The sequence below is a fragment of the Myotis nattereri genome (assembly GCF_964212035.1).
Source record: "Myotis nattereri genome assembly, chromosome: 10".
Lineage (NCBI taxonomy): Eukaryota > Metazoa > Chordata > Mammalia > Chiroptera > Vespertilionidae > Myotis > Myotis nattereri.
The window spans coordinates 62,489,253-62,777,610 of record NC_138085.1 but is presented as its reverse complement, the minus strand read 5'-3'; the positions used below and the strand labels follow the sequence as shown (position 1 = coordinate 62,777,610).

General features: G+C 41.3%; 2 protein-coding genes across 4 annotated transcripts; one reads left to right on the top strand and one right to left on the bottom strand.

The window, feature by feature from the left end:
- Positions 1-66,375: 66,375 nt before the first annotated feature.
- On the top strand, positions 66,376-226,429 carry EML4 (EMAP like 4). 3 transcript variants are annotated; one of them, XM_081100909.1, is made up of 24 exons: positions 66,376-66,696; positions 130,319-130,501; positions 154,044-154,173; positions 158,102-158,275; positions 160,255-160,383; positions 161,580-161,605; positions 161,790-161,822; positions 173,082-173,205; positions 174,390-174,539; positions 177,509-177,578; positions 179,131-179,241; positions 182,540-182,635; positions 188,714-188,848; positions 189,205-189,340; positions 194,834-194,985; positions 197,242-197,367; positions 197,451-197,582; positions 198,255-198,322; positions 203,867-203,955; positions 206,024-206,121; positions 219,427-219,514; positions 220,010-220,108; positions 222,904-223,034; positions 223,706-226,429. In XM_081100909.1, exons 1-24 carry the CDS (start codon positions 66,672-66,674, stop codon positions 224,177-224,179), a joined length of 2,979 nt encoding a protein of 992 aa, XP_080957035.1. In that variant the 5' UTR covers positions 66,376-66,671; the 3' UTR covers positions 224,180-226,429. The 3 variants fall into 3 exon arrangements, with proteins under 3 accessions (XP_080957035.1, XP_080957033.1, XP_080957034.1); XM_081100907.1 differs by lacking the exon at positions 161,790-161,822; XM_081100908.1 differs by lacking the exons at positions 158,102-158,275; positions 161,790-161,822 and having other exon boundaries at positions 66,377-66,696.
- A 15,426-nt stretch (positions 226,430-241,855) lies between these two features.
- COX7A2L (cytochrome c oxidase subunit 7A2 like) lies at positions 241,856-251,895 on the bottom strand. Its single transcript, XM_081100625.1, has 3 exons — positions 251,735-251,895; positions 244,688-244,819; positions 241,856-243,005 (listed from the first exon to the last, which is right to left on the bottom strand). The coding sequence occupies exons 1-3, from the start codon at positions 251,804-251,806 to the stop codon at positions 242,865-242,867; spliced, it is 345 nt and encodes a 114-aa protein (XP_080956751.1). The 5' UTR covers positions 251,807-251,895; the 3' UTR covers positions 241,856-242,864.
- Between the last annotated feature and the right edge of the window lie 36,463 nt (positions 251,896-288,358).

Sequence of the window (288,358 nt, the reverse complement as noted above, 5' to 3'; positions counted from 1 at the left end):
CCACCGGGGGCCAGTTTCTCTTGCCAGCCCTCAGCGTCACGCCCTGTGTATTGACTGGCTCCATTGCCAGACAGGCTGTCCCCGGTGGAGGCAAGATGGTGGTAACAGCTAGAGTGATCAATTGTACTCACACTTCATCCCAAATTCAAGTTCAGAGGGAAAAGGCAGCTGCCTACTTCTTAGCAGGCCCAGCAAAGATCTTATTGCCTTTCTCTGTCTACCCAATAGGTTAGATGCCCACCTCTGAGCCAATCACCTTAACCATGGGAACGTATTGCTCTGATTGGTCAGCTCTGAGCACATGTCCACTCTGAGAGCCAAGGATCCAGTGGATTCTACGAGCATATGAGAACAGCGTTCCACAGAAGGAAATTGACCACAAGAAGGAAAAATAGATGCTATTGACCAAAACCACCAAATAGCCACCACACAGAAAGCAGACCACTACTGCCCTCCTGGAGGAGGGAGATGGGCCCAAAGCCCTCACCCTGAGTGTTTCTCTCCTGCCTGCCACTCTCTCCTGCCCTGGAGGCAATGGCTCGAGCTTCCAAACACAACATGGTCCCCCAAGGTTTGTGGCTCAGCCGCAGGACCAGTGCGAACAGATCCTAACCAAACCCCAGACCAGGCGATGGCTGGCGTGGTCCAGCCGGCTCCAAGTTATTAGAACCAGGAGTCCCAGCCCTCGTCCCAACAGTTGTAGGATTGTTTATCTTTGTTGGGGAAAAACTGCAGCCAGAGCCATAAATCACTGCCCAGCTGGATGGCTTCGCTGAAATGTTTGTTTAAACAATGAAATCTCCTGACGGACTGAAAATATAGGATGGATCGCCCCGTCCTTCTCGGGCCTACTCTCACAGGCCGGGGCCTGGGGCCTGCGAGAGGGGCTCAACATTGGCTCCCCACCCCCTCTCTCCATCCTTCCCACCCCCAATATCAGCCCGAAAGAATGAAGCCACAGCATAGCTAATCTGAAACAGCAGATAATGCAAAAGCCATGTCTATCAATCTTTGAAATGCAATCTCTGGAGTGGTTTGCATTGGACGTGCCTTCCTAATGGAAGTAGCATTTCTTGGCTAATGTGCACAGAGAGGCTGCTTAAGGGGTGGTCTCTGGAAGGACACTGCAAGCAGCGAGGAGCGTGGGAGATCTGGCTCTGCCCTGACAGCTCCCTGGGCCTTGGTTCCCTCACTCATTACATGGTCTTTTTTTTTTTTTTTTTTTTTTTAAATTTCAGAGAGGGAGAGAGAGAGAGAGAAATCATTGATGAGAGAATCATTGATTGGCTGCCTCCTGCACCCCCCCCCCCCACACACACACACACACACTGGGGATCAAGCCTGCAACCCAGACACATGCCCTTGACCCTTCAGTCCGCAGGCCAGCGCTCTATCCACTGAGCCAAACCAGCTAGGGCTCATTACATGGTCTTTATGTTTCTTCAGTTCTTGCCTGCTACGTGGGTTTGCATTCCCAAAAGAAAGACTAGATGAGAGGAGGAGGCAGGGAAAGGAGAGGGAGAAGAGGAAGAGGAAGGTGCTGATCTCCATGATTCCCTGAGGTCCCTCCCAGCCCTGAAGTCCCTTTTGTGATCTCTGGCCCTTCAGAGGAGAGAGGGGAAGCCCTTAAGGGCTTCCTAGGGGCGCAGCTGACAGGCCTGTAGTCAAAAGCCTGGTGCACTCTGAACAGGAGGTAAAAGAGTGACCACCAATGGGTGTGGGTGTCACGCACCAAGTCAGATCGCATCTGTGGCCTGTGCCCTAGCAGAGCCTCGCTTGTAGAGGAAGGGAGGGGGCCTGTCTGGGCTGACGGGGCTTGATGGGGGAAGGGGAGCATCCAGAGGAGAGCAACTTCCTTCTCAGCCCTTCGGTAAAAAAAAAAAAAAAAAAAAAAAAAGGTAGCAGAGGCCTGAGCCTTTTCAGTCTGGGGCTGTAACCCTGGCTCCGTGATGGGAGCCATGACAGGCCCATGATAGAGTATGTGATGCGGGGTATTGAGTGGTCTGGTCGCTGGTTTGCCAAATACTTTCAAGAATGTATTACTTGTCGGGTACTGTGGGAGGCTTTGGGAATGCAACGATGAATACAACTGGGGTCCTTTGAGAGTTGTGATGGGATATTCCAAAGGGGTGAGTGATAGGATTTACAAGGATCGGGTAGGAGACTGGGGAAGAATTGCAAAGGGACTTGTTAATGGTTATGTGAGGGAGGTGTAGGGGGTGGAATAGGGCCTGTAATTAAGGTCCCCAGGGGCATCTGTGTGATGGGGAGTGTGATGGATTTTGGGGGGCCCGTCAGCTATACAATGGGAATATAATGAGGTGTGTGATGGAAGGTGTAACAGGGTATGTGAAGGAGTGGGGGTTGTTAGGATACGTGATGGTTTATTGACAAAGCAGCCATCCCTGACAGCCCAGATGAGATCGAATTCTTCTTCTTAATATGGTCTCAACAGCACTTTACATTTATCATTTATAACACTTACCACAATTGAAATGAGTTCATTGTTTTATCAGTATTTGCCTAATTCTTGTCTCCCTTACTAGTCTGTAAGAGCCGTGGAAGGTGTAGCCTTGTAGGAGGATCTTGAATCTTGCTCACTGTCATACCCCTCCCTTTACCCCGCCCCAACACAGAGCCCAGGGCTGGGCACATAGTAAGCTTTCAATAAATGTTAAGTGAACACATAGCTGCATGAAAATCGGGGTGATCAAACCCTTCCCCAAATCCTGCAGGGCAGCTGAATGTCCTTAGAATAAGTAACTATGGGGGGGGCGGGGGGGACTTTGGTTCTGTTTGAAGGGAGGTGTTGCCATCTGGTGGCCAAAGGGAAAAATACACTGAGAGGAAGCTTGCATCCTGCCCCAGTTCTGGCTTTCATTGCCTAAGGGGCCTGCAGCTAGCAGCCATCCCTCAGCTTGAGGCCCAGCCCCAGCCACACAGAAAGCAACCCCATCGGGTCCAGCTTCCCCCAATGCCTCAGGAGAGGAGCAAGAGGAGGCTAGAAAGTGGAGGTGGTGTGGGTCCTGTGCTGGGCTGCTCCTGGGTCAATCTGGATCCCTCCATCAACTCTCAGGTCTGTGCATCGTGGCCACTCAGCCCTGTGAGCCTCAGGCTGAGCTCAGCCCCCTTCCTCCTAACTTTGAACTTAACCTTTCATGCTGGGAAGCAACCAGCTGATGAAGGGGGGCGGGCAGGGGGGGGGGGGTGCAAATAAAGCTTTGTTTCAATGGCTTCCCTATGAAAACTTCTTATCTGAGATTTCACTCGGGACTTGGACTAAAACTTGTGCAGACGTAGGATGGAGGGAGGCAGTTCTAATCAGGACTCACTCGCCATCACATGAGCACAGATGCTGCCATTTTTGTGTGAAACTGGGTTGACCCATTCTAGACAGTGGGTGCTGGTGAGGTTGTTTGCAGGTACAGGACTTGTTTCTATGTCCTCTCACTGACAGATGAGCGCACTTGACACTTACCCTCTTCCTCTCCTCTATCCGTCCCTTGATACCAAACATCCCTGGGCTCACATTCAACCGGACCCAGACCATATATATATATATATATATATATAGTTGGTTTCAGAGAGGAAGGGAGAGGGAGAGATAGAAGCAACATAATGATGAGAGAGAATCATTGATCAGCTGCCTCCTGCATGCCCCCTACTGGGGATTGAGCCCACAACCTGGGCATGTGCCCTTGACCGTAATCGAACCTGGGACCCTTCAGTCCGCAGGCCCACACTCTATCCACTGAGCCAAAGCGGCCAGGGCTTACAACCTAGACTTTTTAAAAGTCCAAAATTTAGACCAAGCTTATGAAACAGGAAATGAATGTTTCCCTAAGGACATGGGAGCATCTCAGAGCATCTTCCATCAGAATCATGCTCCCCAGTGGACAGGCAGCATCCCAACAGCTCCCAAATAATGAGAGACTTCCCTCTCTCTGACAATACCACTCAGCTGGCCCAGGTGGCCCAAGTCAGCACTGCTTCTAACGCTATAGTTCTCACCACAGTGGGAAAAACTGTCCCCCAGCACATACAGCTTTTTGCATTAATTTTCCAATATGTGGCCCGATTTCTTCCATTTTACCAGAGCTCCTCCTTTTCATGAACTTTAAACTGCTCCCCGATGGCAAGGTTGAAGGACACAGACTGCAACCCACTAATGCCAACTGACAGCATCCTGGTGGAGCAACCTTGAATTTCAATCCTTTCCAACCTCAGGGTACCTCCTCCTCCCCCCACCCCCTCACCCCCACCCCCAGCAGTCAGGACCAAGAGAGATTGTCCACAATCGTGTCCCTCACCTTCTTCATTTAATTAGGTCCTGAGCGTTGTCCCAAATGTTTCTTCACCATTTCTCTCAAGAGGCCCACAATATCCCACCCATGTGTCCTCCAGTTCTTATCACAGGTGTGTAGCATCAGCCTTCACAGGAGACAGTTATAGTAAATACATAGGTTAGATAAGTGGAAAGAACTTTAAGTTATGAACACAAATAAATAAAATAAATCAGAGTAAAACTGATAGAACTGAAGGAAGAAATAGATAAATCCACAATTAAAATTAGAGGCTATAAACATCTATATATATAAAAGTCTACGCGACCATTAGGACTAAACGACTGGAACGACCAGAATGACCAGTCAAGCAGTTGCTATGATGTGCACTGACCACCAGGGGGGAAGATGCTTAATGCAGGAGCTGCCCCCTGGTGGTCAGTGCACTCCCACAAGGGGAGCACTGCTCAGCCACAAGCCGGGCTGATGGCTGGCAAGCGCAGCGGCCTACCTCCGCTGCAGCGCTAAGGATGTCCGACTGTGGCTTCGGTAGTGGGCCCTGCCTGTGCAATGTGGCACCTTGCACCTCGGGGACATCCCCCGAGGGCTCCTGGCCTGCGAGAGGGTGCAAGCTGGGCTGAGGGACCCCTGCCCCCCACCCAAGTGCACGAATGTCATGCACCAGGCCTCTAGTTAAGCTATAAAATAAATAGGCTTGAGATTATACAAAGTATGTTCTCTGACCAAAATGAAGCTAAACTAGTAATTAATAACAAAAACCTACTTGAAAAATCCCAAAGATCTGAAAATTAAATGCCTGATGGGACTATTTACTAGGTTATTGCTGTTTGGTATGAGATGTAAGACTCTTCACTACCACCTCACAAAAAACCCTTAGTAAGATCTGCATAGCTCACTAATGCTTTAGCCCTGGGGGTGGCAACCTATGGCACACAGAAAAAATATGGCCCTTGGCCAGTGTTTGTCTGGCCTGCAAGCTAAGAATGGCTTTTACCATTGTAAAGGGTTATGAAGGAGGAAAAGAGGGAGAAGGAAAAGGAGGAGGAGAAAGAGGAGGGAGAGAAGGAAGAGCAGCTGCAGCAGCAGTCTAAAACAGTCTAATTTATTTGCCAACACTTCCTTTAATCTTATAAAATGAGTTGGTAAGTATTTCCTCCTCTATTTTCTGAAAAAGTTTGTGACACATTGGTATTATTTTTTTGAATGGTCACCAAAGAAGCCTGGTGTTTAGGGTCTCTTTGTGGGAAGGCTTTAAATTATAAATGCAATTTCTTTACCAGATATAAAGCTATTCAGGTTTTTTATTTTTTATTTTGTCAGCTTTAGTAATTCATCCCTTTGTGTTGATTAAAGTTTTCATCTGGTATAATTTCCCTTCAACTTGAAGGATTTTCTTTAACATTTCATGTAATGCATTTTGCCAGTATTGAGTTCTCTCAGCTTTTGTTGTTTTTTTGTTTGTGTGTTTGTGTTTTTAATATTTTTATTGATTTCAGAGAGGAAGGGAGAGGGAGAGAGAGAGAGAGAAACATCAATAATGAGAGAGAATCACTGATCGGCTGCCTCCTGCACACCTCCAACTGGGGATCGAGCCCACAACTCAGGCATGTGCCCGTGACTGGAATTGAACCTGGGACCCTTCAGTCCATAAGTCGACACTATCCACTGAGCTAAACTGGCCAGGGCTCAGCTTTTGTTTTTTTGAAAATTCCTCTATTTCACTTTCATTTTGAAGGTTTATTTTGTTTTGTTGGTGTGTTTTTTGTTTTGTTTTGTCTTGCTGGATATAGAATTCTAGGTTGACATCTTTTTTTCTTACAGAACTTTAAAAGATGACATTCTCCTATCTTCTGGTTTTCATTGTTTTGGAGAAGTCAGTGTTTATTCTTTGTTTTCTGTATATGATATGTCTTTTTCTTCTGGCTGCTTTTGCAGTTTTTCTCTTCATTTTTTGATTGTATCAGTTTGATATAATGTATCTTGGTGTGGTTTTCTTTGTGTTTATCCAGCTTGGGGTTTGTTGAGATTCTTGGACATTTAAGTTTATAGCTCCTATCAAATTTGAAAATTTTCAGACATTATTTTCCAATACATTTCTGCCACATTCACTCTTTTTTCTTTTTCTGGAACTCTCATCACATGTTTATTAGACTGCTGATATTATCCCACAGCTCACTGAGTTTCTAGGAGCCGCAGTAGGGATAGTTACTATGTTCGCACATTCATAGATATTTTCTTCTGCAGTGTCTAATCAATGTGCTACTGAGCTCATTCAGTGAAGTTTTCACTCTAGATATTGTATTTTTCAGTTCTCAAAAAGAGAACTATTAAGCCTCTAGTTTAATAAAAAGTCAAAAGGAACCCATGCAAATTGCTGAAGCTCTTTCTCTGCATGCCTTCCTCCTCTCCATTACTGTGTCACACAAATTCCACTTCATTTTTAGATTTCTCTTCTCATTCTATTCATGTTTTCCTTTAAATCCCTGAACATCTTTATAACAGCTTTTTTAAGGTCTTTGTATGCTAATTCAATCATCGCTGCCATTTATGGATGTTGTTCTCATAATTGATTTTCTCCTGTTTATGAGTCATGTTTTCCTGCTTCTTAGTATGCCTAGTAATGCTTCATTGGATTCTGCTGGACATTGTGGCTGTTACATTGTTGAATATCTGAATTTTGTGTCATTCTCCGAAGAGTGTTGAGATGAGGGGGAGGGTCAGAGAGCTGAGTTACTTACAGATAAGCTAAATGCTTTCAAGGCTTGTTTTTCTGCTTTGTTAGGGTAGGGTAGTTTGGGTAAAATTTTCCCCTCACCTTCACCCCCAGAATATTCAACCCCTGAAAATATATTTGGTTGCCACAACCAGAAGGGTGCTACTTGCATCTGGTGGTTAGAGGCCAGGATGCTGCTCAGTAACCTACAATGTACAGGAAAACCCCCAAAACAAAGAATCGTCCTTCCCCCAAAGTATAGATCATGCTAAGGTTGATAAACCCTTGTCCAGAGTGTATTAACCCTAGGGCCAGTGTTACCTTACTACTAAATCTATTTGATGTCCTAGATACTCAGCACTATCTCTCCACTCTCCAGTCTAGCTAGTTGGAACACCAACGTCTCCCAACCTGGTGTGAGCTCTGGAAATTGTTCAGCTTGCAGCATCCTGGCAGTTGTTCTTCCAGTAGTTGCACTTTGCCTGGCTTAGTAGAATCTTACCCCACACCTGAACAGCTTAGTATCTCTCTATATAAAAGGCTAATATGCAAAGTGTCCCCTCGGGAGTTTGACCGGGAGACCAGGAGTTCAATCGCTCGCTATGATGTGCACTGACCACCAGCGGGTGGTGGAAAATGAAGGCAGGCCCCAGCCGGCAGCTGGCAGCTGGGGAAGGAAGGCCCCAGCCAGCAGCTGGAAGGCCCCAATCAGCCCTGATCACCAGCCAGGCCTAAGGATCCTACCCGTGCATGAATTTTGTGCACCGGGCCTCTAGTTTAATAAAAACTCAAAGGAAACCATGCTAATTGCTGGAGCTCTTTCTCTGCATACCTCCCTCCTCTCCATTACTGTGTCACACAAATTCCAGCTACCTGAGCCTTCCTGACCTCTAATCTCCAACATTTCAAATAAATGAAATCTCTAGGCTACGTTTGGGTTGCCCCGTCCCTGTACTTGGTCTATACAGTGCCTCCAAGCAGAAAGCTTGAGTCATCGAAGAATTCTCCATGTGTCTCTCCCATTTTTGCAGGTCTTGCAAGCCAAGGCACTAACCGTCTTTGTTTCTGACTATCTTCTCAAGAATGTTGGTATAGTGAACAGCCTTGAAAGATAGAGATAGTGTCTTACTCTGGAGCAAAGTGCAGGTTATAAAGATAAGGTCTCCCTGCAGGGCGAAGGTCAAGTAGGCTTGCTCTTCATTGTAAATGATTCTGGTTCCCTAAACTCAGGGTTCCTCTTCTGTAATGCAGCCACTGCATGTGCTTATGTCACCTGGACCTCTTCGCATCGCCCCATGAGAATTGGGACCTGAGGAACCAGTGCAAATGCTGAGGCTCTGGCCATTTCTATTGCTATGAGTAATAAAGTCCTTCGTCAGGGACCTAGGACTCTTGGATCTAAAAGCAGTAGCATTTGCTCAACTGCTTGGTGAGGTCAGGAGCCAACAGCCTGGTCTTCCCCTCAGGGTTGCAACATGGCTGCTGCAGCTCCTTTGCAACCACATCGAGGCAGTAAGGAAGGAGAATGAGGTGCACTAGCCACAGGGGTCTCTTTTCACAGGCAAGGACAAAGTTTCCCAGAGACCACTTCCACTTAATTCTCACTCGCTGTAATTCCTTAATTCTCACTCACTGTAATTCCTTTCCCTAAAGGGAAAGTGGGAAAGAAAGGATGTTAGCTTTTTCCAGACGTTATCATGCAAGGCAGCCAGAACTGCTGGAGTTCTTGAGCTAGGGTATATCATCATGGAGGTGTCTGAGATAAGTGCAGCCTGGGGCAATGAAAAGTGGAAAGGCAAGAACTAGAAATAGAGATGCGTTAAAAGTCTATTGCTGTCGGTCAGTCTATTGCTGAGGACCTGGATTAGAACGAAGACAGCAGAAATAATAAAGGGCTTAATTTAAGGGTGTGTCTAATCAAATATAAGCATAGATATGTGTGTTTCGGTGCGTGCATATGGATGTGCATCATGTTTTCAGAGACAGAGAAATTTGTGTAAATAGACATCCATTTTCTACACATTATCTTTGTTTTCCTCTGTGTCCATGACTGTGTCATTTATCCATTCATTCAGCAAACACAAAGCCCCAACTTTGTTCAAGGCAATGTGCCAGGCTCTATGGGGGAACACAAACATGAATCAAGCCAAAACCTACTCCTGAGGAGCTTACAGACTTGAAAGGGAGAAAACACATGTCCCCAAATAGCTAAAATGCAGTAAGTAAAATGGTAAATATCATCAAGTTATAAAAGTTCAGAAGAGAATTTCATTACCTTCGCTGGAGAGATAAGGGAGAAGGTGGCATTTGAACTTGGTCTTAAAAAAATTAATAGCATGGGGGAAGGAACGTAGGCAGAGACAAGTGACCATGGAGAATTCTTAGCTAACTGGCTAAAAACGGTGGTGAAAAATACGCCTAAGAGAGAGCTGATCTACAGAATGTGCATTTTATTTTGTAGACTACCAACTATTCATTGCACTCTCACCAAGAGTGAGGTACTATGCTAGATCCTGAATGTCTACACATGATTATATCTGTGTTTCCATATGTGTATGCCTGTTTATAAACATGTGTATATTTCATTGTGTGTGCATAGCTGTGTCTCCATTTCAATAGTCAATTTCTCTGTGTGTACATTGATATGATATCTATGTGTCTACATGTGGCCAGCAGATGGTGCCACCAAATCATAACTAGCAAGGACGATTCTGCCTCTCCCAGCCACGTTTCATCTCAGACCCTATCAGGCCTTGGAGAGATCGCCTTGTAAGGGCTGGGGATTCATTTGTTTATTTATTTCCATCATCAGCATTGCTCGCCATTGTATTCCCAGGCCTAGCAAAGAACCTGGCGAATGGAAATACTCAGTATATATGTATAGTGAATTGATGAAATGCTAACCTGCCCCATGGGAGAAGTAGGACGTGGGGGGAGCCAGGGAAAGGAGAGAAGTACAAAGAAGCTGGCCCACCAGTAAAGACTCCACAGGAAATGGGATTCCAGTCACACCCATAAAAGTCAGAGGGGTTGGCGGGGGGATGTGTAATAAAACAGTGTTCTCTGCCATTGCTGTCACCTCTAAGACGTCCCCTTCTCACATGTGGCATCTGACCCTGATCCTTTCCTTCCACCACGTGACTATTAGGACCTGTGGGAAATACCACCTCTGTCTCTAGAAGCTTACCATCTAGAAAGATAGTTTCCTTTTTTAAAAATAGCAACCAATACAATTCTCCCTCTGCCTATTGCTGAGACAGTTTCTTCCTGACCCATGTGAGAAGTACACACAGAGCCAGAGGAGGGTCCAGCTGGGTCTAATCAGGGACCTTGTGGACCAGAGCCCTCTGCCTAGTACCCCTCTGGCCCCTGGTACCTCTCCCCCAACCCCTCCCCACCCCAGCTGCCTCAGGAGACTCTCTGTCCCCCATCTGGGCGAGGGCAAGGTCTCAGCCTTTTCAGAGCCCAAACCTGTGATCTCCCCCACGCACCTTCCCTCTGCAGTCACAGGCGCCCCTCATTAGCCTGTCCAGAAAGAGGAAGGCCTCTGCCCACAGTGACTGCGACTCTGCTCGTTTGACACAAGAACACAGATACCACCCTCAGTGCACACTTTGCTCCCACAGGAGAACCCAGGCCCAGCGTTTTGCAGCAAAAACCCTTGACCAACAAAGCACTACTCAACGGGACCAATTTCAAGTCAGCTGCACATAGGAGGGGCGGGGAACGTAAAACACTTTAATGGTCTGGCTGCTTCCCCCTTTCTCCCCAGTCCTCCCCATTGCCTCACTCCATTCTCTGGGCTGCAGGCAGCACATGGTGCTGGGTTTGTCATGCCATTGCCGGTCAAGGCCTCCTCGTGGCCCTCTGAGCAATCCCACATGCCCTCTACAAAGTGGGTCCCACCTCCAGCCCCAGCCGTTTCTCCCATTACTCCTTTGTACCCACGTGCACGCCATAGTCTGTGCCCTAGATGTGTGTGCCTGTTCCCTCCCCTGCACCTTTGCCCTGGGAGGTCCTCCTTCCCCATCTCCACCTGGCAAATGCCCAATCTGCCTTTCAAGGTCCACTTCAAATGGCACCTTCTTCATAAGGTCTTTCGTACTCCACTCCAACCTGATGTAACCCCTCCCCCCTCCCTGTCAGCTTCGCTTCATTAATGCTCTCTTTGTTGAAAGCCCATTCCTTCTATTCTCTTTGCATGGGAAAAATCTGTGTCTTATTCACCCAGCACCTAGCAACGTGTTTGACATGTAGTAGGTGCTCAGTAAATGCAGAGGAGATGGTACAGCTAAGGCTGTTTGCTCTAAGACACAGATCCAAGGAACCATCAGCTCTAAGAAACAGGCAATATAGATATTCCTCCCAGGAGGAGATGAAAATAACTCTGAGCACCTATTAGGCGCCTTCTAACTCTGACCCCATCCCCATCAGGCTCCTGGCCTCCTCAATCCTCAAGGACACACCACTTCAAAAATAACTCTCCACTCACTGCGCGGTTCTGCCTTTCTCCCTTTCCCTTCCCTTCTCTCCCCTCCTATTCCATAAAACCCTGGGGCTGCTGCCCACAGAACAGGGGGGGGTGGGGGGGGGGAGGAATAGAAGGGCTGAGGGAACCCACCCCCTTCTGAACACGCAGATGAGGAAGTGATTATCAGAGGTCACCGTCTTGGTCAGTTCCTGTTTCTGGAGCAAAGATGCCAAAATCTGTTCCCTTTTCTTGTGAAAAAATGTAGGGGTTTTGACTTCCAAATTTCCCAGAAACAATACTGTCACTCAGCTGTCTGTGTTTCTGTCTGTCTGTGTCTGTGTGAATGGTCTGCCAAGGCCTTCTGGGACCGCTCCTCATGGGTGAGCACCCTTGGAAACTATATCTCATTCCTGCCCCTCCCCACTTACAACCCCCACTCACCCACCCACCCACCCGGCCTGTCTGAGGAAGAGCAAATGCACTCGGACAGGCTGCCTCTGGGCTCCTATCTCCTCCCAGGGCCTTGCAGGACGTCCCTCCGCAGGCCTACACCTGGCTACTCAGAAGCCCCTAGAGAGGGCGGAAATTGAAGCTGGTAACTTGGACTCACTCAGAGGTGATGTGGATCCGTTTGGGAAACCGTGTCCCTGTCCTGCTCCTGAGCTTGAAGTTATCCCAACCTGGGAGCAAGCAGCCACCACCATCCTTGCCCCCAGCCTTGGGCCAGGGCAGTGGTCGGCAAACTGCGGCCCCTTGAATGTGGCTCTTCCACAAAATACCACGTGCGGGCATGCACGTACAGTGCGATTGAAACTTCGTGGCCACACTCAAGGAGCCAAAGAGCCGCATAGGGCTCGCGAGCCGCAGTTTGCCGACCACTGGGCCAGGGCATCATCTTCTGTGCCCCAGTCTTATGTGGAATGGGTGGCTAGCACCCCTTCATGTGGAATCAGACCCTCCTGAGCCCTGGGTGGAGAAAGGAGGCGGGCTACCATAGGAAGTATGGGAGGTGGAGGTGGGAGAGGGTGGGCTAGGGAACAGGTACATATAAACTAAACCAAGCTCAGAGGCTAACCAAAGCCAGAGTCAGAGTGAGGATGGGCCTTGGAGTCAGGTTAGGAACAAGATGTGAAGGTCAGAGTGCTCTTGGGAAAGCAATGGTGCCCAGCCCTCTGCACTGGGTGAGAGAGGCCTGGACAGGGCCTAGGTAGCAGAGTCTCTGTATATGTAAGAGGCAAGAGTTAGAGCTTTCTAGCAGGATCCACATTTGGCCTGCTTTTCTTTTGGTCTCTGTTTCCACTGGGACTGTGCCTACCCAATTCCTTCCTCTTTCTCTCATTCCTTCATTCAACATTTAAATAGAGTCTTTCCTATAAAGCAGGCTACTGTGTAATCAGTGGTCCACAAAGATACATAAGATTCAGTCAGTCCTTCGCCGTGTGAAGCTATGATTGAACTGGAGAGACCAATGTATAAGCCACTATGTGTAACCGATCCGGTGTGAAAGGTGAAAAAATGGATGCCGTGGAAGCAGATGGAGGGTGTAGAAGACGGGGGTCAAGGAAGAATTCACAAAGAACAGAAGAGATTTGAGCTGAAAGTGGGACTTACCAGCCAGAGAAGGAAAGGAGGGCCTCCCAGGATGATGAAAAACAAAGGCTGGAGAGCATGAATACAAAAGGCCTCAGTAGCGACAGTTTCGGAGAATGGACAGAAGGTCAAGGCCCCTCCAATGCTATTCTAGATTGGACCAGGCACCCCAATGAAGTGGAGACTGAGGAGAAGAGAGATCTGAGTCAACCAGCTCCTGTTCCAGCCCCACGGGCCACCCTCCTAGCAGAGGTGACATGGGCCCCAACCTAGAGTCCTCCATCCACCTTCCCCACCCTCACCGGATTACTGTTGGTCCTGTCCAGGGTTCCTGAGGGGTGGTTTTCCTCTGCTGCGCTGACCCCAAGGAGGTTTCCTATTCCCTCCTCAGGCCCCCACACTCTGGAACAGTGGGAGATGGCCATTACTCGGGCCCAGGTCACTGCTCAGGCTTTGATCTAAGTGGCTTTGTCTCACTACCCTGCACCCCACTCCTGGGTCCTCATGCTCTACCACCAGCTGCAGAGGTGCCAGCCAGATGGAGCAGCAGGAGGGGCAGCCTCTCCCTCCAAGCTAACTCGCTGCCTTGCTCTCAACGCCTGTAGTAGAGCAAGGCCTGCTCACCAGCCACGAAGGCCAGGCCTAAAACGACAGAAGACATCAGTGGCCAGGGCTTTCCAAAAGCGTAGGCTGGGACTAGCAGAGGCCTCACGACCCTGAGCCTCTGCGTCCTCCTTGTAGGGTGTTGCGCGCAATCCCTAAGGCTGAAGGCCTGATCAGCAGGAATGCTGGACGGCTCCGCAGGTGGTGGACCCAAAGGACCTGAGCCAGAGCCAAGGTTCGGGCGGGGGTGGGGGTGGGGGGCAGGAGGCCGGGCAGGACCGAGGAGTCTGCGGGGGATCCCAGATGCTGGCAGTGGTTGGGGGTGCGCTGCCAGGAAGGAGGGCCCCCGCCGGCGCGCGTGGCAGAGAGCCCGGGCAGCCCTAGACAGCGCCCCGCAGCGCCTGCGCGGGTCCCTGGTCCCTCGGGCGCCCTCCCCGCCCCGCCCCGCCCGCCCCGAAGCCCGAGCGCGGCGCCGCGGGAGGAATTCCAGCCATTTCCTCCGCGCCGCGCGGTATGCAGCCTGCTCGCTGCCCGACCGCAGCGCGGCCCCAGGTGGGGGCCGGGCGGCGCAGGCCAGTCCCCGCCGCATCTGGCAGCTGTCCCGGCCTCGCCGTCCTCCTCGGGATTCCCGATTCTCCGTCCTCCCCCCCTCCCCCCCACCCCTCGTCCCGGGTGACCAAACCGGCCTTTCCAGCGGCCCCCGGCCTGGCGCCCCCGGGCTCCCGCTCCTCCCCGCTCCGCGCGCCCACCCTCCGGCTTCCTCCGTCCCCGCCGCGGCCCCTCCCGGCCACCGCGGACCCCTGGAAGTCCCCAGAGTCCGAGTGTGAAACTGAACTTGGCACTTGCTACGTCATATCGGGGCCAGTCCCATAGCCTTTGAAAGCCTCAGTTTCTCATTTTGCGCAACGGCAACTCCAACAGCAGTGCAACCCCATGTGCGCTTCCCTGGGTAAAAGGAGAAAGGGATCGCGCTGGACCCGGGTCCCGCGCGCGGCTTTCTGTCCTCCAGGCATCGCTGTCCTTGGCTTTCCTAGGTCCTCCCGCCCACCCCGCCGTGGCTTGCTCTCCATCCCCTCCGCGGGTGGGGCGGCCCTGGCCGGCTCTGCAGGTAGGCACGGTCGGTGGCTGCCTCCGCGGGGCCTGCTCAAGCCTGCTCTCTCCCTGCCTTAAAAAATGCCTGAACCTTCTTCAGGATCCAGCATTGCCCTCGAGGTTCTTGAAAACCTCGAGGGCAGTCATTAACATGTTGACATGATGTCATCGCAGTCTGAGAGCCACCGGACACGTGGGGATCAGGGACAGTTGGGTTTCGGACCCGGGACGACGGGGCGCGCAAACGTGGAAAAGGTCTGAACAGAGGATGGGCCACCACGTGCTCTCCGGCTCCTCTTTCAAAGCGCAGGCCCCCGGGAGAGGGAACATTCTTTCCGTCTTTAACCCTTTGGACGAGCATCGAGGAAACCGAGCGCCAAAGCCCGGGGCGACTGGAAGGGTGGGCCCCGCTTCCCCCGCCGCCCACACCTGCCTCGCCCACGCCCACGCCCACGCCCACGGCGGCCGTAAATGTCACACTAGGTGGGGTTGGAAAGCCCCGAGCTGCACCAGGCCTGGCCTCCGCCTGCTTTGCAGACGCAGCACGGAAGAGCCGCTCCGCTTCGGTGTTCCCCGCAGAAGGCCCCCGGTTTTGCTTTTGTAACTTCCACTCCAGCCAGCGTCCCAAGGCCAAGAATCAGCCCTCGCGGCAGGACGGACCCCCCTCGTTCCCCACGCCGCTGCAGCCACAGACTGCAGAGATCCAGGTGGAGGCAGGTCCAGAAACACAGGTGCCATAAACATCCCAGCCCAGCCAGAGCCGGCTCCCAGGCCGCCCCTCCCCACCCCCACCCGCCCGCCCCGGAGCCCAGCACTTCCGGCCATCGCGGCGGGCGGGCGGGCCTCTTCGCCTGGGGAAGGGCGGGCTTCATCTGTGACAGGGGCCTGGCTTCCCTCCCCTTCCTCACCGGAGGGCCCGCCCCACCCCCCTCAGGGCCCAACCTGAGGCTTTTCTCTCTACTCTGGATACACCTCCGTGACTCCCTTGCAGGCCGCTCCCTCCCTTTCCTGGTACCTATTTTTAGAAGGCTTCTCCCAGGGACCCCAGTCTACTAGAAAGGCAGGCTCCTCTCTGGAGGTGGAGGAGGGAGGCTGCCTTTGGTTGGAAGGCGACACCGAAATCAGATTTACAATTTGCCATTTGATTCTAACATTTTTTTGTAGCACTCTTTGTTTGGGGAGGGGAGGTGGCGGCGGCTGGAGGCAGAGTGGCTCTAAAAGAGGGGAAAGAAAGAAGCTGGGAGTTCATGCAAAGAGGGAACAGAGCACACTTTAAAGAGGCTTTCCTGGCAGGCCGCTGCCCAGGGGCTCAGGGGGGCTTTCTGAGCCTGCGGGCAGCAAGAGACTCCACTGGGGAAAAGGGTTCATGAAGTTCCACTCCCTGGGGCTAAGGGTGCAAAAGCTGTCCCCAGGAAACAGGGAGATCTGATGGCTTGGAGCAGGGAGAAAGAACAGGTTTGAAGGTGATGAGTGAAACGGATCTGAATCACCGGTCTTCAGTATGTCTGTAAACATAAGCTTTAGCGAAATAAATGAATCCCTGTTTTGAAACATAGTGGGTAACCCTAAAAATGAAGTCTGAACTCTCTTCCCATTTGGGAGCTTTCTCTGCAGTCACTGTGCTAGGTAGGGAAGCACTTTGCAACCTCTAGCTGGCCGAGCCCTACTTAGAATGTACTGCTAATTCCCCATCTTACTCATGAGGAAACTGAGGGCAGAGCGGCTAATTAACCAGCTCAAGGACACCCAGCTGGTAGAGGAGCGGTTTGAACTCAGGGATCTGACTTCAGTGGTCAGCTGTGGAGCCTCTGCTGTAGGATAATCAACTCTGTTGGTCTCTGACCAGAGGTGGCAATGACTCCTCTTATAGTCTCAGCTGCCTTGCACAGTGAGGATGACCTTCCTGTAGCAGACCTGAGTGATTGCAGCCCCATTGAACTTGATGGCTTTCCGGAAGGGCCCGTGCAAGCTACCCAAAGGCCCTATAGGAGCAGGATTCCAAATGGACTGGATGCAAGTCACCAAGATCAGAGTCAGCCCTGGACCAGCCCTTCCTGTGTGATTTCAGGACCACAAGGAGCCCCAAGTGGCCTTTTTACTGAAAAACCACCATAAAAGAGCCATTGTGCTTAACACGGAACCAGATGTGTGCTTAACTTTACCCAGGTCACTGGATCTCACCTTGGGCCATGGGCCAAGGTAACCCAAAGGTATGTTTTGTCTCGCTTTCCTAATATATATATTTAAAATTTTTATTTATTGATTTGAAAGAGAAACATCGATTTGTTGTTCCACTCATTTATACATTCATTGATTGATTCTTGTATGTGCCCTGACTGGGGATTGATCCCATAACCTTAACTGAGCTACCCAGCCAGGGTAGCATACTGACGCATGGGCTACTGCCAAAAATAAAAGGTCTAAGTTCAAATATTCACTGAGATACCCAGCCAGGGCCCCAGCATATTTTTTTAAGTTGCATCAATTACCAAATATTTGACATTGGAAGATTACAAAGAAATATCTGGATTTTTTTAGCTTCTCCCCCAAGATCTGAAAATCTGGCTATACTGACATATACTCTGCAGTCCACCACAGTCCCAGCCATCTCAACCTATCAATACCAGCAAATCCCTCCATCTTTTACTCCCACCCTACTGCTTGGCCCACAGGCGTTTGAATTTGCTGAACTTCCTCACTAAAATGCAGATATTCACCGAAGAGGTAACTATTGAGTCTATAACTAGTCACATTCCAGAATGGATATCTTTTTCTGAAAGCTGGTTAAGGGAGAATAATTGAGGTACGTTAAGGTGAGGATAGGAGAGAAAGTGGAGCTCCCCCAGATAAGGTGTCAGGCCAAACCAGAGCAGGGCAGAGAATATTTCTAGGGTCCTAGAAGACCACAAGATGAGAAATTGGTGTTCAAATAACTGTCATGTATATGCAAACACAAAGAAACATCACCTGTTTCCCAGGAGCTCGTCCTTTTATTTAACTTAGCAAACACCAAGCTTTTATTAGCATCCTGGGCTCCCTTCCCCAAACCTGCTGGAAGAGCCTTGGGCAGTGTCCAGAAACAAACCCTGGAGGTGATTAGAGGGCTGCCGACTCAGGCTGTGAGCGAGCCCAAAGGAATGGGTCTGGCTTTGGACCAGGACAGAGCTAAGCCCAGAAGAGGAGCTGAATGAAGATGAGGACCAAGTGATTAACTGGGGTCTGGGCAGCCAGGAACTGAAGCACGAACTCATTCACCAAGATGGTGAGCAGCTGTGTTTTCTGAACTGTGGATTACGTGAGGGAAAACCATCTTCCCCGAATTTGGGAGCTTTTCCTGCCAGAGCAGTTTATTGTGTAGGCAGAGAGGGGAAGAAGTATTGTATAGAGATATGTACTGGATGAAATGGCCTTAGGCAGACTCTCTGATAGACCTCAGTGCTGCCTCAACTTACCCAAATGCACATGTGGGAGGGTTTCAGCTCTGTGAATATTTGAACTCAGCCCTTTTATTTTTGGCAATAGCTCATGTGTCCACAGAGCCCCAGATGTGTACTCTGGGGTCGGGAGGAGGGTAAGATGAAGTACCTTTAGGGCTTTGGGAGAAATGGCCAGTTCTGTCATCAGAGACGGGAAAATCTATCGGACCTCTTCTAAAGCTGGTGAATAATATGGCACAGTCAGAACTGTCACAGTTGCTGGGTGCAGCCTTTGGAAAAGGTGAGAACTTGGCAGGGGAGGGGAGCTGCCAGGCTGGGTCGGGGCACACTCAGTTCAGAGAGCCTCCCCTCACTTCTCCCCACCACCAGGTGGGAAAGAGCCCCTGAAACCCTTTCTGAACCCCAACACGCAATCTTTTGGAGAAATGGCCAGCTCTGTAACCAGAGACAGGAAAATCTATCCGACCTCTTTTAAAGCTGGTGGATAATGTGGCAGAGTCAGAATTGTCACAATTGCCCACCCCTTTGATGTGCTTACTCTCCTTCTGACCCAGGGTAAAGTTCATGACCAATCATTATAATCATCCTTTCACATACCCTCAACTCTTTGCTTCTTGTCTTTGTTATTCTCACCTGGCATGACAATAGACGTAGTCAATCTCAAGTCTCTGACTACTCCACACCTGGCTACAGAAAAACCCTCAGCCACACTATTTGATCCCACTTTAAATTCATGATGATAAAACTCAAGTGGGCTCTTAATACTGCCCCATAGTCATAGTTCCCTGTTCCGTTCACTCACCTATGCTCTTAGATGACAGTTTATACCTTCCTTTCTCTTCTCAAACTCAACATTTCCTTCCCATCCTCGCTCTCAGCTGCTCATTGGACTTTTTCCACTGGGAAAATAGAAGCACCTGGAAGAGAACTGCAGATCCCCACCATCACAATTATCCCCTGCCCAGCAGTTTGCATTTTCATACTTTGTCTTTCTGCCTATTGTCAGAGATGACCCATCCATCAAAAGCAAATCCCTCCACTGTGCACTCAATTCCATCCCTCTCACCTACTCAAGGAAGGACCTTACTTCAGCAATTCTCCCTTACACCAAATTGCCACGCTCTACTGGAGCATTTCCATCAGCACACAAACATACTAGTACTTCTCACATACGAAAAAACAACAAATCCTTGTAATGGCTGCACTTCCCGTGGCAGACTTTGCCCCATTTGTTTGTTCCCCTTTAGAGCAAACTTCTCAAAGGAATCATCTATGCTTGCTCTGTCCAGTTCTTCTCGTCCAGGTCTCTCTTAAACCAGCCCCAAATCAGGCTTATATGCCCATCACGCCGCAAAAATTGTCCTTGTCAAAGTTACCGTGACTTACGTGTTGCTAAAATAATGGTCAATTCTCAGTACTCATCTTATTGATTAATAGCATCTGGTGTAATTAACCACATCCTCTTCCTTGAAACACTTTCTTCACTGGGCTTCTGGACATCTCACCCTCTGGGTTTTCCTCCTATCTCACTCCTCCGATTGTCTTGGTATCTTTTTCAGATTCCTCCTCTTTTCTCTGGCCCCTAAATATTGAAGTGCCCAGGGCTAAGACCCCAGTCCTCCACTCTTTCTTATCCATCTCTTTTGATGATCTCATACAAATACCTGATTTGAAATACCATCCATACCACTCATGACCCACATTTATATCTCCAGCCCAGCCCTTTTCCCTGAATTCTAGACTCATGTAACCAATTCCAAACTCAAGATGTTCAAAACTGAACTTTTTAAAAAAAATATATTTTATTGAGTTTTTACAGAGAGGAAGGGAGAGGGATAGAGAGCCAGAAACATCGATGAGAGAGAAACATTGATCAGCTGCCTCCTGCACGCCCCCCACTGGGGATGTGCCCTCAACCAAGGTACATGCCCTTGACCGGAATCAAACCCGGGACCCTTGAGTCCACAGGCTGACGCTCTACCCACTGAGCCAAACTGGTTCTGGCCAAAACTGAACTTTTGATCTATTCCCTCAAACTTGATCTACAAATAGCCTTTCCCATCACAATTGATGGCAACTCTGTTCTTCCAATTGCTCAGCCAAAAATCGAAGCCATCCTTGACTCCTGTTTTCCTCTCACATGCAGACCAGATCAGGCAGGAATTAACTCTAGCTTCAAAATACACCCAAAATTCAACCACTTCTCACCTCCTTTGTTGCTGCCATCCTAGTCACGGTCATCATTACTTTCACCTGTATTATTGCTGTAGCCTCCTGCCACGTCTTCCTGCTTCTACTCTGGCCTTCAATATAGCAGCCGGAGTGATCCTTTACAAATAAATATACCTTAGATCAGTGGTTCTCAACCTTCTGGCCCTTTGAATACAGTTCCTCATGTTGTGACCCAACCATAAAATTATTTTCGTTGCTACTTCATAACTGTAATGTTGCTACTGTTATGAATCATAATGTAAATATCTGATATGCAGGATGGTCCTAGGCGGCCCCTGTGAAAGGGTCATTCAACCGCCAAAGGGGTCGCGACCCACAGGTTGAGAACCACTGCCTTAGATCATATCACTCCTCTAATCAAAACCCTCAGTAGCCTCCCTCCCCATTTCTTTTAGAGTAACTCTTTAATAACTCCTCCTTTCTCTCAGTATGAAAACCAAAGTCTTTACAATGCCAAAAAGGTCCTGCATTTCCTACCCACTCTGCCTCTCACCTCTCTGTCTTTCTCTTCCGGTACACTCTTCCTCACTCATTTTGGGAGTCCAGCCTCCTTACTGTCCCTCAAACACACTAAGCATGTTTTCACACTGAGGCCTCTACTCTACCTGAACACTTGACCTAAACACTCGTGCCCCAGAAATGTGCTTAACAAACTTTTTCACTCCTTTAATCTTTAGATCTCATCTTTTCAATGAGGCCCACCCTGTTTAATACTAAAGCTTGCCATTGTCCCTACACCCCAATGCTCCTGATCACAATTAACCTGCACAATCTTGCTCTTTTTTTGAACCCCATGGCACTTATTACCTTCTAACATACTATGTAATTTATATATTTGTTATGTTTATTGCTTATTATCTATCCCCTCTCTGCCCCCTTTAGGGATCTTTGTCTGTTTTCTTCACAAATATATTCTAATTGTTCAGAAGAGTACTGGTACATAGTAGAGAATATATATATATATATATATATATATATATATATATATATATATAGAGAGAGAGAGAGAGAGAGAGAGAGAGAGAGAGAGAGAGAGAGACTACAGCGTTTGGACAGGTTTAAGCCTGGGACTAATGAGAGGGCATGATCCTCTCGTAGCAAAGCCACGTGCAAGTCTCAGCCAAAGGCTATAGTTGTAAGCTTGACCTTATGGTCCGAACCTGTGGTCCCACGTGGCTGAGGGATATAGGCTGCAGGAGGTGCAGCAAGTAAACAAAGCTTGATCAAGTGCGTGTAATTGAGTAGATTCGAAACCCACAAGAACGCTGTAAACATCTTGACCACGCCCATACTTTGCCTCATGGAATCTGGCTATAAAGTGAAGACTCGGCTTGCAGGCCCTGGCGCTGTCTCTCCATCAGAGAGGGCATTGTCCCACCCAACCCTAGCTTTCTTCTCTTGTCTGCCTTTTCTAAATCCTTTACCACCCCTTCCCAGGTTCACCATGGCCCTGCCAGCTCAGCATGTGTGTATATGTGTGTGTGTATGTGTGTGTGTGTATATATATATATATACATATATATATATATATATATATATATTCCATACAGAGAGGGATTTATTTCTTTGGCCATCAGAAATGGCCAGGCCAAGAGTAAAGAGGAGAACAAAACTAGAAAGAGCAACTGGAGCCAGCTGTAAACACATGACTCATGAGCAAAGTCAGGTCAAGTTGAATGAACAACCAAACGGTATGCTTACAATTACCAGATGGATGGATGAATAGATGATAGATAGATAGATAGATAGATAGATAGATAGATAGATAGATAGATAGATAGATAGATGATAGATAGTATCTCCTATATGGTAGGTAACAAAGTGACTTTATTTACTACATATAGAGTAAATAAAGGCCTGGGCCAAGGCCCTGACATAATTCCCTTCATATCCAATTGCTTTTCAGCTCTCCCAGCTGTGAGTGAGCCAATCACACAGTTTGACAGAGAGGCACCTGAGAGAGTAAAGGCAGGACAGGACCCTTTGGAGAAAAACAACCTCTCTCTCTTCTCCTGTTCCCCTAAGTGCCTTCTCAATAGAGGATATTGCCGTACCAGATATTTGGGGTAGTCCCAGCTCATTTCATCACAATTCTGCAATCATTGGATGCAGATGGGTTAACAGTTCTGCTTGCCTGGCCCCCACCATGTTCACTGGTAACAGGCCTTCTGGAGGCCATGCCTTCCTTTCCCACAGGGATTGCAGCCTCAAGGCAGACTGCCAAAATATTCTTTCTCCAAAGAAGCCAGTGTTATGCAAGGAGCCTCTGCACCCAGGATAAACCAGTTAAATGAGGCTCCTAAAGCCTTCCAAACATTTAGATTAGAGACCTGGGAGTATCAGCCAGGTGGCTGCCCCAGGGGCTTTAGGCCAGTGTGGACTGTAGGGCAGGAGGTTTCACCTGCCCTGGGGAGAAATAGAATCCCAAAAGCCTTCACAGTGGAGGCTTTGTCTCACAATATGTCCAAATAAACCCAGGCATCTTTTCATTTTCAAAAGGCTCTGGGCAGAAGCTCTGGAAGATCCCTCTTGACCAGACATGATGACAAGACCCCAGTTCACAGGAGACCCTTAAACCATCTTGCAGTGCCCTTTGCAGAATGGGACATGATCAGTTGTACCTTGCATCATAAGGCATATATGTTGAAAGAACATATTGATGGAAGTTATCTAGAGCTAAGAGTGAGGCCAGTAGGCATTGAAATAGGGTAAACCGGTGTCCTCTTCTCCGTAGAATAGATACATTTATTCATAAGGAAGATATTCATGTTTGACATGAATGGGGACACCCTATGGCGCTCATGGGCAGAGGGCCAAAAAGATGTTTGATAATTCTTTTAGATATAAATATCAAATTCTGTAGATATTTCCCCTTGTACTGGAGGTGTTACATCAAGAAAGGAAACATCGAATCAAACAAATTCAAGCGGGGGGTTTTTGTGTTTTGGGTGGTAGTGGGCATGATTTATAAGCAGAACTTCTCAAGCCTTTATTATTGCTCGTATGTGTGGCAAAGTGGTGAAGGGGAACGAGGATTTCACAGAGCCCTTGGCCGGAGAACTCCTTTTATCATGGAACATCTCCTCTGGGTGTTCCACAAGGCACAGGAGCTAGTGAGCCACTGAAGATTTTTAAGCTGGAAAATAGCACATGGGGGAAAACAGACTTTTAGAAGATTGTTCTTATGGTAGAATGTAAGGTGAACAGGAAAGAAAAGAGCCTGGGTTCAGGCAGTACAACTCAGTGATTGGATAAAGACTCAAGATAAAGTGGAGAGGGTTGGAGCACACCAGAGTGGAGAATGGAGAGCAAAAACAGTCTTTGTTGGACTCTGGAGAGATACAGAACTGTCCAAGTTCCTGGGCCTTGTAGGAGTTTGAATGAGCATTAATCAGGATTTTGATCACAAGGGACACAAATCAACTTGGGCCAGCTTAAGCGAAAAAGAGGGTGTTTTTCAGGGATGCTTCATGAAGAACTGGATCCATAAACTGGAAAGCTGGCAAAAAGGCCGCTGTCTCTCTGGTCTCAGCTTCTCTGTTGTCCAATTCATATTCTTTCTATTTTTACCTCTCTCCTCTCCTCTGCTCACCTCTCTTCTCCCTTCTTTCCTCTCTCTTCCTCTTCTCCCCCCCCCCCCCCCCCCGCCCTCTCCCTGCTCTCATTTGAGGAAGAAAATGGCTTCCCTACAGTTCATGAGTTTGCCTGTTACACTAAGTTTGCACATCACAGTTCCAGCCTTGTTAGAAACCAGTTCTCCATCTCTCCTTCCCACTTGTAGAATTCCAGGAGAAAGAATCTTGTTGACCCAGCTTCGTACTCATTCTACTCTGACCAGAGGGTCAGGTTTTAAAACACAAACATGGCTGCAGAAGACCTAGCCCTGAAGTAGTGTGGAGGCCACTTACCAGGGAAAGGTATCTGCTCTAGAGTGACTAGAGGCCCGATGCACGAAAATTGTGCAAGAGTAGGCCTTCCTTCCCCTGGCTTCCAGCACCAGCTTCCCTCTGGCACCCGGGGCCTGGGCTTCCCTCGCAGCCCTGGTTTCATCCAGAAGGACGTCTGGAAGGATGCCCAGTCTAATTAGCATATTATGCTTTTATTATTATAGATACTATAACCTGTAATTGAAAGTGTACTTCTGGCCTAGTTGAGCAGAAGCAGACTGCTGTTGAATAAATAGGTGACTGTGAAATTTTAAAGCAACTTCAGTAGAGAGTCCTTATCCTTGTCCCTCACCCAAACTCCTTTAGTTCCCAAATCCTGGAAGAATCTACAGATGAGGGAGGCAGGGTAAATAGTGATGAAGAGTATGTTTTTGAGGTTAAATTGTCTGTATTTTGGATCCTGGCCTTGAGGACTTAAGCAAGTTATGCAACCTGCCTGAGTCTCAGGTTTCTCACCTGTAAAATGGGTTTCATGAGAATTAAATAATTTCTATAAAGTACTTAGCACAACACACTCAATAATGTTAGCAACATAATTTTTAATGAAAATTAACCCATGGGGCTGAAATTTATATCAGGAGATCCGAATATCTTTGATAAACCGGGCAAAAGAGAGATGAACTGGCAGATGGGCAAGTAGTCAGCTTGGTTCTCCAGATATCCCCATGAGTGTGGCCTCTGGAATAGGAGGTTTGGGAAGAAGAATAAGCCACAAAGATCTTATGGCACCAACAGGGACTTTAGCAATCCCAGCTCTTTTGTACCAGTCACACTCCCTCTTGTTCTTAGAGATTTAATATCTGCCTATGAAATGGTCATGATTTGGAGGAGAGATGACAAGAAGAGGAATTGCTTTCAGCTGGCCCTAGTCTTTAAATAACCCAGGTACAACATTTTTTAAACACAAAGGAGTCCATGTGTAAAACATTAGTAAAATTCATATATAAATCTAGTTTTTGACGAGTCCAGAGCTAATAATCAATATGCTTTTTTACTGTCTTTGAACTTTGATTTTTCTGGCAACAACAAAAATCCTAAACCTCATCCAAAACCATCGTCCAGACAGCCCAACTTCTACACTCCCCTCCCTCGTGTCACATATTGTTGACAGAACTACTCTCGTTACCACATTCATTCCAGTGGTGATTCAAATTCTTCTGCAGAAATGGACTTGAAAGACAGAAAATTGCTCTTGTAATCACTTAATAAGCAATCCTGGACATGGAATACAGAGCTATGAATATGGATTTACTCTTAGCTTTTATGGATGTATTTTTTTCTCAGTTATTTTCATTGAAAATCATGACGAACTAATTTAAATAGCACAGTAAACTGAGATGGAAAATTACCCATAATAACAATTTTGATGAAAATATACACTAGTCTGGTTTTAGGCACGTCACAGACACTTTGTTTAAATTGCAAGTTTGCATATATGTGAAATGTGTTTGTTAAATGTGTCAGTTTTATTCCTTTCCAAAAAGTCACGAATTTGCTTTGGGAAAAAATCATGCAGTTTGATGTACAAAGCAGAGGGGGATGAAAATAAGTAATGGGCGAGAAAGACCCACCCAAGGGCTACAGGCAGCTTCCTAGGAAGATTCACTACCGTGCCTCAATATTATCCAGTAAGTCTTTCCAACGGACTTTATTATACCTCTAAATCTTTAGAAACAACTTCTTCTGTTTTCAGGACTATCTTTACCTCAAGAAGAGGAAAATTCAGGACATGCAAGATAATCCTCTCTCTATCTAAGAGAGAAATGAGCCTCTTTGTCATAGGAACCAAAAAGTCAGCTATGTAGTACACTAAACACTAGTTTCATACCTCAATATTATACATCTTTTGTAACAAAAACAAGTGTACACATTAGAGAGGTGGTTGGATGTAACAGTGATAAAGTGGCTTACGTTGGGTTAACTGTAACCTACAAAGCCCATTCTATCTATTGCAAATCGTTAGGACAAATGAATTCTTACCCTTACCAGATGTATAAACATTTCTGTAATGCAGGGGTTTGCTTCATAACTTGGAGACTGTCATCAAAGGCAGCGCTAACAGTGTTTCTCCCTTTGACTTGAATGACTTCTTCCCTACTAGGATCATTATTGCTTCATAGTGTCCCAGGGATGAAAGGACTTTGAAAGGTCATTTGCCCTGCAACCCAACTAACAGCATCTGCATTACCAGGAAGAACCTGGTCAGAAATACAGAATCTGGGCCCACCCTGCTCTTACCGACTCTGACTCTGCTTTTTGGCAGGATCCCCAGGTGATTCATATGCACATTGAAGGTTAAAATATGCCCACTCTAGGTCATTCCTTGCCTCTGAGCCAAACTAGGCACAATGAATAGGCAGGTCTCATTTGGCCAATTTCAGGTCCTTTATAGTTTGTTCTATTTGAGTCATTGAGAGGAAAGGGGAAATATACTAATTTAAGGAAGTCTTGCATAGCATAACAAAGTTAGCAACTTCTTAATAAGTATGTGCAAGGACTGAAGCCCTGCAGATTAGGTCAAAGGAAAGAGAAGCCGAAAATGGAATGAGTTCAAATAACAAACTCGGATAAAGTAAGGGTAGTACAGAAGTTGAGTACAGAAGGAGCAATTTCACCAAATTACCAGTTCCAAACATCATCTCTGGACTGTGAGTGATTTACAGCCCTGGACTTAGAGGATTGAGTCTCTTGCTGTATTTCATTTCAGATGAGTAATGTTTTATTTAGTACTTCCCTACAGCTTAGCATGAAGGCCCTGGAACCACTACACTGAATTTATCTGGTGATTTGTATGTTCATTCTCTGGTTATCCTAAACTCCCAATCTGTGAAAAGCAAATACCAGAGCATCACTGGCAGACGCCCCCACGGGGATCCTGACTCTTGGCTGCCCAGTCCCTGACGGGACACATGCTACCCTACCCCATTGAGAGTTTCCTGTTTGAACTTGGCTCTGAATCTCTGCTCTCTGGTTATCTTATAGGTTTGAGATTTGTAACATACTGCAATCTGAACAATAGAAAATTCTCTGTGGGTTAATAGCAGCCCAACCTCTACACCAGAGACTGAAGGACTTAGGATAGTTATATATGTGCTCCAGTGGTCCTCAAACTTAGCTACACATTAGAATCATATGAATAACATTTTAAAAACAGCATTCTTGAGGTATAATCGGCATACAATAAGCTGCACATATTTAAAGTGTGTAATTGATGAGTTTTGATATATGTTATATACCTGTAAAACCATCACCACAGTCAAGCTAATCACACACAAAATTTCCTCCTGCTCCTTTGTAATCCCTCCCTTCATCCTGCAACAACATATCTCCTTTCTGCCCCTATACATTAGTTTGCATTTTCTAGAATTTTAGATAAGTGGAACCATACTCTTGGCCATGCCAGCGTGGCTCAGTGGTAGAGCGTTGACCTGTGAGCCATATGCCTGGGTTGCAGGTTCCAGGATGCAGCCAATCAGTGATTCTCTCTCATCATTGATGTTTCCATCTCTTGCTCCCTCTCCCTTTCGCTCTCTCTCTAAAATCAATAAAAACATATTTTTTAAAAAAGGAAGTTCCATACTTTGCTGACAGTTGCTTTTTAAAAAATCAGAGACGGATCTTGGATTCTGTCAAATCCTTTTTCTGATTCTATTAAGATATTCATATGGTTTTTCTTTTAAGTCTGTTGATATGGTGAACATTGGTTAGTTTTCAAATATCAAACCAGGCTTACACTCCTGGGGTAAACCTCAGTTGGTTATTATTTTTTAAAATATATTGCTAGGTTCTATTTGCTAAAATTTGCTTAAGAATTTTTGCATCTATACTCATGAGGGCTACTGGTCTCTAGTTTCTTATAATTTCATTGTCTGCTTTTGGTATCAGAGTAATGCTGGTATAGTCCCTCCTCTTCAATTTACGTGAAGTGTTTGTGTAGAATTGCTATTATTTAAATATTTAATAGGATTCACCATCTGGAACTAAAGTTTTCTTGTGGGAAGATTTTTAACCACTAGATTCAATTTATTTAATAGATGTAGAGTAGAGCTATCCAGGTTAGCTATTTCTTCTTGAATAAGCTTTGGTGATTTGTATCTATCAAGAATTTTTCCATTTCCTCTAAGTTGATCAATTGTATTGGCATAAAGTTGATCTTAATATTACCTTATAATACTTGTAATATCTATAAAATCTATAGTGATATCACCTCTCTCATTCCTAATATTACTGATTTTTTTCTTCTCTCTCTTCTTTTCCCCATCAGTCTGGCTGGAGGTCTAGCGACTGTATTGGTCTTCTCAAAAACATGCTTTTGGCCTTAGCCAGTTTGGTTCAGTGGATAGAGCCTCAGCCTTCGGACTAAAGGGTCCTGGGTTTGATTACGGTTGGGCCACATGCCCGGGTTGCAGGCTCAATCCCAGTAGGGGTTTTGTGGGAGGCAGCCGATCAATGATTCTCTCTCATCATTGATGTTTCTGTCTCTCTCTCCCTTCCTCTCTGAAATCAATAAAAATTTATTTAAAAAAAAAACACACCTGCTTTTGGTTTCCTTGATTTTTCTCTATTGTTTTCCTGTTTTCTATTCCATTGGTTTCTTCTCTAATCTTTATTATTTACATTCTTCTACTAAGTTTAGGTTGAATTTGCTCTTTCTCTACTTGCTTAAGGTGGAATCTAAGGTCATTGATTGGAGACCTTTCTTCTAAGTGTTTGGTACTATAAATTTCCCTGTAAATATGTATGTAGTTCCAAATATTTCCTAATTTTCCTTTTGATTTATTCTTTGACTTGTGGGTTATTTAGAAGTACCTAAGTTATTTTCCCCCCCAAATAATTGGATATTTCTCAGCTATCTTTCCATTACTAATATCTAGCTTAATTCCACTGTGGTCAAAGAACATATTTCATCTGCTTTGAATATTTTTAAATATCTTCAGCCTTATTTTATAGCCTAGAATATAATCTATATTACAAATTTTTCTATGCACACTTGGAAAGAATGTGTACTCTTAACATTAAGTAGGATGTTATTAAAATGTCAATTAAGCCCTCACCGGTTTGGCTCAGTGGATAGAGCATCAGCTTGCAGACTGAAGGGTCCTAGGTTTGATTCTGGTCAAGGGCATGTACATTGGTTGCGGGCACATACCCAGTAGGGGGTGTGCAGGAGGCAGCTGATGGATGTTTCTCTTTCTCTCTCATCGATAGTTCTAACTCTCTATCCCTCTCTTTTGTTCTCTGTAAAAATGATCAATAAAATGTATATATTTTTTAAATGTCAATTAAGTCAAATTGGTTGATAGTGTTGCTTAAGTCTTCTATAGCCTAATTTTTTATCTACTTGTTCTATCAGTTATTGAGAGAAGAGTATTGAAATCTCCAACTGTAATTGTGGGTGGGTTTTTTTTCTTTTCTGTTTTATACTTCTAAACATCTACCACCAAGGCCACACATGATACCAATTAATTTAGAATCTCTTGGGGGAAGGGGTGACTCAGCCATCAGTATTTTCGTTAACTCCCTGAGTTTTCCCAAAGTGCAGTCAAGTTTTGAGAGCCACTACCTTATGCAGTCCATGATGGATTCAACAGATTCTCAAATGCATTAGCTTTTTTAATCTTCATAGCTGCTTCAAGGTCGGCATTATCCATTCCCATTTTACAGAAATTGAATCTTGGACACTTATCCAAGATCACACAGTTGATCAGAGAACCTAGCTGGAATTTAAACCCAGGTTTCCTAACTCAAAGTTTAATGCTTTTAAAATATTTTGTTCTATGAGGTATGTTTATTGACTTGAAGTTTTTTTTTCTATCTTATTCCCCTAATATACTGTTTGGGGTTGTGGGCAGAAGCCATGTCTAACCAAAACCTTATCATTTTCACTGGACCTACCACAGTGTCTGCCCCCTGGAGATGATTCTAAAGTTTTTCTTTTTCTTCTTGAAAGATCTAAGTATATGGGATCATCTGACCACATAGTCGTCACTAATCTGCCTTTTTCATGGTCCATCCACAACCTAAGGTTTACATCAGGCTGTGATTAACCCTGGGCTCTTCTCCAAAAACCTTCTGAGGCTGCAGATTGTCAGTCCGTTAATATATGACGTTGGCAGCCAGGGATCAGATTTTGCCCTGAGCTACCCACACAAGTTTGGAGCAAGATTATGAGGGAAGAGCATCTTGGGGAGAATGCATCTCCTATGTGTAAAGGCTGTTTTGTTTGAGTGCTTGCAAGTCCTGGAGGAATAATTTAAATCATCAGAAATGATTTAAATTATTCCTCCAGGTAAATGCCTCCAGAGAAATGATCAGTCAAAAAATGGACCGTTAATGTTTTTAAGATAATGTACGTTCCAAAGAAATAAAGGCTAAGGAAGTGTCTCTTTTTTCTGTCTGTCTATCTCTGTCTCTTATCTATATTTTATTATATTTTTTCCTCAGGTATCATCACCCTCAATATAGACTAATGAATTAGTGTGTGCTTGTTCCTTTTCAGAAATATTCAACTATGCAAATCCTTTCCCCAAAACTGCCTTCTTAAACCTATTTCTTCTGTTATCTTCACATCCCCTCACCTGACTCCTCTTATCAATAAGTTGCATTCTGAACTCAATACTTGATAGTTGCTGATGTGACTTCCTCTGTTTTGAATGTTTTCTCACTTATGGTCCAAAGTTATAAACAATCACAAGTTAGGGAGCTTGGGCATTCTTTTTTTTAAAAAAGGAATTATTTATTACTAAGACAAATCTACAACCATCACTCTTTTTTTCACCACTTAACACAACCACTTTCTGTTCTCCTAAATTTCCTCCCAGTCTTCAGTCAGATATAGAAATATTTTACATAATTATAAAGCTTATGTAATTTTTGTGTTCTTGTTTAACATGACTTATGAACACTTTCACTGATCTTGCAGTCTTCCTAATTATCATCTTTTGTGGCTGTATAGTTTCCCCTAGATATATCGTAATTTCCGTGCTGCTGTGCAACAAGTTGTTTCGAGTTTTCACTGTTATTAGTGATTCTCCCATAAACATCTAGGTATATATAAAGATTTGGCCACTTTTTCATTTGAATTATTTCCTTTGTAGAAATTTCCAAGAATACTTTTACCATGTTGAAGGGTTTGAATGACTTTAAGGGATGATGAGTCCTTAAAAAGGCAGTACCAAAAAGTTCATAGCCCATGTCATAACTTTTAAAATTGTGTTAAAATTTTAAAATTAGTTTTAAAATTAATGACGACACAGAAAGGCCAAGATAGTTCCTAAAGCAGCACTCTGTCCAGTCTCATTTCACAGAGTGGTCCAAGCAATGCATGATGAATGTGTCTCCATCACCTTATTCTTTAGTCCACTGAAGCCCCCTAAAACAGTGAACCAATTCCTCCCACATTTTAAATGATGAACTTTTGGAATAAGCCTTAAAAAAAACTCCAGAACAAAACCATGGGGCAAATCAAAGATACACTTCCTGGGATAAGTGCTGTCTTAGAAATGAAATGAAGGCATAAAGTGTGTGTGGCAGGAGGGTGGTGGGGAGGGGGTGCAGATCAGATATGATTGGAACGCCAGTGTCACAGTTGTCCCCTGCAAATTGGTCTCTGGGAGCTGGGTCAAGGCAGCCGAGTTGAAAGGCAAACACAGACAGCAGCTGTTGAGGATGTAAAGTCTTTGGCCGGAGTGGATAGGGAGCTGGGTGTGGTCACCCAGAGGCCAGCTTCCACCCCACCCTACAGGCCCAGTGACAGGCTGAGAAGAGAGAACTTCCCGTGTTGCATTCCAGTCCTCCTCTCCGGGCTTAGTGGGAATGCCTGTAGCAGTGCCGGAGGCGGGCTACAACTGCCTGCTTGCACTGCACGCATCTCCCTCAAGGGTATCCACTCCTGAAAGGCTCCAAGGCTTCTGAGAATGTCATGTCCAGAGAGCCTGGAAGCAGGGGGGACCTGAGACTGCTGCATGGTCCCAGCTATATAGCCCTAAGTCTGAAGCACAAGTAAATCCCACTCACCGTGGTCGAGGGGCTGAGCCAAACTGCAGGAGCATGTGGGTCCTTCCTGCATTGCACAAGTAAGTGCCGGCTACATGGGCCACACCAGCCCAAGGATTTCCCAGAACATTTGACAAGAGCCCACCCACCCAGCTGCATCACTGAGCAAGGAATCTGCATTATTCATTTCAACATCACTTTTCTTGGAAACCCTGACTGCTCCACTCTCCAGAAATCATCCATCAAACTTTCTCTTTGTGGAAGTCATACTGTGAAAACTCCCATAATCAAATTTCCCACATTAGGATCCCTGCTGATAATTACATAACAACAGAGTCAAGAGGGGAAAGAGTGGATCAAACACTGACATCTTTTATTTCTGTCTTTTAACTGTTTATCATGACAATTTTCAAACACACACAAAATGAGAAAGGATGAAATAATGGACCCCCATGTCCCCACCACCCAGCCTGAACAATCTCCATGTGGGCCAATCTTGTTTCATCTATCACTTCCCATCCTACTTTCATTTCCCCCCACCCCCCCCCCCACCCCAAATATGCACACATTTTTTTTTACTAGAATTTTTAAAATCAAGTCCTAGACACTGTCATTTCCCTCATAAATAACTTCAGCATGCATCTGTTACTAACAAGTACTTTCTTTTTGACATAACCTCTATTGGCACGAGTACTTATTAACTACTGGTATTTGTTTAGCATTTAACTTTTGGTGCAAGGTAAGATTCTTTACACAGTTTATTTCATGAAACCTCAGCATGGCAAAGAATCACCTTAAACATTCACAAACCCCAGGAGAAAGAAATGCTCTAGTTTTATAACATTGCTATTTGCTCATGAGGAAAACTGCTCAACCCAGTCAAAGTGAGCTGTGGCAAGGCTGTGGTCTGGGAACTCGCAGAGCTTGGAACAAGAGGCATTTCAGAGCCTGACTGGGCTCCAGCCCCCTGGGTATGCAGGGTATTAAAAGGGTACTGCTTCCTCATCTGAAAACTGCCTCTTTTTTTTTTTTTAACTACCTTACACCTACCACTTGAAGTCACATTGTCAAGATAGAGACACCCTGCTTCTTGAAAAGGTTGTGCCTTCTGTAAGACACCATTCAGCAAAAGAGTTTTGAAAATCTAATTTACATTTCTGCTCATCAGGTGTATATGCATAGGAAGCACAAGGGAAATGTGGCTTCAAGCAAAAGCAACCTCCAAAGAAGTATTTCTGTTTGCTGTGTCCTGTTCCTTTGCAATCTCTGCGCCTCATCTAAATATCTACACTCAGGAGATTGAGGCAGAGTAGCTACCTTGGGTTGACTTACCCCAGTAAAGGTGGGGACTGCAGAAGCAGAGCTTGGGACGAGCCTTTGCCTAAAGGACGGGCTGATAAACCAACCCACTGTCAGTCACGAAGATCCTGGGCTTCTGCCTGCAGCCAGGCCTTCTAACTCCTGTACTTAAGACCCCAGGTCAGCCCAGATAGACAGTTACAATGCACCGCTGACTTTCACTTGTTATTCCCTCCTGCAGGTTCTCAGCACCACACAAGATTGCTACCACCGAGTCTGCCTTGGGTTCTGATGGGCCCAGATTGGATGTGATGCTCTCCGCAGGTCCCGTCAGCTGTGGCTGGACATCGGGACGTGCTATACAAAGAAGCTACCAGGAACTACAGTTGTGGGTGAGGGCTGTACATAAGGAGAAAGATGGGTTTTGTGAGCCTGGCCAGCACTGTACAGAGTGCTCACTAAAAAAAAAACGAGCTGTTTTTATATGCTTTGATAGATGTTCCCTCCACCTGGACCATCCCTCAGATGTCTATGTGACTTGCCCTTTTGTCACCTTCCCTTCTTTAGGGTCTCTGCACAAGTGCCCCATTATCAGGGAGGCCTTCCCCAGCCACCTACATCCAGTAGCACACACCCACGGCCACTCTCGAGCCCTTAGTTCTGCCTCGTGTGTCTCTGTACCCTTGATCACAGCCTGACACTTATTATTTGTTGTCTGTTTTGGTCACTACGGTATCCCCTGAATTTAGAACAGTGCCAGGCATACGGCAAGGGTTCGACACATTTGCGCAGAATGAATGATCTACTTAAGAACCAGATCTTCTCTACTACCACACGTGACTGATCAGAGCGGGCACTGTTGACAAATAGGGGCTCCACAGGAAATCTATGGGGAGATGGATACATAGGAGCTTTCAAGAGCCAACCCTCCCCGCTCCCCCCGCCCCACCCCCCCATTCCTCGTGGTTGTAATAGGAATATCTGTTTCTTAAATCTGTATGCTGTGTGACTAGAGATTGTGACCACCAGCTCATACTTTGCTCTTGCTCATCAGGGTCCACGTGAAACTTCCCGATGGCCTGCCTGTAAACCTTCAAGCACGGACACTTTAAGAATAACGTGTCCCTCTCAGCGCTCCACCACTGAAAGGTGTGCCTTCAACAACAGAAAGATTTATGACTTTCTTCCCCCACAGAAAAACCACAGAAATATTTCCTTCTTGACTGCAGCAGGGAGTTCCAAGTCTCATTAAAGAACCGGCCAGATGCTTCCTCCTAGCTTGTGTGGGAAGAAGTTCAGATAAAGAGCATTTGAAACCCTACCTCGGCACACCTGCCTCGTACCTTATTCCCTTCTGGCGGGGCTTCCTGTTTTCCCAAGTTCAGGGCCGTAGGGCCGTGTGTGTCCTGCCTCCCCAGACAGCTGGGGCTCTGGAAGCTCCTGGCCCCTCTCCTTCTGGTATTAATAATAGACGGCTCTCATTGAATTGCACACCTGCCATACACCAGGCCCTGCACTATACAAATTGTCTCAGATTCTTCACCCCCAAACTGGAAAAGAGCTGTAACCTGAGAGTCTGCCGTCTGGATGGCCCCTGTATCTGTAATAGCAGAGTCTGTCTGCCTGCCTCTGTCACCAAGAATCACTTTCCTCCAGTATTTTTGCAGAGAGGAAGTTGGTCTCTTATCTCCAAAGCCAGTCCAGGCTGCAGGAGCCTGTTCCTCTGCTTTTATCTGCTCCAGAACTCCACAGCCAAGGTCCCTGCTCTTGTGTGTGAGTTCTGCTCTGTGCTCAGGGGTGCCCTCTTCCCCTGACCCTCAGAGTAATGGCCCCTGAGAATGTTCCCCTCCTGGAACCGTGGATGTGTTACCTTACAAAGGATTTTGCAGATGTGATGATGGGAAGGACCTTGCGATGGGGAGATTCTCCTGGATTATCTGAGTGAGCACCATGTAATCTCTAGTGTCCTTATACGGGAAACAGGGAGGCAGGAGAATCGGTCAGAGGAGGAGATGTGGTCCTAGAAACAGAGGTCAGAAGGAGGTGAGGAGGGGCCGAGGAGTGCAGGTAGCCGTTAGACGCTGAAAAAGGCAAGGAAACCGATTCTCACCCAGAGTCTCCAGAAGGAATGCAGCCTTGCAGACACCTTGTTTTAGGTCTCCTGACCTCCAGGCCAGTGAGATAATAAATGCGTGGTATGTTGAAGCCACTCAGTTTGTGGTCATTTGTTACACCAGCAGTAGGAAACTCATACCAGGGAGGATGCGGGGGAGCCACTTTGCCCTGTTGTCTTGCTCCTTAATGCCACACCTCTATCACATACGTGTAAGCCACTTCATTAAAAGTTTGGCAATAAGTAGAAGGCAAAAAAAAAAAAAAAAAGCTGAGTATTAAATATGATTGTTCCCAGAACCCAAGAGAAGAAGGAAACCCTTTAGTGGGGTCTGTTTGTGGGCGTCCCCCATTTCCCAGCCTTGCCGACCAGCCCCAAGGCGGACCCTCTTTTTCTTCTTTTCCTCTGTGAGCCTGCTTTCTCTTCTCCATGGCAACATGTATTCATTCGACATTTTTTTTTTTTTACTATCTACTGTGTCCCAGGCACTGTTCTAAGGTGCTGGAAATTGAGCAGTGAACATAAAAAAGAAATAATACAAGCTATCACAGTGCTTACATTTCATGATATTCCCACCCAACCCTTGCCCTCTACCCCATATAGGCTAATCCGGAAAATACAGATAATCCACAGCAATACATTTCTCAACGTATGAGCTACTCGATTACAAATCATGCCATGTAATTAGATGACTGCCAGAATAATCCGCCCAGGCTTCATTTCTCCCATTCTTGTTCTCTTCAGGGTCCCTCCGCTAACACAAAGTCAAAGATACGCCTCCTCATTCTTCCTGTGGTCTTCTGATCTCCTGTGAGTAATGACTGGATCACACACCCCAAAGGCAAACCATCAGTGTCGGTCTAAATGCACATTGAAGAGGGGAGAGGGGCCTCGGCAGGTTTGGCTCCGTAGTTGAGTGTCGGCCCAGGAGCCAGTTTGATTCCTGGTCAGGGCACATGCCTGGGTTTCGGGCTCAGTCCCCAGATGGATGATGTTTCTCTCTCAATGATGTTTCTATCTCTCTATCCCTTTCCCTTCTTATCTCTCTAAAAATAAAAAATAAAAAACATTAAAAAAAAAGAGAGAGAGGAGGAGGACCTTCCTGAAGGCAACATACCCTTCCCAACTAAATAAGGACTGGCCTTTGCTTTTGTTCGGCAGGGCAGCTTCAGTTCCCCTTTTCTCAGACCCCACCCGTACACTGTGCTCAGGGCCCACCTGGCGCCAGAAACGCTGCCCATCACCGTGTCTTTCTCAGCAGAAAGACGTCTGCTCATTGCCATCATCCCCTGCTACCCAGAGAACTGGTGGAAGCTTGATAGATGTTGAGCCACATCAAATTCCTACCCAGGGCTTCCTCTACTAACAGACTCCACCAGGAAGTGGATCTGTGCTCTGTGCCCCAACCATAGCGAGCCCTCAAGAGTTGTGGCACTTTTCTTCTAGTTATAGAGAGGAACCCTCAAGAGTAAGTACCTCTTTTTAATCACTGATAAGCGATCCTCTCCTCTTCTCTTATGGCCTTTCCTAACCAAGAGTGCACAGACACCGTCAAGCAAATACTTTTGATTAAAGCAAATGTGAACTCTCTGGGCACTGGGAAATTTCAGAAGGAAGAATTGTGAGCTGTAGATTCTGATTAAGCTTACCACCATTAGCTATCCTATAATGCTGGTTGCAGAATAATTATTAAAATATAAATATTAATACATTAACTATGTATTTACTGGGTGCCAGGGATTTTATTACACGTTTTTTCTTGTAGTCGCTCATTTAGTCCTCCCCAATCAAATTAGGACTGCTCTTACCCATATTTCACAGATGAGGAAATTGAGGCTGTAGGGGTTAAGAAAACTGCCCTAAGGTCACACCTCCAGTTGGTGGCAGAGGCAGGCCTCAAACATATTTGCCTGCTCGTCAGACCCTAACCACTCCGCTATCCTGTTGAGCTGTGTTTAGCAACTAGAAGGCTCCCCAGGGTGGGACCTTCATCTTCATTTCCATTTTTAAGTGACTATAATAAAAGAGGAAAAGACAGGTTTCATGAGACTTGACCACCCTGAAAATTAAAGATAGAAGAAACCTGAAGCCAGGAATAATAAATACTTTTAAATTACAGCTAATTGAGCAACGGGTAAGTTTGGAAATGTGTGGTTTAGAGTCAAGAGCAGTGTAGGGACCGGTGGCAACATTTGTTTTGAAAGTGTCAAGGGCTGCCACCTCCATTTAGATGCCTTTAACAAATGAGTCTAAAACACTCTAAAGAGAATCCCAGCAGAGATGACAAGCCAAGAACGCTTGGCTCACAAAAGAATGGGGGCTGCCTCTTCCCAAGTTACCATGCACAGAAGCAAAACTTGGCAGAATCTGAAACAAAGAATTGTGATCTTGTTCCTACCATTGCTTCCACAGAAGGGAGCAGACAAGCCCACCGGGTTACATCTGCCACGACTCCTGAAGGCGCCGCTTGGGAGAGAATCCTACCCTGCTCTGTGCCCAGAGCCAGCCCCTCTGGAGTCAGCCCCCAAAATGCAAGGCCGGAGTTACCCCTACTTCATTCCGGCAGAGTTTTGTTTCTTGAGGAAATGTTCCACATGTATTCGAACCACTGCTCTGACACCATTTTCATTGAGTAATTCCTGGTGATGTCACACCAGCCAGGCACTAGGGGAAGCCCTGCTTTTATGGGTTGGCTCTTAATTTAGAAATTTTTATATTCTGACTCCCCTCCCTTTTCTTTTCTGGACTCCACTGCTTTTGAGCAAGATGCCTGAGTGGTGAAGTGTTGCCTGCTTCTGCGAAAAGGAATTCCTGCTCGTTGAGAGGCAAATGGTTGAGCGAAGGCAAGATGTGTGTCCCGTAATAGTATGTCTTAATTGGAGAGTTGGCAAGAGAGGAATGATGTGTGGGCCTGGTGTGGGCTCTGTGGCTCCTCATGGGGTTCTTGGAGCTCAGCTGAGATGGACTGGGGAGAGCAGGACTCACAACCACTCCCTGGCGCCACAATCACGGGTACCTGAGGGGCACAGGGCCTCCTGCAAGGCACCTGGGCAGCCACATCGAACCCACATCCCCACACCTTCCTCCCACGCCTCTCGGCTGCTCTGTGCAGTGAGCCGGCAAAGGCCAGCTTGGCAAACCTCGCCTGCAAAGCCTAATCCAAACAGCATGTCCGCTGAGCTCAGCGGGTGACTCATGTGCAGTGATGTGTGAGGCCAGCAAGCAGAGATTAGGATCTGGCCCGCCCGCCAGCCTGCCCCGCACTTCCTTTGATCAACTCTGATGGTTTTTAATTCTGCAGAAGCAGCTTCCTGCCAGCGGCAAGGCGCACCTCTCCGTGCTAACCTACTTGTTAGAGGGGAGGCTGGTGCGTCCTGAAGGCACAGGGACTGACACCCTGGGCTCAGAGCCCACACGGAGCCAGGGAGGGGAGCCTCTGTCGCAGAGGTGCCCATGGTGACATCAGAAGCTTGCTCCTCAGCCAACACCAGCAAGGCCACGCGTGTGAGCAGCCTGGGTGCTGGACCTGTTGCTGGCATTGGTCAGAATCATTGCGTAGTAAAGCAAAATGGGACTCTCTCCAGGGGCCCTTCTGTGGTCTGCCGGGGCCTAAAGGACAGTGTCTGGCACACAACGAAGCACTCTCTGGGTTCTTCGGGAGTTCTTTTTCACATCTGTTTTGCTTGAAATGGAACACATTCAGAGTATATTGCTTTCTTGAACTTTTTCCCCCCTGCTTGAGTGGAATGTGTTTGGCTCTGGGTTCTCCCACATTCCCTCAATGACAGATGCCAAGCAGAGCACCTGAAACCAGGTCTCCTTCTCTCTCCCTCTCCTCTCCGATCTTGCTCTCTCACTTTTCTCAGGAAGTAGAGGAGTGATTCTCAATCTCGGCTACAACGTTAGAACGACCCTGGGGAGCTGGGGGAAGGAAAACAACACAATGATTCCCAGAATAATTCACTCAGAGCCTCTGAGGGTAGGACCAGACATCAAAGCTCGCCATTGTGCAGGCAAGGCTGGAATTCATTAAAATGTGAGGGTCCCATGGCCTCAGCTGCTCGTCCTCAGAATGGTTCCTATTTCCCTGGCTGTCCTCCCGACCACCATTCAATGTGAGGGCCTTTTGAGACTGGTGTGTACTTTAACCAGGGTAAGGTAATAAGACGTTATCTGGGTGGGATAGCTAGCCTACTTATTAAGAAGAATTTCTTCATCTGATTCAAAGTATTTATTATACCACGGAGATTTAACACAGAGAATGAACTTGAGGAAGTGAAATGCAGACTCGATGGGTCTCACAGGGAAGAAGTAGGGCTGGTACAGCACACAGAACCATGACCAATCCCCGGGGAACTTCAGGGAGGCAGGTTTGTGTGGGGGTGGTGATGGGTTGTGATTAGAACTTCCAGTTAAAATAAGAACCACTGGTTAAATGTGAATTTCTGATAAGCAACAAATAATGCAATATCTGGGACATACTTATTATACTAAAACTTATTCATTGTTTATTTGAAATTCCAATTTAACTGGATGTTCTATATTTTATTTGCTACTCCTAGAACTCCCCGTTGTAGATGACAGTCTAAAGCGGTGGTTCTCAACCTTCTGGCCCTTTAAATACAGTTCCTCATGTTGTGACCCACCCATAAAATTATTTTCGTTGCTACTTCATAACTGTAATGCTGCTACTGTTATGAATCGTAATGTAAATACCTGATATGCAGGATGGTCTTAGGTGACCCCTGTGAAAGGGTCGTTCGACCGCCAAAGGGGTCGCAACCCACAGGTTGAGAACCTCTGGTCTGAAGAGTAGCATCTCAGGTGTTGAGGGAGTGGTAGCTCTCGCCTGGGTGGTTACTGCCCTCCAGGGGGCGTTGTGGAAAAATGTGTAGGCATTTGGGGATGTCCCAATGACTGATGATTGCTGCTGGCATTGAGTGGGTGTGAACCAGGATGCAAAACTCATCAGTAGGTGGAAGAGTTCCAATGAAGAATTATCTCATCTAAAATGCCAAGAGCACCCAGACCAGTCCCACCTACTTCACCATTTTACTGAGAACTGACCCTATCACCTTCACATAGTTGCTCCCTAGAAAGCAAGGCACTGGCCATTCAGAGAAGTTGAGAATTTGCCCCCAGGAAAGAGCCAACCAGACAAAGTCCCGGGTACTTTCCCCAGTGCCTCCGAGAGCCCAACAAAACCACACAACTGGTCCAATTAAAAGAACCCCTGAAACTAACTCCAAGCCTTCAAAACTTGCCAAAAGTACCACTTCTTTCAGGAAGTTTTCCTTAACTACTCCAGTCTTTACTGAAATGCCTCCACAATCCCTTGAATGTATTTTTCTAATAGCTGCATGTGTGCCAGCTTGTGAGTTAGTCTCTCCAACTAGCCTGGAAACATCAGGGAAGGGAGATCAAGTTCCGGGTGACCTTGTTACTGATTTGTTGGTGGGTTTTACTGTTTGTTGCACTTTATCTGCTTTTTAAAAAACTCTGGTGGAGCCCTGGCCAGGTGGTTCAATTGGTTAGAGCATAGTCCCATACACCATAAGGTTATGGGTTTGATTCCCAGTCAGGGCACATCCCCATTCGGAGGTGGGGGTGGGGGATGGGTATAGGAGGCAACCTATCCATGTTTCTTTCTCTCTCTCTCAAAAAAAAAAAAATCAATAAAAACATATACACAGGTGAGGATTAAAAAAACAAAAACAACCTCTGGTGTAGCCAAAATTAAACATACAGATAAGTGAGGCAGTTAAAGTACAGATGAAAGAGGAGATGAGCAACCACAGAGAGGAAGGGGAAGACCAGGAACCAGAGATAAGATAATTCTGTAAATGGATATTAAATTTAAGTCTGGGCTCCCTGACAGTCAAAGCAAAAGGGGAAACAGAAGATTACATCACTCTTATTGTCTGGGGAGAAAAAAAGGAAGTAATATCAGTTTATGATGAAATAATCTCTTTCCTCATGTTAAATTCTAATTGAAATGTATCACATACATCCTCAAAGACAAGATTCTGAGAAACCTAATGGATAATGTCTTCAATTGAGTTTTCAGAATATATACAAAAGGTGGTGGTTTGTTTTTGGGTTTTTTTCTTTTTCTTGTGTTTGCCTTGTAAGAAATTTGGAACTATAGTATTGAACCTTGGCTCCCTGAAGACATTTTTATAAGGAGCAAAGCTAATCTATTCTAAATGTATCAGTTTTCAGTGATCTGATTAATAAAGGGGCACTCAGAAGTTTTAGCTGTCCAGAGCTTTTGTGAAGCCTTCATGTATGGCTCCCCGAGGAGCTACTGACCGCCTTAAGGAAAAGGTGGGAGTGCTGTAGAAAGTAGGTTTGTGGTGAGGGGTAGAGGAAAGACAGCTGGGAATAGCCACATTTCACTTCCCATCCTACTTTTCTCCCCACAGGCTAGAAACAGACAGTTGGAATCACCCACCCTGTCCAAGGCACTTCCCAGCCACATCCCCAGGAAAAGGATAAAGGAAAACAGTGTGTCACCAAGGGCCCTCCCCAGGGGCAGGATTCTGAGAATGACGGGAGGGACAGCCTGACCCTGAGCACCATCCTTTCATGAGTGCTATACTTTGGGGTTTGCTTGCCTGTCTTCTAAAGGCCGGGGAACGAATAATTAGATGACTCAAGAAGAGTTTCCTTTCTTTGGTTCTATTCGGGCCTTTAAAAAAACAACAACAACAAAAACTCCCTAAATGGGTGGGAGACTAAAACAAACAAGAACTAAACCTCAGTCTCCACCCCCCACCTCCTGGGCTGGACAACATCTGGGAGAGGAAACTGCGGCCTGGGGCTTAGAGGGGTTGCTGATTAATGCACATTTCCTCTCCCTACCCCCATCTCAAATGCCAGCTCTTGCGCTTGGTGGCTAGCAGCGACAAAACCAAAATGAATCACCGTATATCAGGATCCATAGTTAGCAAAAGTCTAAGCAACCCTAGCCAGTTTTTCTTAGTGGTTAGAGCATCGGGTTCTATTCCCGGTCAAGGGCAAATACCTCTTGCAGGCTCGATCCACCTCACCCTAGTTGGAGGGCATGTGGGAGGCAACCAATGGATGTGTCTCTCTCACTCTCTCTCTCCCTTCTCCCCCTTTCATTCTGTCTGAAAATCAATGGAAAAAATATCCTCAGGTGAAGATTTAAAAAAAAAAAAGTCTAAGCAGCAAGCAGGTCTGGGGTGAGAGGTCAAGGCCAAAGGTAAACATCTCTGATTCAGGCTTTGGTCTTTTGCTTTTAGATGGTGGCAGCTTCGCTCTCCTTTCGGCCGGCCGGTGCAAAAGGCTGGCTGGAGTAGGCAGAGCTAATCCAGTGCTGGCGGAGAGGCTACTTCAGCAGAGTGACTGCTCTTCTCACCTCCAGGGAGCTTTCCCCAGCTCCCCCTCCTCCCCTCACTGAGCTTGGAGGGGGGGGCACGGCCAGGCGGGGAGAAGTCTCCCTCCTTCTGTGAGTTGGCCTTGCTTACCTAGACGGCTTCCTTCTCAGGTCAGTGGATATTGGCCTTAGTGCTGGAATGTGTATACTGGACTCGTTTTCCGTTCTCTGTCGGGCCCACAGTGTTGACCCAGGCCCTCCTCTTCATATGGGATCAGAGGAAAGGGATTTATCAGGGTCATTTTGGCTACCCAGCATCTGCACTCCCTTCCCACATTGAGAAGGGTTACTTACCACTTTATGAATCCTGGTGCCCTAAGAGAGAGCCCGGGCGGCCAGATGCTCTCTTCTCCTTTGCAGCTGGGACATGGACACACAATCAAGACGTGGCCAGTCAGGTGCACCTGCTGCACATGGAACCCACCCAATCAGGTGCACCTGCTGGCACAAAGTAACAGGGACAGTGGAGAATCCTTCCTAGGGGGAGGCTGCAGGACAACAGACATATCCAGGCTCCCAGGGCAGCGGTGCTTGCGGTGGTATCCAGTGTCCAGGGCTGAAGGTGGCCGTGCAAGTTGTGGTGCAGCACGGGGCAGCCGCCGCACTGGCATCCTCCCCTCACCCTTTCTTTGCTGTGATTGATTGTGCCTGTGGCCTTGGATGTGATCCTGAGTTCCTGGTTCGTGTTTTCTTAGCCCTGTTTCTCCAGCCTTCTCAGTGATTCTATGAGTTACTCGATAGCCTTTCAACAAATCAGTCAGAGTTGGTTTCTGTTGCTTGCAAATGAGAACCCTGACTTTGTTCAGCTACAACTGGTTTCAGTCAATCGCTTGCAGATGCTTTTTTTTTTCTTTTTTCTCCACTGCCTGCCTTCTTTATGCCTCTGCCTTCCTGGCAGTTCCACAAATAATCCAGAAAAGGAGGAATGAGCATGCAGAGAATTTGACCACAGCTGGGAAGTGAGCCAAGAGAACTCTGAAGAGCTTGAATATTAGATCCCTCACTTTGTTAGGTGGGGTGGGTGCAGGATTAATGAGACAGAAGGCTGTGGGCTGTCTATCGTATTTTATTTTTTAATCTCTAACTTGATTATACGATGATTACCCATGGCACTTAAAGATCCCTGGAGGGCGTGGACCAAGTCTGCCTTGTTTCCCCAGCACTGACGTCATACTGGATACTCAGAAAATACTAGGATAAGGAATGATGATGGAAGTTTGAGAAAGATAATTCATGGAAGAAAAGCTTAATATATTCTTAATGTCTCTTTAAAAAAAGAATTGTCTCAACTATGTGGGAGCTGAAGATTAAGGCCTGTGAGCCGAGCCAGCACTGCAAATATTTGGTGGTGTTGACTGAAGAGCAAAAGCCTGGAGCTTTAGCCATCAGACTATCGGAGACAGAGACAACACACTCCCAGGCAGGCAGAGCCTGCCTTGGGGCCAGCCCAGACAGAATGCCGGTCCATTTCTTCTTGGAAGGGGGCCCCCCCGAGAGTGCCTGCAAGCTGAACTGAGATTGCTCTCCAAAAAGCATTTTGAATTGATTTCAAATGCATTGACAGTATTTGGTCAAAACCCCAGAACTGGGGTAGCAGGGGGGTGGGCAAAGTTAGTCTGAGTCGAAAAAACCAAGGGCAGATTTTCCCATCAGCCACCTCACCCATGAAGGAACTTGGGTGCATCTGTGTAGTGAGGCTGGTTTTGAGTAACACGCATATTTGGATTTGGGGTCACGAGGGTGCATGTGCTACAGACTGACTCTGGTTCTCATTCTTGTTTGTGGGATGAACCAATGAACCCTTACCTTAGGCCAGTCGCTTAACTAACTTGTCCCTGTTTTCATTTCCCAATTTTAAAATCCCTGATTTTAAAACAGAGAGTTTGGACTATCTCGCTCACCAACTCCCTATCTAAAAATGCAATATTTCTGTGACTTCCCTTAAGGACAAGAGTCCTGTGTTCTTCTTCAATATATCCTTCCGTCCAAGTACAAAGCTGGACACAGCAGGCACAGACAGCCGGCAGTGTGGCAGTATTCCGGAAGAGCCTGGGCCAGACTCCTCTGAGAACACTCTCAAGCCAGGATGTAGTGCTAGCAGTGATAAAGTTAGAGGGAGAACACTGGCATCCTTTGACCTGTAACTATATTATGTAACCAGTTACAGAACCTTCTAAACTGCTTCTGGTGCTTAGGTTTGCTGCTGGAGCTAGAGTCCCAAGCCTCCTACTTCTAGCCCAGGCTTATCTTTAAAGTCACATAGAACAGTAAAAGATAGCTGAAGCAAACACCTCCAGTATCATATGGGATTGGAAGAAAGAATTGTGGCATTTCATACACATGTACATATGGTGTATGTGGTGTGTGTGTGTGTGTGTGTGTGTGTGTTTTGTATCTATCTGTACTGTGCAACTTGGTTTTAAATTGTGGAATCTGTGACAACTATTTTTGCTTAGTGAGGGTGCTTTGACTCTTTCGGTCCTGGTTTAGAATGATAAGCAGATTTGAAAGTCATTAGTGACAGCAGACAGGATGGTCGTCTTAATCCAGCGGTTCTCAACCGGTGGGTCGCGACCCCTTTGGGGGTCGAACGACCCTTTCACAGGGACTATCGGAAAACACATATATAATTACATATTGTTTTTGTGATGAATCACTATGCTTTAATTATGTTCAATTTGTAACAATGAAATTGGGGGTCACCACAACATGAGGAACTGTATTAAAGGGTTGCGGCATTAGGAAGGTTGAGAACCACTGCCTTAATTCATCTGCGTCCTCCCTTGGGGAGAGGTGGAGGACTCCACAGAAAGGAGGGATGGGAAGGAAAACAAGGAAATTCCAGCAGGGAGGAAAGAGAGTAGCAACAGACGTGGGAGCTCAGCTGCCAGCAGCGATCTGATGCCCTGCATTGCTCCGAGGAGAGGAGGCAAGTCTTCCCAAATCCAGGTGCCCCAACATGATTGCGAAAGCCACACCCATCGGCCCACAGACTGCCAACACTGCTGCAGAACCAGTGAGACACCTTGGGGAGCTGCCCAGGTTTCTGGAAGCATCGTTGGTGGATGTTTGAACACACGCAGGGGGCGGCTCAGAGCTGCCACCCAGAGCTGAACAATCTGTGTGTGTGGGTTTTTGGGTTTTTTTGTGTGTTTTTTTAAAGGCAAAGTTAATTTCAGAAATGTGGTCCTAGGGCTAACAGCCAGTTCCTTCTCCCACCAGCCTGCAGGACTGACAGAGCAAGTGCACAGAGCTTTGATGTCAACAGAGGTAGGCAGGGCAAGCCCCGGTGGAAAACTGTGAAGTCAGCAGAGTTATCTCCGGCACTCCTCCCTTCCCCCTGGCTTCCCCTTTCTCCACCCATTTCCCCCGCTCCCAGCTTCCAGCTCCTCATTTCCCAGGGGACCCTGGAGCACATGAAAAACCCGCCATCAGAGTCTGCTTCCCTCCCCCGCCAGGTCTAAATCAAACAAAGGCGTGCGTTCCATACGTTTCCTCAGAAAAGCGAGCCACACAGAAACCTGGTCTTTTGTGCTCTCTCGGTTTCACCCCAAGTTTGAAGCTGTCTTCCTGCCTCCTGGGGCTTTAAAAAGATTCAAAAGTGCCTCAGACCAATACAGCTGCTTGGTCTACGGCTCCAGTTTAAACCACAAATTATAAAATGATAAATCTCTGCTGGAATCTCTTCCAGGAAAGACTATGTTGTCAAGATTAAGTTACAACCTCATGGACCTATGAGTGGGTCTAGCTGCTGACTAACTCGCACACTCATTTTCCTGCTGGGGATGTTTTTTTTCTTCATGAACTTTCACTGTTTCTGAATAACTTTAAACAAAGAAAAATGACCGAAGGCAGGAAAAACATCGGGGACTTTTGAACCCTTGGAGCTCGGTCCATGCGTTCTTATGTAACGGGCTGCTTTCTTTCGCTTTGTGAGAACCAAAGGAAGTTGAACAAATCTCTCTCCTCTCGAGCCCTGAACTGCCAGGGAGCGCTGAGAAATGGCGTCACGTGGGCAGCTGCACTCACTTCAAACTCCAGTTGGAACGTGTAGTGTGTGGTAAATCAAAGCTGTTCTCAGGAATGTGGTCTTAAAGTATTTGCTCAGTGATTTCGGGCAGGATTGCAACATGAATTACTGTATTTTGTCCCCATGAAAATCAATTCTTGGGAATTCTCTTACGGGGTCCGGTCTAGTGGCAGAGGAGTGTGACAAGTCATTAGGCCACATGCACGCGTTCCTGTGAGGATGCTCCACTGGGCCACAGCTCTGGCAGGCGGCCGGAGGAGAGATGAAACACTTGCTTGAGGCTCCTATCTCGCCTCTGCACCGGGTCTGTCACGCTGATCACCTGGGCCTGCAAGAAGAAACTCAGTGGTCCCAGGACACTCTGGTCTTGAGGACCATCAGACTGTGAGTCAACATCACGGTAGCATTGACTCCTCAATTCCCTCTTGTTTATTTCACACCCCAGACCTTCCCATCGCTTTCTTGGGGCCCTCGGGTTTTTGTTTTCTGATGTCATTTCGTGTTATCGCCCACGCCAGCCACTGCAGGCCCTGCCACGGCCACTCTTGTCTCTGTTTTTCTGAAGTCAGCCCTGCTGTCATTACAGCTGCTTTTTCTGGGATACTTCAAGTTGTGGGGTTCTTTTCCCGTGATTATAGCTCTTTCTTCCAGTTTTGACCAGTCTGGCGTCTCTATGATTATAGCTCATTAGGACTCCTGAGGCTAGAAGGCACTTTTTTACAATGCAGCCTTGTGTTTTTTTTTGTTTTGTTTTTTTAAGATAACATGTATTCTAACTTATTTTTGCACAGAATTATAAAGATGGAAACAATAATAGTTATTAATCCCACAGTTCAGATAACCCCTAAGAGTATTTCTTAAAGTGAAAATAACATATACACAGAAAGAAAATTAAAAAGGCTAGTAGCTAGCCTTGAGATGGAATTCAAGTCTGTGTTTGTGTGATTCCAGAGTTTACACTTCTGACCACCTGACCCCATCCAATCCCACTCCCCTCCTTAGGGGTTAATGGTTAGTGTCTATGCTTCCAGGCCTTGTTTGATATATATATTTACCATTATATGTCTATAGTTTTATTTGTACACGACTGGGATTATACCACTGGGAGAAAAGTTTAACATTGTGATTAATAAATGGACATTGGAGCAAGACCATCTGAATTCAAGTCCCAGCTGGGTGACCTTCGACAAATTATCTAACCTCTCTGAGACTCAGTTTTTCACAATGGGGGAAAAACTAGTACCCTCTTTGTTATGGAAATTAGATTATTTAATACATGTTAAACTCCTTTTTTTTTTTTTTTTGGTATGTTTTTTGTTAATCCTCACCCCAGGATGTTTTTTAAATATATTTTTATTGATTTCAGAGAGGAAGGGAGAGGGAGAGAGAGATTGAAACATCAATGATGAGAGAGAATCATTGATTGGTTGCCTCCTGCACATCCTCCACTGGGGATGGAGCCCGCAATCTGAGCATGTGCCCTGACCAGAATCAAACCTTAGACCCTTCTGTCCACAGGCGGATACTCTATCCACTGAGCCAATCCAGCTAGGTAGGGCCTGAGGATATTTTTCCATTGATTTTAGGGAGAGTGGAAGAGAGAGGGACAGAGAGAAACATCGATGTGAGAGAAACACATTGATTGATTGTCTCCTGCACTCACCCTGACCAGGGCCCTGGTCGGGGAGGAGCCTATAACCAAGGTATAAGCCCTTGACCGGAATCGAACCCGGGAGCCTTTGGTCCATAGGTCAACTCTCTATCCACTGAACCAAACCAGCTAGGGCTATGTTAAACTCTTAAAACGATGCCTGATGCATAGAAAATACTCAGTACCTGCTAGTTCTCATAATTATTTCTATAATACATTGTACTGGGACTTGCTCTCTCCCTTACCAAGGTATGTTAGGCGGGTATTCCACAGCAGTATATATAGATATGCCTCATTTTAAAAGTGGCTAGTGTGGTACTTCATAAAACAATCACACTGTGGTTGATTTAGATGTGCCCCAAAATAGGTTGTTCCTAGCATTCAGCCCTTTCTCCTTTGAGAATACAGAGTACTAGAGTCTATCAACACAAGGTTCACCAGATATCAGTATATTTATTCTACTTGTTTATTTAACAAACACATATCTTGTTTACTACCTGCCACACAATGTCCTAATTGCCTTTAAAACGCTAATTCATTTAATATTCATAGGACATCATTGAAGTAGGGGCTATTTCATCCCCATATTACAGATTGGGAAACTGAGGCACAGAGAGATTAAGTAATTTACCCAAGATCTCAGAGCCAGGAAAAGCAGGGCTGGAAGTCCAACGTAGGCAGTCTGACTCCCAAGTCCATACTCTTAACCATTCCACACCTCTATTCTTTGTCCTAAAATCTGTGGCATCACTTCAATAAGACCGGGAGCCTCATCTTGGAAATTCAGCCTCTTGGGAATATACAAGTAATCTAAAAGCAACATGATTTGCTAAATCAACCTGACTCCTTCAGCTACCAAGGGCCAGTGCTTCTAAAGACTGTTCCTGACACTAGCCAGGGCGTTGAGAAAGCCCTTCAAGTGATAATCCCAGCACTTGCCTTCAGAGGCCCCTGGTTCTCAACTCTGCCTCTCTGCCAGGCTGGCCCCTGAGCAAACTCACAATGCAGGACAGCATGCCTGCAAAAATAAACAAGCACGTTTGTGTCGGGCCTGTGTATAGAACAGCGAACTTCCAATTAGATGGTGCAAAACTCATGCAAGTAATCTTTTCTTTTTCTGATTCTTGCTGTGTCTGAGCCTTTCACAACGGACTTGGCCAACTCAAATTCCTAAAATGCTAGGATCAGAAAGTCTGGTCAAAAGTTTGCTAGTAAAATATAAAATCCTGGCTCCTCTGCGCTCCTTCGCTGCCCCATCCCTACCCTCAAGCTACTTTAGCTTTTAGACATGTGTATACTAAATGCCTTTTTCTTTAGATATATGGAAGAGATATTTCTTTTGGAGTATGTCCAGACAATTTGGCAAATTCACACTTGACATTAACCACAGGGAAGCATATTTTAAAAAAAAACAAAAACAGAGGAACAAGAAATAAAATTAGGACAGATTGTGGGCCTACCCTCTTTGGAAATCAGAATATCTTTTCAAATGAAAGACTTCATAAGACGGAATGGTTTTGTTTGTTTTTTCAATGTTTTGCTTGCTTTGTGAATAAGAGTTTAAGTTTTCATTTCAAAAGTTATTGCTCATTCTAACATACTAAACCTGCATTTTTTCTTTTATAAATAAACTTCGATCTCTGGGTTCTGTCCTTATAGAAGGTACTTAAGGCCAGTTTTCTACCCATTTTGAAGCTTCCTTTTGGGCTCAAGGAGCCTCCTATCTTGTTCTAGCTGGGACATGCTGAAAGTAGAGCTGGCAATCGTGCATAACTTGCTACACTTTTTGAGCTTTTGCTGTGGCTCTAGCCCTTTAAGTTTTAGGAAACAGAGTAGAGAAGGTAGGGAGATCATGAAGACTGGGGAGAGGGGGCTATGATGGGAACAGGAAATAGAGTCTTCTCAGGAATTCCTTTCTGCTCATTTACTCTTCAAACCACATCTGTACCACATGTTTAGTCTAACTCCTCTCACAGGGAGGTAGTTGAGCAAGGAGTTGACTGGGTTGGGATGGAACCATGGGCTTGTCTTACCCTTAATTATAATACATAAAGCTGGAGATTGAATATAAGGAACTACAGGGTGGGGGGGGGGAGTAGGTTTACAGTTGTGAGTTCATGAAACACAGAGGTTATTCTTATATTATTATTATTTATTAATTACTGTATTGTTTTCCATATGAACAACTGTAAACCTACTTTCCCCCCACCCTGTATATACTGGCAGAATTGCTAAGACCAAAAACAGAAGTTGATTGAAAAAGAAGTGAACCGTTTTTCATTAAAAATATCTATCACACACACAAAAAATATCTTTCACACACACCTGCCCCCAAAATCAATCACCATACCCACCTGCCCCAGTAGCATCTAGTGGGAACTGCTCTAAGCCCTGGTCCCTGATGAAGAAGTAGGTCCAGTAGCCATGCTTTGTGTCATATGATCCAGCTCTCTGATCTCTGATTTTCTCATAGCTGATTGGACCAAAGATGGGTACCTGATTTAAGAGCAGTCAATCCATAGATTTATTAGGTTCCCATGACCTGTAGCCAGGTTTAAAAAGATATGTGGAGCCACTCTAGCTGGTTTGGCTTAGGGATAGAGCCTTGGTCTGCAGACCAAAGGGTCCCGAGTTAGATTCCCGTCAAGGGCACATACCTTGGTTGCAGGCTCCTCCCCAGCCAGGGGCCCCTGGCTGGGGTATGTGCAGGAGGCAACCAATCAATGTGATTCTCTCACATCAATGTTTCTCTCTGTCTTTCCCCCTCTTTAAAAGATCAATGGAGGATTAACAACAAAAAAAGATATGCTGAGCCAATCAGAGTCCCTCTCTTAGAGAGGTGGCATGAGAGCAAAGAGAGAAGTTACCTGTTAATATCAGAACAGAAGGGAGTCTGACTGAACTATATTTATTATATTGAAATACCATGCACACCATGAATTTCTTTTGGTGAGGTCTGTATAGACATCTGAAATTGAGGACTAGTTTTTAGTACTAGTTTCTCAGAAGTCAGCCCTTTATGGTTCCTGTTCTTGGTTTCTGAAAGCTTCCATTATCTTATCATGTGTCTTTCTTAAAGTTCTTATATTTGAGCTAACTGCAATGAGTGCCTGATACTTGTAGCCAAAAAAAAGCCAATCTAAAGCATTATCAAATAGGCAGGCAAAAACAGAGCCAAAATAAAGGAGGCGGAGGAATAAGGAAAGTCTAAACCAGAAGCAACAGGAGTAGGTGACTTTGTTAACCTTCTTGAGGTTGCAAATAATATTATTGAAGCCTACTCCAGTTGATTAAGAAAGGAGAAAAAGAAATTCATGTAAATATGTGAAGGATGCTAAAATAGCTCAAGGATAGCCAGGATTCTTAAAAACTAACATCAGTTCCTCAAAATGTTAATCATAGAGTTATTACCATATGTACCATATGACCCAGCAATTCCATTCCTATGAAAACATATGTGCACATGAATACCTTTACACCAAAGTTCATAGAAGCCTTCTTCATAATAGCTAAAGAGTGGAAACAACTCAAATGTCCATCAACTGATAAATGGATAAACAAATCAGTATATCCATACAATAGAATACTATTTGGTCATAAAAGAAATGAAGTTATGATACATACTACAAATGGATAAACCTTGAATAAATGAAAGAATCTAGACAAAAAAGATTATGTATTGTCTGATTCAACTTATATGAAATGTCTGAAATAGACTAATCCATAGACACAGAAAGTAGATTAGTGGTTGATAGGGGCTGGGCAGAGTGAGGAATAGACAATGACAGCTAATGGGCCTGGAATTTCTTTTGGCAGAGATTAACATATTTTGGAATAAGATAGTGATGATGGTTGCACTACTCTGAATATACTAAAATAGTATTTACTTTAAAAGGTTGCATTTTATGACATGTGAATTATAGCTCAATAAATCTTTTATTACGAAAATTATATATACAAAAAATAGCAAAACAAAACAAAAAAAAGTGGTGCCACAAAGTTGAAAACCAGGAAGAAACCACATAACTCTCTCTCTCATCTTTGTTTCTCTGTGGATATCTGCTTCATTCTTGTCTCTACAAATCAGCTTTTTTAGCTTTTACATGAGCATAGTAAACAGACTCTGAACCCCACAGTTCAAAACTTGTGTGTTGTTATAGAGACTAAATAGATGGTCACCTACACATTTTCTCTTCTTTCTGGACATACAACTAGATTACATTTCCCAGCATCCTTTGCAGTTCCATAGGGTCATGTGATGAGTTATAATCAGTGGACTGTGGACAGAAGTGATGCATACTACTTCTAGGCCTGACCAATTAAAAAAAAAAACCTACTCTGCACTCCTATATCTTCTCCCTCTTCCTTTTACTAAGGCTTTAGAGAATCGTTGAGCCACTAGCTTGAAGGAGCCAGGGTATTTGATAAAATTTATGGAGCGTAGCATTTCCCCATCTCCAGTGACCTACATTGTACTGTAATATGACTGAGAAATAAAGTTAAACTCCATGCTGAAACCGGTTTGGCTCAGTGGACAGAGCGTCAGCTTGCGGACTAAAAGGTCCCAAATTCGATTCCGGTCAAGGGCATGCACCTGGGTTGCGGGCACATCCCCAGTAGGAGATGTGCAGGAGGCAGCTGATCGATGTTTCTCTCTCATCGATGTTTCTAACTATCTATCTCTCTCCCTTCCTCTCTGTAAAAAATCAATAAAATATATTTTTTTTAAACTCCTGAAATTTAGGGATTGGGTAAACTACTCTGACTGTATATGTCCTCTAACCCAGATTGATTGCCCGGCTCTTGATTCCAATTAAAGTCTTCAGGTAAGAAAATTATATTGGTCCAAAGTGAGTCAGGTAGTCTCCTAGTCCAGTCAACTAAAGTCACAGAACTGAGACACAGTCCCTGGGGGCCTACTCATGGCAGTGAGTGGCATTGTTTAGAGAAAAGATGGCTACTATGGGGGTTAAGTAGGAAGGGTCAGTGTGAATTAGGGAGATGAATGCATGATGCTCTGAGCAGCTTTTTGTTTCTCTCCCCAACAGATTCATAGATATATAGTCATGTGCTGATTATAGTCATGCGCTGCTTAACAATGGGGATACATTCTGAGAAAGGGGTCATTAGGGGATCTCCTATTTGTGTGAACATCATGGAGAACACTTACATAAACCTAGATGGTCTAGCAGCTAGACTCGAGCCTATGACACACTTAGGCTATATGGTATAGCCTGCTGCTCCACGGCTACAAGCCTATGTGGCGTGTTACTATACAAAACAACACGAGATCAAATCAAGCAGAAGGAAACATGATAGACGTGGTAAATGTGAGGTGTATGAGACTTCTGCAGCATGGCATCGCACATGCTTTTACAGAAAGAGTACACTCTAAAATAACACAAAAGTAAATACATAAACCAGTACCATAGTCATTTATGATCATTATAGAGTATTAGGTTCTGTATATAATTGTATGTGCTATACGTACACACAGTATATATAAATGGTTTGTTCACACCAGTATCACCACAAACTTGTGATAATGTGTTGCATTGTGAAGTTACAGTCACTGGGAAATAGGAAATTTTCAGATCCGTTATAATCTTATGGGGCCATCAGCATGTATGCATTAACCAAAATGTTGTTATACAGCGTAACACTGCAGATACAGATGTGGATATGAATGTAGATTATACAGATATGGATATTCGAGTTCCTAATTCTAAAGGTAAAGTTCCTTTTAGGCAATTTGAAAAATATCCCCCAGCCCCCCCAAAATCAAGTCATTTTGCATACTTCCTTCTTTCCTTTACTGTCCATTTCTTTCCTTCCTCCCATCCTGAGAGGCAGTATAATGTAGTAGCTAAGGGTGGTTAAGTTTTGAGAATGAGACTAGCTCAGCCGTGGGCAAACTACAGCCCACGGGCCAGATCCGGCCCGTTTGAAATGAATAAAACTAAAAAAAAAAAAAAAAAAAAGACCGTACCCTTTTATGTAATGATGTTTACTTTGAATTTATATTAGTTCACACAAACACTCCATCCATGCTTTTGTTCCAGCCCTCCAGTCCAGTTTAAGAACCCATTGTGGCCCTCAAGTCAAAAAGTTTGCCCACCCCTGGACTAGCTGGCTATAGCCTCGCTTCACCACTTTCTGGCTCTCTGACATTGGGCAAATTATTTAACTGCTCTCTGTCTAAATGTTCCTACCCATATGAAATATCCTATCTAATAATAGACAAACATGATAATTAACCATACCTCCGACATGCTTCCCATTGGCTAATCAGGGCGATATGCAAATTAACTGCCAACCAAGATGGCGGCCGGCAGCCAGGCAGCTGAAGCGAACAGGAGGCTTTCTTGGTCCAGTGATGGAGGAAGCCAAGGTTCCCCGCCTGCCACTGCCGGCCTCTGAGCTGCACTCTAGGAAACAATGTTGCAATTATAGAAGCTAAACAAACCCCAGAAACCTGCTTTCAGCCAGCTGGGCCTCAGAGCTGGAGTTGCAACAGTGTTTCAATTATAGAAGCCAAAGAAACCCAGATACCTGCTTTCAGCAGCCAGATACCTGGCTTTCAGCCAGCTGGAGCCGAGCCTCAGAGCTAAAACCGGCTCTCAGCTCCAGTGACAGCCATAGAAGGTAAATAAATCCCAGAATAAAAAAGAAAAAAGAAAAGAAGGAGAGGTTGGGAGCTTCAGTCACCCGCCAGCCTGAAAACAGCCCTCCGTCCCTCACCCAGACTGGCCAGGCACCCCAGTGGGGACCCCCACCCTGAAGGGGGTGCAACCAGCTGCAAACAGCCATCAGCCCCTCATCCAGGCTGGCCAGGCACCCAAGTGGGACCCCCACCCTGATCCAGGACACGCTTCAGGGCAAACCAGCCGGCCCCCACCCGTGCACCAGACCTCTATCCTATATAGTAAAAGGGTAATATGCAAACTGACCCTAACAGCAGAAAGACTGAGAATGACTGGTCACTATGACACACACTGACCACCGGGGGGCAGACGCTCAATGCAGGAGCTGCCCTCTGGTGGTCAGTGAGCTCTCACAGGGGGGAGCTCTGCTCAGCCACAAGCCAGGCTGATGGCTGCCAGTACAGCAGTGGTGGTGGGAGCCTCTCCTGCCTCCTCAGCAGCACTAAGGATGTCCAACTGCAGTTTAGGCCTGCTCCCCGCTGGCAAGTGGACATCCCCCGAGGGCTGCCAGGCTGCCAAAGGGATGTCTGATTGCCATCTTAGGCCCAATCCCCCGGGGAGCGGGCCTAAGCCAGCAGGTGGTCATCCCCTGAGGGGTCCCAGACTGTGAGAGGGCACAGGCTGGGCTGAGGGACTCCCCCTCCCCCCCGAGTGCACAAATTTTTGTGCACCGGGCCTCTAGTTAATGATAACACTTACCATAGAGGAGTTTCATGAAGGTTAATGAGGTACTACGTATGTTCAGTGTTTAGTATAGTGCCTGGTACACAGTGCAAACTTATTTACTACTTGTTGTTATCGGGTGTCTAAAACTGCATCCCCAGATTTTCAATTTTTTTCTTGAATGTTCTAAGGATGGAAGGTGGACGTTGTTTTTAGTGACAACTTTTTATGTTCTAGAGGATCCAAAAGACGTGTCAACCAGTTGTTCTTGGGGACGTCCTGAATGGGTGGAAGAATCCAAGTACAGATGTTTTAGATGGAGATGCTGAGGTTTCTGTTTAATAACGCAAGCAGCCATTTTCATTGGGGGCAGGTATACCTCTGCCCAGGTTATTTCAACATCTTGCTTCTTCTGTTGAAGGTCAGAAATAAGAACTTGGGGCCCCAGGACTTGGATCAAGAGTATGAGAGGAGACTCCCACCCAGGAGGGTGGGGCAGGCTCCAGCACCACCATGATAGGCAGAGAGCTAAGGAGAGGGCCTGCCAGATGGGAGCTCCTGGAAAGAGCTGTGAGGGGGAGCTTTAGGGGCAGTGATGTCAATACCCACTTTTAAGTTTTATTTTTCTGCACTGTGATTTTCTGATGTAATCCTTAAGGCTTCATAAAGTTTGTTAAAATTGCATCCTTATGTTAGCTGCTTCTTGGGAAATAGAAGGTTTTCACATTTCATGTAAGGTGAGTGACAGTCAGCTGGAAAAGCCATTAGGAGCTGGGAGGGTCCTGGAGCAGGCCTGCAGAGTGTAAGGTGACCCCCACAAACCAGTGTGGAGTAGTGAATCTGTAAACACTGCTGGAGGTGTTCAGAAATACCTGGAGAGGTGAATGAACTTCTTGTGGTCATACAAGATGGAGAATAGAGTTATAGTATATAGAAGGAAGGTAATCCAGTAAGGCTTGAAAATCTGTTCTATCTATCATCTATCTATCTATCTATCTATCTATCTATCTATCTATCTATCTATGATATATGTGTGTTATATATGTGTATGTGTGATACATATGAGAGAGGATATATATATATACACACGTGTGTGTGTTTATGTGTATATACAGATTTCCCCTACTATCTGAAAGTAGAGAGTTCTTATGAAAACTTTTGTAAGCCAAAATGGCATAAAGTGAAGAAACAACTACATTAATTTATATGGAAAAAATTTTGAGCATTCCCAGACCCAAAAAAATAACTTATCAAATCATACCAAATATGCTTAATAACGTCCAGTTTTAAGCTAAGTGTAAACACTTTTATGAGCTTTCCTAGGCTTTTCTGGTGCTTGGGACACATCTTGCTAACAGATGCACAAAATAAATCGAGATAAAGCACAGATGCTCACAGACACAGTTCAAAGCTACGGCACTTGATGCTGAGTGTAGTTCCCAGGGAAGGAGCTGGCAGGGCCATTCTCTCTGCCCCGGGTGGGTGCTGCCTCAATAGCAGCTGTTGCAAAACAAAAGCTGAAAGCTATTTGTGCTTTCCACCTTTTTTTTGTAAAAGTGAAAATCCTCTTTGGATATCTTCAGCTTATTGAAAACAGGTACTATTAGTAGGTCTTTCATAAAAGCCAAGTGTCATGATGCAAACTTTCAAAAAATGGGGGATACACATATATACACAACTGTGTGTTGTCTGTGTATAGAATATATAGCACCATTGGGTTTATAGTATATATTTTTCATTTCACTTTATATTATGAACTTTAGTATCCTTACCTGTTATTGAAATACTTTGAAATACTTAACAAGTATATACTGAATAATGACAACCTATTGTATGATTATGCTATGATTTATTTAATTCTAATTATTGGACTTTTCCTCAGTTTTTCACTGTTGTAAATAACACTGCAGTGAACATTCTTACATAGTGTTTGCATATTTAAGAAACTGTTTCTCAAAATAAGTTCTCAGAAGAGTATTTTCTGTGGCAAATGGTATGAATGATTTTAGGTTTTTTATATAAGTTGACAAGTTGTCCACTGGAAAGACCCTGCCCAGAAAAATTCCATAACCACTGCAGCCCCCACCCCCTCAGAATTGTAAGGGTGTCCATTTCATCCCATCTTCGTGGGGTAACTTGCACATTTGAGGGATGACCTGTGCTCACTTAAAGAGGCTGAATCCATGAGTCTTTTTTTTTTTTTTTTTTTTTACTGAATGTATTTGGGTGACATCGGTTAATAAAATTATACAGGTTTCAGGTATACAATTCTACAATTCATCTATACAGAGAGAACTCTCTAGTTTCCCTTAAAGAGAGATTATTATTAATTCTCCCCTTCTACTCTGAAAGCAAGATGAAATGATGCATCTCTTGGTGGCATGACTGAGGGAAACCTTTTCTCTGACTCAAATTTACCCCATACACGTAGGAATCCTGGCTCCAGTTACAAAAATGATGCCATTTTGAAATAAAAGTTTCAGGTCATTTTAGTTCATAGATGAACAGATTTCTAGATCCTCCCAAAACTTCAACCATCACAATTGAAATTGAAGGCAAGTGGCCAGGGAGGCCTTATCTGGAAATGACCATTCAGTTAAGTAAGTGCAAGTCCCCAGGTAATCAAGAATGAAAAACATCCATTGTGACTGGGAGGACTTTGAGAATGGACATCATTGGCCTATGCAACTGGAAATGCTGTGCTAGTACAGACTATTCATACCTTGATCAAGCACTCCATGTGGGCAAAGCCAAGCTTTATACTTGGAGGAGGGTGAAGAATGATATAAAAAGCTTCTTGCCCTGGCTGGTTTGGCTCGGCAGTTAGAGCCTCAGCCTAGGGATCGACAGGTCATGGGTTCAATTCCCAGCTAAGGGCATGTACCTTGGTTGCAGGTGCCCCAGCCAGGGTGCGTGAGGGAAGCAACCAATTGATGTGTCTCTCTCACGTGGGTGACTCTGGATGTTTCCCTCTCTTTCTTTTTCCCCTTCCCTCCCTTCCCCTCTCTCTAGAAATCAATGGGAAAAATATTCTTGCATGAGGATTAACAAAAAAAGCTTCTGTACCATCTATCTGGAGACACACACACATATGTCCACATGCATGCAATCTGCTTGCATGTACATGCATATAAAATTATTAAGAAAAAAACCTAAAGGGAATGACATGATCAAAGCAAATTATTCATTTTATATTTCTTCCTGTCTTTTCCCAAAAATTATTTCAGTCTGCCTAAAAGCAAATTGATACAGTAACATTCATGTGGCTTACTCCTGTGATGAACCTGTGATAGGCACTTGAAGACTGCCTTCCTGAAGTTTGCAGGCAAAAGGGAAACTGCTTCTTAAATCCATTGGAAAGGCTTTATGTGCTTTAATTACATCCATGAAGAACCAGAAACTTGGGATGAGAAACCTCCAGATCTTTAATCTTATTATTATAGTCCAAGTATATTGCACTTGAAAACCACTTATGACTTCTTAAATTTCTAGTTACGATTTATTTTTTAAATGCCTGTTCTTTACTGAAAGACCCCTAACATTTGGAAAGAGAAAAATTGAAAATAAAAATAATAAATCTTACATTTTATTTTTATGATTATTTAAATCAAAGGCCACTCAAATGGTATCTGTAATAATAAAAGCGTAATATGCAAATTGACTGAACGCCTGAACAGTGGAACAACTGTCCGGACAAACTTCTGGACGGAGTCAGGGCTGCAAGGGCTGAGCCCCTTGCATGAATTTCGTGCATCGGGCCTCTAGTGCTTTTAAAAGATATGTTTATGATGTTTTGATACTGTATTTCATAATTTGGTTATTGGATTTAAAATTTGGCATTTTAAAGGACCATAAAGTAGTAAGTAAATTTCTTAAAATGTGCAATTGAGATATCATGTAATGGTACACCTGAAATTCAGTTTCTAGTTAAACAGACTTTGTTTTATCTGGTCATCCACAATAGTGTATTGAGGTTCTAGTGTGGTGTGAGACAAAATAAATATAGATGAAGAATATTTGACTTACCTCTGTGTGGGACATCAATTAGTAAAAGAAAATATTCTGAGAATAAGACATAAATAAGGATGAGAAATTATTTAAGGAATGTTAATTATATTAGCTTATAGTACAAACAAACTAGTGGAGTGAGGAGGGAAGCAATGGGGAAGAAGTATCCAGCAGGTAATTAGTGGAGGATCTAGGAAATCAGGTTCTCCAGCTCAGGGAGGAAATGTGAGAGAGGATGTAGTAATCCTGGCTTGCAAGCATAATCTGGTAACCGTGATTCTAAAAATTTGCCCCTTTACCATAGTTCAGCTCAAGTTTATTTTCTGCTTCTGCTCTTTGTTGTCCATTCACTTCACAATTACGTATTGAGATTTTGCATATTGCAAGTACCTTTCTGGGAGCTGAGAATTCAGCAGTCAACAAGACAGTCAAAATCCTGCCAAACATCTTTAAACTGTAGCCTATATTTTCTCCTTTCACTTTCACACCACCCTCTCAGTATTTACGCCCTGCACCCTGATTTCTTTTCCCACCATCATAATAAAAGAGCTCTCTAAAAATCAGTGGCTTTCTAATCATTATATCTAGGGCTTCATTCTTATCTTCCCTGGACCCTGTACTATTGAATAGCATCTGATTTCCAGAATATGTTTTTTTTAAGTCCTGGCTTCTTTGGGTTCTGTGTTGTGCCACTAGCATGATTTGCCTCCTACAACTGTTACTTCTTCTTCCCTAACTCCTTCTCTTGCCACCTAAATATTGGCATTCCCTCAAATTCTGCACTCAGCTCATTTCCATTTCCTCTCTCTTAAATCTTTTCACTTGACAATTTCTCATGGCTTGAATCTTTGGCTCCAGTTAGAAGTATCCTCAATCTATATTCCCAGGCCCAACCCTTACCTAAACTCTAATCTCACATTTCAAATTAACGTGCTGGAAGCTTCCATCTGGGCATCTGGGCATGATACCAGCACAATCTGTTTAAAACTAAGGTCAGTGCTCATACCACACAGGGTTCTCAGCTACAAACAACAGAAACCTACTCTGGCTAACTGCAGCAGAAAATGACTTCCCTGGAAAGATATCAGGTGGTCACTGGGTCGATAGGGAATGCAGAGGACCACGCATGGAAAATGGGCAGGACCCAGGCAATCTAGGGCATGGAGAGCACCGCTCACTTCACCCCACAGGAGGTGCCTTTTGAGGATGCTGCTCTGGAGCTGGCTGGCCCTCTTCATCCCCCTCCCCGCCCCCAGCCCCACATGATCACTACTCATCTTCAATTTTTCAGCTTCCTTCTAGTATTGATCCCTAACTGGTAGTTTTTATGTTATTCATCCCAGATTAAAAGACTGAGCTAAGGTTTCCAGTTGGTCAAAGTCATGTGCCTGAGCCCCAGCTGCCAAAGATGACCTCTAATTACCTTCAGCTTCCCACAAAAGGAAAGGGGTCCTGACAGGGCCAACAAAAACAATGGCAATTAACCACTATATTTTCTCTTCTTTATCATGTTGCCATCATTCTCGTCATCACTGGGAGTTGCACCTGGATAACCTCCTTCCTCTCTCTTAGCTTCTGAGGCAGCCCGTCATCCAGGTCTGCAAGGGTTTTGTTTGTTGTTGATTTATTTGTTGTTTTCCTTCAATTCTCTTCTTCTTGGACTTTCTGCAACTACCACTCCACTGCAGCAGCCTTCTACCTGCATTTCCTATTTCCAGTGTCTCTTCCAATTTATCCACCCATAGGTTAATTTTTCTGTAGCAACATTTTGACAATATCACTTGTTGCTAAAATTACATTGTTGATAGCTATCTCAGCCTGGCATTCGAAGATCCCCACAATAGAAGAATTCCAGTGATATTAAGGGGCAAACTAGTGCAGTGGAAAGAGCTTGTATACTCTTGAGGCTCATTTTCATGTTTTTAAAAAATGGAGAAAAAAAAGCATACCTCCTAGGGTATTTTTAAGTCAGCTCTTTAAAATTTGGAAGGGTGTTGTACTTAGGTTGCAACATCAACTCACAGATGCTTGTAATGGACAATATTCAATTACAGACCTGTCTGGTTCAAAAACCTTTAGTAAGGTTGTCATGATTGTGGTTTTAACACAGGCAGGTTGGGATTAGCATGCTACATGTTTGGGGGCTAAATGGCAATCTACTCACCATCTTTAGCCTTGTTTCTAATTTCAAACAGCTGACTTACAAATGACCTTTTGGAAATATTTTGTTTGCAAATAGAGAGCTTCCAGTGTTATTAATTTTTAGAGTTGAATTTCCCTGACTGGCTGCTTTCCATTACAACATTGCTATTGAAAAGTATTTCCTTGTAGAATTTTGTGAGAAGCTGCTATGAATTCCTTGTGGGGAAATAGTATATAGTTATGGTGAACAGATGAAAATGACCAGTTCTTATTTTTAAGGCTTGCCCAACATCCAGTAAATGTGGTGAAGCTCTAGCACATAGAAACTTTATTGGTTCTACAGTTTCAATAAGTTTAAGCCTCACATCATGTCACAAATTCTGGGAAAACACAGCTCCATAGCCCAGGCTGGGTCTCTTCTTTCTACTAGTCATGCATGGCACCATCAGAGCTACCAAAATTAACCTGAGCCCCCATAGTCATTCACTCACTCATGCATCCACGAAGCAAATCCCCCTAAATGAAGCCTGTTTGGTGATTTCCAGAGGATAGATTTCAGTCTCACAAGCTCTTGCCAAGAATTTACACACAGCACTGCTAAGGTCAGTAAGTGTGGAAAGCCTTAGGCGAAAGATAACAATCTTGCCAAGATTGGTAAAACAGTTATTTTAAATCAGTGTCTTCAGATACAATTTGTGGGTGAGTGTGTGAATTAATATGCATGGCAACATATTTTTTGGTTTTGCATCTTTAATGGTATTTAAAAATTAATAATGTTTGTGATGTTAAAATAATATAAAAGGGAAACCCCCTGTATCTCTTCCTACCTTTCCCTTCCCCCACTTAATTTCATTTCCCAGAGGCAACTACTTAAAAAAACAAAACAAAAACAAAAACAAACAAACAAAATTTTGGAGTATATCCTCTCACACTTTTTGTTTGTTTGTTTCTCTTGCAGTAATTTTAAACTTATCCCTAGACATTTTTTATGGTTAGGAGGAGCTAGAACAACATTGCCATTTAGCCTCTTACAGATTTTGGAACTTTTTCATACACTGCTTATGTTAAACACAGAATAAAAACAAAGAACCCTTTTTTTACTTTTGTAAAAATAACAGCAACTGAGACAGGCAGATTTATTATGACTTTAATGAAACATGCTCCATGAGTCTCTTCTAAGAGTCTCTTCTATAATCTCACTTACACATAAGTTATTGCTGGCTATCTTCATTTAGCAATAGGTTCCAGGAATAATTCGATGATTCCGACATCTTGTCATGGAGGTAAGGACTAGAGGTTTATATAATGTGATATGACTATATGGCTGCCACTGGAAGTATGTGGGTAGTGTGGTAGAAACAAGGATTGAAACATGAGCCAGAAGCTAGTCTAGGGAAAATTATTCTAATATATATATTAGAATATATATATAAATATATATATATATATATATATATATATATATATATATATAAATTGTAAGTGGAAATTTTTGTTCTCACTGATGTCAACCCACAATGGAAATTCTCTCCTGTCAGGAATATACTCAATAATGCAATGCGTATAATTTAAAATTCACCATATATTTTCTTTTTCTTTTTTTTAAAATGGGAATCACCTGAAATAGAATTAATCAGAATTTCTACAGCAATACTACAAACAACCTGTACTATATGTGAGAAGTGATTTTTTTATGCATCCCAGCTATCAGCAATAAAAACAAATTGATCAACCATGCCAGAAACTAAAAACTAAAAAATATTTTTATCCTATTAAAAAGTTATTTTAAAAACCACTATCATATTCATAGTACTTTAAAAAACAAACAGGTTTTGGGCACAAAACCTGTCATATAACAGTATCCCAGCAAAGGATATCTATTAAGAGAAAAAAAATCATCATATTAAGAGGTAATCAAAGAGAATGCAAGTTCCTATTCTTTTACTTGACAGAGAGTGTTATATGTAGAAACAGAAGAGCAATTGTCAGAATCAAGGCCTTCTTAAATATTAAATGGTTAGATTTAGAAACTTAGAGGAATGAAAGTGTCCATAGCAGGGGAAACTTTGGGTAAATAATTTAATTTTGAAGGAGGAAACTTTAGAAACTATTTTGTCTGTAATTTGAATTTATCTTGGCTGCCTTATGGCCAGTCTCCACATAATACGGTTTTCAGAAGACACATAGGTCTGATATCCAAAAAAGAAATGAAAAGTAATTTAGACTTCTAGGGAAGATTTTTAAAGAGGCATCAAAAAGGGAAAAGTATACTGCAAGACAGTAACAAAATGTGTTTTTCTTTGAATGTTGGTTTTTAATTGATTTTAGGGAGAGAGAGGAAGGGAGAAACAGATTTACTGTTCCACTTATTCATGCATTCATTGGCTGGTTTTTGCATGTGCCCTGACTGGGGATAGAACTCACAACCTTGATGAATTGGGACAATGTTTTAACCAGGGAGCAACACAATGTTTAACAATCCTTTCGACCATCTAATTCCTCTCAGTCCCTCTCATTATGGCAGTTACTACCTCTTATTTCTCATCTCCATTCTTCATTCTGTTTCTCTCTCCTGCAACTCTCTCTAGAACAGCGGTTCTCAACCTGTGGGTCGCGACCCTTTGGGGGTCGAACGACCCTTTCACAGGAGTCGCCTAAGACCATCGGAAAACACATATATAATTACATATTGTTTTTGTGATGAATCACTATGCTTTATGTTCAGTTTGTAACAATGAAAATACATCCTGCATATCAGATATTTACATTATGATTCATAACAGTAGCAAAATTACAGTTATGAAGTAGCAACGAAAATAATTTTATGGTTGGGGGTCACCACAACATGAGGAACTGTATTAAAGGGTCGAGGCATGAGGAAGGTTGAGAACCACTGCTCTAGAATGACTCTTACTCTCCCCTTTCTAACTCAGTTCTTTATTATTGCATAGATCAATTTAGTTCCTGAGCACCTTAAGTTCTCCTCTTATTACTCTGATCCACATAACCAAGTCCCCGGAGGGACTTTGGAAACTAGAGGAAGGCCTTTGGAGGGATGAAGAATAGGGGTGGGTGGGGGAAGGAGGAGGAAGATAAAGGCTCTGTATACTTAGATATTTTGGCTATGAGACCAGTCCTCCCATTTGTAAATGAATTAAGTGAGGCCCAAATAAGTTCAGTGACTTTATGTTCACCTATTGAGGCACATGGAGTTGGGCCTAAAACTCAGCCTTACTTCATTTCAACCCTTTGTCATATATAGTTCCCTAGTAGGTAATTAATCCTATCATCTGCTGTAGAAGAGGTTCCTTTACATCCCTTGTGGAAAGAACACCAGGAGGCGTTAAGAAGCCGGGCTTCTTGCTCTGCTTCTACCAGGCTCCATGTCCTTGGGTAGCCATGTCCTTTCTAAGGCTCAGCGTCCAACTTAAAGGGGAGGCAGGTTCAACTCTTGGGTCCTGTCCAGCACTAACGTTCTTCGCTTCTGGCTGTCTTGGGTCCTGTGGCTGTAGCAATGGTGGCCTTGAGTTAGTCAAGAAGACTTGCTCCTATTTGTCCTTTACCCAATTGGGGCAGAGGGTGAACCCGGGGAAGAAGGGATCCTTTCCAGCACGTGGTTGCCTCTTCAGTGTCCTAGCAGTATAAACAGGGTGACCATCTCCTGGTAGGCGGGGGCTCCAGACTTGGACTCCCCAGATCTTGGGCTCCATGCTCCTGAAGATCCTACGTCAGAGGCCCCTCCTTACCCCCCACCCATTCTCAACTAGCTTTCAGACCCAAGTAGTCCCAGGTCCTCAGCAAGCCCACTGCGCAAGCGCAGCCACCAGTCCCGCGCGAGGTGGGAGGAATCCCAGGCCGAGGCAAGGTGAGAAGGAAGGGTCGCCAAGACCCCGCCTCCGTGTCGTCACGTGGGGGGCGGAGTCGGAAACGTGACGGCGTGCGCGGGGGCGGGGCTCTTGCTGCGCGCGGGCGCGGGGGCGGGGCGCGGCGCGGCGCGGCGCGGCGCTCGCGGCTGCTGCCTGGAAGGGAGGCTGGGCAGGCGGCGGAGCGGCGCGGCTCTCAACCTGACGGGGAAGTGGCCCCGGCGGCCGCGACTGACTCTCCGGAGGCGGACCGACGGACGGGCAGACGGGCGGACGACGAGGGCGGGGGCTGGGAGCCGAGCCGGGCGACCGAAAGAGCGAGCGGGTCAGGCTCCGCGTCGGCCACTCTCTCCGTCCGCTGAATGAAGTGCCCGCCCCGCTGAGCCCGGAGCCCGGCGCTTTCCCCCGCAAGATGGACGGTTTCGCCGGCAGCCTCGGTGAGTACGGCTGGGAAATCCTCCCTGGGCTGCCCAGGCTGGAAACTTGGTCGCCTCTCCAGACAGCCCAGGCCCTGCTCTCCACCCTGCCCCTCGGGATGGCGGTGGTTCCACTGCACATGTTCCCCTCGAGGCTGCCGCCCCTCCGCTGGCCGCGGTGGCCTCGGAACCCCTCCCCCCTGCCCGGCCCTCCTCGGTGAGACCCCGCTCTCCTCCCCGCGCCCCTCGGTGCCTGGCCCTCCTCTCCCCAAAGCGGGAACCCCTCCTCTCCGAGAGCTGGTACGCCCGTCCCCATACACTCAGGGCTCCCCCCACACAGACCCTTTTTCGAGGTATAACATTCCTCCCTTTTTCCCACACACTGAACTCTCGGAGTTGGGACACCCCTTACCCACGCAGAGCCCCCCCCTTTTTAGTGTAGGGACCCCCCGTGTCTTCTCAAGAAGGAGGCACCCCCAAACTCCCCGTCTTCGCTTTGACTTTTGGAGACTTCTTGCATCTTTCAGTAGCTGACAACTTCCCCTCACTTCTCTGAACGTTTTGCAGCGGTGGCGAGAACCAGACACACCGAAGCATCACTTGTTTAATACAGAGAAGGGAGAGGTGGCCTCGGGGTTGGGGGACCCTCTTTAAGAGGAACGAAAGCAGGATTTTTTTTTTTTTCTGGCTTTGCCGGCATGCTGGGGAGACGTAATCCTGCCCGGTGAATGCATAGGAAAGGGGGCCTTTGTCAGGGGAAGAAAGGATTCTCCATTTTTGGAGTCTGCTGTCTTTGTGGAATGGAGAAAGGGAAGAGGTTATGAAGTAGGCTCGAGTATCCTTTGTGTCCCCTTTCACCCAAATAAAGGTAGCAAATTTTGTAACTGGCTCCGGGAACCAGAACTTGAGGCTGGTACTCGGGGGACCCCTCTAACCTGTGTCTGGAATTCCTGTTCCTCGAGGCCACCGGAATCCGGTTACTGTAAAGATTGAGCTCGATTGTGGTGATGGGGAGAGAAACCGTTTCTGCTCGGGCTGATCCTGCAGTTAGTTATGTGATACCTGCTGCTGGATTTGTATTCGGAGCGTTCTATTTAGAGGTAGCTTGTATGCAAACACCTTCTTTGTGCATTTCTTGATTACCAGCCCCTAGTTGGTTCATGTTCCTGGGTCAGTGGACGATCGGGCCATGTTGGGATTAGATGGGTTTTTAAATCTCAAGTGAAAAAGTCAGCCCAAGAGCAATGGGCCCATTATAAGTATTAAATGGCAAAACACTGTAACTGGGGCCCTTTCTTTGGGAAGAAAACAACATTAGAGTGCTCGGAGAGTGAAATCCTAAATTAGGCAGCTGAGTGTTACTCTTTTCCCCCGCAAAGGCACCTGTTGTCCATTTTCTAGTCTTTGATTCCTTGCATAGTGAGGTGGCTTCATTCTTAGGCTCCTTTTATTTTATTTTTTTAAATATATTTTTTAATGATTAAGATATTACATATGTGTCCTTATCCCCACGTGATCCCCTACCCCCCCCCCCCCATGCCCTCACTTAGGCTCCTTTTAAAAAGGCATCAACTATTCACTGCTTTTTTCCCCCCTCCTGCCTGAATTTATTTGCCAATTATCTTGGACCTAAAGACTTGTCTTATATGGTGGCAAGTGGGTGATTGTACACTGGGGCAAACATTGAGTGCCTTGAGGGATGCTGGCTCCTCAGCCTGTAGGAATGGTGGAACCACTACTCCCAGTAGAATTAGCTGTTCTGCTTCTCTCCTGTTGGTAAGGACTTGCCAAAGCTTCCTCTTCTGTGTTTTGAGGGTGTCTTTCTCATCAGTTGGGGCACTAAGTTTTATTTTGAAATAGTGGATATGCCTTGTTAAATAACTTTATCCCTCTTGCCAATTCATGAGGCCACTTAGATGAAGGTGAATTTTAGTTGGGGCTCCCACGTTTCATAAAAAGCATTAGGGTTGACCTGAGTATTGGATTTTTTTTTCTTATTCATTTGATGCCATCCTTTCAGTGGTACATTGATGAAACTTTTCCTTTCTTTAGATATGGTGTTGATCAGCAACAGGGGGGATGCTGGTCTCTAAAGAGAGGAACCTGTGTCACCAGAGAGGGAAAGAAATGGCTCCTGGCAGTATTTCTGGAGCTGATCTCGATGAAGAGACTTCTCAGCAGGAGCACTGTGCTTTTTCTTTCTGTGCCCCTTGTAAGAGAGAAACTAGGCCTCATCTTAATTGAAACCTTAAAGGGTGGGGGTGGGGGAGGGATAGTGCTGGTATATTTTACTGGTAGCCTTTAAGCAGAGCTTTGCTCGCTCTTGCCAGATTGCCTGTTCTGTTCTCTGCAGTTCATTAGTCTAGAGCTGAGAGTTACATTGATCTTTATTTTATCTTCAGGAGAGCTATGAATGTAAAGGCAAGCACTTGTATTCTAGTAGATGTTTAAAAACTTTTTATTTAACCAAACAAGAATTCAAAACATGTGAAGTTCTTCTGGGGTCACAAGTATTGAAAGCGTTTGTTTTCTCAAGGAAGTGTATGTGTGCATCTCTTTTTATACACTAGATGGGTTCTTAAAAAGGTAGTTTTATAGTGATAAAACTGTATTTTTATAAGCAGAAAAGTTGAGTGCTTTATAAACAGAATGATTCTAGAGAAACTGATTATTTAAGGGAATCTTATGGTAAGTCACTTTGTAAGTGGAAACCTTTTAAAATTTAAACTGTACCCTTGTTGAGTGTTTAGATAAAGAAAACATTCTATTATGTGCATTTTATAAGATGTCTAATGCCAATTAAAAGTGTGTGTAGTGGTTTTTGAAATAATAGAGAGGAATGTTAAGTGACTGGCCATGTTATGTGCACTACATTGAAATAATATGCCAGTTGTATAACTTTTGTTTTATGTAAAAACAACTAAAGGATGCTTTAAATCTCTGCAGCTGATAAGTTTCAGGCAACTTGGCTGGCAGGTGCTTGTACTTTGGAATTTCCCTTAGGCTAGTAGCCTTTCGTTTACGAATTATAATTAAAAATGGCAGCACTTTGGAAACGATTTTTTAAAAACTTCGTGTGTGTGTGTGTGTGTGTGTGTGTGTGTGTGTGTGTGTGTGTGTGGTGGGGGAGTTCCCTGAGTAATCTATCTTGATGTCCAGCCTCCAAATCACTATATATGTATACATACACGTACAAAATGTACATACAGTATATATTTTAAATCGTAGGGATATGTGCAAAAGTGGGAAGCTATTGACATGGCTTTTTTATTGATTTTCATAAGGCAGGGGATAGGTGCATTTCATGCTTAGTCTTTTTATTGTCTTTTAAAAATAAAGGTTTTAATTTTCAGAGTTTTATCTTGGAATTTACTACTTTATACTAAAGTAAGTTAAAGACAACATACAGTTAACTGTGTCAGTTTTAACTGTTTCTGCTCCGAAGATTTTTTTAAAACCCCCAAATAAAACTCAATTTATTTTCTGAAGAAAGATTGTCATGAATGAAATTGTAGGGTTAGTATAAGAAACATAACATTCTGAGTGCAGGATATATGAACAAATAGTAGCAGTATGCTTCAATTTATGAAATATTTTAAGAAAATATTTTTAACATTACAGTATTAGGACTATGATTCTTATCTCATATACTCTTGCTTTCTTGAAGGAACAATGCAGCCTATGATTTCTACAAATCTAGTCTAAAGCATTCTTTATATATTTAGTCACATACAATGTTTCTCATGTGATAACATTATTTGGGGAATTTTCTTTAAACTTTTAATTTCTTTTTAAAAAAAAATATTTATTGATTTTTTTACAGAGAGGAAGGAAGAGAGATAGTTAGAAACATTGATGAGAGAGAAACACGGATCAGCTGCCTCCTGCACACCTCCTACTGGGGATGTGCCTGCAACCAAGGTACATGCCCTTGACCGGAATTGAACCTGGGACCCCTCAGTCCACAGGCCGACGCTCTATCTACTGAGCCAAACCGGCCAGGGCTAATTTCTTTTTTAAAAAAAATATATTTTATTGATTTTACAGAGAGGAAGGGAGAGGGATAGAGAGTTAGAAACATCGATGAGACAGAAACATCGATCAGCTGCCTCCTGCACACCTCCTACTGGGGATGTGCCCGCAACCAAGGTACATGCCCTTGACCGGAATCGAACCTGGGACCCTTCAGTCCGCAGGCCGACGCTCTGTTCACTGAGCCAAACCAGTTAGGGCTTAACTTTTAATTTCTTATTGGTTGTCTCTTAAAAGGCTGAAGATAGGCTTATGTTATATTACATGACATGAATAATAACTCTTACATGGTCCCTGCAGCATCTGTAATATGAGTTAGCTAGAGTACATGTATGTGGATTAACACCTCTTTTATGACCAGTACTATGTTTGCTTGTTCTTAGGGGAAGGACAAATCAGCCTTTTAGGAGCTTACTATCCAGTTTTAAATAGATATGTTTAAGCATAAGTAAAGTACTTGAAATGGGAGTAGAGGAGGGAAAAGCACCATTTAGAATGCTGTGTAATGTATCAAGCTTGTAACTTCTGAAAGAACATTTGGAGATTGCTAAATTTATCTCTGTAGACCCTGGCTTTTTAAAACAATGGAGTAATATTAGGGAATAATATTACTAGGTCTTTTTCTGTCTATATTTAAGTTTGAATAACTTGTGGGGAAAGTACTATATTAATTTTATATATATGAGTCCATTTCTGTAACATGTAAAACTTCAATGTTCATAAGAAATTTGAGAAGAACAATATGATTTTAAATTAGATGGATTTTAAGGCATTAAAAAAGTAAGGAAATAATCTTCATCAACTTTTGCTTCAGTGTGGAATATCTATAGTATATTTCTGAATCTATGTATGATATTTTGTCCTATAGTTTAGTTGTCTGTAGTATATTTCTGAATCTATGTATGATACTTTGTCCTATAGTTCAGTTGTCTCAGACTGTTGTAATGCCTTAACTTTGCTTATTGCTATATAATTAACAAAAAGCTTTATTTCATTTAATCTGCACAGTAACCTGGGGAGAAAAGAAATTCCCCTTATGTAGATAAGGAAACTGAGGTTCAAAGAGTTTGAGATTAAAAAAAAGATATTTAGATCCAGATTTTTTTCTTCAATTTTTTGGTGGGGAGAGAGATGGGGAGACTTAACTTGTTAGGTTTGTATTTGTATTATTTTAAATAATGAAAACAGTACAAAAGAAGAAAACATTGTTATTTCTAATTCATCTGTATGCATCTAATGTTAACATGTTGATATTCTTGTTTTTAGTCTTTTTTTATGCCTAGTTTTTTACATAGTTAAAATAATGTTATAGCTATAAGTTTGCACTCTTCCGCGCCCCCCCACCCCCCATTGGATCCTAACCATTATTTTGCTTGAACTGAGATTTTTCTGATGGAGTCCAATATCTTTTCCCTACCCCATTTTATTGACTTTGTAACCCACTGGTGCATTATATCTAATATGCCTGAATCTGAACTACTCTTCCTCTAAATCAGCATTTTCCCTTATTTTCCACTGTCTGTATTACCCAGCCCTGAAAGGTCAGAATCATGTTTGATGCCTTACCATTTTTGCCTACCACATTAAAATCTCTGCTAAGATTTGTCAATTCTTGTCACATTTTCTCATCCCTTACTTGCCTTTTTCACCACCACAATTCAAATATTATTTCATGTTTGGATTATTGATAGCCTCAAGAACCGCCACCTGTTCCATTTATGGGGGGGGGGGGGGGGAGCTTCCTATTAATCTTTCTAAAGCAGTGCTTTGATTGTGCCTTTCACTCTTTTAGATTGTTTCATTGCCTTAATGACTAATTTCAAACATTAGCCTTGTTCTCGAGGCCCTCCATTATCTTGTTCTGCTGTCTTAATATTTCCGGGCCAATGACCTATTTCTTGTTTCCCAAATTTGGTTGGTACTTTTTCATCCCTGTGACATTCCCAGTACCCTTCAAGGTCTAATTCAAATATCACTTTCTAAACACCCTTCCTTATTTGTGGCTTTCATTCCCAGCCTAAAGTATTTACCCCTTGGACTTTTAGCATAGGAGCATTCTTAGAGCACTTATCATGGAATATCTCTTCTTATAAGGTATAAATAATTTTTACAAGTCTTACAATTATTATAAGTCTCATTTCTCCAGACAAATTACAAATCTGTTGAAGGCTAACTCTTGTGTCTGAAATTTCACAGCAGAGCAGTAGAGATTTCATGATGAGTAAAATCTGGGGAAGAAATTTGTTGGCCATCTGATAAAGAGCTCTACGCTAGGTTCTAGGGCAGGGGTGGGCAAACTTTTTGACTCGAGGGCCACAATGGGTTCTTAAACTGGACCGGAGGGCTGGAACAAAAGCATGGATGGAGTGTTTGTGTGAACTAATATAAATTCAAAATAAACATCATTACATAAAAGGGTACGGTCTTTTTTTTCCAATAATTTTATTCATTTCAAACGGGCCGGATTCGGCCCGCGGGCCTGTAGTTTGCCCACGGCTGTTCTAGGGTATTGTTTTTCAAGTGCAGGTCTTGTGTATGAACTGTTATTATGGATTTAGAAATTGATTTATTTGGGGTTAAGACCAACACTAAAAAGAATAAAGAGTTTGGCTCAGTGGATAGAGCATCGGCCCGCAGACTGAAAGGTCCCGGGGTTGGATTCCGGTCTAGGACACATACCTGGGTTGCAGGCTCGATTCCTGGCCCTGGTCAAGGTGTGTGCTGGAGGCAACTGATATCCCTCCCCTTCTCCCCCTCCTCCCTCCCTCCCTTCCACTCTCTAAAAATCAATGGAAAAATATCCTCAAGGAGGATTAACCAAAATAAATAAATAAAAAAAAATAAATTTTAAAAAAGAATAAGGAGGGGAAGAAAGAAACATAAAAAAATTTGATGCTTCACATAATGTTGATTAAAGAAACTTTCAATTTTATATTTTTACCTTAGAATTACGTTGTAAAGTTTTCTTACTATGGGTCACAGTCAGATGAAAGGTACACTTCTAGTGGCTAATCCCCATCTTTGAGAGACTAGGTGAGAGGATGAACAATCAGAAGTAGTTATATTGAATTGTGTTCTTTGTTTTTGAACTTTTTAGAATCTGAATATAACAGTTCGAATACGGTTAATAGCAGCAAAAAATATATATAGTTCTAAAATCAGTTTAAAATATGTTTTTATTAATTTTAGAGAGAGAGGGATAGAGAAATGGAAACATCAGTGAGAGATACTTCTGTATACCTTCTGCTGTGGATGGAGCCTGCAACCCTGGGCATGCGCCTTGACCAAGGGGGAAGGGGATCGGATTGGAAATGGGGACCTCTTGGTTTATGGGTCGACGCTTAACCATTGAGCCACAACCTGGGCTAGAATCAGTTTAATTGAGGCAAACTCAGTATGCAGAAATGTGGTTTTATAAAACTGATAGGTTAGGATATGTTACTTTGTAAAGGATTTAAAAAAATGTTTTTTTTCCAAAATAATTTACCATATTGTGTTTTTAGCTTTTCTGATGAAGTTTTGTATTTCTTGACTGATTCTCCCCTTGTTAGCTATTGAAAATGTATCTGGTCTTTAAGGCATGGCTCAAGCACACTTTTTTTCTCTCTCCTCAGGAGGCTGTGCCTGATTATTTCAGTCTTGCACACATACCATTGCACTATGGTGCTTCTAAAGTGGAGGAGACTGAGCACTTACACGTAAGGGATCTGGGGGTGTAGCCAAAACTTGGAGTTTATTTAACTTAGAAGTTTATATGATAATTTCACAACCGTTATAATAAAAATTGATTCAGATGGGAATCATTGATAGATGCTAAATCTAGGGGATATTTTGATGAGCAGGATTTTTGCATGGTCTTAAATATCTATATATTGCTTATTAGTTGCAAGGGGGAAAATGTCATAACACTATACAGTCGTGAAATAACACCTTGAGTGCATGATCAAAATAAATAGCACTAGTGGACATTGTGTGCCTTTGAATGTGATGCCCTGAGAACACATCACTTATGCAGTTCTCTAGTAAGTAATGCATAACCTGAATCTGATCATGAGGAAACGCTGAATTCTTTTTAAAAAGTATTAATGTTATAGAGACAAAGGAAGACTATGGAAATGTTCCAGATTAAAGGAGATTAAAGAGACATGGCAACTGCAATACCTGATTCTAGACTGGATCTTGTATTAGAGGGGATAATGCTATAAAGGATGATTGCATAATTGGATCACTTGGCAAAATGAGAAAGTGGATGGTAGATTGGGTAAATAAAAGTATTGCATCAATATTAAATTTATTGAATTTGATAACTATCCTATTTTATTCTTAGGCACTACACACTGGAGTTTTCAGGGGAAAAGGGCCATGGTATATGTAATTTACTCTCAACTTGTTCCCCCCCAAAATTGTGTAATATGTGTATGTGTTTTACTAGTATATATGTACATATAAATGCATGTATGTATACATAGCCGTATAGAGAGGGACATAGAGAGGGAGGAAGTGATGACAGATGATGGGAGGATACTCAAGTACAAATAAAGCAAGTGAGTAAAATGTTAACAATAGGTATAAAAACTATGGATATTCTTGTTCTTAACACTTTTTCTGTAAGCTTGAAATTACTTTCAACTGAAAATTTTTTAAAAATCAAACTTTACATATTACTCCATAATACAGTATTTTAAAAACATGGAAATAGAAATATCTCCTGTCCCAAAAAATTCCAGGCAAACTCTTGGGATAAACTGTGGCTCCCAAGAATATGTTCCATGTATATCATGTGGTTTCCTTTTATCCCTAGGCCTCAGTTTGGGAAACATGCCTCGGGGCCAGAGGCAGCTGTGGTTCAAATTTAGCCGACAGACATGTTTTGTTTGGCCCTTATGAGTGTTTGAAAGATTGGGAAATTTCACATAAAAATCTGGATCTTTGGTTGCTCTTGAAAAATGGAATGATCTTGCCACTCTGGGCTTGCGTTCCATAGATGATGTGTATACTCACTAAGTGGTGTGACAGGTAAGCAGCTCCTGTCCCTACCTTACACATCGTTTGTTTCACATGTGTTTGCAGCCTCTACCTAGCCCAAGAGCTAGGGGTGTCTGTCTTCTTCATACTTTTAACAATTTCAGAATTAAATTGCAGAACTGACGCCCTGTCACCTGCTAACCTTTTAGTGTGTGCATCCTATAAACAAGGAAATTCTCCTAGATAACCATACTATAACCAAGCAAAACAGGAAATTAATGTTGATACATTACTATAATCCTCAGCCTATGCAAGTTTTGCTAATTGTCTTAATAATGTCTTTTATAGCAAAAGGATCCAGTTTAGAATCAAATGTTGCATTTAGTTGTCCTGTTGCCTTAGTCTGCTTCAGTCTGGAGCAGTTTCTTAGTCTTTCCTTGAGTTTTGTGACCTTGACACTTTGTAAGATTATAGGCCAAGTTGTTCTGCAAAATGGCCTTAAATTTGATGTTTCCTCCTGATTAGATGCAAATTATGTATCTTTGGCACCAATGCCACAGAAGTGAAGCTGTGTTTTGTTTCATTGTATCCTGTCAGATGGCACGCAGTTTTTACTTGTCCCATTAACTAGTGATGTCCATTTGGGTCATTGGATTAAGGTAGTGTTTGCCAGGCTTCTCCATTGTAAAATTACTTTAAAAATATTTTTGTAATTAATAAGTATTTTGTAGGCAGTGCTTTGAAATTTTGTAATTATTCTGTTTCTCATTAGACCATCAATTTATTGGTTTATTTATATCTGTATGGACTCAGGTATTCTATTTTTTTTTCCAATGGATCATAATCTGTTTATTTTGAAGCTCAAATTGGGTCCATTTTGGGTCATGGGTATCCATTTATGCTGGTTTCTGCATTGTTTTGACACGTTCCCATCATTTTTTTAGGACTTTCTTGCTATTTGACACAGTGAGATGATTCAGGTGCACAATTCAGTCTGTAATCACATGCCTATTTACTTTATATAATTTTAAGTAGGGTTCAGGTTTTGAATTAAGTCATTTTAAGCTTGTGAACATTTTTATGGTTCTTTTGTAATTTTGTTACTGCATAATATTTATCTTACAGTTAAACATATGCACGACTAGATCATTAATGTAAATTAGTTTGAAGGTATTTGCTGTCAATGAGAAGTCACTCAGGATATTTCTTACTACCCTGTGTCTATATTTAAACAATCAGCAACTATCTTAGAGAGCAGGGTACTGTTAGGTGGTGTGCGTGTGAGGAACTTGGTTAAAAGAAAATATATTTAAGCCACAAAATCAACCATGCTTTTTTCCACATTGTGATCATCTTTCCTTCTCAGCAAATATATAAACTTTAATGCATCATTATTTGGACATCTGGTTCTTCAGCTGGGTATGTAGGACATAATATAACTTATTCTTGATGGCTGATGGTGATTATTATGAGCATTAGACATGGTTCTGTGCTGTAATATCACTAGTGGTGCCTTTAAGAGCTACTTGCGTATGGCTGTTTGCTCCACACCCTCTAGTGGTTCTCAACCTTCCTAATGCCGCGACCCTTTAATACAGCTCCTCATGTTGTGGTGACCCCCAACCATAAAATTATTTTCGTTGCTATTTCATAACTGTAATTTTGCTACTGTTATGAATCGTAATGCAAATATCTGATATGCTATATGTGTTTTCCGGTGGTCGCGACCCACAGGTTGAGAAACTTGCTATCAGGTTTCTGGTATACATTTATACCATTACTTAATTTTTAGTACTGCTCCCCACCTTGGTTCTTCACAATTGCTAACAAGGAAACTGTTGCAAAGTAGGGGCAAGCATTTACAAAAACAAAATCCCCAGCTTATTATAAACGTGAGTGGGGTATGATGGAATTTCTTCCTAAGCAATGGACATTCAAACCATCCAGAAATCACCAGAACTGAATTTGCAAAGATTATTTTTTTGCCTAAGTCCAAGTCCAACAGAGGAGCTGAAAATCAGTTATAATTGTCTTCTTGCTGTTGTTTGTCACCTTGTGTCAGTGTGCTTTAATCTTTCTTTTTATTTATTATTTTTTAACAGTCTCATTTATAATATTTGAACTTATATCTCTTGAAAGATAGGACTCTTCCTTCATTATCAGACCTTACATTTGACAGTAATTTCTTTCTTTTTTTTATTTTTATTGATTTCAGAGAGGTAGGGAGAAGGAGAGAGAAGCATCAATGAGAGAGAATCATTGATCAGCTGCCTCCCACATGCCCCACACTGGGGATCAAACCCACAGACCCAACATGTGCCCTGGCCGGAAATCGAATTGTGATCTCCTGGTCCATAGGTTGACGCTTGGCCATTGAGCCTTGCTGGCTGGGCGACAGTAATTTCTTAATATCAAATATACAAATATCTCTGATTTTCTCTTAAGTGTCACTTTATAGTGGTTTACATGAAGATTTAAACAAGATTTGCTGTCTCTTAAGACTTTTAATCAGTTTATTTCCATTTCCATTTTATTTTTTCCTTTGCAATTTGTTAAAGAAACTAGACCTTTTGTCCTATAGAGTTTAACACAAGTGCTGATTGTATTCTTTGATGGTATTTAACACGCTTCTTTGTCTTCTATATATCCTATAAATTGAATGTAATGGATTTTTATATATTTGATGTATTTCTGTCTGCTACTGTTACTCTTTTCCTTTTTTTCAATGCTCAGATTTGTCCATCTTTGGCCTGTGGGAGCATCTTCAAATTGACTCCTGAGTCCTGATCCTAGTGGTTTTTGCTGGCTTCCTTGCTTTCTGATATGACAAGATGTTCAAACTTTTCTTCTATTCTTTCTGGTCTAATTCTGCAATCAGCTTTTTTCTTAAGAAATTGTGGTTCCTTTTGGCAGGAGATGGTATTCTTGACTCTAGGGGTGTTCATTGTTACTGGATTGGTTATTTCTGGTCTCTCTTTTTTATTTCCAATTTTAAGTCTGCTGTAGGTTGGGAAACCAGATAACAAAGCTGGTTTGACTTGCATAAGGATTGTTTTGAAGCTCAAAAAGGAAGAACCCAGCCCTGACCGATTTGGCTCAGTGGATAGAGCATCGGCCTGTGGACTGAAAAGTCCCAGGTTCAATTCTGGTCAAGGGCATGTACCTTGGTTGTAGGTACATCCCCAGTAGGACGTGTGCAGGAGGCAGCTGATCGATGTTTCTCTGTCATCGATGTTTCTCTCTCTCTCCCTTCCTCTCTGTAAAAAAAATCATTATATTTTTAAAAAAAGAAGAACCCAGAGTTCAAGGCCTATACGTAAAATTTAAATTGTGTGGTGTCACACCTTTATGGACAGGATCATAACTAATAAATATTGCTAATGTTGATGATACTGTGAATAACAGGATATCAGATGTTCCTCAGAGTAAAATAATAGATTTCTGAATGAGGCCCTTAATAAAGTGCATGAGCTTTTAGCTTACAAACTTGATGATACATACATGTTATAGCCCACTTATGCTCCCTGTGTTTTCTTTTGTTAAGGTGATCTTTCTTTTATTCCTTTTGTTAACATAAATCCTTAAAAAACTGAAGGGTTAGGATATTTTAGTCAAATTACGCTGTATTATATTTGGAGTATTCCATAATAAGAATGCACTTTTTTTTTCCTGTAAGAATATACTTTCTCTGACTTTCCAAAATTGATGACTTCCTGTTTTAAAACAACTAGTGTTGATATCTGATACTTTTCCTTAAATCTTTTTTCAATTCTTGCTTAATGCTCTCTAAGTGACTGTCTTATGCTGATCTTTAACTGATATATCAGAGCAAATGACAAAATTTGTTTGCATTTTTCGTTGAGCCATTTGTTCCAGAAAAATGTTACAACTGACTTCTGTTGATGAGTGAGTAGGAGGTTTTTTAAAAAAATTATTATTTTTCATTTTTTAAACTTTGAAGGATATCCTGTTTTGACTTTAGTTGGGGCATCGCCTTTGATTTTCTTTAACTGCTTTGAGTACCTCTTGGCATTCATCTTTTTTTTTTTTAAATCCTCACCTGAGGATATTTTTTCCATTGATGTTTAGAGAGAGTGGAAGGGAGGGAGGGGTGGAGGAGGAGAGGGAAAAACATTGGGGCTCAAACCTGTAACTAAGGTACATGCCCTTGATCGGGAATCGAACCCAAGACCCTTCAGTGCCTGGGCTGGTGCTCTAACCATTGAGCACACCGGCCAGGGGTTGGCATTCATCTTTAATTCTCTCCAATTAAAGTTAGTATGGATGTTTCGGGCACAATTTCTTGATTTTATTAGGATCTGCTCTTGTGCATTATTTGAGATAAGGTGTTGGGAAACAACGTTGAGAATAAAGAGAGCTGATTAGGGAAATAATCAATATTTGACTATTTTTTCTATTTAAAAAATTTTTTTAAGATTTTTATTTTACTAATTTTTTAAAGACAGAGAGGAAGGGAGAGGGAGAAACATCGATTTGTTGTTCCACTTATTTATGAGTTCAAGGGTTGATTCTTTTCGGTGCCCTGATTAGGGATTGAACCCGCAAGCTTGGTATGTCTGGACAACGCTCTGACCGAGATCAGGACAGGGCAATGTTTTATATTTCTTGAAATTTTGTTTGTGAATGAGATTTAATGATTATATGCACACTGAAACTTCTTGGTTCATTAGTGCATACGTTAATGGGGCTAAGGTAATGGGTTTGAGTCTTATATAAGTCACTTATTTTTTGTTGTTGTTTCTTGGTCATAAACACTTCCAGTAAGTAAATGGGTTTTGATTAGCTTCTTTGATCATAATCTCTATACTAAGTGCAGTGATAAATTGGCAAATGAGCCACTTGAAATCCCTGCTCTCATGAAGCTTATAATTCTTTGGGGGATTCAAGCAATACTTACTCAGGAAATATTTATTGAATGCTTGGTATGTGCTCAGCAGTCTTCCAGCTATAAACAAAGCTCTTATGGAGCTTATAATGCAGGCTTTTAAAATACAGAGTAATAAGAATTGTGATGGTGAAGTATAGGAAGCTTTGGAAACATGGAGGGTTACCTTAAACCTTCACCATTTAGTCTTTTATTTTTTTTTTTTTTCATGTGCATGTCTTCGTTTAGGGTATAAGTAGATAAATAGAGGTCAAGTCATAATGGACCTCTCCGCTCTTGGAAACAGTTTAAAGGAATAACATTTACTTTTTTTTTTTTTTCCTACTCCCATACCTGAGAAAATAAAGTACATGTAGAGCTCACTTTGGTTGCATGTTTTTCTGCCTATGGAGAGGCTGTTGTCATATGTGCCCTCCTGGTGTCATCCTAATTTAAGGCAGTGAATTCAATGACTTCTATCTTCTCTGTTACCTATTTAAGTGTTAGCTTTCTAAGATACTTGCTTTTTCTATATCTTTGATGGATTATGAGTCCTATAATTGTTTATGATCTACAGTATACTTGCTGTTGGAAATAGTCATTGGTGATGTAGTTAATGGACGTAAGAAATTTGGTTTACATGGATAACTTTAAAAAATATTTTTATTGATTTTAGAAAGTAAGGGAGAGGGAGAGAGAGAAACATCAATGATGAGAGATAATCATTGATTGGCTGCCTCCTACATGCCCCACATTGGGGATTGAGCCCTCAACCTGGGCATGTGCCCTGACCAGGAATCGAACCGTGAACTCCTGGTTAGTAGGGTGAAGCCTAACCACTGAACCACGCCGGCCGGGCTATACGAATAACTTTTTGAAAAGGCATAGTAAGGCAAAGGCACTACAGTTATTCAGCTATGATTTCAGGAACTATGTTACACATTGTATAAATTAACTGTAATAACTTTCTAAAGGACCAAAATATCTAAATTTCAGCTTTAAAAATACTCTCAAAAGTAACTGTTAAGTAGATTGAATAAGACTGAACCTGTTATTATAACACTTCATATGGGTGGGGATGATTACTAGTATAGTAATGTCTGATAATTTTTTGGTGACTGAAATGAACTATATCTCTCAGAATAAAAATCTAATCAACAAATATTGATTCAGCAACTGCTACACACCAAGAGGGATTGTTTTCATATGGGGACCATATCAGTGAACAAAAACAACAACAAAAATCTCTGCTTTACTGAAGCTTATATGCTAGTGAGGGGATAGAGAATAGCAATTTTCATTGAATTACTCACTCTTAGGACATCAGTGACTCCTGTATAAACATTGATATATGCATTGTCAATTATAAATTTGCTATCGTTTTTTCATAGTATAGATGGCAATATAACCTGTGTGGGGATTGGTTGTGTTGAGATAAGCTTAGAGAAAAGTAATCTTAGGGATGCAAAAACAGGTAGGTAAAACATTGACAGTTGTGCTAGGCTACTTGGTTATGCATCTTAGTCACTGTATTTGATCTTGTGATAAGGTTTTGGAATCTGTATTTTCTTACGTGTTCATTCTTGATTCTTAGTTTGTCTTTGTTTCATTTATATTTAAGATTTTATTGTTTATTAGTACTTTTATATGTTTAGACATGTATTTACTTTATGGTTTTAATTTTTTTATGTGTGGAAGAATTTGTATTTTTATAAAATCTTATTTTTTTGCAGGTTAATTACTATTACATAGGTCACTCTTTGTCAACCTGGATTCAGGACCCCTATTCAGTTATTAAGGAGAATTCCCAGGATGCTGTGGAGATCTCCAAACAGCTGTTTGTGGGTGGTGGTTATGGTAGAGGCAAACAGTGGATTGTGTGAGTGTGTTCAGGATGAGGTCACCTCTTTCACCTTCTGGCCCTCTTTCTTTCCGGACCTTAACACCTACTTAGATACTTAGAGCAGTTCAGACTGTTTGCTGTGCTGTGAGCAGTGGTTTAGTAGTAGCACCTATAAGATGATGTTAGATGTTTTATGGATAAGACCCATGGGAGTATGCCTATGTCACAGCAACAACAAAGAAATTGTTTCAGTAGTTTGAAAACCACTGATATAGTTTTCAGTGTTTTGACCTACTTTAGGCAATTGTTTTAGTATTTAGAAATTAATGTTTTAGCATTTACTCTTTGCCAATCTCATTTAATCTGCATGTAGCCACTGGATTATTCTTTCAATACATTTTTATTGTTGGTCCCCAGTTTACAATTTTTTTTTTTTTAATCATTTCCAATCTCTGCGAGATAAACTCTTAGCTTGGTATTCAAGCTTCCTCACCACCTGGCACCACTTAACTTTTCCAGCCTTACCACGCACTACTTCCCTTAATTTTGGAATCTTAGTGGATCCTCTCAGTATCCTTTTTCTTGCCTAATTTCTTGCTATCTTGTTTCTTCTTATATCATTACGAGAGGCCCAACGCATGAAAATTCGTGTAAGAGTAGGCCTTCCTTCCCCCGTCTGCCGGCACCGGCTTCCTTCCTCCGGCCGCCAGGCACCCGGAACCTGGACTGGCTTACCTCCGGCCCCCGGCTTCGTCAGGAAGGATGTCTGAAATGATGTCCGGAAGACGTCTGGTCTAATTAGCATATTACCCTTTTTTTATTATAGATTTATTGTATTATGTGATACATATATATGATATTGACAGAATTGCCATATAACCTAGGGAAAATTGGGAATTTAAAAACCAACAGATAAGATAAAGACACATTCCTGAGAGTTGTATGAGCAAGTATCTTTAGAGCATAGCTTTGAAAATTATTTTCTCCGCCTGCTTAGTGTCTGCTTATCTGTTCTTACCTCTCATCACTGATGTTTTGTGTATCCCTGGATGAGCCAATCTGCTATTTTGTATTATTGGTCTTCTTAAAACTTAGTTTACTCTATTCCTTTGGGAATTTGTCAGGCATTTTTGTTAAATGAACTGCATTCTTGATAGCAAATTCTCACTGTCATCACAGAACATCTCATTATCATATCTTGATTTTTGTGAAAAAGAATAGAACTACAGAATAGTTTTGAGGTTTCAAATTTTTAAAATCAGCTTTATTGAGCTATGTTTTTCCTATTATAAAATATACCAAATTTAAGAGTATAATGGAATATTGGAAATTTTATGTAATTGTGTATCCACTGTCACAATTAAGATACCAATATTCCATTACCCAAAAAAGTTCCCTTGTACCTTTTTGCAGTCAGTCCTCTGTCTTAACCCCCACTTACTGGAAACCACTGATCTGCTTTCTATTACTACATTTTGTCTTTTCTAGAATTTCATATAGCTGAAATCTTACAGGCTGTAGTCTTTTGTGATATTCACATAGCATAATGCTTTTGAGATTCATTCATGCTATGCATTTCCATAGTTCCTCTTTGTTGCTGAGTAACATTTTATTAGTTTATTTATCTACCAGATCATGGGTATTTGGTTATTCTGAATAAAAGCTCTATAAGCATTCACATACATGTCTCCCCACAATCACTAACTATTTTCTGACTATGGACTTGCCTATTTGGTGCTGACTTTTTTAAAAATTGGGTTGTTTGTCTTAATAAGTTTTGAGAATTCTTATATACTCTCAATGCAAGTCCTTTATCAGTTACACGTTTTCTAAACATTTTCTTCCAGTGTCCTTTTTTTTTTTAAATATATTTTTATTGATTTTTTACAGAGAGGAAGGGAGAGAGATAGAGAGTCAGAAACATCGATGAGAGAGAAACATCTACCAGCTGCCTCCTGCACACCTCCCACTGGGGATGTGCCCACAACCAAGGTACATGCCCTTGACCAGAATCGAACCTGGGACCTTTCAGTCCGCAGGCCGACGCTCTATCCACTGAGCCAAGCCGGTCTTGGCCCAGTGTCCTTTTTTTATTGTTACTCCTCACCAGAGGATATTTTCCCCATTGCTTTTCAGAGAGAGTGGAAGGGAGGGAGAGAAGCATCAATGTGAGAGAGACACATTGACCAGTTGCCTCCCGCACGCACCCCTGGTAGGGAAGGGAATCCAAAACTCAGGTACGTGCCCTTGACTGGGAATTGAACCTGAGACCCTTTGCTGCTTGGGCTGATGCTGTAACCACTGAGCACACTAACCAGGGATCCACAGTGTCTTTTGAAGAGTGTAAGTATTTTATTTTTGATGAAATCCAACTTATCAATTCATTTTTATGAAGTTTATCATTTTTTCCATTATAATATGATTTTGTGTCCTGTTTAAGAAATTTTTGCATAACTCAAGTTCATAAAGATTCTAAAAGAAAATTAGTTTTTCTGCTCACAATACTTTTGACACCAAATGTGTGGGTTTTCTACATCAGACAATTCTGATAATATCTGGAGTTGATGCAGATCTTACAGGTTAAGGGTTCAGTCCCACAAGACTACCCCCTACTTCAGATGCCAATTTCAAGCCCAGGCCTTATGTACTTCTGAATGACCAGTTATAAATGGGGGATTCACATAGCCCCCTCCTTGGGTTTGATAATTTGCTAAAATAGCTCACAGAATTCAGGCAGAACACTTTACTTACTATAATACTGGTTTATTATGAGTTCAACATAGAAATACCCAAATGGAAAAGATGCATGGAAAAGGTATATGGGAAGGAATGTAGGGTTCCAGGCCTCTGGGTATGTCATTCTCGCAGAACCTTGATGTGCTTGTTTACCTGGTAGCTTTCTGAACCCCATCATTTGGGGTTCATGTGGAGGCTCCTGTTACAAAGGCATGATTGATTAAATCATTGGCAATGATGACTGAGTTGATCTCCAGTTCCTCTGAGGAGTGGGGCTGAAAGTTCTAACCCTTTAATGTGGGTGGTTCCTCTGGCAACCAGGCACCCAGCTCCATCCTCTGAAGTTCACCTGATTAACATAAACTCAGGTATGATTGAAAGGAGCTTCTCTCATCCCTGTTACTCAGAAAATTCTAAGGGTTTTAGGAGTTTTATGCCAGGAACTAGGGGTAGAAATGAAATATGTATTTCTTATGTCACAGTTTCTCTCTTCTTATTTTCTTCTAGAAGTTTATAGTTTTAGTTCTCCCCCCCTTTTTTTCTTTAAGGCTGATGGTCCCTTTAGAGTTAATGTTCGTGTAGGATATGAGGTAAGAATCAAGGTTCATTTATTTGCATATTGATACCTATTTTTCCAGTACCATTTGTTAAAAAGGTTAGCCTTTTTCTATTGAATTGCCCTGGCCTCTTGGCCGAAAATCAATAAACCACATGTGTTGATCTGTTTCTGGACTCTGCATTTTGTTTCATAGATTGCAGTTTATCATTAAATAAACAGCACACTGTCTTAATTACTATAGCTGTCTAGTAAAGAGTTCAATTAATTTTTTTGTATTTGAAAAATAATTTAGAGGAAATTTAACTTTAAAAGTTTGTAGACTAAACTTTAAAATATAAATATAAAATTAATAATTTCAGTAATTATTAACATTTTATATTTATATTTTAAAGTTTGCTTTAAAAATTACTTTAAAGGACATGAACTTTCTTGATTTACTAACAATTTTAGGAGTTAGAGTAGGCATTAATAGAAAATTTTATAAATGAAGAAGCTATAAGATTTACGAGAAGCTATAAGGGCTAAGTTAGAGATTATATAATTTGTGTGATGAAGCAAGAGCTCAACTCCAAGTGCCATGCCTTTAAAAATCTGGTGCACTTTTCTACTACACCACACTATTTTCATTTGCTACTATTCTCTAAAGTGGAATATTGGGGAATGAGTGTTTTATTAAAAAATTAATCACTAAATTTTATTTAATTAAATCATAGAGCTATAGGAGAACTGTGAATCCATTTTCCTTGGTCACCAACATCACAAGACACATTAAGAAGTCAAAATTGGCACCCTAGCTGGTTTTGCTCAGTGGTTAGAGTGTGTCAGCCTGAGGACTGAAGGGTGGCAGCTTCACAGGCTTGATTTTATAGGTTCGGTAGGCAGTCAATCGATGTGTTGTTTTCCCATTGAGGTTTCTCTCTCTCTGTCTCTCCCCATCCCTTCCACACTTTAAAATTCAATGAAAAAAATATCCTCAGATGAGGAGTAACAAAAAAAGGTAAAAATTGGCATTATTATGGTGTGTTTTAGATTTTAAATTTAGAAATGTAGGAAAGAGGCAGCAGGATTTAGTAAATGAAAGCTGAAAGATTCCCTTTTAAAAACCTGTTTTAAGAATTGAGGATATTCTTTTCAAAATGAGAACAAGAATACTAAAACTTAAATTTTAGACTATTTGAGTGTGGGTTATCTGTATTTTAATGCCAAACTTTTGCTCCCTTAAGTTCCTTCCCCCCAAAATCCCAACAACCTGAGATCATGGTCAGGAGGTTCTTACAGGATTACTTGTAAAGGATGATGGGATTTGGGTAGTCATGGTGAAAGAAGTGGTAGCATTTGTAATATATTTTGAAGAGCCTTATGGATGTGCTGTTAGATGCAGGTAAGGATGAAGAAAAAGAGTGTATCATGGATAACTCCTAGTTTGTTAGCCTGATCAACTTGATGCTGTTATTTACTTGATATGGGGAAGATTTAGATGAATTAGAAGAGCTGTGGAGGAAAAGAAATAGGATAGGAGCTATTATAGCCTTTTAAAAAGTTTTCTTTTTTTTAATTTTAAAGTTGTTTTTTTAAAATATATTTTTATTGATTTCAGAGAGGAAAGGAGAGAGAGAGAGGGAAACATCAATAATGAGAGAGAATCATTGATCAGCTGCCTCCTGCAGGCCCCTGGTGGGGATTGAGCCCACAACCCAGGCATGTATCCTGACCGGGAATCAAACCTCCTAGTTCCTAGGTGGACACTCAACCACTGAGCCATGCCAGCCAGGCAAAGTTTTATTTTTATGGAAAGTAAAATCACATCTCAAGAGTTGGAAGATAGAGATAAGATGAAATTACTTATGATCCTACCCTCCTAAACAGTCCTTTTCAGTGTTTTATTGTGTGTGTTTGCAGTCTTACAATAAACAAACTTACTGTAAAGGTAACTACTTAACTTTGTTGTAGCATGAAAGGAGCCATAGATAATCCTATCTAATAAAAGAGAAACATGGTAATTAGCGTACGACCGCTACCCTTCCCATTGGCTAATCAGGGGCGATATGCAAATTAACTGCCAGCCAAGATGGCGGCCGGCAGCCAGGCAGCTTAAAGCGAACATGAGTCTTGCTTGCTTCAGTGACGGAGGACTCCAACGTTCCCCGCCTGCCACTGCAGGCCTCTGAGCTGCAACTCTAAGCAACTATGTTACAAATATAGAAGCTAAACAAAACCCCAGAAACCTGCTTTAGTCGCTGGGCTTCAGCCAGCAGGATCGCAACATTGTTTCAAATACAGAAGGTAAACAAAGGCCAGAAACCTGCTTTCAGCAGCAGAGGCCTCAGAGCTGGAGCCAGAGCTAAAGCTGGCCAAGAATAAAAAAGAAAAAGAAAAAAAGGAGCAGTTGGGAGCTTCAGTCACCCGCCAGCCTGAAAACAGCCCTCAGCCCTTCACCCAGACTGGCCAGGCACCCCAGTGGGGACCCCCACCCTGAAGGGTGTGTGACCAGCTGCAAACAGCCATCATCCCCTCACCTAGGCTGGCCAGGCACCCCAGTGGGGACCCCCACCCTGATCCAGGACACCCTTCAGGGCAAACCAGCCGGCCCCCACCCGTGTACCGGGCCTCTATCCTATATAGTAAAAGGGTAATATGCCTCCCAGCACCGGGATCAGCGGAGCCGAGAGGCCTCCCGGCACCGGGATCAGCATGACAGGGGGCAGCGCCCAAACCCCCTGATCGCTCTGCAGCTTTGTGTGTGACAGGGGTCGGGGCCACAACCTCCCTATCTGCCCTGCTTTGTTCGTGACAGGGGAAGGTGCCCCAACCCCCTGATCAGCCCTGCTCTGTGCCAGATGGGGGGAGCTCCCCAACCCCCTGATCACCCTGCAGCTCTGTGTGTGACAGGGTGCGGAGCCCCAACCCCCCCCCCCCCCCCCCCACGGGCCCTGCCTGCTCTGTGTGTGACGGGATAGAGCCATAACCTCCCCATCGGCCCTGCCCTGAGTGTGACAGTGCGGTGCCCCAACCCCCTGATCCGCCCTGCTCTGTGTGTGACGGGGCGGTGCCCCAACTCCCCTATCGGCCCTTCTCTGTGAGTGACAGGGGGGAGCTCCCCAATCCCCTGATGGGCCCTGCTCTGTGCATGACAGGGGGGAGCTCCCCACCCCCCTGATGGGCCCTGCTCTGTGCATGACAGGGTACGGAACCCCAACCCCCCTGATGGGCCTTGCTCTGTGAGTGACGGGGCAGTCCCCCAACCCCCTGATTGGCCCTGCTCCGTGTGTGACGGGATGGCGCCGCAACCTCCCCATCGACCCTGCCTTGAGTGTGACAGGGGGCGGTGCCCCAACCCCCCAATCAGCCCTACCCTGAGCATGACTGAGGGTGGCATCACAACCTCCCGATCCGCCCTGCTCTGTGCATGACAGGGGCAGCGCCCCAACTCCCCAATCGGCCCTGCTCTGAGCCCGACCAGGGGCTGCACCTAGGGATTGGGCCTGCCCTCTGCCACCTGGGAGCAGGCCTAAGCCAGCAGGTCATTATCTCCCGAGGGGTCCCAGACTGCGAGAGGGCACAGGCTGGGCTGAGGGACCTCCCCCTTCCCCCCGAGTGCACCAGTTTTTGTGCACCGGGCCTCTAGTCTATATATAAAAAGCCCAAGTTACCGTTATGACCAAACAACCGGAATGACCAGTCGCTATGACGCACACTGACCACCAGGGGTTAGCTGCTTAACTCAGGAGCTGCCCCCTGGAGGTCAGTGCACTCCCACAGGGGGAACGCTGCTTCACCAGAAGCCGGGATCACGGCTGGCAAGTGGAAGCTTCTCCCGACTCCACAGCAGCGCTACTGAGCAGCAGCGGCAGGCACAGCAGATTGGGATGAGCACAAGTGGTGCAGCACTGGCTCAGGCTCCTACCCGGCCGCCTGCCACTTAGCGCACTGCTACCTCCCCCGAGGGGTCCCAGGTTGCGAGAGGGCTCAGGTGAGGGACCACTCCCCGTGCACGAATCCATGCACCGGGCCCCTAGTCTAATATAATAATAGAGGGATATGCAAATTAGCTGGGATGCTGTAACATCACGACTGATCTACAAGCAGCAGAGAGCTACAGGAGAGCAGGGCAGCGAGCTATGTGTGGGGAGAGCTACAGGAGGGCAGGGCAGCTAGTTGCGAGGGGCGAAGAGCTACCAGCAGTGATGGGTGGGGTGGCCAACTGCCGCAAGCTGCAGCAAGCTACTTGTGCACGGATTTGTGTGCCGGGCTACTAGTGTATAATAAATGAGTGTGCTTGTATTCCATTTCATCATTTTCAGGGTTTTTTTCCAGTCCTTATTAGAGACCCTGAGATTCTGGGTACATCTGTAAAAAGCACTCAGGGTTTTGCTAACTAAAAGGAGTGATAGGTGGAACCCAACAGTAGTAAAATTGTTTTGCAGGCTCTGACATAATGTACAGTGCTCGGAGGCAATAGGAATTGATATGTTTGGTTGGTTAGATCTATTAGCTAGCTATACATTAGTCTTTAGCTACATCACAACATGCTTCTTAGTAAATACTACATAATGTACACACAATTTTTTCTACTGAAGGATAAAAAGAGGAAAAATATTTAGAATTATGTCTGTTGTGTGTTTAGACTGACAGTTGGAAAATTTCTAAGGGAAAAAGTTGCTGTTGCAATTTCATTTCTTAAGGCCAAACCCAGTCTAATGCTGTAATAACTAAAGATTTAATTCTTTTAAGTTTTGGCTTTTTAAAATCTCTGAATGCTCTTAAAGGGATATTATTATGTTTTGGTTTAGCTTTTTCACCTGTTACTAATTTGTTAAGAGTCGTTGTATGCACTCTTGTTTTTACATGTGTTAATTGTGAGATGGTTGTAGGCTTTCCCTTCTGCCACTTTTAGGGCAATTCATGTTTTGCTCATTTTAAATTATATTTATAATACATTATTTTTTGTAGTCTATAAATACACACAACAAGATAGCTAATGTTAATGATGTATTTAAACCTGGAATATTCTAAATAGTTGGTGATGAAAATCAAATTAAAAAAAATAAGATTAGACAACATATATTTATATTTTTTAATGATTTTTCACTGCATTTTTGTTTTATGTTTTTATTGTTGATTTGTTTAACTTATGTACTGTGAATACACATCCTTTGTCAACTATACATGCTATTTTTCTCCATGCTTTGGCTTACCTAGTTATTTTCTGAATGATGTCCTTGGATAACTAGGAATTTTAAATTTTTGATGAAGTCTAATTTATTGTTTGTTCCCTATGACTAGTGCTTTTACTTGTAGGCCTATTTCAAATTAATTTCTGAATGTGGTATGTGATAAGGGTTAAAGTTTATTTTTTTAACTTGTAAACAATAACAAATAGCCTTGTTTGTTAAAGACTTTGCTTCTCAATTACATTTAGAATATTACATTATAAAATAATTAGATCTGCAAGTAATTACATGGTTAGCAGCTCATTGTTTATCAAAACTATGCTTCTGTGGTCAGAATTACAGGTTCATTTCTTCAGGATCCAGTTAACTTGGCCTTGTTTTGTGGCCATAGAATATATTACTAACCTGCTTTAGCCATTTGGTTGATTTGTATTGTTTCTCTGAAGTAAGGGGATATAAGATGACTTCATTGTGCTGTCAGATGAAACATTAGAGCATGTATTTTACATGATAATTTACTAATTTACTTTTGTGTAGAAGACAATACATTATTACATTTTTAAAGGGTATAGTATTCATAGTAACATAATGCCTAATGTGTTATGCTCTGTTTTTATGCCTTATTAAAATAAGCAGAAATACATGATTTCTAATAAACATTAGGAAGTAATTTTCCCAAATTATGTATAGAGTAGGAAATGTAGCTATGACACTGTAAAGTTCATTTGTTGTTAGGTTTTGTGGGTAAATTATGATAATTATAAAAGTATAAAACAGCAGAACTATAAATGTAAGTAAGTCTACATATGCTTCTTTCAGTATATAGATATTACATTGGCTTACATAGAGATGTAAGTATTAAATAGGAATTACCTTTTAAGAGGCTGAATTTGAATTATATTACTGTGGTAGAATTTGTGCCAGCCTTCGGTTAATCATTGTTGATTATGTTTGATTTAAGATCATTCATTTTTCAAAGAGCTTTAATGTGACATAGCATATTTACTACAGGAAGTCTGGACGGAAATGAGCCTCAGGTCACTGGAAATTTTTTCCTCCAATCTTTATTGCACCAAGTGTTATTAAAGTTAATTTTTTTTTTCCAATAACTGAATTCTCCGTTGAACCTAGTATTTCATTAACCAAATGTTATGGGATCAGTTATTCCTTTTTTATGGTAGACAAATGCATTTGATGATTGTTTAAATGTTGATCATGCTTTATATCATCACTTAGATGAAATATTTTATTTTCATTAAATTGAAAATTATAATTGAGGATTTTGGAATTATAGAAATTTGAGATTGAATCTTCCTTATAACATTTACTAGCTTTGGAAGCTTGGGCAAATTATTTAACCTCTCTGAGCCTTAGTTTTCTCATTAATGAATTTGGATAAAATATTTGCCTTGCAAGATCAGTATTAAAAGGACATATAGCCCTGCCCGTTTGGCTCAGTGGATAGAGCGTTGGCCTGCAGACTCAGGGGTCCTGGGTTCGATTCTGGTCAGGGGCATGTACCTTGGTTGCGGGCACATCCCCAGTGGGGAGTGTGCAGGAGGCAGCTGATCGATGTTTCTCTCTCATCGATGTTTCTAACTCTCTATCCCTCTCCCTTCCTTGCTGTAAAAAATCAATAAAATATATATTTTTTAAAAAGGACATATACAAGATTATCCATACTTAATATGTGCTTAATTTAGTGCAGCGTTGTTATGAATATCATCACCTTCTGACACAAGTTTATACTAAACATCGAGGTTGGGGTGCCAGTCATTTATATCCCTCTTTCTTTCCAGGTTCTCATAGATAAATAATAGACACCATAAAAGACAGATGCCCCCATCTCTTTCTAAAATTTAGGTTCTTTGATAATACTGGAATTTGAGACTACAACATGGATTTATGGACAAGTTGGAAGTTGGCTACTATCCTTAACAAATTCTTCTCTATGGGGAGAGTTCAGTCTGCTACCTTCTTGAGAGCTAGCTGGAAGGATACAGGCCTGCTTTACACACCTAGTTATCAACCAAGGAAAAGCCAGAGCAAGGTTAAGTATGAAAAGGGGGAAGATAGCCCTGTTTTCTATGAGTAACCTCATTTCTTTTTGTTAAAATGAAGTCCAAGGAAAGCTTTAGACTCTAACCCATCAAAGTAGCTCTTCCTCTTCCTCCCCAGGACGAAGCACAGGTTTGTTGGGTAGAGAGAGACTGGAAGTTTTCTGTAATACATTAACCACCCTTGTTTGCTGCCCCCACTACCCCTGTGGGAAAGAAGGGAAGTCCCATTCATTATCTTTATAATGTGAGATTAATATGAGTGCCTCCCTACTTGGAAAAAAATTTATTTATGTATAGTGTTTCTGCAGGCTGTAGAATAAATATGTACAAGAACTATGCAAAAATGAAAAGCAGTCATGCTAGAAGAATCTAAGTAAATGTTGGCTTAAGGAAGTAAATTGTGTTCTTTTAATGTATTGATAAAAAATTATTGATGGCACTAGCTGGTTTGGCTCAACGGATAGAGTGTTGGCCTTCGGACTGAAGGGTCCCAGGTTCGAGTTTGGTCAAGGGCACATACCCAGGTTTCAGGCTTGATCCCCAGTAGGGGGCGTGCAGGAGGCAGCCAATCAATGATTCTCTCTCATCATTGATGTTTTTAATCTCTCTCTCCCTCTCCCTTCCTCTCTGAAATCAATAAAAATATATGTTAAAAAAGAAAATTATTGATGGTGAAGAAAACCCAAAATAGAAAAATATGGGCAACAAAATTGCAAGTCACCTATTTCCAGCAGATGACAGTTCTGTTTACAAAGTTATATTTAAGATATCTGTTTAACCAAGTAATGTAATAGTGGGTTTTTTTTTGTTGTTTTTACATGTTTTTATTGATATCTTTAGTGTATGTGAATCAGAATAGTGAATAATTGTCAGTTAAGCCATTAAGTGTACATTAGCTATCTAGAAAGCTTGCAGTTACTGGAGTAATTTAAGAGGTGCCTCTTCCCTCAGCCCCGTTTCTCTAGCCAGGATTTATAAGGTAGACTTAGAGGAATCCTATATAATAAAAGCCTAATATGCTAAGTGTCCGACTGTTCAACCAGTTGCTATGACTGACCACCAAGGGGCAGACGCTCCGATTGGTAGGTTAGCTTGCTGCTGGAGTCCGGCCAATTGGGACTGGGCAAGACAGGCCGGACACGCCCTGGAGACCTCCTGCAGTCCCTCCCTGGCCCTGATAGTGCACCGGTGGGGTCTCTTGGCCTGGCCTGCACCCTCTTGCAATCCGGGACCCCTTGGGAGATGTCACAGTGCTGGTTTTGGCCCGATCCCCGCAGGCCAGGCCGAAGAACCCCACTGGTGCACGAATCTGTGCACCGGGCCTCTAGTCCTATATAATAAAAGCCTAATATGCTAGGTGTCTGGTCGGCTGTTCAACCAATCAAAGTGTAATATGCTAATGATATGCTAAGGCCGCTCAACGGCTCGCTATGACGTGCACAGACCACCAGGGGTCAGACAGTTGACCAGTCAACCAGTTGCTATGACGTGCACTGACCACCAGGGGGCAGATGCTCCAACTGGTTGGTTAGTTTGCTGCTGGGGTCTGGCCGATCAGGACTGAGCAAGAAGGGCCGGACATGCCCTGGAGCCCTCCTGCGGTTCCTCCCCAGCTGGCCAGACTTTCGTGTCCCTCCCCAGTCCTGATCGTGCACTGGTGGAGTCCCTCAGACTGGCCTGCGCCCTCTCACAATCCGGGACCCATCAGGGGATGTCAAGGAGCCGGTTTCAGCCTGATCCCGCAGTCCATGCGGAGGAACCCCACTGGTGCACAGATTCGTGCACTGGGTCTCTAGTGATATATATATTTATAATTTGAATGTATGTATTGTAATAAGATAATGGTTAAGAATCTGGGCTCGAGAGAGAGTCACAGTGCCTGGGTATAAATCCATGCTCCCACAATTACTAGTTGATGTCCTTAGGCAAGTAATTTTATCTTTTTGTGCCTCATTTTTAAATTTGGGATAATACGGGTAGCTAGTTCATAGGGTTGTTGTGTGGATATAGTTAGGTTATTAGTGACTGTCGTGGAACTATAAAGACCAGTTTGCTAGTGGGTAGGTGGAAAATGAAAATACCAAAACAACAACTGTAATTTACCTGAGCTTTCTTGTCGAAGTGAGAAAAGGGGGTCTGACTTAAAATTGGCGTGATTTTTTTTTTAGTTGATAGAGATGTGAATATATTTATATGCTGATGGCAAAATGTGAGGAGCTGGGACATGTATGATGGACACAAAGTCTACAGATAGCAAGTAGTAGGGGATGTGCTTCAGAGCACTGGGGGAGGGTTTAGTACTTAACCAAAGAGACAGCTGTTTCACTGAGTTTGGAGAAAAGTTAGGGATGCTAAATTGGAGAGAGGTATTTCTACCTGAAGTCTGCTATTTTTTACTTTTCAAGAGGAGCTGAGGACACATTCTGAGAGTAAGTATGAGATAGAAGTGGTAGAGTTGAAAGCTGGAAGAGACTTGTGATTATTTGAAATAATTACTGAGGCCAATGCGAGTAGGATTTATTTGGGAAATGTACAGAGACTAAGATGAATTTGATGGCTATGGATTTTTTATAGTGGCCTCTGTCATGGCCCCAGCTTTCTTTGCAGTACTCGGATATTAGGGGGACAATATTTGAGAAAGGAGAATGATATGAAAAGAATTAGAAACAAATAGTTAAAGGTATTGTAGTGAGAGAGGATGAAAAGGATATATCTTGGGGGATATAGGCTGGATAGGGAAAGAATTGAAGCCAGGGCTGATAGTGAGAAAATGGAGGAGCATACTTATCAGAAGTTTCCATGAGGTTAAAGATTAAAGTGTGATGAGAAAAAAGTATGAAAAAAGTGTAAAAGGATAAGAACTAGTGGTTATAGGCCAAAGTAATGAATTTTAAGATTTCAGATGAATATTCTGGGTGATAAGGTCTAGAGTGGTCATAGATAGAAATGGATTATTTGGTTGAGTATTGGAGGTAAAGACTTTGTAGTTGGCTGTCTCCTTAGTCCGTAAGGCTAGGATGTTCACATGGATCTGGAAGTAACCCAGGTTGATGACCACTAAAAAGACAAGTGAGATAGACAGGCCTCTATGCAAGTTGGGGAGTGACTGGGAAGTTGGTTGATGATAATGATGAAGATTTGGTAGAGCCTAATTACAGATAAAGAAGAAAAGTTGTAACAGGAAAGTTGGAATAATCATATGTGTGCCACAGTAGGGGAAGTAAGAAAATGCTGATATCTCTTACTCTGTTGAGTGAGAGGTATAGAGAACAATAGGTAGAGTGAGATTCTGTAAAGTATCTAGGGAAGTTTATAAAAGAAGAAGCATTGCAAAGGGCATGGTGAAAAACATTGGAAAGGAGAGTAACCTATTAAGAGAGAAGGTGGGTAGGAAAGAGAAGGAACCAAGCTTTACTGAAATTCAAGGTCTGTCATTTACTAGTCAGATGGTGAATGCGTTAAGGAAAAAAGTGATCTATGTATTACTGTGGAAGCATGGAAGGAGACCATTTGCTATAAGTATTACATGGAACATTATTTGTGCCAGTCTCAAAAAACTATTTTGAGTCCTAGCTTGTTGGATGGGGTATCGGCCTGCAGACTGAAGGGTCCTGGGTTTGATTCCAGTCGGCATGTACCTAGGTTACAGACTCCTCTCTGGCCTGGGCCCTGGTATCTCTCACATCAATATTTCTGTCTGTCTTTCCGTCTCTTCCACTCTTTGAAAATCAATGGCAAAATATCCTCAGGTGAGGATTAAAAAAACTCACAAAAACAAATTTTGATATAGTATCCTTCCTTAATGAGATGAACAATGGCTGGGTAAATAAGGTTGCCAATATTTAGAATAGAAATATCAGTTCTTTGTAGACATGAGTAAGGAAGTACGAATTTCGAAGGTAATTATTTATGGCCTTTGCTATACATATAGTTACAGATAACATGTAAATTCAGTGTAAATACTTATGTAGGTAAATGTTAATTTGTGGTTGCCAGGCAAGTTTAATTTATTCAACAAATATATATTGAATTTTTATTTGCTGCTCATTGGGATCAAAAACTCTCCGTACTTGAAAAGAGTTTCAGAAATTGTGGCACTAATTCAGTCTCATAAATTTTCTCTGTAGAAACAATAATCCTTAGGTTCAGCACTTTGGCTCTAAATAGCATAACAAGTCTAAATTCATACCTAAAGGAATGTTTTAAATCTTTTTTAGCATTTTAAGAGATTTTGCAGACACTTGTCTGATAACATTGGCATATCTTGTTCAAATATTTCGTGGGAGAAAAATAGCACCTAAAGCAAAGGACTGAAATTTCCAGTGCTCTACAGAGGAGTGTAGGAGAAACAGGCAGGAAATGAGGGCCCACCCACAAACTAGCACAGGTTTTTGCCACCTACCCTATTCTCTGGATTGCCTGCTGGTTTCTCCTACAGGTTACCCAGATCAACGAAATGAATTGTATCCTCTAATTGTTGACTGTAATAGCAACATGGCAGTGGTATAGTACTTCCCAATGTTTCCAAGTTTAGAAGATGACAATCTTTAGATTTATGACTTAGTTTAAAGTTTTAAGTCCATATAAATAAATTCCTTTTAAGTGGAGGATACCTTATTCTAATTTCCATCAATAGAGTTGAGTTTCTGAAGCTTCTGTGAAGTGTTAATTTTCAAAGTGTTATTCTTGCCTTCGTGCTAGCTAGGAATTATAACTGTGAAAGCATTCTCCCAAAATTGAGCTATTTAATTAAATGAATATGTAATAATAATTAACATTTATTGAGCACCACTGTGTATCAGATTCTGTTTCAAGTACTTAACATGGCCTGGCCTGTGTGACAGTTGGTTGAGCATCATCCTATATACCAAGAGGTCACCGGTTGGATTCCCCATCAGGGTATGTGCCCAGGATGTGGGTGTGTAGGAGCAGCCTATCAGTTTCTATATCTCCCTTCCTTTCTCTGAAATCAATAAAAACATATATTTTTAAAAAGTACTTAACATATACACTGAGTGGTCAGATTATTATGACCACCTGACGTTTGTAGGCAAATTAACTATAATTTCGCGCTGAAGTTGCTAGAGGGCCAGACCATTATAAATAGGAAAGCAGGTTGTTTACCACGACAGTAAAAGTGATTTTTTTCTGAAGATATGGGTAAACAACGCGATTTAACAGCCTTTGAACGTGGGATACACACACACACATACACACACACACACAGTTGCCAGATTATTACGACCACCTGACGTTTGTAGGCAAATTAGCCATACACTGCATCGTATGGGATATGGAAGCCAAAGGCCTGTTCGAACACCTTTGCTGTCTGCAGTTACCAAGATAAAACGTCTCCAATTCGCACAGGAACACAAAGATTGGACAGTCAAGCATTGGAAAAAAGTCATGTGATCCGATGAATCATGTTTCCAGTAGCATCATGCAGATGGCAGAGTGAGAATTGGGCGGAAACAGCATGAAAGCATGCACCCCACATGCATGAGTACAACCCTTCAAGCTGGTGGGGACAGTGTTATGGTTTGGGGCATGTTTTCCTGGCATGATTTGGGCCCTTTAATTCGTGTGGAACAACATCTGAATAGCACAACATACCTAAGTATCATTGCTGATCAAGTTCATTCTATCATGTTGATGGCATATCCCAATGGAGATGGCTTCTTCCAACAAGACAATGCGCCATGCCATGGTGCTCGTATTGTGCAGGAGTGGTTTCAAGAACATGAGGGAGACTTTACCTTGCTTAGGTGGCCCCCACAGTCACCAGATCTCAATCCAATTGAGCATTTGTGGGACGAAGTTAAAAGAGCCATCAGGCAGCTGGTTCCACAACTATCAAATCTCACAGAATTGGAAAGTGCTATTTATCAGGCATGATGTCAGATTCCTCTCATCACCTTTCAACATCTTGTGGGGTCAATGCCAAGAAGAATCGCCGCAGTACTGAAGGCAAAAGTGGCCCAACAAAGTACTAATGGCGTGGTCATAATAATCTGGCCACTTGGGGGGGGGGTGTGCATGCGTGTATATATATGTATATACACACACGCACACACATACATACCATGTTCAAAGGCTGTTAAATCGCATTGTTTACCCATATCTTCAGAAAAAAATCACTCTGCTGTCATGATAAACAACCTGCTTCCCTATTTATAATGGTCTGGCCCTCTAGCAACTACAGCACGAAATTATAGCTAATTTGCCTACAAACGTCAGGTGGTTATAATAATCTGGCCACTCAGTGTATATTGACTCAATCTTCGCAATAAGTTTATAAAGGAATAAATATTTTTAGACCCACTTTACAGATAGGAAACTAAGGCGTGGATTAAAAGTAACCTGTCCAAGGTCTTAGTGTATATCAATTTTTAATTTAGTTTCTGAAGCTGAACTTAAGACTATTAAACCCTTAAGAATTTAAAATATAAGTTATAAATATCTCTCTCTCTCTCTCTCTCTCTCTCTCTCTCTATATATATATATATATATAAAAGCCTAAGTGACCAGCGGTAGTTATGATGCACACTGATCACCAGGGGGCAGGCGCTCAACACAGGAATGAAAACCACAGGCATGGAAACATGGAACAGACTGATGAATCTCAGAGGGAAGCAGGGAGGGTGGGAAGAGATTAACCAAAAGATCTTATGTGCATACTAGAGGTCCGGTGCACGAATCCCTCAGCCTGGACTGCGCCCTTGCGCAGTCGGGGACCCCTCGGGGGGATGTTGGAGAGCCGTTTTCGCCCTGCAGACCAGACCGAGGGACCCCATCGGTGCATGGATCAGTGCACCAGGCCTCTAGTCTATAATAACACTTTCCATAAGTATCATTTAAAGGTAAGGTGTGGGTTTGTTTGTTTTTTCATAATCCATAGACATAGATTATCTTTCTATGGTAGCCTTTTTTGTTTATCATAGGGTCTGAAATAAAAAACCTTTTGAATCTGTATTAGATAAGTATAGTTTTTTCTGAACTTGAATAAATTTGGTTTGTCATTATTAACACATTGTTTGCAGGTAGTTTTTATCGCGCGCTAACAGGTGGCGCGGGCCATTTTTGCTAATTTTTTGCTCAAATGGCAACGTTCAGTAAAATTACGATAATTTTAGTTTACATATTTATACATTACCCGCATTCTACCGCTAGTCTATAAAAAACGTATTAATACGTGTCCCGCGCTCTACTACCAGTCAACGTAAAACGTATAAATACGTTCCCTGCATACAATGTGTTAAGCAAACCAAATGTCTTGAAATAGCTGTAACTAAAGTTATGGTAACAATTCACTTGAACATTATGTAGATTTTATTTATAGTACAATGGTGGTATCATTACCTATGGAAACAGTTGTACAGGGTAGCTATAAAGTCTGGAAATATATATAATTTATAATATTAACCTGTGGTTCCATACTTTAACATTTATTTAGTGCTTACTATGTATTAAATATAATGCCAAGCACTTCGCATGTGTTTATCTTTTTTTTTTTAATCCTCACCTGAGGATATGTTTTTATTTATTTTTTTAGAGAGAGAGGAAGGGACGGGGGAGAGAGAGAAGCATTGATAGTTTGCCTCCTGTATGTGTCCTGTCTGGTTATTGAACCTGTGATTTTTTGGTGCACGGGACAGTGCTCCAACCAAAAGAACTACCTGGCCAGGGCAGTATGTTTATCATTTTTAATCCTCACCCAGTCTTACAAGATAGATAATATTCTCTGTCTTTAAAAATTTTTTAGAAATCTGAATTTAGAGCCATTAAATAACTGGAAAAGCTACAAAATTAATGACATAGATAACTTTTGAATCCAGGTTGGTCTGACTCTCTTGTCTACTATATGGCAGGGATTGGCAAATTTTCTGTTAAGTGTGGCCAGGTAGTAAATATTTTAGGCTTTGTGGGCAGAATTACCCTGTTGTTTTTGTAGTGTCGTCTTAGACAATACCTGAAAGAATGGGTGGGGTTGTGTTCTGATAAAACTTTATTTATGGACACTGAATTTCATATAATTTTTATGGGTTCTGAAATACTATTCTTTGTCTTTTAGCTATTTAAAAATGTAAAAAATTATTTTTATTTTGCTGGTCCTTGGATCAGCAGGTGATTGGATCAGATTTGACTTGTGGGCAGTAGTTGACTTACCCCTGCTGAATGGCTTACTGTAATTGTTTTTTCCCCTACCAAGCATATAGAAATGAAGAATTCTTCTGACGGTTTTTTAGAATAAACTAGTATTATTAGGTATAATTACAAGTTAGAAATATATCTAGGTAAATGTTCCTTTGAGCTAAGATATTCATGAAATGCTATAATATTTTAATTCTTAATATTACCATACCATATGCTTTGTGAAATCATAAATATTCAACTCTTAGTCATTCCTATTAAATTGTCACTTGTTCTGGAATCATTAAAAAAACTTTGATTCTAGGCTAAAGTATATAAGGTGCTGAGGTAATTTGATTCTCCTGGTAAGGGAAAGGGGTGTTGGAATATAATGAAGTGTTCTCAAAAAAGACGATTTGTGCAGAGTTTACAAAATTGGTATATTAGATTTTAATTTTTCATTTATAAACTTGACTTTGTAGGGTGAATTTCATGTAAGTTTGGCTTGTGTGCAACTTAAAATACTTCCAGATGTGATCACTGATATATGGTTCTGAATTAAAAAGCTTAATGAAATCTTACAGTGTTGACAAATCAACACTAATAAAAACCTGTCCTTACATATAGTAAACTTTACCAGCAAACATTTACATTTTAGTATTTGGTAAGGAAAAGAGATACACTAAAACTAAATTCCAATTTGACCAATAACAGCTATAGCTGTAGATGGCGTTGAAGTAAATGGTCCTTTATAAGGACTATCTGGTTGATGCTGAGTCAACTCCCCCAGTTTGCCTGACTTACAGTAAGCACTCAATAAATGTTTGATGTTAAATGGAGAATTCAAAAGATCTTTTAGCACAAAAGAAAAGTTCTTTTTAGGAATTGTTAAATTTAGTGAATCAGTCAGATTCTAGACAATGGAGAAATTACTTGTATTAATACTGTGTCAGAATCATTTAGTGGTTGGCTATTGCCTATAGAGTGAAATCCAAAAGCCCTCTTTCATTTGTCCCAGCCTTCGTTTCAAGCCTTTTCATTCTCCAGTGGTAACAGACTATAGTCAATCTTTATTATTCACTCATTTATCCACAAATATTTTCTCACACTAGAGACCCAGTGCACAGATTCGTGCACCAGTGGGGTCCCTCGGCCTGGCCTGTGCTCTCTCGCAATGCGGGACCCCTCGGGGAATGTCAGATAGCCAGTTTCAGTTGATCACCACATGCCCGATCCAGACAGGAGGGAGCCTGATCTCCACAGGCCCGATCCAGACAGGAGGGAGCCCAATCCTGTGCGTTGAGCGCCTGTCCCCTGGTGGTTAGTGCATGTCATAGCAATAGATCGTTTGGTCACTTAGGTTTTTATATATAGATTGGAATGTTCTCTCTTTTTTTATTTTTTTCTGCCTAGCCTGTTTTGTTTAGACTTTAAGATCTAAATCAAACCTCTTTTCTTTCAGTAGGACCACTCTTGTCCATCATGATATTTCTTGCCTTCTAAATTTTTAGCACTTATCACCTGTCATTTCTTGGTAGTTACTCTTGTAGTGCTTTGTGATATTTCTTATAAAAATATTTGTTTTTATCACTCCCGCTATATGTAAAACTCTTTGACAATAGAGACCATATTTATAGTTGTTTTGATATATCTTAGAACTTGGAAGAAAAGTTAAAACTTAATGAATTGGCCCTAACCGGTTTTGCTCAGTGGATAGAGAATCAGCCTGCGGACTGAAGGGTCCCAGGTTCGATTCCGGTCAAGGGCATGTACCTTGGTTGTGGGCACATCCCCAGTAGGGTGTGTGCAGGAGGCAGCTGATTGATGTTTATCTCTCATCTATATTTCTAACTATCCCTCTCACTCCCTTTCTGTAAAAAAAATCAATAAAATATTTTTTTAAAAACTTAATGAATTGCATATTTATGGTGTAGAAATTTTTTTCTAAGATGCATTATTTCTCTTTCTTAACTTTTGTTTTGAAATAATTTCAAAAGTTGTAAAACTTAACACAAAGAACTCCTGAATATTCTTTATACAGTTGTTAACATTTTGCCACATATGCTTTATAATTCTTTCTCTGCATACATTTATTTTCTACTGAACCCTTTGAGAGTAAGTTGCAAATATAATACCCATCTATCTCTAAATACTTCAATGTACATTTCCTAAGAGTAAGCTCTGAGTGACCAGCCGCAAAAGCAGTAATTTTATTATTATTATAGTTTTTTATTTAATTGTGAATAAGTTTGAGTGTTTGTGAATATTTTATACGCTACTTAAATCTACATAAATGTCTGAAAAATGAAAGATTGAGTGACGTGTGAAAAAAAAGTCAATCATATACTGGTGGGTGTTAAATACTAAGTGATAGAGGTGAAGCTTATGAGAGTTTAGGAAAGGTAGGGTTCCATGTTGAATAGAATAAAAGGAAGAACTTCATAGAAGTAAGACCTATAGTGGGTCCTGAAAATAGAATATGGGGAGGTGGGTGAAGTTTTGTCAGGCTAGAAAGTGAACTGAATGAGCATTAACAGGAGTAGAGGAAATGGGCTTGGATGCAATCTTACGTTGATACAAACTGGAGTAGTTTGAAAGTATCGGAACCAATGGATTGATTCCCTCTGTCTTTTGTAATAAAGGTTTAAAGTCACTGTTTTAAAGTATGACATGCCTAAAGGGGTAAGTTCTAATTATTGAACTACTTAGATGTTTAAAATCTGCAAATAAAATGTTGTTAGAGACATTGAAATCTTTATGCCTCCGGGAAGGTTATTATACTTTCTCATTGAAACATGAAATTTAAGTTGTATAAACTGCTCCTGTTAACTGCGTAGTGTCGCCAATGTTCTTACTAGGGTAAGATTTACCCTTTGTCTTGATGGATAATATAAACTTAGGCTGGCAGCAAACAGTAATAGTTTCTTCCCAGGCATGTAATAACCCACTTAAAAATGGTATGTAAACATATATAATGGTTCTTTTTAGTTATGGTACTTGACTGCTTTGGGACATTTGTGATTATCTGTTAAGATTACAATGTTTTTGTTGTTGGTTTTAATTCTTAATGAAAAATTTCTTATTTTTTGCACATTTTACTTACAAAGTAGTAATATGGTGTTTGAAATTTGAACGAGTATATATAAATATTTTTTAAATTTATTGATGTGAGAGAGAGAGAAACATTGATTTGTTGTTCCACTTACTGATATATTCATTGGTCAATACCTGTATGTGCCCTGACTGGGAATCAAACCCCAAACCTTGGTATATGGAACAATGCTCTAACCAGTTGAGCTACTTAGCTGGGCTGAACTAGTGTATATTTAAAGTCACCTTTAATGAGTTAAATATTAGACTTCCAAATTGATTTTTCAATATCATTCAAAAAATTTTAACTGGTTCACATTTTAAAGAGAAGTAAGGAAAATATATTAAAAATAGCTCTGTAGCAAATATTTCTAGCTACGTATGTTTTATCATAGGAAATCACAATGTTATAAATGGTTTAAGACTGTTGAGGGTCAGTTTTAGAAAGCTTCCATTCCCCAATAAGTTGCTGCTAAAATTCTCTTACTTCTCATTAGAACTTTTTCCTTTCCTATTTACAGATATATTGGCATGGCATTGACATTTACTGATTGTGTACATTACTTAGTACCATAGTAAAGGCAGATTATTATTCCTTTCATGCATCGTGTATTTCATAATATTTTGCAGTGTTTCTTTTAGGGCACTATTGTATCATTGTGTAGTTCAGGGCTTGGAAATAGGAAAGCATATCTGCAGGTATTTTTAAAGCAGTTGCTAGAGAAAGAGGAGTTGGCAGTATTCTATAGTAATAAAGCACAATAGGAGTTTGGAGGCCTGTGTTCTAGTTCTGGTTCTGCCCTTTGTTATGTAACCCTGGAAGTTAGTTCTGCATTTTTATTTGATTTACATGATCTCCAACTCACCTTCTATAATTATATCATTTGTGCAAACAAATGATCATATTAGTGCAAACATATTAAGAGCCAAGTTTTAGAATACCTCTGCTTCAGGTGTAAAAATGTTAAAATTTTATAAGTTCCCTCCACCCCCCTTTTAATGTAAACTTTAACTGAAGTATAGCATAAATACAGAAAAAGTACACAGATGACAAAACATTACCAGAATCCCAGAAGCCCCTTAGTGACTCCTAGTCACTTCTCCTCCCTCCCCTGTATAAGGGTAAACCACTACCTTGACATCTTAATATCATAGATTAATTTTGGCTGTTTTTGGAGTCATTCAGTATGTCTTCTTATGTCTGCCTTCTTTTTTATAAATATAACTAGGGGCCCAGTGCACGAAATTCGTGCACTGGGTGTGGGGGGATGGGGGGAGAGAGTGTCCCTCAGCCCAGCCTGCCCCCTCTCACATACTGGGAGCCCTCAGGCATTGACCCCCATCACCCTCCGATCGCCTGATCGGCCCCTTGCCCAGACCTGACGCCTCCGCCAGAGGTGTCAGGCTCGGACAGGGGACCCCCATCTCCCCCCGATCACTGGCTCTGGCCCCCGCCCAGGCCTGAGGCCTCTGGCCCAGGAATCATGCCTGGGCAGGGGACTCCCATCTCCCTCTGATCGCTTGCTCCACCCCCTGCCCAAGCCTGACGCCTCTGACCCAGGCTTCAGGCCTGGGCAAGGGGAACATCATATCCCCCCAATCCCCGGCTCCGCCCCCACCCAGGCCTGATGCCTCAGCCAGAGGAGTTGACACTCATCACCCTCCGATCACCAATCACCGGATCGGCCCCTTGACCAGGCCTGAGGCCTCCGGCAGAGGTGTCAGGCCTGGGCAGGGGACCCCCAGCTCCCCGCGGTTGCAGGCTCCGCCCCTGCCCAGGCCTAACGCCTCTGGCCTAGGCGTCCGGCCCAGGCAGCGGGGACCTGCAGTGGCAGCAGGGGGCGCCGCGATCATGGGCTTCGCTTTAGGCCCAGGCAAGGGACCCCTAGCTCCTGGGACTGCCAGCTTTGACCGTGCCCAGCTCCCATCGCTGGCTCCACCCCTACTTCCTGCTATCACTGGCCAGGGTGGCAAAGGCTCCTGATTCTCCGATCATGGCTGGGGGGCAGGGCAAAGGCGGCCCCCAGCTCTTAGCTCCCCCCTGGGTTTCAGATCACTGTCAGTGGCAGGGGGCTTCTTCCTGCTTTCCCTTTCGCCTCCCTGCATTGTGCCTACATATGCAAATTAGCCGCCATCTTGTTGGCAGTTAACTGCCAATCTTAGTTGGCAGTTAATTTGCATATAGCCCTGATTAGCCAATGAAAAAGGTATCGCCGTACGCCAATTACCATTTTTCTCTTTTATTAGTGTAGATTTTATTGATTTCAGAGAGAGAAAGGGAGAGGGAGAGAGAGAGAAACATCAATGATGAGAGAGAATTATTGATCAGCTGCCTCCTGCACACCCCCTACTGGGAATCAATCCTGCAATCTTGGCATGTGCCCTTGATGGGAATTGAACCTGGGACCCTTTAGTCCACAGGCCAATGCTCTGTCCACTGAGCCAAACCAGCTAGGGCTTGCCTGCCTTCTTTTTCTTAGCGTTATATGTGTAAGTCTTGTAGAGTTGTAGTTTGTTCATTTTGATTGCTGTGTGGAGTTCCTTTGTATAAATATACAGTTGATTAATCCAGTCTCCTGTTGGACTAATCATAAAGAAAAAAAAGAGGTAAATTGAACTACATTAAAATTAAGACCTCCTAATCTTCAGGATTCTCATTCTAATTTATATTTTTATATATGTTTAAGTGACTTCAAGTTACAAATGGGTACTTCAACTTAGTTAAGTTAGCCTAATGTCTCCCCCTTTTCTTTTTCATAGTAGCCATATGAATATTGCCTTGCTGTCTTTACTGGAAGAAAGGAATAGTTTGATCATTGTTTCAGTAACATGAAAAAGTTCTAGAAGCACACATATAAAAGATTAATAAAGGCAATAATTTAATACTGTGTAGGGCAGATACAAGAATTGCAGTTTTCATATTTTACAACTAGTTATAAGGTACTTTTGTGTTTTCTTAAAACTAGTATAAAATTTAAGAGTATTGATGACAAACTTATTTAGATATATTAGCTTAAGTTAATGTTCATAACATTTTCTCACACAATTATATAAGCTGAATGTGTAGGATTTTAATACTCATTTCATCAACATTTATTAAGCAACTATTATGTGCATAGTCATAGAACTTTTTTATTGCCTATATCAGGCATTGTGTTAAATGGTGATTAACACAAGTTTGTGATCCCTAAAATTTTTCCCAACAAATCAATGAAACCAATTGTAGAGGATGAAGATATTTTATCATTTTAAATTCAGTTCATTCTTTATTAGCCCTTTATTAAAGCAACAACTTGAGTGGTAGACACAGACTAATGACAGAATGTCAGGCAATGGATCTAGTACAGGGGTGGGCAAACTTTTTGACTCGAGGGCCACAATGGGTTCTTAAACTGGACCGAAGGGCCGGAACAAAAGCATGGATGGAGTGTTTGTGTGAACTAATATAAATTCAAAGTAAACATCATTACATAAAAGGGTACGGTCTTTTTTTTCAATAGTTTTATTCATTTCAAACGGGCCGGATCCGGCCCGCGGGCCATAGTTTGCCCACGGCTGATCTAGTATGAACTTAAATAACACAACTTATGTCTAACACATTTATCCCTCTATAAATATCATCCAAATTGGAAAACATTTTTATTTGTATTTATTGATGAGAGAGAAAGAGAGAGAGAGAGAGAGAGAGAGTGAGAGAGAGAGAGAGAGAGAGAGAGAGAGAGAGAGAGGCTGACTTGCTGTTTCACTTATTTATGCATTCCTTGATTGATTGTTGTATGTGCCCTGACTGGGGATGGAGCTTGTAACCTTAGCAAATCGGACAGTACTCTGACCAACTGAGGTACCTGGTCAGGGCCCAAAAGAGAAAACTTCTTTAAAAAAAATGACCTGGTATTTGCTTAGCTGAATTTTTAATATATAGTGAAGTTTGTATTTTTGAATAGGGTAGGCAGAGCTGTTTCCAACTATTTAGCTTTTTCCTTTATCTGTTTATTGTCACCTGCTTAGCTTAGAATTTACAGGGTTCATTTTTATTTTTCAGTTCATTGAGAATGGACCATTGATCAAAGTGAAGGACTTGGACTAAATGTTTGCTGTTGAAGGGGCCTTGTTTATTCTGGTTTTCTAAAAAATCACCAAGAACTTAATAGCTTAAAATAGCATTCATGTTGTTGTATATCACATTATTGTGGGCCATAAATTTGGGCAGAGCTTAGCTAGGTTCTTCTCTAATAAGCTCACTTGGTGATATTTGACTAAAGGTTAGACGGTTTCATTTACATATCTGGAACATATCTGGATAGCTGGCCAGCTGGGCTTGCTGGGACTGCCAAACTGAGCGTGTATATGTGGCTTCTCTAGCATGGTGGTTCAGAGTAGTTAGACTTCTTAAGTGGCAGCTCAGTACTCCTGGGGAAAGAAACCAGAGTCTTACAATCTACAAGACTTATTAATACCTAGTCCTGAAAGTTATACAACTTCTGTTAGTCAAAAGCAAGCCACAGGGCCAGCCCAGATTAAAAGGAAAGGACTACATAAGGGCATGAATACTGACTCCATGGTGTGGTGTGTTTTTGGGGGGAGAGGGTCATCTTTGAAAACTATGCCATTGGTTCTAAGAGTATAACTCTGCATAGTATGTATAAAACTTATTTTTTAACAGAATGGTATTCAGATATTGTAATCCAAGCTTATTATTGTAAACTTAAGCTATCTTAATATTTTCATTTCCCTATAATAGTTTCAGATTTACAGTGAACACCAGTATACTACCACAACACTTGTGGTAGTCTCACTAAAGATTTTTGGAGGAAAAGAAGTCCTTTTCTTAAATTATAAAAACAAGCATTCATAATTCCAGCATAAGCACAACTACTCTCATTTATGTGTTCCCTGTTCTTTTTCATTTAATGTGGATTTTTTTTATCCTTACCGGAGGATATGTTTATTGATTTTAGGGAGGGAGGGAGGGAGAGAAGGCAGGAAAAAGAGAGAGAGAGAACACAAGAATGCAAACTCAAACACAAATGTACCCTGAACGCAAATGTGCCCCTACTGGGAATCCAGTCCACAACCTAGGTATGTGCCCTGACTGGGAATCAAATTTGCAACATTTTGATGTAACAAACACTCTAACCAAATAAGCCACCCAGCTAGGGCTCATGTATTTTTATAGCTATTGCTTGTGTGCATATAATTTTAAAATATTTTTGAAAATATGTGAAGTTTTTAGATTATTTTATCATGGCCTTGTAAGTAATGAGTGTCTGATGTTTTCTTGAATGGCTACACTACTGTTTCTAACCATGCCGCTATTTGGACAATTAAGTTGCTTCCCAACTGAGAAAAGCTCTTGAATCCAATGAAATGTTATCCTGTATAATAAAAAGCATAATATGCAAATTGTCTCCTCAACCAGAGTTCTTCCCGGAGTTTGACCAGGGGTGGGCTGGCTGGGGGAAGGGAGGGAGGCCCTGGCCAGCAGCAATGGCAGGCAGCTGGAGGAAGGGAAGGCGTACCCAGCCAGCAGCCGCTAGGAACCCTCCCAGTGCACAAATTTCATGCACTGGGCCTCTAGTTGTTTATAACATTTCAGTCTGAAACTGGTTATGTGCAAAGTTTATCCCACCCGACTCACATTACCTTAAGAATTGAAACTGATGAAGTAAATGGCAGAGAAACAAAGAAGTTGGAAGGAAGAAAGATCAACTTTAGTCCTGCTTGGCTTTGAAACTGCATTAGGAACAAATAAAGAAGTTAGAAAAAAGCTATATTTTAAAGTTTGATGCAGCATTTTTGTCAATTAAGTAAATTATCATTTTTACCAGTATTCTGGCAGTTATTTTCAGAGTTGGGCTGAGTAAATTTCCTATTTAAAGTTTACCTGCAGGTTTAAGTATATTAGAAACTTTCAGTTTAAGTACTAAGAATAGATATGTATATTACATTTCTAATGAATTGTATTCCTCTTTGTTGTGGAACTCCTGTGAACTCTAAGAAGCAGTAACCAGTTCATATCATTTGCTAATATACACTGAAATAACTATAATTTCAACAATTTTTCCAATTTGAGCTGATTAGAGAGGGATATTCTAACGTTGAAATCTATAGTCTTAGGGATACAGAGTCTTGTAGAAGATCATTTATGAGTCTTCTTACAGTGATACAAGATGATATTAACTTATCAAGGCAGTTAAATTTTGTTTTATTAAAAGATTTTTCAGAGAAAGCTGTTCTTGATTGTCACAGAACAGCTTTGTTCATTCTGTCTAGAATTAACCTTTACTGTAAAAAAATTTAATATATTCTATATTGAGTATATTTAAATTTCATCTTGCTTGGCCATCTGTGGAAACAGATGGTTGCTATTTTTCATATAGTAACTTTACATACTTGAAACCTAACATTTATCTTTTAGGGTGTGCTTGTGTTTGAATTAAGTTATTTACATAATACAGATTGACCTAAACAGCATTCTGCCCATGAGAAAGATGCTCTCTGGTGATTATTAAAATATTCTTCTGGCTTATTGTTTAGTCATGTTTGTATGTGTATGTATTCATTGTCTTAATGAGCAGTTAATTGAAATTACATTGCTCCATTGCTGGAACTATCTTTAGAACATGTGCCCAAATATAAGATCTATCAACAAATGTTATAGCAAAATGCCTCACTAGAGAAAATGGTCTGGACTTAATCTGACTTTTGAATTGTATATTTGCTCTGGGGAAAACATTGAGAATTGGACCTGGGCTCTAATCATCTCATTTTTGGCAAATTCTTGGAATGTTAAATTGATCCTGGGATTAATTTATGGGTCTGAGTCAGATCTGGGGTGATCCCAGAAAATTATATCGGCCTCTGCAAAGTGTACTCTAGGACATCTCATGTGTTCTACACTTGAGACTTACTACTTAGATCTCTCATTTAAAAAGATTTCTTCAAAGAAACCATAGATTTAGGATAATGTAATAGTCAAATACAAGAGAGCAATAAGAACATGGCACAACTGATCCTTCTGTTCCTATTCAAGCTCTTTGTCAGCTACATCACAGGTTTAAAATCAGTGATCTAGCCGGCCAGTGTGGCTCAGTGCTTGAGTGTTGACTTCTGAACCAAGAGGTCACGGTTTGATTCCAGTTAGGGCACATGCCCAGGTTGCGGGCTTGATCCCCAGTGTGGGGTCTGTAGGAAGCAGCCGATCAATGATTCATCATTGATGTTTCTATCTCTCTCTTCCTTCCTCTCTGAAATTAGTAAACTATCCTATATAATAAAAGCCTAATATGCTAAGTGTCTGGTCATCTGGCCAGCCGTTCAACCAATCAAAGCAAAATATGCTAATGGTATGCTAAGGCCACTCAACTGCTCGCTATGACATGCACTGACCCACCAGGAGCAAACAGTTGACCATTTGCTATGACGTGCATTGACCACCAGGGGGCAGACTCTCTGACCGGTTGGTTAGCCTGCTGCTGGGGTCTGGCTGATCAGGATTGAGTGAAAAGGGCCGGACATGCCCTGGAGCCCTCCCGCGGTCCCTCCATGGCTGGCCAACCTCCTGTGTCTCTCCCCAGCCCCAATCATGCACCGGTGGGGTCCCTCAGGCTGGCTGTCTCGCAATCTGGGACCCCTTAGGGGATGTCGGAGAGCCAGTTTTGGCCAAATTCCACAGGCCAGGCTGAGGGACCCCACTGGTGCATGAATTCGTGCACCGTGCCTCTAGTACAGCCGTGGGCAAACTACAGCCCGTGGGCCAGATCTGGCCCGTTTGAAATGAATAAAACTATTGAAAACAAAGACTGTACCCTTTTATGTAATGATGTTTACTTTGAATTTATATTAGTTCACACAAACACTCCATCCATGCTTTTGTTCCAGCCCTCCGGTCCAGTTTAAGAACCCATTGTGGCCCTCGAGTCAAAAAGTTTGCCCACCCCTGCTCTAGTATGTATACATACTAAATAAGTGATCTAATCCAGTCTGATAAGAAATCGTCTTCCCAGTGTCAAAATTATTGAGAAGACTTGTTTGAAATATGGATGAATCTTATCCTAAATATATATACTTAAAATATTAACTAATGGTTGAAAAACCAAAAAGTTTATTTCCCATGTCTTAATATTATTCATCACTCTAGGTCTGCATAAAATATAAATAACAAACTATTTTGGGGGATTAAGTCCTATTTAAAAACAACAACAAGGCAATGTATGGGAGTGAAAGTAATAAAAAATTACAACTGCAGGATTAAGATATTTGATTCACTTGGAAGAAATAAATATGCTTCTCCCAATTACTACCCCTTCTCACATCTCCAAAATAACTGCTTTCTTCATTTTTGATAATATAGTGTAGTTTGCCTGTTTTTAAGTAGGATCATAAAACATGTATTCTTTTGTATCTGGTTTCTTTTTTTTAAAATTATTATTTTATTTTAGTCCTTACTTGAGGATATGCTTTTTTATTGATTTTTAGAGAGAGAAGGGAGGTAGAGAGAAACATCGATTGGTTGCCTGCCATATGTGTCCCAACTAGAAATCCAACCAGTAACCTAGGTATGTGCCCTGACTGCGAATCAAACCCATACACCTTTTGATGCATGGGACCACATTCCAACCAACTGAGCCACTCAGCCAGGGCATGTTTGTGTCTGGTTTCTTTTGCTCAGTATCACATTTGTAAGATTCATCCATATTTTTATTTTGTTTGTTTGCTTGTTTTTTATTTATTTTTATTTTAGTAAATCTTTATTGTTCAGATTATTACATTTGTTCCTCTTTTTTTCCCCCCATAGCTCCCCTCCACCCAGTTCCCACCCCAACCTCTGCCCTTACCTCCCCACTGTCCTCATCCCTAGGTGCATGATCTTTGTCCAGTCTCTTCCTGCATCTCCCACACCCCTTTCCCCACCAACAATAGTGAGTCCATTCCCTTTCTATGTCCCTGATTCTATTATAATCACCAGTTCATTCTGTTCATCAGATTATTATTTTTTTTTCTTAATTAAATCTTTATTGTTCAGATTATTACATTTGTTCCTCTTTTTCCCCCCATAACTCCCCTCCTCCCAGTTCCCGCCTCACCCTCTGCCCTCACTCCCCACCCACTGTCCTCATCCATAGGTGCACGATTTTTGTCCAGTCTCTTCCCGCATCTCCCACACCCCTTTCCCCCCCAAGAATAGTCAGTCCATTCCCTTTCTATGTCCCTGATTCTATTATGATCACCAGATTATTTATTCACTTGATTCTTAGATTCACTTGTTGATAGATGCATGTTTGTTGTTCATAATTAGTATCTTTACCTTTTTCTTCTTCTTCCTCTTCTTAAAGGATACCTTTCAGCATTTCATGTAATACTGGTTTGGTGGTGATGAACTCCTTTAGCTTTTCCTTATCTGTGAAGCTCTTTATCTGACCTTCAATTCTGAATGATAGCTTTGCTGGATAAAGTAATCTTGGTTGTAGGTTCTTGGCATTCATCATTTTGAATATTTCTTGCCACTCCCTTCTGGCCTGCAAAGTTTCTGTTGAGAAATCAGCTGACAGTCGTATGGGTATTCCCTTGTAGGTAACTGAGTTTCTTTCTCTTGCTGCTCTTAAGAGTCTCTCTTTGTCTTTTGCTCTTGGCATTTTAATTATGATGTGTCTTGGTGTGGTCCTCTTTGGATTCCTTTTGTTTGGGGTTCTCCATGCTTCCTGGACTTGTAAGTCTATTTCTTTCACCAGGTAGGGGAAGTTTTCTGTCATTATTTCTTCAAATAGGTTTTCAATATCTTGCTCTCTCTCATCTTCTGGCACCCCTATAATTCTGATGTTGGTACGCTTGAAGCTGTCCCAGAGGCTCCTTACACTATCTTCGTATTTTCGGATTCTTTTTTCATTTTGCTTTTCTGGTTGGGTGTTTTTTGCTTCTTCGCATTTCAAATCTTTGCCTTGATTCTTGCGCTCCTCTGGTCTGCTGTTGGGAATCTATACAACATTCGTTATTTCAGTCCGTGTATGCTCAATTTTTAGTTGGTTCTTTATCACAACATCGAGGGTCTCATTAGATTTGTTGAGGATCTCATTAAGTTTATCAGCGGCTTCTAGACAGTTCTTGAGAGACCTTAAAAGTGTGGTTCTGAACTCAATATCCTCCATTGACAGTTTTGTCCTGTTTCTTTGTCTCCGCATTTTTTATGCTTTCTTGGTGCACCCCCTAGTGGTCTTTGTGCGCAGTCTTGTTGTAGTTAAGCCTTGATTGTTGTAGTTAATACTAGGGGGATTTGACCTCCAGGCCAACTGGCTATGAGAATCACCTGTGACTGCAGTGCGGAAACTTCTGTCCTCTAGGGAGGTGCTAATCTAGCCTTTGCCTGAGGCTATCTGGCAAATGGCTCTGTGCAGGGCTTGGGCGGGGCGGGTTGCACGGGATCAACAGGGCGGGTGGCGGGAGCAGTTATGGCTGCTCTTAGTCCCGTCCCCAGAGGCTCTGCCTCTCAGAGTCCCAGCAACCGCTGCAAACCTCGAAGAGAAAGGTAAAGGTGCCCTCGCGTTCCGACCGATGCCAGACAGTCCCACTTCTCCTGTTTGAGTCTGGGTCCCTAGAGACTTGCCCAGAACTGGAGCTCAGAATCTGAGACTCCCTCCTGATTGAAAACGACAACCGCGCCGCGCCGCGCCCTCAGCTACCAGCCCGCTCCGCGCGTACCTCCGCACTTTTGTATTTTCCGCACTGCGCCGCCTCTGAGTCTCGTATGCTGTTCTCTTTCCTTCTATTTGAAGAATTTCCCCTCAGCCAGTCTTCCTGTGGTTCTGGGCGATGTCCGTTCCATCTTTTAGTTATATTTGTAAAGTGGTTGTTCAAGGCAGCTAACTCTGGTGTTTAACTATGCCGCCATCTTGGTTTTCTCCTCATCCATATTGTTGTATGTGGTTGTAATTCATGCAGTATCATTGCTGAATATTTGGTTATGTGAATATGCCACAATTTACTTGTTCATATTTGGTTTGTTTCCAGTGTTTGACTCTTATGGATAACTAGAGGCTGGGTGCATGAAAATTCGTGTACTCGGGGTGGGGAGTTCCTCAGCCCAGCCTGCGCCCTCTCAGAGTCTGGCACCCCTCAGGGAATGTCCACCTGCCAGCTTAGGCCTGCTCCCTGGGGGGAACAGGTCTAAGCTGGCAGTCAGACATCCCCCTGGCAGCCCGGGAGCCCTCGGGGGATGTCCGACTACAGCTTAGGGTGGCTGTGGGGAGCCTGCCTAAGCCGCACTCAGACACCCTTAGTGCTGTGGAGGAGGCAGGAGAGGCTCCCGCCACTGCCACTGTGCACACAGCCATCAGCCCGGCTTGTGGCTGAGCAGAGCTCCCCCTATGGGAGCGCACTGACCACTGGAGGCAGCTCCGGTGTTGAGCGTCTGCCCCCTGGTGGTCAGTGTGCATCATAGCAACCAGTTGTTCCCCCATTAGGGTCAATTTGCATATTTCCCCCCCCCCTTTTTTTTACCCTTTTATTATATAGGATGATTCATGTACATATCTCTTAGTACACATGTGTACACATTTCTGTTGGGTTTAATCATAGGACTGAAATTGCTGGGTTATAGGCAAGTGTTTATTCCACTGTAATGGATAATACCAAATAGTTTTACATAGTGGTTGTACCAGTTTGTAGTCCCACTCACCAACAGTTTCAGGAGTTTCTGTTGTTCCACATCTTCACCAATGCTGGGGTCCAACCCCAGCACCAACACTAGATATTGTTAATTTTCTCATTTTAAGCTATCTGGTGAATGTTTAGTGATTTTTTTATTGTGGTTTCTAATTATATTTTCTTGATTATTAATAAGGTTGAGCACCTTTGTGTGTATTTATTGGTCAACTCATTTTTCAATCAGTCTGTCTTTCTAATTGATTTGTAGGTATTCCTTGTATATTCAGGATGTGAGCCCTTTGTCAGTTATATGTTTCAACTACTTTCCCCTATTCTGACTTTCCTTTTCACTCTTAATGGTATCTTTTTATGAATAGACATTCCCAGTTTTAAGATTGGTTCTGTTATCTTATCCTTCTTCAGCAGTGACTTCTGTGTCTTGTTTATATTCTAAAAGCTTTAGTATTTATCTTTCACATTTCGATCTACAATCCACCTGGAATTGACTTTTGTATATGCTGTGAGTTGAGTCAATTTTGTTTTTGTTTTTTTTTTCTCCATATGGAAATCCATTTGACCCATCATTATATATTGGCGTGACTCTTGTTTCCTCAGATCTCTAAAGTGCCACCTTTGGTCTTTCTATGGCTGTTTTTATTTTTGGGTTCTCTTTTCAGTTCCATGAGTCCATTTGTAAATTTACCTTTCTCTTAAGTTATAGTTTCATAATAAGTCTTGATATCTAATAGAGCAAGTGCTCCTCTTTTTTTCCTTTTCTTCAAGAGGGTTTGTTATTCTTGACCCTTTGCTTTTCCATATAAACTTTCAAATAAGCTTATCAAATTTAATGCATATGCATGTACACACATGTATGCATGCACACACAAAACTGTTGGAATTTTTTTACATATTGTATTAAATTTCCAGATCAGTTTGGGTAAAAGTGGCATATTTTCATTGAGTCTTTAACCCATGAGCATAGTATATTTATATGATTATTTAGGCCTTTTGTTTCTCTTAACAAAATTTACTAGTTTTAAAAAAATACTTTTTTATTGAATTTTAGAGAGAGAAAGGGAGATGGAGAAACATCGATATGAGGGTGGAACATCAATAGGCTGCCTCCTGCACACCCCCTACTGGGGATCAAGCCCACAATCTGGGTGTGTGCCCTGACAGGGAATTGAACCAGCAGCCTTTAGGTGCGTAGGACCGTGGTCGGCAAACTGTGGCTCGCGAGCCACATGTGGCTCTTTGGCCCCTTGAGTGTGGCTCTTCCTAAGCCTTAGCAGTGCCCTAATTAAGTTAATAACAATGTACCTACCTATATAGTTTAAGTTTAAAAATTTTAGCTCTCAAAAGAAATTTCAATCGTTGTACTGTTGATATTTGGCTCTGTTGACTAATGAGTTTGCCGACCACTGGCCTAGGACAACACTCAACTAACTAAACCACACTGGCCAGAGCCCAAAATTTACTAGTTTTATGTTCAGGTCTTGAACTTCATTTATTATTTTTATTCCTATTTGTTATTTATTACTATTATGAATGATATTTTAAAACATTTTCTTTTTCTGTTCATTGCTAAGATACAGTTGATTTTGTGTGTTGACCTATGTTCATCAACCTTGCTAAACTTGCTGTTAATTCTAATAAGCTACCTATATATTTTTTGCCTGTGAATGATAGTCATAGTCTTCTTTTCTAATCTTTATTTCTCTTGACTTATTGAACTGAGTAGGATTGCAACACAGAATTGAAGTGGTAGGAGGTTTTTTCCCCTCCTTATCTCAAAAGGAAAGCTTTCAGTATTTCAACATTAAATATAATGTATTTTTTTGTATATGCCTGTTCCATTTACTGTGGGTTCATAACCAATTAAGAATTCAGTGGCATGAAGCATCCATTTATTATGATCATGGATTCTGTGGATTAGGGATTTACATAGGGCACATCATAAAGGTTTATCTACTTGTTGTCTGAGGGGTTGGCTGCAAGATGGAAAGGGCACAGGGAAGGAATGATCTGAAGGCTCATTTATTTATAGGTCCTCTCTACCTCAATCCTTCCATGTGGTCTCTTCATGTAGGCTAGTATGAGCTTCTTCACAGCATTGTAGCTGGTTTCTCCTAAAGCAAGCATTCCCAAAGAGAGAAAACCAGGTAGAAGCTGTATCTTTTTACAACCTAGTCACAGAAGTCATATGTCTCATTTTTGCTATACCCTGATTGGAACAGTCAGAAGTCCCCATCCATATATAAAAGGAGGGAACATAGATCCTGCTTTTTGGTGAAAGGAGTGTCTGTTAGACACATTGTAAGAAGAGCACTTGGGATGGCACACATACATATATATTTGTATACGTGTGTATTTAGTTAGAGAAATGCACAGAATAGGATCTGCCGTGAATTTTTATCAGATTAAGAATGTTCCCATTTCTTCATAATATGAATTTAACGGTTTTGTTTTGAATGGATATTAAACTTTATAAAATGCCTTTTCTCTGTTGAAATGAAAATGATTTTATTTTCCGTTAATGTGATTAATTTTGTTAATTGTAATAAATTAATAAATTCAACTTGGTCATGATTATTATCTTTTTTTAATATATTAACACATTTGGTTTGCTAATACTTTATTTATTTATTTATTTTTGAGGATTTTTGCATCTTTGAAAGCTCCTTGAGGGTAGGGGCCAAATCCCACTCTGGCTCTTAATACTGTTGCTATGAACATTCAAGCGCAAGATTTTATGTGGGCATATGTTTTTATTTTTCTTGGATGTATATCCAGAATTTGACATATTTCCTAATCTGTACCTGGCATACCACATTTCTTTTGTACCATTATATTTCCCATTTTGTCTGCTTTTATTTTACCTACTGGAGACCCGGTGCACGAAAATCGTGCACTGGCAGGGAGGGTCCCTCAGCCTGGCCTGTGCCCTCTCTCAGTCCAGGACCCCTCGTTCCTAACCACCCACCTGCCTGCTGCTCCTTACCTCTTGGCTCACTGTTCCTTAGCACTGCTGCAGAGGCGGGAGAGGCTCTGGCTGAGCAGTGCTCCCCCCATTCCCCCCTCCCCCCCCACACACACACCATGGGAGGGCACTGACCACCAGGGGACAGCTCCTGGGATGAGCATCTGCCCCCTGGTAGTCAGTGCGTGTCATAGCAACCAGTCGTTCTGCCGGTCGTTCCACAGTTTGGTCGATTTGCATATTAGGCTTTTATTATATAGGATGTGGTCTCACCTGAATGTCCTTTATTTCCAACACATTGCACACTCCCCAGCCTACTTCTATTTATCTTTTAAATGGCTCCTAGATTTTGATGAATCTTTACCAGGTATTAATCAAAAGAGAAGTGTTTTCCCAAGTCTCACTTGAGGAAACACTCTTTTGTCACAAAGGCTTTTTGTTATTATTAATCTAGATCATTTTGCTTCATTCTTCTGTCTTTTATTAGCTTTGTTGTTAATTTATTCTTATCTCAACTTTTATAGTGCAACTCTTAAATGTTTAGGTTTTATCCATTGCACACTATTTCTTTGGTGTGTATTTATAGCAGTCATGTTGTTTCTGTTTTACCTTAGGTTGGTTTAAATATCCTTTTGTCATTTATAAATATAAAGCTTAAAAGCAACAAATTTAAGAGATAAACTGCCAGTAGTTTCTTTGGACACTTACTTCCTTGTATTTGCTCATTGATTAGCCTTAGGTTTACAAGTAGTTATCAGAAGAATAAATACATACTGCATTCATTAACTTTTACCTGGTTTACATGGTTTTGTAAGGCAGACTGAAGATATTTATAATTTGGATTACTTTATACATTTACCTATTGTAAGCATGAGTGGTTTAAAATTGGAATATCTGACCAGATATAAATTGTTTATTATTATAGGTCATTTACTAGTGCAGTTGTATTAGTTTAAAATAATTTGAAAAGTTAGCAAATTAAGAAAAATGACTGTCCTCATTGTTAATTACATTCATTATATTTAGTGAAATAGTGATAATAAAACAGCCATGTTAATCTTAACACTTAGGTTTCAAAAATCAATGAAAAGTGATAATTCTTTCATTTTCTTTACAGTTTATGTAAATTTCATTTTACTTTAAACAAAAGCAAAAGGAAAAAGGAAATGTGACTTGCCACTTTGTCCACACATTGTTTATTTCCTAGTAGAGAAAATACTCACTTTGGGGGCTTTACTTCTGTTATTTATAGAAACTATTTAGTATATTTGTGTTTCAGTTTCAGAAGGCAAAACCTTTTTGTACCTTACTCTTAACCGAGTAAAAGATGATTAGAAAAGTAGTACCCGAGGACAACCAAATTATTGTAGAGAATCTTCATGTGGTGCATTAATTCATGTGCTTCTTCCTACGCCTGGAGTTTAGCCACTCCTCAAAGCAGCCCAAGTTTTTTGTCTGAAAACTACCTCCTTTTTGTCTGCGTGCTCTGTCTGTTCTCTCTCCTTCAGTTTCTTTGTCTCTCTTTATAAATAAGTAGAAAACCTTTCTTTAGTTCAGAGAGCAAAGGTCCAGGAGAAGAGCTGCAAAGGTCCAGGAGAAAAGCTATCTTAAGAAGTTTTTATTTGTGCCAACTAGAAGTGCTTTGTGGTAGGCCATCTGGACTGGAAGATTTCCTCAGAATGTAAAATATGTCGTGAGATTTAGAAAGCTGGGATTTGCCCTGGACTATCTGGGAAGGCAGCAGGAAACGCAGACAGAACTGGTTTATGTTGCTTGTGAAGTAGGTGGCAAGAATGGAAGACAGCTTGCCTGGTCTCGCTTCAGTATATGGTTCCTCTGCACTTACGAACTTCTGCACTGGTAACGTACCTCTCCTTTCCTGGGAATTCAGACCTGTCCCACAAACTTTACTACTTGTGACAAAAGAAGTCTGAGGAGTTTAAAATAAATCTAGATCCCTTCCTTTTTTTAAAATCCCTGCTCCCTTTAAAAATATGTGTCAATAATGGCATAAAGTATTTAAGACTGTAACCACTGTATAAACAAATATATTTCTGTTGTGAAGGCATAGTGGACTTTGCTCAACTTGTTCTTTCCCTGCTGCCCCCAAAAAGATGGTCATTATATTATTCTTGGGGGCGGGGGTGCGGGGAATGCGATTAAAACAGCAGATTTTAATGGAAAACAATAAAAGAGTATTTCTTAAATAATAACAAATAGGAAATTCTGTAGTTAAGCTGAATGTTTGCTTCTATAAAGTCTAACCAAAAAAAACTTCATCAAAAGCAGTCAGTTATCTGAATATCTGTTTTTAATTCTGTGTTAAATTAAGTAAGATTTTGAAAAAAGACCATTTTAATTGTGAATGAAATTTGGAGATAGAAGGAAGTGAAATCCTTTCCTGGGACTCGCCATTGTTCTCAGAGTACTGTAGCAAAATGTTTTTAAAATTTTCTTAACACAATTTCTCTTTTAATTTATGCTAGTAGGTAAGTTTTTAATAAGAATAACCTACAAGGAAAACACAAACTTAGTTTTTAAAAATAGAAAATAAGCCAACAACATAATTCATGTTAATTTCATTGAAACCAGAAATTAGTCTTATTGTCATATAATCATATTGTTAACAGGAGGTAATGAATATTGTCATTTACTAAAGAAATAAGATATGTAAGCTTTAATAGTTAAAATGCCTTATTTAATTACAACTTCTTTGAGAGAAAAATTTGATTAGAAAACACTAATTATTACATAATTATAAATATATATTCATATTAGCTGCTGTGGTTTTATTAATATATTTTATTATGGTTTATTTTCAAAAATAAATTTTAGCTGTTATAGAATACATAGTGCATGACTTCTTGATATAGTACTCAATTTATTTCTGTCTTTATATGAAAATATTTGAAGACAAATTCCATTTTAGAACAAAACAAAAAATCATTTAATTTTAATTTGTTATAATTTACTAATGTGATAAATCAGTTGTAATTTTGTTTTTTGTGTTTTGAAGAAGTAATTATAGACTGTGTCTTCATTTGGCTGCATTATATTGATTTTTATGTCTCTTACTAGCCTGAGAATATGCCTTTTGAACATTATGCTTATATTAATATTTTTGCAGAAATGTTTTCATTCACTATGCATCAAAATCTACAAATTAACCAAACTTGTATTGAAATTTTGGGTTCAGTACTAAATAGGTTCACATCATAGACTAAGTTCTGTTATGTTTTTTACTGAGAAAATAATTAAATTTTGTTTACAAAGAATTTTATTTTGTAGAAAACTATAAGGAAGGAAAAAAATCCCCTGAAATCCCACTTTCAAGAGATATACCTTGAGTTTTTACATCTGTACATATGTGTATGGCCATGGATATACAGTTCTACTCATATATAGAATACACTATAAATCTTGCCCTGCAAATTTTTTTCTTTCCGGAGTATGTTGTCACGCCTACCAGACTTATTTATGATTATAAATATACACCATCCTTTTAAAGACCTACATAGTATATCATAGTACAACCATTTATTTAATCAGTTGCCTATTAATAGACCTTTGGGCTAGTGCTTTTTATTTATTTATTTAAACTATAAAGGCATGGTATTGTTACTGTTTTCTCATGGTGCTCTACCCATATTAGCTCCACTAATCTGATCCTCTGCCATTACCATTCTATATACAGTAAGGTCTGCCCAGTGTCTTAACATAAGTGCTTTATGAAGGGGAGATCAGAGACCATTTAAAAAAAATTTTAATATTTGTTTTTTGGGTGGTATTTTGTATCAGGTACTTTTTTGAAATGGACTTTTTCCCCCCAAAGGTTAATCGGTAAAAACTTACTTTAGGATCATACTATTAACCCTCAAATCTATCATAAAATCCATCTAGTTTAGTTGTTTTTATGACACAAAACCTCAGGATTTTTTGGAAGCGCAACTCCATTTTTATCTGTTTTGGAATTTACTTTGCAAAAATGGTTTCATTTTTTCAAAAAATAAAGTAAGCAAGTCATATATGCAATCTAGTAATCCTTGTCCCCAACCTTTTTCTTTCTTTTTTTTTTTAAAATATATATATATATATATATATATATATTTTTTTAATTATTATTATTAGTTAAGGTATTACAAATGTGTCCTCATCCCCCCCTTTAACCCCCAACCTCCCCCCCACACACAAACTCATGCTCCCATCCCCCCGTTGTCCATGTCCATTGGTTTGGCTTATATACATGTATACAAGTCCTTCTGTTGATCTCTTCCCCTTACCCCCGCCCTCCCCTACTTTCCTTCTGGGGATTGATAGCCTGACCCAACCTTTTTCAAAAAAAGAAAAATCACTCAACTTCTCTCCCCCATAAAAGTGTAATATACATGTTTTAATATTTATGGCATAGATGTTTCATAGTCTGTGGATGTCTCCATATACTGTCCCCGTCCTATACTATCAGAAATAACTGTTGTCATAAATTTTGGGTATATTATTTCCTTGCTTTGTAGTGTTATTCTGTAAACAATGGTATTTACTTTTATATAAAGCCCACCTGACTTGCTTTTTACACTCATCATTATATTCCTAAGATTCATACATGAGGTTACACATGGACATAGTTTATTTTTTATCACTGTAATATTCTATTGAATGTTGCTATCAATTTATTTGTGCAGTTTACAGTTGGTGGACAGAAAGGTTGCTTCCGCTTCGTTTCTGTTATGAATTATGCTGTTGTGAACAGTCTTGAGCATTTCTCTTGAATTGTGTGTGTGTGCCAGAGCCCAGGTTGGGGGACTGGCAGGCCACCTGTTTTGTAAATAAAGTTTTATTGGAATATAGCCACACCCAATCATTTACATATTTATCTGTAGCTGTTTTTGTTTTACAAAGGCATCTTAGTAGTTGCTACGGAGACTATATGGTCTGCATAGCCTAAAATATTTACTATCTTGTCCATTACGGAAGTTTGCCTGTCCTGCTGTAAGATCAGGGTATATATACCTAGGAATGTAATTGCTGGGTCTTAGGATGTATTTTCAGTTTTACCGGATAATGCTAAGAGTGGGTTTTTTCCCCCTAAAATCATTGAAATAGTTTACTTTCTACCAGTAATGTATGGGAGTGATTCCATGTTACTCTGTGTCCTTGGGAACACTTGATATTGTCAGGCTTTAATTTTAATTATAATTTTTTACCAGTTTGTTGAGTAAAAATGATATTTCATATGGTTCTAATTTTTCTTTCTGAGGTTATTAATTAGGTACTTGAGCCTCATTACTTATGTTCATTGGCCATTTATTTTTGCTTTTCAATGAGATAGTCTAGGGATTCTTTTATTCAGGATACTAATCATTTACCAGTTTTAGGTGTTACCACTATCTTTTCCCAGTTTATGAATTGATTTTTCTCTTTATTATTGTGTCTTTTAGTGAGCATACACTCTAAATTCTTCTATATCTTATTTATAGGAACCTTCTCTGTACTTGTAGGATATAAAGATATTCTCTGTTATTTTCTAAAGGTTTTATAATTTTTTCTTTAGTTCTTTAATATACTTGGATTTGATTTTTATGTGGGTGGAGCTAGGGACTTCAATATATACTTAATTTTAATGAATTTGTAAATTTTAATTTAACTTGCGAAGTTCAGATATTACTTCACATATTATTTTTCAGCTAGAATATTTCTCTCTTTTTCCTCTGGGACTCTAATGACACAAATATTAGGCCTCGGGCTGTTTTCATTTTTTGCCCTGTTTAAATTGTGCGAGTCATGTATGTGATGTATGTATGTAATATACATACAAAATATAATTTTTTAAATAGAAAAAGTCCTAATTTCAGAGGTTATTTTCTCTTCTTGCAAACAATTTAAAAAGCTTAGCCTATTTCCTATAATGTAGGCAGTGAGACTGGAAAGGATTGTTGCTCTAGACTAGCATAGTTAACCCTAACTGCAAAGAGGGAAGCAGGAAAGGTATCATGAAAGATTAGAAATTTGAAAATGTAGTGCTTTCAGTTATTTAATTAGAAATATGATAGCCTCTAGGGCATTATTTTATCACAGTGCTTGTAGCACAAGGTAATTCATATTTTCAGTGAAAACTGAGTTATCTAGAAATGACTATATTATTAGTTTGTGCCCTTGTTAGGAAGACAAGAAAGGAAATACTTCATTTTAGAACAATTGACAGAAAATCATTGACATTCAAAATTGCTAGAATGTTATGGGAATATCTCATTCTAATATACTGGATTGCCAACTTTTGGATATTTAGAATACAATATATTTATCACTGCAAAGGTAACATATTTCTTGACAATTCAGAAGACAAATTAGCTATGATTCACTTTAGTGAAAGTATAATAAACAGCTGTTTTAAAACTATATTGAATATTAAAGTTTACTAGTTACATACAAATTTGCTTGCACCTCTAGTAAGAAATTTAGTTATGCCAATAAATAGAATAGATTGATGGATAAAGGTTTATGGACCTACTTTCTCCACCACCACCACCCTCCCTCCCCTGCCTGCCCCACACACTCACATGAATTTAAGAATGCTTGACGCCGAAACCGGTTTGGCTCAGTGGATAGAGCGTCGGCCTGCAGACTGAAAGGTCCCAGGTTCGATTCCAGTCAAGGGCATGTACCTCGGTTGCGGGCACATCCCCAGTAGGAGATGTGCAGGAGGCGGCTGATCGATGTTTCTCTCCCATCGATGTTTCTAACTCTCTATCTCTCTCTCCCTTCCTCTCTGTAAAAAATCTATAAAATATATATTTTTTAAAAAAAAAGAATGCTTGAAAATTCACTTGTAGTTTATATTTTAACACTCAAGGCTAGAAACCATTTTTTTAAAAATATATTTTATTGAATTTTTACAGAGAGGAAGGGAGACGGATAGAGAGCTAGAAACATCAATGAGAGAGAAACATCGATCAGCTGCCTCCTGCACACCCCCTACTGGGTATGTGCCCGTAACCAAGGTACATGCCCTTGACCGGAATCGAACCTGGGACCCTTCAGTCCACAGGCTGACACTCTATCCACTGAGCCAAACCGGTTAGGGCTAGAAACTATTTTTAGAAGGAGCTAAGAAAGAAGAGGAAAATGTACTTGAATTAAGAAAAAGAATGGTAAAAAGCCCCCAGAAAATAGATATTCTCTTTATTGAATAGATGTATTCCTTAAAAATGTATTGTGAATGAGAATGTGGTACCTTAAAGATTGGAAGATAAAAAATAAAAACAAAGTTTTCAAACTGAAAGGGCAAGAGTGATGAATTCTATAGTCTGAGGATGGAACTCTAATTACAATTTGCTGTGTGACCACGAGTAACTCACCTCATTTCCCAGAGTCTTAGTTTACTTATCTATAAACTAGAAGCCTGGTGCACGAAATTTATGTGTGTGTGTGTGTGTGTGTGTGTGTGTGTATGGGGGGAGGGGGTCCTCTCAGCCCAGCCTGCACCGTCTCCAATCCGGAACCCCTTGGGGGATGTTCAACTGCTGGTTTACGCTTAACCGGCAGACATCCCTCTCACAATCTGGGACCACTGGCTCCTAACTGCTCAACTGCCTGCCTGATCGCCCCTACTGGCCCCTCTGCCATCCTGATCACCCCTAACTGCCTCTGCCTGCTGGCCTGGTAGTCCCCAACTTCTACCCTCTGCCAACCTGGTTACCCCCAACTGCCCACCCCCGCCGTCCTGGTTGCCCCTCACTGCCCCCCTCTGCCGGCCTGGTTGCCCACAACTGCACCCCTCTGCTGACCTGGTCACCTCCAACTGCCCCCCACCCCCCGCCATCCTGGTCGCCCCTCACTGCTCCCCTCTGCTGGCCTAGTTCCCTCTCTGCCCCCCTCTGACAGCCTGGTCGCCCCTAACTTCCCCCACTGCTGGCCTGGTTGCCACCAACTGCCCCCACCCCCGCGAGCTTGGTTGCACCTCATGGTCCCCCCTGCTGGCCTGGTTGCCCACAACTGCCCCCCCCCCCCTGCTGGTCTGGTCGCCCCTCACTGCCCCCTGCCAGCCTGGTCGCCCCACACAGCCTGCTGTTCATTCGTTTGGTTGTCTCTCACTAACCCTACTGCTGGCCTGGTCGCCCCACGCAGCCTGCTGTTTAGTCCTTTAGTCGTTTGATCGTCCGCTCGGTTGCGATGGCCCCTGGCTCTTTATATATATAGATGGCAGGATGGGTTGTTGGTCTTTAGGGATAGTCTCTTTTTTCTAGCTTTAGTAATCTATGAGTGCAAAGTTAATTGTTTTTCACTTGTAACAGTCGTTTATAAAATTGGAACACTGTCTAGAGGAAACTTGCTTTTAAAAAACTCAAGCTTCAGAAGCAATGCATTTTAGCTTAAATGTATGTTTAAGCAGCATATGATATGTTTTTATTGTGAAATTCATATGATATGGAAGTACTTATACGAAAAAGCAAAACTTTCCCTTTATCCCCTCTCCTTCTAATCTCACTCTTCTAGTCAGAAGTAACCCAATCACCTAGACTTTTTTCTGTGTCTACATTACATACATATATAAATATGAAGTCTTTACTTATTTTTTATAAGTATTGGGGGGGGTGTTTTAATTATTCAGTGTATATTGTATTGCAATTGCTTATTCCACTTGTCTTGTGGCTCTTTCAAAGTTTTAGCTTATACTCCTACCACATTGTTTTTAAATGTTGTTTGGTGTCAACATATCATAGCTTATAAACCCCATTCATGGACTTTATGTCATTTTCAATTTTGTGCAATAATAAACAGTATAGTAAAGACCACCACTGTACGTGATAATAACTTATTGAACCCTCATTATATGGCAGTGCAGTGCATTATTTCATCAAATTATCCCCAAGCTTGAGATAAGTACTAATTAGCATGAAGACATTACACATGAGGAAACCAGTCACAGAGCTGCTAAGTAGCAAACATTTACACAAGCAATGTAACACCAGAGCTCATGTACTATTCTACCACAGCTTTTATTGGGTTCCCAATGAGATTCTTGCTTCACCTGAAAAGGTGAAGAGCCAAGATTTTAGACAGGAAGGGGTTATAGAATTTTAGAGCTATAAGAACTGAAAAAATCAACTATTATACTCCTTTGCATCTCTGTTGTGACCCTGTAATTGATATACAAACTGGGAAACTTGAGAGTGAAAGAAGGAGCATTATGATAATATTTATATTGAAATAGCAGACATATTTTCCTGGACAAATTGAAGCACATGGACACTTTAACCATAGCCTAGGTCCCCATCTTCTTTTATACGGGTTACTGCAATAGCGGCATCCTGCTTGGTCTCCTAAGATTTACGCTTATCCTGTTTCAATCCATTCTCACATGGCAGCCAAAATGATCTTTTCAAACAAAAACCTGGTTAAGTCACTTAATAGTTTAAACCCCTTCGTTGGCTTTGTGGAAAAACACACACACACAAACACACACACACACACACACACACACACACACACGTAGTCCTGTGATTAGAATGCTGTGTCAGAAAGAGTAAAGGGCACTTAAATTGTAAGTTGAGGTGTGTGTTTGGGTCTCAGATATCAAGACTAGTTTGGTGACCTGAGGCAAGCTATTTAACTCAAATTGTTTCAAATATAAAATATAGATACTATGAGGAGGGGGGTGAGATAATAAATATGAAAGGTACAATATAAATGCAGGACATTGTTAATAGTTAACTTCATGCTTATTTTGCCCTTTGAAAAATTACCCTTATCACAGTATCCACCAGGTAAATGGTAGGATTTTTACAAGCTGAACCACCTTTCATGTAACTATCCAAGTTTCACAAAGTGAAAACATTATTTTTTTTTAAAAAATCATATTTTATAAAAGTTAAGTGACTTGCCAAAAGTGAAGACTAATTACCATGTCAATTCTAAAACCCAGGGCTATAACCTTGGCATTATAACCTAATAATCTTTCTACCAGGCCCTGCGACCTTCCCAAAATAATTAAGATTATTTGTTTATTAAATTGCATAAGTGGTTATTCTACTTTAAGTATATAACTAATCTTTGTAAATTGAGAACAATTTAGAAAAGCATATTTGAATAATTTACTGACTTAAGACCTTTGGCTTACAAGTGATGGCTTGCAAAAAGGGAATTTATTGGGTTACATAATTAGCTAGGAACAGTATTGGAGCAACTCTCAGTATTGACGGTCCAGGCCTTTAGAGGACCTTCAAAGGAGCTGGGTGTAGACAAGACTCCTTTTATCTCTTACAGCTCTAGGCCTGGCAAACTAAGAAGGATGGGCTACACCTTTCTTTCTGACAAATTAGGGAGAATTCCATTTGGCCTAGCCCATATCTCACAACCACCCCTATATTGTAGTAGTATTAGATTGAACCCCGTGAAATTACTAATAGTCAATCATATTTTTACCAACTAAACATCCATTTCATATGGTTCAACCTATTAATAGTACGCGATGGTAAAGGGGAGAATGAGGCATCATAGATTGACAGCCCTAACAGGACCTCACAAAATGGTGTAGTTCCACAAAAGAGAAGATCTGTTGCTCTTCCCACCAGAAGAAGGAAAATGGGAAAGCATTCTGGGCAGACGCCCCTCCCACCCACCCCCCCCCCCCAAAAAAAAAAAACAGTGACCATACTATAACATACTTACAAAGAGTTTTACGGGGTCAGCTAAATTAGATCACTATGGGAATGAAAAGGACCTCAAATATAAAAATTTCTAAAGTGAGAGACTGAATTGCTCTTACTAGTCCTTTTTCTCAAGCATCTCAGAGTTTGACAAATATCTTTTATGTAACCAGTGTGCCTAAAGCTCTTAAATTTTACCTTCTGTATTTTGCTGTCATTTGTTGAATGTCAAACATGTACTGGATACATTCCTCATTATAATCTTATTTAAAGATGGAGAAAGGTTCAAAGAAATAAACTCTAAAGTTACATAGCTTTGGAAGTATTTTGTAATTGCTATGTTATAGCTAAACTTTATTTAAATAGTCTTTTTGTTATTTTTACATACTTAACGCAAATACAGCTATGTGCTTATGGAGACCATACCCTTTCTTCATAAAGTTGAAGTGTTAGGTGGAAAGAAGGAACAACAGAGAGTCTTTCACTAATTACATAGCAGTGTTTTGTAGGGTTTTTCAATATAATATTAAAGCATGCTTTCTGGTCATTGATGCTGAAGGTGAGTCGTTCTCAATCTGATATGTAAAGCAAAACTGAAGTGATTTGTATTGTAAGTTTCCAAAAGTCTACAAAGTGATATATTTAGGGAACATTTTATTTAAAAAGTGGTAAAATATTAAGGGAATTTGACCTTGGGGAAATGTTTCATAATTTTAATTATGTTTGACATATTAACTTTAACTATTTTAAATTAGTTCAAATAGCTATAAAATTTTTCTATAAGTTAATCTGTATAAAAATAAGGTTTTTTCCTTTAATTTTTCTTATCTTTTAAAAGACATGTAGTTCTTGTCATTAGATTCTTAAGCAGTTTACTTAAAAATATTCCATATTTCCCTTATTTTATAGATGATAGTATATCTGCTGCAAGTACTTCTGATGTTCAAGATCGCCTCTCAGCTCTTGAATTACGAGTTCAACAACAAGAAGATGAAATCACTGTGCTAAAGGCAGCTTTGGCTGATGTTTTGAGGCGTCTTGCAAGCTCTGAAGATCATGTAGCCTCAGTCAAGAAATCAGTCCCAAGTAAAGGTAATTAATTGTGTTGTATAGCAGAAAGTGTCTTGCTTTTTGCAACACTTTCTTTGCAGTATTATATAAAACTTGTGTATTTTATCAGTGACATTAAAATTGGCGATATAAAACTATAGTTTCTCTTTTGGGTTACTTGTTCCTTTTTCTTTATTCCCAAGAAATTCTGAAATTTTTTTATTTATTTTTAAATTGGGAATTGTTGTATAATAACACTAATTGTATTTATAGGCTTTTATGTCATAATATTTGTGTGCATTTAGTATTTTCCAAGTAAATAACAAATTCACTGAGGGCGGGTACTTTTGAATCAATGCCCTTATCATTACAGAAATGATTTAAATTATTGTAGTTTAAACTAGAGGCCTGTTGCACGAAAAGATTCGTGCAATAGGCCTTCTCTTCCCCTGGCTGCTGGCACCGGTTTTCCTCTGGCACCCGGGACCCAGGCCTTCGCTCCAGCTGGAGCCACCTTCAGTCTTCGCTCCGCTGCTTTGAGCCTACGTATGCTAATTAACTGCCGTCTTTATTGGTGGTTAATTTGCATATCTCACTGATTAGCCAATGTGAGGTGTAGCGAAGGTACGGTCAATTACCATGTTTGCCTATTGTTAAATAGGCTAGCTTCATTCTGAGCCTTCTGTGGTCATTAGTCAGCATAATCTCCACAGTACAATGGGAATTTTAACTTCCAGTCATGGGGAGTTTTCACATGTTGAGAGAGTTTGGAGCAAATGAAGTGTGGCCTTTCCCTTTCTCCAATCACTCAGAAAGAATTTATAATTCTTTCACATTAATCAAACAATTGAACATTCACTTTCATAGATCTTACTGATTTCTTAGTAGTGTAAGTGAACATAGGCATGATTATTCCCATTTTGGCAACCGGAAAAGTGAGGGTAGTCATTGGCTCATTACTTCTCTACTGATTACTTCTCTATTGATTAACCTATGGAGGAGGCTTACATAACTTACAGAATCTAGGCTAGATAAAAGATAGTTAACCAGGATATGACGAGTAAATTTGTTAGAAAGATTATGAATTCAGTTTCTGGATGTTGACTTTGAGGTACATATAGTATATAGATGATATTATAGATGGCTGGAGTCTAGTGCTCATATTAGTCTTGGCTAGAATAAGATTTTGGAAAATGTTCACCTTATGGATGATAGTTGAAGCCATAGAAAGGGGATGTAAAATGAGAACGAGGCTCAGGAAAATTCTGAGCAGGAATTGAGAGCAGTAACTATAGCCACTCTTTCAAAAAATTTGCCTGAGAGGGGAAGGTAGTACCTAGAAGAAGATGCTAAATTAAAGGCCAATTTTAATTTTTATTTTTTAAGATGTTTCGACTTGAGCACAAAGATATCTTGAGGATAAAAGTGCAGCAGAGAAGGTGATATTGGTGGTGAGCGGTGATGGTAATTGATGAAGCAAGTTTCCTGTTAGTTTAAAAAAGGGTCTTAGAGCAGGTAAAAAACTAGTCTTAGACAGAAAAAAGATTTATCTCTTTCCATGAGATAGCAAGTGAACTTTGCTATATATCACAGTTGTCAGGGTGGAACTTCTCTTCCTTATCACTTTCTCCTTAGGAGACAGTGATGTCCTTTAAGAAAGTAAGACAGGCCAAGACCGGTTTGGCTCAGTGGATAGAGCATCGGCCTGCGGACTGAGGGGTCCCAGGTTCGATTCCGGTCAAGGGCATGTACCTGGGCTGCGGGCACATCCCCAGTGGGAGATGTGCAGGAGGCGGCTGATCGATGTTTCTCTCCCATCAATGTTTCTAACTCTCTATCTCTCTCCCTTCCTCTCTGTAAAAAATCAATAAAATATATTAAAAAAAAAAAAAAAAAAAAAAAAAGACAGTTCCTGGATGGTGAAAAAAGAGGAGTTAATATTTGGAATGGTGCCCTAGCTGGTTTGGCTCAGTGGATAGAGCATTGGCCTGCAGACTGAAGGGTCCCGGGTTCGATTCCCGTCAAGGGCACATTGGTGCAGGAGGCAGCCAATCAGTGATTCCCTCTCATCGTTGATGTTTCTCTCTCTCTCTCTCTCTCTCTCTCTCTCTCTCTCTCTCTCTCTCTTTCCCTCTCCCTTCTTCCCTCCCTCCCTCCCTCCCTCCCTCTCCCTTTCTCTCTGAAATGAATAAAAAAATATATTAAAAAATGTTTTGAATGGTTACAAACATTAACTTCCCACCTCCATGCTCTCAAGGTCATTCAGCATTTCTCTCCATAAAAATGCTGAATGACCTTGAGAGCATGGAGGTGGGAAACTTTGGGGGAGGGGGATCCTGCCTGGTTTTGTGGTTCTCATTCTTATCCCTCCCACCCTTACACATCCTGGGGCTAGGAGTGGAGACTTAGAAATGGCAGAATTCATCTTTTCTATTAGCAGTTAGTAAGATAAATGACAAGGGACTTGAGAGTTCGGCAAACAACTTGGTAGAAACCACTTTAGTTAATAATGTTATATTGTGATTTTTACTTTTTAAAAATATATACATTTAATTGATTTTTTACAGAGAGGAAGGGAGAGGGATAGAGAGTTAGAAACATTGATGAGAGAGAAACGTCGATCAGCTGCCTCCTGCACACCCCCAACTGGGGATGTGCCTGCAACCCAGGTACATGCCCTTGACTGGAATCAAACCTGGGACCCTTCAGTCCGCAGGCCGACGCTCTATCCACTGAGCCAAACTGGTTAGGGCTGATGTTTACATTTTTTAGAGTCAAACTTGAATATTGCCAAGATAATGCTAGGTTAGTGTCCACTATACATATATGTTTTGTGTTGTTAATCCTCACCCGAGGATATTTTTTCCATTGAGTTTTAGAGAGAATGGGGCGGGAGTAGCGGGAGAGAGAGAGAGAGAGACAGACAGACAGACATTGATGTGAGAGAGACACAGCAGTTGGTTGCCTCTCACACATGCCCTGACTAGGGCTGGGGATCAAACCTGCAACTCAGGTACACTCCCTTGACTGGGAATTGAACCCATGACCCTGTGGTAGGAGGGCCAACACTCTTAACCACTGAGAAACACCAGCAGGGCCACAGTATTTTTTGGAGGTTCTAGCAGGGGAGCGCAGCTACTCGTATACCCTTGACCGAAGACCGGTCTTCTCCTCTGGGGGGAAGGTTGTCCTCTTCGAGTGCGCAACTTCGGGAGGGACGCACATGGATCGGTGAGGGAGGAGGGGGACACCCGCCTAGCCAGCCAGATCAGCCGAATCAACCCTGGCGATCAATGGGGTGACAGATGTTGCAGCCAGATCATCCTCACATCCCACAGTATTTCTAAAAGCTTATTTTAAATAGTTTATGAGTCTAAAAAAATTGATTTTTTTATTATGTTAGGACAGCAGTACATTGTAATCTGTTGAAAAATTTTAAATGTTTTCACTTGTTTTTTACTTATTGAGGTCTTTCAGTAAAGGAATATAAGAAAAACTAAAGGCTGCTTTTAAAATTTGGTAGATGGATAATATTTTGTATAACACATCAGTTACTTAGCACTTACCTGTTTAAGTGTCACAAAATATAAATTCAAGTAAATATCTGTAGTTTCTATTTCTTAGGAACATACTTTTTGTAAGTCACCCCTTCTAAACTTTTTCTAGTTGTCCTAAAACTGAAGATAGAACCAAAAACCCTGTGTATATATTGTTTTTTCCCCTGTGCATACATACACATATACATATGATAAAGTGTAATTTATACATTAGGCACAGTAAGGGATTAACAACAATAACTAATAATAAACAACTATAACAATATATTGTAATAAAGTTCATGTGACTGTGGGCTTTTTCTTTCTCCCAAAATATCTTATTGTACTGTACTCACTCTTGTGAAGATACGAGATGATATAATGCCTATGTGATGAGATGAAGTGAGGTACTCAGAACAGCATGCAAATTGAAAGTTCTTTATTTCTGAAATTTTCTGTTATTTTTGGACCATGGTTAACCATGTGTTACTGAAATCTTAGAAATCAAAACCACAGATAAGGAGGGCTTATTAAAAGCTAAGCTTCATTTTTTTTTTTTTTAGTATGTTATGCCAGAAACTTAACTGAGATAGAAAGTTTTCCCAGTAGTTTTTAAGGTGCCAGTCATTTAAATTTCTCATATACCTCTATTCTGTTGGAGAATTCTTTCCTTTTGACGGCATAGGCTCATAATATATGCACCAGTTGCAACTGAATCCCTGCCAAAAGAAAAAAAAGTTACCTGTACTTTGTAGCCCAGGGAACACTTTGGAAGTTTTAACTGCTAGGAAGACAAATTATGTCACAGCTGGTGCCTGGGAAACTTATTAAGACCTTTTGGGGTGACCAAATGAATGTAATTTGAGAACACAGCCCAGTGGCATTAGGTGAAGATAAGCTGTTAGTACACAATGGTGTAAAAGCAAAGGAGTAAAAATTTATCTGAGGGAAACTGTTGGTAAACCAAAAGTATCAAGCATTGTAACTGCTTCTTGAAAAATGAAAGAACCCAGAGGCATAATTGGACCATAGAGGATGTCAGTTCTCCAAAAGAAACATTCATAATTATGTAGAATCTGGGATGGTGTGTACCAGCACAGATCCTGTATCATTTGGCTCTTATTCCAAATAACATCTGGGAGAAGATAGGGATTGCCATGGGTTTTCTGTAAATGTTGTTAATAAGTAAATATATTAATCAGGTTGGAAGGTGTGAATTTCCTTGATGGGGCCCTTAGGCTAAAATGACTCATAATTGTGGTAGAGGATGGGAGAGTGTCTTATTATTTTGACAACAGATCAAAGACTTCGAAGCTGCTCTTTGTATGCAGAAGCCATTGGGTGGATATTACCCGAGACCAGGCAGCAATTACCATTCATAGAATTCCATTTCTCTGTGAGTCAAATCCTTCTTTGGTCATTTCTACTCAAAATATACTTTTAAAAAAATTAGTGGCCAGGAGTTAACAGAACCAAAATACACCTTCCTGGGAGATAAAAGAGAAGTGTACAGATAAAGTTCTAAGTGGAAAGATAAACTTTGATGCATTATAAATAGTCTTCAGTCTCCTCAAAGAATGAAGAGATTGAAACAAAAGGTGGCAGGGAATTTGAAAATATGAAGAGAGTGGAAGAGGTCTGCTATTGGAGCTGTGGAGCATATGGATAGAGAATCTGAGATAAATGAAAGATTTTGATTATTAACTAGAGTTCTTTCTCCATGGACCATATTTATCATTCTCCTAATCAAAAAATGTTCCCATCCTTCATGGCCTCAAACTATTTCCATTTTTTGTCTTTTATTGAAATCATTTAAAAAATTTTTTGTATGTCTCTTTTTGTATATTTTATTTGGTGTTCCTGCTAGATTATAAACTATTTGAAGGTAGGGACAGTTTCCTACTAATATAGCTGGCCTAGTAATGACTCAATACATACTTGTTAAGTTGAATGTGGGAAGAAAAAAGTTATTGAAATAGAAAGTTGTGATTTAAAAAATTATTGCTTTGGAGGGAGGGATTGGCATAGATGCAAGAATAAGAGGATATTGTGGATGAGGGTAGCAAGGATTTTAGATTTTGAATATGCAATAGTTCTTAGTGATAACTTTACTGTGTGAGTCTTAGAGTACACTGAGGTTCATTAGTATTTACGAACTGTCAGGCTAAGACAGTGGTCAGCAAACTGCGGCTCGCGAGCCACATGCGGCTATTTGGCCCCTTGAGTGTGGCTCTTCCACAAAATACCACGTGCGGGCGCGCATGTACAGTGCGATTGAAACTTCATGACCCATGCGCAGAAGTTGGTATTTTGTGGAAGAGCCACACTCAAGGGGCCAAATAGCCGCATGTGGCTCGCGAGCCGCAGTTTGCCAACCATTGGGCTAAGGTATCAAAGGTCATCTGCTTAGGACTGTCATCAAGGAATATAAACTATTCATGTCACGTCATGGTAAAATAATATAAAGAATAAAAATTATCATTGGCTTTCAACCCTGGGATTATGATGGTTTCCACTGTGGTTGAAACCTTGGTTTATAGCTTTTAGCTAAATTTCTCTTATTTCAGCTGGGTTGCTGCTCAGAAATAGAACTACTGTACCTTTGGGTACTAGAGGCCACTGTTGCTTCTAGTCTTGCCGGCTAGCCTTTGAGAGGGTTATGACCTTTATAATGCTCAAGCACTGGAGGAGAAGGATGCATATATATGCAAATGGCATATATACACCTAATGAGGCATTACAGTTAAATTTCTAATATTCTAAATTTCAAAGAATACACTTTAGACTTCTCTGTTGAAAAACAAGTATTCACTCACAGACCCTTTTTGTTTTCTGCATGTGCTGTACTTAACCTTAGACAATCAATCACTCTTTTATTCAAATACTAAGGATTCCCAGCACTGAGAGTTATCTCAAATTAAGCTGTAGGGTTGAAAGTGGCCATGAGAATCTTCTGGTCTTTTCTTGCTCTTTACATAAGTATCTGGGGGACCTTGATATTTAGTACTATTGTCTGCTTAGATATTTTCTTTCTCCCTACTCCCTCTGATGAATTGCTTTCTGTTACCCTGGTACAGCTCAAAATGTCACTCTCTCCTGGGTAGAATTATTCCTTTCTACTTATTTACCTACCTTTCTTCTGCCTGGACTCAAATCTTGTTTCCACTGCCTATTATAATAACCTTGAGCACCTTAATAATCTCTCTAAGCTTCAGTTTATTCATCAGCAAAATTGGGATGATAATAGGAAATCCCTTTTAGGATTATGGTGAAGGTTAAAGGATATAAAAATTATAAATTATTTAGGACAATACCCAGCAAATTGCATGTGCTTGATGATTAATATTACTCCACACCATTAACTGTATGGCATTTTTCTGTTTCCTACATCTTTTCAGTGTACTAGGCACTGTTTTAGTGCTGGAGATTAAAGAAATAAAAGACTTTGTATTTGCCCCTAAAAGGCTTCAAATAAAGTGAGAAAACAGGTATGTCAATAAATACAATATTAATATGATAATTAGTATTTTTTTTAAATATATATTTTATTGATTTTTTACAGAGAGGAAAGGAGAGAGATAGAGAGTTAGAAACATCGATGAGAGAGAAACATCGATCAGCTGCCTCCTGCACATCTCCCACTGGGGATGTGCCCGCAACCCAGGTACATGCCCTTGACCGGAATCGAACCTGGGACCTTTCAGTCCGCAGGCCGACGCTCTATCCACTGAGCCAAACCGGTTTCGGCATAATTAGTATTAAAAAGGTAAATTTAGGGTGCTGTGGGAGCACCTAGGATAAATACCTAACTCAAACTGGAGTTGAAGGTTTCTTGCAGGAGGTAGCATTAGTACTCATCTACCTTCATGGTCTTAAATTGGTGCCAGTTTACATATTGTTATCTGAATTGAGTACTTCAGAATTCTCTTTCTAACCCAGCGATCACCAACTGGTGGTCCGTGAGGTCCGAAAGGTTGGCAACAGCTGTATTAGAGTGTTCTGCTTGTATGTCCCTCAGAATTCATGTCCCCAAACTGACTTGATTAACATTCCATAAAACTACTTCCTCCTTTCCATTCATGCTACTTAGCGCTTGTTTCAGGTCTCCATGGTCTCATGCTTAGACCATTGTCCTGAAATCTGCTATAGCCTCTAGATCAGCAGTTCTCAACCAGTGGGTCGCGACCCCTTTGGGGGTCAAACGACCCTTTCACAGGGGTCGCCTAAGACCATCGGAAAACATATATAATTACATATTGTTTTTATGATTAACCACTATGCTTTAATTATGTTCAATTTGTAACAATGAAAATAAATCCTGCATATCAGATATTTACATTACGATTCATAACAGTAGCAAAATTACAGTTATGAAGTAGCAATGAAAATAATTTTATGATTGGGGGTCACCACAACATGAGGAACTTTATTAAAGGGTTGCAGCATTAGGAAGGTTGAGAACCACTGCTCTAGATCATTTTCTCTAAAATGTAAATTGACCTAAGTCCTTCCCCTCCCATCCCCCCAGTTTAAAACCCTTTAGTAGTCTCTATCCTCTATAGATAAAGTCTTTATCATCTAACTCCTGTTTACCTCTCCCATCTGGACTCACCCTTCCTATTTGGACTCTGCCCTCTCTTATTCCACATTCTTACCACATAAAGAGCTTTTTTTGTCTACTCCCACCCCTGCTCATGCTACACACACATGCACACCCCACTTCACAGTTACATTCTTTCTGTTCCTTTATACATACTGGAATAAGATCTCAGTATCTTATTACCTCCATGTTACCTGGCTGCCTCTTATTCTTTAAGACTTTGTTCTGCATTTCTTCTTCTAAGCCTTTCTTGAGCTCTGTGTCTGTAATCATACAGAATTATGTCTTTTCTTTGTACTTTCACAATACTCTGTTACTGTACTTACTACGTTTTCATTGCCAGTGTGATTCTTTTGAAAGATTTGAAATTCCTTGATGCCAGGTATTCTTTTGTAAACACAAGGCTAGGATCATAATAGACCCTGAGTAAATATTTGATGTGTAGGTGCATGATGAATACATGTTAATTTAGGCACAGAGCAGTAAAAGTACTTAGTTTAGGAGTACAAAATAAACTGAAGCATAAGGTATAAGATTGGGAGTGTCAAGAAATGAGCCTAGACTGGTAGGTAGAACCCATAGTGAAAGGTTTTCTTATGCCTTGCTAAGGAATTTAGTTTTTATCCTGAGGGCACTGAGAGCCATTAAACTTTAAGGATTTTAATCTGCAGGGTAGCAGGTAGATTTACAGTAATCCATTAATTCTAAGACCTATATTTCTTGCATTTTAACATTTCTGAAATTGTAATGCATCTTGCAATTGATTGTGTCTTATAGTTCTCATAGGCAACACTTCTTTCTAGTGGTATTCAAGATAATGTTGCATATTACAATTGATGATATATTAAATTTAAAGACATACAGCATGTTTTAGAAACATCATTCTGGCATAGTGTAGAGAATACCTTAAGAGCAAGATAATACTGCAAAAAGGGAATATAGAAATAAACTGATGAACATAATCCAGAAGAGAAATTTGAGGCAGTAGTGGTGAAGATGCATTCAGTCATTTAGATATTAAGTGCTTTGTATGTGTACCAAGCACAGTGCTAAGCATGGGGAAATATATACAAGAATCATCAAGGAAGTAAGGTTTCCAGGTAGAGTTAAGAATCATTATCAATGGTGATAAGGACTGTGAAGGAAGTAAAGGGGGTAGTGAGAGAGTAAACTAGAGAGGCACTTTAGATAAGGGGATCAAAGAAGCCTTCTTTGAGGAAGTGGTATTGAGTTGAAATTTAAAAGATGAGAATGAACCTTCCAGGTGAAGAACTTTCTAAAATAGAGGAGCAAATGCAAAAGTGTTGATGCAAGAAAGGATAGGGAGGAAAAATTGAATTCAAGATTTTGGTCATAAGCTCAGAAACAAATCTACCTGGACTCTTATTTCACAAGGCTAGGAACAAAAATTGGTCAAAATGGGTCATAGACCGCATTGTAAGGGTTAAAACCAATAACACTATTACAAAAAATATAGGAGAAAATTTGTGAGACCTTGGGTTTGGCCAAAGTGCTTAAACAGGACATGAGTACAAATAGTAACAGAACAGTCAATTAATTGACCTTCATTAAAATTAAAAAACCTTATTCTTTCAAAACTGTTTTGAAAATAAGCTACAGAACAGGAGAAAATATGTGCAAAACATGTATTTGTCAAAATTTTTTTATCTAGAACAGTGGTTCTCAACCTTGGCTGCACATTAGAATCACCTGGGAATCTTTTTAAAATCCTGATTTCTGGGCCTCATCCTCCAGAAATTCTGTTTCTTTGTTACTAATGTTGTGGCCCCCCCCCCCCCCATAACAAAGAAACAGAATTTCCAGAGGATGAGGCCCAGAAATCAGGATTTTTAAAAAGATTCCCAGGTGGTTCTAATGTGCAGCCAAGGTTAAGAACCACTGATCTAGAATATATGAACAACTCTTACAACTCAATAATTAGGAAGACAGCCCATTTTAAAAATAGAGAAAAGGTTTGAACGGACACATTACCAAAGACGATATATGATCTCTATATATAAAACCCTAATATGCAAATAGACCGAATGCTAGAACAACCAAACAACCTAACAGCCAGTTGCTATGATGTGCACTGACCACCAGGGAGTGCACGCGGAACATGGCGGGCAGCAGGTGGCAGAGCACGGAACATGGTGGGTGTAGGCTGCAGCGGGATGGTGAAGCAGTTGAGCGGGGGCGCCAGACCAAGGTGTGGCACCGGTTGCTGTCATTGGGGCGAGCCTCTGGTGGTTACTGAAAATTCTTTGCTCCTTGTGTACCACGGGCCTGCCAGCGCTTGCACCTGCTGCTGGCCCCAATTGCTCCGCACTGTCAGTGGGTGCGAGTGGCAGCTGCTGGCCCCGATCGTCCCTGAGTCCTTCTCTACCTCCCCCTGCTCCTAAGGGGCGATTGGGGCTGGCAGCCACCACTCGCACCCATTGATGGGGCGGTGCTATCAGCGCCTGGGAGCAGCAGCGGCAGGGGGCAGGCCACAGCAGGAGGGGCTGAGCAGGGGCACGGAGGATGGGCCGAGACCTGCCCCTGTGCTCACCGCAGCTTCTCGGCCCACAGTTCCTTTCAAGATGCGTGAATTCATGCAATGGGCCCCTAGTATCAAATAAGTGAATAGAACACCCTCAGGTTAAATTCTAAATGAGTTACAGAGGACTTAATATTCCCCATGAAAAAAATATTTAACACCTTTAGACATTAAAGAAATGCAAATTAAAAACATAGTGAGATACCACTACATGCTCACCAGGATAGCTAAAAGTAACAAGATTGGTCATTCCAAGTATGTTCAAGGATGTGGAGCAATTAGAAACTCAGTGCAGGTGGGAATGTAAAATGCTACTGCCTCTTTGGAAAAAAACCTGGCAGTTTCTTAAGTTAAAAATTCACCTATAGAACCCAGGTTATTTACCTTTAAGAATGAAAGCCTATATCAATATAAAGACTTATACACTTAGTTCATTGTAGCATTATTTACAATAGTACAAAACTGGAAACAACCCAGATGTCAAAAGGTAAATGAATAAAGACATGGTGGTATATTTATATAATAGATAGTTGGGGTCTGTCTTGACAGTACGAGGCAAGACTGATCTTCAACAAAGAAGATAGAGATACAACAAAGTTGTAAAGGTTCTACAGGAATTACCAAGGATGTTTGATTTAATTTTTAAAATAGTCAGATTTTTAATATTAATCAGGTAATTTAACAACATTGAAGGAGTTTTAACCCTTTGCGGTCGTTTGTCTACTCTCAGCCACCAAAGCTTTTTTACCGTTCCGGTCGTATGTCTGCTCTCAGCCACCACAGCAAGGAACCGTACGAATCTTAACTGTATTCATTCATGTATCAGTTCATAATTTCTCTGAAAGCTCTTAAGTGTCTAAGCGACCTTGTCACGAACCCAAACATTGCCCCGACAAATCGGAGATATCGAAACTCAATATAAATAAACGCGGTTGTTCCACACTCGCTATGCAAAACACTGTGGCGAGTCAGTCGCCTTTTGAGAGTGAAGAAATCGACAAGCTTTGGAGATACTTCGCAGAATTTCAAATAAAGCTTTACAAATTACGTTTAATTGTAATTAAGCATTCTCGCTTGTTAAGATATTTCAAAATAATACTCCAAAATGGCAAAAAGAAAGTTACCGAAAGAAGTGTACTGTGAATCTGAAAGTAACGATGAAGAGTTTTATTTTGGCACCTTGAATACTGACTCTGATGTAGAAAGTGATAACGTTTGTAGTGATTCTACTAGTAGTGATGTAGTTCCAAAAAAGAATTAATAAATCTTGTTTATCCTTCATAATCTTGCATGTTATGTATCACTGCTCTTTCAATGGAAATTAATTCCGACCAGTACGACACCCATGTCCAAATTTAATACGACTGCAAAGCGTTAAAAAGAAAAAGTGACCCACAATTTTACCATAATAATGTAGGTTTCTGTTTTTCCCACTTTTATCAAAGGTTGAAGGGAGTACACATGATCAGGTCAGTGTCGCAGAAAGATAAATTTGACAGGTGGCTAGAAGAGCAAGGCAAGGGTTCTGAATGAAGGTGAACCAGCTTGTGACAATTGGAAAGATGGAGATCGAGGAACAGGAACCACCAAATTTGGGGATATCAGAGAGAGAATCAGAAACAATCCTATCTAATAAAAGAGAAACATGGTAATTAGCCATACCTCCGCTACCCTTCCCATTGAAAATCAGGGCGATATGCAAATTAACTGCCAGCCAAGATGGCGGCCGGCAGCCAGGCAGCTTGAAGCGAACAGGAGGCTTGCTTGCTTCAGTGATGGAGGACTCCAGCGTTCCCCGCCGGCCTCTGAGCTTGCAGTTTGAAACATTGTTACAAATATAGAAGCTAAACAAAACCCCAGAAACCTGCTTTCAGCCAGCCGGGATCTCAGAGCTGGAGTTGATACAGTGTTTCGATTATAGAACCCAAACAAACCAGATACCTGCTTTCAGCAGCGAAGACCTAAGAGCTGGAGCCAAGCCTCAGAGCTAAAGCTGGCCCAGAATAAAAGAAAAAAGAAAAAAAGGAGCGGTTGGGAGCTTCCATCACTCCCAGCCTGAAAACAGCCCTCAGCGCCTCACCCAGACTGGCCAGGCACCCCAGTGGGGACCCCCACCCTGAAGGGTGTGTGACCAGCTGCAAACAGCTATCATCCCCTCACCCAGACTGGCCAGGCACCCCAGTGGGAACCCCCCCCACCCCCCCGATCCAGGACACCCTTCAGGGCAAACCACCCGGCCCCCACCCGTGCACCAGGCCTCTATTCTATATAGTAAAAGGGTAATATGCCTCCCGGCACCGGGATCAGCGTGACGGGCAGCGCCCAAACCCCCTGATCGCCCTGCGGCTCTGTGTGTGACAGGGGGCAGGGCCACAACCTCCCTATCCGCCCTGCTCTGTTCGTGACGGGAAGGTGCCCCAACCCCCTGATCAGCCCTGCTCTGTGCCTGATAGGGGGGAGCTCCCCAACCCCCTGATCACCCTGCGGATCTGTGTGTGACAGGGTGCAGTGCCCCAACCCCCTGATCGGCCCTGGTCTTTGTGTGACAGGGTGTGGCGCCCCAACCCCCTCCCCCCCCACAACAGGCCCTGCTCTGTGTATGACGGGGTAGAGCCATAACCTCCCCATTGGCCCTGCCCTGAGTGTGACAGTTTGCGGCGCCCCAACCCCCTGATCTGCCCTGCTCTGTATGTGACAGGGGGGAGCTCCCCAACCCCCTGATGGGCCCTGCTCTGTGCATGACAGGGGGGAGCTCCCCAACCCCCTGATCGACCCTGCTCTGTGCGTGACAGGGTACGGAACCCCAACCCCCCTGATGGGCCCTGCTCTGTGAGTGACGGGGCAGTCCCCCAACCCCCTGATTGGCCCTGCTCCGTGCGTGACGGGATGGCGCCGCAACCTCCCCATCGACCCTGCCTTGAGTGTGACAGGGGGCGGTGCCCCAACCCCCCAATCGGCCCTACCCTGAGCGTGACTGAGGGTGGCATCGCAACCTCCCGATCCGCCCTGCTCTGTGCATGACAGGGGGGCGGCGCCCCAACTCCCCAATCGGGCCTGCTCTGAGCCCGACCAGGAGCTGCACTAGGGATTGGGCCTGCCCTCTGCCACCCGGGAGCAGGCCTAAGCCAGCAGGTCATTATCTCTCAAGCGGTCCCAGACTGCAAGATGGCACAGGCCGGTCTGCGGGACCCCCCCTTTCCCGGGGGCACAAATTTTTGTGCACCGGGCCCCTAGTCCTATATAATAAAAGCCTAGTATGCTAAGTGTTTGGTCGTCCATTCAACCAAACAAAGCATAATATGGTAATGATATGCTAAGGCCACTTAAACGCTCACTGTAACGTGCACTGACCACCAGGGGGCAGATAGTCGACCTGTCAACCAGTTGCTGTGACGTGCACTGACCACCTGGGGGCAGACGCTCTGACTGGTAAGTAAGCTTGCTTCTGGGATCTGGCCGATCAGGACTGAGCGAGAAGGGCCCGACAAGCCCTGGAGCCCTCCCACAGTCCCTCCTCGGCTGGCCAACCTCCCACATCGCTTCCCAGCCCCGATTGTGTACTGGTGGTGTCCCTCGGCATGGCCTGTGCCCTCTCACAATCCAAGACCCCTTGAGAGATGTCAGAGAGCCGGTTTTGGCCTGATCCCACAGGCCAGGCCGAGGGACCCCACTGGTGCACGAATTTGTGTACCAGGCCCTCTAGTTGGTTTATAACTTGAATGGCAGGTAATTAGATGCAATTTACTTGTAAAGTGATGCAACTAATCAATGTTCATCTCATCCTAACCCACCTTTGTACCTTAGGACTGCCTAGGCCCACCTCCTACCTGCCTCTTAAAAAAAAAAACTAGTTTCTGCCCCTGTATCTATTATTGTTCAAAAGTTTATAATGGTCTCTAGAGCTGCCTCAAACAGATTGTCAAACTGTAGCAGGAAGGCCGGGGAGGGTTGGGGGGCAGGAGGTAGGGGGGTAAGAGATCAACCAAAGGACTTGTATGCATGCATATAAGCATAACCAATGGACATAAGACACTGGGGGATAAGGGAGGCTAGGGGACTGTCTAGGGCGAGGGGAAAAAAATGGACACATATGTAATACCCTTTGTAGTCCTTTAAGCAATAAAAAAAAATAAAATAAAATAAAAACTAGTTTCTGCCCTAACCGTTTTGGCTCAGTGGATAGAGCGTCGGCCTGCGGACTGAAAGGTCCCAGGTTTGATTCCAGTCAAGGGCATGTACCTTGGTTGTGGGCACATCCCCAGTGGGAGATGTGCAGGAAGCAGCTCATCGATATTTCTCTCTCATCAATGTTTCTAACTCTCTATCCCTCTCCCTTCCTCTCTGTAAAAAATCAATAAAATACACTTTTTTAAAAAAAACACCTAGTTTTACCAACTATTCTTTTTTTCTTCTAACCATTTTTCAGAGTCTTCCTCTTCAATGGCTATAACAGTTTGTTTACTGTAGCTAAGCGGTATTCAGAAAGTTATTATCTTATGTTTGGTTGTTTTATTACTGCAAATCAGAAATACCTAAACTAAATGGTAACTTCTAGGAGAGAGGAAGTTGGGGATATGTGCTCAGAGATGGGTGTGCAGACACTTCAGCTCTAATGGCATATATGTTTACATTTTACAAAAAGTCAAAAACAAGGTTTTGCTTCTGATAATGTCAGAATAAGCTCCTTTGTTTTCCTTTCATTATAAACTTAACAGCAGTTCTTACAGGATGAGGTAATTTGAACAGGGTTAGAAGATTTCTGCAATGTTTTAGTGGTCAGTTTTTTATTTTTTTCTGCACAGTAGTATTTTAAGTAATATTCAGTTATGGATTATAGGGTGACTCCATCTTATAAATATATTAATATTCAGAAGAGTATATTTCATAATCAGTAACTAAAATTTCACCATAGTGTAATTGCTGAGAAAAGAATAAATAGTCACATCAGTATCAACATAAAATGTCAATTTAGGTTAGAAATTTCAGAAACACTAAGTTGAAGTAGATATGCCATGAGACATTGGTAAAAGAATGGTAGTTGTTTTTTTAAGTGATATTCAAGAGAATGTAGAAAATGCAACTGAAACAATTCCATTACATGTGAAACTCAGAGATTATCTACACTAATAAAAGAGAAAAATGGTAATTGGCGTACGGCGATACCTTTTTCATTGGCTAATCAGGGCTATATGCAAATTAACTGCCAACTAAGATTGGCAGTTAACTGCCAACAAGATGGCGGCTAATTTGCATATGTAGGCACAATGCAGGGAGGCGAAAGGGAAAGCAGGAAGAAGCCCCCTGCCACTGACAGTGATCTGAAACCCAGGGGGGAGCTAAGAGCTGGGGGGCAGGGCAAAGGCGGCCCTGGGACCGCCTTTGCCCTGCCCCCCAGCCATGATCGGAGAATCAGGCGCCTTTGCCGCCCTGGCCAGTGATAGCAGGAAGTAGGGGTGGAGCCATCGATGGGAGCTGGGCACGGTCGAAGCTGGCAGTCCCAGGAGCTAGGGGTCCCTTGCCTGGGCCTAAAGCGGAGCCCACGATCGCGGCGCCCCCCGCTGCCACTGCAGGTCCCCGCTGCCTGGGCCGGACGCCTAGGCCAGAGGCGTTAGGCCTGGGCAGGGGCGGAGCCTGCAACCGCGGGGAGCTGGGGGTCCCCTGCCCAGGCCTGACACCTCTGCCGGAGGCCTCAGGCCTGGTCAAGGGGCCGATCCGGTGATTGGTGATCGGAGGGTGATGAGTGTCAACTCCTCTGGCTGAGGCATCAGGCCTGGGCGGGGGCCAGAACCAGTGATCGGGGGGAGATGGAGGTCCCCTGTCCGAGCCTGACACCTCTGGCGGAGGCGTCAGGCCTGGGCAAGGGGCCTATCAGGCGATCGGAGGGTGATGGGGGTCAACGCCTGAGGGCTCCCAGTATGTGAGAGGGGGCAGGCTGGGCTGAGGGACACTCTCCCCCCCCCCCCCCCATACACCCAGTGCACGAATTTCGTGCACCAGGCCCCTAGTATTATATATTTATGAGTTACACATATATACAGACTTATGTATATATTTTGAACAGTGCCTGTAATTTGTTGGTGTTTAGTGAATAAAACACCTAGACGTTAAATTCTAAATGAGTTACAGAGTACTTAATAGTCCTCATGCAAATTGTGGCCCTAATCAGATTATTTTGAAATTGAAGAGATTATTCCATTTATACTTTGGGAGTATAATGTTTTTCTGTTGGAAATAATTGTTAGCTTAATGTGTATGAAATACAAGCTCTTCTTTCTTCTTGAGGTAAAAGAACATGAAGAAACTTCGTTATGTATTTTTTATCAGAGAGGATTAGACATAATTTAACACAGGAAATTCAGAAATAACTATTGGTCCATGGCCCTATCTCACAATTGCTTTTAATGAGATATTCTAAAATAGAATATTCATACATAATTCATCTCTGAAATGCTTACATCATGTATATATGTGTGAGAGGGAGATTCTGATAAAGATATTATAAATATAGTAAAATTATCACTTGTACTTCAGTCTTTGGTGTGGCTCCAAAATTTCTTCAGGTTTTTTACTTTTTTAAAATTTTGTTTTCTTTCACTAGTGACTATACAATTAACAAATCCGGTGAGCATTCAGTTTAGGCCAAAGATTTGTTCTTTTTAACATAGTACTAGAAAATTTTCAATCATATATTATGTTTTTGAGACCTTTTTTATTCACATCAGCACCTTCGTTTTTCAGTTTTTTCATTTTATTACATAAAGTAATAAAATATTGAAATAATTACACAAACATTTCCACTTTTTATTGTTACTACTTTATGGAATAAACTTAATAACTGGCTCAGTAGTTGGAAGCCATTATATATAGGCTTTGAAATGGACATTAGAAGATGGCCTTTTAGGAGTAAATATTTAGGATGTGAATAGAGAGCCCCTGAAACTGATCAAAACTCTGAAACATACACTGCCATCTATTCATGTAAAGATGAATGATAATTCTACAGCTACCTTGAAAGCATTTGAAGAATTGAAGAGTAAACTATAGGACTTAGAAACATTGGTGGTGTATTGAATATTTTTATTGTGATAAAATATACATAACATGAAATTTACCACTTTAACTATTTTTATGTGTACAGTTCAGTGGCATTAAATACATTCATATTGTTGTGCAACCATCCATGCATATTCAGAACTCTTCCCTCTTCCCAAACTGGAACTATGTACCCACTAAACAATAACTCCACATTTGTTCCATCCATACTCTCTCAATCCTTAACCACCACCATTCTATTTCTATGAATTTCACTACTCTAAATACTTAGTATAATTGAAATCATACAATATTTGTTATTTTGTGTCTGTCTTATTTCACTTAGGACACTGGTGGGGATCGTTCGGCCCGAGGGCCGTCTAAGGCCTGTGAAATAATTTGGTCTGGCCCTGCCAAGGCATTAGGGGTGAGAGTTAATTAAATGTTTAACCATATACAGCAGGCTAATTTTAAATTGATAATTTTGTATGGCCTGAGAATATTATAAAAATCCAAATGGCCCTTGGCAAAAAAAAAGATTCCCCACCCCTGACTTAGAATAACATCTTCAAGGTCCATCCATGTGATAGTATGTTTCACAACTTCATTTGTTTTTTACGCTGAATAATATGCATTGTATGTATATATAACAATTGGATATCCATTCAGTGACATTTGGGTGGCTTCTACCTTTTGCGTATTGTGAATACTGTAGCTATGAACATGGGTGTACGAATATTTGCTTGACTCCCTGCTTTTTTAAAAATTGATTTTCAGAAAGAGAGAGAAATATCAATTTGTTGTCTCATTCACACACCCATTCGTTGATTCCTATATGTGCCCCAACCCAGGTATATAACCCCACAACCTTGGTGCATTGGGATGACACTCCAACCAAGATACCCAACCCAGACAACTCCCTGCTTTCAATTCTTTTGGGTATATATACCCAGATGTAGAATTGCTAGATTATATGGTAATTCCATGTTTAATTTTTGAGAAGTAGCCAATACTGTTTTCCACAACACCTGCACCATTTTAAATTCCTGCCAAAAATATACAAGGATTCCAATTTCTCTAAATACTTCCCAAGACTTGTTATTTGTGTGTGTGTGGCGGGGGGGGGGGGGGGGGGGTGTTGTTTTTAATAATAGCTGTCTTAATGAGTGTGAGTGATCTTTTTTTTGAGATGAGGTTTGGGACTTTGAAAGAAAGCATGGGAAGTGAATTGCAGACTAAATATGGCTTTACATAGTGTTTAATGTTTTATTGTGTGTGTATAACAAAAAAATCTAAAAAAAACTAATTTACATTTCAAAAAATATAGGAAAAGCAGTGCTCAGGAAAATTTATAGTTGTAAATGCCTATGTTAAAAAAAAAAAAAAGGACTAAGTCTGGGGAGAGAAACTAAGATGGCGGCATAGATAAACACCGGGAAATAGTCGCCTCACACAACAATTGAAAAATATCCCAAAGGACGGAGCAAACATCGTCCAGAACAACAGGAAGGCTGGCTGAGTGTAATTTCTACAACTAGAAGAAAAGAAAAGCACGCTGAGAGCCAGAGGAGCTGCGGAGGCTGAGTGCAGAGGTACGGCGGCGGCTCGCACGCGCGGAAAGGGGGTGGCACCTGAGGACGCGGCTGTCTTTTTGAATCACAAGCTCCCGACTGCTCTGAACTCCGGTTCCGGGAAGTCTCTGGGGACCCAGGACTCATACGGGGAGAGGCTGCTCTGTCAGGCGGCAGCGGGCGAACTTGAGGGCGGATTTCCCTCAGAGGTGCTTGCAGCCATTACCGGGACACTGAGACGCGCGACTCCGGGCGCGGAGAATCAGCCATAGCTTCTTTCTCCGCCCTTTTGACTCCCTGAGACCCCGCCCCACCCAGGCTGCGGCAGAGGCTTTTGCATGTGAATGTACCTAACTACAGTCCAGCCAGGCAGACCCGGAACTTCCAAGAGAAGGCCCAAGGCCCCGCAGCGGCTTGCATTGCTTCACAGCTGAGCCTCTTCGTGGCTCCGGCTGTGTGGCCTCAGGCAGGGGCTGAATTAGCACCTCCTTAGATCCAGGAGCCACTGTACCCAGTGGTCAGAGGGGGACCATTCTCCCACTTCAGACACAGCTGCTTCCCACAGCCAATTGGCCTGGAGGTCAATTCCTCCCAGTGATCCTACAACAACCAAGGCACCAAGAGTGCACCAAGAGTGTCCACCCCAGGTAACTGGGGAGGCTGAGCCACTGGGCCCTACAGGACACCTGGCGCGCAGGGCCACTCTTTCAACACAGGGAAGCAGCCAAAATGCGGAGACAAAGAAACAGGTCACAATTGGCAGAAACGGAGGAGGGCAGACGACTGGATATAGAGTTCAAGGCCACGTTTATAAGGTTTGTCAAGAATTTTATGGAAACCGCCGATAAATTTAATGAATCCCTCAAGGAGTATAGTGAGACCATGGAGGACATGAAAAAGGACCAACTAGAAATTAAGCATACACTGACTGAAATAAAGAATAATTTACAGAGATCCAACAGCAGACAAGAGGATCCCAAGAATCAAGTCAAAGATTTGAAATACAAAGAAACAAAAAATACCCAACCGAAAAAGAAAAAAGAAAAGAGATTCAAAAAGTATGAAGATAGTGTAAGGAACCTCTGGGACAACTTCAAGCGTACCAACATCAGAATTATAGGGGTACCAGAAGGAGAGAGAGGGCAAGATATTGAAAACCTTTTTGAAGAAATAATGACAGAAAACTTCCCCCACCTGGTGAAAGAAATGGACTTACAAGTCCAGGAAGCGCAGAGAACCCCAAACAAAAGGAATCCAAAGAGGACCACACCAAGACACATCATAATTAAAATGCCAAGAGCAAAAGATAAAGAGAGAATCTTAAAAGCAGCAAGAGAAAGACAGTCAGTTACCTACAAAGGAGTACCCATCCGACTGTCAGCTGATTTCTCAACAGAAACCATGCAGGCCAGAAGAGAGTGGCAAGAAATATTCAAAGAGATGAATAGCAAGAACCTGCAACCAAGATTACTTTATCCAGCAAAGCTATCATTCAGAATGGAAGGTCAGATAAAGAGCTTCACGGATAAGAAAAAGCTAAAGGAGTTCATCACCACCAAACCAGCATTATATGAAATGCTGAAAGGTATTCTTTAAGAAGAGGAAGAAGAAAAAGGAACTCTTACCATTTGCCACAGCATGGATGGAACTGGAGAGCAGATAAATACCACAAGATCTCACTTATTTGTGGAATATAATGAACAACATAAACTGATGAACAAGGACTGATCCAGAGACGGAGAGGCTTTGATTGGACTGTCGGGCCTTGGAGGGAAGGTAGGGGAGGGTGGGGGCAAGGGGGAAAGATCAACCAAAGGACTTATATGCAAGCATATAGGCCTAACCAATGGACACGGACAACAGGGGGGTGAGGGGATGAGCGGGGGGGGGGGGGGGGGGGGAGTAGAGGGTACACATATGTAATATCTTAATCAATAAAAAATATTTAAAAAAAAAACTCAAATCAGTAACTAACTTTAACCTTAAGGAAATAGAAAAACAAAAAATCAAATCTAAAACCAGCAGAGGGAAGGGAATAATAAAGATTAGAGATAAATGAAGTAGAATATAGGAAAATAATAGAGTTAATGAAACCAAAGCTTAAAAAAAAAAAAAAAGATGAACAAACTTGACAAACTTTTAGCTCTAAAATTACTAAGAAAAAAGAAGGAAGACAACAATTTACATCATATAGTTCTATTGAAAAAATGGCCAAAGGATTTCAATAGATATTACTCCAAAGAGGATATACAAATGGCTAACAAGCCCAGTAGAAGATTTTCATCTTCATTAGGGAAATGTAATTCAAAATCATAGTGAGATAGCACTTAATACTCACAGAGAAGGCTATAAGTTTTTTAAAAAACTGAAAATAAGTGTTGGCAAGGATGTGGTAAAATTGGAACCCTCATACATTGCTGGTGGATAGTAAAATGGTACAACTGCTGTGTTTGTTGGGGTTTCTCAGTAAATTAAACATAAAATTACCATGTGAACCAGCGATTCTCCTAGTTATATACCTAAATAAATGATGCGATGTTCACATGAAAACTTGTACACAAATGTTTATAGCAACACTAGTCAAAATAGCCAAAAGATGGAAACAACCAGATATCTATGACGGATGGATGAATAAACAAAATGTGGTATATTTATACAATGGCATATTATTCAGCCATATAAAAGAATGAAGTGCTCATATATGCTGCCACATGGAGGAACCTTGAAAACATAGTGCTAAGTGAAAGAAGCTGGACACAAAAAGAGCATACATAGTATGATTCTTTGTATATGAAATATTTGGAATAGGCAAATCTATAGAGATAATGCAGGTTAATGGTTGACAATGGCTGGGGGGAGGTGCAGTAGGGACTGCATAATAGTAAAGAGTTTCTGTTGGAGGTGATGAAAATGTTCTTGAATTGAGAAATAGTGACGGTTGCACAACATTGTAAATACACTGATTGCTACTGAATTGTACCTTTATAAATGGTTAAAGTTGCAGATTTTACATTATGAGTATTTACCACAATTTTTTTTTTTTTTAAAGCTGTAGTACAACCCTGGCCAGATGGCTTGGTTGTTTGCAGCAGCATCCTGTACACCAAAAGGTCATGGGTTCGAGTCCTAGTCGGGGTGCATGCAGAAGGCAACTGATCAATATTTGTTTCTCTCTCCTGTCTCTCTTAAAATCAGTAAACATATTCTCAGGTGAGGATAAAAAAATAAATTTTAAAAAATTAAATATTGTAATACATCAGTCTCCTGTTTCACAGACTAGCACTAGAGCTGATGACCAATGATATTAGCATAAATTGGAAGGGTTGTACCTTATAATTTGTGAAACATTTCCTAGGAAATTTTAAAAAATAAAATACAGTAGATCTCCCCCTTCCTCTCTTCTGAGTCATTTGGTCTGAGGTAGGGTCTAGGAATCTGTTTATTAAGGAAACATTTTAGATGCTTATGATGTAGGTGTGCCTATCTGCTTACTCAGGTAAAAATGCAGTGTTATACCATCATATATGGGACACTTTAGAGCAGCGATCGCCAACCGGTGGTCTGCGGACGACTGGTGGTCTGTGAGGTCCGAAAGGCTGGCGACCGCTGCTTTAGAGTGCTTTACGTAAAAGTGTTTTACTCTGTGCTTTTATGAAGAGAAGCAAACAAGCAAATGTGAGATTGGCCAGATTTAAAAGTTAGATTTTCTTTTGTGCATGTGAGAAAACTGAGTCCAATAATTCAAAACTTCTCTATTCCCAAACCTTTAAATAAACTTACCCCTTAAGTGTATGTGGCTGCTTTATTTGTGACTTTGAGTCTTCTGACCACACCAGCGTAGGCATCACATATTTATTCCAGTCCTTCTACTGTGTAAATTTAAAAAGCAGAGGTTACTTTGTATACTTATAATTTATTAATATGAAATAACATGCTAAGATTTAACATTTAGTATTTCTAATTAAATTTCAACAGAACCTGAGCTATTTCTGAAAATTAGTGACATGTGGGGAATTTGTGGTTTAATTTGAAGCACAACCTAAAATCATGTACTTCAAAGCTGCTATGTGTGACAAGCAAACCATTTAGGTAACGAATGATCTAGCTGCAATTTAGCAATTTAGCATGACTTCCCTATAAATTTATTCTGATGAGATTAACTCTTGAGACAAGACTGTTGTATGCTGTATACCAGGGAGAAAAATGTGCTTACTAGTTCCAAACACTAATGTTTTACTTTTTTAAACTCCAATCTTTGAGAAATATTTTTAAATTTAGTGAAAATTTTTTTCTTAATCACCTTTAGGTCAAACAGGCATTCGAGAAGCTATTTCCATGTCCTGTATAACCAATGGGAGTGGCACAAACAGAAAACCGAGTCATACCAGCTCTGTCTCAGTTGCCAGAAAAGACACTTTTTCATCTGCTGCTAAAAGGTATCCATTTGTAAGGGGTGTGTGTGTGTGTGTGTGTGTGTGTGTGTGTGTGTGAGAGAGAGAGAGAGAGAGAGAGAGAGAGAGAGAGAGAGAGAGAGAGAGAGAAACATTGTAAAATGGTCGAATGTGATAACAGTCCACTTCTGAAACAAATGTGAAGTAGAGCTTATGGAATTGAAGTATGTCCTTTGAACATAGAGATATCTCAGCCTGTACTCACTCAGTTTATAATCATCATACCTATTGAGTTGTGTGAGGCAGTTTTGGTTGTAGATTTAAAAAAACATTTGCATTTTCTGGGGAGTTTTTTTGGTTTCTTTTTAACAAGCATTTGTTGATAAGTTAAGTGTCACTATGTTTAATGTAATTACACAAGTGAATTTTCCATAGAAAGTGATACATTTGCTATAACATGCTTGCCTATCTATAATAATAAAAGCGTAATATGCTAATTAGACTGGACATCCTTCTGGACGAAGCCGCGGTGGTGTGGGCAGAGGCAGGCAGGTGGCAGGCAGTGGCCGAGCCCTTTGCACGAATTTCATGCATCAGGCCTCTAGTTTATAAAGTAGTGGGCATACAATTTCAGGTGTACAACATAGTGATTCAGCATTTTTATGTACCCTATGATGTGATCACCACAATAAATCTAGTAAATATCTGTGACCATACAAAGTTATTAAGATATTAATGGCTATATTTCCTTTGCTGTACATTACATTCCTGTGACTTATTTTAGAACTGTAAGTTTGTACCTCTTATTCACCTTCACTTTTTTCACTTAACCCTTCCCTTCCCTTCCTTCTAGCAACCATCAGTTTGTTCTCTGTATCTGAGTCTTTATTTTGTTTTTTTTTAGGTTCCACATAAAAGTGATATACAGTATTTGTCATCTTCTAATGCAGCTTTTTAAAGGAGAAATAGAGTCTTTGATAAATATCTACATTAGTGGGATGTTAAACACTATTATAACTTTTATTCTTTAACCATGACTACAAAATTAAGGCTTAGTTTAAAATATAGTACTGTATGGTATGTGTATTATGTATGTGTGTCAGGGATGGAAGACAGTGGAAATACTGCAATATAAAAGTTTCAGTGGATTACAGATTTATATTCTCTACTTTTCATCAATTAATTTAATCTTTTGTTTCAACAAAATTGCTTTTGTGTAATTCCTAACAAATTATTCCATATGGAGTTTGGAGAGACCACAAGAGATCAACTACATAGTCTTAGAGCTGTTTTCTTCAAAGAATAATTGAGGACCTTAAGTAATAGAATAATATTTTAAAATGTACTGATAGAAAATGGTTGCCTCGATAAACTAATGCTAGTGACTGAATGTTAACCAGGAATGGTGAAGAAATAACAAGATCTTTAGGCCTTTTAAAAGCCCCTTCTAGAATTCAGTCTTTGAAGTCATTGTCATTACAGAATCTAGACTTTCTTCTCCAAGGTATGCAAAAATTTATTACCTGTGCTCTACTCTCAGGAAAGAAAATGACAAATTATAAGAAGACAAATGCAGAGTGGAAATTTTTCATACAGTTTTTAATTAACTTCCTTGTATCCAGTAATAGTTTAGATTTTTACCAAGCTATAGTTCTGTGCAATGATCAATATTATGCATGATAATGACTCAGCAGTCTAAGACCAACTGAGTTTGTTACTTTATGATTCAGGGGCTTGGTAGTATTTTGCTTTTAATAAATCAAAAGGAAAATCTCTTAGGTTGTGCTGGACCCCACATAAGAGTAGTGGCTTGTCCATTCAGGATAGTTTGAAGAACAAGGAAAAAAGCAATTTCTAACTCAGATATAAATTTCAAAGTTAATCTGATATTTTTGAGGTAAAATTATATGTCAGCACATACTTTAAAAAAACACACACAAAAAACTGAACATGAAGTAGAGAGTTAAGGAACAGTCTGAAGGTATCAGAATTAATCAGATTAAGAAATGTCACTGTCAAAATTATATGTTAACATTTTAAACTATTATAATGCGATAAATTGTATATAGTATGCATATTTGTTTAAAATGTTTATAAACCTACTCCCTTGTAGATTTATACACCATATAGTCTAATTACAAAATGTCTTTGATTAAGTTTAAACAGTTGATAGTTTTCTACCTTTTCAACTCTGGAATTCAAGTCTTGATTCTATCTGCTTTGTAGTTTATGCAGTGTAAGGATTCTTACATCATGTGGTTAGGCATGGCAGGTGCGTCATTAATCAAGAGTCAAGGTGTGAATACTGTCAACAATAAAAATAAAAGTCAAAGTGTTGAATCACAAGAATTTATACATAAATGTTTGTTTTGGTTAATCCTCCCCTGAGAATATTTTCTTCATTGATTATTTTATTTTTAGAGAGTGGAAGGGAAGGGGAGAGATAGGGAGAGAACATCCTTGTGAGACATATCAATTGGTTGCCTCCTGCAAGCACCCCAACCTGGGTGGGAATAGAGCCTGCAACTGAGGTACATGCCCTTGACAGGAACCAAACCCAGCACTCTTCAGTCCATGAAACAACACTCCAACCACTAAGCCAAACCAGCTAGGGCCAAAAATGTTTTATTTAACACAAAATATCTTATATAATAAATGGGTAATATGCAAATTGACCCTGATGGCAGAACGACCAGGAAAGACTGGCCAGTCACTGTGACGCGCACTGACCACCAGGGGCAGATGCTCAACATAGGAGCTGCCCCCTGGTGATCAGTGCGCTCCCACAGGGGGAGCTCCACTCAACCACAAGCCAGGCTAAGGGCTGCAAGCACAGCTGTGGTGACGGGAGCCTCTCTGGCCATCTCAGCAGCGCTAAGGTTGTCAACTGTGGCTTAGGCCCACTCCCTATGAGGAGTGCCTAAGCTGTCAGTGGGACATCCCCCGAGGGCTCCCGGGCTGCCAGAGGGATGTCTGACTGCCAGCCTAGGCCTGATCCCCAGGGAGCGGGCCTAAGCTGGCAGGTGGACATTCCCCGAGGGGTCGCACGCTGGGCTGAGGGACCCCTCTCCCCCACCAAGTGCATGAATTTTCATGCACCGGGCCTCTAGTATTCACATATATTCATTTGTCAATTAAATGAGCCTCTCATCCCTTTCTAAGTATGCATCTCTGATTAGATGCCTTATTGATGATCTTGCATAAAATATACCCATAAATTATTTTTTATAATTTTTAGTTGTAGTTTTTAAAACAGAGTGAGAAATTTTAAAACTCTTGCAAAACAATATGAATTAGAACCCGTATCTTTCTCTATGATTTTCCCCCCTTAAACTTTTATAGTTGTCTCACCTACATAAAATGTAACAATAATTTTTTTAGTAACTCATTTATATGGAGTCTTTCTGGGGCATTTAACTTAGTGTTCATAAAGATTACAATTCTCTTTTCTTTGTATATTTTGTCAGTTTTCTTTGTATTTAATTACAATTAAAATAAGTACAGCTGGTGTAAACAGATTCAGGTGGGAAGCACAGTGAACTCTTGGTAAATTTAAAACTCAACTGGCAGGAGCAGAAGTATACAGAAGAAATGGGAATTAGAGAATAATCTTCTAAACATGGTCAGCATGCTTTGGGTGTCAGTATGTGTTACAAAAGTAATGGAAAGTGTCACTAATGCTCTCATTTGGGTAAGCTGAAATGAGATCTTCTGTTGTCCTTCCAAACCTGCCAAGATGGTTTTGGGTCTAAAGGGGCAATAGATATATTACCTTATTATTCTTAAATTTTTCACTGAAGATTTTAATAGTAGCTTCCAGAATTTTCAAAGAAACATCTTCATTCCAATGAAAGCAGTGTAAATTGTATTCATATGTGTTTTAGGATTGAATTATATAATAATCACTTTTCCCGTCATTTAAATTTTTTTTTGTTTAAATTTGTGTTGTTCCATGTTATACTTTATTTTACAGTGGTACAGAAAAAAAGAAAGAAAAACCACAAGGACAGAGAGAAAAAAAAGAGGAATCTCATTCTAATGATCAAAGTCCACAAATTCGAGCATCACCTTCTCCCCAGCCCTCTTCACAGCCTCTCCAAATACACAGACAAACTCAAGAAAGCAAGAATTCTACTCCCACCAAAAGGTTTTAACTGTCCCTGAGTTCAGAGCTAGGGAATGGTTGTAATGATACCTAAATTCTATGACATAGGAAAAAGTTGGCTATCCATGGATTCCAAGAGAAAGCCTAGTGGCTTTTGTTTTTCCTTTATTGCTATAATCTATACTTTAGACATTGGAAAATGAAGAATTTAAGATAAAAATTTCTCATTTAAAACGGGGGGGTGGGGAGGAACTAAGCTATGAACAGTTTGATGAACGGAAAGCAGAAATAACCTACTCTAAAACCAAGACATTAATTTTCTAATAAAATTATAGAATATTTTAAATTTATATAACTATGCATAAATTTATAGCCATGGATAGAAAATTGCCATTTGTAATTATCCTCTTCATATTTTGGCATCATTACAACCTTTAGCTTTCAAGGGCCCCTCTCAACAAATGGCTCTTTATTGTTACTGCCTCTCAGTTTTAGGAGAATAAGTTCTTGCTTGAGTAGAGAAATGAATCCATTTCACTTGGTCTTTTCTATGCTAAAGGCTTGCTTGAGGGCTTCTCTCTGTGTCTGTAATAATTAATATTTTAAAGTTGTGAGAGGGGGAGAAAGGAGAGACATTCTAACAATGTGTGTAAGCCTAAATTGGGGATCTAAACCTGCATGCTGGGAGTTCAGTGCTACAGCTACCTTATAAGCAAATATTTAGACCAACTTAATGAAATAATGCCTGCTTTAGAAATGCTGATTTTAGCTATATGATTAGGTATAGTTATACGGGGTGGGAAAAAGTAGATTTACAGGTGTTCTTGTGGAAAATAATACAATAATTAATAATAATACTAAAGTAAACTCTGTTTTGCATACTCAACAACTATAAACCCACTTTTACCCACTCCTCTTTTTATCAGCATACTTCCACTTGGAAATCTTAGGAAAATATTAAACCATTCTCAGAACTGGCTAGGATTCTAGTAAAATAAATAACCATTTCTAAAAGATTTATAATATATTTTTACTTGATCAGTTTAATATTTTGCCTTAAATCACTAATGGGAAATTTGGGAAAACAAAAAATCCTTCACTTTATTGATGCATGTTTAACATTTTTAAAAATGCTTGGTCTGTGTGTCTCATGCAAATTTTTCTGCCTGGTCTCATGTGGAGCTTTTCTTAGATACAGCTTATTAATGTTACACACTTTTGAAGTGTATGTGGTTAAAGGTAACTTATTTTTATAATCAATCTCTTAAAGGTTCTGATTTGATCTGATGTCTTCTTTGTCCCAGGCCTTCTTTCCAGCTTATTAAGGTCTCTTGGAAATGTGCTTGCCATTCTAAATTGCTCTTTGGTATACTATTGTGAGAAGTCTTGAAGACTTGGATGAGTTATAGGATGCTTAGCAATGCAGCCAAAAATTTATATAGAAGTCAGGAAATTTTCAGTTATAAATAAATGAATCAGTGTTGATAATACAACATTCTTAGGTTAAATTGTGTTTATTTCTAGTCATGGGTAAAATTGTCTCTAAAAGATATAAACAAAAGTTTTACTTTTAGTCCCACAATTTATTTAGAAAGTACCATGTGTACCATATATAATGACATAAAAAATGAAATAGCAGCTTTATAACAACTTAGGAAACATTACAGGGTTTTTCACAAATTCATACAGTTCCACCAATTATGAGAAATAGTGCTACTTGGAGATTTAAGCAAATAGATTTTTCCTATTAACAAAAAAAGTACAGATTTTAAAAAATCAAGTAAAACTTATTCTAATGAGTCTTCTGAATAATAGTGAAAACTATAAAATAGATTTGGTAATTGCCTTGCTTAACTCCTTTACTCATCCAGGCAGAACCTTTCAACTAATGCTTCCTTTTCTTTTCTGAATTAGTTTTAAGGAAATGTTAATTACTGCTTTTATATTCTATATAAACTGTCAATTATATATCATTGCTATTTATAGAATTTTTCTCTAAGAAATTAATATGTTTCTTCCAGCATAAAACGACCATCAACAGCTGAGAAGTCACATAATTCCTGGGAAAATTCAGATGATAGTCGTAATAAATTATTGAAGGCAGTTTCAACATCAAAATTAATATCAAAAGTTATAAAAAATACAGACAAGTAAGTATTATACTTTCTCAGTTATATCTGAAAATTAGTAAATATGTGACTGTCATGTTTGCATGTACAATTAAGTGCCTGGTTTGAATTTTTTTTTTTTTTTTAAACCTGTAACATAGACACAGATATCAGCATGGTGATTACCAGAAGGAAAGAGGAGTGAGTAGGACAGTGATGGCGAACCTATGACACGTGTGTCAGAGGTGACACGCGAACTCATTTTTTTGGTTGATTTTTCTTGTTAAATGGCATTTTAATATATAAAATAAACATAAAAAATATAAGCCTTTGTTTTACTATGGTTGCAAATATCAAAAAATTTCTATATGTGACACGGCACCAGAGTTAAGTTAGGGTTTTTCAAAATGCTGACACACTGAGCTCAAAAGGTTCGCCATCACCGGAGTAGGAGGAGGTAGAAGAGGGTATAAGGAGGATAACTGGTGATAGAAGGAGACTTGACTTGGGGTGTTGAATACACAAGACAATATACAGATGATGTATTATAGAATTGTACACCTGCAACCTATATAATTTTATTAACCAATGTCACCCCAATAAATTCAATTAAAAATAAAATAAAAACCTATATTATAATTTATCTTTTTTTTCCCTAAGTATATCTTTTTCTTTTAAATGTTCTTAAAAAGACTATGTTTTCCTATTAATGCACCTCAACTCAAATAGTAAACCTCAGTGATCCCATAAGATTTGAGTGTTTTTTTATAAATTGTTTCTATGCTTTCACTCTTTAGTTGATCTTATGAAATATTCATTATTTTATAAAATAATAGGTTAGTAGTTGAAACCAGTGAGAAGCTTTTTAAAATATAGATGCCTGAATTTCATTTCTAGAGATTTACTTGGGGTATGGCCTAGGCCAGTGATGGCGACCCTTTGACACGCGAACTCATTTTTTTGGTTGATTTTTCTTTGTTAAATGGCATTTAAATATATAAAATAAGTATCAAAAATACAAGTCTTTGTTTTACTATGGTTGCAGATATCAAAAAATTTCTATATGTGACACGGCACCAGAGTTAAGTTAGGGTTTTTCAAAATGCTGACACCCCAAGCTCAAAAGGTTCGCCATCATTGGCCTAGGCATTGAAGCTTTTACAGTTTTTTCAGGTGGTTCGTAATAATGGTGAGCCAAATAAAATTATAAAATAAATGCCTTTGAATTTCTTTTGTAGGCATAAAGACGTCATCATCAACCAAGGTAAAAATTATTTTTTAAAATCTTTGCTTTTCTATATCAGTTAAATTTTTGCTAATTGATCAGTATACTGACTATTTTCATGCAGTGTACTTTATTAGCTCATAGTAATTAAAGAGAAGTGCATTATTATAGTCATTTAAGAAAATGCCCAATTATTATAAGATATCATTTTTGTCTCAACCAGCAAAAATGTCAACCCGTGAAAAAAACAGCCAAGGTAAGAATAAGTTATGCAGTTGGTCACCTTCTAAGTTAATTTCTTCCTATATCTCTTAATTTGGCTTTTCATTTATTTATACTACCTGACTTTCCTCAAATTACTATATTTGAACTAATTTGAACTAATGAATTCAACTAATTTTCTAAAAATCTATCTTGTTTCTGTGAGCTCTGAAGATTCAAGGTCAACAGTAGAAATAAATACATCATTACAAAGAGGTATAAAATGCTAAAGGGAATTTCTCTCTTTAAAAACCTAAGTTATACTTAGAAAAGCCATTTAAAAGATTGATAAATTTTAACTCAATTTCCTGTCTCGCCAACTTAATTGCAAATAATCACTTATTTTTTTTTTATGTTTTTATTGCTTTCATAGAGGAAGGGAGAGGAAAAGAGAGAAATATCAATGATGACAGAGAATCATTGATTGGCTGCCTCCCACATGCCCCCTACTGGGGATCAAGTCCGCAACCCAGGCATGTACCCTTGACCAGAATCAAACCCAGGATCCTCCAGTCTGCAGGCCGACGCTCTATCCACTGAGCCAAAGCGGCCAGGGCTCACTTATTTTTTGAAACTCAGACTGAAAATATGAATCTAGAAAATCCATTTTTTCTTAAATGTTTTTATATTAATTATAATTTCTGGCTACTTGCTGCTGTTGACTTGTTCTGACCGAAAAATGAGAGACTTTTGTAAATGTGTATTTAATTTAATTGCAAAGTAGGTATGTTTTATACATCAGTTTTACATCCCCCTTAGATTGCCTGCAGATTTAATTGAAGCATGCTCTCTAAATGAAAGCATGTCCTTTTTGTGCATGCTTTTTACAGTTCGTTTCTGTGTGTTGTAGTTATTTTTATTTTCTGACTTACATTAACCAGATACATTATGGTTAACATTTTTGCTGAGATTTAACTTGATTTCTATGAATTTTTACCTTCTCTAGTTTCAATAACAGGAGAAATATTTATTTGTAATCTTCTTTGGATTATTTCTTTTTCTTAGAGATTTTAAATGAAGTTGATTTTAGCTGGCATTCCTCACCTTTAGTTAGGGCTTACTTTCTCCCTCTTTTATAATTTAAGTATAGACTAAGCAATGATTGAAATAGTTGAAGGAAATAATAAGATTTTTATTTACAAAGACAGTTTTTATTTCTGTTTATCTATTTTTTTAAAAAAATAGAAGTAGTGATATGTAGTGGAAAGAGCTGTGAATGGAAAATCTCTGTGTTGGGTGTTTAGTCCTGGTTCTTCTAGCCTTGTGACCTAGGCAAAATGACAATGTCTCTTAGAGTTTTCTAATCTGAGAATAATAACTATAAAGTTTACATCACATGGCTGCTGAAGGATGAAATAATATACAGGGGTGAACAAAAGTAGGTTTACAGTTCATATGGAACTAGATATGCAGATTATGATTATTACAGTAGTTTTATAAACTATTTTGTGTACTCACAACTGTAAACCTACTTTTGCTTATTCCCCTCTATATATGAAAGTACTTTAAAAATAGAAGACACCATAACTATAAAGGTGCTGTTATTATTACATGTTTTGCTAAAGAGCTTAAATTTTGTAAAATCCTGTAGGATAAATGAGAAAGGGCTAGCTGCCTTTTTCTCATGTTGAAGTATGTTCTTTGGAAGGAAAAAGGAACTTAAGATTAGTATTGTAATAAGTGAATGGTTTGAATTGGTGACAGTTTTCAATACTCTTCAGTTATGTAAGTAAATAAATGTATTTAAAAGGGAAGATTTTTGCTATAAAAGCATCACTAAACAGGGTTTTAATGCCTGTGTCTAGAAAGATTGATGGAATGGAAAGCTGGAAAAGATAATAGAAAAATAAATTCTGTTATAAGAATTCTTTACCTCAAAAAGATTGTCCCAGATGTTGGAATTGAATATCAATTGTTGCTTGCATTTAGATTTTTATTTTTTTGGAATTTGAGTCAATTCCTTTGCACTTTAATGAGTTATATTCTATCTGCAGTGTACTCTTAACACTAGAGTGTATCTTTAGGGAGAAGTCTTGTATTTCAGCTTGTTAGGCAGTACAGGCCTGACTGAGATTGAGACAGAATCTGTAAGAATCTTTAGAAAGAAGTAGATGGATTCTAGATAGTTTAATAGGTGGGGTAGAAGAGATAAGGAACAGAGGGGAATCTGTGAAGGCTAGCTTGAGCAACTAGATCAGAGGCATCTACTAAAGTGACATTTGAGGAAGAGTAGATGTATAGAAAAGAATGAGAGTTTGGTTTTGAACAGATACACTTAAATTGTCTGTAAGACTTAATCTGCTGTGTAGCAAGCCACATAGTGTACCAAGCATGTCATACTCGCAGCCAGCGGGCCTCATGCCTCATTTAAATAAACACGAGTTTGACATGCTTGACTGTAAATGTTTAAACACATGTATTTTGGAGTCCAGAGAATGGATTCACCATTATTTAGCTTTGTGACTTAAGATTACTACTTCTTTTTTGTGTGGGGAGGGGTGTTTATCCTCACCTGAGGATATTTTTCCCCATTGATTTTTAGAGAAAGTGAAAGGAAGGTGGAGAGGCAGAGAGACACATAGATTGGTTGCCTCTTGCCCGCACCCCAGCTGAGGCCAGGGATGGAGCCTGCAACCAAGGTACATGCCCTTGACCGAAATTGAACCCAGGACCCTTTAGTCCACAGGCCAATGCTCTATCTAGTAAGCCATTTTCTTGAGTTATTTGTTTTCTCATGAGACAATAATAAATTCTAAATGATTATTATAAAAATAAAGATAATAAAATGTTTAAACATAGTACCTGGCACATCGAATCAAGTAAGTTTTAGTTGTTACATCCTTGTACTGAAATGTGTTGTAAGATGAAAAGATGACCATTAAATAGATAACCTTCATTTGATAAAATTGTAGATATATTTTTAAAGTTTGGTATTCATTTTGGATAGTGTATTTCACAGCACATTTACTTACACCTTAGGTATTAATCCAAAACATGTGTTATTTTTAGACACTCTTTAAAATATGATTTATTGATTTCTTTAGCTCTTTTTGACAATGACAAGTGTGACTTGCTCCAAGCCATCTGTTTTGATTTGGGAAGAAGCCTATTTACATTTGATACATTTAGGTGAGTGGTAGCAGGGAAAATTTTACTTCAAAGGCCTGCGTCCTTCAGCCACAGCAGAGTAGTAGGAGAAGAGCTGTATGTAAGCTGCATGTTCTGATCAGCACTCAGGCAGAAGGAAGGATTCCGTGCGTGAAAGCACTTGAAGGTGGAATTGGATGTATACAGGGCAATCTCTGAAGCTAGGTGTGGGTGGAAGGACAGGTTAGACCACTGAAAAGAGGCTCTTACTGACTTAGATCTTTATCTACACTCAAATCCCAGAAGCCTAAACACTTTCATTACTCTTCTTTCTATTTCTGGCACATTCTGCTACCATCGCAAAAGAAATAAAGACTTAGCACATCAAGTTAAACTGAAGAAATTTTCCTGTAGGACTGTTTATTGTTAGATGTAGCAGTTAGGTTTCTAGTACAATACTACTCATTTAGTAAGTTATTAATTAGAAAGCTTTTTGAGCTAACTTTTATAAAATTATTTATTGGGGGAAATAGATAATCTGACAAATTTTGTAATAAGCAAAATGAATACAGCCTATAAGCTCATCCTTATAATGGTTATCCATATATCCTTATAATGATATCCATATTTTTTAGATATGGAAAATAAGTTTCACATGAATGCCCTCAAGTTATTGCGTATTACTGTGGGTTTTTTTTCAGGCTTGGATAATCTTTCGTCACTTTTTCTGTATAGTGTCTTAGCAAATAATTGTCTGATCATATTAAGAACCTGAATGACTCAGATTCCTATTGGAGAGAAATCTGCTTAATTGAGGAAAAGGAAACTCATCAACCACCAAGTCACACTCTTCCTCTTATAGTGGGTTTCATTGCTCTAAGATTAGATTCATTCTTGCTTAATTGTCAAATCATGCAGTAACATCCTAGTTACAGGTGTATTTAGCGGGAAAAATAGTTATTATAGTTTAGAAAATTGAGACGTAATTGACAATTTATTAGCTACTAAGCTACCTGTCTAAAAATGGCTTCAGATGAAAAGTACAAGTCATTTTGAAATACATAACTGTCTAAATGCCTTCGGTAATTTGTTGTAGCCACACAGTTCAAATAATCTAAAAATATAAAATCATTTATAAAATTGAAAAAAGAAAACTCTTAAGTAATCTTATAATTTTAAAAGCTAGTCCAGTTCTGATGTATTTCTTTATTTTTTATTAGATACACTTTTTTAATATATTTAATTAACTTTTTACAGAGAGGAAGGGAGAGGGATAGAGAGTTAGAAACATCAATGAGAGAGAAACATCGATCAGCTGCCTCCTGCACATCCCCTACTGGAGATGTGCCCGCAACCAAGGTACATGCCCTTGACCGGAATCGAACCTGGGACCCTTCAGTCCTCAGGCCGACACTCTATCCACTGAGCCAACCAGTTAGGGCTAAAATAATTTTTTATTGTTGAAAGTATTACATATGTTCTCCCTTTTCCCCCATTGACCTTCCCCAGCCCGCCTCTGCCCTTCGCACCCCAGGCCTTCAGCACCCTATTGTCTGTGTCCATGGGTTATGTATATATGCATACGAGGTTTTTGGTTGATTACCTCCCACCCAACCATCCTTCCCCACCTTCCCTCTGAGATTCCACACTCTGTTCTAGTATGCTTCCATGTCTCTGGATCCACTCCATTTATCCATTTATTTTGTTACTTAGATTCCACATATGAGTGCAATCATGTGATACTTGTCTTTCTCTGACTGACTTATTTCACAGGTATCATGCTAAGTGAAATCAGATACACGTTTTAAACATTCATTTAACAAATACTTACTTAACAAGTGCTTATTTTATCAAGACCTATCCTAGGCACTCCAGGATTCATCAGCTATAATGTCTGAACTTTGTGAAACTTATATTCTGCATATAAGAAGCAGATAATAAATACTTAGTATAAAATATGTGTTTATCTGGAGAAAAGAATTTCATGAGCAGAGAAATCTGGAAGTACATGAGCCCTAAGACAAGATCTTTCTTGCTGTTAAGAATCAGCAAGGAGATCATTGGTTGTAGTGTGCATACAGTTTTGTACTTGTTACTCATTACATTTATAAAATTCTGATTGATTCTAAGGAACAGAAGCTTCATTAAGACCTCATTTAGGAAAGGGCAGCAAAGTGGTATAGAGGAAAGAACGTAAGCATGAGACCTAGTTAGTGGTAAAGCGACTTGTACCACTGAAGTTTAAAGAATCAGAATCCTATAATGATTAAAATTATGAGTGTAAGTTGAAGAGAAGCTCAAAATTCAATTTGCCAAAAGAAATTATTTAAAAACATGAAACATTGTTCATCTGATAATTTTTTCTTGTAACTGAGACTTCGGACCTCATTTCCCTCTATTCTAGACAGCACTAAGGGTCTCTAATAACTTTTGCAAGTTCGTTCTTGCAGCAAATAGAAAATGGAGAATCATCTCCCCCCACCCCCATTCCTTCACTAACTTGTTTTAATCTACTGTTTAAAGAATTTGAATGCAGGTGCTTTTGTTCAGTGCCTTACATGGTTTTCTGACCTGTTGGCTCCAGGCATTCTGTCCAAAAACCTGATCATACCTGTGTAAATTGAGCATTGTATCTGAAAAAATAACTAAAACTTACCTATAAAGTATAGAGCAGTGATGGCGAACCTTTTGAGCTTGGGGTGTCAGCATTTTGAAAAACCCTAACTTAACTCTGGTGCCGTGTCACTTGTAGAAACTTTTTGATATTTGCAACCATAGTAAAACAAAGACTTGTATTTTTGATATTTATTTTATATATTTAAATGCCATTTAACAAAGAAAAATCAACCAAAAAAATGAGTTCACACGTCACTTCTGACACGCGTGTCATAGGTTTGCCATCACTGGTATATAGGCTAATAGTCCTACATGACACTGTCTCTATATTGTTACCTATTGAGAGAGAGTATATTCTCACCTGCTACGAGGGTGTACAGTTTGAAAGAAACAAACAAACAAAAAGTCAAAAAGCCCTTAACTGAGCTGCAGGTAGTATCTTTCCTTGCTGTTACTGAGATGGTATCCACAATTTTGCAATTTCAGAATTAAGGAAAAAGGGTGCTCGCTTTAAGTCTGTTTTAGTTTGAATAGCAGGAAGGACAGGAAACCAAATATTGCATTTAAAAAAAATACTTCTAAAACTTAGATATTGGACCTCTTAAAATGGGCTAAATAAACATTACTTAGATCCCTAGGTCTGGGCTTGTCCAGGTATTCTCTATATTTTAAAAGGAGATAAAAAAGAACACGTTTTCTCCATTGGAGATTTTTTTTAAAGCCCTGTAAAAGCAAAGATCTGATTTCTTGATGATGTTGGTAACAATCTTATAGATTAAAATATGTTTAAAGGCTCTCTAATTTTTTATATATATAAACTGCCCCCACTTTTAATAATATATGTTCTTAAGATCTTTTTTCCTTATTTTTAACTGAAAAAAAGCCCCAACTGCTCCCTTTGGACATGGGAAATAATGACTTGTCATAAGAGAACATCCTAGTCTTACGCATATTTATTTTATTGTGGTTGAAAACTTTTCACCCATATCATATTTTCACAACTATAAACATAAGTTTAAAAAAAATCTAAACTAAAAATCTAATTAACCAGAAAAATCTTCATTCCTAAAGCATATCAATTAACTAAGATAACATAGTTAAAAATCCATTTTGTCCAGAAATGGCAATTAGACTTTATGATGTGTTGCTCACTGTCACAATTAACTATTTTCCTGAAGCACTTTGAAAATAATTTTGAAACTTGTGATTAGGGTTAGTAGAAAAGAGGTACAGTTGATCAGTGACATATACCAAGATTGGGAGAAAAGGCAAAGTAAAATAAATCATGTTGCACATTCCTGAACTATACTTATAATTGGCTCCTCAGGAACTGTTTCACCAAAAATATTATTTTGAGTATTTCTTTTAATAATGCTTTTTAAATGTTTTAAGGATTGTGAAATATTTTAATCTTACTGAAAATGTATGCAAATAATATATAGCTAACCCCTGTATAGTGGCCACCCAGATCTATTAGATCTTTATATTTTGCTTTGTTTGACTCAGACTGTAGGGATTTGTTTGTTGTTTTTTGTGTTTTGTTATGTTTGTTTTTTTAGAAATAAAGCATTTAAGGTGAAGTTGAAGCCTCTCCTTAATCCTTTTTCATTAGAATTCCATATACAGGTTTTTATTATCCCCCTGTGGGCTTCTGATTCTCTTTCTACTGTACTGAATTGAGAAAGAGCTAGAAGAATAAATGTTTTGACATCTAGGAGAGGTCAATGGGGGGAAAAGGAGACTACGTAATACTTTAAACAATAATGAACTTAAATTATTAAAAAAGAATAAAAAAAAGAATATCGTAATTCTAGCCTCTTGAAAATCCCAGGGAATCTTTTGTGAGAGGAAACAAAAAAGTCAAGGACACATCTTTCTGTTTTTAAAACCACTTTTTCAATTGACTTTTTGAAAAACGAGAATCGGCATGTACACAAGTGATGGATTTATCAATGAGCACTGATACCATTGCCAGGAAGTTCTCAGGGCGTTTTCACCACAGCAGTGGTCCAGCAAGCCCTGGTTTTCTGTAACAAGTGAAAAGAATGTGCAGGACGCAGAGGGCTGACTGTGCAGAATGCTGAGCGCTTGGTAAACTGAATCCAACCTCAAGGAGGAAAACAGTGACCTTGCCTACAGCAGAAACACCACCAAGGTGGAAAGGTTCTCCCCTTTCATGTCCATGTAACTGTTATTAGTTACCTTTATATTATGAGACAAAGAGAATGTTAATAAATAAGACTGAACAATAGTTTTTAACATAAAAAAATGTTTTGAAATCTAAAGTTTATTTTTTTTAATTTCTTTTGAAAAATTGAATACAACTTGGTATATGCAGATGTAATGAACATTTTTTCCATTTAGTGCTTAACATAACTTTTTTTGAGCATTTAAATGTGTGATCTGAGAGAGTTTTTAAAATACAACCATATTTTGCTTAGTTCAGAGAAGTTTTCAGCAGTTTAGCCAGTGTTTAAAAGTTTTATGTGTTTATATTGTTGGAATAAACTTTTTTTCTATCTTTTCTCAAAGAAAGACTTTTCCAGGCAGTAAAAATAATCTAAAATGCTTAAACAAGCTCCCATATCTGATATTTTCAAGTAATTTTTATGATAATCACAGTTGTAAACAAAACACCAAATAGAAATCTGATTAAAGGAGGTTTAGATTTAAGAAAGTAGTTAACTGCAAGTTGGCTTATTACAGTAATTAGGATGAGAAGTTGGTAAAGAAATCAGTATGGTATTCTGTTGGCAAAGGTGAGCATTTTTGTTTTGTTTTTTTCTTTTATACTATCCTAAACCTATTCCCTTTGCTGGACATACAATCTACTCTAAGAGGTGATAGAAGCATCTATTAAATGCTTTATTTTTTATTCAGAAAGCATTTATGATATATATATGTGATCAAAGATTCTGGGAGAAATTCCAAAGGACAGGATATCTGCCTTTAAGAATTTAAAAACAATTGCAAATTACATAACAAATTCACATTGATAAGAAAGCAAACTTGGGGGGTGGGGGAGGACAAGGAAATACAGATAAGGATGATTGCAGAAGGGAAATAGTTGCAGCTGGTAATCATTTAGTTATCAAAGTTCAGCTCTGCTAAAAATCACCAGGAAGCAGAGCCCACTCTCAGATTCAGAAGTAATAAAGACATATATCATGTGGTGTTCAAATCGTGGCGTGGGAGGTGTTAGCCTGTTCTTAGGTTTGAGAGGCTGAGCACACTGTGAGTAATAATAATAAAAATAACTTGAACTTCTCACCCATAACAAGCATAATTTTTTCAGTCCAACTCTGAAGAAATACTTGTAGATATTCAGCAAAGTAATGTATCTTTCCTTCTTCGGTTTGCATTGTATAAAGTATTGAGGTATTATGTACTCTTCTCCTTAGCAGTGTAGGTCATTATTAGAGGTCCTAAGGTTGTATCAACCTCTGGTTGATGACCACATTTTCAGTCTGTGTCTAGTCCAGGGGTGGGCAACCCCTGGCACGCATGCCAAACATGGCACACCAGTAACTTTTGCTGGCACTCGAAACCCTCTCTATAATCTTCCATTTACAATTTTTGTGAACATTTGAATGACTTAAATGTTAAATTACAAGGAACTGGCAAGACACTTGATGTTATGTTTGATTATATAAAGGCTTTTGAAAAGAAACTGGAAGTCTTTAAGAGGGATGTGAATGGTGAGAGATTTAGATATTTCCCAAACTTCAAGAGGCACATCAAAGACCTCCCAAAAGATGACAGAACAGACTGTCAAAGCCTTCAAAAGCTTTTTTAAACATCATCAAGACAACTATTGAGCAGTTCTTCTCAAGATTTGCGAAATTCAGAGAACTGGAAGAGACAGCAAAATTCATGAGGTTTCCAGTCAGCATGAAACTGGAGGAACTAAACTTACAAGTTTTTTCATGGATAGACATGGCTGATTTTGAAATGCAGTTGATTGAATTTCATAGTAGCTCAATTTAGAAGCAGAAATTTATTGACCTTAGAGTTGACTTGGAAAACATTGAAAAAAAGCGATTAGAGACAGGAGTACCAGAGAGAAGTGTCGAAAACGAACTATTGAGGACTTGGAATGCCATTCCAGAAAATTTTTTCTGTTTAAAAAACTTTGCAACAGCGTTACTCTCCATGTTTTCATCCACATACGCTTGTGAATCTTTGTTCTCAGTGATGGCCTTTGTTAAGTCTCGTAATAGGAGTAGCCTGATGTAAAATCTCTGTCATCAGTGATGCAGCAGCAAAAGTCTCACTGATAATATCAAATGGAGTCATAAAGTTTTCTGTTGGACTATCAGTGTACATGTATACATTAAAAAATAAATGTATTTTTCATCATCATATACTGTGTTTTTGTCGCTCGAATGAATTTTATTTCTTCAAGATTCTTCACATACGTACACCTTAAGAGATATCAAGTAGGTGTAACATGTTCTCAAAAATTAGGGTTGGCACGCAGAAGAATTTTGAGTCAGATTTTGCTGGTTTTGGCACGCACTCACAAAAAGGTTACCCACCCCTGGTCTAGTATGTTTTCATATTACCAGACAAGTTGGCAAGTGATAGACACTTCCTATGCTTTGTACTCGGTTTCTTATTTTCTCCTTCTCTTTAGGTTCTTTTGTAACTAGTTTGCACCCACTACAACATTTATTAAACCTATCTGTATGTAGGCGGGAATACTGGGGCTTTTTGGTGTCTTTTTTTTTTTTTAAGGCATAAGTAATAATTTCATTTGTTTAGTTAAGTGAAATATTGTCCCACTTGTAAAAGGTGTACAATAAAGATTGATTTGATTCTAGAGTTGTCTTTTTGATATTTTTAGTTTTAGGCTATTGTAGATCTTATAAACAGCCATTGGTTTATGAAATAAAAGATGTTTTAGGACCTAGCCTGTTAAATAGAAACTGTTTCCTAGCATTGTCTTTAAAATATTATTGTATTATAATTGAATTTAATTGCTTAGACCCAAGGCTGATTGTAGGCCCAATTGTAAAGTGAGGGACATTGGTCATCTTTTCCCTCCCAGCTCTTCTCACAGCCTTGTATAGCAGAGCTCTGAGTCTCTCTCCCCATCCTGACTTATGAGGGTATTTGACTCCCCTCCTTCTGGAATGTTCTGAGACTATATTTTTTGTAAGTCATTAAATCATCAGTAGGTTAATCAAATGGTGTGATAGACATGGTTGTTGTCTACCCTGATAATCTCTTTCTTCTTTTCAGCTGTTAGGTAAACTTCCATGACAAAATTATTTTCTTTGCATTTTTCTACCTCAGCCTTCCTGGCCTTGTTGAAATGTGTCAACTTATGTACATAAATATTTTAATTACGAAAATAGTTACTCTCATTTAAGGAAAAAAAAAGTTTTTTCTTACAATGTTTTGGTCTAGATTTTTATACACAAAAACAATGATATATAATAAGACTAGAACTCTAAAGTAGCTATTTTTATCACATTACATTAATCACTTTTCTGTGGTTATTCAGAAAAGACATCTCTGACTTAATTTTTCTCTTGTGTTTCAACAGAAGGAGACTATATTAAAATGTTTATGCGAGGTCGGCCAATTACAATGTTTATTCCTTCTGATGTTGACAACTATGATGACATCAGAGCAGAACTGCCCCCTGAGAAGCTCAGACTGGAGTGGGTGTATCCTTTTTTCTACCATGACAGCAAATTCGCTGGCTTCATTTAAGAAAATTAGTTTACCTAACCTCCATCAAAATGATTTTTACATCAGAAAGTAAATGTAATAAGCACACCAGCCTCTGATCCTATCATATATTTTATATATTTTGCTATTAGCAATTTAAAATCACCAAAATTAATGTCTTTGATAGGGCAAGCGATATTTTAAGATCATTACAGTAGGTACTTGTGATGTGATAGCAAAGGCATTGGACTGAAATTGGAAGACTAGTGTCTGAGTCTTGGCTCTACCACTTACCCCCAGGAAAACTTACTTTCTTCACTTGAAATAGAGGTTAATAACTCCTACCTCACGGGTCTGTTGTGAGAATTAAATAAGAAAACGTCAGTTAAGTATTTTGTAACCTAGGAAATATGAATTAAGAGCTCAACTTAACAAGGTTCTTTTAATTCCAGAATTAACTTGTGTTCTTAGCCAGACTTTTAAAAAAAACTGACTATATGAAACAGTGTTCTCCTAATTTCACTTAGAAATTCTCCCTTTTCTTAGAACATCTAAGAAATTCACAGTGAAGGGGAAGGGAGCTAATAGCTTGAACTCTGCTTTCTGTCTCTGTTCTCCTACATCCCCTTTCCCCACCCCTTGAACCATTCCCTCCTTTTGGCAGAAATTAGCTTGGAAATCTCTCCAATCCTGTAATTCTGTACAACTGTTTAACATATACTCTGCCTACCGAACTGTGCCTGGCAATCTCTGCTTTATCATTTAGGTCAAGCATAAATGTAACTTTCTCAGATAGCCCTTCTTTTGATCTCTCTTTTTCTCTCCATTTAGGTCCTTTTATTCTTCTACCATGCTGTTATTTTCCCCCCACAATTTCTAATGATATAATTGGTGTTTGTTTTTGTCATTTTTGCCAGAGCCTAAGCTCCAGAGACATAGGTCTCACATTGGTTTGTATGTTTAGCTCTGTGCCGGACACATCAGGAACTCAATCTATATTTATTTGTCTGTTAAATGGGGGAAATTAAGATTCAAGTACACTGGCAAACATGAGTTTTCAAATTCCAGGCCAGTCCTCTTACATTATACCTTTCTGATATCTTTAAGTATCCTTGAAAAAATTGTTAATTTAACACCTTGAATATTTTGCTTGTTTAAAACCTTGACTCTTTCTTTTAAGATATGGTTATAGAGGAAAGGACTGTCGAGCTAATGTTTACCTTCTTCCTACCGGGGAAATAGTTTATTTCATAGCATCAGTAGTAGTACTATTTAATTATGAGGAGAGAACTCAACGGCACTATCTGGGTCATACAGACTGTGTAAAATGGTTGGTATCATTTAACATTGTTCATTCTTTAATTTCATGCTCTCATTTTTATTTTTGGGGGTTTTAAAAATCTTGGTTTTATTGGAAATGATTTATTGTGGACACCTCAGAATTTAATGATATTATGGGCATTGCCTTTTAGAGAGTGGAAAGAAGGGAGAGAAGGGGCGAGAGAGAGAAACATCAATGTGAGAGAGAAATATCGATTGGTTGCCTCCTGAACGAGCCCTGACTGGGCCAGGGATCAAACTGCAACCCCCAGGTTCATGCCCTTCCTCTCTAAAAATCAATAAAAAAATATATTTTAAAAAGCAGTCCCATTGTTAGTTTTTTGAGGAAACTCCATACTGTTTTCCACAGTGGCTGCACCAGTCTGCATTCCCACCAACAGTGCACTAGGGTTCCCTTTTTCCACAATTCTTCCAGCTCCTGTCATTTGCTGATTTCTTGATAGTAGCCATTCTGACAGGTGTTAGGTGATACCTCATTGTAGCTTTAATTTGCATTTCTCTGATGGTTAGTGACCTTGAGTATTTTTTCAGATGTCTATTGGCCATCTATATGTACTCTTCGGAGAAGTGTCTGTTCAGGTCCTTTGCCCATTTTTAATTGTATTGTCTGTCTTCTTGGTGTTGATCTGTATTGGTTCTTTTATATATATTGAAATTAACTCCTTATGAGATGAATCATTGGTGAATATCTTCTCCCATATTGTGGGTTCCCTTTTTGTTTTGTTGAGGGTTTATTTTCCTGTGCAGAAGCTTTTTAGTTTGATGTAGTCCCATTTATTTATTTTTTCCTATATTTCCCTCAGAAACATATCAGCAAAAATAATGCTCTGAGGGATGTCTGAAATGTTATTGCCTGTGTTTTCTTCAGGAATTTTATGGTTTCTCAACTTACATCTTTTATCCATTTTTATTTTTTCTTGTGTATGGTGTAAGTTGATGGTCTAGTTGCACTTTTTTTGCATGTTAACTGTCCAGTTTTCTCAACATCATTTATTGAAGAGACTGTTTGTACTCCACTGAATGCTCTTGCCTCCTTTGTCAAATATTAATTAACCATAAAGGCGTGGGTTGATTTGTGGGCTCTCTGTGTTCTGTTTAGTTTATCTATATGCCTGTTCTTGCGCCAGTACTGGGCTATTTAGGTTACGGTGGCTTTATAGTATAGTTTGATATCTGGTATTGTGACCCTCCAACTTTGTTCTTGCTACTCAAGATTGCTGAGGCTATTTGGGGCTTTTATGGTTCCAAATAAATTTTTGGAATATTTGTTATAGATCTGTGAAATATGTCATTGGTATATTAATAGGAATTATGTTGAATCTATATAGATTGCTTTGAGTAATATGAACATTTTAATGATGTTAATTTTTCCGATCCATGAATATAGTATATGCTTCTACTTGTTGCATTTTCCTCTATTTCTTTCTTTAGTATCCTTTAGTTTTCTGAGTACAGACAGGTCTTTTACCTCATTGGTTAAGTTTATTCCTAGGTACTTTCTTTTTTGTTGTTGCAGTTGTAAATTGGATTGTTTTTTAGTTTCTGAGAGTTTGTTATTGGTGTATAAAAATGCCACCGATTTCTGAATATTAATTTTGTATCCTGCTACTTTGCCAACTTCATTTATTAGATGTAGTAGTTTTTTGGTGGGTTATTTAGGGTTTTCTATGTATAATATGTCATCTGTGAATAATGACAATTTTAGTACCTCCTTTCTAATTTGGACGCCTTTTATTTCTTCTTCTTATCTGAGTGCTGTGGCTAGGACTTCCAGCACTATGTTGAATAAGAGTAGTGAAAGTGGACATCCTTGTCTTGTTTCTGATATTGAGAGAAATGCTTTTAGTTTTTGCCCATTGAGCATTATATTGGCTGTAGAGTTTTTATACAGGGCTTTTATTATGTTGAGGTGTGATCCCTGTATTCCCACCTACTGAGAGTTTTTATCATAAAGGGGTCCTGGATTTTATCAAATGCTTTTTTTGTATCTGTTGATATGATCAGTGATTCTTATCTTTCATTTTGTTTATGTGATGTATCACATGTATTGACTTGTATGGGTTATTTTGGTTCTCCTTTTGTAATTGGGTCTTGATTGTTATTGTCCCATTTGTGTGTGGGATCTCCCCTCAGGCTGGCTGACTATGAGGCTAAATCCCACCTATATCCTGCGAGCTGTTGAACAGGTACTAGGTTGCGGGTTTGCTCTTCACTCAGGGCGCGTACAGGAGGCAACCAATTGATATTTCTCTCTCACATCAATGTTTCTCTCTCTCTCTCTCCCTTCCTCCCTCTCAGTCTCAAGGTGGTTTCTACCCTTCCTTGTTTAAAAGCCTCCTCTTCAGCTGTTCTTTAGTTGGTAATTCAGGGTGAATGTTCCCCAGTTTAGCTTTATTTCCAGTTTGGTGCAAGAAAGATCCACCTACTCTGCCACCATCTTGAAACCCTTTAATGCTCATGTTTTAATACTAGATTAAAATTACAATGCCTTATGCATCTTCACTGTAATAAAAACATGTGAAATATGTATATGTACATAGGTGCAGAACTAGAAAGGAACTTGGACATATGAAAACAGTTTAGGTGAAGAAATTAAGCAAAAAACAAAACTCATAGTCACAGGCAACACAACAGCATGGTGATTACTAGAGGGGAAAGAAGGGTGGGTAGGTAGAAGGAAAAAAGAAAACTTTAATTTATTAAGGCACAATTGTGAATAAATATTTTCTTTAGATTTAGTGTTTTGTTAATTTGTCAAGTTTAATAAAGAAGTACAACTGAAAACTTAGAAATCTTTTTATACTTGATGTTTATTTGATTTGTTAAAGAAAAAGAAATAGGTCACTGGGAGATTTTTTAATGATTAAAAAACTGTTTGAAAAATGTTGATACTAAGGCATATTTCTGCTGTTTCTTACGATTCCTGTATTTAAAATTGCTGTTAATACTGCTTTTTAGCCTTGCTGTACATCCTGACAAAATTAGGATTGCAACTGGACAGATAGCTGGAGTGGATAAAGATGGGAGGGTGAGTGTCACAGTTTTATGCCTTCTGTGCCTAGTGACATTACTATTAGAATGGAATTGGTGATAACTTTTATATCTCAATTTATTCTTCTAAAATTTAACTATGATTTCTAGTATAAGCAAGGAAAAATATTAGAATGTAAAAACATTCTAAAAACCAAAAGAGAATTATACTACTTAAATATTTTTTTCTAAAAACCAAGTGTTCTCACCCAGCTGGTGTTGCTCAGTGGTTGAGCATTGACTTATGTGTGAACCAGGAGGTCATGGTTCGATTCCTGGTCAGGACATATGCCTGGGTTATGGGCTCGATTCCCAGTGTGGGATGTTCAGGAGGCAGCCAATCAATGATTTTCTAATCATTGAAGTTCTCTCTCTCTCTCTCTTCCTCTCCTAAATCAATAAAAACATACTTTTTTTAAATAAAAAAAAACACACACAAACAAGTGTGCTCAAGGAAACTACTTATTTTTAAAAATGGGAATACTGATAAGATTGTTAACTTATATATATTTTTATTGATTTCAGAGGGAAGAGAGAGAAACATAAATGATGAGAGAGAATCATTAATTGGCTGCCTCCTGCACACCCCCTACCAGGGACCAAACCCACATCCTAGGCATGTGCCCTGACCAGGAATCAAACCAGGACCTCCTGTGTTCATAGGTTAAGGCTCAACCACTGAGTCATGGTGGCTGGGCGTTATATATATATATTTTAGCATAGAATAAGTTATCAGTGTTTGCTATAGGTACTGCAATTTCCCTAAATTGATTTTATATATGAGTAGCACTGATAACACTTTAAAATTTTTAGTTGCTATTTAGTATTACTAAATAGGCTTAAATAACAAATCCCTTATTTGTAAGGATCAACAGTGAATATTAATGATGATTAATTAGAAATATATGACTGTACTCATGGCATTCTCTGGCTTGTTTCTTTCATGAAAAGGACTTGGAGGGATTATATTTGAAGAATTATAAGAGCCCTTCCACTTCCAGATTCTGTTTTAAGAACTGTTTGCTTAGCAGTTTATTGAGCACTGATTTTAAAAAGTATTCTTTTCCCAGGAATAAAGGTAATGCTAAAAGCAGGGTATCCAGAGCAAATTTTCCTGGGTCTGAATCCTAACTCCACCTTTTAATAGTTGTGTAACTTTGGACAAGTTATTTAAATCTTCATATCTCAGTTTCCTCATTTATGAAATGGTGATTATAATAGTAAATAGCTCATAGAATTATGAAGATTAAACTGATTAATACATGTGATATACTTAGAATAGTATATGGCACTTGAGAAATATTCAAATCATTTGCTGCTACAACTATTATCACTGTTGTTATATCCTTATTTTTATGGTATGAGAAGAAAATACCTGCTCAAGATTCTTTGAGGACATGTCTAAATGTAGTAGCTATTTTTTATTAGATATTTATCCATCTCTATTACTTTTTAAAGACAGTAAACAGTTTTGTGTTGTAGTGGTATTCATTGGCATCCACCTATATACCAGTGAGTCCTATCTTGTGTTTTTCCCCTTGTTTTTGCAGCCTCTGCAACCCCATGTCAGAGTGTGGGATTCAGTTAGTCTATCCACACTGCAGATTATTGGACTTGGAACTTTTGAGCGTGGAGTAGGGTGCCTGGATTTTTCAAAAGCTGTAAGTATTAATTTTTAAAGGAGTAAGCAAGCGGTACAAAGAAGCCAAAAAGAAGTTAAGCTCATTTTTGTGTCTGTGCGTTCATAGAAAGTGATAACTCTGAATTGAAATATGGGATATTAGCTATAGCCAGCATTTTAACCTAAATACTAAAGTACTTTGGTTTAGCTAGGATCCAGAATATTACACTTAGTTATAATTAATTTTTTTCTGTCCTAAAATAAAATTCCTGTGTAGTATTGGGAAATGTTGGAGGAATACATGGTTGGCATAGTAAAAGTAAAACAAGCAGTAAGTTGTGCTTTTGTTTAGCTTGGATAACAGAGCTCTATTTTATTTAGAAAATTCACAGACCTAAAACTTGCACAAATTGTTAGATACTGAATTTTAAACTCATGTTGTCATTAAACTCCCACGTACCTCCCCCTCCCCAACTGGCCTCTAGTTTAAAAATGTTGATTATACACAAATACTGTCTTTTCTTAATGTAATGTTGGAGCAAAAGTCAGAACTTTGTATTCACTAATATCATGAATTATCATGGCTCTGAATTAATGACAACATGAGTTTAAAATTCAGTATCTAGCTGAAACTGGTTTGGCTCAGTGGATAGAGCGTCGGCCTGTGGACTGAAAGGTCCCAGGTTCGATTCCAGTCAAGGGCATGTACCTGGGTTGCGGGCATATCCCCAGTAGGAGATGTGCAGGAGGCAGCTGATCAATGTTTCTCTCTTATCGATGTTTCTAACTCTCTATCTCTCTCCCTTCCTCACTGTAAAAAATCAATAAAATATATTTATAAATAAATAAATAAAAAAATAAATAAATAAATAAAATTCAGTATCTAACAATCTTACCTAAGCCTTGAAGCTTTATTCTGAGGGGAACTAAAACAGGATGTTACTAATTTAAACAATCTCTTCACTCTTAAATTATATGTAATTGTTCATTTCAACTTTCATATTAATTTTTTTTAATATATTTTATTGATTTTTTACAGAGAGGAAGGGAGAGAGACAGAGAGTTAGAAACATCGATGAGAGAGAAACATCGACCAGCTGCCTCCTGCACACCCCCTACTGGGGATGTGCCCGTAACCAAGGTACATGCCCTTGACCGGAATCGAACCTGGGACCTTGTAGTCCGCAGGCCGACGCTCTATCCACTGAGCCAAACCAGTTAGGGCTCATATTAATTTAAATGTAGCAGAGCTACATTTTAGGCTCCATCTTTTTTTTGTTTGTTTTACAGAGAGAGAGAAAAACATCAATGGGTTGCCTCTCATACTTACCTCGGCTAGGAATCAAACCCACAACCTAGATATGTGCCCTGACCAGGAATTGAACCTGCAACCTTTCGGTGTATGGGATGACACTCCAACCAGCTGAGCCACACTAACTAGAGCAGGATCCATAATTTTTGGTTTCAAATATAAATATCCCTCCATGTTTTATTGGGTCTCATTCATACTTTAGAATATATTAATGTATTCATATAATCTCTTCAGTTCCTAGGTATCAGCAGCTATATTCTGGATTATGGGAGTTTTGTGCGATATGAAGAGGAAGGGACATTTTTAGAACAAAAAGATAAATTTGGGTGGATATGGGAATTTTGCTACCTTGAAAGCACTGAGTGTCAAGGGTCAAATGAGTCAGGAATTGGGAGAAAGGCATTTAGAAAAGTAGATAAAAGGACAGGACAGAAAGGAAATACTTTTGCTACCTTTTTCCCCCACTTAAATTTCTGTAGCAGAAACTTTTGTCATCTTGTTGATATTGTTAAAATATTAAGACTATCTTGGATTGCCTCCTACTCTAACTTTTCCTGGTTTAGATAATCATTCTGGTACAGGTTAAAAGAAAGATAAAGAGAAGAGAATAAACTCTGACCTTTCTCAGTACCTCTCCTCTTCATCACAGTATTTCTTTGTTTCATAGACATTTTTTTTTTTTTAAATATATTTTATTGATTTTTTACAGAGAGGAAGGGAGAGGGATAGAGAGTTAGAAACATCGATGAGAGAGAAACATTGATCACCTGCCTCTTGCACACCTCCTACTGGGGATGTGCCCACAACCAAGGTCCATGCCCTTGGCCGGAATCGAACCCGGGACCCCCCAGTCTGCAGGCTGACGCTCTATCCACTGAGCCAAACCGGTCAGGGTGTTTCATAGACATTTAAAGTATATGCTGCAAATGCTAGTAGAGAAAAAAAATTTTTTTAAACATATTTTTATTGACTTCAGAGAGGCAGGAAAGAGGGAGAGATAAAGACATCAATGATGAGAGTGAATCATTGACTGGCTGCCTCCTGCACACCCCCTACTGGGGACTGAGTCCGAAACCTGGGCATGAACCTTGACTGGGAATCGAACTGTGACCCTCTGGTTCATAGGTCAACGCTCAATCTCTGAGCCACACCAGCTGGGTGAAAAAACAATTTTTTAATGTCCTCAGTTCTTTTTTCTTAAACTGGGAGACTTAAATTATGTGAATGAAAATCACGTTGGAAAAATAAATAGAAAGGAATTTAATTATGCTTTTATTTATTTTGTTTGTTCATATTAATGTATATCATGGAAAGTTGAAATTGGCAAACTTTAAAACAGGCCATTAATTTTAGCTTGTTTCATCTACTACAAAAACTTAGGAACAAAGTTATAAAATTATATACAGTTCATGCCTACCTCAAGGGACTATAATTTATTTTTTATTTTTTTAATATATTTTTATTGATTTCAGAGAGGAAGGGGGGGGGAGAGAGAGAGAGAGAGAGAGAGAGAGAGAGAGAGAGAGAGAGAGAGAGAGAGAGAAACATCAGTGATGGGAAAGAATCATTGATCTTGATCGGCTGCCTCCTCATGCCCCCTACTGCAGGATCGAGCCTGCAGCCCAGGCATGTAACCTTGACCAGAATTGAACCTGGAACCCTTCAGTTCGCAAGCCGACGCTCTATCCACTGGCTAGGGACTATACTTTAAATACAAGAAGGCAAGAGGGGACTAGGGGACATCCTCAAAATGAATTATTTGCTATCTCTGAATAAAAGTGGCTAGATGGCAAGTAGAAATCAACTTAGGGGAAAAAATTAAAACTGGAAAATATTTTTTAAAAGAATCTTTTATATTTCTGAAGAAAATCAGTTTTAGTAGTATATTCACTATATTTCAAGGAATTATACATTTAAAGGATTTTGGATTATCTTAATGTTGACTGTTTTAATAATATAGTACTTGTTCCTAGAAAGTCAGCCTTATCTGAAAAATTTTAAATGCCTATAATTGACTTTTCTTTAGGATTCAGGTGTTCACTTATGTGTTATTGATGACTCCAATGAGCATATGCTTACTGTGTGGGATTGGCAGAAAAAGTCAAAAGGAGCAGAAATAAAGGTAAGTCCAAAAAAGTTTCAGTTGTTATCTTTTAGAATACATTATTTGTTTTGCAGATCCTTGGAAGTATATTGTATATCCTTAATGTGCAGGAGCACACTAACTGGCCCAAATTATCAGCTTTATTAAGTTGTCATTTTATGCTATTAAGAATACCATTCTTATGGTATCTTAAGATAAAATATTTAAGCAACTTCAACCAATGTTAGTGATATTTCAAACACATTATGCTACTGAAATGACAAAGTAGATGGATGTTTAATCTCAAAATTAAGACAGTACTCTACTTGGCTACTGCTGCCTTTTTTTTTTTTTTAAGATTTTTTTAATTGATATTTTGAGAGCAAGGCAGAGAGAGAAACATTGATGTGAGAGCAAAACATCAATGGCTGTCTCCTCTATGCCCCCTTCCAGGGATTAAACCTGAAACCCATACATGTGCTCTGACCAGGAATTGAGCTGGCAACCTTTCAGTGCATGGGATGACACCCAACCGAGCCACACCGTCTAGGGCAGGGGTGGGCAAACTTTTTGACTCGAGGGCCACAATGGGTTCTTAAACTGGACCGGAGGGCCGGAACAAAAGCATGGATGGAGTGTGTGAACTAATATAAATTCAAAGTAAACATCATTACATAAAAGGGTACGGTTTTTTTGTTTGTTTGTTTGTTTGTTTGTTTGTTTTTTTAGTTTTATTCATTTCAAGCGGGTCGTAGTTTGCCCACAGCTGGTCTAGGGCGACTACTGCTGCTTTTTAAACAAAATCTATTATTTCATTTAAGCTTTAAAAATTTTAAAGGAAAAATTCAATCGTAGGAGTATGGGTGACATAACTGAAAAGCATATGTAATGATATGCATTGTTATAATCTTCTGTATATATAAAAGGCTAAGTGACTGACCATATGTCCGTCTGACTGTCCGACCGACTGGCCAGTACATATGATGCGCACTGGCACTCTCTCTATATATATAAAAAAGCCAAGCAACCTGAACGACCAGTCACCATGATGTGCACTGCGGCCAGCCAACCTGCCCAATGGGGTCAGGGCCAGCCGCCCAACCTCCCACGTATCTCCCCCTCCCCAACTGGCCTCTAGTTTAAAAATGTTGACTCATGCATGCGCAATACATATAAAGCTCTGAAGTATTAACAGGATCTATGGAAGGAGAGGTTGTTCTGATTCCAAGAATTGATTTGTCCCCGTCTGACACTGGCCTCCCATTTAAACTAATTCAAAGACAGTTTCCCGTGATGCCAGCATTTGTGATGACTATTAATAAATCACAGGGGCACACTCTAGATGGAATAGGAATATTCCTACCTGAACAAGAAGTGCCTTCTTGTAATGTTTTTGGACATGGTCAATTATATGTTGTTTTCTCTTGAGTTCGAAGAGTATGTGATGTTAAAGTTGTAAATACTTTATCACAAGGAAAATTGGTCAAGCACTCTGAAAGTGCTTTTTCCTCCTAATGTGGTATACAGGGAGATATCAGAATAAGTTTAATCAATTTTTCAGTCATTGTTTTTATCAATGCTGTTTTTATATCATGTTTTTGTTTTTATATCATGTTTTTTATATTATTTTTTTGTTTTTATATCATGTTTTTTGTTGTTATTGTTTATTACTCTATATATTATTTTCATATACATGTTACTAATTTTTTTCATCTCTGACACTTCTATTATAGCAGTGGTTCTCAACCTTCCTAGTGCCATGACCCTTTAATACAGTTCCTCATGTTGTGACCCCCCAATTTCATTGTTACAAATTGAACGTAATTAAAGCATAGTGATTAATCACAAAAACAATATGTAATTATGTGTTTTCCGATGGTCTTAGGCGACCCCTGTGAAAGGGTCGTTCAACCCCCAAAGGGGTCGCGACCCACAGGTTGAGAACCACTGTATTATAGAGAAAGGGCAAATAGCAATAATAAAATGTCTTATAATTAATTTCCTTTCAATGTGCGCGAATCCGTTCACCAGGCCACTCGTGTTACATAAAATGCAGCATCCTAATATATATAAAAAGCCAGGTGCCATCACGACTGGACCGACAACCAGACAGCTTGCTAGGGAGCTGAGGGAGTGGGAGCTGTGGGCCCTTGGCCGCCCGTAATGCAGCGGCGGGAGGAGGGAGCTGTGGGACCAAAGGACCGGTCCGGCTCTCACGGCGTGGCGGGGTGGGGCCAGGGGCTGTGAGCATGGAGCTTCCCAGGGTGGCTGAGGCGGAGCATCCCGGGGCAGGGGCCGTGGACACGAGGTGGAGGAGCAGGGCAGGGGCTGTGAGCGTGGAGCTGCTCAGGGCGGTGAGGCAAAGGAGCCTTGCAGCGGGGGCCTGAGGCCGAGGAGCCTCGCGGGGTGGGGGCTGTGAGCTGGAGCTTCAGGGCTGCTGAGGCAGAAGAGCATCGCAGCATCGCAGGGCGTGGGCAGCAGTGAGGCCAAGGAGCCTCGCGGGGTGGGGGCTGTGAGCTGGAGCTTCAGGGCTGCTGAGGCAGAAGAGCATCGCAGGGCGTGGGCAGCAGTGAGGCCAAGGAGCCTTGCGGGGCGGAGACTGGTAGCGGGGTGGAGTCTGGTAGCGTTGAGCTTCCCCGGGTGATGGAGGAGTGTCACCAAGGAGCCTTGCAGGGTGGGGGCTGTGAGCGTGGAGGTTTCTGGGGCAGGGGCCACAGAGGTGGAGGCGCAATGCTGGGCGGTGGACATGGCCCTGATTGCAACTAGGCCTAGATCCTAACCTAACCGCGCACGATTTCATCGTGCGCTGGGCCTCTGGTATTTTATAATTGGTATAGAATAGTGTTGGTCCTTAGTGTGGATCGGTCCTAACTTGTAAAAGAGGAATGTAAAGTTAGCATTACAACAGCATTCACATGGGTCAGAAATGGCCTCCTCCTGACCGGCTTTCAGAAGGATTCAAAGTGACAGGATGACTAAAAAAAGCCTATGACATGTTTGCTGTACTCTTAAATAACATCACATTCCTCTTCAGTCGCACGCCCGCACTCTGTCTCGGCAGTTTTGTCCTGTATAAGCTTCAAGCTTTCAGCTTGGTCGAAAAGAGGTTATGTTTTCAAATAGCATAACTTTTTTATTGTACTTAAAAAGAGTATAAGAAACCTCAAACTTTAAAAAATATAAATGAAGATACAGATAGTCTTTCAGCCATCATTCAGGGTAATTTAACATTGAAACATAGGGAAGTTATACCAAAGTGCAGTATGTGAATTTTGATCCTTTGTAGGAAAGGTTAGCAGATCTCCTTTCTAGGTCTTTAAATATTGTTGTTATTCAGAATTATATCTTATGCCCTCCATTGACAGCATACAGCTGCCATAGCCTTAGTTACTATCTGTTCTGTTCTCCATCATTTACCTGTAGCCCAGATCTCTCACAGATTTAAACATATTTCTTGTTGCCTGCCAGGCATCTTTAATTGAATATCCTAACCCACAAGTCATAATGAACAGAACCAAATCTGTACTAATCATCTTCCTTAACTCCCAACCAGTTTCACCTTTCAGTGATTAACACCACATTCCACTTAGTTGCCAAAGATAGATATGACTCCTTTCCCTAGTTTCTCATGCCCAATCAGTCTGGGGGGGGGGGGGGTTGTTGGTTTTTTGTTTGTTTTAAATATATTTTTATAGATTTCAGAGAGAGGAAGGGAGAGGGAGAGATAGAAACATCAATAATGAGAGAGAATCCATTGATTGGCTGCCTCCTGCACGCCCCCTAATGGTGATCTAGCCCACAACCTGGGCATATGCCCTTGACCGGAGTTGAACCTAGGACCCCTCAGTCCACAGGCCAATGCTCTATCCACTGAGCTAAACCAGCTAGGGCGGGTCTCCGGTTTGATTTTAGTTAAGGGCACGTACCTTGGTTGAAGGCTCGAAACCCAACCCTGATCGGGAGGCAACCAATTGATGTGTCTCTCTCACATGGATGTTTCTCTGTCACTTCCCCTCCCTTCCACTCTCTAAAAATTAATAGAAAAATATCCTCATGTGAGGATTAACAACTAAAAGAAAAGAAATTAGGGAGACAGGCAGAGATTTTGGTCAGAATAAAGATTTAAAAATAAATTAATTAATTAAAATAAAAGGCAACATCATCCTGGAAGAAAGATGACGAATTTTTTCGTTGTTAATTAACACATTGTCTTTAAAATTTACTTTGACTTACTAATTCCAACCAAACATTGTGGAAACTATATAACAAAAAAGGGTACTGTCCTTTTCCCTCCTAGGGGGAGAAAGCATTCAGATTAGATTGTTTGAGTTTTATTCATGTGCCTGTACAAGCTGTAGCGTCCAACTGTTGGTAGTAGAAATGTAAAATTGAAGCCATGGGGGAATTTTTTTTTTAATTAGCTCAGTTGTTTCAAGTGTCATTTTATTAGTATAAGAATGTAAAAGGTATTTTATTTAATTCACTTTGTTTACAAGATTACCATGTTTACCATATTGGTTTGCAGTGAAGAAATGCTTCCATACACATAAAACACACCTTAGTGATCACCCTTGTAGGTGAGCACCAGCTACCAACAAACAGCTGCACAAGCATATAGATTTCACCTCACCATTAAGTTTGAGTAGCTGCTTTTATCATAAAACATCAATTTAGTAAGAACTCAGTTATGACTGACTGAACATATTGAAAGGTAGGGTTTTTAAGACATTCTCAGTTCAATAATTTCAGTGAAAAAACTACTTGTAATTCCTTTGGACGCTTGTGCCTATTCCTTTTTTCTCCTAGTTGTTTTAACACATTGTATGCGGGAAACATATTTATACATTTTACGTTGACTGGTAGCGTTGACTGGTAGTAGAGCGCGGGACACGTATTAATACGTTTTTTATAGACTAGCGGTAGAATGCGAGTAACGTATAAATACGTAAACTAAAGTTATCGTAATTTTACTGAACGTTGCCATTTGCGCAAAAAATTAGCAAAAATGGCCCGCGCCACCTGTTAGCGCGTGATAAAAACTACCTGCAAACAATGTGTTAAACTTCTATCTTTTCTAAGTTTTCTTTTTGGGGAAATGGCATAAAAGCTCTTGGGGGTTTTTTGTTTTTCATTTCTGTATGACTCAGTAGTGACCATTCTATATACTTTTAGACTAAGGGTGAATCTCTAAATCAGTAATAAATTTTCTTAAATGAATGAGTGGTCAATAATAATAGTACAGAGAAAGATAAGACTTTTTAAAAATCGAAATGGCAGTATCTTAAAGACAAATGTATATTGTTCTTATATTTGATACTTTTAGTGTACTTTTCCCTAAATGTGTAACAAGCTAAAATAATCTAAAACTAATTCATTTAAATGTCTTTCTAATGCAGTTATCTATATATATAAAGATCCAGGGGCCGTCACATCCGAAACAACCGAACAGACGACCGAATAGGCTGAGTGGGGCAACCAGGCCGGCAGGGGGGTTAGTGAGGGACAACCAAATGACTGAACAGCATGTTGTTTGGGGCGACCAGGCCGGCAGAGGGGTTAGTGAGGAAAGACCAAATGACTGAACAGCATTTTGTGTGGGGCAACCAGGCCGGCAGCGAGGGGCTGTGAAAGGTGACCAAATGACCGAATAGCAGACTGCATGGGGCGACCAGGCCAGCGGGGGCAGTTGGGGGCGACCAGCTGGCCAAGAGGGGCAGTTGGGGGTGACCAGGCTGGCGGGGGGCAGTAAGGGGTGACCAGGCCAACAGGGGGTGCAGTAAGGGCCAATCATGCTGGTGGGGGGACAGGGGTGATCAGGTTGGCAGGCAGAGGCGGTTAGGGGTCCTGGATTGGAGAGGGTGCAGGCTGGGCTGAGGGCCCCTCCCACCCCCCGCACAAATTTCGTGCACCGGGCCTCTAGTTATATATAAATAGTATAAAAAATGATATAATAATATGAAGACATCAAATTTAAATCATTATTATAAAAATTTATTGTTACAAATGGTCAAGAAAATAGATCCTAAAATTTTTTCCTGTCTTTATCCATAGCTGTAATTGGTTCTTGATGGAGATAAGAGTATACATTCATCTAAAGCTTTATTTCTCTTTCCACAGACAACAAATGAAGTTGTTTTGGCTGTGGAGTTCCATCCAACAGATGCAAATACCATAATAACATGTGGTAAATCTCATATTTTTTTCTGGACCTGGAGTGGCAATTCACTAACAAGAAAACAGGGAATTTTTGGGGTAAGGACCAGAATATTATAAATTTCATTATAAAACTTTTTTTTTTAATATATTTTATTGATTTTTTTTACAGAGAGGAAGGGAGAGAGATAGAGAGTTAGAAACATCGATGAGAGAGAAACATCGATCAGCTGCCTCCTGCACATCTCCTACTGGGGATGTGCCCGCAACCCAGGTACATGCCCCCGACCGGAATCGAACCTGGGACCCTTCAGTCCGCAGGCCGATGCTCTATCCACTGAGCCAAACCGGTTTCGGCACCATTATAAAACTTTAATATTTAATTGTTGAGTGAGCATGGAGTCATCATGCCAAAGGGAAAACTGAAAATTCTCTTTTTTTTTTTTTTTTTGTAGAAATATGAAAAACCAAAATTTGTGCAGTGTTTAGCATTTTTGGGGAATGGAGATGTTCTTACTGGAGACTCAGGTGGAGTTATACTTATATGGAGCAAAACTACTGTAGAACCCACACCTGGGAAAGGTCCGAAAGGTACAGTATTCTCATATTGTCACTCCTTTTTAATTTGCACATATTGCTATTGCACTTTCATCTTTACCCAGACCAGGAAAGGCTGTAGTGTAGGAGAACCACTGCCATACCTTATGTTTTAAGGTTCTTCATAATCTTTTTAAAATTAAAATATTTACTAATTATTAAGCATATGTAACCTACATTTGATCCTCCTGAACATTTCCTTCTAGGAGGTTAATCTATAATAATAAAAGCATAATATGCTAATTAGACCAGGCGTCCTTCCAGTTGACCTTCTGAACAAAGCCGAGGCTGCGGCGAAGCCTGGGTCCTGGGTGCCAGAGGGAAGCCAGTGCCAGCAGCCAGAGGAAGGAAGGCCTACTGTTGCACAAATTTCGTGCATCAGGCCTCTAGTTAAGAAATAATTAGAGAGGTGATATAGATATGTTAATTTAAACAGTGTAAAATTAAGAGAGAGATCATCTGATCTGCTGAGTTTTTTGAAGACTTCACAGAAGAAGTGTTATTTAAGGTTAAGCCATAATGAGTGCGCAAGACTACAAAAGGTATGGAACTTTGATCTCTGTTGTGATCTGGGTTCACACATTTATTTCACTCCATACATGAAATCCTTCCGAGCCACACCTACAGAATTGTAATCCCAAATATAAAGGAAGAAACAAAATTCTCATCAAGTTTGCCTGTAACAGTCATGTAAGCAGAGCACAATATAGACCATTTCATGTGCCTGGCAGTTTACAAGATTAGACTTCCAATTTCCTGTGTTTGCATGTGTAGATTTTCTTTGCACAAGTTTTTCAGACAAAAACCAAAATAAAAACAACCTCTGAACCTTTCCCTGCCTCTCCCACCTCAACATGCATTAAACTAATGAAGAGTGCATACATTTACACCCAAACTCTGTTCAGTGCCAGAGGATAACCTGTCAGTAAGTCACAGTTGTGATATACAATGCTGTTCTGGGCATTTCAGATACGAACACATGTGCCCAGGAAAAGGAAAGAGAAAAAGCGGGAAAGGTAGAACTGTTTCAAAACACACACATTCCACATGTAAGTGAGATTGTATATAGCATTTGTATTTCTCTGTCCTGTTTCATTTAACATCATGTTCTCAGGACTTTATATTGTTACAAATGGTAGGATTTCCTTCTTTTTTATTCCATTGTGTGTATGTATTTATGTGTGTAATATTTGTGTGTATATACATATACACTACATTTTCTTTATTCATTTCTCTGTCATTGGACACTTAGGTTGTTTCAGTATTTTTTCTTTCTTACGGGGTATGAAATAGTTCAATTTTTCTTATATGAAGTAATTCATAATTTTTAAGAGAGGGAGGGGAAGTTGATTGTATCCCCACCACCATTAAAATGTTCATAGTTCTTAAATCTAAGTTCCTTTTAGGGACTAAGTAACAAACCACCATATTTTGGTTTGTTTGTTAATCCTCACCCAAGGTTATTTTTTCCATTGATTTTTAGAGGGAGTGGAATGGAGGGAGAGAGAGAGGAGAGAGAAGGAAGAGAGAAATCGATATGAGAGAGACAGATCAATTGGTTGCCTCCCGCATGCACCCCAACCGGGGCTGGGGATTGAAACCGCAACCCAGGTATGTGCCCTTGGCCGAGAATAGAACCCACAGCCCTTTGGTGTGTAGGCCAAGGCAGCACACCACCATTTTACCTGCTCCAAATAATTAATATGGGCCCATTTGTCCATTTTTTTAGAATATAACATAAATTTTAAAGTCTCTGACATTTGATTCTATAGTTAAACAGGCACGGGAAGCCCTCCAAACATCTTTATTTGGCAGTCAAGGTAAACTTGCTTTTTATGAAAGCTTTGTTCTGTAAGAGATTAGAGAAACAAGGGGATTTGCAGTTAAGCTTGGATAGATGTGGCAGTGATTACACCTGGAGGTACAATAGGTTTTTAAATTCAAGGATAATTATTTTTCTTGGCTAGTATTTCAAACATTATTTGGCTTGAATTAGAATGTCAAATATAGGCTCAATGAAGCATTTGTTCTTCAGTTTTATTTTCTATTTTGTAACATTCCATCATTCTAGGAATACCTTATATGTTTGACAAGGTTTTGTCATGTTCGAAGGTATGGAAAACTGAATTAAAAATAGAAAAACTAGCCCTAGCTGGTTTGGCACAATGGATAGAGCGTCACCCTGCAGACTGAAGGGTCCCAGGTTTGACTCCAGTCAAGGGCACATGCCCGGGTTGCAGGCTCGATCCCCAGTGGTGGGGGGCATGCAGGAAGCAGCCAATCAATTTTTCTCTCTCATTGATGTTTCTAATTCTCCCTCTCCCTTCTTCTCTGAAATCAATAAATTATAAACTATTTCATTTTTATACGTTCTGATGGAGATCTATGAATCTCCACACCTCTGCTTTTCGTAATTTCTTTTATGGTACTTTAAGACTGCTCTTGTTAATTTAACCGTGCATGAGAAAATAACTCTCCATCCCACCCCCCTTTTAAATGCTCAAATAAAGCCAACAATACTCTCAGAAAATTCATATGCCTCACATGTCCTTTCTCTTTTGGTAATTGGCTAACTGTTCTACTTGGACAAAATTATATTGTTCAGTGTTTAAAGTATTTTTAAGTGATGAATGTTGATGTGAACTGACGCACTTGATCTTAATAATAAAGTTGTTGGAGTTCTGCTTTAATTCCGCTAAATCAGACAAGCTTTACTCCCAATCAGTCAAGTCCTTTCCTTTCTCTCTACCAGACATGCCCATCTGTTATTTGTACCACTAGCCCCCTTACACTGAGTAATTTTTAGAGTCAACTATAGCATTTCTTTCTTTCTTTTTTTCAGGATACCAAAGCCCTACAAATTTTAATTAATTTTTATTTACTTATTTATTATTGATTTTAGGGTGGGAGCAGGAGAGAAGCATTGATCAGTTGCTGGGATTGAACCAGCAACCCTTTGGTGCACAGGACAACACTCAACCAACTGAGCCACACTGGCCAGGGCTAGTTAATTTTAAAAATATAATGTCAGCTCAAATAGAAAAATGAATAAAAATAAACAATTCTCAATAACAGATTCATTGAGATATAACATATATACCATAAAATTCCCCCTTTTAAAATATACAATTCAGTGGTTTTTACTATACTCACAGAGTTGTGCAGTTATCACCACTGTTTAACTTTGGAACATTTTATTCTCCTCTGCGCCCCCCCCCTCCCCCCCCCCCCCCCCCCCCCAGCCTCTAACAACCATTTGTCTACTTTTGCTCTCTGGATTTACCTGTTTTGGGACATTTCATATCAGTGGAATAATACATTATATGCCCTTTTGTGTTTAGCTTCTTTCACTTCAACCTTAATGTTTTCACAGTTCATCCATGTTGTGGCATGTGTCAGTACTTAATCCCTTTTTATGGCTGAATAATATTCCATGATATGGACATGCCACGTTTTGTTTATCCATTCATCGGTTGATGAATGATTTTAGAAAATGAACATTTCCCTAGTTTTATTGATATATAATTGACATATACCATTGTATAAGTTTAAGGTATACCAAATAATGATTTGACCACAAGTTTAGTTAGCATCCATCACCTCACATAGTTAAAATTTTTTCTCCTGATGAGAACTTTTATGATCTGCTTTCTCTGCAACTTTCAAGTATACAATACAGTATTGTTTACTGTGGTCATTAAATTCCCAGACCTTATTTACCTTATAACTGGAAGTACGTACCTTTTGTCCACCTTCACTAATTTCCCCCACTGAACAATTTTTAAACTTGTAACTTCTTTACTTTTCTAAAGGATCTAAGGTCTATTTATTGACTTAACTTTGGCCAAATTTAAACAAGGCTCTACCTTCCCATTTTGAGCCTGGTAACCAATTCTGCAAAATAATTGTCTTCCAAAAAGCTTAACCTCTTGCTCTACCAGCCTCACTAGCCAGATAAAGAGCTTCTCTGAATAAGGTCTGATAAATACCAAAGGAAAAGGTTTGGGTACTAAAATCTTATCCTCACCTTTAAAAAAGAGAATCTGATGATTGTGTGTGTGCTCATGTGTGTATGTATGTACATATGTAATCCCCTTTTATGTACCTGCCTTGTCCCTCCCTGGCTATTTGTAAAATTCTGTGAGCATACAAGAAAGCTGGCCTGTCATTCAACTATCACATTGATACAGCTTTAATTTAAAATACTTCTCTGGTTGGTCAAAACCCACTACTCCAGGCCTCCAGTGCCCACTTCTGCCCAGTGCCTTTCCCAGTCTCCATATCTCAGCAAATAAAGGGGGTAGTCCTTGCCAGAGCTGGTAGGTCAACAGTCTTTGCTAAATGTTAAATACTGTTACCTCAGCAGGAAATTAAAGCTTTTTGCAAACTTAAGGGTACATTGAGTGAAGAGCCTTGAGCTCTATTCACAGCTTTGTCACTAGCTAACTAAGTGGTATTGGTTAAGCCATTTCTATAGCTGTGTGTCCTCAACTCTAAGATCAGAAAACTGATACTATGCTAACTACCATAATAAGATGATTATAAGAGATTGTAAAGTTCTGAGTATCCCCTGTTGTCTATAGAATTGTCACTACTCTACCCTTTTGTAAGAACGTGTTTTGAAATATTTTCAGAGTAGCAATATTAACATAAATACAAAAGGTTGTATTAAGCTACACTACCAGCCTTGCATAACTTGCTGAAAATAGGTGTTTGATTGTTGAGTTGTAGGCACTTTTGAGTAATCACTCTATACCAGTGGTTCTCAACCTGTGGGTCGCGACCCCTTTGGCAGTCAAACGACCCTTTCACAGGGGTTGCCTAAGACCATCCTGCATATCAGATACTTACATTACGATTCATAACAGTAGCAACATTACAGTTATGAAGTAGCAACAAAAATAATTTTATGGCCAAAACCGGTTTGGCTCAGTGTATAGAGCGTCGGCCTGCGGACTGAGAGGTCCCAGGTTCGATTCTGGTCGAGGGCATGTGCCTGGGTTGCGGGCTCATCCCCAGTAGGAGATGTGCTGGAGGTGGCTGATCGATGTTTCTCTCTCATCGATGTTTCTAGCTCTCTGTCTCTCTCCCTTCCTCTCTGTGAAAAATCAATAAAATATATTTTAAAAAAATAAAATAAAATAATTTTATGGTTGGGTTACAACATGAGGAACTGTATTTAAAGGGCCAGAAAGAAGGTTGAGAACCACTGCTTTATACAAATGGTCCCCAGCTTACTGTGGTTTGACTTACAGTTTTTCAACTTGACTGTGGTGCAGACGTGATATGCACTTTGGTAGAAACCAACTAGGCTAAGCTATGATGTTTGGTGGATTAGGTGTATTAAGTGCGTTTTCATCATACAATGGGTTTATCATGATGTAATCCCATCTTAAGTCATAAAGCATCTATTTTCTTCCAGAAAGCCACTAAAGTTTGAGGGGAAATGTTATCACTAGTGTTTTTATTTTTTCCTAATCTTATTAGGTGTTTATCAGATCAGCAAACAAATCAAAGCTCATGATGGCAGTGTATTTACACTTTGTCAGATGAGAAATGGGATGTTATTAACCGGAGGAGGAAAAGACAGAAAAATAATTCTGTGGGATCATGATTTGAATCCCGAAAGAGAAATTGAGGTAAGGATGGGAACATAAAAATTATAATGTTAAACCCTCTAAACTAATGTCTTCTGTCCCACTTTAAGATAACTTACACTTTCTGGGAAGTTGGTGCATATCCTTGTCATTTCATTTCCTCAGAATGAAAAGAAAAAAGAAACCAATCATTAAACAAAATAATTTGAAAGCATTTAAAAAAAAAAAGATTGGGCAGAATAATTAACTTACTTGTTTATTTCTAAGGCTTTTTTTTCTTAGTGATCCAAAATATAACCAGGGTATGCAAAATAACCAATTTAACTTTAATACTGAAAATAATCATTTCAACAGTGAGCTTAATGATAGTAGATAATTATCTATGCTTCTTTCTTCTTCATGGTGTGGACCCAGGTGTATTTATAAAACCTGACAGGTATTATGTGTACTGTGAAAGGTATTAAATGCTAATTGAATTGAGGTCTCAGATGGTAGAACAGTTAAGAATTGTATTTTAGATCAATAAATCTCAAAGCATGGGCAAATTTCTTGCTTTGATATTGACTCTTTTTGAGTGACTTAAATTTTGAACTTATGCTCATTGTATTCTAAACATGTTTTCCAGACAAAATCTCTAAAAAGAGGATCCTGATAGTACTGCTCTTGGGTTTTATCTTCAAGAAGATAGATAAGAAAGAATTGCTTTATCTCAGCCTTAAATTCATGCTGTTTCTTTTCTTCACAGATAACTCATACCCTCTGTAGTCAAGCTATACCATCTAGTTTATCCTCCTTTTGCCATTTCTAATGTAAATTTGGATTACTTTTAGAATTCAGTTCTTTGTGCTTTCAGGAATAATTTTGGGGTCATACTTCATAAAGAAGGAGTCATTTTTTGGTTTAAATGAGATTGATCTACCAAGGAGTCCTATTAATGAGTTATAACACTACTTATTATATTAACTAGTAGCCTGGTGCACAAAATTCGTGCGGGTGGGGGGGGGGGAGGCTTGTCCCTCAGCCTGGCCTGCACCCTCTCCAATCTGGGACCCCTCAGGGGATGTCCGACTGCCGGCAGTCAGACATCCCTCTCACAGTCCAGGACCGCTGACTCCTAACCAGCTCATGTGCCTGCCTGATTGCCCCTAACCACTCTGCCTGCCAGCCTGCTCGCCCCCAACTGCCCTCCCCACCAGCCTGCTCGCCCCCAACTGCCCCCACCCTGCTGGCCTGCTCGCCCCCCACTACCCCCCCACCCCCCGCTGGCCTGCTCGCCCCCAACTGCCCCCCCTGCTGGCCTGATTGCCCCCAACTGCCCCCCTGCCGGCCTGATCACCCTAAACTGCCCTCCCTTCCTGGCCTGATTGCCCCTAACCACCTCTGCCTCAGCCCCACCACCATGCCTTTGTCCAGAAGGACGTCCAGAAGGTCTCCCAGTCTAATTAGCATAATACCCTTTTATTAGTATAGATACTAGAGGTCCAGTGCACGAAATTCGTGCACGGGGCGGGGCGGGGTCCCTCAGCCCAACCTGTGCCCTCTTGCAGTCTGGGACCCCTCGCCCCTTACTGCCTTCCTGCTCACTGCTCCTTCCTTAGCGCTGTGTGGAGGTGGGAGAGGCTTCCGCCACCACTGCTGTGTTCGCCAGATGTGAGCCTGGCTTCTGGCAGAGTGGCACTCCTGCCTTGAGTGTCTGCCCCCTGGTAGTCAGTGCGCATCCAGCGACTGGTTGTTCTGGTCCTTCTGTAACAGTCACTTAGGCTTATAGTATCTAGATAACATTCACTGAGAGTTTCCCATGTAATGGATTAAATGAGATTGATCTCAAGGAGTCCTATTAAAGAGTTATAACACTTTATAATATACTGCTTTTTAGTTTACAGGGTAAGTAGCGTCTGTATTATTATTATTATTATTATTATTATTCCCATATTATATATAAAGAAACTTGTCTTAGGCCAAATGACTTGACCAAAATAACATAACTATTAAGTAACAAAACCAGACCTTCCTCTCCTCCTAAGCCTTAACTCTTAAAATCATGTAAAATATATATTTAAAATGTACTGAAACAAAGAATGTCAATAATAATAATACATTATAACTTCTGTGTAATAAAACGAATTGAATAAATAAATTATCATTAGCATAAGATTACCATATTACTTTCAAATTTGGAATTTTGTCACTCATTACCCCATAATTGTTTTTAGCTATTAGTGCTGTTTTTGGGTTGTAATTAATGCATGTTAGTATGTGCATGGTGACATTACAGTGTGGATTGTGTTTTTTTTTTAGGTTCCTGATCAGTATGGAACAATCAGAGCTGTTGCAGAAGGAAAGGCAGATCAATTTTTAGTAGGCACATCACGAAATTTTATTTTACGGGGAACATTTAATGATGGCTTCCAAATAGAAGTCCAGGTAACTGTAATTTTAACCATTAACTGAATATTTTTATGATATTTTGTTTCTTTTAACATAATAATAGGTGTATTTTATTTCAGGGTCATACAGATGAACTTTGGGGTCTTGCCACACATCCCTTCAAAGATTTGCTCTTGACGTGTGCTCAGGACAGACAGGTGTGCATGTGGAACTCAATGGAACACAGGCTGGAATGGACCAGACTCGTAGATGTGAGTAAAACAAAATTGGATTATAATCTCCCCACAGAAATGCCCCAGACTAGCATTTGGAAGCAGCAAAAGTGAAAGAACTCAGCATTGGTTAAAACGAAGTGTTTAGTAAAGGGAAGAGTGTTTAGTCAAAAATATTCCATGAACCCACTCTGAAGAAGCAAATTAGCAGTGCAAAAGCTCAATTTTTCCATCAGTTTCCATAGTAAAAAGATTTCACATGTACATGGAGCACTGTTCAGACATGTTTGGGCCTCTGGTGGTGGTGCAGTTGGATTCAGCAAGTGCTGCTCACTAACAGACTGTCTTCTTTTTGAATTGGTCTCTTACTGTATTTTCTCCCAACCCCACTGAGATACCCATCTTGTCTAGCCCAAAAGGTGTATACATTTTCTTTGCAGACTCTAAAGAACTATACAAATGTTTGTTGTCTATTATTATTCCACTGCCTAGCCACAAGCTGGTTGTCCTTTCTCCTCACCACTCTGCCAGCGTACCCCTTCCTGCTCTGAAATTCTTTTTTCCTCTCATATCCACATAGCTAAAAGGATGTTGATTAGAATTCGATGTTTATATGAAACAAGTTATTTTCAAATAGTTTTTGCTACTGTTCCTATAGATCTAGTGAGTCTTTCTCATGTACTCCCCAACAGCTTTCTGTCTTTCTTCTAGGAACCAGGACACTGTGCAGATTTTCATCCAAGTGGCACAGTGGTGGCCATAGGAACGCACTCAGGCAGGTAGGGTCTTTAAGGGAATGTGAGCTGAGTGATTTGAAGTGGTGGAATGTTTAACCATTGTTAGGAATGTTGTCAATATGATCTAAAGATTTATTTTTAGGTGGCACACTAATATTCATGTTGCTCTTATCTGTTACATATACTCTTTCAATCATTAGTAATTATTTACTGAGCACCTGCTCTTGGTTAGACACTGTTGTGGGGATTTAACACCAGAGTGCAAAACAAAACAAAAATCCCTGCCCTGTGCAGCCCGCATTACAGTACATGTCAGGGACAGTGAGCCTGGCAGATGGCTGGGTAAAGAATTTAATTTAGTTTTGATGCAGAATCACAGCAACAGAACACTAGACCTGGAGATGCTTAAGCAATCCAGCTGAACCTTCCAATTTTGATGGTGAATGTACCTTGGCAAGCCAGCAATGTAGCTAAAGTACTGTTATCAAAATTCAGCCAGATACTGTTGACGATAGAGGTTCTAGGCATAAATGCTCCTCAAAAGGGAGATATTCAAGTGATATTAGCGCTAGCTGAGACTTTCTTCTTTGACATAATTAAAAGAGAAGATTTCTAATTAGAAAAGAACAGCTTTTTCCCTCTACAATTTGGTGTTACTTAACATGGTCCTTGGGTATTCCTGCGCTCATTTCCCAGGTGACAGTGTCTTTGAACTCTATCAGCATGAATCTCCCTGAGTTCTGCCTTGTTACAAAACCAGTTCTGAGTTGCTCTTCCAATGCTTATTGAACTCCTACAACTGTAAGGCACTGATCTCGGTGCATGGAGTGGCACAGAGGAATATGAGACATGGTCCCTTTCCCCAAGTAGATTATGTATGTCCATAAGAAAATAAAGAGCTTTTATTAGGTTTAGCATTACTTGAATAAACAGGCAGCAGTGCTTGGAGTTCAACAGAGAATTACTGTGAGCCTGAGTTGTCAGAGAACACTTCACAGAGGAGCTGAGATTGGTCCTGCCTTGGAGGAGTCCTTGGATCTTGAAGAGGCAGTGAAGAGTGAGGAGTCATATCAGGCAGGAGGAAATAGATGGAGCAAATTCAGGTCAAGAACGTTTCTAAAGGCTTTTTGATACCTAAACTTGTTAGCTTGGCCTGTAAAGCCCACTAATGCTTGTTTTTAAGTTTACATTTATTGTTGAAAGTATTACAGAGGTCTCCTCCTCCACACACATACATCCCAGGCCTTCACCACAGGATTGTCTGTGTCTACAAGCTCTTTGGTTAATCTCTTCCTGCCTCCCTCTACTCACTCCACCTCCCCCCTACTGCCTACCCCCCCGAAGAATAGAATGGTCAAGTTGTTGTCCTGTCCAACCCCTTTGTGCTTCTCTCTCTTTTTTTTAATCCTCACCCAAGGATATTTTTCCATTGAATTTTAGAGAGAGTGGAAGACAGAGGGAAAGACAGAAACAGTGGTGTGAGAGAAGCACATCGATTGGTTGCCTCCTGCTCAAGCCCAGGGACTGGGCCGGGGAGGATCCTGCAACTGTAGTACATGCCCTTGACCAGAATTGAACCCAGGACCCTTCGGTCTGCAGGCACACTCTATCCATTGGACCAAAACTTTTCTATCTACTCCTCTCCACCTGTTTATGTCCCGCCTATCCGTGCCACATTTGATGAGATGAAATCCCAGGTCACCTACATCCTCCCTGCCTGAAATTTCATAATCCTTGTATATTTCATTTTACTTTATTAACTCACTCTCCCCAGTCTGATTATAAACTCCTGTTTTGCGTCCTTTCCCGACTCTTTTCTTCTCTGAATCCCTAAATGTTAGCGCATCACAGGCAGAGAGAGATCACACCCTTCCCTGTTGTGAGACAGTGAAAAGCACAGGCCAGAGCTCTATCCTAGTTCTGCCACTAACTACTTGGTTGATGACTGGTTGGGGGTTTTGGCATCATAGGATTTCATTGTTCTTATTTGTAAAATAAGAAAGTTGAAATGGGCTACTCTTTTCCTGTTTTTGACTTTATACATTTTTCTGATTATAAAAGCCACATTCCTGTTCTTGCATTAGATCACAAACAAGGACCTAATGGATCTTTCTAAATGTATTCAAGATGAGAAATCTTTGGTTATATATTTAAAGTGATCTGACATGTGAGTCAAATACCAAAATGTAGTACCATCATTTATCTTAGGGGCAATATAGAGCCCCATAATGATTCCAGATTACCTTAAAGCAGAAGCTTGGTTACAATTCATATACTCTACACTAGAATAAGAATAAATTCAACACAGTGAAAACTTAAATATTTATTTCTATAAAATTCCCATTGGTAGAGAATGTGTTATGTTCTCCATACCTTTATTAGGGACAGAGATCCTGAGTCCAAAAAATCTTTCTGAAGATAGAACATAATTCATGCCGTGAAAAGAGTGGGAGCTTTAAAATTATTTCTTGGGGTCCATATGGAAGTTGTTTATTTTCAATAACAAAGTTGTTGGATTATTACTAAAAATTGCTTAACAAAAGTAGAATTAATCTCTTATATGTGACTGAAGAAATAGAAAAAGGAGGCAGAGGTCTCTTTTGTTTTTTTTTTAAATAACTACCATCTCTAGTAAATGACTCAGAGTTTTTGTTTCCTACATGTTATACCAATAAGACATTCTGGTGTTTTTTGTTTTGTTTTTTTAATCCTCGCCCGAGGATATTTTTCTATTGATTTCCAGAGAGTGTGGAAGGGAAGGAAGGAGGGGGGGAGAGAAACATTGATGTAAGAGAGACACATTGATTGGTTGCCTCCCGCACACATCCAGACTGGAGCCAAGGAATGAACCTGCAACCCAGGTACATGCTCTTGACCAGGAATCAAACCTTCAGTGTGCGGGCAACACTGTAACCATTGAGCAACACTGGCCAGGGCTCGGGGGTGGTTTTTTAAATATAACTTTTTGAGGGGTTTCCAAAACGATAAAATTGTTTGCAGTTTTCCTAGTAAAATTAAACTAATTTGGAAACAGTATCAGTTGGGCTTCTCCAAAATAAAAATGGATAATTTTTGAATGCCTAAGAAGTTATGGTAAAGTTTACATAAATTCGTTAAAAACTGGAAACCTGACACCTGCAGAGTGGAGCTGTATCTCATTGTTCTTTAGGTATGTCTGTTTAATCTGAGTTGGAATATTTTGTTCCCTTACTGTGAGAGGGCAATTCACTTGGCATCAGCTTTGGCACTTCTTGGCTTAGAGGAGCATCACAGTGGAAGCCATAAAAGTTGATTAATGAAATACATTCTCAGAAGAAACCTTTAATCTATGGGAACTGTCCAATTGCAATAAAGTGTGTTTCTTATATACCTTTGAAATTGAAATGACCAGTAAACTTGTAGCATAGGCTTCAAATGCGAGTTTCCTACTTTTAAACTCCAGTATTTACAAATAGAAGCTATTTCTGTTACCTGGATAGAAGACAGAATTTGTGAATTAAGTTAGCTACCTGGAAGTTTCAACCTATGGCTCACAAGTTACTAAAATTCATTCATGAACATGTTTAGAGAGCAATTTTATAGGTAAACTAGAGGCCTGGTGCACGGGTTCGTGCACCAGTGGGGTCCCTCAGCCTGGCCTGCGGGGATCGGGCTGAAACCAGCTCTCTGACATCTCCCAAGGGGTCCCGGATTGCGAGAGGGTGCAGGCCAGGCCAAGGGACCCCACCAGTGCATGGTCAGGGCCAGGGAGGGACCACAGGAGGGCTCCAGGGCGTGTCCGGCCCATCTCGCCCAATCCCAATCTTGGCGGACCCCAGCAGCAAGCTAACCTACCAGTCGGAGCATCTGCCCTTGGTGGTCAGTGTGTGTTGTAGCAACTGGTCAAACGGTTGAATGATCAGTCGGACACTTAGCATTTTAGGCTTTATCATATACTAGTATATTATGTAGAATAGTTGGGATCTTTTCGTCTTTCATCTCCTACCTTGAATTCATTAAGGCATATGAAACAGCATCACTAAACTTGTGTTTTTTAAATTCTTTAAAGCACTATCCTCTCATAAATAGTATTTATTTTAATCTGAAAGATAAATGATCTCTTTCCAGATATTAGTTATATAATTAGTTTCAAAATTGAAAGGAACTGTCATTCTGATTTCTGTTACTGGCTTATTTTAGTGATAGAATTTTCCCATCTGAATAATTTAAAACAAAACTTGCTGCTTTTGTCCCATCCTATTACATGAGATTTAGATAGTAATTTTATTTTTCTAGTATTGTCCCATTTTCTCCACCCTAACCATTTCTTCCTGCACACTGCACTACTACTAAGTAATTCTTGCTAAAATATAGGTTTTATCATGTTCAAGACATTTTATATTAGTTCATTATTCATTTTACAAATATTTTTAATGCCTGATCTGAGCTAGGCAATGCTCAATTTTGAACTCCAACCAGCTCTACATACTGTCTATAACAGTGATGGCGAACCTATGACACACGTCTCAGAGGTGACACGCAAACTCATTTTTTTGGTTGATTTTTCTTTGTTAAATGGCATTTAAATATATAAAATAAATATCAAAAATATGTCTTTGTTTTACTATGGTTGCAAATATCAAAAAATTTCTATATGTGACACGGCACCAGAGTTAAGTTAGGGTTTTTCAAAATGCTGACACGCCGAGCTCAAAAGGTTCGCCATCACTGGTCTATAACCTGCCTTCTCTCACTTATCCAGCCTTTGGTTGTCTATCCTTAGTTCCCAGCCTTTTCTTATAGCTCATATCTTGCCATACTCTTCTGAAACACCATTTCTTCCTTTAGTGCTTTTAGATAAGTCATTTATGATGTAGTTGGATTTAAGTCATTGTTTTACTTCTCAAGAGGCTTTTACATTTTTACTTTTCCTATAAATGTGAATGAAGAACTATCAAATTTAGTTTCTCTGTGCATATGTTAAGGTATTGGAGAGGCAGAGTGCCCCCTGCTGGTTCCTTTGAAATCACACCAAATGAATGGCTGGCTGCCTTTCCCTCCCACCTTCACACTGTGCATGCTCCCTCCCACCTCCATAGCTGTGCAGCTTTCACTCCTCCTGCCTGGACTGCTGTACTTCTTTCCCTCAGGGTTCAGCTCAACCCATATCCTACATCCTATCCTCCTGCTACCATTCATTTTCCTTATGAGAGTTCCTCTACTAGACGTTCATAGTCAGCATCACTAAGATTGGCACTTGATTGTTTTGTTTTAATTGGCTCATTTCCTTTTCCCCACTTCTAGTATAATCTTCAGAAACACTGATCCTGTCATCTTATTCTATTTAGACTAATTAGCAAAGAAACGCTGTGGGCATTCAGTGAATACCTAAATAGAAATGAACATGCCTAGGCCCATATAAGTATATTTATATTGTATCTAGCAACATTTTGCAAAATGAACTCATCCTTCATTGGAAGAGGGAAACATGTCATACTTAAGAGTAATATTAAAATTTCTTAATTTTTAAAAAGGGAGAAATGATCAGCAACCATTTTTTCTATAAATGCTAATATCTGAAGGTTTTTTATTTTTACTTCTTAATAGGTGGTTTGTTCTGGATGCAGAAACCAGAGATCTAGTTTCTATCCATACAGATGGGAATGAACAGCTCTCTGTGATGCGCTACTCAGTAGGTGAGTAGATTTACCCCCACCCTGGCATTCACAGCATTTCTCTATATCTGCTTTTTTTACTTTCATTGAAACTGATTACTATATTCTCTGTCTAGAGTTGTAAAGTATTGAATATGTTTTCCCCAGAGTTTCCAATTAAACTCTGCTGCGAGAAAATGCAAAAAATCGGCTAAAGTTAAACAACATTCTAAATCAAGGAAACAAATTTATAATGAATTGTTAGACTGCATTCACAGTTGAAAGCAGAAAATAGTGCAATTACCCCATCCCACCCCCACCCCGACACAGACACACTTTCTGTTTTGGCACTAAACATACAATGTGCTTAGAATTTTGAATAGGTACTAGGTTGAATGTTACATCTATTTAGCAACCTTTTCTTTGTATATAAGAGAATATAAAAGAAATTATAGAATATTAAAAATATACAAATTTTATAGGCCCTTCAAGTTCTTTAAAATCTAGTGGCATTATTCTGGATTACATAGTAATGATTGTTTTATTAATTATATGAAACTAGAGGCCTGGTGCATGAAATTCATGCACTCGGGGGCGGGGGGAGTGTGCCTCATCCTGGCCTGCGCCCTCTCACAGTCTGGGAGCCCTCAGGGGATGTCCAACTGCTGGCTTAGGCCTGCTCCCCCTGTCCTTAGCGCTTCTGCAGAGGTGGGAGAGGCTCCTGCCACTGCCACTGCGCTCGCCAGCTGTGAACCCAGCTTCTGGCTGAGCGGTGCTCCCCCTGTGGGATCGGGCCGAAACTGGCTGTCCTACATCCCCCAAGGGTTCCCGGATTGTGAGAGGGTGTAGGCCAGGCTGAGAGACCCTACCAGTGCACTATCAGGGCGGGGGGGAAACATGAGAGGTTGGCCAGCTGGGGAGGGACCGCAGGAGGGCTCCAGGGCATGTCTGGCCTGTCTCCCTCAGTCCCGACTGGCTGGACCCCAGCAGCAAGCTAACCTACGGATCAGAGCATCTATCCCCGGTGGTCAGTGCATGTCATAGTGACTGGTTGACTGTTTGCCCCCTGGTAGTTAGTGCATGTCATAGCGAGCAATTGAGCAGCCTTAGCATATCATTAGCATATTATGCTTTGATTGGTTTTGAACAGCCAACCGGTTGACTGGACATTTAGCATGTTAGGCTTTTATTATATAGGATACTCAGCAACCCAAGAATTTGATAAGTTTGTTTAGCCTTGTTTGAATTAATCTTTATACTTTATTTAAAATGTTAAGTTTCCATAGTATTCCAATTTTCTTTTCCTCTTATTATTATGATTTTGATTCATAACTTTCTTTCCTGGAGTTAGAGTGACATTCACATATATTCAAAAATATATTCCAATAGTTGTTGGATTAGTGTGGGGTTCAGATGATCTTTTGATTGCTTCTTAGTTTTCTAAGTTGCTTCATAGGAAGGACTGAATACTATTCTCTTGAGAAAGGAAGGAAAAGTATTTGCTTCTGTCTATAAGCCTGACAAGAGTAGAAGCAGAAAAAGTTTTGGATTGGCTTTTTTCAATATTGTAGTAACAAGTAACTACTGCAAATGTAGCAGTTAATATACACAAACCAGTTGGACTTTATTGACCATCTGTTACATCAGTGGTTCTCAACCTTCCTAATGCCACGACCCTTTAATACAGTTCCTCATGTTGTGGTGACCCCCAATTTCATTGTTACAAATTGAACATAATTAAAGCATAGTGATTAATCACAAAAACAATATGTAATTATATATGTGTTTTCCCATGGTCTTAGGTGACCCCTGTGAAAGGGTTGTTCAACCCCTAAAGGGGTCGCGACCACAGGTTGAGAACCGCTGTGCTGCATAGTAAGTACAATAGAGGAGACCATAGAGAAGAGAACATAGCTCCTTCCCAGGAGAACCAACCCTGTATTTGGAGAGGTCCTATGTGTTCAGCTGAAGTGAGCAATTATATGCTCAGCTTGCCATATGAATACTGTGATTTAGACCCGTAAAAGCTGGTTAACCTCCACGGGGCCAGATTGTAGTTATATCAGTGTAGCTATTTCTCTAGTCAACACTCTTTCTTGCTTCATTCTAGATGGCACCCGCCTGGCTGTAGGATCTCATGACAACTTTATTTACCTCTATATAGTCTCAGAAAATGGAAGGAAATATAGCAGACATGGAAAGTGCACTGTAAGTAGAGAAGTAAGATAAATTGTGAGACTGTTGGAAATTTTTACTTTTGTTAAAAAGAGTTAAATGTTTACATTGATGTACCTGTTGTTTTCTGCCCTTTAAACTTTAATCTCCGTCTTTGAAAACTGAATTTACCTGACAGCAGAATATTGCAGTTCCCTGTGTACTATAGAAAGCTTTCTCCTTTGTTTAAAATTAAATCTTTATTGTTGAAAATATTACGTGTCCCTCTTTTCCCCCCATTGACCCCTCTAGCCTGTCCTCATTCCCCGCCCAAGGCCTTCACCACCCTTTTGTCTGTGTCCATGGGTTATGCATATATGCATACGAGTTCTTTGGTTGATCTCTTCCCATCCACCACCACCTTTCCTCAGAGACTCTACAGTTTGTTCCATGCTCCTATGTCTCTGGATCTATTTTGTTCATCAGTTTATTTTGTTCATACGATTCTACATATGAGTGAGATCGTGTGATATTTGTCTTTCTCTGACTGGCTTATTTCACTTAGCATAATGCTCTCCAGGCCCCTCCTTGCTGTCTCAAAGAGTAAGAGATCCTTTTTTACTGCTGCATAGTATTCCATGGTGTAAATGTACCACAACTTTTTTATCCACTTGTCTACTAATGGACACTTGGTCTCTTTCCAGATCTTAGGCATTATAAATTGCGCTATGAATATAGGGGTGCTTACATTCTTTCTGATTGGTGTTTCAGATCTCTTAGAATATATTCCTAGAAGTGGGGTCACTGGGTCATATGACAGTTCCGTATTTAATTTTTTTAGGAAAGTCCATACTGTTTTCTATAATGGCTGCACCAGTCTGCATTCCCACCAGCAGTGTACTAGGGTTCCCTTTTCTTCACATCCTTGTCAACACTTGTTGTTTGTTGATTTATTGATGGTAGCCATTCTGACAGGTGTGAGGTGATACCTCATTGTCATTTTAATTTGCATATCTGTGATGTCAGTGACTTTGAGTATTTTTTCGTATGATTCCTGGACATCTGTATGTCTGCTTTGGAGAAATGTCTATTTAGGTCCTTTGCCCATTTTTTAATTGGATTGTTTTGTCTTCCTTTGTTAAGTTCCTTATATATTTTGGATATTACCCCTTTATCAGATGTATCATTGTCAAATATGTTCTCCCATACAGTGGGCTTCCTTTTTATTTTGTTGGTTTCTTTTGCTGTACAGAAGTTTTTTATTTTGATATAGTCCCATTTGTTTATTTTCTTGTTAGTTTGCTTTGCCCTGTGAGATGTATCCATAAACATACTGCTATGAGAGATGTCTAAGAGTTTGCTACCTATGATTTCTTCTAGGATTTTTATGGTTTCATGACTACTTACTAAGTCTTTTATCCATTTTGAGTTTATTCTTGTGTATGGTGTAAGTTAGTGGTCTAGTTTCATTTTTTTGCAAGTATCTGTCCAATTATCCCAACACCATTTATTGAAGAGATTGTCTTGAGTCCATTGTATACTCTTGCCTCCTTTGTCGAATATTAATTTGAGTGTAATGGCTTGGATTGATTTCTGCGGTCTCTGTTCTGTTCCATTGAATTATATGTCTGTTCTTGTGCCATTACCAAGCTGTTTGGATTACAGTGGCTTTGTAGTATAACTTGATATCTGGTATTGTAATTCCTCCAACTTTATTCTTTCTCAGGATTGGTGCAATTATTCAGGGTCTTTTCTGGTTCTATATTTGGAGTATATGTTCTAGATCTATGAAATATGCCTTTGGTATTTCAATAGGGATTGCATTGAATCTGTAGATTGCTTTGGGTTGTATGGGCATTTTAATGATGTAATTCTACCAATCCATGAACATAGTATATTCTCCCACTTGTTTATGTCTTCCTCTATCTCTTTTTTTCAATGTCCTATAGTTTTCCAAGTACAAGGAGGTAAAACTCCTTGGCTAACTTTATTCACTAAGTATCTTAATTTTTTTGTTACAATGGTAAATGAGATTGTTTCGTTTCTCTTTCTGACAATTCATTATTGGTGTATAAAAATGCCATCGATATCTGGGTGTTAGTTTTGTATCCTGCTACATTGCCGGATTCTTTTATTAAATCTTGTCGTTTTTGTTGGAATCTTTAGGGTTTTCTGTGTACAATATCATGTCATTTGTGAATAATGAGAGTTTTACTTCCTCCTTTCCAATTTGGATACCTATTATTTCTTCTTTTGTCTGATCTCTGTGGATAGGACTTCTAGTACTGTGTTGAATAACAGTGGCGAAAGCGGACATCCCTATCTTGTTCCTGTAGGGGAAATGGTTTTAGTTTTTGCCCATTACCTATGATGTTGGCTGTAGGTTTGTCATATATGGCCTTTATTATGTTGAGATATGCTCCCTCTATTCCCACTTTGCTGAGAGTTTTTATCAAAAATGGGCGTTGTGTTTTTTCGAATGCTTTTTTTGCATCTATTGATATGATCATGATTTTTGTCTTTCAGTTTGTGATGTGTCATGTTTATTGATCTGTGAATATTGAGCCAGCCTTGCATCCCTGGAATAAATTCCACTTGGACATGGTGTATGATCTTTTTAATATATTGCTGGATCTGATTTGCTAATATTTTGTTGAGGATTTTAGCATCTACGTTCATTGGGAATATTGGCTTATAGTGCCTTTATCTGGCTTTAGAATTAGGATAATGCTGGCCTCATAAAAAGAGTTTGGAAGTGTTCCTTCCTCTTGAATTTTTTGGAATAGTTTGAGGAGGATAGGGGTTAGTTGTTCTTTGAAGGTTTGGTAAAACTCCCCTATGAAGCCATCCAGACCAGGGCTTTTGTTTGCTCAGAGTTGTTTTATTATTATTATTATTATTATTATTATTATTATTATTACTACATGTTTTCTGATTCTTCCCTGATTCAGTTTTGGGAAATTTTTGTGGGGTGTTTTTAGGAATTTGTCCATTTCATCTACATTGTCTAGCTTGTTGACATATAGTTGTTCATAATATTTTCTTTTACAACCCTTTGCATTTCTGTGGTGTCAGTTGTTACTTCACCACTTTCATTTTTGATTTTTTTTATTTGGGTCCTCTTTGTTTCTTGATGAGTCTGGCTAACAGTTCATCAATCTTGTTTATCTTTTCAAAGAACCAGCTCTTGGTTTCATGGATTTTTTTTTTTTAGCCACTATCTCATTTATTTCTGCTCTGATCCTTATTGTTTCCTTCCTTTTACTTTGTGCTTTTCTTGTTCTCTTTCTAATTATTTAAGTTGTAGGGTTAAAATAGTTTATTAATAATTTTTCTTGTTTTTTTGAGGTAGGCCTGTAGTGCTATGAACTTCCCTCTCCGGACTGTTTTCACTGTGCCGCAGCTTTCTCCTTTTGATGGGAGTTTAATACTTGTTTGTCTCGGACTAATTTTAAGGTGGTTTCTTAAAACTTTTTATCAGAAACCCTTAGAATAACACATTTTGAAAATGGAATGAGTCAGAAATGAAACAGTCACTCACTTTTAACCCAAATGTCCCATGTTCCTGCCCACCTTGGCATCCTGTATCGCCTCTCTGCTGCTAAAATAATTTATATAAATATTTGTCTGCATTAAGAAAATTAACATTTTCTTTAATTTGTTGCCATTTCAGATTGACAAGTTTATCACTTTACAATGAAGATTAGATTCAATTCTTTAAATATACTGACTACTTACCTTATGGCAGGTACTCTGCTAATGAGATAAATGTTCTAGGCACTGGGAATATATGAAAGATTTGTTCCTTGTCTTAAAAAAGGACATTTGAGCTGAGGACACGACGAGAAAGGCAGCTAGTATTCGGTCTTCTCACCTATAAGATGAGGATAATAGTTTCTGCTTCACTGGTTAAAACTTGTTAATCCATATAAAATACTTAGAATAGTGCTTGGCACATATATGTTGTTATATGTTAACTATTATTTTTATAGAAAATGAGGTAGCTTGATATGTATGATGTCAGGAGATTAATTTAGGATTAGCAAATCACTTGAATTAGCGATTATTGGCACAGATTCTTTAGCAGCCTTTATCGCAAAATAGTTTCAGGGTAATAAAAGAATTCATTTTTCTTTTCTTAATAAGCAATACCTAGGCCATTTACTTTTTGGAGAAGAAACATTTATATTTTTGTATATTTTGTATCATGTGCTAAAAATCAACCTATAATCTGGTCTACAAGCAACCTCAAAGTTTTAGACTTCATCCAAAATATTTTTGTTTGCCTTGACAGCAATTATGAATCATTTATTAATTTATTTAAATCTATCTTTTAGTCTATTTTTATTTATATACTAGAGGCTCGGTGCACGAAATTCGTGCACGGGGGCGTGGGGGGGTCCCTCAGCCTGACCTGCACCCTCTCCAATCCAGGAGCCCTCAGGGGATGTCCTACTGATGGCTTAGGCCCGCTCCCTGTGGTTCTCTGCTGTCTGCGGGGCCTGCTTGGCCGCTTCTGGATTGCCACAGGCAATGGCCAAGTGGGCCCTGCTCTCAGCAGCCACCCTTGGGACTGGAGGACTCCAGCAGGGCTGAGAGGACTGGCGCTGCCATCTTGTGGCTATGGGCGCCGCTGGCTTTCTGTTAGAGTGACAGTTAATTTGCATATTACTCTTTTATTAGATAGGATTTTTTTTTAATTGATTTCAGAGAGGGAGAGAGACATAGAAACATAAGAGAATCATTGATTGGCTGCCTCCTGCATGCCCCACACTGGGGATCAAGCCTGCAAACAGGGCATATGCTCTGACTGGGAATCCAACTGTGACCTCCTGGTTCATAGGTCAACCACTGAGCCAAGCCAGCCAGGCTCAATTTATTATTTTAATATTTGTGATATAGGGTAATATAATAACATTTCATTATGCAACATGATTAAATAAAATGTTCCACTGAAAGAAATTTTCAGATTACCAAAGTTTACCTTAATTAATTTTTACCTCAGCCTTTTTATAAAGTCCATGTCTTTAATAGACTGTATCAAGTATAATTTAATATTATGGTATAAAATTTTACAGGTAGCACGTACTCAGCATTAATTTTATGGATGAAGAGACCGAGTTTCAGAGGAGATAAATGACTTGCTGTTGGTCACATGCTGACATAGTGGTAGATATGGGACCTGAATCCTATTCTCATCGTAGTAGAGTAAACTTTCTCATGTATGATAATGCCTGGATTTATCACTATGTATATTGGACTGTGCTCTTACATCACAACTGATTCAGAAAGGGAGCAGCAATGTGTGACATTGGATGAGAATGACCTTGGAAGTGTTAAAAAATGGCAAGCTTATCAGTTGCATGAGACTTGGCCTTTTCTGATTGGGCAGCTTTTATCTTTTGAGCATTTCAAAGGATTATTTTGAGATATCCCTAGGAACTGTTAAAGTTTGTAGTACTGTTTGAGGCTGTAATGGAAGGGTCAGTTACTCCGCTTTTCTAATTATCTGTTTTGTCTTTGCTCCCAGCTGTCACTTCTTACTGTTTCCACCAGCTGGTCTTACAGTTTCATGTTTACTTCTCTTATCTGTTGTCTGCTATAAGACAGACAAAACTGGGCTAATGCTGGCTCTGCCACTTATTAATTTATGACTTTAGGAAAGTTAATTAACCTCTATGAGTATTAATACCATTATCTTAAAATTGGAGATTATAATAGTTCCTACTTTATGGGATTGTTGCGAAGATTAGGTCTTTGCTAAAATGTGGCTGCTGGAGCTACTCTCAGAGTTCCAAGTACAAATGCTGTTCTCTGTTTTATTTCCAATATTTTTCTGTTAGGAGTCAGCATTTCAGTGACCACCATAGCCACAGAAACATATTTAGAATTTCAGAATATGTCCCTCTGATAAATTATAACCAGGCAGTTGGAGCTTGTCCCTCTTCACAGCATCACGTTCCATGGGAATGTCAGTTGGGAAGATGACCAGCACCCAAGCACATGAAGAAGCAGTTGGTAGAGGAGGGCAGTTGGTCAGTCGGTGTGCTTGAGGAGGTCATTATAGGCCAAGACCTTGCTTGCAGTCTCAAGCTGAGAAACAAGACAAGATCATTTTAGAAAGATGGACTTATATCATCCAAGTTCTCCAAAGCTGGTGTCTAAAACATCAGTTTATAACAGGAACTGTAACTGGCAAGGAACTGAATCCTAGTTTCCTCTGATCAAATTTTCTTTCTATAAGCAAGCCTCAGGACTTCAGGTCATAATCAGAATGCTAGTTTATTCATTTAAAGTAAGATATATAATTGCCAAGGGGACAGGATGTGAGGATCCTCTAGACAGCACTTCCCTTTAAGCCAAATTATTTGGTCTGCCCCTGCCAAGGCATTAGGGGTGAGTTAATTAAATGTTGACCAAATATAGCAGGCTAATGTTTAAGTTGATAATTTTGAATGGCCCGCAAATGATGTCATAAATATCCAAATGACCCTTGGCAGAAAAAAGGTTCCCACCCCTGCAAGCAAAAGAGTGCATATGAAATCCGAGTATAATCAGAAGGTGAGTGAGCTCACAGTAGGGTGAGAGCTGCCACGGGGCTGGTCTTGGTTGCGGTCCCTCTGCTCTGGACATTAGGTGGGTACTGCTCACATTTGCCTCTGTGGCTCCTCTTTCGTTGCAGACCACCGTCCCCACACCCCTATTGAATAATACCGTCTTTGGATAGACTGATACATGCAGTCAGATTGTACCTCACTTTGGAGCTTTATGACTCTTACTTCTTTGCTTTTTTTTCTGATTTGATTTATGTTGATCCTAAAGTTTATGAGAGATTTAGGGGAGAAACCCAGTTGTAGTTTCCATAAACACACAAAACTTGCTCTTCATTCATTGAAATGTATTTCCATTTTCTACTGACCCCAGATATCTTTCATAATCTTCCTGAAGTTTATCCTTACCCACTTAAAATTTCAGTATTTAGAAAAACTTACCATGAACTCAAAATCTAGAGATTTGTTGTGTATTCCCTCTTCTATGTGTTCTTTAGAAACGTTGTATGACCTCATTTAGAATCATAAGTTGTTAAGCATATAAAGGGCAGAAAGCATTATCTTGTCGACATCCTCATTTGGTGAATAAGAAAAGTGAGGCAGCTGTAGCAGGAGCTCATTGATCACAGTCCTTGGCTTTGTGTCCTAATCCTTCTGAGCAAGCCAGTCTGAATTAATACAATTACCTTGTAGTATAAGTACCTGCGTAAACTAAGTAGTTTCTAAAAGTGATACAGACTGAGTTAAAACTTCGATGTGTCTCTGTTCAATCCTTGGGACTCTGGAAAACCTCAGCTAGGAGAGTCTAGATGAACACACCTTTGGTTTAATCTTTTTCACATATCATGCCACTTGCCTTTTCTCTCTCCCATTTCTAAACCCTTGCATTTAGTTCTAAGACAATCTTTGTCTTGTTAGGAGCAAATCAAAAAACAGGAGCAGTAGAAACAAGGACATTCCTCTTTTAGATAGAGCATGGCTCAGTATTTGCCTTTACAGATTAGTGCTCCCATGTGCTGCCTCAAAGGTTTATGTTAAGAGTGAATGAACAGATTTTCTGCTGAAGCTGCTCTCGTACTTGCTGTTACTGGCAAATGATGCCTTCTCACAAGCACACACATCAGGTTTGTTTACTGTACTAGTACGTGACTGGGCCTGGCCCAGTGATCTTCCAAGAAATAATTTGCTCTTCATGAACCTGGCCTCTGTGGGCCGGCTGAGGAGTTGAAGGGAAGAGAGGTGAGTGGAGCCATCCCGTGTACTCTTCCTCCATGCCAGCCTTTCACTTCTGGCCTGGTGGCTGCCTCTGCCCTGTCACTTCCGAGGTGTCCCTGGGAGCACACTATCTTCAAACCTCCCTCCAGCACACACTCCAAACCTCCGTGGCCTCCTCTGCGGCATTTTGTTCCTCTCATTACATCCTGTAGTTTAGAAGGACCTTTTTAATTTCACTTCCCATGAGAACTTCCATCTTCATAGTGTTTAGTAAATATTTTAAAAAGTGGTTTGACTAAATTACAGGATTCATGAATCTGTGATTGTATCCTAAATTCACTGTGTAAGCAGTTTGATTGTGTAACTGCTGCTATAGAAATCCTTTTAAGGCTTTGGATTCAGAAGCTGTTTTTACTTTGTCTCCTGCAAAGCCCTAGGATTTGGGGTTGGGGCTGGGGGGTGGGGCTCAAATGGATCTGATTTTATTTGCTTTACATACTGGGCTTCTCAAGTACGATTTAATATGACAAAAGGGTGTTAGCGCTAACAAGAACTTAAAGACTGCTGGTTAATGTTCTCAAAGATCCCTGAGTCTTTTGCGCTTTGAGTTTTGGGAGGTTTTAGTTCTATTCCTTTCCATACAGTGTTTCTTGACCTCAGCCTTTCCTGTACTGTTTTGAAAATGTACTGAAAAGGTCCTTAATTACTTATAAATTTCTTTTTTTAAATGCTACTTTTACATTGCTTTTTGGTCGTTGTCAGTGTTAAAAGAAATGAGTGAGAGATCAGCATGATTTCAGTGCTGGGTTTAATTTGGTCCAGAATCATCTGATCTGGATTTGAACTCTGGATTTGAACTTAATGCCCTATACATAGAAAGTAAATCTCAGGTAGCATTGTTTTGTTTTTTAATATATTTTTATTGATTTCAGAGAAGAAGGGAGAGAGAGATAGAAACATCAATGATGAGAGAGGCCCCAGCCGGTTTGGCTCAGTGGACAGAGTGTGGGCGCATTCAATTCCGGTCAAGGGCACGTACCGTGGTTGCAGGCTCCTCCCCAGCCTGTGCCCTGGTCAGGGCTTGTGCAGGAGGCAACCAATCGATGTGTTTCTCTCACATCGATGTTTCTGTCTTTCCCTCTCTCCCCCACTTTCCCTAAAAATCAATGGAAAAATACCCTCGGGCGAGGATTAACAACAACAAAAAAGATGAGAATTATTGATCAGCTGCCTCCTGCGTGCTCCCTACTGAGGATCGAGCCTGTAGCCTGGGCATATGCCCTGACCAGGAATCAAACCATGACCTCCAGGTTCATAGGTTGACGCTCAACCACTGAGCCACGCCAGCCAGCCTCCATTTCTTTATGTGACTTCAGAAGTTACTTCACCTATCTGCCTCCTATACTTTAATCAAGGTTGCTATGAGATTTAGAGCTGATAGTGTATGTAAGGAACTTAAACTTAATGCCCTATACATAGAAAGTAAATCTCAGGTAGCATTATTCTCGGTAACTAGATGAGCCCTGGGTTGTACCTAGGGGTGTTTTTAACATGAATTTAACATAAATCTATGAAAGTTCAAAATTATTTTCTAGTTATGGACAATTGTGTATTTACCTTGAAATAGTTTAGTTGTTCTGACTTACCTAAAGGTCCTATTCTGTGTGCAGTAGAATTAAGATTATTTTATTGTGCACCTCAGTGCAACATTGGCTTTCTGTTTGCCTCAAATTCCTGTGTATTTTTTAACACGGCTGCTCAAAGATCTGAACCTAGCAGATACAGTGTATCGAAGTTGCAGTGATGTACTAAAAATCAAAAGCATTATAAAGTCTGTTAGGTAGGCAAGTAGTGCTGGTAAAAATAAGTGTTCTTAATGCCAGGACTGTGGTAATTGAAAATACATATAAGCAAAGAAGACATTTTAACTGTCTACCTAGAAATCTTCAAGAAAATAATCCATAACACTGATGCAGTATTTCAGTAAGGCAGTAGGATTCAGTATTACTAATAACAGGAATTATAAAGTTGTCAGGGACTCGGGATCCTTCTTTCTTTCTACTCCATCATCCTCAGTAAGATGCTGCTGGGACTCCAGTCATCACATCCCAGTTGCAGGAGGAAAAGGCCCTCCTCCTCCTAAGTCAGTTCCCTGAAATTGTTCTGGGAGCCCCACTGAATGACTTCTGCCACCTCTGGCTGCAAAAGAGTTTAGGAAATAGTGCCTTAGCTGGGCATGTAAGGAAGGGGCAGCCTGGATTAAATAAACAACTAGTGTCTACACTCTAAAGATCCGCTTTCTCTCAAACCAACAAAAGCACATCAAAACTACAGTGGAGGAAAACCCTATTCGAAAGAGCAACAGAAACCTTAGATCAGCGGTTCTCAACTTGTGGGTCACGACCCCTTTGGCGGTCGAACGACCCTTTCACAGGGGTCGCCTAAGACCATCCTTCATATCAGGTATTTACATTACAATTCATAACAGTAGCAACATTACAGTTATGAAGTAGCAACGAAAATAATTTTATGGTTGGGTCACAACATGAGGAACTGTATTTAAAGGGCCAGAAGGTTGAGAACCACTGCCTTAGGTGCTTTGTAGATAAATGTAGCAAGAAAAGCACAGGAAGCTAAGTAAAACATGGCTAAAAGACAAAACGGAACTATAAAAATAGAGACATGTTTCTAGATGAAAACACTTGATAAAAATATCTTTCTCTGCAAATTATCCTCTAAATTTGATGCACTCTTAGGTTTTCAGCATGATATTTATGAGCTTGATAAAATGGTCCTGAAAGTCATCTGAAACTTTCCACATACCACGAAACTATCACAGTTGGCTGAGAGTAGGCAAATAGACTAATGGAACAGAAAGAATCCAGAAACAGATCTCTGCTATGTGGAAATTTGCTAGGTAATTAAAAAGATACCTGAAATCAGTAGAGAAAGAATGAACTGTTCTCTACCTGTATTATCTAGCATCACAGCTACTAACCACAACTTTCTGCTTATTAAGTTCAGTTCCCTGGAGTACTGGCCACATTGTGAGCACTCAGAAGCTACAGATGGCTAGTTGCCACTGCATTAGACTGCACAGAAACATTTTCATCACTGTGGAAAGTTCCATTGGACACATCGTTATAGATGGTGAGGGGACACCTGGATACCTACTAAGGAAAATAGATCCCTAACTCTGGGCTTTGGTACGGTTGCAACCACTGAGTAGGTGATCCTCCATGCCATTAACAAAGATTTAGCTAAAATATTTGATTTTTCTGTAGTAGTATTTTGGGCTTCATCATATGTGATTATTATTGTAGTCACATCATTCAGCTAGTTAATGGCAGAAATGAAGGTGCCAGCTTAGAAAATACTGTTTCTTTTTAAGGAGGTATGCAGGGTCTTGCTCCCAACTGTGTCTCTGGCCTTGCGGTGATGTCTGAGGCTCTTTGCCCACAAGCTGTGCATGTACCTTCCATGGCCTGTGAGTTGAGTGGGCAGGGACATGCTGAGGTGGTGTCTGGGAAGGTTGCATTACAGACCCCCAGCCGCTGCATTCCAGCTTTTTTTCGCTTATATACTGGAATCCATATCAGAGGGAAAATATTGTCCAATATGAACTGATAACTTCCCCAAGGTCTTTGCTGTTTTTTCTACTTGAATCTTTTGCGAATACTTTACATTGATTTGCCTTCTAAATATGTTGTGTCCAACACAGATGTTACATGAATATTATGTATACATACAACGCTTTTGATCTTCTAAGTAATGCTATTAAAGAGATTCAGATAATTTTTATATACTTCTGCATTAGGATGAGTAGTTCTTGGGCAACTGTACTTCGTCATGACTGATCTGTTTAAATCCTTCACTCGTGTAGCAGAAGTTTTCTTCTCTTAGAAGCACGGCTTCTACAGATGCCAGAGCAAGGCATCAGATTCATGTGAACTATGAAAAGGATATGTGTGGCCCTAGCCGGTTTGGCTCATTGGATAGAGCGTCGGACTGGGGATTAAAGGGTCCCAGGTTCGATTCCGGTCAAGGGCATATACCTTGGTTGCAGGCACATCCCCAGTAGGGGGTGTGCAGGAGGCAGCTGATCAATGCTTCTCTCTCATCGATGTTTCTAACTCTCTATCCCTTTCCCTTCCTCTCTGTAAAAAAATCAATAAACTATATTTAAAAAAAAAAAAAAAAAAAAGAAAAGGATATGTGTGAACCTGTCCTTCTGCTGTATTCAGAAAATACCCAGTAATCACATGTCTTTCTGGTTTTGAAAACTGATTTCTTACTAAGTTGGTAGGCCTGTGTGCCTAGCAAGGGATTCCCAATCTGTTTTCCAGTATACCACCTAATCTCCAGTGACTTCAGGAAACTTCTTTAGCTTTCAAATTCATATAATTTAAATTTATTTAAATGTATAAATATATGTATTTGCCATGCAGTGCTGTGGGGAGATCGTAGCTCCAGAGAGGTTTTGGGACATGTCATTAGATTTCAGAAGGGTAAGAGAATAATTAGAATACTTTGTATAAATCATTAAAAACTATGCCTAAAGTATTTTGAATTTATTAACTTAAAAAATAAAACCACATGCACAGAAAGCTAGTAATTTAAAAAGTATATTAGAAATTAAGTATGTTTTACCATAGACTGTAAGAGATGAAAAGTGATTTTGAGTCTCCATCGACTTTGGTAAACCAATAAGACCTGTGATTTATCTGAAGTAGTTTATTGGAAATCGGCTGCGTATATGTGATGCCAACAAAATAACACCATTTAGGAGGTGTTGAATTCCCACAGTATTAGTAAAACCTAAGCAGAAAAAGATCACTGTCTTCCTGTTTAAGGAATGTTGTAAGGAGTCAGGTGATTATATCAGATCCAGCTGTTCCGAAGGAGTACAGTGTTGGGTGACTTCCAGAATATTCTTTGGAGATAGTGATCTAGGACAGCAGTCGCCAACCTTTCAGACCTCACGGACCACTGGTTGGCGACCACTATTCTAGGAGACTGTTGTATGTGTGCCTCTGGGATGTGCCTTGGATACTCAAGAAGCAGTCCAGGAAAACTGTACTCTGTGAACACCCTGAGACCAATACTTCATTCTCAAAAATGAAGTGACTCTAAAACAGGGACACCAGTGATCTGAAATCTGGCCTAAGGGTTTGGTACCTGTCACAGTGTCCTTTAAGACACAAGTTTTCAAGACTGTCTTTCTTGGAAGTTCTTGACAGATAAATAGTTGCTGTATCTAAGAGGGGAGGCCAACAGGATGCTCCCAAGTTCCCCGTGTTCGTTACCCTTTCCCCTGTGGTGAGGCCTCTTTAGCTGGAATTCTGCCTGAACTCCTCATGTATCACTGGCATCTTCGCATACCTGCATCTTTGACTCCCAGTGAGATAGAGTGAAAAGGGACTAAAGGGTTGCTGTGAGCCCTGTTCAGTTCTATAGGTTGTGATACTGCTGTCTATACATTAGGAATTCCAGGTGAACGGCTACTCACAAAACAGTATTGGCTAATTATTGAACTTTTTATTATTCAAATTCTACGTGCTTTCTAATAGGTGATCTATCTACTGTTTCCTAGGGACATTCCAGCTATATCACACACCTTGACTGGTCCCCAGACAACGAGTATATAATGTCTAACTCGGGAGACTATGAAATATTGTACTGTAAGTATGAATGATCATGTATGGCTGAGGGTGTCTGCCAGGGGCACTAATGAGTGGGCTGTATGCAATCTGAATTGTGCGGAGCATGCATGTTGGCCTCTCTAGCCTGGCAGCATATGTTATTCTGAGCTAAGGAATGACAATCTCAAATGTGCTTCACTTCTCCAAAAAGGTAATGAGTTAATTTAAATGTGCAGACATGTCATAAGAAATTAACTTGGCAAGATTGATGCTGCTCTGAATGGTTTTGTATTTACTCTTTCTGGTGATGGGAAAAAGTATAATGGATGGACATGTAGGCTTTTTTAAAGAAAAAGAACCTTCAGTGGGAAACAATTTGTACTTCCAGAAACCATGCTTTAAACTCTTTTCCTTTTTAAATGTATCTTAATGTTTTTCACTGTATGGGTTATAAATCCAAGTAAATGTGGCTAGTTTGAATCATATACATTTATACACAAGCACTGATTATACTTCCTGTTTCTAAATTTAAAGGGAACATTACAGACAGCTGCAAACTAATCAGGAATCGATCAGAGTGTAAAGACATCGATTGGACGACATATACCTGTGTACTAGGCTTTCAAGTCTTTGGTAAGGACGTGATACCTGATGGAAAAAGGCTGTGGAGTTTTGTAGATAATTATTTGCCTGAATTCCTAAATGAAATAGTCTATATCTGTTCTTTAGTGTTATCACTATGAATGCCAGATTCAGAGAAATTAAACCGATACAAGGTTTGTTCTCTGCAGAATCCAGAATTCTGGCCCTTGATAAATAAGAGAAAGGAATCTATCTATATCTATATCTATATCTATCTATATATATATATGTGTGTATATATATATATATAGATAGATATAGATATAGATATATAGATATAGATATAGATATAGATATAGATATAGATATAGATATAGATATAGATATATATAAAAAGCCAGGGGCCATCACATCCAAAACAACCAAACGGATGACTGAACCGGCTAGTGGGGCAACAAGGCCGGCAGGGGGTAAGGGACAACCAAACGACTAAGCAGCAGGCTGTGTGGGGGCGACCAGGCCGGCAGGACGGGCAGTGAGGGGCAACCAGGCCTGCAGGGGGGCCAGTTAGGGGCGATCAGGCAGGCAGGCAGGTGAGCAGTTAGGAGCCAGTGGTCCTGGATTGTGAGAGGTGTGTCCGACTGCTGGTTTAGGCCCGATCCCCAGGATCCCCTCAGGGGTCCCAGATTGGAGAGGGTGCAGGCTGACACCCCCACCCCCACCCCACTGCCCCATGCACAAATTTCGTGCACCAGGCCTCTAGTTTTACATAATAGACAGAGTGCCTGTCCATTTTTTTTCTCTAAGTGAAAACTGAAACTTTTAAATTTGTAAAGGCATTTTTATAACAGCTTTATTGAGGTATCACTCACTTTAAAAGTGCACCTAAAGTGCACAATTCAGTGGTTTTAGTATATTCACAGTTGTGCTTCTGTCATCACTAATTTCAGAACAGTTTCATCACCCCAAAAATAAACCCTCCACCCATTCGTAGTCACTCCCACCTCCACCCCATAGCAACCACTAAAATCTATACTTCCTGTAATGGTCTATTCTGGATAGTACTTATAAATGGAATCATGTAATATGTGATCCATTGAGACTGGCTTTTTCATTTAGCATATTTCAAGTTTCATCTGTACTGTAGCATGGATCAGTTCTTCATTTTATGGCTGAATAAGAGCTGTTGTATGGATATACCACATTTTGTTTTTCCATTTATCAGTTGATGGACATTTGAGTTGTTTCCACTTTTCAGCTATTATAAATAATGTTGCTATAAACAAGCATGTGTAAGTTTTTGAGTAAGCATGTTTTCTTTTCTCTTGGGTATGTACCTTGAAGTGGAATTGCAAGGTCAAATGGTAACTGTGTTTAACCTTTTGAGGAACTGCGGGACTGTTTCCCAAAGTGTCTGCACCATTTACATTCGCACCAGCAGTTGGGGTTTGGCTTCTCCACATCTTGTCAGCAGTTGTTATTGTTAATTTTTGTATGTGAATGTCCAGTTGTCCAAGCACCATTTGCTGAAATAAAAAGGCAGTATTAGTAGCTATTATTTAAAGATAAAATTTGGAGATCCTTATCTGATGTTTGGACATTCCTAGAAATCTGTCCTGATAGTTTTCTAACTAAGCCTTTCCCAGTCTGTAGGGGTCCTTCTGAAAAAGTTAGATGGTAAATGGAAAAGTTAAAATAATAAAGCTGTGTTTGCAGAAAATTAAAAATAAATGTTATACTCAGTAAATAGAATAAAAAGGTTGTAGCACAAATACCTAAAGCAATACCCAAAATATTAATACTTTTCCTTTTAACAAGTCTATCTCTGCCTTCTGAAAACGGCTCTCAGATCCAGCATAAGTATAGATCTGAACACTTCTTTGTGCTGTGTGCATTGGAAAAATAATCCATTGTAGCTGCTTGTTCTAAATACAGCTGCTGTAGAGATGGAGAAGCCTACTAGGCTAGGAAGAAATGAAAAACAAAATAACCCTGACTATTCCATAAACAATTTCATTATTCTGGATGAAACGAAGGCAGTGGCCAATAACTAATAACTTACCTAGTTATTTTAATGAAGCAATATGTAATTATTATTAGTTCAGAAGTGTTTCAATTTATTTTGCCAAATTTATCAAACATAAGTGTTCTCTAGAGTAGCATTGAACCACAAAAGGCCAGCACTTCAACCCTATGTATTCCATAGTTTTAATCTAGTCTAATAAAATTCTGTGGTATGTTGAACATAACCACCAATGCCTGATAAAGGTTAAAATTAAATTTTCTATGTCTTATCTTTGGACATCAATAATAGTTACCAGAAAATTCTATGGGATATCAGATAGACTAGCTCTCCGTGAGGTTTTCTTTGAAGTGCCTCTCTGTGAGAGAGGATGTAAATTTTACACAGCTTACCCAGATTCCACTTCGAAGAATTAGTGAGTCCCACAGCTTTGTTTCTGCACCTTGCTATACGAGTCACTGAGAACGTCATGAACTCTAACTAGAAACCTGAAAAAGGAAGAGCTTATTGGTGAGTTAAACTTAAAACTAAAATTACTTTAGCACCACCTGCTGGTTACTAGTGAGTACTTTTGCATCATTAAATTTTCCATCATAAAGCTATTTAGATTTATAATTTTATTATTAGTTAGACTTTGGGTAAAATATTTGAATAAAGTGTTGAGCCACTAAGAAATTGTAAGGGGAAGATGTTAGCAGCTAAGAGTTTGAACACAGATGAAAATTAGTAAGATCCTGAAATTAAATAAACCTATGTAGCATCACAGTTATCAGTTATATTTTTCAGGCTAATTCTTCTGCACCCCTATGTTCCCATATCAAAGGTGTCTGGCCAGAAGGATCTGATGGGACAGATATCAATGCACTGGTGCGATCCCACAATAGGAAGGTGATAGCTGTTGCTGATGACTTTTGCAAAGTCCATCTGTTTCAATATCCCTGCTCCAAAGCAAAGGTAAAATTAATTTAATAAAAATTAGCATTATGGTGCCTTTTGTTTGATGATAATTTTGTGTCAGTGGCACAAAAGTATTTGTAGGGTTACTAATCACTGTCCATGATACTGAGATGCACAGGGGGAGAGCAGGGCCACCTGTTGTCAGTGTCCAGGCATTGCTTGTCTTCTCTTTCCTCAATAAGGACAAGAAGATAATTATAGAAGGCAGCTGATGACGGTTTATTCATTTTTGTTTATTGTGCATTTGTTTACATATTGGCAATTTTAAATTTCTCATAAACATATTTTGTTACATCTATGATCAGCATTATAAAACTCCTGAGAGCTACTTCCTAAATCACCTACAATCCTGTCAACCTAGTAAATTCTTCCCTGGCCATCCAGTAGAATAGTTACTAATTATACCAACTTTTTCTCCAAAAGAGATGGGCTTTTATTATTTTAGCTGTATAGTCTAAAGTATACATGTCTAATTATTATGCTTTATTTCTTCTAAATAAACAGTATTAAAGGGAAATTACTGCTAGTTTTATTCCTCAGATTTGATGACTCGTGGCTTTGATTTCCTGTTTTATGAGCTGAATTACCCCTTTACCTTGTCACCTCCATTGCTGTAAGCAGGCATGTAAGAATGAATTTAACTTTCCTGTCTGATTTATTTCATATAGGCTCCCAGTCACAAGTACAGTGCCCACAGCAGCCATGTCACCAATGTCAGTTTCACTCATAATGACAGTCACCTGATTTCAACTGGTGGAAAAGATATGAGCATCATTCAGTGGAAACTTGTGGAAAAGTTGTCTTTGCCTCAAAATGAGATTGTAGTGGATACTACTTTAACCAAAGCCCCCATCTCTTCCATTGAAAGTGTCATGCAATCTGGCACTCCCACACCGCCTCCTTCCCAGCCCTTAAGTGAGACAGCTGAAGCAGCAAGTAGAATAAGCAATTCTCCCACACTTCTGGAGAACAACCTGGAACAGACTGTGGAGCCCAGCGAAGACCACGGTGAGGAGCAGAGCGAAGGGGGCAGTGAAGACCTCAGTGAGCCTGTTGATGAAGAGCCATCCAATGAGATGAGCCAGGAGCAGAGTGAAGCCCCTCCTACTGAGGACCAGCAAGACCCTGCACCTCTGTCCTAACACCAGGGCTTGAGTGTATGTGATATTGAGCTAGAGTTCAGATAACAGGACAGGAAGTGATGGAGGATCGCTACTGACCAAGATTTTGGTTTCCATGTGATCAGTGTTCTTCAGTAGAATTATCTTCGATCAAATGGAACCGACCTAAAGGTCCGTTTTGGTGTGCATTGAAGATGAACCAAACTTAATAGTAGGAAAGAGTGAAACGTTATGTCTCAGAAATTGTGTGTGTGAGTGGTGTGATGTCAATACTGGAAGCAAAACAGCAGTTGTATTGATTTAAAACAAACCCCTTGTTATCTGAACATGTTTTCTTGAGGAACAACCAGAGGCATCACAAATACTATTACTCATCTACTGGCTCAGACTGCTACTTTTCTCCTGATGCAGAAAAAGAAATCAGAAAAGAAAAAAGGAAAAAAAAGCTCCTTAACTGAGATATCCTCCTACCCCAAATGTGTAGTGGAAATTTGTCAGTTAAGAAAAACTCAGTATTGCCACTGGCAGTGGAGTTGCCTTCTTGAATAATAATGCCATTTCCTACACTACGGTAGATATCCAGGTCTGCTTGTTAGTCTACTGTATAGGTGCTGCCTTTCCTAAGTCAGAATGAGGAGCAGTCTGTTAGTTTCTTGTGTGCGAGTCTATTTTATCCTAGAACTAAGAAAGCAGTGGTTTGTTACAGAGCTTTTAATGTATATTAAACCATTGATACGCAGAAATAATGGATTCCTCCAAGGATTCCTTTACTGGCCTGAACATTTTTAAATGTTAGGCATTTGTGGGGATGGAAGGAAAAAGAAACCGTATGCCTATAAAACTAAATTGTAATTACTAGGCTAATTTTAGCTTAGACTTCAACATAATTTGTTCCCTCAACAGCAGAAATATAAATACAGTAAGTTTAAATTATTGAATTGGTGCTTGAAGTTTATTGGCTTAGCTGTAATTTTTACACAGATTAATGATATGAGAGATAAGTTACTCAGCAAATTGCAAATTCTTTTTTACAGAAGTGTGAATAAACAGTCATAATTCTTTTTATAAATTGCGTACTTAACAGACTTGCTATATATGGTCATTTTTCTCTGGTGGAAGTTGCTATAAGCCTTGCAATTATAATGTGGTTATCTTCTGCTAGTTTAGGCAATGCATGTATTATTATGCATTGGATAGTAGTTTTTGTTTTTAAGTTTTGTCAGATGACTTTGTTTTTAAGTATGTGTTTCCCTACTTTAAAAATAATTACTGACAAATACTCATTTCCTATGTTTGTTTATACTTGGATTATAAAAAAAACTTTTATTTTTTAGCTTGCTGCAAGTTTTGATATCTTTTTTTTTTGTTAGAATATGTTTAGAAACTTTGGATGAGTTCAGAAGTCTTAAGTATGCAAGTGTTTACGTGATTGTGCCATTCCAAAGTGCATCAGAACTGTCATTCCCTTCTAGTATCTTCTCAGGAGTAATACAGATCAGGTATTTCATCATCATTTGGTAATATACAAACTCCAGTGAACTCCCAAGGACACTCATAACATGTATATTCACGTGCTGTATGTAAGGGTGTGGGTATGTGTGAAGGGGTAAGTCTTGACACTTACTCTGTGTTTGTGTGTATCTCTATATAAGCAGATATACACCACATTGAAAATATTCAATGTATATCTCTAGGTGTATAGATATATGTTCGTGTGTATCTCTTTCCTTTTGTTTACAACTGTTCAAAAGAAACCTCAAAGTAGCTCTCTTCAACAGAAGAGAGGTAGTTTCCAAGCAACCCATTTTTTTTTAGTGTGTTCTGTACATAATTATCAGAGAGCATCAGTATCAGGCATATGTAAGGCATATATACTTGCCTATTAGCAGTGGTGACTAAATTATCAGGTCAGCATGTGCTTTTCCCTACAAGAAAAATACTATAAGATGAACAAGTAGAAAAGCATTTCTTCAAGCTCTCAGTGATAACCAGGGAGTTTATGTGGGCACATCAGTCACCTTTGGGGTTGCTGTGTACAATGAAATTTATAATCGTGATACTCTTGGGTGGTAGTTTTAAGACACTACTAATACGCAGAAAGCGTTCCAGCTCTTGCTGGCAACTACTGTTTAACAGTCAATCAAATCTGTGATAATGGTTGGAAGTGGGTGGGATTATGAAATTGTAGTTTTTAGAAAAACTTGTGAATGAAAATGAATCCAAGTGTTTCATGTGAAGATGTTGAGCCATTTCTATCATGCATTCCTGTCTCATGGCAGAAAATTTTGAAGATTAAAAAATAAAATAATCAAAATGTTTCATTTGTCTCTCTAAATGTACCTTAAACTCTTTCTTCACTTATATTGCTAGTTGCCATGACTGTCCCCTTTTTAGAAAACATGACAATTATTAGTTGATCACAGTTGCTATTACGGATACAACCATTCTGGTAGTAGTAAACTCCATCTCATAATATTATAGGAAATTACTTCTGATTGATGCTTCCATTTAATAAGGAAATAGCTTCATTTTAATTTACTTCATGTCTATACTTTCTCTAATGTTTACCATTGGATAATCCTAGTGATCCTGATTCCACTGCCTCCCAGTATTAGCCTTTGTTAAATCCTTGAGCTCTGTAGGACCCTGTATCCCGATTTTTCCATCTCTCCCATGTTGCTTAGTGACAAGGATCCCGTGTACACCACAACCATAAATTGGCTGCTACATACTTTCTTTTTGAAGAGTTAGATTGAGAGTATTCCATCTATTCCCCAGCTTTATAATCAAGGAAATGACGGTATTCATCATTACCTTATTCACCTTTGGTGACTGACAGAGCCACTCACATATACAGGCATACCTCGCTTTATTGCACATTGCAGATGTTTTTTGTTTTCTTTACAAATGGAAGGTTTGGCAGCCCTGCATCAAACAGATCTATCAGCACAATATTCCAATAGGTTCAGGTGATGCTTAGCATTTTTTAATTAGGTATCTTTTTATATGTATTGCTGTTGTACACTTAGACTACAGTATAGTGTAAACATAACTTTTGTATGTACTGGGGAACCAAAAAATTCATGTGCCTCGCTTTACTGCAGTGGTCTGGAACCAGACCTTCAGTACCTCCACGGTATGCCCATACGAACTAACCCATGAGAGCTGTCCTGGAGTAGGAGTTTCTCTTTCACCAATTCTGAAACAAAATGGCCGATGGACACCAGACAAACCCACTTAAACAGTGTGACTGAGGTGCTGGCGATACTGCTAGAAGAAATTAGGTTTCCAGCTTAAAGCTGGAACTAAAAGGAAGAGGAGTAAAGAGAACATGTTTGGGACAAAGAAGACAGGCTGAAGAGCAGCCCCTGTGCGGCCAAGCATGCCCAAGCACCCTGGTTCATTTAGTGATGGGGGTGCGGGGGGGTTAGTTACCCTGTAGGCCGGGAGGTTGTTGGGAAGATTTCGTAACTGACCGTGTTCATTTACCCAGATAAGGGCCACGCCAGGACTTCATGTTTTATAGCTTTAAAGCTCACTCTTCTTCCACTCATACTGGGAGGAAGACTTTCTTTAGAAACAGGTAGCAAGCGGGAATGGATGAGAGTACAAATTCACAGATTTGGGGAAGATAAGCGAAACAGCAGAGTGTCTGTCAGTCTCAAGCCTCAGGTTCACCTTTTCCAAAGGAAACCTGAATTTCTACTCTGCCCGCATTAACAGGCCTGTACAATAATCCTAAATGCTCTGGTAAAGAAGATAAAGGGGGAAAAAGAAGTAATCCCAAATGGAGTAAAGAAAGCCTGTCGCCTAGAAATGTCAGTGTGTTTTGTTTCTGTACCTATGGGTGGCGTCCTCAGGAGACCAGGGCTCACTGAACACATTATTATTGGGTCCTTTTTTTTTTTGTACTTCACCAATCCAGAGTCTGGCAGAAAATCTCAATTACCACTTCTATATCTCAAAGGACAAAAACATGAAAAAATGGGCAAAACCAAAAAACAACCAAAGTACTCAATAATTAAAATATGGTATATCCATATAACTAAATGCTATTCAATGATAAGAGCTAACACGTGCTTTACGTGCAGCCCCATTATCTCCATTTTACAGAGAAGCCAGGTTACACTATAAGCAAGTAGCTGCACCAAGATTTGCAGCCAGGTCCTGCTAGTGCACTAAAGACATTTGCTGTAAGACAATAAGCTAGTGATTACTACAGGAAAGAGACTAGAATGATTCCGCTCCTGGTAGGAAGAATTTAAGACCAGCATAAAAGAAGAACTACAGAAAGTGATTAGACTTTGCAAAAGGCAGTTTGGGGCTCTGAACAGTGTCACAAAATTGAAGGGACCTGCTTGTGCACAAGTCCCCTCCTTCCACCCCTTCAGCCAAGTGCAGAGCAGAGGAGCTCCCAGCCTAACCTCACATTCTGACACCTGCTGCCAGTGACTGCCTGCTCTTCCTGCTTTTGTTGGCCAGAGTTGCACATGAGTACCAAGTCCTTACTGCTCCATTTAAACCTATTTGTACAGAGATTCTGCTTCCTTATTTTCCAACTTTTGAGCAATTTCCATTTCACAAAAAAAGCATGGCAGCTTCTGTCAGTGACCAAGTGCTTTTCCCACACTGCCTCATTCCCCATCTCTCACTGCCAGTGGCAAGCCTGGAGGTTCTCCCAGCCCCACGCTAGGCCACTTGGCTTTGATCTTGCACCTCCTCCCCCTCAGCAATGTAAACACAGAGTCCTAAAAATAGATTTCACTAGGGAGCCATCCATTGACACATGAATATGGATAATTGCTGTGCTGATGACATCACAGTTTACTTTCACCAGTTCTCACTAGAGGAACTGAAAACAAAAGGGTCGCTAAAAAAAAGGGGGGGGGGGGTTGTTAAAAATGACCTCCAAGAGGAAAAATAACTTTTCAATAAGAAGCAAAACCCTCATACCTGGTCATCCCGTTTCATTCTTGATGGTCACACCCAGCCATAATGCTTCCGGGAGAGGTCACAGGGTCCTGCAGCCTGCCTCTGCACAGGCTGTCCCTGTAGCCGACACTGGGTGGGGGCCTTGGCAGCCTGGGCGGAAGCCAGGGAACAGAAGCTGACATTCTCTTACCAGATCAATGGTAGAACTACTTCACTTAACAAACTGTCATTCAGATGCCCAGGTAAGGCAGGTCCTCCTCCTCCTGCAGACTTCAGTCTCTACAATAAAAATGTATAGTGCTGCCAACAGTTTCAAAGTGGCAGCCAGTCTGAATCCTGGGGAGTAAGTCATCCATTGATGAGGCATATACAAACCTATCCCGTGCAAGGAACCATGCTGGGCCCCACAGGCAATCCAATGATGACTAAGATACAGCCCCTGCCTTCAGGGAGCATGTAACCTAGAAAGGTGGGAAAAACAACCTTTCTAATTTCTCTCAAAATTCGAAAATTATCACTACGTGATAATAAATAGTGTATCATTTGAAATGTGAAAAGTAAATATTCCTATTGAGGAATCATGGATTGGTCATCTATTGGAACCACCCATCCACTGCTTAAATTCTATAACAGATAAATCCAAAAGGTTAAATTTTGATATTTAAAAAATAGTGTGGAACCCATACAATGGAATACTACTGCCTAATGAAAACGAACAAACTATTGATATATGCAAACTTGGATAAAGCTCAGGGTATAGAAAGTCAATTTTGAAAGTTTACATAACACTAGAAGCCCGATGCACAAAATTCGTGCAAGGGGCTGGGCCCTTGAAGCCCCGGCTTCGTCTGGAAGGTCGTTCGGCTGTCTGGTCTAATTAGCATATTTTGCTTTTATTATAGTTTCTCAACATGACAAAACTATATAGAACAGGCTAGTGATTGCCAGGGGACGGTACAGCGGGGAGGGGATGTCACTATTAAGGGGAAGCACAAGGGGGTTTCTTTGTGGTGATGAAGTCTGTCTCTTGGTTAGGAGGGTGGTTACATGAATATATACATGGGATTAAATTGCACAGAACTACACACATGAACGTAAAAAGGATGAAAATTCAGAAAGGTCTGTAGTGTAGATTAGTGTATTATATCAACATCAATTTTAATTTTACACATTATATAACGTGACTATATTTGGGGGGAGAGAAGCCCCTTGAGGGAGGGGGTTCACCAGACTCTACTATTTTTCAAACTTCCTATGAATCTATAATTATTTCAAAATGACAAATTTATAAAGATATAAACACTTTAACCTTCCCTTTATGTTTTTGAAGGGAAAGTGGAAAAGAAAATGGGTCTTAATACAACAAAATTTTAATACAATTTCTATCCATGTGCACTTCAGGTACAAATTGTGAAAGTGGGTGCTCTCCACAGCTTTTCCAGCTGCCACTCTGCTGCCATGGGTGTCTGTGAGAGAATTCCTGGCTGGAGTGGGCATGAAGAAGCCCAGGCAAGGGAGGGGTGCTGGCCAGAGGTGTGGTTGTTAAGTTCAGCTTGAGAGCAGGGCAAGAGCCAGCCTGGAGGCACGGAGAACTCACCTGCTAGTCCCCCTCCCCTTGAGGCACCTGCTGCATAACTCACATGGGAGATGGCCTCTGTGTATCCTCTCCCTTTGCTCAGGCACTGTCCCCTTCTCCCTCTTTATTTTTCTGCTATTTTTTTATTGTTTAAAGTATTATAAATAGTACATATGTCTCCTTTTTCCCTCACTGACCTCCCCCCTATTCCCCTAGCCCCTAGCACATGCCCTCACCCCCCCTCCCAGGGTCTGTGTCCATTGGTTATGCCTATATGCATGCATCAACTGATGAACAAAAATAGGTAAGAGACAAAGAAGCATCGAACAGACTGTCAAACTACAGCGGGATGGCAGGGAAGGGTTTGGGGGAGGGGTAAGAGATCAACCCTTCTCCCTCTTTCTGACTGGTCAGTGTCATTGGTATCACTCCCTTTCTTGGAAACCCCTCCAGAAGCCACCCTCTGCTGCCTTTCCTTGGATGCTTGGGCTGAATCACCTCCCCTTATCCAGAATTTATAAAATGACAAGAAAAAGAATTCCACTCTTTAGCACAGCCCTCATGAAATTGCTGCAGAGTTGAGATTAGGTGATCAGGCTTTCTCCCGTGAGAGTGACAGGCCCTCGGGCTTCACCGGCAGAATCTATTTTTGCGTGGCCTACTGTTTGCCAGGCTTTGACATTTCCATTTAGAAGATGAATTAATTCTGAGCTGAGCCAAGTGTCCTCTTTTGGAAGATGTGTTAAGACCCAGGCCCTCGCAGGACACGAGCATCCATGAGACCCTATCCCTTTCTCACATGATGATGGGTCAGCCTTCCTGGGGGGCAAGTGAGGAATCTGACATGAACTAAGCAGCTGCAACGAAAAAGGTATTTTTCTCTGTGGGCTTAGGCACCATCTGTGCTATCCCCAGGCCCCATCTCCCTGATCACGGTCTGAAAGAAGGGAATAAGGCCCTTGTTACCAAGGGCATTTGATCCACATGGGAGACATCCTGGTGAGCTCATGGGCTCCGCCTGGCCCTGTCTGTGAAGGCCCAGCATGAGAGAAGACATTAGCTGTTCCTGCATCAGGGCACAGGGAAGGCTGCCCCTCCCGATGACTGGCTGGGGCCTCCAACCCAATAAACAATGTTTGCTCTGGAAGCGATGAGCAGTGCAACAAACTGTTAGGAAAGCCTGCAGATGGCTCCATTAATAAAGCTGCCATTCACAGCTGCCAAAGCTGAAGTAGTTTCTATGGGAAACCCTCACATTAAAATAGAAGGAAGTTCTTTTAAATTACAGTAATTACATTTTCATTAAACATTATCAAAGTTAAACACGGGGATTTGTCTGGGAGGGCACTCATCATTCTGAGCTCTGAAGGCCAGGGATAGTATCACCTCTCTCTGGTCCCTGACACAGAATCTGACACAGCGATTACAGAATGAATGGTTAGTGCCACAGGGTTACTGGTGGTAAAAATGGGGCAAGTCCCTGTCTCAAGTAACCCAGATCTGTCCATGGAAAAGCCCTGTGGAAAGGACAACAGGGCACCTGGTAGTCCATAAGGGAAGGAAGCAGAACTTGTGGGAAGCCAGAGATGGCCCAGGGTACTCAGGAGACTTTAAGACCCAGCTCAAAAGTGGCCAGGTTGGCCGACAGCACTAGGCAACCCCAGGCCCAGACTGCTCTTGGGGATGAAGCTTAAGGCACGACCGTCTTCACCAGGGGAGTCGGTCTGCCCTTCTGTCTTCAGTGGCATCTGGCCCGACCCCAGATCCCAGTGAGATTCTTCTGGGCCCAGAGCACAGCACAGAGCTCTGCAAAGACCAGCAAGTGTCCCCACCACACACTCACATTCCCAAGATACATAAATAAGGGTGGAGTCAGCACCTCTGACCTCTGTCCAGACCTGGAGCTGAAGAAAGCCCGTCTCCCCTCCCTACCTCCCCAGTTCCCGGGGCTGGGACGGTCCACCTTGACGAACCCTGGGTTGACTTCTCGGTTGCAACACACCCCACCCATAATCACTCAGGAAAATAAATAGAAAAAATATGCTGGATGACAAGGTATAGTAAATCCTACAGCAGGGATACTGAACTTTATCCCACCGTTCTCCCCACACCTCCTGCTATGGCCGCTAGACAGAAGCCTGGGAATGCTGACTCTCAGGAGACTGAGGCTGCAGACAGGCCCAGATGAGGACGCTGATCCCTCGCCCGGCAGAAGTAAGGCCAACCAATCTCAAGGCATAAGGCTCAGGGGCAGCCTAAGGCTCAGGCAGCTAGATCATGATATCGCAAAGGGCAGCACACTCACCTCCTGACCCACCAGGTCCTCAGCTTCCTAAGACCTGCCCACGCTGGCCTGGGCTGGCTGGTGACCACTCCTGAGCTCCCATGGCCATAGGACATGTTTTTGCAAGTTACACACCCTGCCCTAACCATCAGCAGTGACTGCTTACCTCAGCCTTCCTGCTGCAGTTGCGGCCTACTTCCTCTGGCACGGCACTTCCTGATACTCAATGAACAGGGTCCGACTAAGGGAGACACATACATATACATGGGCAGACACATACATATATAAACCGATTTTCCAAATGACGTTGCTTCAAGAGGACATGAATCCAGGAGAAAAGGGAACAGACACCAAGTACAAACAAAGGCCCTTCTGTGTGACTCTAATTAGAATGACAACCAATTGAAAACAATTTAATGTTGGTTCATGAAAGGTTAATGAAATTCATGTTTTGAAGATGCAGAATGCAACACGGATATAGCCAGAAACACATTTCTAACCTTCATTCTCTTTAATTATTCGGTCAGAATAATTTCCCGAGAGCAGTTTTAGTCTCTGGATGGCTTTAATTAAACACCACTGAACTTTAAGTTAACATCAACTCATCCAGCTGCAACTCAATTTTCAAATTAACCTGCTATCTAACATGAGGGTTTTGTGGCCTGAGCAGGGGTGTGGTGGGGGAGGGGAAGATGGGCATGGGGCCTGACAGGTATTCACCAATTCTAGAACATTTTCCATCTTTCCCCCACCCTCGCCAGTGGCCAGGAATTTCTGTAACCTGTCGCAAGCCTCTCTAAAGACAGAGGCCGAGGCTGAGCCGGGCCACCAAGCTGACTCCTTCCTTGGCCTTTCCCGTAGTCCTGGGCTCTGGCTCCATTCTCTCCAACAACTTCGGCGTAAGCCAGGTGCAACCAGGCCCTCCAAGTGAGCCCAGGGCCAGCAGACCCCTGCCCCCGCGCCTCCACTCTACTCTTGCCTACCTGCCCTCTTCGCCTTCTCTCCCTCCCCTTCACAGTGCTGGAATGTGTCAAGAGCCCTGGCTCAGCCATCCTGCCTGGCTAGGTGCCCTCAGGAAAGACCCCTATTTTCTGAGCTGACTCTGGCACTTCACCCAGGCCCCAGGTATCTGCCTCACTCCTTTTCTGCCTTTGAAAACCAAGGTTCCTGCTTTTGTCAGTTGCATTTCGTAGCCGTACCAAGGCCCTTTTGCAATGAGTTTCTGCTTCTAAAACTTTTTTCCTGCTGACTGGGAGGCTGCCCTAACATTTCCCACAGCTTGGGGCAGCTTCAGCCAACTTCCATCAGAATGTGATATTTGAAGTTGGCAAAGAGTCTAATCTACCCAGTACATACTGGGCAATGTGAAGGACCTGTACTTTGGCCCTGAGGTACAGCCACGTGACCATGACAAAGCTTCGTGTCAAAGGCAAGAAAACGCATGACGTCCCGGGAGGGCTGTTAGCACTCGAGGAAAGAAGTATTATCTAAAGAATGCTATTCCCAGCCACTCTGCCTGACCTTTTCCAGTAGTACCTGCAGCAGCTTTCCTGGAAATCAGCTCTAACACTCTGGACCCTGAGCAATAAGCAGCATCCGGTCTCGGTCTACCCAAGACATCCTGCAGCACCTGTGCACCTGGCGCTGCCCCAGTCAAGAGTCCTAATGAAACTCACGCGAGTGACGGCTGCTGGCGGCAGAGGAGACTGCGGATGGCCATCTGCTCCAACACTCTCTTGCAAGGTGGCCGACTCACCCCAGTTGCTCAAGTCATGAGAGCAAGGTCAGCTGATGCTGCCCTCACAACCATGAGGGTACGCCCCCTACAGCCAAGGTGCACGTTTCCCAGAAGAGAATCCACAGCCACACTCCGCCACCCACATCTACCCAGAGGCAGCCTGTCCTAAGGTAACCAAACCCCATCCATCCCAAGGAGCTCCCCAAAGGGAAGGGCAAGGGATAACAGTGAAATTGCTCTATAACAAGAAAGGTTCTTGCCCTAACCGATTGGCTGAGTGGATAGAGTGTCGGCCTGCGGACTCAAGGGTCCCAGGTTCGATTCCGGTCAAGGGCATGTACCTTGGTTGCGGGCACATCCCCAGTGGGGAGTGTGCAGGAGGCAGCTGACCGATGTTTCTATCTCTCTCATCGATGTTTCTAACTCTCTATCCCTCTCCCTTCCTCTCTGTGAAAAACCAATAAAATATATATTTAAAAAAAAAAAAAAAGAAAGGTTCTTAACCAAATGATTTACTAATCCTAAGAGACAAGAGCCACCCTAAAAAGGACCTAAAGATATTTTTTTAACTTTTAAAAATAATATTTAATGTTGAAATAGAGTGCTTGCTTATAGGGCAAAGGTATCTGACTCATCTTTGGGTCCCCGGCACCTGGTAGTGTGTGTTTTTGCACTAACTAAATATCTGAAAGCAGCAGAGCATTAGGGGCCGCCTTCACCCATGAGTCAGAGGGGCCCCAGACAACCAAGGATGGCAGCCAACGCGCCTGCGAGAGGAGCACTAAGGACAGAGCCCACTTCTCAGCCAGCCCGCCGTGGGCAGTGCTTGGTGACAGATGAGAGTGATCCGACCCAGGATAGGTGCAGTCAAATGTCCAACAAATGTACTAAATCACTCGGACCAGATAGTATCTCAATTTCTAAGCAATCAATCACCATTGCCCCTGGTGTATCCGCTAGCTATGGAAGATCAATGAGCCAGAAAGCCGGGCAGCCTGCCCAGAGCCACACTCACAAAGAGGAGAAAAAGTATATAAATCAAAGCCAGCCAGCCAGTATTACAAGAGTCACTCCCACCCTCACCCTGACATTGATAGCGTCACACCAAAGTCACACTAGAAGAGGGGCCTGGAAGGAGAAGGAAAGTTGGAACCTGAAAGGGCATCTGCTGACAGAGAAAACAAATGATAAATAAGAAAGAACGTCAAAGTAGCCATTTGCACCCTTTCTTGCTTTTGTGCACCCTAAAGAATTTTGAAAATCTTTGTGATGCCTTTTGCATATGCAAGTTTATCTACTAAAACCTTTCACTGCAAGTTGAAATAGTTGCACGAAGTAATTTCTGGTGTATTATAGATAAGGGCTTAAACTATTAAGTCACAATCACCTTGTCCCAAAGGTAATCCTTGTGAGGCCCAACTGCGCTTGGGTTCTGGGACATCCCCCTTTCTGCACAGGCTGGTTCTAATGAGTTTCTGGAACCTGCAAACAGAAGACGTTTGGCTCAGAGAAGTCAGCAGAGACTGTTCCTGAGGAAGGCAGCAGATGGACCAAAGACATTAATGGCACTATCAAAAGGACCTGGACACAAGTGGGAAAAGTACATGAGTAGACAGTTGACAAAAAAAAGAAATAAAACTTACCTTTAAAAATAAGATTTTTTAAAGTAAGAATAAATTTTAAATAAAAGAAAGATATTCAACATCACTAATTTCAATAGGAAGGCACTTTAAACCAAAGGAATGTTATCACTTACCAGGTTGGCAAAGAAGAGGGCGAGCAGGCACTCCCCTCATGGCTAACCATCAAAATGAGACTAGTTAAATAAACTATGGTATGTTCATAAAATGGAACACAATGCAGAAAAATAAAGCAGAGAACAATCTCCACTGTGAGTATTAAGAATGTGCAATGCCACTTGGTCAAAAACAAAACAGGCAGCGAAGGAAAATGCATCTCATCTGTGAATAGAACACACCTGAACGTAAACAGAGGCAACGGGGCTGGAGACAATGTAAGGTCAGCATGGAAAGCATCTTGTGTGTCAGGAAGTGAAGAAATGCTCAGAGACTGACAGGGGCATGTCAACAGGACATAGAAACCACATTTGAGCTGAATTTGAGCATCAGAATGATAACTACAGAGATGGTTATTACATTGAATGAGAAAATCACATTAAAACTTTTTAAAAGGGGAGTACTCATCTTCACAGAAAAATATCAACATTGCAGAAGAAATGACAGAATAGAAAGTCACTTTTTAATACCATCTTAAAAATAAATGACTCAGGTCAGGGGACAAGGAGAGATAAACCAAAGAACTTGTATACTTCTATGCATAACCCAAAGACAACAATAGGTTGGTGAAGACCTGGGGGGTAGGGAAGGACTGGGCAGAAGGGGGAGGTAAAGTGGGGGATGGGAGACATCTGTAATCCTGTCAACAATAAAATAAAATAAAAAAGACTGAGCCCAGCCGCTGTGGCTCAGTTGGTTGAACATCGTCCCACGTACCAAGGGGTGGCCAGTTCAATTTCCGGTCGGGCCACATGCCTGGGTGCAGGTTCGAACTCTGGTCAGGGGCATGCAGGAGATAGCCAATGGATGTTTCTCTCCCTCTCCCTCTCTTCCCGTCTCTCTAAAATCAATAACAAAGAACATATCCCCCAAAAAATGAAAATAAATTATTCAAAGAATCATCAATGAACACTAACACTGGATGCGAAACTATTGAAAATAGGATATTCCCAGTCTCAAATATCACCCCACAGATTACTTGTTAATTACAAAGGGGAAAGGGTATCTTTACAAGGGAGAAATCTCACATTTTAATTATCTAATTCAAATCATCAATAATGGGACAAACTGGTTTTGAGTACCTTATTATACCACTGATATAATAAGGAAAACGCACTATATATAAAGAATTCCTGACAAAAATGTTTTACCTGGATCCAATTATAAGGAGACCATTAGACAAATCCAAGTTAAAGGATATTCTGCAAAATACTGGCAGTCAATCAATGTTTCTCTCTCTCATCAGTTTCTCTCTGTTTCTTCCTCCCTCTCTCTAAAAATCAATTTTTTTAAAATATATTTTATTGATTTTTCACAGAGAGGAAGGGAGAGGGATAGAGAGTTAGAAACATCGATGAGAGAGAAACATCTATCAGCTGCCTCCTTCACATCTCCCACTGGGGATGTGCCCGCAACCCAGGTACATGCCCTTGACCGGAATCGAACCTGGGACCTTTCAGTCCGCAGGCCGACGCTCTATCCACTGAGCCAAACCGGTTTCGGCTAAAAATCAATTTTTAAAAAAGGTTAAATATGGAGTTACCATAGGACTCAGCATTTCACTCATTATATGCCCTATGTCCATCAAATACCTGATGTAGATCTGTGCACCTGAAACCTGTGTAACTGTGTTAACCAGTGTTGACCCAATAAATCTAAAAATAAAAAAATACTTGTATACCAACATTCATAAAAACATTCATTATTCATAATAGCCAAAAGTGGCAATAACCTAAATATCCATCAACTGATGAAGAGATAAAGAAAATGTGGTATATCCATATAATATTATTCAGCCATAAAAGGAATGAAGTACTGATACATAATACAATATAGATGAACCTCGAAATCATTACAGTGAGAGAAATCAGTTACAAAAGATCATATATTGTATGATTGATTATAGAGTAAACCCTCGATTTTGCAGACTTCAATTTAACAGACTTTCAATTTAACAAACAAAATTTCTGGTCCACATGTCATATGCAAAACTTAATGCCCTGTTAATTTGAAAATACTTTTAACCTATATTTGCTTATAATTAAAGTAACAGGTCATTCTCATTTGTTATTAATTCACTGTTATTTTCAACAAATTTAGGCAGATAGGCCAAATGTTGGGAAAAACTGTAGCAATTTCACATAATTAAATATTACACATCTACAACTACAGTCTACATATTTATATCCAAGAGTCACCGCTAGTAAACAATGTTCAGCAAATGATTAGCACATGATCGCACCACATTGCAAGTGGTAATTGGTTCTGTTGTTGCATGGCATGACTTTCTGCAGCAGTTTTAATGCATGCTAGCCAATGTTCTAGCATCTATTTACTCGCAGTGATCTATTCAATATAAATTTTTAATTGCTGTAATACATATAGAAAACTTCTACATGAAATTAAAATTTTCATACATAATTTTAAATTCACAAATTATCTACATCAGTAAAAACAGGTAAACTAATTTGTCAGTTTTGTTAACATGCATTCGGAAAACCTACTCTATTATATAACGAACTTTCAGTTTTAACAGATACCCCGCGTCTGAATTAGTCCGTTACGTTGAGGTTTTACTGTATTTATTGAAATGGCCAGAAAGAAAAAAACCTAGAGAGACAGAAAATAGATTAGTGGTTGCCCAGGGCTAGAAGTTACGGTAGGGAAGGGAAGTGACTGCTAATGGCACATAGAGTTTCCTCTTAGGGTAATAAAACTGTTTTAAAACTGATTTGTGGCAATGGTAGCACAACTCTGAATTTAGGAAAACCCACTGAATTGTACACCTTTTGTTGTTGCTGTCAATCCTCACCAGAGGATATTTTTTCCATTGCCTTTTAGAGAGTGGCAGGTAGGAAGCAGGGGAGAAACATTGATGTGAGAAACATCGATTGGTTGCCTCCCACATACACCCCTACTGGGACCCGGAATCAAACCCACAACCCTTTGGTGAATGGGCCCACACTCTAACCACTGCTCAGGGCTGAATTGTACACTTTAAAAGGTGAATTGTATGGTATGTGAATTATATCATAATAAAGCTGTTATTTTAAAAAACATAACTACAAAGGACACATTATTAGGATACCTGGGGAAAATTAAAGAGAGACTCTATATTAGGTATCAGTATTGTTATCAATGTTAAATGGGGTGTGACAAATGAGTTATATCCTTACTCTTAGGAGATACTGTCTAAAGTATTTATGGCTGAATCATCATAATTCTATAGCTTAATCCTAAATGATTTAGCAAAAACCAAATGTTTATGTACATACATTCATTGTGTGCCTGTGCTTTGGGAAAGCAAGAAAAAGGAAAAGTGGCTATATATTGATAACAAGTGATCCAAGTGAAGGATGTACAGGTGTATTTTGTACTATTCTTGCAATGTTTCTGTCATCTGAAATTTTTCAAAATAAAAACTTGGGAGAAATATCGAAGAATAAAGTTTAGACTTATACAGACAAATAACAACTACCTAGCCTTTGGGAATGCTATTGTTTATAAAAACAGTATTTTACCCTCCGTAAGAAATCACTGTCCTTTGTTATGACAAGATACAGACCACCACTTCATCTATAATAATCTACACTAATAAAAGGGAAACATGCAAATTGACCATCCCTCTGCTACACCCACCAGCCAATCAGGGCGAGTATGCAAATTAACCCAACAAAGATGGCGGTGGCCATGGAGCTGGAGGCTTGGGTTGCCCCTGGTGACAGAGGAAGCCAAGCTTCCCTCCTGCCCTGGCTGCTGCTGAAGGAGAGGCTGGGGACCTGGGTCTCCAGGGGTCGTGGCCAGCCTGAAAATGGCCCTCAGCCCCTCACCCAGGTTAGCCAGGCACCCCAGTGGGAACCCCCACCCTGAAGGAGGTGTGGCCAGCTTGAAAACAGCCCTCAGCCCCTCCCAGGCTGGCCACGCCCCCCCCCAGCAGGGACCCTCACCCCATGGGGGCATGGCCAGCCTGCAAACCACCACAGGACCCTCGCTCAGGCCACCCCATGCCCCAAGGGAACCCCTACCCTGATCCGGGACACCCTTCAGGGCAAACCAGCCTACCCCCACCTGTGCACCAGGCCTCTATACTAATAAAAGGGTAATATGCTAATTAGACTGGGAGACCTTCCAGGAGACCTTCTGGACGTTCTTCTGGACAAAGCCATGGTGGCGGGGCCAAGGTAGAGGCGGTTAGAGGCCAAGAGGGGACGGCAGTTGTGGGTGATCAGGCCGGTGGGGGGGGCCGGTGGGGGGTGAGCAGGCCATCAGTGGGAGTCAGTTGGGGGTGATCAGGACTGTGGGGGGGGGCAGTTTGGAGTGAGCAGGCCAGCAGGGGGGCAGTGGGGAGGGAAGGTGGGGACAAATAGGCCAGCAGGGGGGGCAGTTGGGGGTGAGCACACTGGCACGGGGGGTAGTTGGGGGTAAGTACACTGGCACAAGGGGCAGTTGGGGGTGATCAGGCTGGTGGGGGGGCATTTGGGGGCAAGCAGGCCAGCGGCGGGGAGCAGTTGGGGGTGAGCAGGCTGGCAGGCAGAGTGGCTGGGGCAATCAGGCAGGCAGGCAGGTGAGCGGTTAGGAGCCAGCAGTCCCGGATTTTGAGAGGGATGTCCGACTGCCGGTTTAGACCCAATCCCTGTAAACCAGCAGTAGGACATTCTTCCAGGGGTCCCAGATTGGAGAGGGTGCAGGCCGGGCTGAGGGACACACCCCCCCCCTTCATGCACGAATTTTGTGCACTGGGCCACTAGTAAAAGCATAATATGCTAATTAGACCAGACAGCTGAATGACCTTCCAGACGTCATTTCGGACATCCTTCTAGACCAGTGATGGCGAACCTTTTGAGCTCGGCGTGTCAGCATTTTGAAAAACTCTAACTTAACTCTGGTGCCGTGTCACATATAGAAATTTTTTGATATTTGCAACCATAGTAAAACAAAGATTTATATTTTTGATATTTATTTTATATATTTAAATGCCATTTAACAAAGAAAAATCAACCAAAAAAATGAGTTTGCATGTCACCTCTGACACGTGTGTCATAGGTTCGCCATCACTGTTCTAGACGAAGCCGCGGCAGCGGGGGCTGAGGCTGAGGCTGAGGCAGAGGCAGTTAGAGGCAATCAGGCAGGCAGACGAGCAGTTAGGGGCGATCAGGCAGGCAGGCAAGCAGAGTGGTTAGGGGCGATCAGGCAGGCAGGCAAGCAGAGTGGTTAGGGGTGATCAGGCAGGCAGGAGAATGGTTAGGAGCCAGCGGTTCAGGATTGCGAGAGGATGCAGGCCGGGCTGAGGGGACACCCCCCCTCCTGTACACAAATTTTGTGCACCTGGCCTCTAGTATATAATAAAATTCCACCTTTTTTCAGCATTAATGTAGGATGTGTGAGTCTACCAAGTGTGATGGCACAGGAAATTAATGTCTAAATGAACTGTGTGTAACAGGCACATTTCACTACGAGGCAAGCAGGTTTCCTAGGAAGCATATGGTAATCATCAGTATACCATTAGCCTTCTATTACTAGACTTTGAGGAACTATTTTGTAAAGATTATCTGGTACCAAATTAAAAAGAAAGAAATTAAGACTCAGGTTTAAGATGCCTCTGGTGTTCTGAAATTTTTCTGAAAGATCATTTAAAAAACTTCAAACTTCAGATTTTTCATTCATGTATTTATTCCACAATCAAAATAAATCATAACTTAAAAATCATAATGCTTTTAAAAGGTAAAGGAGACTTTGTGTCACAGTTTCATTAATAAAACAGACATCGGTCTAAAATGCAACACTAAACAGGTGTTCTATTCCCATAGTGGAATAAATACATAATAATTACACATAAAATTTCACTAAAGATCTGGGATGAGGCAAATAACCCTTTGAAACAAACTGCCCAATGAATAGAGGCGTGCTGCAAATAATTTCTATTAACATTTTACTGCAAGATGGAAAATCCCCAAGGTAACTACAGCCACAATACTTCATTTCATGCACCTGGCCTTGGCTTTTGTCTTCCTTCCTCAGACATGTCCAAACCCAGAAAGGTTTCTGCCCCACATGCTCAAAAAGGCGACCATGGGTCCCCAAGGACCTGAGCACAGACCGCCGTTAATGAGTCTGTGTGCAGCCTCCATCCAGAGCCTCCAGGGAAATCAAGAGCTCAAATTCGGAGAGCAGCAGCACTTCTTTGAGCAATAGTTTTAACTGTCAAATGAGCTCTGACAGGCCATGTGCATTTCATGAACAAACCAAAATAATGTCTTATTATCTTCTATTTTTTTCTTACAAAATAGTAAGACCATTCAAGTAAAAAATAATTTTTTTTTACAGAAACAAAAATTCAAAGGGTTTATGCCAAAAAGCAAACCAGTCTTTTGCAGCCTAATTCATTTGTTTCTGGGCTGTGAAGCCATGTAGAGGGCGATGAGGCAGTAGATGGTCCCTCCCAACGTCAGTGCCATGGTGGTCCGGTAAAGCATTTGGTCAGGCAGGCCTCGTTTCAGGTGGATGGGCACACCATCAGATTTCTTGAAAGAAAGAATTATCAAGGACATGGTTGATAAGAAAAAGATTTATAATTTAGGCTAGTAAAGAACAAATGTCTCTACTCTATGACTAACCCATTATAGTAGGAAAAGCCCTAATCCATTAAAATGCTAATTGAAATACTAGTATATTTTCTTATAAATGTAACTAAAGTTTGTAAATCCAAAATAATTCTCCATAATACAGCCTCAAGAACGTGCATGCAACAAATTCCAAGTTTCTAAGGAATTTATCATATTGCTTAACTAAGAAAGACGCATTGGTGAATTTTTTTAAAACATAAAGGTAACCAGCAGCTAACTTAAGAGCTATGTAGGCACAAGAAATGCTCTATATTTACTTTGACTTCCTGATCACTGGTGGATGGAGTCTGAGCACACCAGGTCAGTTAATAGGTTCAATTCCATTTTTTTTATTCAGCCACCTTCTTTCCATTAAGGTGTGTCAAATCCATTTAATAACGACAATCCATAAAACGTTTAATCCATTATTTTGAAGTCTCCAAAATCCCTCCCCACTGCAACGCCAAGACCCCCACCCTGCTCAAGATGGACTTATCAGCCCTTGCCAGCTTGCTCAGTGGTTAGAGCATTGGCCTGAGAACCGAAGGGTCTCAGATTCAAGTCCCTGGCACCGGAGGCAATCAATAGATGTGTCTCACAAGGATGTTTCTCTCTCTCTCCTGATACTCCCTCCCTTCCACGCTCTCTAAAAATATCAATAAAAAAAAATATCCTCTGGTGAAGATTAACAAAAACACACATACACACAAAAATTTTACTTAGCAGCCGAGGCCGGTTTGGCTCAGTGGATAGAGTGTCGGCTTGCGGACTGAGGGGTCCCAGGTTCGATTCTGGTCGGGGGCATGTACCTGGGTTGCGGGCACATCCCCAGTGGGAGGTGTGCGGGAGGCAGCTGATCGATGTTTCTCTCTCATCGATGTTTCTCTCTCATCGATGTTTCTAACTCTCTATCTCTCTCCCTCTCTGTAAAAAATCAATAAAATATATTTTAAAAAAAAAATTTTACTTAGCAGATTAAAATGGATTAAACTGATCAAAAGTCCCCAGGCCAGTCCTGAATCTGGACATAGTATTTTTGAGGAGGGAGAAGCTACCTCCCAGCAACAGCAGTAACAGGCACTACCACTCCCATGGCATCTGAGACATTATCTGTATATAGATTAATGTTTATAAAATTTTAAATCCAGTTTTAGCTTCTCTCTGTTGATCAGCAAACCCAAGAGAGCCTCCTCCACTTCTAGCAACAGCTCAGTGAATTTTAATATCAAGGAGGCAAAAAAAACAATTAGAAGAAAACTCAATGCCAAAAGTCATTGCATGTGTCACAAACCCAAATATATATTGGATTATTCATAATGTTTATACATAATACATGCTACTGTTTCCTCCATCTAATATATGCAATTTAAAAATCTGCATACCCTCAAATACTGATAAGAAAATTAATCACCCTCTCTCTCTCATCAGTTTCTCCCTACAATGAGTTCTACTAGTTTATGGCTCAAATAATATCAAAAGAATTCTATTTAAGGAAAAAGAGAGAAGGGGGTAGTAAACTAGATTAACATTCGGTTTCATAGTGTTTGTTTTTAAACCTATTTATTTCACAGGCTTCTTTGTTCCCGAGTGCCTCCTCTCACCTGGAAAAACTTCTGCAGCTCTGGAACTTTGTTTTTCCCAGCATAATCATATATAGGATAATCGGAAGTCAGTTTAGTTGGTGTGGCAAATATGATAGGCGGTGCTTCTGTGGAAACCACAGGCTTTAATCCCTGCAGGAAAAAAGGAAGAAAGTATGTCTGGGCATCTGAACAAGCCTTTCAAGGAGCAGGCTGTCTGGAATAGTGGAGGCAGTCATTCCACCATGAGAGGGAAGGAAAGCCTCTCTAACTCTGCATTACAAGGCCTTTAATTTTTTAAGTTTAAGGTTTAAAGTCCTTAAACTTTCAACAAAATACCCTAGTCCACTTTACCAGAGCAACCTGTCAAGCACCCCCGGCCATGAAGAGGGGGGAGAAGCGAGGGGGGCACAGGGAGCAAGGACAAACAACAAAGGCCCATTCTAGAAATACTATTGTGTCTATCTTGTCAAACCAGTAAAACATTTATAATCTGTACAAACTCTGGTTTCAAGAAAGAGCTGGCGGTCCCTTTCCTTCTCCTGGTGAGCTGATATACCAATATGGACTCTCTAACCCCAGAAAGGACTTCAGATTCTTTTCAGGCACACAGTACAAAAATACCTCCATCTGGAAGAAACTTTAATGGTAAGAGATGTCTTTCAGAGCCAGAAAACAAACACAAAATAATTAGAGTAACTAAATTTTCCAGCATTAATAAGCCCGTAAGTTTTTTAAAAACTTTAATTTTATAAAAACAAAAAGGAAACCTCAGTGTCCTCATGTGTGACATGTGTATGATAGTTACAGTATCTACCACTGAAAGGACTGCGTGACATAGTAAATATATGCCTAAAGTAGTGTACCTGCACTCACAGGTATTCAACAAATATAAACTGAATGAGATTTGGGGGTTAGTACAGGTTACTATTTGTAACCTCAGCCACATTGATAAAGGAAGGACAAACCCACAGGCTTAAAAAAAAACCTAAGGGGAAAGAAAACTAAAGTACTGATTCATGCTATAACACCAATTAACCTTGAAAATACTGCACCGAGTAAAAGGAGCCAGTCATAAAAGCCCACATTATGATCCCATTCATATAACAGTCCAAACTAGGAAAATCTAAGAGACAGAATAGAGACTAGTGGTTGCTTAGGGCTGGGAGGTGAGGAGTAAGGGGATCAGAGCTGAAGGGTACAGGTTTCTTTTTGAGGTAATGGGAATACTCTGAAACTGATATGGCGATGGTTACACATTATCTGTGAATACACTAAAATAAACTTCAATGGTACATTTTAAATTAGTAAGTGTATGGTATGTGAATCATATCTCAATAAAGCTGTTACTTTAAAAGGAACCCAAGGCCCTTAGCACACTTCGAACAGTCATGGATATGGACCTCACAAGAAGAGCTCCAACCCCCTTTTCCCCAGAACACCCCTACTCCTGCAAACCCTTTTTAGCACTGCCGGACTACAATTTAGAGGAGGCCTGCAGTTTCCCTCACACACACACAAAAAAAGAAACATTGGGAAAAGCAATACAACTTTAGATAACTAAGATAGACAGATATAGACGGACGAAGGAGCCTAAAGGGAACTCTGGTTTTCCATCTGAAGAAGTAAATCTACAGTGGCAGATATATAGATGGTTCTCCAAAATAACCTGCAGATTAAAATGAGGAAGTTAGATTCCAAATCAATAAAAATCACTTCCTTTTATATTAAATTCTAACCAGGAAAAATAAAATTTTAAAGTTAGAAAGTAGAGTTCAAGTTCAGCCTCTTCCTTTTTTACAGATGAAAATGGAAACTCTTTGCCCAAAATTAATAAATACAGTTGTTAGACCCCTGGTTCCTGTTCTCTTCAAAAAAACCTAAGTTTGTCCTAGCCGTTTTGGCTCAGTGGCTCAGTGGATAGAGCGTCAGCCTGCGGACTGAAGGGTCCCAGATTCGATTCTGGTCAAGGTCATGTACCTTGGTTGCGGGCACATCCCCAGTGGGAGGTGTACAGGAGGCAGCTGATCCATGTTTCTCTCTCATCGATGTTTATAACTCTCTATCCCCCTCCCTTCCTCTCTGTAAAAAATCAATATATTTAAAAAACAAAACAAAACAAAAAAACCTAAGTTTGCCTATAATTGACAGAACCTATTTTAAAAAGCAAATATTGAAAACCTCAATGTTACTCCCACCAGGCAGGCAGTAGGATCAACAGGGCAACAAAACAGTATTAGAATAAACTTGGCTTCTATAAATGGGGCTGAATCACGGCCTTTATTCTGTATTCCATTTACTCATTTACATATATTACTGAGCACTTACTAAAAATACACAATGAATAAGACAGATACAATCTCTGCTATTATGAATATTCATGTTATGGAGTAACAGCAGCTAATATCTGAGCCCTTGTTATGTGCCCAGCATCATGTTAATTTAAACATTTCATATGCATCATCTCATTTAATCCTGACAGCAACCCTAGGGAGATGTTACTATTCCCTTTTTTTGCAGAGGAGAAAACTGCATCGGAGAGGGTAACCTGCCTGAGGTCACAGAGCCAAGTGTCAACACTCAAGCCTCTCTCAAGTACAGAGCCCTGGATTTTAAGTATTTCACTACCTGCCCCAGTCACTGCCCCTCAACAACGATCCATTTAAAGAGAAAGTTTGGTCCATACGCTATTAGCCTACGTTTGGTATATAACACACTCAAACAGAGAGGCTCAGGAGTCTGGGCTGGGAAAGGGATCCTACCCACAAGGCTTAAAAGGGTCTTTCTTTGAACAGGAGAATTTTACACACTCCCTTTATTCTGTAAGCAATTTGTATTTTCTCCTAATGATCATTTCCCCCTGAATGAAAAAAATTAAAAAAACCCTTCCTACCAAGCATCTTCAAATATGGTTTTAAATTAAATTCATGTTTTGACAGGACTAATGTGAAAGCACTTTAATACCTAATTGCTTTGTTTGTTCACTCAAGTGATTCAAAACTACAGCAAAGTTTTTGAGCAATATCATCTGAAAATAGTACTAATCATCTTAACAATTTTAAATAATTTCATATTTCCATTTATAATACTGTAAAAGTTTAAAATATTGAGTTTTAAAGTTGTCTGTCATCCCATTATCTTATCCCATCAATTATTATAATTGTATATTCTCTAATCTCTTTTCATAGGCATATTTTGAAATGTTTTCCTGTGATTTAGGACTATAAACAAGTTTCAATCCAGTGCCTCAAGTCCTTTCTTTCTAACTTCAAGCCAGATATCACTACCTCCATGTTTCCCTGACACCTCACACTCCATTTGTCCAAAATTGGTTTCTCACAAGTCTAATTAGGAGCCCCACTTCTGTGGAAAGCATCACCATTCGCCAATTTCCCAATCACCTTAGATTCCTCTTTCCTCATCCCTAAAATCTCCCTCATTGGTCGCTAAATCCTTATCATCCAGACCTCTGACTTCTCCATTCCTATTCAGAAGACCTTGAACTATTTTGTGGATCTAACAGGCATCCTTGGCACTGGTCTCTCCCAGTCAGATTGTTTTCAAAGCATAGCTCTGGTCATACTTGCTCCTCCGTTAACCTTTCATGAAACTAAGGGTAAGAAGCATGTCTTTGTTTCAACCTCTGGCCAAGACTCTACTACAACTTTGTGCAGTAAGTTGCTTTGCAAATGTCTACTCATTTCTCACAAAATTAAGTCCTACCATCCTAGACCCTTCATGACCTACCTCCATCCACCACGGCCAAACTTACTCAATGATTCCCCAGTTGCCCCCCTCCCCTCCATCACTCTGTTACCTTTACCTAAAACATCATTCTGCCAGCTTAAATAGGAGAGGAATTGCTAAATCGTATGGTAAAATTAAGTTTACTTTGTAACAAATTGCCAAACTGTTTTCCAAAGTGCCTACACCATTTTACATTCCCACCAGCAATGTAGGGGGCTCCAGTTTCTCCACATTCTCACCAACTCCTGCTGTCTGGTTTCTTGATGCTAGCAGGTGTAAAATGGAGTCGTATTTGCAGTTCCCTAATGACTAATGATGTTGACGATCTTTTCACATGTTTATTGGCCCCAATTTAATGGCACCACATGTGAAAGTAAGGCAAATGTTATTCAATCAACCCCTGGAAAATATCCTCCCCACAATTGCTTGCCATCAAGTTGATTTATAAATCTCGACGAGCACTGTTGTTAAGAGAACCAGCTTTTCCACATTAGGTTGCTCAATGCTTGTACAGTTATTCAATGCACTTTCCATAATACTGACAGTGACAAACGTCTACATCTCCCATTGTGCCACTATCTCCAAGAAAGGAAAAAGTTAAGTACTCCTCTAATTACCGAAGTCAGAACACCTGGTTTGCGAATGCCTGTCACAATCACTCTGAAATCTACAAATCATACAAAGCTTACATGTACACTTTTTTCAACATAACTTAAGAAATCCATACGTAACTAGGACGTTCAAATTCTCAAGAGAAACACAATTCAAGAAGTGCTAGAAACCTGAAGCCCTAGCTGCAAAGTCATCTCAGGGTAATCTCTGCTCTGAGGGTCAATTCAATTTCAATATATGTTCATTTTACTCTAAAACTGCCCTTTTTCCTTAGTAGTTATAGTTAACAAAACCGTGGTTATGCTAAAACTCTACTAAAAGAACATCTACAACCAACAGAATAGGTCAACTGTGATATATTCATACAACAAATCCTACACAGCAATAAAAGGAACTGACTACTAACATATGTAACATGAACTGCAAAAACAGAGAAAAAGAAAACTTACACAAAAGGGTACTGTGTGGCTCCACTTACATAAAATTCAAAAATAGGCAAAACTATCTATTTATAGTGATAAATGTCAGAATAGGGAGGTGGACAGAGATTGGCAGGGCAAGAGTAAGAGGGAACCTTCTTAGGGGTGGTGTGTTTAAACTAACATTTAAGATGCGTACACTGAAAAACAGAATTTATACTAGAAACAGATATGATAGAAATGGCTGTCTGCCTATAATCTGTAAAAGAAATCACGGTGAACAACTCCTGCTTTAGACCTCTTTACCAATTTGGTTTCAGTGACAGCACACTGGTCTCCCTTATAATCCTGGCTTGCTCCTTTGATAAATTTTCCTTCTCCACCCTCCCTTCGTGTTTCTGTAGTCTGGCTATATTCCCTTTTCTTCCCTAGATAATCCCTGGGTGATCACCACCATCAGACACTACTACCGCCTATGGACTGAAGATACTCCAATCTATTAAATTCCATAACCCACAAATCCAGCTGCTACCAGACATATCACAAGCTCATTTATAAATCTAGATTCTAGACCAGCCGTGGGCAAACTACGGCCCGCGGGCCGGATCCGGTCCGTTTGAAATGAATAAAACTATTGAAAAAAAAAAGACTGTACCCTTTTATGTAATGATGTTTACTTTGAATTTATATTAGTTCACACAAACGCTCCATCCACGCTTTTGTTCCGGCCCTCTGGTCCAGTTTAAGAACCCATTGTGGCCCTCGAGTCAAAAAGTTTGCCCACCCCTATTCTAGACCCTTCCCCAACCCCTCCCAGGACTTGCCCTTCTTGCCCTCCCTATCCTAGGTAATAACAGCACATCTAATCTTAGATTGTAATCATCCTGTAACACCCCACACGCACACTTTGGGCAAGTTGCAGTGTCCCACAGGAAAAGGAGGAGGTTCACAGTGGAGCATCTTTTACACCCTACCTGGGCCCCTTACTATTCCAGTCGTTTGCCAGCAGCATATCTTACCGATTCTTCCCACACCACTCTATGAGGATAGAAATGAATGTGACGGTAGCTCAGACTCAGCTTTTGGGGAATAGCTACCGCTTACCCAGTACCTACCACCTGCCAAAGACTCCAGTCACCCGGAACACGCCCCATGTAATCTGTACTGCAGCTGCCCTAGACGAAACTGAGCTCACAACAAAGGAACGTGATCTACACTAATAAAAGGGTAATATGCTAATTAGACCCTGAGACCTTCCGGGAGACCTTCTGGGCGTCTTTCCTGACAAAGCCATGGTAGTGGGGCGAGGCAGAGGCGGTTGGGGCAAACGGGGGGGCGGGGGGCAGTTGGGGGCAAGCAGGCCGGTAGGGGATGGCAGTTGGGGGGAGCAGGCTGGTGGGGGGAAGAGGGAAGGGCAGGCATTTAGGGGTGATTAGGTGGAAGGGTGGGGGCAATTGGGGTTGATCAGGCAGGCAGGAGAGCAGTTAGGAGCCAGGATCCCGGATTTCGAGAGGGTGCAGGCCGGGCTAAGGGGCACTCCCCTCTTCACCCGCCCCCTACGAATTTCGCTCACTGGGCCACTAGTCATAAAATAAAGCAGCAAAGCCAGGATTTTAGCACAGCTTAAGAATACGGGACTCTATAAAGCCCCTCATTTCTACAACACGAGCTGGAGACTGAAAGTCCAATCGACAAAATCTGAATGAAATCAGACCGCTCAAATAATAGGCATCTGTCAACCATCTTTACAGTTGGAGGCGGTTGCATGTAACTACCCCGACTCACCCAAAGATTTCTAGGGAGTCTCCCAATTCTGATCACACAGCCTCTCCTGGCCCTGGCCCTGGCCCTGGCCCTGGCCCTATAGATTCTCTCAACGCCGTCATGCCACCTCTCCAGTCCCTGCGGGGATGAGGCTGCGGCAGGAGTCACCACTGGGACACCTTTAAAAAGACAGGGCCGAACTTCGGATTCGGCAGGGTCACATTCTGGGTTCCGCCGACCCCACGAGACACCCCACGAGTCACAAGCAACGAGTCCGGGGTCACCTTGACCCCTGCAGAGTGCCAGGCCCAACTTCTGGCCAGGCCAGCTCCGCCAGGGGAGCATCTACATAACTAGGAAGCCTCCATGGCCGCCGCAAGCAGGTGCGGAGCGGCGCCGGGAGTTACGGGGTGAACTAAACCAAAGCGTTGACAGAAGCCATGCCCGGCTCCGGCGCCGCGACTGACAGGCGCACAGGCTCAGACGGCCATTTCTCCTGTCCGGGCCGGCGCGGTGCTACCCGTACCTGCGGGTTATACGCATGGGAAGCCCATGCTCCCACCAGATTCTGCGTGAAGCCGCTGAACTTGTAGTACATGACGCCCAGTGTCCCGCTACTCGCAGCCGCTGCCTGCGCGACCGCCACAAGGAAGGACCCTGCCTTCCGGGAGTCGGCCCCAAGGCTCAGCCCAAGGACCCTGCGCCAAGGGACGGGCTGCCCAGAGATCGCCTAATTTAAAATATGCCCTTTTAAGCCACATAAAGGAAGAAGCCTGGTTTTAAAGGCCAAGAAAGGCATAATCATCTCTCGGAGAGCGCGGAGAGCTGCTATATCAGGGTTTGTAGAAAATACGAGTTTTCCTCTTTCCCCAAATTTTGATTCGGGCACTGCTAAGAGGCTCGAAGAAGTGCGCAAGCGCCCCGCTGTCGAGGCCGGAGGCAGAGGGACCTGCCAGGGTGAAAGTAGGGTGGACTCTGGGCGGGGCCTAGGGCTGGAGGGGCGGGGCCTAGGGCTGGAGGGGGCGGGGGCTTGCGCGAGAGGGGCGGGATGGGGCGGGGCAACTACTCTCTTGAAGGGAGCGGTACTGCGGGGCTGCCACCTGGGCCCTCGTCAGACTGAAGGTTTCTCTTTCTTTACCAGATTAACCTGCTCGTAGTCTCATGTCTTTCCTCCCGTATCTGCCGCCTCGCTCTGCGGCAGTCGGCCCAGGAGTAGATACTCATCGGCCGGGCTTCTCCGACAACCTGGAATGAGACGCAAATAAAATTTGGAAGCACCTGCTGGGAGCTGTTAGTCCAGAGGGCTGTTAGGGATCTCACCCCAGTAACATAAAGACAGCCTCCTGGGCTTTGTGTAGAAAAAAAAAATGCGTAGTGACGTAACCTTCAGGCACCAGGACGTGTCACCTGAGTTCCGTGCGAACTGTTTACTCATCCTTTTCCTGACCTCTGCCCTTTGAGATAAATGAGGTGGGGAGTGGAAGGAAGTGGACTAGAAACACTTGAAAAATCTAGACCTCGAGCCTGAAAGATTCGGGACGACAACTTTCAGTTCCGGTAGAATTCACTTTTGTTCAATTTAAGGATTTTTTTTTTTTTTTTTTTTTTTTTAGCCTCCACTATGTGCAAGGTAGTATATAAGAGGAGTAGACTAGTTTCCTACCTACAGGGGTGGAGCAAGGCTTCTCTTAGCTTTATCCTCTAGCCAGGGGCTTCCACAAGCGTATTACAGGTTCACTTATAGTGCACTTATGAAAGCATGTGGCAGACGGATGGGTGAGACCCCCACATAACATTTTCCGTAAATGAACTCACTTACCCTTCACAACAATCCTAGGAGGTAGGTGCTATTACCATCTCCGTCTTACAGGGCAGGAAAATGAGGCCCAGGAAAGCCCAGAATCTCGCCCAGGTCAGCTTTAGTTAGTGGCAGAGCTAGTCATCTGCCTCAAGAGTCTGTACTCTTAAGCACTACATTATAGATAGATCAATAGGTGGTATCAATCCATCCTGAGAAGAGGAGGAGGAAGGCTGAGCACTCCAGAGCGAGGGTGTGCACCAGCATCCCCGTTTGGCAGGTGTGAAGCCGAAGGGCCCCCGTGTTCGGCAATGCCAATGCTCGGAAGACCAAAGGTGCCAGCGTCTTCCTATGGTCAGCCAGTCCGAAGTCGCTGCTTTCACAACGCAGCACTGTGATCGAATGGAAAAAGGAAATGCCACTTGAGTTTGAGTCACCATTTCTTCAAGGCTGAGTGATTTGCAACTCCTCGTGTTTCTGGAGCCTTGCTTGTCTCCTCTGTAAGTACTAATCCCCGTCCTATAAGCGTCCCTCCCTAGTGTTCTGAAAACCAATAGGTCAGTAGCTTTTAAAGCTTCACAGATTTTACCTTGCTGAGCTTACCTTTGAGGCATTTTACTTTTTCATAGTTCTTGGCTATTAATTAATTAATTAATTAATTAAATGTCAGAATCACTCATACCAAGAAAGGTTAGATTGAAAAGAGAAATTAAGTGATTTAGGACAGCTCTCTATCTCCCTCCCAATGGTTTTTTTTTTTTTTTTTTTTGAGTGGGGAGAAAGAGAGAGAGAGAGAGAGAGAGAGAGAGAAACAATGATGTCAGAGAGACACATCGATCAGTTGCCTCCTGCACATGGGATTGGGTCTGTGACCCAGCTACATGCCCTTGACTGGGAATGAGCCCTGACCCTTCCGTCCCTGGGCCAACACTCTAACCACTGAGCAAACCCGGCCACCACTGTCTTCTAAACATATTTTGGAGGAAGAAAGTAGAGAGCGGTACTCAACTCTTCCCAGCACTAAGGTGTACCAGCTTCTTTTGGTATTAAAGGTGCCTGTCAACTACTGGTTATTTTCTTAAAGTTTCTGCCATCTGATTTTAGATCCTGCAAGACATAAATTAAGAATCCTGAAAATGTTACAACAGCCGGGCTGTTCAGTGGGAGATAAAATGTCAGTAGCAGAGTGTGGGATGGGATGTCACATGGAGTGGCTGATCAGAGGAAGATTCTGTCTCACTTCCCAAATAAAACGCAGCACACTCTGACAGCACGAAAGCACCCTATTCTCATTCTGATTTGCATATCCCACCCAACATCGAAGCCTGATCTTCCTTTATACCATGATTCTTCAGGTTGTCCCCTTGATTCCATCCTCAGGGGAAGTGCCCACAGTTCACAGTGCCGAGAAGCTTGCCAGTCGCCAAGAGATTTGAGTGAGTGCAAATGGCAGCCTGGCTTGGGTGAATCTGCCCGCTGCGGCTGCTCCATTTGTGAGGGCTGGTGCTAATGGCCTCTGGCTGGCAGCTCTGTGAAAGCTGGGAAGGATGGAAGACCAATATAAATTTTAAATTGGGTTGTACTGAATGTAGATAGGACCTGCCTCCTTGTGAAATAATTTTTAATTTTTTTTTTAATTCTCCAATTTTCTCAGAATTGACTTTTTAAAAAATTGACGTTTGGTGGGTCTGGCAGAGTTAAAGCCTGTAGGCTCTGTAATAGTTGAGGCCGTTGTGTTTCCTTCAATCCTTCATTGTCGTCAGAGGGCTCATATGTCCCCTGGCTTTGGAGCAGAAATATGAGTGACGAGCCTTTGTTCTGTGCTGATTTACCATGCGGCAGGCATCTCTGGGGTATAGGCTCCCAGGGGGTCCTGCTTTCCCCCTCTTTACTGTTTCTTTGCTGCCAAGTCTGCAAACTGAAGATCCTCTCTAATCTGGGGAAACGTTTATGCACGTGGATTTTGCCCATTCTAAGGTAGATTTCCCCGATGGAAAACAGACTATAATGCTGTCATGTTACAGTGCGGTATTACCTTTTTTTAAAATTGTGGCTTGTATCTACCCTCTCTTTGGCAAAAAGAAAGGTAGAGGGAAAACATTTTCCCCAACATTTAAAATTGCTAGTGATATTCCCAAGAAAAGCATCTCCAATAACATATTGGGAAACAAAATGGAAAGCTACACGCACTTTATGATTCTCAGAACAATGACACCTGTCGTGCAATTATTCGGTAATTTTCATGCGGCAGAATTAGAAATCTCAGCTGTCATCTCGTATTCTTTGTACCAAATAAGCCCTATCTGGTGTGTAAATTGTAAGTTTGTCTTTGAAACCTGCAATTTAGATTATATCAATATTATTGAAAAACAATTAAACCTTTGATAAAGCATGGTATTTTCATAGCAAAGGAGTTGAGGGTCTGATCGTGCATTCTCACCCAAAAGAAGGGAAGTGGCAGCTGAGGCTGCAGTTTCTGGGACAGCTTTGTTGCAGTGCGGGATGAGCATATTGACATCAACTCCCTCTCTGACCTTCTCATTGTTGAATGTCAATATGATGTGTGAAGCTGCCTCACTTTTGCCTGCCTGCTTTTCATTATGTGCAAGTCAAAAGCACATCCACAGAGATTATGGATTTAACTCAATTTTGACACATCACATTTCATTTCACTGGTTAAGAAAGACTGGGGTATGACTCATAATTTATTTTAAATCGTTTCAAATACACTTAATTATACTTAAAATTTTTTGAGAACCAGAACAAGAGTCATGCAATTTTACATGAACATCGTCTATAAAAATATAGTACACACAATGTTTTCCTATACATAGAATGAAAGGATTAGCAGTGGCCTTCTCCAGTTTTGGGTCAGAGGGTGGTGCCCCCATTACTGGAGATTCTCATTTTCTGCATCACATATGTTTGAAGAATTAGAATGTTGTACAATGAGCATGTATGACTTTCGTAAGCCCATATATACATAAACAAATAATATAGGATCCCCAAAAGGCATAAAAATTAGAATTTTAGAAATGTTTCCACGTACTTACAACCCAAATTACCAATTAATTTAGAATATTTTTAAATCACCCCCGGTGCAGTTGTAAGGAGACTACTGAGTGATAGTGTCCAAGTGTTAAACCACAGTAGAGTCACTCAAGGGCCCTTCAGCCATTAGAGTTAACATTATAGTGGTTCTTCACCAGGCTGTTGAAGAAGTGAGTGCATGAATGAATGAACTAATGAACAAATGACAAAGGAACATCATCTCTACATATTGCTGTGAGCAATGAGCTACCATCTTGGGTAGTTATTTACATGAGTCCTCTAATTACATGAAATTAGATAATCAAGTGGGAAAGGAAATTAAGAACCGTACACCTGGGTCTTAAGAAGGTGAATGTTGCTAGATCATTTTATTCTGAGGTATTAGACCTTTTTGTCTTTTGAAAAAAATCTACCTCTATTAAAATGTGGGATGCTCCATAGCCATTGAAAGTCAATATGTCCAGATCCCAGGCCTGCACTAGATGTCTGACCTTAGATTAGTTTTTTTTTAACCTCTCTTGTCCACAGAATAAAAATTTCAACTTAACAGGGTGATTGCAAGTATTAAATGAGACAAAAGAAATATGTAAATATATGAATGTCTACATGGGAGATAATATTCAATAAAATGGTAAAGGGGGTCCAATATAAGATGATGGAAGATGATTTGACTTTGGGAGGTGGACACACAATGCAATGTACAGATCATGTATCATAGAAATGTACACTTGAAACCTATATAATCTTATTAACTGTCATCCCAATAAATTTAATTTTAAAAACTAGATCTATAGTCACTGACAGAAACCAAAAATTAATTTAGCCTGATAAAAGGCGTTAGAATTTCAAGTCTATTCAATTTTGTGTTTTTGTAATGTTAACTGTTCATAATAAAAACGAGTGGCCTGGTGCATGAATTCATGCACATTGAAAGGAATTTGATTAGAAGAAATAATCGCTACTCACCCTTTCTCTATAATAGAAGTGTCAACCAAATTCATGATCGACAATGACAGATCAAAACACACACGTGTGATTGGTGCCAGCGAGAGCTTTATATGTATGTGTGTGCACGAGTCAACTGAGCCTTTTATAGATATAGAATAAACTTGCTTAATTAGACCTGCTTTCTGATTTAGATAAACTTTTTCCAGCCCAGTGAAGCACCCCAACTTCTCTTTCAGGTAATTGTCAGCAACGCAGCAGTAAACATCAACATGAAGCAGATTATTATTGTAGATCACATAAGGAGACAAAGGGTAAAATATTTAACTGTAGCAGTGTTTGATTGTATTCTCTGCAGTGAGAAAACCTGAAGTCATTGTCAAGGTCCACCATTTCTTAATTCTTTTCAGTCGGGTCAAGTTTCTAAACTTTCTAAATCTCCGTTTTCCAGCTAATGAAAAGAAAATAGGATTCCACCGAGTCTCCTATCTACCTACTCCAGGACTTCTGTGAGGATCAGTTAAGATGAGGCATGGGAAAACGCTTCATAGACATTTGGTTAAAGCGTAAAATGTTTCTACCTGGCTATACAGCAAGTCATGTTCCTGGGCTGAAGAAACTGCAAGGAGGCTACCATCACTAGGGAGAGGAAGCCGGGTGTTACTACGTGATGTCATTACCTGGATGGATAATTAGCATATTAGCCTTTTATATATATACTAGGAGCCCAGAGCATGATTCAAAATCACAAGGCACTGCCCACACTCCGTTCTGGCCCTGCCTCCCTCTCTTGCCCTTGAAGCAGCTGCAGCCGCTGCTGATCAGGCCCTCCCCCAGTGCAGGCTCGTGGAGGCTCCTGCCGCCCCACTCCTGACGCTGCACGCACAACCTCCTCCTGTCTGGTCAACCCGTTACAGCGTCCTGGTTAATTAGCATATTTCTCTATTTTATATATATAGATAGATTGTAACCTAAAAATCTTTCCACATCCTCTGTCCCCAACCCTTTGTCCCTTTTGTTTTTCCCTCTTCCTGTCTCCTTTCGCAAGAGTAGTAAACATGAGTTAAGGTGAGAGCTGTCAAGTGGAACCCCGTATGAAAACAGCCCCCAAAGACTTGGCTTCTATCTTGCAAGCTTGAAGGCCAGAGAGCAGCAGAGTTGAGTGTCCCACTAAAATAATAGCCAACCTTTTAGCATCCACTTTAAAATAAAAAATGTCATCATTTTCAAATGCCAAATCCATAATTTTACTGGACTCCCCTTCTGCCTCAGATTCTTAAACAGTGGAGATTTGACATTTCTTTAGTTCTGCCACCTAGAAACCCAAAGTCATAGCCCTAACTTCAGATCACCTTCTGAAGTGGGTGACAGGTCCATAGGCTGTAACACCAGACCGGCCAGAATTTGAATCGCAGTGCTTCATACTGATAAGCTCAGTCACCTTTGGAAAGTTCCTTCCCCACTCAGCTTCTTAGAGGTGAAATGAAAGTTCTAAATCACAGGATTATCAGTGTATTGCCAGGTAGCAAAGGTACCAGCCTGTGTCCATAGGTACCTGGGATCAGCCTGCCAGGTGGTTGCCGAATGGCTGACTTGGGGAGGAGGGATGGCAAGGTCAGCCTGGGTCTTCTTCCAAAAATCGAACAGTCCTAGGACTATCACCATCATAGTCTGGGAAGCAAGGGCTTGGGAAAAGGAGTAGGAGGATGTTATAAATATGGGGGAGTGTCTAATAGAAGACAAAATCTCCTCTCCACTTAAAAGAAAGGGGACTGGAAAGAGTATAACATTCCCCAAACCACAGCTGAGAAATTCAGAAATTTCTGGGAGCCTGGCAACCCCCAGCAGAGCCCCTGCCCTCCACTGGCTCAGACCCAGGAGAGGAATAGCCAGACCACCAATCCCAAAACCCCAAAGGTTTCCAGTAAGAGACTCACATTGAAGCCCAGCTGCGTAACTGGGGGGGGGGGGGGGGGGCTGGAAGAGGACGTTCTTGTAGGTGTTGGTGCGATCTGCACATCTCATTCCACCCCACACTTCCAGGCTACCTTGTCCTCTCTCCTGTTGCCTGCTCTCAGATCTTAGCGGCCCACGGATGCATATGGGAGAATGGCTGCCTCTACTATGACAAAGGTAAGAATCAAACCAAGGTGTGTTTGCTTCCCTGAGCAAAAGCAACCGCTCTGCAAACACACGTAGCCTTGTTTCAGCACAGATGTCAGGAACGTGGAGCCTGTAAATCTGCCCAGGCAGTTCTGTTCTTGAATCATCAAGAACAACCTAGTGGGTGGAACAAGAATATGAAATTGCTGTGTGCACTCATGTTTTGTTTATGAAGCAGTCATTTCTACGTGTGTTTTCTTTTTTTAAGAAGCATCTTTTCTATGTTTGCCTTTTAACACCCCACCTTCCTTCCTGTCTCCGGCTCTCCCACACCCAATAAAAGGAAACATGGAAAGCTTTACAAAAATGTCTGCAAGAAAGAAAAATAATGCCTGCAAGTTTAAAGAACGGGTGGCATTAACTGTCTCTCTAAACCAGCGGTTCTCAACCTGTGGGTCGCGACCCCTTTGGCGGTCGAACGGCCCTTTCACAGGGGTCGCCTAAGACGATCCTGCATATCAGATATTTACATTACGATTCATAACAGTAGCAACATTACAGTGATGAAGTAGCAACGAAATAATTTTATGGTTGGGTCACAACATGAGGAACTGTAAAGGGCCAGAAGGTTGAGAACCACTGCTCTAAACCAATGCCATGTACTCAACAGAAATGAATGATTTAGTACTATGAGTAACACAGGGAACAAGTGGCCTTGAACATTGTGTATTGTTTAAAAAGCTCATAACACCAGCTCCCAAATCATAAAAATTGCTTTCCTTTTTCCCTCATTGGGCAATGAGGGCCTTGTTAACCCAGTGAATTGCAAGTTCAGTGGTGCTGGGGATGTGAAGGGCAGCATAGGGAATAGAGCCAATAATACTATAGCAACTGTGTGTAGTGTCTGGTGGGTATTTGGCTTCTCGGCGGGAATCACTTGGTAAGTCATAGACATGCCTAACCATTGTGCTAAACACCTGAAAGTAAGATAATATTGAATATCAGCTGTAAATGAAAAAAAAAATAAAGCAAATTCTGTGGTGCTAAGTATCAGCAGGATTTAAGGAGTGGTTTATGCACCTGCCGCAGGATGCTTCCCTTAACTTCACTGTGACTCTGTTTCTTTATCTATAAAATGGCCATCATATCCACTTGGTCACGATTGAGTGCCTCATTGGACAGTAACAGTTGTAGCAACTGGGCAGACAGGATGGAGTAGTCTTTTGCCAAATCCTATGAATCCTTTCTTCTGATATACCCCTCCCTCAGCCTTGGCACAAAGGCAACACCCAAAAAATGACGGTTCTCAGACTTACCATGGCAATAATAACCCCAATTCATGCCCCAGGCTCTCAGAATCTCCAGCAGTTTCTGCCCATGTCTAGACTGACCTGCCCAGCTTGCTCCACCCCACCCCCCACCCTGACTCTCTCCACCCTAAAAGGGGTGTGTGGCCCTAACCGGTTTGGCTCAGTGGATAGGGCGTCAGCCTGCGGACTGAAGAGTCCCAGGTTCAGTTCTGGTCAAGGGCATGTACCTTGGTTGCGGGCACGTCCCCAGTAGGGAGTGTGCAGGAGGCAGCTGATCGATGTTTCTCTCTCATCGATGTTTCTAACTCTCTATCCCTCTCCCTCTCCCTTCCTCTCTGTAAAAAATCAATAAAAATTTAAAAAATAAAATAAAAGGGGTGTGTGTGTGTTTGGCCAGCTCTGATGCTGTATTTGCCATCTGGGTGCATCTTACTTTATTGCATGTTTCTCTCCTTGTTTCTGTCCTCTGGGCATGGTGCTTTCGGGCACTTGGCCCCAGACACGGTCCCTGTGGCACATCACCATGCGTCCCCTTGTTTGGGGCAGCTGGCTTGCTGCTAGAGGGAAGATCGTGGTGGCATCAGGTGCTTTAAAAGAGGGAGGGAGCGATGGCATTAAATGTTCTCTCAGGAAAATGAGCTTGGTTTTTAAAAAATGTTCCCTGGAACGGATCTAATCACTTCGTTTCATAATCATTTCTCCTCTGCGCTACTTGCAAGGATCCTTTCAGAAACAATAAGCTATGACTGCTTTTCAGGAGGCTAACGAGACCACACTGTCAGAGTGCTTTCATCCAGGGGAGGGCTTTGCAGGCTTTACCCACAACATAAACAGGTCCAGGGAAGCCTCCCAGCCAGGCGCTGGAGGGGGCCGGGAGGGACACACACAGGTGGGGGCAAAGCGAGAACAAGGCCAGGCCTGGAAACGGCTTAGGAGGCCGCTGGGGGCTGTGAGCCTCCAAACCCTCCCCTCCCTGGGAGAATTCAAAGAGGCACTTTGCCTTTTGACTGAAAGCATGTCCAGCCAGCACTCAGTGTCCCACCGCGGGAATGCTAACCGGGCCAGCAGGCCGACTTCCTTCAAGCTCTGGGAGCCTGGGGGCTGTCCATCCCCAGCCAAGCTCGCTCCAGGAGCCGATCAAATTCGAGGACTGAGAGCAGCAGCCACCGACTTTTCCAAGAGAGCTGTAATGCTGTCCGTCAACTAGCACTTAATTTCCGGTGGGTTGTAAAAGTGCCATTTATCCTGTGAGCTTCGGGGCCGGCAGCCCGGTCGGGTTCTAAGTTAAACGATGCAAGAGTAACTACTCTCAGGGAGGATTTTGTGCATCAGAATTAAAAACAAAGCAAAAAAAGAGAGACTAAATCTACTTTTATATTGATTGCAAATATTGCAGCAAAGGACTCTGCGTCCATTAAATTTCCATGATGAAGCCTCGTGTAACCTGAGTGGGCCGCTGGAGGCCAGCAGCCATTTAGCAGCACCTCGTGGGCGCAAATGGAGCTTCACTCTTAGGACCTGGCAGGCTGCTCAGGCCAAGTTTTAGCCACTTCAACACTATCCCACCCATAAGGGGGGCCCCAGGGAATAGGGGTGGAGTGAGGCTGAGAAGGCTCTGCGGTGGCTCCTGGGGCAGTTGGAAGGACAGCAGCGGCAGCCTGACACAGGGAGGCCCAAATGCTCATCTGCTGCCCTCGGACATTTACACACCCCTCCTGGGCTTGCAGGCCTCTGATTTAGAAAGTCATGGGGAACTTGTCATTTCTAAGAAGGGCCCCTTAAGAAAGAAACCACTGCCCGGCCGGCGTGGCTCAGTGGTTGAGCGTTGACCTATGAACCGGGAGGTCACTGTTTGATTCTTGGTCGGGGCACATGCCCAGGTTGCGGGCTCGATCCCTGGTGTGCGGCCCTGCAGGAGGCAGCTGATCCATGATTCTCTCTCATCATCGATATTTCTATCTCTCGCTCCCTGAAATCCATAAAAATATATTTTTAAAAAAGAAAAAAAAAGAACTTCATGTCACCATGTAGCTGAAACATTGGGTGGTGGGGTCTGTAAATGGTAGGGTTTGGGAAAGAGGAGATTAAGGGGGAAAAATACAAAGTGTTTCATGGACTTGTTATTTAAGTTACTTAAAGAATACAAAAATGCTGTTCAATAAATATTACCCCAAAATGCACAAATTAACTTTGACCATAAACGTGGGTTAGCAATCCGATAGCACTGAGGTGACGGTAATGTCCGATGTCTGTGCCGGCCACATGTCGTCACTGAGCACTTGAAACATGGCTATCACAGCTGAAGGCCTTAATTTGTAATTTTAAAACATTTTAACTTTAATTGAGATAGCCACCTATGGCTAGTGGCCTTGATATTGCGTAGCACAGGTTTAAGGGAACCAAGGTGGGAAAGAGAAAGGAGACACAAGAACAACTTTCCTTTTTTTAAAAAACATATTTTTATTGATTTCAGAGAGGAAGGGAGAGGGAGAGATAGAAACATCAATGATGAGAGAGAATCATTGACCAGCTGCTTCCTGCATGCCCCCTACTGGGGATCGAGCTTGCAACCCAGGCACATGTCCTTGAGGGGAATCAAACCCACGACCCTTCAGTCCACAGGCCGACGCTCTATCCACTGAGCCAAGCGATTAGGGCAACAACTTCCCTTTTTGTCCAAGTCCTGAGAGAAGGAAATCCAACTCATTTGCTAATCAATTCAGGCCACAGGAGTAAAAAAATAATTTCAATTTGCACTGAAAGTGCTTTAATGCCTGTCTAAATGTTGAACCATAATTGCTTTTCTTTTTCATAATTTCAGTGGGGAAAGCACCATTTTATGCTTTTGAAAAACAGCAATGTCCTTCTTGGTATGTGCCCACCATTAATATCTCCATCTTCCAGCCATGTAGAGCTTTGCCTCTGTAGGCTTCTAACATTATTTTTACAGCCTGAAGCATAGAGTTCTCCCATTGCTAATGACAGGTCAGCTTTCCTGCCTTGAGTTAGACAACTATTCCACCCGATAGTTCACTGCACTTCAACATTTCTCCAGGTGACAACTTACTCCTCTGAGAAACCTTCCCGTACTGCTGATTGTGGCTCCGTAACCAACTCGTGCCCCAGATTTGAGCGCCACCCCTGGGCCTGGGCCAGTCCCCTGAGGATGAAGTGGCCACTGCCCACAGACAGCTGGCACCAGGGAAAAAACAGTACATGGGCCTCCAGATTCCCTCTCCCCCGCATGGCCCAAGCCCCCAGCAGCCCCGGTGGAGTAGACCCTGAAGCCCTGGCCTCACCCTTTGCCAGGGGCAAAGGTTGAGAAGAGGGGACATGATTGAGGTGGAACAAGAAGTGGGGCGGGTGGTGGTGGGGGGGGGGGTGTCTCAAACAGGGCACAGGCTGGGAGGCAGGAGAGGAAGCGGGGGTGAGGCTCCTCTGGTTAAAAACAAACTATTGAAAGATCCAGTAAAGCTAGCAGCTTGGAGCCTTGCGTCTGAGCCAGACAAGACGCTTTTAAAAATCCATGAAGGGCAAACATCGCACAACAACACTCTCTGATGTCAGGGCTCTGCCCAGTCCTGTGATAAGTGCCCGGGCCCCTAAGTGGTGGGGAGGGGCGAGGGATGTCCCAGCCAGCTCTGCAGTGGGAAGAGCACAGACAGGCCAGCCCACGCGATGTGGGTCTGGACAGGCAGCTCAGCCAGGCCTGCTTAATTGATACCGGCTCCTAATGAGCAGGATAAACACCATTTGGGACCATTTGCTGTGAAATGGACTGGGGTGTATGAGAAATCGGCCTCGTATGAGCAGAAAACACACACGTTGGCAGAAAATAATGTGCTGGAAAAGTTTTAAATTGAAGACGTGCCGTTCTGAGTCTGCAGAGGCGTTAATGCTTATGTAATTAATCATTTCATATTTGAAGATTGGGATTTTTTTTCCCTTTTAATTAATTAGCCAGCAGAGTCATTATAGTACATTTTTCATGTCAGAAAGGCAGTGGGTTCTCAGAGGAGGGAGGGGCCGTGACGGCAGCAGTAGTGATGCAGTTGCTGGGAAAGTACAGGGAACCCCGTCTTCTCTGTGCTGGGAAAAGTACAGGAAACCACCGTCGTCTCTGCCCAAAAAAATCCTCTGTGCAGGTACTAGGAACGCAGAACTGGTCAAAATGCAGGGGATTTACCCAAACCCCATGAATGCAAGACTCACTGGTGCTCACTTTCTCAGAACCTTTATTTAGCCCCTTACCAAGAGTTGTGGCCTGCTTGGCCAATGGATTTGTCTTTTAGTAGAAAGAGGGTGTAGCATGAGGGCTACAGATTAGACTCTGAAGCCTCTTTGTGCCTCAGTTTCCTGCTCTGTGCAATGAGAATAATAGTAGTACCTACCTGAGGGTTGGTAGAGGAGAAAATAAAATAATGCATATAAACTACTTACTTAAGTGCCTAGCACATATTGTATTCTTCTGTATTTTTATAACAAATGTGTTGCTTTTGTAAAATAAAAAATAAAAAAATTTAAGCAACATTTCTAACATTTAACTTCCTAAGTTTCATAGGTTCAAGGAACCAGGTCCAAGAGGTGCATCCATATATGTTTGAACTGAAACCTTCCTACGGTTCTGTTGCTTCCTGTGTGACAGGGGCCCAGCAGAAATGAATCGAGCATGTCTGCCTTTCTGTTCAGAAGCAGCCAGCACCTGCCGCAGGGTCTGCTAAGAAGCCCAAGGGAAGACCACAGGAGTGTAAGATGCTTGCCGTCTTGTTGCAGCTCAGCTCACACAACACATGGTGAGGGTGCCACAGAGGGATTAACGGAAGGGTGGCATTATGTATGTGGGTGGGATCTGGGTACTTTGGAGACAAGGTTGCCACAGTTTTGCAGTCTCTCTTGCAGTAGTGGCAGCGGTGGTGGGTGGGTCTGCTGAGCTGACCTTGACAGATGAGGAGAATTAAATGGGGATGTTGGGGGAGGAAGTCGGGCAGAATGTCGGGCTCTGGGATAGTGTGGTTACAGGCCCTGAGGTGAAATGTTAGGGCTGTGGGGACACTGCCTGGCAGGAAATGAGACAGAAATATAGAAGACTCAAATGGGGGGCGGGGGGGGGGGATGTCAATCAGGGGAAAAGCAGACATATGTAAAACTTTAGACAATAAAAAAAGGACTCAAATAAACAGGAAATAAGGTAACGTTTGTGTCTTGACTTCAAAAATAATGTCCGTTCTTTAAAGAATTTGTGATATATATAGATTATAGGTAGATACTTTTTTTTACCAAAACAAAACGATGTTATACAACTTTCTATTTTCTAAATGATATATGTCAAGACCTTTCTCTTTCTGTATGCATATGCATGCATGCCCACACAAACCCTTATCAATATACTCCATTTGTATGAATGTGGCGATTTATTTTAACCCTATTGATGAATAATTGCCTACCTTTTATTATTATATATCATTATAAAGAGTGCTATGAAAAAGTATCTTTGCACACATGCCTTTACACACTCATAGGAGAAGTGAAGTTGCTGAACTGATGACCAGGCACATTTATATTTTGTTGCCAAGTTACTCTCCAGAAAGGTTGTGACCATCCCCCACCTGCACCCCCAGGTTGTGTGGGAGAAATGCAGGCTTCAGCATGGAGCTCAAGCCTCTCCCCCCAACGTAGTGGCTGCCCCCTGCTTGATCTCACTAAACCTCATCCCCTGTCAGGAATAAGGATGACAAAACTGACATCAAAAGTTGCTATGAGTGCGATGCCAGAGAATCCATCACCAAGTCACTACCACAGTGGCTGAGACGTTATAAGCACCCCAACAAAGTCAGCTGCCATTATTATCTTTCAAATTTTAGCTAATCTGATAGGCAAAAAACTTTTGTTTTAATTTGCATTTCTTAACCACGAAGGTGAGTATGACAACTTCTCCTAAGAGTGTTGTTGGCTTCCCAGTGATGTCTTCATATGGTCTCTGGATGGGGAAAGCCACATGCCAATCTAGTCACAGTTGCCTGCTCCCCAGAGCTGACTTGGGAAGGACCTGTACCTGCCACAGCTGTGCCCCTGGAGAGCCCTGCTACTATTTAGACCTCCCCTTCTTCATCCTCAGGGATGCCCTGGGGCTGGGCTTAGAGGCCTGGGATACTTGAGGTACCTGATGATCAGAGGGGCTGTTTTCCAAGGGACTGGGCACCTGAGAGAGGGTCTCAGGAGGCCTGGGGACCCTTGATGGGGGCACCCCCAGATACTAGCGGGTTGTCAAGTTTAGCAAATAGTAATCCAGGATACTGTTAAATTTGAAATACAGATAAACAACCAATAATACCAAAAACAAAATTTTAATTTTTTTGTTTTTCTGAAATTCTAATTTAGCTGGGTGTTCTGTATTTTATCTGGTAATAGGTTTTTTGGGGTTTTAAAATTAACCTTCTGTATTAGTTTCCTATTGCTACTATAGCAGATTACCAGAAACTTAGTGGCTTCAGACCATATAAATTTACTCTTTCATAATTCTGGTGGTCAGAAGTCCAAAATCAGCTTCACTGGACTACAGTCAAGGTATTGGCAGGGCTGGTTCCTTTTCCAGGTTCTCAAGGACGCCTTCATTCTTCGCCTCCTGGCCCCTTCCTCTGTCTTCAAAGCTAGCAGCATAGTAGCTTCCTTAAATCTCTCTCACTACTCTGACATTCTGCCTCCCTCTTATAAGGACTCTTGAGATTATCTTGAGCCAAAAAAAAATGATATTATACTGTTATGGTATAATAGTATACCATAATAAATGGAAAATCTCCCCATTCCAAAACCTGTAGTTTAAGCGTATCTACTGTCTCTTGTATCATGTGGAGTAACGTATCCACAGGTTCTGGAATTAGGACATGGACATTTCTGGGGGGCCATAGTCAACCTATTACACCTGCCTGGCAACCATCCTACGTTTCATTATTTCTATTACAAAAGGGATCCTGAGTCCCAAACTCCAACACCAACCTTCTTCCCCAGTCTGTGTAATAGCACTTGGCATACTACGGGGTGTCCCCCGAAAAATGTATACAACACTTTGAATAAGTATATATTCCAAAGGGTTAAATCTGACAAGGAAGACACATCAATCGAGCTATCGGCTGTTAAAGTGTGTATACATTTTGGGGGGACACCCTGTATATTGTAACTATTTCACAAATGTCTGTCTCTGTCTCCCTACTCCCTTGCTTTGAGGCCAGAGACAAGAGCTATTCGTTTCAGTCTGCCCTGTGCTTGACACAACGATGACTGACACCTGTTCGTGAGCAGATGCTGATTGAATACGTATCGCATTGTACACTAGGGTGTGCCTCTAAAACGCATTTATATTATGGAAATCAACAAGAAGCTGTGTTGGGTGGGAATGGGACTCGCCGGGAAGAGAAATGGGCTCTGGACCAGAGAGCTGAGCAGCAAATGGAGCACATTGATCAGAGAGGCCTGGGGAGGGGGGGAAAGAATGAGGCGGAAGGGCAGGTGTACCCCAAACCCTGGCCCCTCCCTGGGTCCCAGGTGCAGGCAGTGTAAATCTAGGAGGTGGTTAGGAGTGTGGTAGGGTTCCCCAAGCATACCCAGAGGCAAGAATTTGGGAGATGAGCCAGGAAGCACAGAGAAGGAATAGTATAATGAGATTGGAAGGGAGAAAGCCAATTAAGGGTGTATCGATGGGCGCCTAGGGCTCAGCCTCCTGGGGGCCCCTCAGAATTGCCTCACAGAGATGGATCTACGGGCACATGCATTGCCCCTTGTTTGTGCCGTGCACATGAGACCTGTTAGAGGTGACTGAGCAAGGGCCCAGGGGCATTTGATGGGCACCAACGTTGTCTGCTCAGCGTTATTATGAGGTGGGGTTACAGGGGTGCATACCTTCCATTTTATTTACTTTTGTAATATTCTAAAATGTTATGAAGTTTTACACAAGAGAGAAATATTTCTATTTTGTAATAAGTATAATTATAGAAAATAAACATTCTCCTACTCTGCCATCCTTGAGAAGGACTGGTTTTCAGCCTCCGAGGCAGCTGCCACCTTGATTCTCCTAGGCTGATATTGGTCCAGGAAAATAAAATGTGTGATGCCTGTGGTGAACTAAAATTCTCCTCTTTGTCCCCCGCCCCTCGCTGGCCTCGATCTCTGTACCGTTTTTCAGTTTCCGGTCACAGTTCATCAGAGTCCCACTCTGATAACGAGTTGTCTCTGCTCAAAAGAAAAGACGTCTCAGTAATTACACATTCACAGAGTTCATTCTGTTAGGGCAAACTCTTTTTTTTTCTCGTTATAATTAAAAATTTTTTAATCTGCCTATTTTCAGACAATACATACGCCACACTGGGACTTGTGTATTTGAGCATCTGAATTCACTCCTTGATGGCACCCATGAATAAAGCCTAGCTGTCGTAAGTGACAGGACCCTTCAGAGTGTGGAGGACTCGCGCGAACCACCAGGCTCTGTGCCAGTGGAATGCCACCCCTCGGGGTTGAAGACGAGATACCCGGGCGCTCCCAGCAGTCCCTGTTCCCAGGGGCAAATGCAGAAGAACAGCTCTTCCTGAGACACCCCCGTTTGGGTGGGCAAACCGAAGGCACTGGAGTCACATCTCCTGTCTAGTTTCCTGAAGAGAAAGTATAAAAGGATACGGAACACTTTTTTTCCTCTTGTTTCATCCCAGAAATTCTTGTGGAGCAACTACGATGGGCCAGGCACTGTGCTAAGCATTCAATCAAAGACTGAATGTGCATTGCTTTTCCCAGGAGGAATAAAATGTGTGATGCCTGGGATGTTATCTGGTGAGCTCGGAAATGGAACGAACAAGGGCGGGGAGGAAACAGAGAGAAAAGGAGCGAGGGAGAAGTGATCCCCGCAGTAGAGAAACACCGGAGTCAGAGCGGCGCTGACTGCTAACCGCTGGTGACTGACAAAGTTTAGAAATAGGCTGCACTGCATACTATCTAAAACCTTACGTGTTTCCATAAATAAGCATCACACAACCACACACACAGAGACACACACATGCACACACACAGTCCAGTATGCTCTACTAGCCTGCCGCATGCAGTAGAGAAGGAGGGTTGCATTTTTCTTTACTTTGGCAGATCTGAATTTAGCTCTAGAGCAGCGGTTCTCAACCTGTGGATCGCGACCCCTTTGGGGGTCGCACGACCCTTTCACAGGGGTCGCCTAAGACCATCGGAAAACACATATATAATTACATATTGTTTTTGTGATGAATCACTATGCTTTAATTATGTTCAATTTGTAACAATGAAAATACATCCTGCATATCAGATATTTACATTACGATTCATAACAGTAGCAAAATTACAGTTATGAAGTAGCAACGAAAATAATTTTATGGTTGGGTGTCACCACAACATGAGGAACTGTATTAAAGGGTCGCAGCATTAGGGAGGTTGAGAACCACTGCTCTAGAATCTCATCATCACAAAACCTGGTCCTTGTCATGTGTGTGTCCCTCATGTACCCGGCCCTGGCAGTGGGGGGAGCAGGCCAACCCACTAGCACGGTCTAGAGCCCAGGCCTGGGGTCCCGAGCCAGCTGTCCTCGGACCGCCCACCATTCTGCCCTTCAACTGCACAGTCTGTCTTTGCAAAAACAATGGGCATTCAGTTTTCAGGGGATGGACACCAAGTGCAAAATATTTACCACCCAGAAGTTAAACTTCGGCACAAAATCGGTTGCCTCCTCAGTGAATTCAATTCAATTAGCTGCCTCCTTATCTTAGCTGTGCATTGTAATAAACAGCAATGCTCCCCTCTGCCAATTCCTCTATAAGGGGCGGGGGGGGGGGGCAGATGGACATTTGGTGGGATTCGCTGTTGGCAGAATATCGCTGCAGGATGATCTCCTCAGCGGCAAGGACATTCACTTCCACTGAGGATTTTGCTCCCTTTCCCCCTCCCAGCATCAACACTCAGCCTCGGTGAGCAGTGGGAGACCACTCACTCTGACAACTTTCTCTGCCACTGACATTATCTCCTAATTATCTTCTCAGCAGCGATGGCCGGGTACCAGTCCGCAACTAGTGCAGGATGATTATTTTACCTGATTTGATTGGGCGAGAGGAAAGTCTGTCATTCTGTGAGCTGCTTGGGCCCTTACCATTTTCCCAAAGGAACCTACATAATGTTCACAACCATCCAAAGGGAGAAAACACACTCATTACTTCAAACGACCTTTACTCAGAAAACAAAAGCACACGTTTTTTCGGCCAGATGAGTATGCTCTTGTGACCGGTAACTCTTGTCCTCAGCGGAGCTTCTGAGAACCAGATTAATAGCCTGGAATAAAGCCCAAAGACCCGCCTTTGTTCTATGACAAGCACCCTGGGCGAGGCGGGGGGAGGGGGAGGGGAGGATGCACTACTGTCTTCAAAAAAGAATCTTTATATTTTTAGAACAAATGACTTTTTCCTACAGCCTTGAGGTGTGCAGCTATAGTCGGTGGCAAGCTCTGAGAAGGAAAGTGGGCAGGTTGGCTGGAAATCAAGAGGTGGTGTTAGAGGTGGACTCCGATGGGTCTGTCATCGCCCTGTGTCTGTCCTCGGAGGAAGCAGGCTGGAAGCCACCCCCAAGCCCTCTTCCCGGCCTCAAGCCCCTCCCCCGGTCTCTGGTGACTCTGGTCACCTCTTGGTGACCTGAGCCAGTTTCGAGACCTAAGCCCCTTTGTCTTCTCCACGGCCATCGGGGAGCCCGTTGGTCAGATAAACGGAGTCTGAAACCCCCGAGTCTTGGTTAGCTCGCCTGGTTTCATAAACCCAGAATCCCGGCCACCAAGCCGGTCGTTCAGGGGAAACCAATAAAGGGCTGGGAATGGACTTTGCTTTTACACCAATGGAAATGCCACCCAGAGTGCCTGTGCCATGGGGTAAGGTGTCCCACGGAGTCCCACTGCCAACTAGTGAGCTGCCCTCCTGGACTTTCCTCTCCGGAGACAGCCCCAAGGACGGGCACAGGCCTGAGGATTTGGTTTAAGGCACACCACAATGCTTCTTTTTCTTTTTTAATTTTGATTTATTGATTTGAGAGAGAGAAAGGGAGAAAGGAAGAGAGGGAGAGAGAGAGATTTGGTGCCCCACTTATTCATGCATTCCTTGGTTGCTTCTTGTGTGTGTGTGTGTGTGTGAGAGAGAGAGAGAGAGAGAGAGAGAGAGAGAGAGAGAGAGAGAGAGAGATTTGGTGCCCCACTATTTATGCATTCATTGGTTGTGTCTTGTATGTGCCCTGAGCGGGGAGCAAACCTGCAACCTTGGTGTATTGGGACAATGCTCTAACCAACTGAGCTACGAAGCCAGGCTAAGGCACACCACAGTGCTTCTTAGTTCCTAAATATATGACACCAGCTTTTAGACCTCCAGCCCACAGCAGCCTTGAGGGTTTCCTAGAACTTCGCGTTGGAGTTGAATCCAGTTCTGGTTCGACTCAACCTACTCTGCAGTTGTCTAAACACCACCTAGATCTTGAGGGCTGTTTTCTTTCATTTTACAAAAATAAAGTCATTAGAGCCCTGGCCGGTGTGCTCAGTGGTTAGAGGGTCAGTCTGGGTACCCAAGGGTCATAGGTTCAATTCCCGGTCAAGGGCACGTACCTGGGTTGCAGGGTGAGGATCAACAAAATATAAAAATAAAAAATAGTTATTAGAGCAACCTCTCCAGCCATCAGCTCACTGGCCATTAAACCTCAGAACAGTTCAGGTGAAAGGGACTGTCTAAATGAAAAACCATCATTAACGATTCTATTACTGGCTTTACGAGAGGAAATGTTGGAGGAGTGTGTCATAAACCTTACACTGAAAAGCTTCCCTTCCAAAAATACAGCAGCCGGGTGCTCCTCCAGGCCTTCCCCTCCCCCTGCCCCCTGCCCTCCCAGCTCTGCAGGGCGCCAGCCTCGCCAGTGTGGGAGCTTCGGGACTGTGGTCCTGAGCAAGGCTGCTGCTGCCCCTCCAAAGCTGGGACACATGGGCCATCAGCTGGGCTGCCAGTTGTCATTTATAATGTCAGGCCTCTGTTATTCCTTGTAAATAACTGAGGGAACAAATACTCCCCTAATGCTTGTCTTCCTTCATTCCTTCCTCAACTCAATTCAACAAAGGTTTGTTGGCCAGTTCCTAAGTGTCACACAGCGGAGGGGGGTGGGTGGGGGGGACAAATTTAACCCCAGTGAGGAAATCCTCTTTGCCAAGGATATGCACCAGGTAGGCCCCAAGGATGCCAAAATGAATGTCACGAGAGCTACCTTTGAGATGCCGACCAAAGACACAGTCCTTACCCTAAGGGAACATGCAAATGGTGGATGCGAGTCAACCCACAAGACACAAGGCGGAGGAGGCAGGGCCATGGCCCAGTGCTGTGAGGCAGCAGAGGGCGCCCTTCCCAAGGCGGGGATGCAGGAAAGCTTCATGGAGGCTGAGGCATCTGAGCTGGACTGGAAAGACACACATGGTCTCCGCAGGCGAAGAGGTGACACAGGAACATGATGCAGAAAGTCCCAGGGTCAGCAACGTGCAGGAGGGTTCAAGGAAGGCAGCAGGGCATGTAGAGAGGAGCAAGGATGGCTGCTCAAGACCATCAAAACCTGCCGGCCTTTGAAGTTCCAGAAAACACATGACCCGGAAATAGTTCGTGGTGGGCATGGACGCGGGAGAAGGCGACACCTTTCTATTTCCCACATGGAATGTATGAGGACCTCAATTTGCTTGGGTGGGAACCTCAATTAGGGGGCAGGGGGCAGGGGGAGGGGAAGCTCTCTGAATCTTACTCATGATGTGGCCCAGGACTGCTGCCAAGGAAAGAGCTAGACAGGCAGTCACTGCTCGCAGAGACGAGCACTGGTCTTGAAGTCCAGGGGCATGGTTTCTGGTCGTGGCTCCACCACCATTAGGCATGTGAGACCTTGGACAAGTCTCACACCTCCCCATACCTTGATCATGAGGAGCGATATTGCCTACCTCGCTTAGTACCTATGGCAGCCAACTAAATAACGTATACAGAGGTGCATTTAATTTGTTTATTTTTAAATATATTTTTATTGATTGCAGAGAGGAAGGGAGAGGGAAGGAGAGATAGAAACATCAATGATGAGAGAGAATCACTGAGCAGCTGCCTCTTGCATGCCCGCTACTAGGGATCAAGCCCGCAAGCCGGGCATGTGCCCTGACCGGTAATCAAACTGTGACCTCCTGGTTCATGCATGGGTCGACACTCAACCACTGAGACACACCACACCAGCCAGGCCAGATGTGCATTTTAAACTCTAAGTCATGTACAAAGTTAACTATAAATTACTGACTATGACAGGAATGAAGGAGCCCATTGCCTCCCTGAGGACCTGGGGTATAAGGAGCCTGATAGCAGGCTGACCCCATGAGGGACAAGATCTCTGGATGATTTTACTGTCCCCCTCTCAAAGACTGTTCCTGAAGGAGACCTAGGAAGTTGTGTTTCTTTCTGTCAACAGTAAAGGGAAACTCTATGAATAAAATGTTGACATTTATTGTTCTTCAAATAATAAAGCAATTCATATTCACTACAGGAAAGCAAGACAGCAAAAACAATAAAATTTAGAATATCCACTGTCTTAGTCAGCTCAGGCTGTCGTTACAAAATACTCTAGACTGGGTGGCTGCAACAACAGAAATGCATTTATTCTCACAGTTCTGGAGGCTGAAAGTCTGAGGTCAGAGCGCCAGCATGGTCGGGTTCTGGTGCAAGCTCTCTTCTTGGCTTGCAGACGGCCGTCTTCTAATTATGGCTCACTTGGCCCTTCCTTGATACGTATGAGTGGAGAGAGAGCTCTCTCTTCCTCTGTTTAAAAGGTCACCTATCCTTTAGGATTAGGATCCTATCCTTACAACCTCATTAACCTTAATTACCTTCCTAAAGGCCCTGTCTCTAAATGGATGGTCATCGTGGGAATGAGGGCTTCAACATATGAATTTGAGGGGGACACAATTCAGTCATAGCACCCACAATCTCACCCAACTAGAGAAAACCACTCATTATACTTTTGTCTAAGCACACAGATTTAAGGGGGGGGGGAGGGTTGGGGAGGGGAAGAGATCATACCGTGTGGCATATTTTGCAAGCTGATTTTTTCACTCAACAATATAATAACTATTTTTTTAATATATTTTATTGATTTTTTACAGAGAGGAAGGGAGAGAGATAGAGAGTTAGAAACATCGATCAGCTGCCTCCTGCACACCCCCCACTGGGGAAGTGCCCGCAACCCAGGTACATGCCCTTGACCGGAATCGAACCCGGGACCTTTCAGTCCGAAGGCCGACGCTCTATCCACTGAGCCAAACCGGTTTCGGCTTCACTCAACAACATATTGTGACGTCTTTCCACATCATCAAATTTACTTCACCGACTTTGCTTGTAGTAATGGTGTGGCTACATCATGGTCCCTATGGTCTCTAATTTTGGCCTTGTAGTTCATAGCCAACTTTCCCTGGTACAGAGAGCTGGGGTGAGCACCCTTGATTAGTTCCTCAGGACAAATTCCTGGGAATGAAAGTACAGGTCAGTGGGCAGTCATACTTCTAAAGCCCTTTATGAGTCGTGCCTGAACATTTGTACCCATTTGTACCCAAAGGAAAATGTGGCCTCGCTTAAAAAAAATAAAATAAACATTTTAGTTTAGAGCAAAAGTATATCTACAGAAAAGCTGCAATGCCAGTACCGAACACAGAGAGTGTCTATATCACCCAGTTTCTCCTAATGTTAACAATAATCATACCCCACCATGGTGCATTTGTCAAAACTAAGAAATTGACATTAGCATATTACTACTAACTAACCTGCAGACTTTATTCGCGTATCACCACTTTTCCCACTAGGCTCCTCTTACTAGTCCAGGATTCAATCCAGGACACCACATTGTGTTTTGTGTGGCATCACTTTTTAAATCTTACTTTTTATTGACTGCAGAAGGGTCCCTTGTGTTTTGGGGGCTTGCCAATCTAATGCTAACCAGCGGTTATTGCTCATTGCTTCAGGGTACGACTTGTTCCACCAGCACAGTTACTGTTGTACAGGGCGGTGAGGGCAATTTAGAGAAATTGGCCATTGTGGTTTATTTCCCCAAACTTCGTGAAGCGCCAAGAGGAAGGTCTTTATGTGGGAAAGGAAGGACACGCGTGTGTTCCCGCAGGGCCTCTCGTGCCAGTGTTATGCAGGAACATGAACAGCCCCACAATTGGATTTTGCTCTATATTTGGAAAATTTGGCCCTTCATTACAAAGCAGGCTGATGCTCTCTTATTTAGTTCATTCTTTTGCTCATCTCCTGTAATCATTAAATTATAGGGCCATATTTCCAAAGCTCTAGGGGAAAAAAATGGATTAGGAATAAAATCTTTTAAGCTCCTGTCGAAAGGCTCTGGACTCATTTATGAATGGCGGGTGCAGAGCTCAGGGAATGATGTGTTCTGAGCCGTCTTCGGTGAATGATCTGCTTCATTTTCCACGGCTCTACGATGTCCTCTCCTTAATGCGGAACAAGGCTCTGTTCCTGGATAGAGGTCTGATTGCTCCGTGACCCTGTCCCCGGGGGCAAAGTGCAGGAAGGAAAGAGAAGTCATGAAATACAGAATGACCAGGAGGGAGAAAATAAAAGCTGGGAACAGGCTGCTGGGCTATTTGTCATGCTCCCCTGAATAAGGCTGTTCTGACTGGGGGCGCAGCTACGCGCCTTCCTCGGAACCGTCTATTTGAAAATCGTGGATCCTTCCTTAGGAAGGCCCTCTGCTCTTAGGTGATTAAAAACTTAACGAGTATGCAGTGAGTTATTAGCACAGTTCTCAGACCAGCATTTGTAGGCCTAGTTATCTGTCTGAAACCATGACTGATTCACTTATCTGCTCATTTTCTCTGAGAGTCCAATTTGGGCTCTTTTCAGCAGGTTCAGCAAGGCTCCTTGGGGACCCCTGTGTGTTTCTCTGGGCAGTGCAGTTCAGGGTTAGGATTTTCCCCAGGCTGTCACCATCCCCCTCATTGGCACCAAAGACGTATTGTGGGCCCCAAGCTCCTGATTCTCCTGGGGAATCTTCTAGAAGGACTCTTCTGGTGAGAGCTCCTAGGAGCTGTTTTCTCCCATGGCAGCTATACCAGAGGTGGCTCTGCAGGCCAGATCTGCGTTCCAAATGTAGGGCTCATTTGCTTCACCATATTTTGTGTTTTTATTAAAAATGAGGGGGAAGTCAGAGCAGAAAAGCATCTCTAAGATAGTGTTGTTCAGACCCTCCTCATGGCACCCCCTCACCCTCCACTCCTCCCCCCGCACCCCTGCACCCCCTGCACTCCCCCCAGCGCCCCCCCTCCCCCCCACCCCGCACCAAGGAGCCTTCCCAACTCCACTCTCCTCTGTGAACAGGAGGTCAGCCCTGAGAGCTGCCCAAGGACCTGAGGCAAACTGACTCACCTGGCTCAATCCCTATAACTCACAGCTAATTAGGCATTAGGCTAAGCTCACACTCAGCCCCAAGCACTTCTAGCTCGCAAAGGTGTCCTTAAGGAATCAGCTTAGGCAGTGATGGCGAACCTTTTGAGCTCGGCATGTCAGCATTTTGAAAAACCCTAACTTAACCCTGGTGCTGTATCACATATAGAAATGTTTTGATATTTGCAACCATAGTAAAACAAGACTTATATTTTTGATATTTATTTTATATATTTAAATGCCATTTAACAAAGAAAAATCAACCAAAAAAATGAGTTCGCATGTCATCTCTGACACGCGTGTCATAGGTTCGCCATCACTGGCTTAGGGATCCAGGACTGGAACTTATGCCCAAGTATTGAAGGTTCAGAGAGATAAGGCAGCAACAGGAATGGGCCAAATTTCTAGCTACAGCTTCCTAAGAAAGCTGCACCCTGGGCCTCCTTGTTAATCAAAGGAGCGAACGTCTCTTTTTAACACTTTATATCTCATGCCTTTGATTAACTGAATCAATAAAGATGGCTTTATGAAGCCAAGCACTCATACTAGTAAATTTGGCTCCTAATTTTACCTACCAGGGGTAATATAGCATCTGTGGGGATCGCTTAATGCAGAATGAGTAGAGCATCTGAAATTGGCTAAAGAATTCTTTCATTGACTTAATTCAAATGAAGACAAGATGTACCAAAGCCCAAGCCTGGGAATCAGTCCTCAGGAAATGATGCTAAATGTTGAAAATGCTTTATAGCCCTCGCTGGTTTGGCTCAGTGGACAGAGCGTTGGCCTGTGGACTGAAGGGTCCCGAGTTTAACTCCAGTCAGGGCACATGCCCTGGTTAAGATCTCGACCCCCCAGTAGGGGGTGTACAGGAGGCAGCCGATCAATGATTCTCTCTCATCACTGATGTTTCTATCTCTCTTTCCCATCTCCCTTCCTCTCTGAAATCAGTAAAAGAATGTTTTTGAAAAATGCTTTATAAACATGAACGCCAGTGTCTCTCTGTGCCGCCTTCCTCTACTGCAGTGGTTCTCAACCTTCCTAATGTTGCGACCCTTTAATACAGTTCCTCATGTTGTGGTGACCCCCAATTTCATTGTTACAAATTGAACATAATTAAAGCATAGTGATTCATCACAAAAACAATATGTAATTATATATGTGTTTTCTGATGGTCTTAGGCGACCCTGTGAAAGGGTCGCGACCCACAGGTTGAGAACCGCTGCTCTAATGCACTTAGGGAGGTCTGCTCTTGGTCCATGTTGCAGCCCACATTTCCCTGCCCTTCCCAGTCACCTGGTTCCTTCCTGCAGTCTCTGCTTCTCCTTGGGCCTTTACTCACACCCCCACTAGTCACGACCTGAAACTCCAGGATCTCCTTCCTTCACATCAACCAGTGTCAAGGGACAGGTGACTGGGGAGGTTGAGGAAGTGGGCGGGAGACTGCCTTGTGTCCTGTACATCATTCACCAGAAATACTGAGATTCACCGATCACACATGACTGTGGTGGGTGGCAGATTCTGAGGTGGCAGGGCACAACTGTATCAGTGAGGAGTGGCCTTGGCCACTTCCACGCAGTATAGCACAGTGCTTACAAGCCCAGACTGACTAGTTTGCTAGCCTTTACTAGCTATGTGACTTTAAGCAAGTTAGTTAATCTCTCTGTGCCTCATTGCTCATCTGTAAAACAGAGATACTAATAATACCTACCTCATTCGGTAGGTGGTGTAAAGATTAAATTAGTATATATGCCAAGCACTTTGAACATTACTTGGCATGTGATAAATGATTATTATAAAATGAGGGGGGTAGGAGGGCGAAGGGTACCAGAAGAATTTTTAAAAATATATATTTTATTGATTTCAAAGAGGAAGGGAGAGGGAAAGAAAGATAGAAACATCTATGAGAGAGAATCATTGATTGGTTGCCTCCTGCCTGCCCCCCAACAGGGATCAAGCCCACAACCTGGGCATGTGCCCTGACCTGGAATCGAACCATGACCTTTTGGGACATAGGTTGACACTCAACCGCTGAGCCATGCCAGGCAGGCGGTACCTGGAGAATTTTATTTCTCTTTTACATTAAAAAAAAAAAAGAAAAGTCCAATCAATGGTAAAATATCCTCAGGTGAGGATTAACAACAACAACAAAAACCGAACTACAAGCCAGCAGGCAAAAAAACAAACAAACAGGCATCCCTATTACAGTGCACCCCAAGGTCAGGAATTGGCAGAGCAGGTACTGTGGGTAATAATGGTGAAGGTGGAGCCAAAAGCAGGAGGATTGATGGAAAAGCAACTGCTTTGGAAACTGATGGACAGGTGAGCACATCCTGTAACCATTCAAAATGACATTTACACAAGGTCTTTCATTGAGGCATTGTTTGTGATACCATGAAATTTAAAGGAACCTAAATGTCCATTGTTTAGGGAACTGGTTGAATACACTAAAGTACAATCACACAGTGGAGTACTGGGCAGCCATAAAAAGCAACGAGGAAAAACTGTAATGGCTGGTATGGGCTGGTTGCCAGAATATACTGTTCAATGAAAAGAAGCAAGGTCCAAGCAGTGTGAAGAGGTGACAATGACCCCTTAACCAACCAAACCCCACGCATGCAGGAGGCAGCCGATTGAGAGATCGATGTTTCTATCTTTCTATTCCTCTCTCTTCCTCTCTCTCCAAAACACCAATAAAAACATATTTTTAAAAAAGATGAAGAAGAAGACATGACCAACTGTGCTGGGTGTTAGAAAGCCTTGCATTTGTACGGCCCTTTTAGCACCTACGGTTCACTCGCGTGCATATTTCATCATTTAATTCTCAGGACACCTCTAACGGGCAGATTTTGTCTTTAAAATGAAGACAAGACGCCGAAACCGGTTTGGCTCAGTGGATAGAGTGTCGGCCTGCGGACTGAAAGGTCCCAGGTTCGATTCCGGTCAAGGGCATGTACCTGGGTTGTGGGCATATCCCCAGTAGGAGATGTGCAGGAGGCAGCTGATCGATGTTTCTAACTCTCTATCTCTCTCCCTTCCTCTCTGTAAAAAATCAATAAAATATATTTAAAAAAAATAATAATAAAAAATAAAAATAAAAATAAAATGAAGACAAGACAATAACTCTTGGACTTGGGCTCTGCGATCAGTGCTCTTTGCCATGGCTGCCTGCATCATTCTGGCGGCCTTCCTTTTGCTCAGCCCAGTCTTGGAGGGTCCATCTCCACCCCAGGAAAAGCCAGGGAACTGGGATTTGCTTCTGCCACCCAAGAAAAATCTTAAGTTCTACCATGAGTTTTTGAGACACACAACGTCACGAAAGACTCAGAATGGCTTTGATAATTATTATGACCTTCCAACTTAAATAAACAATCTTCCAGCAGAAGTCAATCCTTTAGGGACAGAACACAGAAAAGGAGGCCGAGAAACGTAGCATCTGCTCCCAAAGGAAGCCCCGTGGCAATGTAAAGCGCGGGGGATTTTTGACACACGGAACCTGGGGATTAATTCTGAAATGGCCCTGGAACACCACAGTTGGTAGCAGGGCTACCCCTTCTGCTCTGCCAGTGAGGGGCCTCACTCGATGCCAATAGGCTGCAGACGTGCGCACAGAGGTGGGAAATGGGGGGAAGGGTTCCCATGGGACCTGGGGCAGAAGAGGGACAGACCCTCAGGAGTCCTGCTAGTGCTAGGATCCCGGAGCTACTCGGAGAAATGGGAAAGGAACTTCTCACACCTGGCACCGAGGACAATACTCGCCCAAAGAAGACAGACAAAGGCTTTCCTGTGCTCTGGGAACTCTGGGCAGAAACTTTTTTTTTGTTTTACAAGCTTTACATTTCGATGTTACCTATATCCTTTTCTGTATTTTTAAAAGAAACGCCTTTCTTTTGAATAGTTTTGAAGTTTTGTTTTCGTGCTCAGATCTTGAAATCATCTGGAATTTACTTTTTGTGTGTGGTATGGAATGGAAATTTTTTTTTTTTAACTTTTTACAGAAAACCAATTTTCCTACTACTATTTATTTATTTATTTACTTTTATAAAGATAATGATAGTTAACATTTATTTTTTTTTCTTTTTAAAATATATTTTATTGATTTTTTACAGAGAGGAAGGGAGAGAGAGAGTTAGAAACATCGATGAGAGAGAAACATCGATCAGCTGCCTCCTGCACATCTCCCACTGGGGATGTGCCTGCAACCCAGATACATGCCCTTGACCGGAATCGAACCCGGGACCCCTCAGTCCGCAAGCCGACGCTCTATCCACTGAGCCAAACCGGTTTCAGCCATTTATTTTTTTTTTAAATATATTTTATTGATTTTTTACAGAAAGGAAGGGAGAGGGATAGAGAGTTAGAAACATCGATCAGCTGCCTCCTGCACACCTCCTACTGGGGAGGTGCCCTCAACCAAGGTACATGCCCTTGACTGGAATCGAACCTGGGACCTTTCGGTCTGCAGGCTAACGCTCTATCCACTGAGCCAAACCGGTCAGGGCCTACTACCATTTATTAAACACCCACACTTTACCGCTGATTAGTGAGACCACACCCATCATATACCGATCTCAGACTACCTGGGTTCTCTGTTTATGGTCTCTTCGTTCTGGTCCACTCATCTGCTTGCTTATTCCTGCACCATATCCACCATTTAAATTACGCTAGACATTAATCTTCTATATGAATTTAAGAACTATCTGTCAAAGGGCCACACAAAAATCTATTGGGAATTTTTGTGAGGGTCACCTTGAATTTATAGATCAATTTGGGCAGAGTTGCTATTTCAAGATTACTAGAGTCTTCCCTTCCATAAACATGATTTATTCGGTTATTCTTACAAGTCCTTTAAAAGAACTCATATTGTTTTATAATAGGAGTTTGCATTTCATGTCTAAGTATCTTATTTATCTTGCTAATGTTAATGGTGACTGTTTCCACATTCTCTCTTATGTTTCTACATGTGTTCTAATTGGTTACTTCTCATGCAAAGAAATGGTATTGCTTTTTTTTTTTAATATTGAGCTTGAATGCAGCCACCTCGAAAATACCCATGTTATAGTTCTACTACTCTGTAGATTTTCTGGCAATACTGTGTGACTGGGACCGCCGGCACAGTGCTGTATACTAGTAATAATCACCCGTCCTTGTCCTGATCCTGACTTTAGTGGAAACGCTTCTAAAACTTAACCACTGAGAATGACGTTGGCTGTCAGCTTTGGTAGATATCTTTTTATCAAGTTAAGAAGGCCCCTTTGATTCCTAGTTTGCCGAGAAATGTTATCACAAATGGGCGTTGAGGTTTGCTAAATGCCTTTTCGGAACCTATTTAAATCATAAGGTTCCTCCATAAGGAAGACATCAAGCGTAGGGTCCAGGAAGTTGAGAAGTACAAAGCCGAAGATGAGAAGCAGCGGGGCCAAGTGTCTTCCAAGAATCCGCCTAATCCTCTATATTCGACATGAAAGCAGCTGTTGAAGATGAAACACTTCAAGGCAAGATCAACGATGAGGCCAGACGGAAGACTCTTGACAAGTGTAATGAAATTATCAACTGGCTTGACGAGAACCAGACTGCAGGGAAGGAAGAAGCTGCACATCTGCAGCAAGAGCCGGAGAGAGTCTGCAGCCCCATCAGGACCAAGCTGCTCGGAGCAGAGTGCGAGCAGGAGGCATGCCAGGGGGAATGCCTCCAGGCTTCCCCGCGGGCGGAGCTCCTCCATCTGGTGGTGCCTCCGCTGGGCCACCATCGAAGAGGCTGACTACGCCAACCTGAGCACAGGTTTAGCTTTGCTCCACACAATAAATTTGTAGCAAATTCCATGGCAGTTTTAAAGCTGAGCTGTTCTGGAAAATAACGGGTAAATATAGTAAATCAGATTCCTGATACTGTACTTGACTGTGGGCTATGTGTACAGAATAATAAAGCACTCCTTATAAGCACTGTGCTGTAAGTGGGGAATGCAATGCCTTATATTAAAAATTGGCACCAAAAAAATCTGTTGATTTTAATGTTTTATTAATTTATTTATTTTAATATATTAACTAATTTAATATACTTTCTAATATTATCCTGAAATATAGTTTTCAGCTTTCCAGCCGCTGTAGTCAGAAAGATAACACTTGAAGAAGGTAGAACTGACTGCTGAGTGCCAATCAACTATCTCTAATACATCCCATGATTTTAAAAAATCTCTACTATCCATGCATTTATGGGCACTCTGTTATCCTACTAGTATTTATCTCTGCCTCCTCTCCTTTTTCAATTGGTTTGCCAGATATCTGCCTATTTTATCTCTCCAAAAATATTGCTTTGGATTTCATCAATCCTTTCTTTTTTATTTTCTGTTTCAATTTGTGCCTTTAACTTTATCCTTTCATCCCTTCTGCATTCGTTGGCTTCAGTCTCTAGCCTTAAGGTGAACACTAAAGGATGTTTTCAATCTATCCTATTTCCAACTAAATGCACTGCTCTACCTGCATCCCTCAATGTTTGGTGTGTTTTACAGGGTTTTGTTGTTATTCAGTGTTTTTTCCTGGTTTCTCCTTTGTCTTTTGGCTTTGATTTGCTTATGGTGGCCTCTCTCTCTCTCTCTCTCTCTCTCTCTCTCTCTCTGTTGTGCAGAACTTTGTGGTCAAATTTGGAAAGACCTTCTTCACTCTACAGTTACGAAAGAATTTTCATGTTTCCTTCTAGCAGTTTTATGCTTTTGTGTTGTACATTCATCTTCAGTCTTTAACCACTTTGAAGCTTGCAGTATATGCTTTGTGGTAGAGATTCAGCTTTTTTTCCAGATGGCTCCCTGATTGTCTCACTACAATTTATTGAATAACCTATCTTTTCCCCCCCACTGATCTGTGACAATCTCTTTAACATACATAAATTTTTTTTTTGTATTTTAATTTTTTTATTTTTTAATCCTATTTCATTGCTTTGTGTCTAGTCAGTCATCAATACTCCATTGATTTCATTTTTGAGAGTATGTGTGTTTTTGAGAGTTTAAGGTCTGGAGGGCTAGTTCCCATTCATCCATCTACTTTTTCCATTTTCTTTTCTTTTTTTGTTGTTGTTGTTAATCCTCATCCAAGGATATTTTTCCACTGATTTTCAGAGAGAGTGGAAGGGAGAGGAAGAAGACAGAAAGAAACACAGATGTGAGAGAGACACGTTAATTGGTTGCCTCCTGCACACTCCCAGACCAGGGCCTGGATCAAGCCTGCAACCAAGGTATGTGTCCTTGACCAGAATCGAATCCGGGACCTTTCAGTCTGCAGGCCAACATTCTATCCACTGAGTCAAACCCGCTAGAGCATACTTTTTCTGTTCTCCACACTATTCTTATTTATTTTTCCATATGAATCACAGCATCAGCAACTTCTGGCCCTAAATAAGAGTTTGCATTTTTATTGCTTGTGCATTACTTTTATAAATTCACTTAGAGACTTGACCTCTTTACGCTGCTGAGTCTTCTGATCCAAGAACATGGAATGTTTTTCATTTGTTCAGGTCTCCTACAATGTTCTTCAGCAATATTTTAGCTTGCTCTATGTGGGTATTATACATTTCTTATTAAGTTTGTTCTTAGGAATTTTGCTTGACAAGGGTCAACTGGCACTTGACATTCATTCTCATCTATAGGAGGCAACCAATCGATGTCTCTCACATTGATGTTTCTCTCTCTCTGTGTGTGTCTCTCCCCCTCCTTTCCACTCTCTCTTAAAAAAATCAATGGGAAAAAAATGCTTCCTTTTGATAAGAAGGGGGATAAACATGAGATAATAAATCGATGCAAATATGTTTTTAACAATTATTAGTAAAAGCTTAGGGTGGCTACCCTAATCAGCCAGCCGCAGATTCTCCATAAATGAAGAGCATTTGTTAAAAAATTAAACACACTGCGGGAAGCTAGATACAACTAAATGAAGACTCTTGCACATAATACTATCCCTTTTATCTCCTTTAATTTTCCTATTCTTCTGTATCAGATGTTATGGCTCATAATGATTAATGATTATTAGTAAAACAGTCCTTTTTGAACAAAACTTAAGCTTATTAGAGTGCCACATTCCCTGAGTCTAAATGTGATTAAGAATGCACTCAGCTTCAGCCTCATCGTTTGTAGTAAAATGCTACCCTTGGGTAAACTGCCCCTGGTTTTTAACTGAAAGTGCCACTGTGGTTTCAGCTGTGCAAACGCTGTAACATTATTCCTGATGGGCCCATGGGACGTTCCCAGGTGATTAGAATAAAGTTCAAATGGTGCTTCTTCATATCCTTGGAAAAGGTTAGACTCAAGGAAATGGGAACTCTGCGTCAAAGGTTTGCTACATCAGAGTGGAAAAGCCTGGCCCGAGCTACCTTCATCTTTCATTCAATACAACTTGAACTTTCGGCCCTTTGATGAGAAGGATCACCCATTTAGTTCATGTTCGGGGCTTGTTGGACATAGCTGCCACAATATACCTTGGGCTACGTCGCACTCAACGTACGTCGTTTCGTGGTTTCATCGCCATCTTCCATTTATTTATATATAAAAAAAGTTCCGACATTTCGACGTATGTACATATGTGCTTTTTGTTTTTTATTATTTATTGACCACAAGTAAAGGTCAGGAATTGTTATCTTTCTTTTAATTTTTTTTTATTGTTTCACTTCATCACTGCTGTGTCTGTGCTCCATGTGAGTGCCGTAGGTGCTTATGTAGGTGGGTTGCACCGTAGGAACGGATCTCCGATGTAACCTGAGGACCTAATGTAAATAACTGCTCACGAATAACCAACAGCAGCACCGAGGAGACAACAGTCGTGAGCGTTGTCTCAGCTACATCCAGAGCTGATTTCCAGGCCAGCATGACTCCCAGAGCCCAGGCTGCAGGTCATCGCAAACAGAGATTCCCACCCTACTCTGGGGCAGTGCATATACAATGAGGATTCAGTGTTAGAAGGCCTAGTTCTGAGCCACAGAGAGCTCGTGTGCTTTTGGACAAATTATCTAACTACTCCGAGACAGTTTCTGTATCTGTAAAAAGGGGGTTAACAATGCCCAACTTCCAGGATCACGGCAAAGACTAAGCAACATCATGTGTGTAAAAGGGCACTGGAAAGGCTGGTTGTCATTGTCCTTCCTCCATCATTTGATTTGGGTTCCCAGGGGGCCACCATCCAAGTGACAAATCATTCTGACCTTTCCAACAACTGATCCATTTAGAAAATTTGACTTTTTAAGAAAAACAAAACCTGAATGACCAACTATTTAAATCCTCTAAGTCCCAACTTGTATCTTTAACCCAGACCAGCTATTATTCATATGCGTGTTGTTAGAAACAAAGGGGACTGTTGTATGAATAATAGTGGATCATCACAAAACTCTAGGCTGCCAGGCAAAAATGACTCAATGAGAGTGAAAAACAAACAACAAAACGGTAGTATAAACTGATCTCACTTTTGGAAGGAAAAGTCATTTTGGTATACAGATGTATACACAGAACAAAACCATAAAAAAAATAATGCCACAATATTTTTAAAAAGGGATTATCTGAGTTTATGCACTCAACTATTGAGCACCCATTATGTACTGGCCTCTGTGCTATGTATTGGTGATACAGTCATTAATTATCCATATAAGGGGACTGCTCTAATGAAGTATATACAGTTCAGGAGTGATTATAATAAAGGAAGCCAATGAGATGACAGGAGATCTAATGAACCTACTCAATTACAGGTTCCACAAGGCCCTCTGAGAAAGGGACATGTACACTAAGCCCTGAAGGATAAGTGGAAGTTAGCTGGAAAGTAGGGTAGAAGTATAGCAACAGCAATATAGATCATGTTCATCTTTCTGATTTTTTAAAATGAACATCATACTTAGAGTTCTTATTGTTCTATTGGTCATATCATCACACTCCAAGCAGAATGTTTTCTGCTCATACCCAGTGTTGGTCAATTTCCTGGTATTTGGGGCCAGCGATAGGCCCTACACTCTTAGGCACTGGAAGAGGCAACGGGAGAACAAAGCTAAATCGCCCAGAACCTTAGAATTGGAAAGAACTTTGGAAAACATCGATTAATTGTCTGAGTCCAGAAACAGGCCCAGCAACATTAAGCATTTAGCCAGGACCACACTGCAAGGGCTGCTGCCAGCCCCATGGCAATGGTCAGCAGGACTTGACGTTCGTTTTTGTTGCATTTTAAAATCCCCAGTCCTCCAATGTGTGATTTTTTACCTGACTGGCTAGAGACTGACTCTGAGACATGCCATTGGTAACCAAGGTATTACTGCAGCTGACACCGTGAGAAGTCACTGCTCATTGGCCGCACTGGGACAATAATACTGGTGAGGGTAAGGTGAACCTGACGCCATCAGTCCATTGATGATGATGACACTGCAACTTGTTACCACCCCCAAGTGAAAATCAGCATGACAGTGTACTTCAAAAGCCATAAAAACAGGATTCTTGGGCCCAGTAATTCCATTTGTACCCTAAGGAAGTAAGTTCTGGTACATCCATAAGGAAATATGAAAAGTAATGGCTATGGCTCGGCTGTCATGGCTCAGTGGTTGAGCGTCAACCTACAAAACAGGAGGACATGGCTCCATTCCCGGTCAGGGCACATGCCGGGGTTGTGGGCTCAATCCCCAGTGTGGGGCATGCAGGAGGCAGCCGATCAATGATTCTCTCTCATCACTGATGTTTCTATCCCTCTCTCCTTCTCTCTTCCTCTCTAAAATCAATATATATAAATATATATATTTAAAGTAATGCCTATAGAGAGCCAACAAGAACAGGGGAAAGTTTACAAACTAATTTTGAAGCCATTCTAAATATCCACTATATTTATAAACATATTTATGAAGAAGCCTATAGCCTGCATCTGTGCCCTAAGCCACCAGAGTAGCTTTCTCCAAAGTCCCCTAAAATTCCTAGTTGCTGAATGCAATGACTACGTTTCAGTCTTCCACTCACCGGAGTGTTGGAAGGTAGTTAACACCCCACCTCCCTGCTGGGCCCTACAGCTTCTTTTCCTCCTCTTTCCCCATTGGGTAGTCTCCTGAAGCCGAGCTCAACTACTTCATCTATTCCCTCAGCTTTTCTCTTTCAGAGGAACTTCCTTCATATCCTATTCCAATCTAGCTTCTAGTTCCATCTATGTGCCAAGGATTCCCAAATCCTGACCATTTGGATAACTAGATGGTACTCTCCCTGGCCTCAAGGCACGGCGTCACTAGCCTGCTGCATATTTTCATGTGGATGCTGCCCAGGCTCCTGAAATTTAGTAAGTCTCAAATGGAACTAACTTCCCCACCAAAAGCTGCTCACTCTCCCCATGTCTTTCCTCTTTGCTACCGGATCCTCTCTCATCACTCCCTCCTACCAGGAGGACAACCACAACAATTTCTTTTTTTTTTTTTAATTTTGTTTTATTGCTTAAAGTATTACAAAGGGTATTACATATGTGTCCTTT

What these genes read in the sequence shown, in the direction of transcription:
- EML4 (XM_081100909.1), top strand. Translation starts at nt 66,672, where the DNA reads ATGGACGGTTTCGCCGGCAGCCTCG. An exon ending in CCGTGAAAAAAACAGCCAAG is followed by an intron (nt 161,823 to 173,081) that starts GTAAGAATAAGT and finishes GTGTTTCAACAG; the next exon opens with AAGGAGACTATATTAAAATG. An exon ending in ACTAGGCTTTCAAGTCTTTG is followed by an intron (nt 220,109 to 222,903) that starts GTAAGGACGTGA and finishes CCCATATCAAAG; the next exon opens with GTGTCTGGCCAGAAGGATCT.
- COX7A2L (XM_081100625.1), bottom strand. Translation starts at nt 251,806, where the DNA reads ATGTACTACAAGTTCAGCGGCTTCACGCAGAATCTGGTGGGAGCATGG. An exon ending in CCCATGCGTATAACCCGCAG is followed by an intron (nt 244,820 to 251,734) that starts GTACGGGTAGCA and finishes TTTTTCCTGCAG; the next exon opens with GGATTAAAGCCTGTGGTTTC. An exon ending in AGCTGCAGAAGTTTTTCCAG is followed by an intron (nt 243,006 to 244,687) that starts GTGAGAGGAGGC and finishes CTTTCTTTCAAG; the next exon opens with AAATCTGATGGTGTGCCCAT.